Below are 240,099 nucleotides of genomic sequence, written 5' to 3'. Positions count from 1 at the left end.
GCCACACACACTTCCTATAGACACCTCCATCCTACTCCACACACCTCCCCACTCCGCCTAGAAGCTCCCCATCCTACATCTCCATCCTGCTCCCCCACATCTCCCCAGAGACACTTCCATCCTACTCCCCACTCTCCTCAGAAACCCGTCCGACATCCCCCACAGACACCTCCATCCTACACCTCTATCCATCCCTCAGTCCCACTCAGAAACACCACTAACTCCTCACCACACCGCCAGCACCTCACACACACCAGTCCCACCCAGCAGAGACATCCAGCATCCCCATATGCACCTCAGCTCTCCCTCCACTGAGACCTAGCAGGGAGCAGCTACCATACAGATAGTTCCTTTACAGACACCTATAACTAGTCACTTATAACTAGGCTTGGAAGGATTAGATTTTGTATTCGTAAGTGTCAGTATACACTGATTTCACCGCACACACACAAACCAATGAAACATATTTCCATCAATGATAATCAAAAGTTATGGATAGGCAAAGTAAGAACAATGCTGAATGAAAACTTAGTTTGATTTAAGGATATTTACTTTGTATATTTTGATGTGAAATTGACAATTTGTGTTTTAACAATTATAAAGCTTTAAATTTTTGAATCAACATCTATGGCAATTAAATAATTAATTGTGTGACACCCCCCATAATTTCCCACAACTGTGAAATTTTAAATATATAAAAATAGAAAAAATCTGAAATATACATTATCAATCAAAATTTTTAAAAATTGAATTCTGCCAAGCCTACTCATTTAGGGCCCTACCAAATTCACAGTCCATTTTGGTCAATTTCACTCTCATAGGATTTTAAAAATCATAACTTTCATGATTTCAGCTATTTAAATCTGAAATTTCATGGTGGTGTAATTGTAGGGGTCCTGACCCAAAAAGGAGTGGTGGTAGGGTCGCAAGGTTATTGTGGGGGAGGGGTTTGCAGTACTGCTACCCTTATTTCTGCACTGCTGCTGGTTGTGATGCTGCCTTCAGAGCTGGGAAGCTGGAGATCGGCGGCTGCTGGCCAGGAGCCCAGCTCTGAAGACAGAGCCACTGCCAGTAGCAGCACAGACATAAGGAAGGCCTGGTATAGTGTTGCCACCCTTCTGCGCTGCTGCCTGCAGAACTGGGCCCTCAGACAGCAGCTGCCACTGTCGAGCCACCCAGCTCTGCAATCAGCAGCGCAGCCAAAGTAAGGATGGCTTGGTATGGTATTGCCACCCTTACTTCTGTGCTGCTGCTGGCGGGGCGCTGCCTTCAGAGCTGGACGCCTGGCCAACAGCCACAGCTCTCCAGCCACCTAGCTCTGAAGACAGCGCAGAAGTAAGGGTGGCAATTCTACGACCCCCCTGAAATAACCTTTTGGCTCCCGCTGCAACTCCCTTTTGGGTCAGGACCCCAATTTGAGAAATGCTGGTCTCCCCTGTGAAATATGGTGTTTTATGTGTTTTTACCCTATACTATACAACTTTCACAGGAACACCAGATTTCACGGTCCATGACACATTTTTCGTAGCTATGAATTTGGTAGGGCCCTACTCATAATCCACCTAAGACATCAATCCCACCCACTCATCACACCACATCTCTCCCCATGCAACCCCTCTGATAGGCCCAACTCTCCAACATCTCCTGAAGACAGCACTCCTGCATACATAAACTTTCCTAGACATCCAGAACCTCACAAAGACACCAATCACACCCCAACAACTGGACCAAAGACACCCAGCATTCCATAGGATGGCCCTCACGCAGACCAAGCCCCCCCTTCCTCAGACAGACAGCAGCTATCACCCCCAAACAACTACTCCACAAACACCCAGCACTCCTACACAAAAATCCTCTGGATGCCCAGCACCTTTAGAAAGACCAGTCCCAACTGGAGACACTCAGCACCTAAACTGCCCCCCCACACACCCCTCTCTATATAAACTCGTTGCCGGTAGCACCCTTTCACTGATCCAACCAGACATACCAGCTTCTTACTAGAAAATACCCACCACCCCTCTACAGGACCAGATTATGTCAGTCTTTGGTGCTAGGCATGGGGCCCTCCAGGGCTCTGCCTCTGCTGCCCCGAATCATAGTTCTATCCCCTCTTGGTGTCGTGTTGGCAGGTGGGACCCCACTCCTCTTTACAAGGGGGTAAGGACAGCATCATGGGGCTGTCTTTCCCTCAGAATTGGCAGCAGGGACCTCACTCTAGTGCAGTACCCTACACTTGACCTATAAAATGGACTGTCTGATTGGATGAGTGGGCTTCTGCCATACATACAGTCTTCTCCTGGGGTGATTTAGGTAGGGTACCCCAGAGCAGGGAGCCTTGGAGATGAATGAGGAAACTCATCTTTGTCAGAGCTTTATTTTCAAGCTGTCTGCAACCTCAGGCAGATATCACTACATCGTTTGCCCTTCATTCATGTTTTCAAACTGTTCTTGGGAACAATGAGAGGTGGAAACATGCTTTAAAAAGAAAAAAGCTGAGAGTCTGACATAGTCACATGACTCCAGGAGTGAGGGCCCTAGACATGGACATATAGGATATGTTTCTATGCTTCAGCTGGGAGTGAGCCTCCCGGCCTGTGTAGACAGACTTGCACTAGCAGAGCTTAAGCTAGTCCACCTAACCTCTATGCTTCAGAGCCTAAGCCACAGCATCCATCACACTGCTATTTTTAGCATACTGCCTCAAGCCCCGCTAGCGTGAATCTGTCTACCCAAGCTGGGAGGCTTGCTCCCAGCTGCAATGCAGACATGGTCCTGGGCCTATGCTGTAATCTGACCCTGCGCCTCTACACACAAACACATCTCTGTCCCCCCTCCCCTTCCCCACACACATTCAATTCAATAAGCTATAAAAGTTTTGCCAAAGTGTCAAAAAAAAAAAAAAAAGAGAGAGAGAGAGAGAGAGAGAGACAGAGAGAGACACACACACACAGAGATCCCTTGGGTACATGTCAAAAGTAGGTACACTCCACCCAGGATAGGGCTACAAACTGTGGGCCTATTTCTCCTCTCTCACCAGTTTTACACTATTCTGATGCCACTGACTTCAGTAGAATTACTCATGATTTACAATGGTACACGTGAGAGGAGGGTCAGGCTCTGTATTAGAGTTTGGGTCTCTCTCATTCATGTGTCACTACTGTGCATTCCTAAATCCAGTGGCAGAGTGCTATAGTTATGATGCAGCTCTCCTTTTTTCTAGTATTAGACACAAGTTTTGTCTTCACATTTTGAAATGACTTTTACGACTCCTGATACTTTGAGCCACCCACATAGAGAACACTCTCACACATACACTTTCCCTGTACATATCCAACACATTCTATAGACACAGACAACACATCAACTCTCACATTGACACCCTGCACTATCACACACTATTTCTTCCCTTCATCTGTCTTGCATATTTAGACTGTAATCCGTTCAAAGCAGGGACTCTCTCTTACAATGCCCACAGGGCCACACCCTCAGCTGAGGTCTCTGTATACTATTATAATACAGGTGTCACACAGGCACACAACAAATACATGCACAGGCCTCAAGAGTAGATCCCATTTTGTTAAAACTTTAATTTTAATTGCATAATTGTTTCCAAAGTCTTTGAGGCTCAGGACATATCCACAATATATAAACAAACTCCATCCACAGCCAGAAAACCTTTGCATGGACTTTTTGCCCACCATTCCACTTCAGCAAATAAATTTCTGGGCTCCAAAACAGCTATTTTGTTGTTGTGATTAACTGGAAACGTTCATACACAGAGACATCAGAGGGATACATGGTATGTTGTCAATTTGAAAAAAAAATTAATTTGTTCACCTGTCTATATTAATTTTTAATATAAGATTTTAAAAAGTACACCCCTCTGAATATTTTATATATGCTTGCATTTCATTGTTTCCCCCTATAAATCTGAGAAGTGTTTCCCAGACCTTTCCCAGATTTCTCAGTTCTGCTGTGGGTTCTGTTTTGGATGGCTGTCACAAACAAGTTCCCCAGAGACAAAAGGCTAGCCAATGCCTCAGTCAGGTATCAATTCTGTTGTGGGTTCTGTTCTGGAGAGTAGTTGGATAGGCAAGGTATTCTTCATGGAGGGACTATGGCAATGGCATTCATTACCAGATTACGCTGAGTTTGAGACTTGCCATCTTCAAAATGGTGGTTGTGACATTACCCAGGGTACAGTCTGGGCCGATGGACAGCTATGCGTCCTCTCAATTCCCAACCTGGGATACCTTTTACACTGTTTTGCTGGGAAAGCAACCACTCCTGGTCTGCTCATACACAGCCTCTAGCATGTAAATCACTCCCAACTATACTGTATGAGTGCTCTAGCAGCCACTCGAATTACGCTACAGGGCAACACCATCAAACTTCCAGTCCCAGACTTTCCCCCAGTTCCTGGGTGGGTGCTCGACCCTGCTCTGCCCCAGGCCCCACCCCTTCCTCCAAGGCCCCTCCCCTGCCCCTTCTCATCCCCACCTCCCTCCTTCCTGCCCTGTTCCACCCTCTCCCCACCCAGTGCCTCCTGAACACCACTCAACAGCTGATCACGGCAGGCAGGAGGCACTGGGAGGGAGGGGGAAGCACTGATCAATGGGGCCTGCTAGCAGGTGGGAGGAGCTGTATGGAAGGGGGAGTAGCTGATCCGTGGGGCTGCCGGTGGGTGCTGAGTACCCACTATTTTTTTCCATGTGTTTTCCAGCTCCGGAGCACCCACTGAGTCAGTGCCTAGGCCCAGAAATGTGCATCTTTTACTGCTCAGCATCCTCCTGGACAATACAAACTCATATAAAGTCTGTCATTTATTAATAGAAAATGATATGCACAAATCTTGTTATCCAAAATGGAGTCTCCCAAACACTTCAGTCCAAACACACTGGTTTAGATAAAACAATAAAGCAAATGTATTAACTACAGAAAGATAGATTCAAAGTGACTATAAGTAATGAGGCATATAAATCAGAATTGGTTGCAAAGAAATAAAAGGTAAAATGCATCTAACGTCTAATTTAACAAGCTACATAAATACAAAGCAAAGGTCCTCTCGTCACATGTTCCAGCAGTCTTACTGGCAGAACCTCTTTCAGTCAGGATCTCCCTCACAGTCCAATGCTGCTTCCTTTGTTCTTCAGGTGTTGAGGATGCCATGGGAAGAGAGTAAGGGAGAGAAGATGATTTGGGGCATCTCCCCTCTCCTTTTATAGGCCTTCCCTTGCACAAGAATCACCTCCAGCTGATGTTCAGGAGACAGAAAGTCTGTGTGGCTGGGAACCATAAACTGGTTCTTTATCAAAATGTAGATTTTTTGCACACACCCTCTCTCCTGGGCACTTAATCAGGTGATAGTCCCTTTGATCCCACTGACACCTGACTGAGGCATTGGCTAACCTTTTGTCTCTGGGGAACTTGTTTGTGACTGCCCTCTAGAACATATCCCAGTAAATCACACAATGGAATCTTACATCTTTATACACATATTTTACCAGGACAATAATGATCAGCAAATCATGAGTTTCCAAATGATACCTTACACAGTATGCTTTGTACAACATTTAACATAGTCTTGTAAAAGGGGTGAACATAGGGGTACAGACTATCACAGTGGTTAAGATATAACTATATCTTCATGTCTCCACAAAAATGTGACCAGTCATTATGATAGTGCTACATTAACAGTCCAGCGTTTGGCTCACATTTGTGAAGCTCACAAATGCCACAAAAATAGGCTCACTAGAAAGACATATAAAAATAATGAAATCTTACATTTACATTGTGAGACGGTGACGGGGTTCCCGGGGTGCAGCCTGGACTGTGAGATTGCTAAACTGTCTGTCCCACCAACCTGGCGTGTATCCCTCTCACTCTGTGATGCTGTTGGTAAGGTTCTGCACTTACACAGACATCCACAGGCAGTGACACACCCAACTGAGTTACATGAATTCTTTCCCCAGCCACTCATGAACCAACAATAGAGAGGGTCCAGCCAATTCCCCCCAGCTTCCCAGTCTTGCACCCGAGAACTATACCATCTTGCACTGGTCAGAAGCCTGACTAGTGGAAATTCATTATCCAGTCCACCCCTCCTTTGATGTGGAGAGGACACACACTACCTTTTGTAAACTGAGCTGAGAAACAAAAGTAAATTTGCAGTCTGAGTTCTACAAACTAAACAAGATTTGAATCAAGCAGCGTCTCACTCTGACAGATGGCATAGTTCTGGGACTCTTTTCCAGCCTAGGACCATCCTCCCCAGTTCAAAGTCTTTGTCCACCAGACCTGTTTCCAGGATTGAGTTGTGAGGGGAGGGAGGTCATGACATCACTTCCCCTCTTTTATAGTTTCTTCCATCTTGCTGGAAAGATCTTTTCACATAGGGATCCGGCAGTCCCCACTAGTCAAGCAGTCTCCATTATAATGTCCATGTGTTCTCTCTGAGAAGTCTTCTGGGATGGCCACTAGGTGTGGATTCCCTTTAATGGGCCATCAGCAGGTCTGGCTACTCCACTCTTGTATCTGAAAGGCTGGTTGTGGGTGTTCCCAACCTCACCGCATATTTCAGTAACACACACATATTCCTCTATTTGCAACCCCTCTTGACCCAGATTCAGATCCAGGCACTAGTGAAGGTTCAGAAATAAGGTCATTAACTCTTGCAGAACTAGTTTGCACATTCCTGCTTATGGCTAACTGTCAAATTGTATTTTTCCTAATGTTTGTAATGAACAATCTGTTGTAACTGATCTCCTTATAATAGTTTGCAAGGCTGTTTCTTTGTTAGGGAAGGCAGAATGGGTGGGATTCCCCAGCTTTTAGCTACTGAAGGCTAAGAATTTAACAGCTGAGGTATAAAATTGGAACCATGCAATTAACAGTTTGTGGGTTTGGCTTATATGTGTCATTGCATGTACATTAGCTGGCCCTAACAAGCAGCCAGAACACTGAAGGAGGTAAATACTCACTTTAAAACTGCACAGAATATGGTCAGAGTCCTCTGTGTCCCTCCTTGTTGGATGTCTAGGAGATATCTGCTTTAAACAGTTCAAGTTTTCAGGGCCTCATTTTGAGATATTTTCTCAAGGAATCCACTGCAAGTTTTGTATGGAACTGCAATAGAGACTCCTGGGAAGACAGAGCTCAGGCAAGCAATTTCTCTGAAGTTGCTACCCAGTTTGCGGTTGAGCTCCTGGTTATCTAGGGCCCTGTGACAAAGTGGGAAGTTTCTTAATATTTTGTGTGAATATTTTGTGTGCCTCAGTAAACATGTGCTGTATGTTTAATTAGGTGGGGGGAAAGATTGTTTGATCTCTGCAGAGAATCAGAGGACCAGGTGTGATTGACGCCTGGCTATCTGGGCCCCATGCCCACAGAGAACCCAGAAGACAATGCCCAGATATCTGGTGACTAGCAACTAACAACAGAGGCCAGCCAATTCGGATCAGCTGGAGAGCAAAGAGCTAAAGTGGATGGCCAGGTGACCTTTGATTTGCTCAGAAAGAGGAACAAAGAACTGAGGAGGGGAAGATTGATTCAGTTGAGTGTGGACTGCTGGAAGCAGGGACACTTCTGGACTGGGGGCTGCAAGATAATTCTGAGCTCTATTCAGACCCAGTTGAACTTTTCAGCTTTCTATGCTGCCCCAAGGACTTCCAGACAGTTAACAAATCCTTCCATTTTACAACGCTGACCAAGAGTCACTCCAGACTAATTTGGGGGTGCATTGCTCCCTTTGGGTGAATAATTATCCACTCAGGGGTCCAAAGCAAGTGGACTCGCAGAGGGACGCTCACGGTGTGACGCAAGGGTGCTGAAGGCTCTGACATTTGGTCCCAGGTGAAGGGGCTTATCCCAAAGAGAGACTGCAACTCTCATAGAGGGTTGCCAAACTGAAGGGGGTCCTCCCGGGGCTATTCCAGAGCTGTTCAAGAGCACCGGGCCTGTGAATCCATGACAGGTCCCTTTAAGAGAAGCCAGAGAAAAAGCATAGACAGATACCATTTACAAGGCTAAGCTTATAGAAGTTGCCATAACATTTTTCTATAGCCAGTCAAGTTTGTGTTATACATCTTTTTTTCACTGTACCCTACATAGTGAAGGAGAAACCCCAATGATAAAGCTTTGAGGAGAAACTATAGGAAGGCAATCTTATAAAGCAAGACTGCAGATCTTCAGTTTTGATTCAGAGTCGTGGGTAGGTTGCCAGCATCCCTTGTCAAATTAACAGCTTGTTTAAAGAACTGTCAGACACAGTACTCTTTGCTCTTTTGTTCCCTGCTGCTTCCGGATAGAACTGCCTTCACAGAGAATACCAGAGGGATTTATACGTTCCCTGCTAAACTGCAACAGTTTTAAAGTAAAACAAGTTTTAAGCCTAAGCTACTGGATACTATTTTTGAATATTGTTAAAGAGATACACTTTGAATTGGCAAGATAGTATTTAAATATAGATAATGGACAAAGAGGGCTAAAACTGATAAAGACAACAAGAATGGAATGCATCCTTAAAAAATAAAAATAAATAAAAACTCAGTATCACTCCCCCCTCTCGTTTTTTCACACTAGAAGAACTGAAACAGCAGTATAAAGAATTACCTATAATTTACAATTAACCACTAAAACAAAGTGACACGAAGAATAAAGCAGGTAGAATTGGGCACTGCAGGAGACAGGATCAATTCAGAGGTAAAATCTGAATTAATAATTTTCTTTGTTTTAAAAGCTCCACAACTCACTCATCTTTAGACCAACTTTTGGGGACTCAGTGTTGGTAGTCCGACCTCAACCTGAATAAGGCAGTTCCTGATTTTTAAAATATCCAATTCAGCCTTACCCTGTCAAGATAATAGTACTGAGAATTGTAGGGCCTGTTTACATTATAACTTTTAACCAGTTGCTGACATGAATGTGTAAATGTGTGAATCCTGCCAATGGCATAGACGGGCACATAATTATCATCTTGAGACACTACCATTTTGCTGTATACAGGGGACCCCTTAACTGTGACTGTAATTGGTTTTGCAAGTCCACCTTTCTACCAGCTCTCTGTTTAGTATGACACCTGTGTGCTGCTTGTGCAACCCTGTGTGTGTTTCACCCTAGCACAATCTGGGATAGCTGCCAAGGTTTTCCCAGAATGCACCGATACAAACAAGCAGCATGGTATGTTTGGACATACCAACAACTGTTGATATATGGTACTATTTAGGGGTGGGAGGAAAAGACTGTGTGGACACAATACAATCATGTTTGTTACAATTTAGTCAGGCCACTACTCTCCAGCCACCAGCTCTGAAGGCAGCACAGAAGAAAGGGTGGCAATACTGTGACCCCCTAAAATAGCCTTGTGACCCCCTTTTGGGTTGAGTCCTGCAGTTTGAGAAATGCTGAGTCTTAAGGGCTTTACATGTTTATATTTTGCCATTTTTAAATACATATTCATGTTTTGTTACAACACGGTGAAATTTAAGATTTAAATATCTGAAACCGTGAAATTCAAGAGTTTTTGAATGCTACGACCATGAAATTTACGAAAATGGACCATGAATTTGGTAGGGCCATGGTCATGATATCCAGTCACTAGTTACTTCACAAAAAACAGAGCTAGCAGGAAGAATAAGGGCATTGAATGATGACAGGTATATGAAAGACTTATCTATGACTTCAATAAGCCTACTATTTGTTGTTTGTAAGTCTCCTCCTGGCCTAGGAGCTGGGACTGTCAAACTGTTGTGGGCCCTATTTTGGAGGACAAATAGATGTTTTTTTTCTGTTAGGTGAAGATTTTAAAAAGAGAAAAATGACATTTTCATGGGCTGAGGAGTAAATGTGGGGCCTGGCAGCCATCTGACTCCTTTTAAATACAGAATGTAGAACCATTATTGCGGAAGGAGCTACTCTGAAATGTACCATAACCTGCAGGGATAGTAGCAAGTATCTAATGCTTGAGAAAAAAGAAAAATAATCCCTAAATCAACCCTTTCACTGTTAGACGTGAGGACTTTAGCAGGCAGACATTCCCCTTACAGTGTATATCCTCACTATGCGGGAAAAAGCAGCATATATCCTGACCCCTTCCCCAACACATCCCCTATTGGTTGGGTGAAAGCCATTCTGCAAGGGTCCTAGGCCAGGACCTTAAAGGAATAGTAACGGTTTCTAGTCCCAAGTACTACTTACCCCCAAGACCATTTCCTCTCTACCCATATCTTCTACATCCCAAACCCTTTCCTATATCAAACTTCCCCAACTCTTAAAGGGATGCAACAACTGGATGGGATTGAGCTGACCTCTAGGCCTTATAACTTTTAAGGAGCAGCCTAACCCCATCACACATTCCTATAAAATATGCAGCTAAACATTATGTGGAAATCCCTGTGTGCTTAGTATCAAAATCCTCATAATGGAAAATCAGTGATCTTTTGACATTCCTGATGGCCTAGGGGACTGTAAAACTCAAGAAAAGACTAGGCAATGATCTTCTCTAAATAAATAATAGATTTTTGTTTTCAGCATCATTATTACTTGACAATAATTTTGTTTATACAGATCAGGGATCCTATTTTGGACAAAATACATGCAAGAGAGGAAATGATATTGAGTTTCTAACAGTTTCATCAATATAAAATTTTCAAATGATTGTTCATCACTATTTGCCCCAATATGGATATTACCAGCCTCCAGAGTATGTTTTCCATGTCTTCCATTTGGCTGCATGCTACTCTATGGTTATCTGGAAGGCTCTAGATATCTGAAGTTTAACAGAAATCTGAACTCATGGTATTCCATAGTAATAATTTCTATATAAAATAAACATCAAGCTTACAGTGGTCATATTATTCATTGCAAATAAACAATCCAATTAATTTAGCCTATTCTTCTGTCTGTGAATATTTTGTGAACTGATTCTAACTTCTCTGAATATATTTGTTATTTATAAGTATTGAACTGTTCATGCAAATTTTAACATGTGGGAGGTTCACAAACTATAACAACTACTGGTTGTATATTAGTTAAGTCATGTGGTATTGTTTCTGTTACCACTCTGAACTGCTGAAGCTTTTTAAACAGGAGAATAATGAACACCACATTTCTGATACAAATTTTTAGACAAATAGACATGCATGGTAAAATCTGTGAAACTTTCTGCATCAATAGTCATCCATATAGTTGCAAACAATGAATAATACAACCTGAATAACAACAGAAGGAACTTGTCATATTTATCTATGTAAAATACCACAAATCACTGTTATTCATCCCGCTCTAATCAGAATGCCATGCTCCATCCACTATACTTTCTCAAGACTGAGCTAGAATTTCCACAGATTATATTGCCATGAGAAAATTCAGCCAAGTTTCAGAAACTTTGAAAACTTTGGCTTCTCTCTAGTTGGAGTAGTGTCACAGACCCCAAAACAACACCATTCTTTTTACTCACTCATTCTGTTAGTTCAAAATGAAGAGCTCCTGCCAAATACTGCATAATTGGTAAATCAGTTTAAGAATGCAGTCATTGAGATCAGTGAACTCAATCATTGACATACATAGGACTATCTACTACTTGAACATATTTGGGCATCACAATCTCAGTGATTTCAAACACCTTCTGAAAGAATGGATCTGTATACAACCCAAATGAGGTATTTGCCTCACTTGAGCCATAAACACTAAAAGTACTCTATATTTAGGGGTTTTTTTTCAAAAATTTACACTGGTGCAAACATCAGTACAAATCTCTAATATGAATAGGTGTAATTGGCGTAAAGCAGAGCTTACAATGGTGCAATTTAAACCAGCAAATTACCAGAGCAAACCACACTGGCGTAAGCCCTTCTTTACTTTGGTGCAGCATAGCTACACAGAGTAGCTGGTGCAAATTTCACTAAGGTAGACAAGCCCTTAGAGACCCTATTTACTGCACAGTCAACAGTCTTGTTGATTTCTTGCTCCACTCTATGAACAATCTAACAACAAATCCATGAAACTAAGAACCCTCAATTTCTGGTCTCTTGGAGTGGGGATGGAAGCTTTAAAAAAAAAAAGAGAGAGACAAGCACCTAAAACTTTCTCGTTCCTGACCTGCCTTATGGAATTTACTCCTGGGGGAATTCTGCGCATCAACACAGCTGGCTGTTCTGGCGCCACAGCAGCCTCTGGTGGGCAAAGGGCAGAACTGCAGCACTTCTTGGGCAAAATGTTTTTTATGAGGGAAAATACAAAATTATGTGAGACTGATGAATGCGCAGAATTCCCCCAGGAGTAAAAATTCTATGCCCAGTGCTGCAGAATTCATCATAGCACGCTGCCCACAGAGCCAGGTGAGGATGGAGTGGGGGCACACAGGGCTGCTGGGGCAGTCACAGACTGAGGTTCAGAATGGCTAGTGGGGGAAACAGACTAGCGCACGGGCTCAGGAGCTAGTGGGGAGACAGCGCTGAGCCTGGGTATGGGGAAGGGAGACCCATAGGGATGGGGGGTGCGGGGACAGGGGCAGATGTGCCTGACTGAATGGAAGAGGCTTGGGGTCAGCTAGGGTTTGCATGGGGGAAGTTTCCCAACACCCTAACAATCCCACCCACCCCCAAACAAAAACCTCACACCCAACACCCTCCAGGTTCACTCCCAGGCTCCATCCCTCTCCCTCAGCTCTTCTGTTACCCCTGACTCCCCCAAACCTTTGCACTGCTTCTGACAGGTGCAGGAAATACCGTTCTGTATTGTAATTTAAATGAATTACACAAAGTTCTGTATTAATATGCCTAGTAAGGAATCTGTTTATAAAAAAATTACTAGAATTTTTTTTTTGGTTTGTGTTGTTACAGACATACTTGCTGACAGATGTTTTGAAATAAATGACCAAAAATAATTGAAACTGGTATGATTATATTGTGTTATTTTGACAAATAAAATATGCAGAATATTGCAGAATTTTCATATATTGTGTGCAGAATTTTTAATTTTTTGGTGCAGGAGTAGGAATAGTAGCAAAGATAAGAAAGGCCAATAGATTTGACTAGTAGGGCAGTGACCTTATGGTTTATATGGTGTTATGGTACTGCCTAATGTCCAAAAGAGCATATACATTTTTTTGTTTGCTATTGTGGTAGAGAGAGAAGCAATATAAGCTACCTCCTATTTTGGATTTTTAGTAAAATTATACAAGTGGCTCAGTAATAAAAATTCATACAAAATGTTGTGACTTGTTAAATTCCATAACAGAAAAAAATCCTTCTAAGATTGCATAGGGACATAAAACTACAGCCTTAGTTCTATATAAAATGAATACTCCCACTGTTTAGGAGAATCAAGGCAAAAAGATCTAGGCCAAAAGTGACTAGTTATTCTGGGTGCCTCAATTTTTGGGTGTCCAAATTGAGACACTAAGATGGACTGATTTTCAGAGGGTGAATGCTCAGCACATTCTGAATATGGAAAAAATCCCCTTATTTTATTTTATTTTTACCAGCATTTGGACACTGCAGTAGTCTTCATCAAAGTGTTTCTTAATTTTTCTGGATAAAACTGGTTTTGATTTGGCAGACTTTGGAAGCTGCACTTCATACTCACACCACTCTGGGTACTATGACTTTCAACACATTTTACCAGTGTTCAAAATACAGGTAGCCTTCACATTTCATGCACATCTTGTAAGTCACTTTGGGTCAAAAATACTTGTTTATTGATTTAAAGAAATATATAATAATCTCCAGCCCATGTTAAAAGTCCAGTGGGCATTCAATATATTCAGTAAACAAAGATTTTCTTCAAAAAATTTTAAACTTAACCAACACAATAAACTTTAGAGAATAATAATGAATCACACAAGTTCAATGGGAGGAGAGAGAAAAAGAGGCTTACCGGTTTCTTCAAACAGTATCATGAGCTGTGGGATTCTCTCTGCCTCCTCCTCACTCCTCCCAATGTTAAACATTGCAATTATAAGAGGGCCTGGAATAGACAGTATTCTAGGGAGTCCATATGGTCTAGTCGCTTGAGCACTAGCCGGAGACTAAGGAGGCCTGGTTTTTATTCCTGGCTCTGCTCCTAGCATAGTGTGTGACTTTGGGCAAGTTACTTTTAGCTCTCTGGGTATCACTTTATCCATCTTAAAATGATTTATTAATAAAAGTGGTGTTATTATTGTATATGAAAGAGTACATATCAATGGTTTCCCTTTGCCAGATTGGTTGCTGCAGATCAAGTGTTAAATGTCAAGTTCTCTTTTCCAAGCTGACATATAATTATTTTTTTGTTCCTCATCTGTTTTTTCATTTATCAGAAATTTGTATATTTAGAGAGAGAAACTATTTTAATTAATTTAAGTTAATAAATACAACAGGTCAAATTATTCATTGTGAATATTTATTGTAAATGTAGCCCTTTTTATTCTGCAAACAAATCCTGATTTATATAAATGTATTAATTATTTGAAGGTATTCACACATCATTTATGCAAACAAATTTCAGCCTGTGTTTTACTTGCAAACTTGATTGTTTGCTACTTGAAATTTGTAGTGTGTGACTGGTCAGCTAAATTACATTGTTTCTGTACCTTTATTGGATTATCAATTTTTTAAACAAGAGAAAAAATGGATTACTACTAACATATTGAGAATGACAAATAATAAAGTTCAAGTAGGAAATTTCAAATGGATTATCATTCATCAGGCTATAAATAAGGCTAAGATTTTGCCATGGTTATTTTTAGTAAAAGTCATGGACATGTCACCTGCAATAAAAAAAAATTCACAGAAGTCATAACCTGTCTGTGACTTTTGCTGCACAGCTCCATGGTTTCCCCCACCACCCTAGTGGCTGAGAGCTGTGGGGTTTCCCCTCTGCCTGCGGCAGCTGGAAGTTCCAGGGGGGCTCCCCCCCTACCCACGGTGGCTGGGAGCTGCAGAGTGAACATATTTCCTAAAGAGAAAACGGGACATCCACAGCCGCTTACCCAAGGTGTCCCCCTCTCAGGGGTGAAAGTAAGTTAGAGGACTTACCGGGATGCCGGAGTCCTGAGCAGGGGGCGTCCCACTTGTCACTGCTGTTGTCTGTTGCTGGAACCCTGCCAGTGCCCTGCTGGCTGCCAGCTCCAGAGTCCCACAGCTCAAGTGGCTGAAGCAGAAAACGCCTCGGGGGTCTCTGGAAGTCAGGGATTCCGTGACTTCCATGACCTCCATGACATAAACGTAGCCTTAGCTATAATTCATGAAACTGTTGGGATTCATGAACATTTCCATTAACACTGGACAGCTTATCACAGTTCAGGGTAACTGCACCTGTACTTCTGCTCAGTGGTCCAGTTAGGACACCAACTCCTAGGCTTCTAGTTCCCCAACCATTGCCTTTCTTGGGTGGAGACCTCATTCTCTCCTGACCCAGGTTTTTCCAGGCTGCACAGTTCCCTGTCTTCAGTGTAATTCTCCAGAGAGAGGCAGCCCAAGCATACCTGCTTGCTTTCTCTGCGGAGACAGTTAACAGTGTGACTACCCACAGATGTAAGTTACCACACAGTGCATTCTAAGTAAGCCTATTTTATTCTTAAAATAAAAAATCATTACACAGAGAACATATATAAAAACAATAAAAGAACCTACATGCACACTAATAAGCTTACCAGAGATCACCCCAGCCCTAGCATGGTCTCTGGGAGGAGCAGTCCTTCAGTACCCCACCCCAAGAATTTCCTTGTGGTTTCAATTCATCACAGCTTCAGCTCAGAAGAAGCATAGTCTTATGGGGCCTCAGAAGTCCAGTCCTTCCAAGCCTTTCATAAGGGTTGCAGCCCTCACTAGACCAGGGGTCTTGTCCATTTGTTGGATCAGCTAAAAGGCCCAGAGCCTGATTAAAACCAAGCTATTTATCCAAAAATCTTTTCTTTCTCTGTTGACCCCTGAAGAATCCAGTTTGAAATAGTATATGCACACCTCTCCAGGGGATGACTGATAACAGAGGAATTACATTAGCATCCTCCTCCTTCTAGCGGAGTTACATACAAGTTAGGGTTGCCAGCTTTCTAATTGCACAAAACTGAACACCCTTGCCCCCTGCCCTGCCCATTCTGCGAGGCCCCGCCTCTTCTGTGAGGTCCTGCCCCCACTCACTCCATCCCCCTCCCTCTGTCGCTCGCTCTCCCCCACCCTCACTCAGTCATTTTCACCAGGCTGGGGCAGGGGGGTGAGGGCTCTGGCTGGGGACTCTGGGCTGGGGCCGAGATTGAGGGGTTTGGGGTGCAGGAGGGGGCTCTGAGCTGGGGCGGTGTTGCTGAGGGGTTCAGAGTGTGTGAGGGGGGCAGGGACTCCAGGCTGAGGCCAGAGGTACAGGCTCTGGGCTGGGGGTACGGGCTCTGGGTTGGGAATGAGGGGTTTTGGGTGCAGGAAGGGACTCCAGGCTAGGGCCGAGAGTTTCAGAGTGTGGGTGGGGGCTGTGGTTTGGGGTGTGGGAGGGGGTGTGGTTTCCGTGAGGGAATTAGGATGAGGGAGGGAGCTCAGGGCTGGGGTGCAGGAGGGGGTGTGGGCTCTGGGCAGCGCTCACCTTGCGTGGCTCCCCGCAAGCGGCGACATATCGCTCGGCTCCTAGGTGGAGGTATGGACAGGCGGCTCTGCGCGCTGCCTCCGCCCGTAGGTGCCGCCCCCACAGCTCCCACTGCTTGCAGTTCCCAGCCAATGGGAGCTGCGGAGCTGGTGCTTGGGGCATGGTAGCGCATGGAGGCCTCGTGACCGCCCCTCCGTCTAGGAGCTAAGGAGCATATCACCGCTTCCGGGGAGCCATGCAGAGCCGGGTAGGGAGCCTGCCAGCCCCGCACCAACCGGACTTTTAATGTCCCAGTCAGTGGTGCTGACTGGAGCCACCAGGGTCCCTTTTTGATTGGGCGTTCGGGTCAAAAACCAGACACCTGGCAACCCTAATACAAATCCACAATAACACATACACATTTCTTAATACAATGGACCCCAAAGGTATTAAATCTAATTAATAATGGTTTAACTTAATTCAATAAAAATTTTCTTAATTCCATAAATTTTGTTCAGGATATTGCAGAATACTGTTAGTCTGTCACACAACTGTCTGAATGCTCCCAAACAATAAATAATAATTTAATGTTTTACTTGTGAAAATAGTCACAAATTCCTTTTTTTTAACCACATTTTAACAGATCAGTTGATACACTTAACTGAAAAATTACATTTCGGCCAACATATTTTTTCTTTATATTTTGCTTGTAAAAAGAATCTGTTGGTTATACTGTTAAAAGCAGGGTCAAAATGCTTGTTTCCTGCATAAATGACTGGAATTTAAGTTTTCTTACAAAATAAATGGTGCCAAGATATTATACTTGCCCTTTCACACTTTGTAAAATTGGTTCAGCAGGTTTTTTGTTGTTGTTGTTTGTTTTTAATCCAAAGTATGCTTAATAAACAATTCTGGAGACACCAAGATAATGCATATCATCCAGGTAAAATCATAAAGCAACATTCATATAGAGTCGTGGCCAATTTTGTTTTAAGGAATTAAAATTTAATCCCCAAAAGGGAAATGTGGAAAATACATATGTTCCATTTTAACCTATGTTTTATGGATGTATCATGTGTTGCTTAGTTGAATCTACTGTTGTTCTTAATTTTGCCACCTAATAGAACTGCAGACTAAGAATAATTAGTCCACCTTTGTCTCTAGATTTAAGGATATTTTTAACTCTGAGGTTTTCCATTCCACATAAGGCCCCAATCATCCATCAGGACAGGATAGTGCAGATGCTTGCACTATCCCATTGATTTCAGTGAGATGCAGAACAGCTACTGAGGTCCAGGTTGATGCAGGATCAGAATCATAATTTCAATCTTAGTTTGACAGGTGGTAAGGATTTTATCTAGAATTACTTGGGTAGTGTCTGGAAAAGATAAAGACAACTGCCCAAATCAGGAAATGTAGAACTTCTCCTTCTAACTTAATCATAGTTACTTTTGATAAAATATGATGGGAAATACTTTTTTCATTCAGATTTCCTAAATTGGAATTAGGCATAGGTGCACTTTTTATTTAGCCATCTTGAATTCATATTTTATTATCAGTTATCTCTGCCTTTCTTGTTACTAGATCTCTCAATGTCTGAAGTGCTTGATATTAATTATAAGGCCTAAGATTTATTGATCTAATTTGAGCATTATTTTAGGATGTATGTTTTGTGTCTCAGCAATGACAGCATTCTTTTTCCTCTTAAAACCAATATTTCTGAACTATTTGAGATTGAGTAAAATTTTCAAGAAAAATAGTTTAAATGAAAAGGTGTGGGAGGCACAGGGACAACTTTCTGGATCTGTCTTGTTAAACTGAAATTTGATAATACTTTCACTTTTTCAAGAGCAGCTGGAAAGTAGTTGGAATTAAAGAGGTGAGAATCAGGAACAGATGATCTCACCTTCCCTCTACTGCATAGCCCAGTTACTCTGCAACTCCTCTAGAACGGCAAACACACTAGCTCCTCCTCATATCCACCTCAGACAGACCTTCTTCTCTTGTGACTTGAGTTGTGGGGAGAGAAGAAAATCATGCCTCACTCACATTTCCGAGACAAAGTTCTTCCCCAACTTCTCTGGCACCAAAGCATCCTCTCCCTTGGGAGCAAACTGCTATGCCATCTCTACCAGCAATATCAACCCTCACACATGCTTCTATCTCAACCCTCACATACGCCCAATTTATTCCCACTGCCCCTTTTAATTGGGATGGAAATAACCTGACCCTATCCTTTGAGGAGAAAGACATAGTTGGGATTGCAGGAGGAGAAAATGGAAAATTAAAACAGTTACTTTGGGGATGGAAATCATGGTCCCCAAGTTCTTTCTTTGGGCAGAAACTGACAACATGAAAAAGAAAAACAAGGACCCAATACAGAAATAAATGTAGATGAGCAAGGACAGACAGAGAACAATTAACACTGCTGAGAATAATACTGACATAGGCAAACCATGCAGTATAAATCTGTCCTTAAAAGACAAAAGAAAGGATTCAGCAAAATACATCAGAAGACAAAGGAAAAATGACAAGCCAGGAGAAAAAGTAAAATGAGGAATTAAATCAGTAAGGCCCAGATCCCAAAGGTATTTAGGGTCCTAATGTCTTCATGATCAGAGCCTAAATCTTTAAATTGTTATTAATTTACAGCAAGCCTAATATCCAAATGGCTATAAATCATGTCTGGTCCTCATTCTATAAAGGGGCAGGGAGGAATCTGGCAAGCGGAGGGGAGTGGAGTTTGTGGGGGGTCTTAAAAGAGAATTCTTGGCCAGGCTACTTGTGCCTCCCACTGCGCCAGCCCATCTCCTGCGGTGTCTGCTCCCCGCCCGCGCCTCTCAAAGAGCTTGTCTAGGTGGCTAGTCTAGAATAGGAGCGTCCACACGGCAGTGGGAGTTCCGGACTGCTTACTCCGGAGTAGCCATCAGGAACAGCGACGAGGCCCGCCAAGCCCTAACTACCCAGTAGTCCTGGCTGCCAGTTTCACCCTCCTGAGACTTCCCCTTCCCGGCACAACCCTCCATGGCCACACGAGCACCAGTCACTAGCCCGCCCCGTCCGTTCGCCACCCGGCGCTAGTCCGGACAAAGCGTGTCCCGGGGGCCCGGCGCGGTGGGGGCAGGGACAGGGCGCCGAGCGAGAGCGGCAGGAGCGGGGGAGGCTGGGGGTTAGCTGGGGGCAGGGCGCGCGGGAGGGGGAGTGGTGCAGCAGACACAGGCCGAGCCGGACCCAGGGATGCAGCAGACGCGGTATCCTGAGCCCAGCTACGGGGGCCGCACTGGCGCCGGGAGCCTATAGCCAGGAGCGCCGTGAAGGGGGCATCCGAGGACACCCCCGCCCCTCACGCGCCGTATTACCAGCCTCCAGGCCCCGCCCCCTCCTGTCCAGCCGGCTTCCTCCCAGTCTGACAGCCGCCGCCGGCGCAGAATGCGCGGCGTCCCAGGTCGTCATGAGAACGAAACACGTCACTGCGTTCCTCCGCCCGCCATTGGTTAGCATTGTTCGAGAAAGCTGGAGAAAGCGGAAGCGGAAGCCGCACGTGGAGCCGGCAAGGCGCTGCCGCAGTTTCTGGAAATTTCTCCCGCTGTCATATTTAAAGCGGCGGCGCCAGCTTCCCCCCCTCCCCCCTCCCGCGGCCAGAGCCAGCAACGCAGCGCCGGAGCCAGCGCTCTGCGGCGGAGCCGTCCGGGGAGAGGCTCGCGCGGGCGGGACGGGGGCTGCCCCTGCCGGCGGGACCATGGCCGTGGTGGGGTTCGACCTGGGCTCGCAGAGCTGTTACATCGCGGTGGCCCGGGCCGGGGGCATCGAGACCGTCGCCAACGAGTTCAGCGACAGATGCACCCCGTGAGTGCGGGGGCTGCTCGGCCGAGCCCGGGGTGGGGGCCTGCCGGGGCCCCGAGGGGAGTCGGGCTGTCCCGCCCGGAGCGGGGGCTGCGGGCCCTTCCCGCGCCGCGTGCGGGGCTGCAGCGGGAGCCGGGCGGGGTGTCGCGGGGCCGGGGCAGCATCCCTGGCCCCGGCCCCAGTGTCCCCCGGGAGCGCGGGAGGGTGAACGCTGCGGCCGGGGCGGTGATGCTGAAGCGGCTCGTGCCGCTGGGGGGGAGGGGGGCGCGCTCGCTGCGCCGCGCCGCGCCGCGAGTCGGAACTTGCTGGAAGCTCCCAGAGCAGCCGCCTCCCGCGCTCCCTCCACCCCGCGCGCCCGCGTTACTCCCGCGCCTCCTCAGTCCCTGCCGGAGCCCCGCCGCCGCCGCCTGGCGTGAGGGGAGGGACGGAGCCCCGGCAGCGTGGTCCCGGCAGACGGGGCGCGGGTGGATCGTGACATGGACGCGTCGGGAGCGGGCTCTTGGAGCAGCAGGGGTCGGAAAGCGGCTGCTGGAGAAGCACCGGGGAATATGAACAGCTGCATGTAACCTGCACAGCTCTGTAATCTTCAGAGGCTTCCTATTTAAAATCTGAATAATAAGGCTGTATTGTGATCGGAAATGAAACCGACAACTTCGCGGGGGGAGAGTGTTCCCACAGCAAAGCAGATGCACTAACGTTTGACAGATTTGGACGTACGCACCGAGAATGTAATTTATAGCTAAATGAAAATACTTATCATGCAATGTTTGTATGTTTAACCACCCTGAAGGATTAGAAAAGATTCTCACTGAGCGTTAACTCTCTCACACTGCAAATATATTTATGCATATGCTTTGGTAGTAGCTTTTTTAACCAGGAAGGCTCTTAGGTGCATTTTGGGAGAAGTCATGTTTGAATCAGAATTATAAATTTCCTGATGCGTGGTTTAATTTGCAGCCTTGCTTTAATATAGTCTTTGGGCTTTATTTTTTTTGTTTATGCCCTTTTAAGAAACTTCAGCTATGGAACTGAAGATATGCAGCCTCTCTTGTTCAAGCTCTTAGTACAGCAGGCTGTTAAACAACTTAAAGGTTTATTGTACAGAAATTGATTTTGTAATTGCTCAGCTTTACACTGAAGAAAATTCTAACCCACATTGAAACAATTACTTAGTGCTCCATGTGAACTCAGAAGTTCAGCTATTCATAGGTTAGCCATACCAAAAAAAAAATACCATTTAAAAAAAAATGGTGACAGAAGCATCTGTTTCTTTTCATGCAGATAACTTGGTTGAAGTTTGTTCTTGAAATTGTACAGAACAATTTACACTTGGGCTGAGACTAAGTACAGAACGTTTCAACTCCAAAGCACGTGTTGTAATTTTACAAAACATGCTTTGGAGCTGAGACTTTCTGTGCATGTGCATGAAAATAAAAACATGCAATATATAATAGAGAAAAGTATGTGGCTCAGAGTGAGAGATTGCTGATCAGTTTTTTTTAAATGCCGTGTATTAGCATAAGCCACAAGAGTAGCAGTTTAACTTGCTCAAACTCTCAAATTCTGCTTGCAATAAAATAAAATACTTAGTTAACAAGCCTCTCTCTCTCTTTTCAGATCAGTTGTATCATTTGGATCCAAAAACAGAGCTATTGGTGTTTCAGCTAAAAACCAGGTAGGTTATCGCCTGTGAAAGAGAATCCAACTACTAGTAAAATTAATAACATAAATATGTTCCAAATAAAGGAACAAATTAAAAAGATAGCTGATTGCAGTTAGATAAAATTCTGTGATCTTAATTGTCAGGTAACATTTCAGAATCGGAGAACTGCATTATGCCGACAGTCTCCTCTCCAGGTTTGCTGCTGAGGATGCCATTGCTAGAACTCTACGTCTGTCTGCTGGGTTAATAATTTCTAGTTAGATGCCTGCCTTATTTGATAATTTTAAAAATAAAATCACCAGGACACACGCTTACTTTGGAAATTTCTTTGCATTAGAAATGCATCTTCACAAATTATGTAGAATGTGTCCTTAAACTGAAATATGAGCTAAGAGCTTTGGCCTTTGCTTGAATGAACTACTCTAAAAGGAGAAAGTGTTAAATATTTTCTCTTATTCACTGCAGTAATATATTTTTTTAAAGTGCTAAAACATTAATACATTTTTTAAAATAACCATGTACAATGTTTAAAACTTCAGATATAAACTTCTAAAAGCCATGTTTTGGGCTGATTATATCTAAATAAGATTAGTGTACTGTAGGTGCAGACCAAGCATGCTTCCTCTACTGGCCTATTCATATCTGTCAAGGGGAAAAGATGCTGTGGTAGGTTTCCATGGAGAGAGAGAGAGAGAGCATGAACTGTGAAAGTCTTCCATTTAGCTATGAACAAACAGGGAGATGTGATTGAAAATATAGGAGTGATCATAACCTCTTTCCTAAGCTACTCACACATACATCTGCAAGTACAGGATTCAAAGACAGAAGCTAACAAAGTGATTTGCATAGTGAGTTTTGCAGTTTTTCATTCATTCCTAGGAATGGTAATGTATTTAATTAAAACAAATAGCCACATAAAACATTGTGGAACAAATATTTCACTAGAGATTTAACTTTGATCTTTTTGATCAGGACTTTCATACCACTACTTTTATTTTTATTTCTTTAGACTATATTTCCATGTCACTGATTCAGATGTTAACATAATTCAATAAAGTAGTGAGAAAAAGTAAAAGTGTCTTCAGAGCATTTGTTGTCTTACATAAATGGCTTCTATCTGGATTCTCAAGAGACTAATGTGGGGAGTGTTACTAAGAGATCATTCAATTAAAAGCTGTCCAGCAGCTTTAGCTAAATTGAAAGCAAAGCAGTTTCTCGCTCAACTTACATCTGAGAACATGCATTCACAACAGACTTTTGTTCTTGGACAGTTTGTGGCTTCAGTTGCTTTTGGAATAGCTTCAGAAGCGTACTTATGTATTCAATTTTTCATGCTTTTTTGTTTTAACAGTTTGAAAACAAAATGAACCAATTTTTTCCATTTGACAAACACTTAAAAAATTTGGGGTGATTTGAGGATTTCAAAATACAAGTACATCTTAGTAGTGAACAGTCTCTTTTCCTGACAACAGTGGAATTTTAGGTCATTGTTGCCCATGCAAGCATGGGCACTTCTTGGCCCATAACAATCTGGGCATTGCATTTTCACTAACAAGGGAGTGTAACAGCCATTTGTTCAAGCAGAAGAACTACACACCTGAATTGTTTTGGGTTTTTAACAAGTAATCATCTTAATTTAACTTTGACATGGTCTTCTATTTAACAGCAACTTAAATTTCAATTTTTGTGCATCTTCAATGAAATGCTAGACAGATTTGGGAATAGTTAATTATTTCATTCTGGTCTTTCACTGTTACTTGCTGTATGTTCTACTGAGTTTTCAGAAGAATACCATGTTGTAATAGTGCTGTTTAAGTGTGGCATGCTAACTGGCTTGGCACTTTAATTGTGGCCAAGACAGCAGGAATATTCTAAAATATCCTACAGTATTAATGGCATGTGATTACTTTAAAAAAGTGTCTTCAGATTGTACATACAGTTAACCTGAAAATTAACTATTTTTTTTAAATGAAGATAGCTGTAAATCAGTTCATTAAAAGCCACTAAAGTTTTTTGCTTTGTTGCCTATTGCATACTAAGTTACTTTTGCTGTTTAAGTGCTTCAAACTTGAGTGACCATAGAGCTATGGGTTAAGTATCTAGAAGTAGATGTCAAGTACCCTTCCTCATGAGGTTTGTTATAATTTTACGCTACCAAGGCCCTTGTTTTCCTCTGTGCTGGGGTGACCAAACAAAACAAGTCTCCATCAATATGTTGATCCCTTGACTTACTACCTTTAGATTTGTTTCAGTGTAGCAGCTGTGTTAGTCTGTATCTGCAAAAAGAAGAGTACTTGTGGCACCTTAGAGACTAACAAATTTATTTGAGCATAAGCTTTTGTGAGCTACAGCTCATTTCATCAGATGCATGCAGTGGAAAATACAGTGGGGAGACTTTATATACACAGAGAACATGAAACAATGGGTGTTACTATACACACTGTAAGGAGAGTGATCAGGTAAGGTGAGCTATTACCAGCAAGAGAGGAAAAAAACCTTTTGTAGTGATAATCAAGGTGAGCCATTTCCAGCAGTTGACAAGAACGTGTGAGGAACAGTAGGGGGGGAAAATAAACATGGGAAAATAGTTTTACTTTGTGTAATGACACATCCACTCCCAGTCTTTATTCAAGCCTAAGTTAATGGTGTCCAGTTTGCAAATTAATTCCAGTTCTCCAGTCTCTCGTTGGAGTCTGTTTTTGAAGTTTTGTTGGTATTTGCTGGGTACTATAAGTTATCAGTAGATGGTAGAGAACAAAAGGCTTTTTTTATTGCTCTTGTTAAAATTAAACTGTTACATAGACTGAGTGTAGACTTTCTGTATTGTAACATCTTGAGACTTTAAACTGTAAACACTGTAATGCAATGCTCATTCACCTCTTATACCAGTATATTTCTGTATAAAACTAGAGTACTACATCATTTAATATTGGAGAAAAGAGGTCAGATGTCAAGTCTCTGGTTTAGGAACAGAGGCTAGCAATCTGACACTGCCATTCTTTTACTAATATGCAGGCTAAGTGTTGCATTCAAGATACCTTCTTTTTCTTTCTTGCAGCAAATTACTCATGCTAACAACACAGTATCTAACTTTAAGAGGTTCCATGGCCGTGCATTTAATGATCCTTTTATTCAGAAGGAGAAAGAAAGCTTGAGTTATGATTTGGTTCCAATGAAAAATGGCGGTGTTGGAATAAAGGTAAGGGTGTCATATTTTCAGTCTAGCTTTCTAGTTTCTATAGCTGTGTTGGAAAGGTTTTGTTTTCTAGCACTTAATTAAAATCCCTTATTTTCATGATTAATTCCCGTAAAAGCTGTTCTTTACTCTGTACCAGAAGGGCTTTTGAACTGAATAGCCTTTTTTACTCCAGGGTGGAGTCAAGTTTTCATTATAAATACTTTCTCAAACAAGAGCTTCCCTGGTGGCAATTGTGAGCACAGTCTACACATTCTGGCAGGAAAAACTATTAAGATAATTATAGGATTATATAATTTTTTACTGAAGTCAGGGAAATGGTGTTCTTAATTCCCCCTGTGCCTATGCACTGTGATAATCTGATTACATGGTGGCATACTGTTTCTCAATACAAGTTAATGCTATATACTTTGTTAGAACCTCTACTATTACTTGACAGAGACCCTAAGGACACTTGCAGTAAATGTACACAAACTGTTCCTGCAACATCTGTTGCAGACTAGAACCTTGTCTCCACTAGAAAGGATGCTATAGCTATGCCTCCCAGCCCTCCTTGTGGAGATGCAACACTGGCAAAAGATTTATTTTTCTTGTATAGCATACACCATGCCCCAAATAAAATAAGCTATTTTGGCAAAAGGACCATTTTATTGGTATGACTATCCTCATGTGGACTTTTGCCAGCAGAGCTATGTCAGCTAGGGGTGTTTGTTATATTTTATTCCCCACACTTCTAACTGACATAGGTGTGCCAGCAAAACTTTGAAGCGTGCACCAGGTCTAACTAACAAAGTAATAGTGAGACCTAGAGACGATAACTTAGCATAGAAGAAGCTTGTCAGGTAAATACAGTGGCCATTATGCCAATGAGAATGTTTCAATGTGTTATGTGTATCTAAGGCTATAAGAAAAAAGTGATATAGTTGATAGGGTATGTGATTAAACTACACGAAGCATGCATACATACAAGTGGTCCTTATCTACCTCTAGATTGGACTTTTTTGCTGGTACATGGGAGGATCGAAACAGTATCCCATGGTTTTAATCTGAATTTTGTCAGTTTTTAAAAGAACTAAAAATAGATTCACTTACTAAACCTGCCCCATAGATTCCACAACCAATTAGTGTGATTTTTTGTAGTCACAATTCCGTTTCTTTAATAACTCCCGCCCACCCCCCCAAAAAAAACCCTCTCCCTCAGTGCTCTGTGAAAGATCCGCACAAATGTGAGCAATGCACAAAATAGACTGCAAAGAGACTTTTTCTTCATCCATCCATAGTTATCTGAAGTGAGTTGTAACAATGGTAGATACTTTGTTTGGTGTCTCTTTAATCTTAAGTGAGTTTAAGTAGCTTTCTTTAACACATATACGAGTTAGATAAATTTGGTATTAAGAGAGACAGTACTGTGATGGTCACTGTCAATTTTTTCTCAATCTGTATGGAGCTTTTTCTTGTCCATGGAGAAAAATGTTTTGAGAACAAAGCAGTAGGGGATTGCCATGTCTGGAGTCCACAAGAGGATCTCTTGCAAAGCATTCTGCTTTACACCTTTTTTAAACTATAGAATAGATGACAAAAAGGCGAATACACAAAGGAAGGGATATACAGAGGTAATTTAAAACTGATTTTACAGTGGTACTTCTTTTCCCTTCCCAACCATTTTAGTTTGCAAAGATGCCTATAGGAAGGAAGCAATATGAGAGTAAAGGCTTGTTTAACTTTGTCTTTTAAGCTTGTTTATATTATTTGATTCCTGGATATAACTTGAACTATTGAAGTGCAGGCTGTTTTGGCTACCAAGACACACAACACAAATCTTAGGTTTTGAGCATAGTGATCTTTTGGGAAACTCTTTTATGAAATAGTTTAGAAGCTCTTCAGTAAATGTTTTTAATACTGCTGTGAAGAACTCTTCTTAACTGAATGTTTTGTGGTAGATAATTTCTTACCTCTTCTGCAATTTAAAAAGCAATTAAAAAGTTGCTGGCCACTTTTAACTTATTGGCATAGTGATTCATTACTGTGTGCTAGCCTTACTAATTGACACTTACAGCAATTCAGATAATGGTGTAAGTTGTAAGTCATCTGCCAGTGACTTTATCCAGGGGAATTCATTCATTTATCAATGACACTGAGGGTATGTCTACACTACGAAATTAGGTCGAATTTATAGAAGTCGGTTTTTATATAGTCGATTGTGTGTGTCCCCACACAAAATGCTCTAAGTGCATTAACTCAGGCGGAGTGCTTCCACAGTACCGAGGCTAGCGTCAACTTCCGGAGTGCTACACTGGGGGTAGCTATCCCACAGTTCCCGCAGTCTGTGCTACCCATTGGAATTCTGGGTTGAGATCCCAATGCCTAATGGGGCAAAAACGTGGTCGCAGGTGGTTCTGTGTACATGTCGTCAGGCCCTCCCTCCCTTTGTGAAAACAACGGCAGACAATCGTTTCGCGCCTTTTTTCCTGAGTTACCTGTCCAGACGCCATACCACGGCAAGCATGGAGGCCACTCAGCTCACTGTCACCGTACGTCTCCTGGGTGCTGGCAGACGCGATACTGCATTGCTACACAGCAGCAACCTATTGCCTTGTGGCAGCAGACGGTGCAATAGGCCTGATAGCCATCGTCGTCATGTCCGAGGTGCTCCTGGCCGCCTCGGTAAGGTGGGTCAGGAGCGCCTGGGCAGACATGGGCGCAGGGACTAAAATAGGGATGACTCGACCAGGTCATTCTCTTTAGTCCTGCCAGCAGTCCTATTGCACCATCTTCTGCCGAGCGGCCAGGAGATGAGGATGGCTAGCAGTCCTACTGCACAGTCTGCTGCCAGCCAAAGATGTAAACGATAGATGGAGTGGATCAAAACAAGAAATACACCGGATTTGTTTTGTATTCATTTGCTCCTCCCTCTTCTCATGCTGCCACCACCTTTCAGCTTCATCCCTCTCTTCAGCCCGCCACCTACTCTCCTCAGCCCGCCACCTCTCCTCCCAGTCATTTTGTGCTTTCCTGCACTCTGACGTCATTTGCCTCCACGCATTCGTCTGTGCTCTGTCAGTGTAGGAGGACAGCATGAGCTCTGAGAACATTTCATTGTGAGTGCTTTTTTTCGCCTTCTAATCTTCGCTAGCCTCTGGGAAGGAGAAGGTCCTGTGATTCTTGAAACACATGCAGCTGGTGGAGAGGAAAAAAAGGGACAGTGGTATTTAAGAAGACCCATTTTATAGAACAGTGGGTACACTCTTTCACGGTAAACCTTGCTGTTAACATTACATACATAGCACACATGCTTTCATTACAAGATCGCATTTTGCCTCCCCCCACCATGTGGCTAGCCCCACCTCCCTCCCTGTGGCTAACAGCGGGGAACATTTCTGTTCAGCCACAGGCAAACAGCCCAGCAGGAACGGGCACCTCTGAATGTCCCCTTAAGAAAAGCACCCTATTTCAACCAGGTGACCATGAATGATATCACTCTCCTGAGGATAACAGAGAGAGAAAGAACGGATGTTGTTTGAACGCCAGCAATGATTCCCGAGTATGTGCTACTGGCCTGGAGTGGTAAAGTGCTACTGACCATGGTGGACGGAATAAGGCTGCCCTCCCCAGAAACCTTTTGCAAAGGCTTTGGAATTACATCCAGGAGAGCTTTATGGAGATGTCCCTGGAGGATTTCCGCTCCATCCCCAGACACGTTAACAGACTTTTCCAGTAGCTGTACTGGCCGCGAATGCCAGGGCAAATTAATCATTAAACACACTTGCTTTTAAACCATGTATACTATTTAAAAAGGTACACTCACCAGAGCTTCCTTCTACGCCTGGTGGGCTCGGGGGGTACTGGCTCCAGGTCCCAGGTGAGAAACAGTTCCTGGCTGTCGGGAAAACCGGTTTCTCCGCTTGCTTGCTGTGAGCTATCTACAACCTCATCATCATCTTCCTTGTCCCCAAAACCTGCTTCTGTGTTGCCTCCATCTCCATTGAAGGAGTCAAACAACACAGCTGGGGTAGTGGTGGCTGAACCCCCTAAAATGGCATGCAGCTCATCATAGAAGTGGCATGTTTTGGGCTCTGACCCGGAGTGGCCGTTTGCCTCTCTGGTTTTCTGGTAGGCTTGCCTCAACTCCTTAAATTTCACGCAGCACTGCTTCGGGTCCCTGTTATGGCCCCTGTCCTTCATGCCCAGGGAGATTTTGACAAATGTTTTGGCATTTCAAAAACTAGAACAGAGTTCTGATAGCACGGATTCCTCTCCCCATACAGCGATCAGATCCTGTACCTCCCGTTCGGTCCATGCTGGAGCTCTCTTGTGATTCTGGGACTCCATCATGGTCACCTCTGCTGATGAGCTCTGCACTCACCTGCAGTTTGCCACGCTGGCCAAACAAGAAATGAAATTCAAAAGTTCGCGGGCCTTTTCCTGTCTACCTGGCCAGTGCATTTGAGTTGAGAGTGCTGTCCAGAGCAGTCAAATGCAGCACTCTGGGATAGCTCCAGGAGGCCAATACTGTCTAATTGCGTCTACAGTACCCCAAATTCGACCAGGCAAAGCCAATTTCAGTGCTAATCCCCTTGTCGGGGTGCAGTAAGGAAATTGATTTTAAGAGCCCTTTAAATCAGGGGGAAAAGGGCTTCGTCTTGTGGACGGGTGCAGGGTTAAATCGATTTAACGCTGCTAAATTTGAGCTCAACTCCTAGTGTAGACCAGGGCTGAGTGTGTAGAAACAGAATGACATTATCTGCAAACTCTGGGGGGGTTGAATTCTCAATTGTAACTGTATAATGAGTTGGGTGAGTGCATTAAGATTGGAGGGAAGGGTTGTTGGTCAGCAGAGCATTCAGAACTATTAAGTGGAACTCTGCGTTTCTGCAATTAAAATGAAATGTCCTCTTTTTTTTTTTTTTTTTTGCTGTACAGGTGATGTACATGGGTGAGGAACATTTCTTTAGTGTGGAACAGATAACAGCTATGCTGCTGACTAAGTTGAAGGAGACTGCTGAGACTAACCTAAAAAAGCCAGTAACAGACTGTGTTATTTCTGTAAGTAATTCTATTTACACTAGACCAATAGAAATATTAATCTCCCTAGTTGTAATCACTGAAGATTTCTAGTTTAAATAACTTTTTAAAAAGCTGTTCAGCTCAAGTACTTGTATGCTTAGGATAACGTTGTACATATCAGATTTAACATTAACCTTCTTCTAAAAAGGAATATGTGTATTCTATATATGAGCTTGTTATAAAGCAATGGAAGCTATAAACCGCCAATATTAAAAGTACAGATTTATTACTTCATATTAATATACTGCCTTTATGTTAAAGTAAAATAGCTTTGAAAAGCATTGTAATTAGGAAAAAGACGATAGGGGGTGTTACATTAAGTGCTGAACAGTTGCTCAGATACCACGGAGATGAACAAGCTAAAATACCTAGACAGAAATATTGTGAGTACTCTGTCAAGCTGCACAATATATCAAGCTATTAAATATTTATTTTAAGTGATCTGCGAGTGGGCAGCACCGTGTCACTGGGAAAATTTCCTTTGGTTTTCAAGTATTGCAAAGAATTTAAACTAAAAATTTTTGGCAGTACGCTGCATCTAATGTTAACATCAAAGTGACTACTTCTTGTCAAAAATTAATTTAGGCTTGATTCATCTACGTTATGCCTCTCCTCAAAATATTCTACTTTACTGTTTGGTGTTGCATGTGCTTTTAGGCCCAGTTCAGCACAGTATTTAATCATTGGCTTCAATGGGACTACTAAGTACCATCCTGAATCAGGGTCTTAAGTAACTAACTTTATTTTGGGCTAAAATCTTGCAGTGGCTAGATACAGTGGCAGATATCTCCTTTTGGGGATGATGAATGGGTAGGATTTCAAACAAATGTTTGTGTTGAAAGTCTGGCTTTCTAATGTTTATTCTGTTCCCACATGATTTCTTCAGGTTCCATCATTTTTCACTGATGCTGAAAGGAGGTCTGTCCTAGATGCTGCTCAGATTGTTGGCCTGAACTGTCTGAGACTGATGAATGACATGACAGCAGGTAAAGCAAAGGAAACCTGTTCCAGCAAGTGTATGTTTAATGGCGATCCATTTAGATACACCTCTACCCCGATATAACGCAGTCATCAGGAGACAAATAATCTCACTGCGTTATATCAAACTTGCTTTGGCCCCCCCGTTCCTTGTTCCCTGACTACTCCCTCCAGAGACCCCCCCATCCCCTGACTGCTCCACACCACCCCAACCCCTTACAGGCACTCACCCGCAGCAACAGGAAGCGGAGCAACACAGCCCCAGCCCGCTCCACTCCACCAGCTCCCAGCCGCGGTGCTCCGCTTCCCATCGCTGGTGAGTGTGGGGAGGTTGGGGAAAGGATGCCCCCTGTACTCACCCACGGCGGGAAGCAGAGTGACGTGGCCCGAGCCCACTCCGCTTTCCTTGCCCCAGCCATGTTGTGCTGGGGTCGGGGGGTTTGGGGAAATGTCCCGCACTCACCTGCAGCGGGAAGTGGAGCGCCGTGGCTGGAAGCTGGCAGAGTAGAGCGGGCTGGGACCGGGCTGCTCCGCTTCTGCTGCTGCCGGTGAGAGCGGGGGGATTGCTTCCCCCTAGCCCCCTCCCCTGAGCGACACAGCTGGGGCCGGGGCAAGGGAAGCAGAGCGGGCTGCTCCTGGGACTGCGGGGTGCCAAAAGTGCCCCCCCACAGCTCCTGCCTCACAGACTCTGGGGGGAGCTCCTGACCACAGCCAAGACCCTCTGCCCCTTATCCAACCCCTCGGCCCAGCACCCTTAACATGCTGCTCAGAGCAGCATGTTGGAGCTTTACCACATTGTATGCGAAGCCGCATTATATCGGGTCGCGTTATATCGGGGTAAAGTTGTACTGAAATAACTTCAAACTAAGAAACAAAGAATTGCTAAAAATAGACCAGTCACTAAAAGCAGAATTGGTTTACAACACTTGTGCCCTTTTTTTCTTGATCTATAAAACTTCTGTCATGAGGTGTTGTGAAGATGGTAAAAAGAGAGCTTTGCTTCCTAAGGTGACTTAATAGGAATACAGTAGAACCTCAGAGTTAGACACCTCCGGTGGGAAGGTTGTTCGTAACTTTGAAATGTTTGAAACGATGAACAAAACATTATGGTGGTTCTTTCAAAAGTTTACAACTGAACATTGACTTAATACAGCTTTGAAATTTTACTGTGCAAAAGAAAAATGCTGCTTTTAAGCATCTTAATTTAAATGGAAACAAGCACAGAAACAGTTTCCTTACCTTGTCACATTTTTTATACTTTCCCTTTATTTTTTTTTAGTAGTTTATATTTAACACAGTACTGTACTGTATTTGTTTTTTTTTTTTGTCTCTGCCACTGCCTGTTTGCATTCTTCTGGTTCCAAATGTGGTATGCGATTGACCAGTCAGTTTGTATCTCTGGTGTTCGTAACTCTGAGGTTCTACTCTACTGTAGTTAACTTCCCCCTCACTCACACATTTGAGGATAGGAGTTGCCCTAGCAGTATAGACAAATGGTCCATCTAGTCCAGCATCCTGTCTCTTCAGAGGAATGTGCAAGAAGCATCATAGTGATAAATTGTTCAGTAAGTTGCCTGTATGAGGAACTTTTTCATAATATTTGCGATCAGTTAGAATTTTTTGTTCAAGGATATAAAACCACTATCAGTGTAATTGGATGTCGACATCCATATACATATTTAATCAACTTTTGCTGATGTGCTCAGGGCTCAGAAAATTCATTGGTAGATGTAATATAAAGTATTAGTGCTAGGAAGTATGTATAGCAATGTATATATGTAAACATTTTAGTTGGAACCTGCCTTTTGTCTCTGTGTACCATTACAAAAATGATGAGCTGAATGATGCACTAAATGGAGATCCACTAGTGATTGTGCAGATAACATTTGATGCTTCTTGCTTTACAGTGGCTCTTAACTATGGAATTTATAAACAAGACCTTCCAGCTCCAGAAGAGAAGCCACGGATAGTGGTGTTTGTTGACATGGGACATTCTGCATTTCAAGTATCAGCCTGTGCTTTTAACAAGGGTAAACTAAAGGTAGTCAGCTGATAATCCATTTTTGTGTTACTCCGTGGGCCATGTAAAGTTTAGTCAAGAAAAAAGGGGGGAAAACTGTACCACTAAAATGTGCTTGAATTGAAATGATGACCGAACAGAACTTGGCTGTACAACACCTTACATCTCTTCATATTGATCAGCAGGTGTAGCTCTAGATTGTGAATTAATTTTTTTGCAGGGGAGATGGGACTCAAGTGACCTGAAAACTGTTCTAATATAAACATGTGAAATAGTTGTAACAGTACACTGAAACAACTAAAGCAATTACACCTCTTGAACTTGCTGACCACATTTAAAAAAGAAAAGCTCTTAGTGGCAGTATATGTAAAGACTACTAAAATATACAACTTGCAGCTTCATTTTTGGAAGTATTTATTTAATGTGTGGAAAGTGATAGGATGGACACAAACATTAAGGATTTTAGCACCATTAATATTGGCTCCTTACACTGAAGCTGTAAATTGATTGACTTCTTGTAATCAGAGTACAGTCATTTGAGATTGTAGTAAGCCATTTGAAGTGTGTGTGGACTAAGGCCCTGATGACACTGGACTGTCACCCAGTCTAGAAAGACTATGGGCTTTTTCTTTGTTTTTAAGGCAAGCTTCTAACTTACAGGTGTACAGACCAACTTATGCTAATACACCTTACTAAATCTTTAAACCTACACATTGGAAGAAATAAGCCTATGTGGTGGCATCTTTGTTTTTAAAAAAAGTCCTGCTGGTATAGGTGGAAGTCCAGTGTAATGTCTGATTGTCAAATGTAACACTAAACTATTTTCTCTGTCAAACTAGGTGCTTGGCACAGCCTTTGATCCCTTCCTAGGGGGGAGAAACTTTGATGAAAAGTTAGTGGATCACTTTTGTGTGGAAATAAAAGCAAAGTATAAACTGGATCCGAAATCAAAAATTCGAGCTCTTCTTCGTCTGTATCAGGAGTGTGAGAAACTAAAGAAGCTAATGAGCTCTAACAGCACGGACATCCCACTTAACATTGAGTGCTTTATGAATGATAGAGATGTGGCTGGAAAGATGAACAGGTGAATAAGAGCTAAAGGAAAATGAGGGAACACTGTTTAAAGCAAAACCTCAGGGGATGGGATTCTTCGTTTCCACAGTCTTAATAGAAAAGGGACCATCTATACTTAGAGTACATGTAGTACTGTTTATTAAACATGGAGTATCTTTGAAACAGTGGCCCATCCTGGCCACTTATAAATCTAATCTTTGTTGTGAATACTTCCAGCTTTTTTGTGATGCTGGAATAGTTCAGACTCAATTACATAATGTGTGTGATGTCCATATGCATGAAACAAATGTACAATGTTAAACACTGATGTTGCAGGGCTTGCCTATACGCCTAATCTGAAATGCCTTCATTTTTAGGTACAAGGCACTATCATGTTGGGTCTAGAAGTAAACCTGCTAGACTTAATACACAAAATACTTCGTAGTTTGAAGCAATTAATTTTGCAACATGCAACATACCTGATACAAATCCATGAAAGTAAGGAAATAAAAAGTTAACCCACCTAATGTGCATACCCTCTATTCCTCTACTTACAGTTGTTTGTTTGCACAGCACACAAACTGTCCATTATGATGTGAAAAATAGCTAAAAATTACCCTAAATCTAACCTTTTTTAAAAAAAAAAATAAATAACCTGCCTCGTACACCAGATCTACTCAGGATTCACTTTTGTGCCAAGTTTTTTGTGTTTGTTTGAGAGCCCAAATTCAAAAGATTTCTATTAAAAATGTATGGAGAGAAAGAAAACACTCAAACTACACAAAGAATCCAAAGGTGTAAAATCTCTCACTGACTGGCTGCCTCCTTTTAGAGAAAAATATGGGTTTAAAGTGGGGTATAAATTCATCTAAGTGTTCATGTGTAGAGATGTTGTACATGCAGTTAATTCTCATTGCTGGTTGAGAGACTGAAGCAAATAATTAAAGTAACACAGTTGCACTCTTCATCTGTAGAAACATAGAAACTCTCCACTTATACAGAAAGACATTAACTTACAAGCATGGGTGGACACTTTCAAAGCAGGGCAGGGAAGTTGGCTACACACCCTTAATTAAAACTAAATCCCCTATACCTCTTTGACGATCTCAACCTTGGTGATAAAAGGAGCTTTATTGCTTTATCTGCAAATACTGTAATGCACCCCATGATAGAACTGGAGGGCAGAATAATGCTATACAGGCGACTGGCTGACTGATTGTCATACAGACTGCTTTACTAATTTACATTCATTCTCAATCACTACTGACCAAAAGTAACTATCTCAGGTGGATATTTGGTGTTTAGCCCTAGAAACTAGAGGCACAAGTTGAGCTGTGTTGACAGAAATGTGGGGAAATTTGCATGGTATCTGTTTATAGTGTTGTTAGCCTGTGTGGACATCACTTGAGTTTGGCACATTTGCAAACACTAAATTCACTAACTTTAAAAATACTAAACAGCTTTAAGATCTGTTCATGGTGGCTTGTTTCAGCAAAAAAGCTTTATGAACTATGCAGTTTTAAACAGTTCCTAACAAAACCTGCTAAGGCAAAACTGTTTTTAACTGTGGCTTTTGTCTAATTTTCCTAGATCCCAGTTTGAAGAATTATGTGCTGAGCTCCTACAAAGGATAGAGGGGCCCCTCCATTCATTAATGGAACAAACTCAGTTTAAAGTGGAAGATGTGAATGCTGTTGAGATTGTTGGTGGAGCTACACGCATTCCAGCTGTTAAAGAGAAAATTGCAAAGTTCTTTGGCAAAGATGTCAGCACAACACTGAATGCAGATGAAGCTGTTGCAAGAGGCTGTGCTCTACAGGTACAGTATTCACAGTACCACTTAAGTCTTCTGAAAGTACTTCCTTTGGAGAATTGACCATGTAGTTATGGCAGATGGTAAAATTGGCACTCTTAAAGCGGGCAATGGAACATATACTTTGTGCTGAAACAGTGACATGCTTAAAAAGCTCTTTCACTTTAATTTTACATACTTACTGATTTGACTAAACTGTAACTAGTCACTGCACTTTACCTGGCTTGAGCCTGTGGAGCCATTGCCATTTTTTTCCCAGACTCCCAGTGCTCTTGTCATACACCTTATTCTCTCTCTCCACTTCACCTCTCTTCCAGTCAGTCCTGGGGGGGTGCTGCTGAGAGGGCTTAGGCTTCATTCAAAGCCTCCCTGCCAGGTGTAGACGGGGTAAGGCCATGGTCATTGACCAGTCTAGACAATACAAAGTAATCAGCAAAAAGACAGTAGGCCTTTGTAGGGGGTTCAGGATATTCTCTGCTATACTGGTTTAGAAAACATTTACAATTAGGTGCATTCCAGAAGCAAAACTCTTCAGAAATATAGGAGGATCACCTCTGGCACGAAGGATTTAGCATTATCCATCAAAGGCTGCAAAAGCCTCCTTTGTTTCCTAACTTATTCAGATGGCTTGTATGTACTACCATTGAACATACATATACATACATTTGTGTGTAACATTTTCTGGTATTGGACTTAATCACAAAATGTAACACTAACTTAGAACATCTCATTGCTGCTCTTCCCACAATCCATATTTACTTGACTTTGAAAGTAGATTGTTTATCTCTTACAGTATGTCTACACTGCAAGTGAAGGTATGAAGTAGCACAGGTAGGCATACCCATGCTACCCTTAATCTATTGTTAAGGACGCTAGCTAGTAGTGAAGATGTGGTGGCATGGGCTTGCAGCCCAAGTGTATGCTCGGGGTCCCTGATGGGTTTCTACTCAGGCAGCTGGCCCGAGTGGGATGTGACTACCCATGCTACAAACACACAGTCATGTGCAGTGTACACATACCCTGAAAGTAAATTGCTTTTGCTCTGAAACTTTTTTCCTTCTCTGCCTCCATCACCCTTGTTTCCTTTCATTCCTTGTTTTGTGTTCTGTTCCTGTCTTCCACCTCACTAACCACAGCCCTTGAACATCCATTGACTACTCCCATAAGCACAGAACAAGAAACAATGGTAGTGGGCTTAACCCCCTTTACTGCTGGACATGCACAGCTCGCTCACATGGCATTCTGTGCAATGCTGCTACTCCTTTGGAACATACTAAGTGCATCCCCTGAGAACTGTAACGTTAAGCAACAAGAAAAACTGTATGATCACTTTAGATAAGCTATTACCAACAGGAGAGTGGTTTTGGGGGGAGAGAAAATCTTTTGTAGTGATAAACACCCATTTTTTCATGGTCTGTGTGTATAAAAACATCTTCTGTATTTTCCACAGTATGCATCCGATGAAGTGAGCTGTAGCTCATGAAAGCTTATGCTCAAATAAATTGGTTAGTCTCTAAGGTGCCACAAGTACTCCTTTTCTTTTTGCGAATACAGACTAACGCGGCTGTTACTCTGAAAGAAAAACTTAGTTAATCTGTGTTAGAACTAAGGTGATAGGAGTAATTTTGGTTGGTTTAGGGATAACTAGCAGTTCTGCTACAGTGCAAGGGATTAAACTGAAGGTCCCTTGTACCTAAAGAACATGCACTCTTTGAACATAATTCCTTTTTCCTTCATATCAGGGTTTCACTTAAGCAGTTAATTTACCAAATTTTTTTTGGTACAATCAATAAAGTATAGGACTCTTTTTATAATATTTATTTTATTTTAAGGCATAACATTCAGGCACATAGCCAATCATAACAGCTGTTTGTTTGTCTTTTAGTGTGCAATTCTTTCTCCAGCATTTAAAGTGCGAGAATTCTCTGTCACAGATGCAGTTCCATTCCCAATATCTCTGATGTGGAACACTGAAGCAGATGACACTGAAGGGTAGGTAGCTTAAAGTATTCCCATTTGGACTTCGGTTTTACGCCATATAAGGATAAAGTTCATCTATGCATTTGTCTTGAAGGGTCAGTGCTAAATAATCTAACAACTCATAGGTCCATTGAGGTGTGCTGTTCACAGCTTTGGTAGTGATTCTGTGCTAACAATATGTACTTTTGTCGCACAAGTGAAACTGAATGAATGCTGTATTAATCCCCACCAAAAGTAAGAACAGTGGCTTGTAAATCAGACTCAGAATTAACCTCCTTAGTCAGTGAACTGTACCGATTATGAGATAAAGTGGCCACCTGTATACAGGGCCCAATTTGACTTGCATATTTGAGAAGAAAACTTATTGGATAACAAATACAGAAATGAGAGGTTAATCAAGAACTATGTAAATGTTAATACATACATTGAACACATTTTCTACCTTTCCAATTCCTTTCAAAGGTGGACTGGCTAGTGGGCAGTTTTCTAGATGAAAATATTCCTAATAGTTTGAAATCCTAATTGTTTGATAAAACAAACTTTTGTAGAGGATTTTTCTTTGATTAATCAAAGATACTGATATAAGAATACATTCAGTAACTGTTTTAAAAAAAAAATTGTGGCAAGATGTGCTACTAAGTCATATTTTAAAAAAAACGAAAATCCTTTAGTGTCTCCTCATAATAGTCTTTAAAGAATGTTGTTGTTGTTTTATAATTCTTGCAATTGAAATAGTCAACACTTCCGTATTTTCTGTTAAATCCACCACATGTGGCTTGCAGCAGTGCTGTATATACACCTCAGTCTCTACACCAGTTCTCCAAAATGATAAAGTCTATCCTTGCCCAAAGTTCCATTTAGTTCAGCCTTGAATCTCTTGTTGTCCATCTGTGTTATCTCATAGGATGCAGCTGTACAGATCTCAGTATTCGTTCTGTTGTAGACTGAATCTCTGAAGGCAAACTGTATTACCATTTTCAACTATCTTGTTTTCTGTGGCTCAGTTGTGAGGCAGTTAATTCTCTCCCCTCCCCCCCAATGTTTCCAAGACTGGAGTTCAACAAAAGATTTGTTAGATTAAACTTTCTGGAGACTGGAAGTAATCAGACTGACACAGAAAGCCCAGAGCACAGGAGAATCCTGGATGAATAATTGTCAGCCTTCCTGTCAGAGCAAGGGAGGAAAAATGATGGTGTCTCTCTTGACTGAGCCACAAAGCAGATTAGCTGGTAAGCAGGAACATAGCTTTTGAGATTCAGAAAGGCATTATAGAAGTGCAATTTTGAATTTAAATAGTTATGTCAAGATAATTGAGGGACACATCTGAAGAAAAGTCAAGTACTGTACATCTACTGGTAAACTGTTCCCAAATCCTATTAAAACATGATTAAACTGTCTTACTCACCAGGCCCTAAAATAGCTGGAATGTGTAATCGCTTCACATTTATCAACTTAGAATGTAGGTCTCTCTGTAATGTCTGATAGCAAAGATTCTTTCCCAGAAATAACTTTTTCTCAGGACTATTTATGTTAAAGGAGCCAACATTTCTCGAAGGGAAAATCCTAGCTGTTTCAGCACGTGTACTGTTCTAAAGTACTTTTTGCTTGATCCTAACTGTAGGGTTCATGAAGTGTTCAGCAGAAATCATGCAGCACCTTTCTCCAAAGTTCTCACCTTCTACAGGAAAGGTCCATTTGAGCTAGAAGCTTTCTATTCTGATCCTAATGGTGTCCCATATCCTGAAACAAAGATTGGTAAGTGATCGTCCTGGTGAATGTGGCACTTTGCCATCTATCTAATCTCTTGGTATACTATACCTTCATTACTTTCACTGGAATTGTGTAATGTTAACCCACCTCATTCTGTTTTGATAGAGCTGTAACGCATGGATTTATGTATATGTTTTTATGTTTCCAGTCCAATTTACATTTGAATTGAATTTGCATTTAGCCTAGCCCCTAGTAGGCACTTCCATGTCACAAGCTAAAGAGAGACTGCCAGTTATGTCAAGTTCCTTGACTAGAATGAAACCATTATAAGTGCAAGGGATTTCTTAATGCTTTTTTTAAAACTAGTTTTCCACTTTGCACCACTGCAGTCTCAGTTTTAAAGTATCCCTAAACCCATCCCCTATATACAAAAAAAATTAAGCTTTGAATTTTCCACTGAAAGTGAAACCGTAAACCACCTTTGGAAACATGTTCCATTGCTTTACTGTTATAGGGATTCCCTTAATATTTAATCAGAAAATTGTATTGCATTTTATTAACATGTACTTGTCTCCTTGATTAATGAGAATTGGGCTCATAATCTTTACATGCTTATACATAATAGTCTTCCCTTTGTCTTTTTTTTTCCTTAGATGGAACATTCACAGTTGTGACTGTTACAAAGGCATTGTAGGGTTCATGTTTGTCTACAGTAATTTATAACATCTGTACAGTTTTACAAGTCAAAAGATTTAACTTCAACCCTGAAAACTTTACCTGGAATTTGAAAGTCAGTTTGGTACTGGTTCACACAATCAATAGTTAGTTTCCTCATCAGAATTGAGTTAGTAGTTGTGTCGTGTGAGCCAGAAGAGGATGCAGGTCATGCTCCTTAGCTGTATTCGTTTTGCAAGACAAAATAGAATTTAGAACTGACTTCAGTCAGTAAAGTAAGCAGACATAACTCAGTACACAAAGGGACCAGACCTTCTGATTAAGAAGAGGACATTTGTATGTAGTCACCTCTCAGAGTAGAAACATGCATTAACCTTTTCTTATATCTTAATTTCCTAATACTTCTCAAAACACTATCTGAGCTTGCTCCAGTTTATCTGCTTAAAAAAAAAAAAAGTGCTAGCTAAATCTGAATTCAAGTCTCCAATTGCCAGCTTTAAGCAAAGTGAATGCAGGGAAATCACTTTTTCAGCTTCACATATTTGACAAATCTATAATCCAATATTTGCTGGTTACAATAGCATTTTATTGACTGGCAATTAATCATGCACCATAATTCCCTGTCATCTCTCTGCCACATCCGCAATCTACATATTAAGTAACAGAAAGCTAATTGGAGGACTCATAAATAGCATTATATAATAGAAGTCAATGACTGAGGAAAGTTAATAAACATTGAACTAAAAACCAGGAAACATCCATATTCAAAAATTCCAGGTTGCATGGTTTGAGTTGCGTGAACCAGAGCTGTAGGGGGAAGCTGGCACAGCAGCAGTTGGCTCTAGCTAATATTATATTTCTTAGTTTCACAACCCTTTGAAGTTCTTTGTGTGAGTAGCAAAAGACCAACACATTCTGACACCCGGAGCAAAGGATATTAATAGAATGCTGTTGCTGGTAAAGATTATAAAAGTGTGGGGGGAATCTGACCGTATTTTCAAAGTGCTGTTCTACACTGAACAGGAATTTATGTAAAAATGACATAATTTGAATACACAGAGGATCTGTTGACTCATTCATTATCTGTTTACTATAGTAACCTTTTAAATCTTGGCATTACTTTTGAGCCAACACAACCGTGGATGACCTTTCTTATTATTTTTATTTTATATTTCTATTACAGTTGTGACTGGAGACCACAGTCTGGATTCGGAAAGTTTTGTTTTATCCCCATCTTCCCCTCAATTACTGGCTGGATTCTAATTCATTTTGTGCATCATCAATCAAATTATTTAAGTTCGGTTGCAGGGCCACATGTATGATCCCATTGAAGCCGGTACAGCCTAATTTGGCTTTTAGAATCTCTCACTGGTGGTGGTGCAGATGAGAAAAAGTGCCCAATTCTGACTCAGATTTTGGACTGAGTTTGCAGGGCTGAAAGTTTGTGTAATTGGGGTGTGGGGGAGGGAGATATCTTGTCTGTAGATTAAGTGCATCTGGTATGGAAATTGGAGAGAAACTTAAACCCACCCTGGAATTTTTAGATTTCTACACTCACTCCCTGATCGTCAGTGTCTTCTTACCTCTCTTCACTGTTAGAATGACAGTTCTCTGCAACTTCCTCTGCCTGAGCCAGATCTCATGTCTTGCATTCTTTTCTCCATTAACTCCATAAAATATATGGAAATACAGTTTTTGTGAAAGATGCTATGCTGGAAAAATAGCTAAAATGACAACAGACAAATTTGTATCCCCTTTGTTTTTAGGCAGATACATTGTCCAAAATGTGGCAGCTCAGAAAGATGGAGAGAGGTCTAAAGTTAAAGTTAAAGTCCGTTTCAATACTCATGGCATTTTCAGTGTGTCTACTGCCTCGATGGTAGAACAAGTTAAAGCTGAAGAGAATGAAGATCTCAGTGTGGAGACTGAAGTGGTGATTGTGAACCAGAGGCCTCCGGAGAATTCAGATGATGTAAGTTGGTCTGTTCTTGCACACAGTGTTCTGAACAAAATGCATTCTTTTGTAATATTTGATGAATTATAAATACCTTCTCCTAGGGAGACCAAGTAATTAAGTTTGGGCCAGGCTTCAAGAGAAAGAAAACTTTCTTTTACAAGAAAGGGGGGCAGCTGAGTGCTGTCTCCCTGGAAAAATGTGTCCAGAAACAAGCTTATGTCCCATGATGGAAACAGTTAGACATTTTTAGTAGGAACTTAAGTATTCAATCTGTACATTTAGTTTAATACCTTTAAAGTTTTCCCTATTTGGGGATATACCAACAACCTGAATGTTAGTTACAAGCAAAAATTGCTACTGTTATTTGACTCTAATGTGTGACGATAATAACTGTAGCATAAAAAAGTTAGTTTTGATTATCTGCACATAATCGTGCATTATTAGTAAAGTACTGAATGGCTTACCCATGGGGAAAAACTATTGACTTTCTATAATGGGGGAAGGGAAAGAATCCTGCAACGTTAGGGTAGCCTAGATGTCTTGATTAGTCTCTCATCTTATACTTATGATTCCATGAATACATTGACTACAGAGTTATTGCTCAGTAAGAAAGCAAGCATTTGGGAAAGCAATTACACTATAACTTCTAATAAATACAAGTGCACATTCTTTCTACATCCTTTGTGCCTGGGCTTTCATTTCAGAAAAATATCCAGCAAGACAACAATGAAGCTGGAACACAGTCCCAGGTACAAACTGATGGTCAACCAACTCCACAGTCTCCCCCTTCACCAGAACCTTCCTCTGAAGAAAACAAAATACCAGATGCCAAGAAAGTGAGTGACCCTTTCAAATCATTGTATTGAAAAATGATATCTATTATGATGGCATTTTAAAACCGTAACCTACACACACACAAAAGTAGGCAGTTTGGTGCTCTTGCAGTGTATTATGTATATTACCTTTTGCATCTTTACTTTCATTTTTGTCTAACATAACCAATAATTGTCTAAGACAAGATAAAGCTGGCAAAATCTCGCTATTCCAGTCATAATCTTCCTGCAAGGAACAAGGCTTTCTCTTTACTGACTCAGTTTATGCAGCATTACATAATATGTGTATTTCCTTGAAGGTATTTCACTTTGTATAACAACTGCTAGAGGCTGAGCTTACTAAATTTACCACAACTAAACTGTAGGCAGAGAAACCAGACTGAGAAGGTGCCTATAACACAAGTTTATGCCTCTTAACAAACATGATGTAGTTGTTGCCACAAAGGGCTTGTACTCTTTTATTTCAAGCATTAGTACTGATGCTTAATAGTGAGAATTACTGTTTTAAAAACAAAAAATTGCCTTCAAGAATCTGCCTCAGGCTAACGAAGTTTGCACTTAATTTTCATCCAAGTGTTATGATAACATGTAACTGTAAGCATTAACTTTGAAGTGATAATCTGTAAAAGAACTTGCAAAGAATGGCGGTGTCCTTCTAATAGACAGTGTTTCTGGCAATTGCCCTTTCTATCTTCCAACATCATTCTCCTGAAATTTGAGTTATGTTTGACTAGGTGAAGTGGGAAGGTAAGATATACAGCAGCTGAAAAACAAAATCCTGTGTAAGGATATATTTGTGAGATTCCAAGGAACAGTGAGACAATACATACTGACCCATGTTCTGCTGAGGGATTTTAGCATAGCAGTGAAAAACCACTCCTACTAAGTCATGGATATGATTTATTTTTTTTCTCCTTTCCAATCTAGACAAATGAGAAGAAAAGTGATCAACCTCCAGAAGCTAAAAAACCCAAGATAAAGGTGAAGAACGTAGAGCTGCCTATTGAAGCTAATCTGGTCTGGCAGTTAGGGAAAGACCTTCTCAACATGTATATCAAAACAGAGGTGAGTTCAGTAATCTTGGTGAGGGAGACTGCTCAAAAATAGTCACTGAATAATAGTAAGCAAGAATCAATGTCAGACTTTACATTTAAAAAAACCTGAAAATGACTCCGGCCACTAATACATTCATAATGAGCTAATGCAATACCTCATTTAAGCTCTTGACTGCAAATGTTGGCAACATTGTAATGTCACTTTGAATTATAGCATTACAGCAGTAATCTATGTAATGAGATCACATATTGTTTCAAAACCATCTGAAACTTTTGGGAGAGTCTCCATTTTTTAGTTCACTCCACTGTTACTTGCACAGTTTCAGCAACAGTATGAATTAAGGCCTTTAAAGACTATTGTAGTCTTTTGTAAGACTGCTTTTAAGTTTAATTTTGTTTTAATAAAGTACTTGCTGTTTTCTATGATCAAACAGGGCAAGATGATCATGCAAGACAAGCTGGAGAAAGAAAGAAATGATGCAAAAAATGCTGTGGAAGAATATGTGTATGAGTTCAGGGATAAGTTATCAGGACCATACCAAAAGTTTGTTTGTGAAGAGGTATGCTATAAAGTCAGTAGTTTACCTGAAATATTAGCATCAAAAATCTGTCCTGCTTTTTTGTGGTGAAATTCTGCCCTCATACCTTTACTGTAGATATCTGAAAATCTTAGCTAAGCAGTTGAAAAATAGCTGCCTATCATCTGGAGTTGCATTAGTTTTACAAAATGTACATATTCTTTTCAGAATTAGCTTTGTCCAAAAACAATTGCAATTACAGTAGAACCTCAGAGTTAATGAACACTGTGGGAATGGGGGTTACTTGTAACTAAATGTTATGGTTGTTCTTTCAAAAGTTTACAACATAACATAGACTTAATAAAGTTTTGAAACTTTACTATGCAGAAGAAAAATGCTGCTTGTAACATCTTAATTTAAATGAAACAAGCACAGAAAGTTTCCTTGCCTTGTCAAATATATGTTTAAACTTTATTTTTCAGTAGTTTGTTTAACACAGTTCTGTACTGGATTTGCTTTTCTTTTTGTCTCTGCCGCTGCCTGATAGCATACTTCCGGTTCCAAATGAGGTGTGTGGTAGACTGGTCAGTTTGTAACTGTGAGGTTCTACTGTAGTAAGTGTTAAAAACAGAAGTAATAAAGTCTGAATTTGACTAGTCATAAACTAGTTAAATAACCATGGAAGACTGCAAGGAAGAATAGGGCTGAGACCTGGAATGGAAGGCACAGAGGACAAGTGGAAGGGATGAGACCAGAGAGTGAATAAGTGGAGGTATCTGGTGATGGGGAGGTGAAGCAGGAGAAAAGAAAGGAGAGGAGATGAAAGGGGAGGAAGCAAAGTGTGTTGGACTCTTCTTCAAAGAGAATCTCCAGCAGTTTCACCCCTAAAATATATCACTGGCCAATTGATCCTCCCACAAATAACTGATCAATTAAACCTTTTTAGAAGTAAACATTCCACTCAACAAAGCCATACTTGGATCTAGATCTGGATCTTAAATATTTGAAAGATATGAGATGCAAACACCTGCCACATTTTGATCCATTAAAATCAAAAGGCAGAGCGATGTACATCTACTAAAATTGCACTTGTATTTTCAAAAGGACATCATTTGGTCCAGCATATCTTGCTAACTATCAACAGAGTTGTCCAAACGCATAGATGTTATCAAAACAGACCTTTGACATCTTTAAAAAGGTATCCAAAAAAGACACAGTACCCATATTATTTTGTTCAGTGCAAGTTTTTTTTTTTCCTGCAGGCTATCAAGCTTTTATTTTAGTTGGTAAAACCGTATTAGGGAGCGAACAGATTTCTGTTGGCTTTGCCTTCATCTATGTTCACCCTTGCAGCTTAGCTTGACTTGCACAGACTTCTAGAAATTGCAATAGTAAATGCAGTTCCCAGCTAGGAGACTTGAAATGAGTGCCTTACGCGAAACATTGTGTCCCCTCAATATGAGGCAGACAAAAATGAATTTGGTAGCGCCTTTCTGTGGTGTCACAGAAAAGCATGCAGTGTCAAGACAGATTGCTGGGCTGGGTTCTTTGTTCAAACCAAGCTGTTCCCAGTGCAGAAACAAATGCTGGTGTACAAGTGTGGTTTTAAGTAATCTTTGTATTTCTTGTTTTCTGAGCCCCTGGCATGAAACAGCCTTAGGGCTTGACTATGAAAAATGCAAATAGCCTTTTTAGTAACAGACCATGTTGCAGTTGTACTCCTTTTTCCTTTACTTACTAAGTATTTTGGCCTGATTGGTATTCCAAACTGCATCCAAATTTTATTTTAGGATCTTCAAAAATTCTCTGCATTCCTAACAGAGATAGAAGATTGGTTGTATGAGGATGGAGAGGACCAAGCTAAACAGGTGTACATAGATAAATTGGATGATTTAAAGGTAGGTCCATTTGCACTTTCGTATAATGTAACTTTCAAAATACACTTCTACCCCGATATAACGAGGTCCTTGGAAGCCAAAAAATCTTACCGCATTATAGGTGGAACCGTGTTATATTGAATTTGCTATGCCTCCCCAAACAGCCTGGCCCTGCTCCCTGTCCCCTGACCACCCCCCGAAACCCTCTGCCCCTTAGCCAATGGTCCAGCCCCCTTAACATGCTGCTCAGAGCAGCAATGTGCTCTGGGGAGGAGGCAGAGTGGAGGTGACCTGGGGTGGGGAGAGTGGTTCCTCTGCACATGTCCTGTCTTCCCCCTCCCCCCAGCTCACCACCGCTCCACCTCCTCCCCTGAGCATGCCGCTGCTCCACTTCTCCCCCATCCCTCCCTCCCTCCCAGGCTTGCGCAAGCCAGGGAGCAGGGAGGAGGGGAAATGCTTTACCGAGTTGTATCCGAATTTGCATTATATCGGATCGCGTTATATTGGGGTAGAGGTGTATTGCAGGAATGATTTTTTTTTGTAAATATAGGTTTGAATTATGAAATGCATTGAAAATATTACTTTCTATAGAAACTAGGTACTCCAATTGAAATGCGATACCAAGAAGCTGAGGAGCGACCACGGGTGTTGGAAGAACTGGGACACAAGCTTCAACACTATGCCAAAATAGCAGGAGAATACAGGGACAAGGTAAGTAGCCTCACAGGGAATGGGTTGGGAGTAGGAGGGGACTGATTCATTCAGACTTGCACCAGATAGCAGTGGTGTCAAAATCCTTGTCAAGTGGGCTGTTCACTTATTGGTAGCCTGTATGCTAAGCCTATGCAACTAAGAACATAATCTGTAACAAATCTCCCACAGACAATGAATCTGAATCTGAGTTGCTCAATATATCTCTCTGGTCAAAAAGGGCATTTGCACAAAGAATGAGCTATGATTTTTTAACTGAACTTCTTGAGCCAAGTTTTGTGCTCTTCCAACTTTATTGGTGGTGAAGTGGCTCAGTGATGAGTGTCTGTACAACAGCCTAAGATAAGTTACTTACACATCCCTACTTTATGTATGTTATATTTGTGCCTGTTATTTGACCATTTGACATACTATTAGTCACAATAGCACACCTGCCCTTTGGAAATCTGGTTAGTCCTTGGTGTCATTAGGTTTTGGAGCCAATACGCTGTTTATGTGAATGGGGGTAATTCACAACATTCAAAGCTGGTTTAGCCAGTTTGTCAGGACTGCATCAGGGCCAAATTCAGAGTGTGTTTTTCATGTCCAAAAGGGCTAGAAAACTTTACTCTTTTTTTTTTTAAACTTGCATTAATATTAGGGCTGTCAATTAATCACAATTAACTTACATGATTAACTAAAAAATAATCCCAATTATTTGCACTCTTAAACAATAGAATACCAAATGAAATTTATTAAAGATTTTGGATGTTTTTCTACATTTTTATATATATTGTATTCTGTGTTGTAATTGAAATCAAAGGTTTTTTATTACAAATATTTGCACTGTAAAAATGATAAAAGAAATAGTATTTTTCAGTTCACCTCATTGTACTGTAGTACAATCTTTGTCATGAAAGGGTAACTTACAAATGTAGACTTTTTTGTTACATAACTGCACTCAAACAAAATACTGCAAAACTTCAGAGCCTACAAGTCCACTCAGTCCTACTTCTTGTTCAGCCAATCGCTAAGACAGACAGGTTTGTTTACATTTACAGGAGATAATGCTGCCCTCTTCTTATTTACCTGAAAGTGAGAACAAGCATTTGCATGGCACTCTTGTAGCTGGCGTTGCAAGGTATTTACATGCCAGATATGCTAAACATTTGTATGCCCCTTCATGCTTCAGCCACCATTCCAGAGGACATACTTCCATGCTGATGACACTTGTTTAAAAAAAAAAAAATGCGTTAATTAAATTTGTGACTGAATTCCTTAGGGGAGAATTGTATGTCCCCTGCTCTGTTTTATCTGCATTCTGCCATACATTCATATTACGGCAGTCTTGGATGATGACCAAGCATGTTCTTCATTTTAAGAACACTTTCATTGCAGATTTCACAAAACGCAAAGAAGGTACCAGTGTGAGATTTCTAAAGATAGTTACAGCACTCGACCCAAGGTTTAAGACTCTGAAGTGCTGTCCAAAATCTGAGATGGACAAAGTATGGAGCATGCTTTCAGAAGTCTTAAAAGAACAACACTCTGATGCGTCAACTATAGAACCTGAACCACCAAAAAAGAAAATGAACCTTCTGCTGGTGGCATCTGACTCAGATAATGAAAATGAACATACATCTGTCTGCTCTGCTTTGGCTTGTTATCCAGCAGAACCTGTCATCAACATGGACGTCCCATGGAATGGTGGTTGTAGCATGAAAGGACATATGAATCTTTAGCGCATCTGGCATGTAATATCTTACAACGCTGGCTACAACAGTGCCATGAGAACGCCTATTTTCACTTTCAGGTGACATTGTAAACAAGAAGTGGGCAAATTTCCTGCAAATGTAAACAAACTTGTCTGTCTGAGCGATTGGCTGAACAAGAAGTAGGACTGAGTGGACTTGCAGGCTCTAAAATTTTACATTGTTTTATTATTGAATGCAGGTTTTTTGTGCATAATTCTACATTTGAAGTTCAAATTTCATGATAGAGATTGCACTACAGTACTTGTAATGGGGGAGTTGAAAAATACTTTGTTTTACAGTGCAAATACTTGAAATCAAAAATAAAGTGAACACTGTACACTTTGTATTCTATGTTGCAATTGAAATAAATTATATTTGAAAATGTGGAAAACATCCAAAAAATTTAAATAGTATGCTGTTATTGTTTAACAATGATTAATCGTGATTAATTTTTTTTAATCGCTTGACAGCCCTAATTAATATCACATGGTCCAGAAATATCAAAGCAGCTGGGTGTCTGATTCCATTGACTCATCCAGCTATGAAAGGTAATTTCTGCTGGTTGACTCAAGCTTTCATTTTTATAAACCCAAATTCTCCAATCTAAGGCCAGCCAAAACACCAGACTGTGTAATTGGATACCTTTTCTCCCTCTTTTGCCCCCCACCTACAGCACTGACTGGAGCCCTAAAAAGGTTGGATTATATCCTACAGAACCTAATACATGGCTTCTGGAGGGTGCAGGATTTGCTCTATTAACATGAAAGTATGAACTTTCCCAATTCTAGGTATGTTATCCCCATTAAATTGTTGTGAAGCCCAGCTTCCTCTCTGTGAGCTTGTTTATCAAACTCAGAAATGGGTTTGATTCTGCCACTGTTTCATGGCCCTTCTTGCTGCAGTGAACTTGTTTTCTTTCCAAAGTAAGCAGTAATGTAACAAATATTTAAATAGTGAGAGAACACAACCAACTTGGATGGTCTGTCCGGATAATTTGATATCCTTGAACTGGTTCTTACTGACAAACCCAAAATATTCAACTCCATGCAGGATGAGAAATACGTTCACATTGATGAATCAGAAATGATAGAAGTGGAGAAATGTGTCAAGGAAATGATGGAATGGATGAGTAATGTTATGAATGCCCAGGCTAAAATGAGCCTTGATCAAGATCCAGTTGTACGTGCAAGTGAAATCAAAGCAAAGCTAAAGGTTAGTGCTGAAAGAAATTAATTCTAACTACTGACTAGTGATATAGCTAGGCCATTATTTAGAAATCACAGTATGTTCTAACTGGTTGGCAGCTCTAAAGGATAATTAATAATCTGAGTAGCAAGGGAGGGATGAAGCTACAATCTATTGTGTAAAAATTTCTGTGGAGAATGTTTTTACTATATATATGGGTTAGGCAGATAAACTTACACTACAAACATCTTTCAGTAGAGTTAAAAATTCAGTGTCTGCTTTTCCAATAGTATGTAAATACATATAACAGGGTGTGTAAGAAAATATTAAAGCAGTGCAACATTTCTGAGAGATTGGATTTTTTTTTTCCACTTAAAGTGCCAAAGTGTTGTATAAAGAACCTTACTATAACCTGTCTAAAAAGTAAACTAGATATGCTACCCCTAAAGTATCTCCAGCCTCTTTGTGCTCAGGAAGCAAAGGTACTGGGAATCAGTCTCTGACCAGCAGTGCTGGCTCGTCAGGTAGCTTGCTGATCACATGAATTGTATTCTGAGTGCCTCTCTTGATCTTAGGAATTACACAGTGTGTGTGAGCCTGTAGTGCTGCAACCAAAACCAAATGTTGACTCACCTAAAGAGGAAAATCCATTGAATGGACCCAGTCTTCATACAAATGAAGGTATGGAAGAAGATAAAAATAATGCTGAAATCCATCAACAAAATGGTGATTGTCATCCAAACGATAAAAACACGACGAGCATGGACTTGGACTAGACTACTGCATTGTATTGAGCAATTTGATCTCATGAAAGAAAATATTGTTGCTTTAGTATGTGATTTTGTGGGGGGGACATATAGTTCTGGGAACTATTTATATTTTTTTCATAAGGTTGTCTGGAATGTGTTGTATGATGGTGGGGCGGGGGAGTAGAAAGCTGATCATGACTACCATAAAAAGGAAAATTGCCTTCGTAACTTTCAGATTCCTGTGGAATTGTGATTTCATACTAAGCTTCTGTGCAGTATTTAACCGTTAGCTTCAGTAAGGATTAAATCAGTTTTTGCTATGATACTTACTGCTCCTTCACCAGGCTTGTAACTGAAATAGTCATAAGCACTTGTAGATGCCAAGGTAGTTTTCTTTCATTTGACCTCTGATTTGGCACATCTGTATAAAGCCAATTGCTGTTCAATTTACAATGAACAAAATAAACCTCCTGTCCTAAGCCTCTCTCTTTATCACTGTCCTGCACCCTAGCTGACTAGTAAGATGGTGAAAGGTGTTAAGTAGCATGTTAAGTAGTAGATTTCATCTTGTTAAACAGTACAGTTTCATGTGGAGAAAGCAAAATGAAGGAGATGCTGATCCTGTTCATCTTGTTGTGAAACCTTTTAATGAGCTTTAATAATAAAGTTCATCTAACTGGTATTTCCTAAAATGCTGCCTTGATTATGTTCAGTACTGTTTTCAGTGTGACTGCTGTCTTTTGTCACAAATGGTAAAGACAATAAAGCCAAATAGCTGTGTTGTGTGAACAGAAGCTTATAGAACTTCCCCCTGCCCTCCCCTTGAGTGTGGAAAAAATTGGAGTTGTGGATACTCAGCCTACCCAAGCAGAAACAGCTTGTTACTCTTAACTGCACAAACCAGCACGCATCTGGGAACAGCATGACTGCCTGGAAACTTAAAATATCAAAGGCTGGGCATAAAACTTTCAAAAGCTTTAAAAGTGGGTCTAAAGAGACACTAAAAATCAGTTTCAGAGTAGCAGCCGTGTTAGTCTGTATTCGCAAAAAGAAAAGGAGGACTTGTGGCACCTTAGAGACTAACCAATTTATTTGAGCATAAGCTTTCGTGAGCTACAGCTTATGTTGAAATAAATTGGTTAGTCTCTAAGGTGCCACTACTACTCCTTTTTTAAAAATCACTTGGAAGTCTTTCTTGGCCTTTATTAGAAAGGAGTTGATCTCAAACAAACACGGTAAATGAGATGTTCTCCCCTACTAAGCAAGCAGCTTTGGGGGAGGGCCAGCTTGAAAAGCCAGTTAAAGGTTAAGATTCTCCCCTCAGGAATTTCTGGTCAAGTTTCTTGCAAAGGAACAATTGATGTGGAGGACACAATGGTGGTGATGAAGCCTTCCTGTTAAATAGACAGCCCAATAAGATCTACAAGACAGTAGCATGCAGGTGGGGGGGGCTGGCTTGCTTACTGCTACAAGGAACAACTTACATACTACAAGCAAAAGGGTGAGCTTAGCACTACTCTGAACAGAGTTGATTTAATGGTGCAGACCATACCTGATTAGTCAGTACTAAGAAAGCCAATTACACCCTTTTGCTGGCCCTGTTTTGTGTTCCTCCTCCAACCCCATTCCTGCCTCCTCCACTAGCTCTGAGGGGGGCATATTCCTGCCTGCAACTTTTCACCAGCTCCCTCATGCTTTGGCCACTCTTGAGCTACCATAAGTAGCTGTAATATCAGAGCACTGTTTGACAGGGCAGGCTCTTCTGATCACTGCTCAGCTCCATGTCAGGTGCATATGCTACTCTTGGGGGAATTGTGCACTACTGTGTGTGTGCACATAATTAATGAGCCATGCATATTAATTTTTTGTGTGGGGAAAAAAGCTTCAGCCAAAATGTTGCTGCAGTTCTGCCTTTTGCCCACGTGAGGGTGCTGTGGCAACAGAACACAGCAGCAGCTGCTAGCCAGCCAGGGAAGAGAGAGACTCTGCCTTCTTCTCAGTGCCAGTCAGCAGATGGGGGCTCTGGGGAGGGAGACAGCATAGGGTGCTGTGGGGGGGAAGGGGGTCATAAGGGCAAGTTGAGAAGGACAGACCAGGGCAGGGGCTGAATGGGGGTGGTGGCACAGGGCCACATGGTGATGGGGAAGGGAGTGCAGAGGGACAGAAGGTGGCTGAGTGGGGGCACAGACATGGGGAGGGGGTATAGTGACAAGCATGGGGGATGGCTGAATGGGGGCATAGACATGGGGTTGGGGTACAGAGCCACATAAGGGGAAGGAGGTACAAGGCCACATGGGGGTGTCTGAGTGGGGGTGCAGGAACACATGGGGATGGGGCAGATGTGCCTGCCAATGGGAGAGGCTAGGCATCAGCCAGGGTCTGCATGGAAGAAGCTCCATAATAATCCCTTCCTACCCCACACAAAAACCTGGTCCATACTTTTCCCACCTATACCCAACAACCCTCCAAGTTCTCACCCAGGCTCCTTCCCAGCAACTTACTTCCCTCTCCCTCAGCTCCTCCATTACCCCTGACTCTAGTAGCCTTTGCACTGCTTCTGAGCAGTGTGGGAAATACGGTTCTGTAGTGTAGTTTAAATGAATTATTACCCAGAGTTCTGTATTAATATGACTAGGAAGGAATCTATTTGTCAAGAAATATTTCCTGAATCTTTTTTGTTGTCTGTACTGTTGCAGACATACTTGCTGACCGGTATTTTGAAATAAATGACCAAAAATAATTGAAATTGGTGTGGCTATATTGTGTTATTTTGACACACAAAATATGCAGAATTTTAAAATATTGTGCATGAAATTTTTAATTTTTGGTGCAGAATTCTCCCAGGAGCATATGCAATACACCAACCATAGCTTGGACCCCCAAAGCCAGAGCGTAGGTTGAATAAGTCTCACTAGACCTAAACCAAGGCTGCTAAGGCCTTAAGTGTGCAGATTTACTATGCTTCCACAGTGCTATTATATCACCAGGCTCTAGTTAATATGGAATTGTTTATTTAACAGTCATGTTCTGGTTTCACTTTTTGCTTATATAATTCTTGTTTAAATGCCACATAAGTCCAGCTCTATAGAATTAATTGATGAGCTACTATAGTAGGAAGCTTAGAAGGATAAACTGTCCAGAAGCGATTAAGAAACATGCATATTTTAAGTTAAAAACGAGGAGTCCTTGTGGCACCTTAGAACAGATGTGGGCAAACACATCCGGCCCACAGGACCCTCCTGCCTAGCCCCAGAGGTTCTCCCCTAGCCCCTCCTCTGCAGCCTCAGCTCACTGTGCTGCTGGCGCAATGCTCTGGGCCTGACCCGATGCTCTGTGCTGCACGGTGCATGGCTGGCTCCAGCCAGATGGCGCGCCTGCCTGTCCTGGTGCAGCCACGACGCCAGCCACTGGTGCTCCAAGCAGCGTGGTAAGGGGGCAGGGAGGGTTGGATAGAGGGCAGGGGGTGGTCAGGGGCCGGGGCGGTCAGAGGGCGGCGAACAGGGGGGTTGAATGGGGGAAGGGTCCCAGGGGGGCAGTCAGGGGCAGGGGTTCCAGGGTGGTCAGGGGTCCCAGGGGGACAGTTAGGAAGGAGAGAGGTTGGATGGGGCAGCAGGGGGCAGTTAGGGGTGGGGGGTCTAGGGGTGGTCAGGGAGAAGAGGTGGTTGTATGGGGTAGGAGTCCCAGGGGGGCAGTCAGGAATGAGAGGAGGGGTTGGATGGGGCAGTGTGGGGTCTGGGGGTGGTCAGGGAGAAGAGGATGGGGGTGTGTGGATGAGGCAGGGGTCCCAGGGGGCAGTCAGGGAACTGGGGGGGTTGGATGGGGCAGGGGTCCCAAGGGGGCTGGGGCACAGCCTCCCCTAACCAGCCCTCCATGTAATTTTGGAAACCCGATGCAGCCCTCAGATCAAAAAATTTGCCCACCCCGCCTTAGAGACTAACAAATTTATTTGGGCATTAGCTTTCATGGGCTAGAACCCACTTCACCATATTTAAGTGTATTTCTGTCAAAACAATAGAAGAAAAATTACACCAGAAACAAAAATAACTGCTTTTCTACCACTGAAGGGACAGATGGTCCTATGCTCAGTTTACCTCCAGAATTATTGCTCTACTCTTCCCCTAACAATTCTTCATAAAAGTAGTCTGTACCAAGAACAGACAAGTCAGGCTTTTTACATATTGGTGGAGCAATGACAACTTCGCAGCTGTTGATTAGGTGATATGTACTCTGTCCCCCAGACGCAAGTGGTCTATTTATCTTCTTGTAATGCTCCTGCTTCAATCTAGGGAAAGAAAATTGAAAGCATGAATTATTAATTTGTCTTGAAAGTGGGGAAATTAATTTACCTGGTGGCCTTGTTTTCTTTTTACCTTTTACTCAAAGCTTGTGCATAAGACCGCTGGTTGATTTCCTCTTTGATATCCAGGTCAGGAATGGTGACTTGAGGAAGTTTGGGATTATAGCTCACTTCATGCTAAAAACACACCAAGAGAACACTTAGCAACGCAGGAAGTATTTAGACTGCCACTACATTTCTTCATATTACTGCCATGATGGTCCCTCTACCTAATCCTGTCACTTTTGGGGCAGCTTTACGAGTTTGAGTAAACCATTTAAAAAATGTTTGGAAGAAATCAGTTGCTTTAAAACAGAGATGAGGGATGAATTAAATGTATTCGGTGTCATACATGTGTGTTAATTGTTAAATTTATTTGGAAGGTTCTCAGGTTACAATCTTACGTAAGGCCTCAATTTGCATGAACCTTATGTTGTGACAATTCTTCAAGTAGATTGTATTAATAAGAATATGCATTTAGCAGGCTGCATGCACTCTTCTTTGCTTACTATTTAGGATACAGCATGGGATACTATCAATTTTAGCTTCATGTATGTGGACTGAACTCTGGTAAACTACTTGTAACTGCTTATTTAAAAAAATTATTTTTGCTGATACAGCATTCTGGTTTGAGAAGGAAGATGGAGGCAAACCTTGATTGCTACACTTCCAGGAGGACTTCTTCCTCATAATGGATTTTATTTTAAAAGAAACAAATTCCTATAGCCCGCTATACCAGTCTGCCTGGTCTTTAGTCTTGTTGAGATTCAAATCTCAGCTTGTTCTTACATATCGAAAAAGACTAATCAGGAGCCAGACAGATAATTGGAATGGAAGATTTGTGGGAAGTCTTTTCAAAAGAACACTGACTTGAACCACTACACACTGATTGCTATTTAAAAAGAGAAAAGACAGTGAAACTAAAGTAATCCCTATATTGTGAAATGGATACTGAGAACTCAGAAGGAAGAAACCCATTGTGTTCCCACACCTTTTTCCTGGAAAGATGGCTACTTGCAAGTAAAGGGACAGGTATGCCAGGGGCCAGATACTTGCATATGTTCAATGCAGGGGCCTGTGCCTAGTCTAATCTTAACTGTGCTCACATGTAGTCTTCAGCTGCACTGCAACACAACTGTGTGCACCTGTGCTAGGATTTTCAGGAGCAAGGTCCTAGACACTATGGTTTAAAGGTAAAAAATGAAAACTGGGCTGTAAGTTGTCTATTCACAGATAGAAGGCCAAAAAGGACTATCATGGTCATTTAGTCTGACCTCCTGCATAACAAGGTCATAGGACTTCTCTGAATTAATTCTTGTTTGAATAAGAGCTATCTTCTTGGAAAACATCCAGTCTTGAGTTAAAAGATTCTAGTGCTGGAGAATGTACCACAACCTTTAAGCTGTTTCAGGGGTTGATTACCCTCATTATTAAACATTTATGCCTTATTTCTAGTCTGAATTTGGCTAGCTTTAGCTTCCAGCTGTTGGATCTTGTTATACCTGTCTCTGCTAGATGGAAGAGGCCATTATTAAATATCTGTTCCCCATGTAGATACTGAAACTATGGTCAAGTCACTCCTAACCTTTTCTTAACCTGAACGGATTGAGTTCCTTCAAGCTAGTGTAAGGCGCATTTTCCAAGCCTTTAATTATTCTCTTGGTTCTTCTCTGAACCCTCTATAATTTATCAACATCCTTCTTGATTGTGGACACAAGAACTGGACAAAGTAGTGGTTGCTCCAGTGCCAGATACAAAGGTAATATAATCTCTCTACTCCTACTCTATATTCTCTTTTGGCCATAGTGTTACATTGGGATTTCAAATTAAGCTGATTGTCCACCATGGCTCAAATCTTTTCAGAGTCACTATTTCCTAGGATAGAGTCCCCTATCCTGTGAGCATGGCACCTGCATTCTTCAGGCCTAGATGTATGACTTTGGCCCTACTGAAACACATCTGCTAGTACCCAGCTTACTAAACAATCCAGAAAACACTGCAACAGTGACTAGTTGTTTGTTATTTACAACTCCCCAAATCTTTGTCATATGCAAACTTCACCAGTAATGATTTTGCTTTCTTGCAGGACATGGATAAAAAATGTTTAACAGGGTAGGCCAGGAACTGATGCCTGTGGGCCCGCTCTTGAAATACATCTTCTTGACGATTCCCCACTTACATTTACATTTTGAGACCTATAGCTAGACAGTTTTAATCCATTTGCCTTACAAATGCCTTACATAAATCTAAAACATCATTTTCCTACAGGTGCACTTCACTAGATAACATGCAAAACAGCCACCCCACGTGAAATAGCCCCCACTTTGCTGCCTATACACAAACCTTAGATAAGGAGTTTTCCAGAGTTACATTACTTGGCTCTGTGTTTATGGGTTGTAAGACAGGTGATTCTCCTTCTAGCATGGGGTGAACTGGCATGCTTTGTGGGTTCATCAAGATTTCATAGGGAACCCTGGGATGTTTCCAGGAGGCAGATGTGAAAATTTCCCATGGTTCTGCCTGCCCAAAAGTCCCTAGAAAGAAAATACAAACAAGCAGGCATTGTAAAGTTTCAAAGGGTACACAGCCCCAACCCTTCTCCTAAAATCAAGGGAAGTCACAACTAAGACAGAGAGCGACTTTTTAAAAATTTTACTTTTTAAAGTATACAAACTTCTGCTGCTGGGAAGAACTTTGAAAAGAAATTGTGTCTCGGAAGAGCACTTGTGGTTTAAAAACTTTTGTGGATGAAATAAACTAACCAGAAAAGTCTTTAATTGCAAGGTAGTTTGTCAGATTTTATTTCATTAGGGTCTGATCCAATGCCTCTGAGGCCAATCAAAAGATATCTGTTTGCTTGAGTGGGAGTGTTGGATCAGGCACTTAGGGACAGATTTTTAAAGATATTTTAATTAGGTGTCTAAATATGCAGATAGCATGTAATGGAATTTTCAAAAGTGCCTATGCACCTAACTCCTATTAATTGCAAAATCCCCCACTAGGTGCCTATCTGCATCTTTAGGCATGTAAATACTTCAAAATCTAACCTTTAGTGCTTTGAACTGAAGGACAGCCATTTCTAAATATGATGTGGCCATACTCTACCACCTTAGAAAGCTCTGTATTGGAAAGCAGTTTTATCATACACTATTTTAATGCCACTGTTGGCTTTCACTGGGAATAAAAAATAGAGCATCTATTTCAGGGGTGGGCAAATCGTGCCTCGTGAGCCAAACGTAGCCCATGTAGAACTGAAACAGGGTCTGCTTATCCATGAAAACGTGTAAGTCCTAACATGAAATACTCCACTGTGAGCTGAGACTCCTCTGGCTAAGATAATTTATTAGCCTATGGTTACAGCAACATGGGAGTTTATGAATATCCACAGGGGCTACCTGAGTAGATATTTTTGTTGTATGTCACTCCTTTTTAAAGTTGACTATCCTAGCCATGCTGTTTTTGTAGATATAAGCCTTACCAATGTACTCTCCACCCAGACTCCACAGACGAACAGTACAATCAATAGAAGAGGAGAGCAGGACTTTTTCTTCATCAACCACCTCTACTCTATCAAAATGAAAGTGATAATCAGAACAAATCTACTTAAGAACCATATTAACTAAAGACTTATGACACCATGTCACTTAAATTTTGTCATTAGAAACTTCTTGTGTTGCAAATTGTCTACATGGGTCATTTCTGCCAATGCTAAAGTTTAATGGGAATGCTGCTACAGTATTCATTGTTTCAAGGGATTACAGCTCAAAGCAATATCTGATATTGTAGATTTCTGATAGTGCTGAATGACACTGAAGTGAACCATAAATGAGTTTGTCATTTGAAAAGTATGTACTGCACATGATCATCGTATAATAGTGGAAGATGGACCAGGGATCCTGACTCATGACTGAGCCTTTTAGATGTTATCACAGTAGACATAAAACCTAATTATATTTATATCAAGCAACACGTGTGCAGGTTTGTGTATTTATACATAAAAATATTCTGTTAAAAACACAAGACAGTACTTACGATACAACTATATTTACATGAGCTCTCCAATGATTCACATCTACAGCAATATAGAGAATAAATATGTATTATACATATAATTCAGATTAATACACAAATATGTTACTACACAAGAACACTGCACTGTGTCAGGTAAGATAGAAATGTTAGGTGTAAACCAACCACTACCTAAGAAGCAAGGACATTAAAGAGTACTCATGGTTTTAAAGCAATTTTTTTTTGTAAATGCAACGAAGTTGTTAAAACTTTACCCTGGATGTATTTTGAAACTGCTCCGTTTTCTGTTACTAGGTAGCTCCCACTAAGATACACAGTTATAAACGTCACCAGATAAGTGGTTCTCAGCCTGCAACCCGCACGCCGCTTGTGGCCCAATCAGTACACAGTTGCACGCCATGTGACATATATACTACCTGTACAGCCCTGAGGATATTGAGTGGATGTAGCCCACATAACACATACAGAGCTGCATATGTGGCCCGTAATGGTAAATAGGTTGAGAACCATTGCACCAGATGAAATCCTGAAGTCTCATCCAGGTTTCATTCAGTCCTTCCTTCCCACTGAATTCAATTGAGATTTGCCTGTATTTGGTCCACAGTGTATTAATTTTGTTAAGGAAATTATATGGGAACTATGGCCACCATACTCAGCTAAGAACAAGCTAAGGCATAAACATTTTGGAGCATACATGATTTGGAAAAGGGGGCTTAAAATACTACAATGAAATAGAAGTATAAGTAGACACAGATCATGAGAAGGACTTGGTTTTTAAACCCTTTTCCCCTAGATCACATATGTTCCAAAATATGTTTTATACTTATATATAAAAATACAAATACAAAAATATTTAATATATAAAAACCCAGTCCACAAGACACACATTTCGGTGGTTCTCTCTCCGGGTCCTGAAGGGCATAGTCCTTGATGCTGTAGACATACACGTATCCATCATCATCTGCTGCATAAATAAATGAATCGTCCGCAGTGACGGCAATACTGCTGATGTGGGATTTCACTCTAGACTGAGACAAACATTAATACAGGCTTTGTTGTTAGCCAATAATTCATGCAGCATGATAATACTATATTGATTATAATGGAAATAAAAGTGCAACATATGAATGCTCATAATAAATCTAAACAAGCAGATGTGTACTTACCATAATTTAGCAAAGCAAAGCAAAGCAAAGCAATGTTTCCCCTCCTCCCCCATACAGAGTATATCTTGAACTGTAAGAAGTATGCTGCACTCAGTCCTACACAGCTTAGCCCTCTGAAATTCATCGCTCAAACTTACAGGTATGAAGCTTGCTGTAAGTGGGATTCCACTGAACGGACTCCAGAAGTTGACAGAACCTGAAAAAAAGCAAACAGTGAAAATGTTTATTAATATCAATGAAACAAAAGTCTATTTTGACAGGAATACAAATATTTAGGAGTTTGACTTCTGGACGCAGAGGTTCACAAACTGGGGTCCATGAACCACTTTTGGTCCCCCGGACTGTGGAACTGCAAGGGTGTAACAGTCTGCTGGGGACACCGAGTCTCTGTTTACATCTTTCTGCCTCAGCAAGAATGAGCTTTGCTAGAAATTAGGCTGTCAGCTCCCTGCCACACCAGTCAATCTCCCTCACCAGCAAACTCCTCAAGAATCTCCCAGTCCAAATCTCACCTAGTAGGAAATAATCAGTACACTCCAACCTCTGAGCTCCTCAGAGGTGTTTCTCTGCAATGCACGACCCCTACTACTGTGCATTCATAGAAGATATTAAGTTCTGTCCAAAACTACAACATCCAACTGAAGAGGTGTGACATGCCTTAGATGTCAGAAAAGCACTGAAAATCTCTCTCAAGTGTACAGAATCCATGAAAAAATCAGGTTCCCTATTTGTGTCCTTCCACCAAAATGCCAGGGACTCAGAGCTTCCAAGTCTTCCATCACTAGGTGGATTAGACTATGTACTGTGGAAGCCTACAAATCATCAGAGGCTCCTGTCCCAGAAAGGATCGAGGCAGGGTGCTGGAACAATTTGTATAGTGGGGGTGCTGAGAGCCACTGAAGCAAACTGTAAACCTTGTATGTGATAGAAAGCACTTCAAGCCAGGGGGTGCAGCAGCACCCCCAGTTCCAGCACCTATAGATCAAGGCACACTCCACAAGATCCTTAGTAACTTCACAGGTGGAACGAGCAAGTGTGCCCACTTCAGAAATTTGCAAAGCAGCCACTTGGGCTACACCAGCAGTTCTCAACCAGGGGTCCCAGGCCCCCTGGGGGTCCATGAGCAGGTTTCAGGGTGTCCACCAAACAGGGCTGGCATTAGACTCATTGGGTCCCAGGGCAGAAAGTCCACGCTGCCCTGACCCCAGCACCCGGGGCTGAAGCCAAAGCCTGAGCAGCTTAGCTTTGTGGGGCCCCAGGCAACTGCCCTGCTTGCTTCCCCCACATGCCATCCTGGCAGAAAAAAAGTTGTAATGGCACAGGTGTGCCGTGGAGTTTTTACAGCCTACTGTGGGGGGGCCTCAGAAAGAAAAAAGTTGAGACCCCGCCCGGGTCTACACCGAACACCTTCGTTGGGCACTATAAGGTGGATCTTCTCTCTTCTGCAGCGGCACCCTTTGGCAGGTCAGTGCTGCAGGTGGTGGCCCAGAAATAATACAGATTTTTCAGCAAGCTCACAGAAAGAGGGTTACTTCTTTCCTGCTGAACTTCTGTTTCATAAACACTCCTTTTTCAACTGATCGCTACTTCACAGGCATCCAGAATTGTGGGTGAGCAGGGCTGGGACAGTGGCACTGCAGAGGGCTCCCTGTGCTGCTGCTCCTGCCGCCTTCTCAATTATCCCACCTCCCAGCTATCCGGATAAAATCCGTGTCGCCCATGCTATTCGGATAATCAGGAGTATACTGTATCGTTATATTTCCAAGCATCCTAGCTATAACATGCGCGTAGCTATATCTTAATGTTCAGAAAAGATGCAAACAAGTTTGTTATGACTTATGAAAAAAGGCATAATAATTTTATCATCAATATCGAGGTCTCTCCCCCACAGGGCACTTGATCTACAGTGAGCTAGCCATTCACGCAGTGCTGGTTCTGCCTCCTCATTTCTAGCTATAATATATTTTTAGCTTCTTTCAGTTCAGTGTAAGTACTTTCCTCGGTATTAGTCTTCCATGTAAGCAATTGCTGTAATTGCTATAGGGATGTAATGTGATTGCAAAAACAAGAGGAAGCATCAATCCAAGTGATACAAAAATGGTTAGAGAATCCTGCCATAGAGTAGTCCTAAATTCTATTCTGGGGCAGCTTACTGGCAGCATATGGGATCACTGCAAAGGTCCCAGAGGTTGTGCTGCATAACACAACAGTAATTAGTTATTAATTATTTGTATTATTGTAGCACCTCAGGAGCCCAAGTCAAGTACCAGGACTCCATTGTACTAAGCACAGTACAAACACAGAACAGTCCCTGCTCCAAAGAGCTTACAATCTAAGTATATAACAAAGGACAAGAGACAGAGACAGACAGAGGAGTACAAGGAAACAATGAGACAATACTGGTCAACATGACAGGCTGTGGTCTCAGCACATCAGTGGCCTAACCATGGTCAACATTTTTGTAGGCATCATGACAAAGGAGGATTTTGGAGGACGTAGCTTTGTAGATGTTTACAGGGAACTTCTCCTAAGTGTGAGGGGCACCATGAGGAAAGCATGAAGGTGATTATTTGAAAATTCAGCAAGTGGGCAATGGAGGTTCTCCCATGGGCCAATCAGAGGTGGGAGCTGATATCTCAACAGTAAATGAGAGGGGACAGGCAATGTGGGGACAGACTGTGAAGAGCCTTGAAAGTGAATGCAAGCAGATTATGTTTGATGCAACAGAGAAGCGGGGGCTAGTGGAGGAAAGCAAAGAGGAGTGACATGATCACAGCGATGTACTAGGAAATTACCTTTGAAGCAGTATTTTGAATGGATCTGAGCAGGGCAAGACTGCATTTGTCAAGGCCAGAGAGAAGGATGTTGCTTTAATTGAGAGAAGATGATGAGAACCGTGATGAGAGTTTCAGCTGTACGGATGGATAGGAAAGGCTGTATGCCTACAGTAGACGCTGGGAGTGTGATTCCCGTGCTTGCATACGCACACTCGCGCTAGCTGGATGAGGACTAGTGCAAGTGCAAACAGTAATGTAGCTGCAGTAGCGCGGGCAGCAGCAGTGGAAGCACCGTTTAGTCGTGCTGAATATAAGCCCTCCTGAACCCCCTGGGTACATACTTGGCATGGCTGAGCCATGCTGCTGCTGCCCATGCTCTGCGGCCACCCACACTACTATTTATGCTTGCACTACCTCTCATGAAGCTAATGTGAGTTATGTGCACACAAGGAGGGGAATCACACCTCTTGCTCATAGCGTAGATGTAGCCTTAGAACGATTATGCAGGTTTAAGGAATGAGCTGTTGACGGTCTCTGAAGGGAAAGCTGTTCAATTCTTCTTGGCTGGAAGTTGGTTTCCAGAGTGCAAGGTGTTGTGGGAACTGAGTTGGATTAAAGGCGGCAATTAGTTATGGTCCCAAAGAAGGTAAGGATTGTTTAATGCTCTTTTTCGGGAAAAACCATAATCGTCTGGATTTTTTAAAATCAATTTAGTAGCATGAATCATTTTTAAAAAATCCTATTTCTTAGAAATGCAACATATTGTAATAAACGCTAGAGTTATTAACTCCTACCTTGAGGCCCATTGGAAATAAGAGAGGCTGCTGCTGATTCAAATTTCACTGCGCGAGTCCTCAGAAATACGAGTTGAGTAATACTTGTGTCTACAGCTTGGGAAGGAAAAAGAAGAACAAGATTGATTTGTTCATTCTAAGCCTACTTAAATCTTGAACACAACTTAATTGCTCTCTAGTGAAGGATAAAACCAAAATGTTAAAATAGAATTATATTGTAACTGCAGGTTTTCCAGAGATCAGGGTATTATTTTCCACCATATTTAGATTATAACAATTAAATTCCTACTGCTCTCTCTCTAAGTAGGCATAATGCACAACTCCATGTATTGTCTATACTTGCTTGAGACATACTAAACCTCTCTGTGTGTTGATGACAAATATATCAGCACTGATGATTTTTACTAAAGCTGGTTGGGAAAACTTCAACAGAACAGTTTTCCTTGGGAAAAAACACAGTTCAGTTTAAATAAAAACGCTTTGCAAAATCATGTTATTTTTCATGAAATTACAGAGAAAAGGGGAAATTAGTTAAAAAAAACATTTCTACATTTTCTGAACAAAATATTTTGATTTTTCCTTTTAAAATGATTTTCCATTTTGAATTTTAAAATATTTTATTATATAATACAGAATTATAATATAATAAAGTCAAAAGTCAACTGAAATAAAATGTTTCGATTTCATTGAAACAAAATGTTTGGATAAATTTGAAGAGAATTTTTTTAATCAAAATTTTCTTTCCTGGAGGATTTAATTTTCAGGTTTTGTTCCAATTCAGAATGAACACAAAATGTAGAAATTTCAAAATCCTCCATGAAATGGAATTTCTGTTCTGTATCCAGCTCTAGATTTTACCATGTGTAGTGACAGCCACTGTCTGTTGTCAGAGAGTGTGGGTACTCTGAGTGAAATCTATATAGATTGGAAATGCTTTGGTTCAGGCAGGGAGCATCTTTTTGTTCTGTGTTTGTACAATGCGCTAGCACAGTGAAGTCCTGCTCCATGATGAGGGCGCATAGGTACTACCACAATACAAATAAATGAAATGATCATAAGTATTTTATTAATAAAATATGTTGTGCAATTTTTAATTATGATAAATTAAAGCAATTGTTACATAGATTTCTTTTAACACCTAAAAAGTTCCACCCCTCCTTATGTTAGTAGTTTTTCATTTAATGCAACCTTAGATAAAATATCTGGATGCTAGTGGTGAGATGGTGAAAGGAAGAAAGTACAAATTATGGTTTTGGCAAGAATGCCTTTTTTCTTCGACAGCAATTCCTTTATAATTACTATGGAAAATTTTTCAAAATATTTTCTACTTTCAGGAATGCTCAGAATTTTAGTACACAATAAGAAAACGTCGGTAGGTGTATAGCCGCCCATTTGCATTTCTTCAGAGTGAAGGCATTTGGAAATGTGCCTCATCACTGCTGTATTAATATATGTGTACCTTAGAAAGATAATGTATAGTATTGCAGAGCATGCAGCATGCTAAGGCAGGACACCAGTGATGTGTATGGTACAAGAACCTAGATAAAGAGCCATGACAGAAAATGGTTCTGTACCATTCTTATGTACACAGGATTGAACCGGATGGGGAAGTTGGGTCATTTCCACAGGCCAGGCCAAGCACTGGAATATCAATTTGGGGCCAAATTCTGACCCTGTTATCCATGGCATTAAAGGATACATATGCCCCAAACTCCAGCACAGGGGAGCTTGTTGCCAGCCTGACCGATCCCAAGGTCAGTCAAGTTGGGGCAGAAAGTGATGTGGAGCTGCTCCTAAGCACCAGTTCCATAGTCAGGTCCCATGGAACTGCTGAAAGGACAACTGATTCTGACCGGTAATAGCCTACTAGGGGCCAACAGGCCGTTGAGGACCATTGGAATGAAAGGCACTGTAACCATGCCCCACCATACCTCCCAATGCACCTCTTACACTGAGGAAGGCCAGATATGAGTTATACCAGTGGTTCTTAAACTGTGAGTCGGGACCCCAAAGTGGGTTGCGACCCTGTTTTAATGGTATCTCCAGGGCTGGCTTAGACTTGCTGGGGTCCGGAGCTAAAGTCAAAGCCCAAGCCCCATTGCTCGGGGTCCAAGCCAGAGCCCAAGGGGGCTTCAGCCCTGGGTGGTGAGGCTCAAGTTACAGGCCCCCTGCCTAGGGCTGAAACCCTTGGATTTTGGCTTGTCCCCCACACCTCGGGTGGTGGAGCTTGGGCGAGCTCAGGCTTCGGTCCACTCTCCTGACAACTTAATAACTTTTAACAAAAGTAATAACTTTTGTTGTCAGAAGGGGGTCACAGTGCAGTGAAGTTTGAGAACCATTGAGTTACACCAATCAGGAATTCCACCATGCCAAGGGAATCTCCAGATACCCTATTAGGGCAGCTTTCCATCCCCTTTGCTGCTCTGCAGAGTTAAGGAGACAGAGCATGGTCTGAGGACCTGGCCCAATATTTCCAGAAGAAGGAACTTGTAAATACTATTATACTTTTAAGCACGTAGCCAAAGGACAATTGTTCATTTAGTTGTAATGCTTAAAGAAAGAGATGGCCTTGCAGCTAAGGCAGTAGACGGTCTCTGAAGGTCTGGGTTCAATTCTCTGGTCTGCCACAGACTCCCTGCCTAACCTTGGGCAAGTCATTTAGTCGCTCTGTACCTCAGTTTCCCAGCTATAAAATGAGCATAATAAGCTTTCCTTTGGGTTGTTTATTTAGAATATAAGCTGTTCAAGGGAGGGTACTGTAATACACTACTGTAATACAAATAATTATTCATGTATATGTGTATATATACCCTCTCAAACATATCAAGAAAACATATATAACCAGCTTCATCCTTTGTCCTTGATATTTACTACAAACTATTTGATTTGCTCATTACGTTAGCGATAACAGCTTTAACTAAACCAATGGTATGGCAGTGCTCCTTTGCCCTACCTTCCAATAATTTTATCTGATGTACAGCTACCCTGCTGTCTCCCTGCTCTACTGAATTTATTAAGTGTACTTCTAATAGTAGTTTGCTGTAACATGCAAGGTCCACATCTCTCCAGAAAAGATTTCCAATGAAGGATTAAGCTGGAAAGTGTTTAGGAATTGTTTTCCCTATAGTTTCCCTAGTGAGTACTTACCTTCTATGCCAGCACAGTGAGTGGGAAAAGACGTGTGAAGTTTGCGGTATAGGTGTCCTGAGATCATATTCCAAACAATAATTTCACCATCATAACTGGAGGTGGCAAGAAGAGTAGGTGGACACTGAGAAATACACAGAATATCCTCCTTGTGGCCACAGCTCTAAATGAAAAAAGATGACATCAGAGAAACACAGGCTGCTCCTTTCCCTTTGTTCAGCAAGAGAAAGGGACCCAGGCACGGACTTCCCCTGGCTCTTGCAGCTCACACACAAGAACCTATGTCATCTCTCCAGCCCAATCTCCTACGTAGCATCAGGTGAGAAATTTAAAACAACTGAGATTAGTGTCTTTTGGACCATACATCTTATTTGCAGATGCTTTTCCTCCTCCCATCCCATCAGGGATTACAACTCACACAACTTTAATTATTACCACCTTCTCTCTCTCTCTTTCCAGTAGGGATAAGGAGGTTTAACCGTGCCTAATAGGGTACAGAATGTGAGTGAGGCCAAACAGCAAAAATTAAGATGTTTGTACACTAATGCAAGGAGCCTAGGTAACAAAATGGAGAAACTAGAGTTACTGGTGCAGGAAGTGAAACCAGATATTATAGGTATAACAGAGACCTGGTGGAATAGTAGTCATGACTAGGCTACAGGTATTGAAGGGTATGTGCTGTTTAGGAAAGACCGAAATAAAGGTAAAGGTGGTGGAGTAGCACTGTATATCAATGATGAGATAGAATGTAAAGAAATAAGAAGCGATGAAATGGATATGACTGAGTCTGTCTGGGCAACAATTAAATTGGGGAAGAAAACTATTAGAGCCTCCCCTGGGATAGTGCTTGGGGTGTGCTATAGACCTCCGGGATCTAATTTGGATATGGATAGAGCCCTTTTTAATGTTTTTAATAAAGTAAATACTAATGGAAACTGCGTGATCATGGGAGACTTTAACTTCCCAGATATAGACTGGAGGACGAGTGCTAGTAATAATAATAGGGCTCAGATTTTCCTAGATGCGATAGCTGATGGATTCCTTCAGCAAGTAGTTGCTGAACCGACTAGAGGGGATGCCATTTTAGATTTGGTCTTGGTGAGTAATGAGGACCTCATAGAGGAAATGGTTGTAGGGGATAATCTTGGCTCAAGTGATCATGAGCTAATTCAGTTCAAACTGAATGGAAGGATTAACAAAAATAAATCTGCAACTAGGGTTTTTGATTTCAAAAGGGCTGACTTTCAAAAATTAAGGAAATTAGTTAGGGAAGTGGATTGGACTGAAGAATTTATGGGTTTAAAGGTAGAGGAGGCCTGGGATTATTTTAAATTAAAGCTGCAGAAGCTATCGGAAGCCTGCATCCCAAGAAAGGGGAAAAAATTCATAGGCAGGAGTTGTAGACCAAGCTGGATGAGCAAGCATCTTAGAGAGGTAATTAAGAAAAAGCAGAAAGCATATAGGGAGTGGAAGAAGGGAGGGATCAGTAAGGAAAGCTACCTTATTGAGGTCAGAATATGTAGGGATAAAGTGAGACAGGCTAAAAGTCAAGTAGAGTTGGACCTTGCAAAGGGAATTAAAACCAATAGTAAAAGGTTCTATAGTCATATAAATAGGAAGAAAACAAAGAAAGAAGAAGTGGGACCACTAAAAACTGAGGATGGAGTGGAGGTCAAGGATAATCTAGGCATGGCCCAATATCTAAACAAATACTTTGCCTCAGTCTTTAATAAGACTAAAGAGGATCTTAGGGATAATGGTAGCATGATAAATGGGAATGAGGATATGGAGGTAGACATCACCATATCTGAGGTAGAAGCGAAACTCAAACAGCTTAATGGGACTAAATCGGGGGGCCCAGATAATCTTCATCCAAGAATATTAAAAGAATTGGCACAAGAAATTGCAAGCCCATTAGCAAGAATTTTTAATGAATCTGTAAACTCAGGGGTTGTACCGTATGATTGGAGAATTGCTAACATAGTTCCTATTTTTAAGAAAGGGAAAAAAAGTGATCCAAGTAATATAGGCCTGTTAGTTTGACATCTGTAGTATGCAAGGTCTTGGAAAAAATTTTGAAGGAGAAGGTAGTTAAGGACATTGAAGTCAATGGTAAATGGGACAAAATACAACATGGTTTTACAAAAGGTAGATCGTGCCAAACCAACCTGATCTCCTTCTTTGAGAGAGTAACAGATTTTTTAGATAAAGGAAACGCAGTGGATCTAATTTACTTAGATTTTAGTAAGGCGTTTGATACTGTGCCACATGGGGAATTATTAGTTAAATTGGATAAGATGGGCATCAATAGGAAAATTGAAAGGTGGATAGGGAATTGGTTAAAGGGGAGACTACAACGGGTCCTACTGAAAGGTGAACTGTCAAGTTGGAGGGAGGTTACCAGTGGAGTTCCTCAAGGATCAGTTTTGGGACCAATCTTATTTAATCTTTTTATTACTGACCTGGGCACAAAAAGTGGGAGTGTGCTAATAAAGTTTGCAGATGATACAAAGCTGGGAGGTATTGCTAATTTAGAGAAGGACAGGGATACCCTACAGGAGGATCTGGATGACCTTGTAAACTGGAGTAATAGGAATAGGATGAAATTTAATAGTGAGAAGTGTAAGGTCATGCATTTAGGGATTAATAACAAGAATTTTAGTTATAAGCTAGGGACGCATCAACTAGAAGTAACGGAGGAGGAAAAGGACCTTGGAGTATTGGTTGATCATAGGATGACTATGAGCTGCCAATGTGATATGGCTGTGAAAAAAGCTAATGTCGTCTTGGGATGCATCAGGAGAGGTATTTCCAGTAGGGATAAGGAGGTTTTAGTACCGTTATATAAGGCACTGGTGAGACCTCACCTGGAATACTGTGTGCAGTTCTGGTCTCCCATGTTTAAGAAGGATGAATTCAAACTGGAACAGGTACAGAGAAGGGCTACTAGGATGATCCGAGGAATGGAAAACTTGTCTTATGAAAGGAGACTCAGGGAGCTTGGCTTGTTTAGCCTAACTAAAAGAAGGTTGAGGGGAGATATGATTGCTCTCTATAAATATATCAGAGGGATAAATACCAGAGAGGGAGAGGAATTATTTAAACTCAGTACCAATGTGGACACAAGAACAAATGGATATAAACTGGCCACTAGGAAATTTAGATTAGAAATTAGACGAAGGTTTCTAACCATCAGAGGAGTGAAGTTTTGGAATAGCCTTCCGAGGGAAGTAGTGGGGGCAAAAGATCTATCTTGCTTTAAGATTAAACTCGATAAGTTTATGGAGAAGATGGTATGATGGGATAACATGGTTTTGGTAATTAAATATTCATGGTAAATAGGCCCAATGGCCTGTGATGGGTTTTTAGATGGGGTAAGATCCAAGTTACCCGGGAAAGAATTTTCTGTAGTATCTGGCTGATGAATCTTGCCCATATGCTCAGGGTTTAGCTGATCGCCATATTTGGGGTCAGGAAGGAATTTTCCTCCAGGGCAGATTGGAAGGCCCTGGAGGTTTTTCGCCTTCCTCTGTAGCATGGGGCACGGGTCACTTGCTGGAGGATTCTCTGCTCCTTGAGGTCTTCAAACTACAATTTGAGGACTTCAATAGCACAGATATAGGTGTGAGGTCTTTTTTAGGAGTGGTGGGTGAAATTCTGTGGCCTGCATTGTGCAGGAGGTCAGACTAGATGATCATAATGGTCCCTTCTGGCCTAAATATCTATGAATCTATGAATCTATGAATCTCTGCTGGTGACTCACAGATTTCCCCCCATCCTCAGTTCAGACTGTGTCTGTCTCTCTGACATCTCCTGCTGGATGTCTCACTGAAGCCTCAAGATACTAGACCAGTCAAAAAACGAACTCATCTTTCCTGCAGGATCATCATCTTCTCTCCCTCTCCATTACATCCACAGCCCCACCATCCTCCTAGCCTCACAACCGTGATGTCAGTTTTTTACTCCTCTTTCCTTTTCACACTGAAGTGGCCATCTAATTCTGCTGGTTTTCATTCCAAAACTTCTGCAAAATCAGCTATTCTTCTCCATTCCCAACATAAAAAGCTCCTGTTCAGACCTCGATCATTTCATGCCTCAACTACTACTCTCCTTTTCCTCCACCTTTCCAACCTGTATGACACTTACCTAGTTCCTCTCTAGTCTGCTCAAAACTCAGGTGTGAAAATAATCTATCTAGAATTATATGTTGGGAAGAATTCAAATAAACTGCTCTTTACTAAAGTCTAATTATCTGTGTTCAATCCTATGTTCAATTATTTATCCAGCTTTGTGTCAAATCACATCCGACTTTTTTTTTTTTTTTAAAAGAAATTTATTTGTAATACAGAATCAAGATGGATTCTTACTATGTCATCATGCCAATAGGGCTGAGGTTTCTGAAAGTGATGAAGGTCGTCTGCAGAGTCCTGTTCCAAACAACATAGATAAAAGAGAAGAAGTTGGTGTATTTTCAGCATTTTCTCAGCCAACAGGGATTTGTTCTCCTACTAGGTATGTATGTACAGCTCAAAAGAAGTTGAACTCACATGTGCAAAAGCCAAATGGCTTTAAAACGCAAGTAATTCCCACTGATACAAAAGGGAGCAGATGAGGCCCTTCATATTGCTAGAAACAATAGGTAACAAACCAAAAGGTTTGAGAACAGCATGTTTCCGATGTCTATTTAAGTTAATTTTTTAATTAAAATCTGGCTAACTATTATAATAAACATGCATTGCATATTAATAGCAGTATATGTAACAGCACTGCTTGCTAAAGGCTCTTTGATTTGGCCATGTGTTTGATGATGGGCAACTGGATGGCTCACTGATGACTGTCAAATGTAATTTTGCATTTACTTGCTCCTGCAGGTTGCCTAAGGTACTGAATTCAGAAAATAGACAAAATGTCCAGGCCATGATCCTGCAAAGATTTACATGTGTGCCCAACTTTATGTGCTGAGTGGCCATGTGGAATTAAATGGAACTAGTCTCAAGGTGAAATCCTGACCCCAGTGAAGTCAGCTGGTGTTTTGCCACTGAAGTCAATGGGACTAGGACTTCACCCTCAGTGGAATAAGTTACCCACATTATTGTGTCTCTGCAGGATCATATCCTTGAAATTTTGTTTGTTTACTGGGCATAGAACCTTAGGCAACCTACAGAGAGTGAGATCAAGTTTTACATCCCACCTTTAAACGGAGGAGGTTGAGTGTTGGACAACATTTTTAATCTTAGCCCAAAACAGAAATGGTTAATACATCAGTGACTGTAAACAGATTTTTTTCCCCTTTTTACTTTGAATGAGAAGCAATAAACACAAATTTTAAGTGTTTGTTTTAAAATAATAATAATTTTATATTTATACTAAGTCATTTTAGATATATATTTTTCACTTACAAAATACATGTTTATTCTTCTATCCCATCCAACAGCTATGATATACCTACGAGAAGATTTAATAAAGTGTTCAGTATTCTTCTGTTTGATTTTGTATACTAGTTATTTTTTTTAAAGAGAGATGTTTTTTAAATATTACTGTTTTAAACATCAAGGAAATGGGAAAGTTACAAACAACTTGCCAAAATTAATGAAATAATCCACTGAGAACTGCCTTCATGGAATGACAGCACCTATTAGGACAATATTGTGTTTTTCATTATGTTTCTACAGTGGCTAACACAACTGGGGTCCTGGCTTCCATATGCTACTGTAATACAAATGATAACATGGGAGCACTGTGTACTGAGTAGCGGAGCAACAGTATCTGTCTCAGAGAACTAGGGGTCTGTAAGCCAGTAAGCAGATACACTAGCCAGGGAAGGTAAAATAAAGCCAAAACTGCAGTTTGGGTCATACCCTTTTTTTCTGGGCTGGCTTTGTCATCACTAGAGGATTCAAAACAAGAGCAAAGTATCTCAAAACACTTGGTCCCAACCACCAGAGGCCTTTGAAGCTTTCAGCAAGCTGGGAAGAGACAGGACACAACCTTCGCCTTGAGCTGCCTTTCCTGGCTATCTTCGCTAGGCCTCCTGCCAGGTTCCCATGAAGGGACTTCTCTCAGGGTCTTAGGTCAACCCTTATCTTCTCCAGACTGAACCAGGGCATTCCATTATGTAGTCTCCAGCATACAGTAACATACTGCTTAGTCCGCTGACCCCTTTCCTCATGGGCTTTGTCTGGTGACTACAACTCTCAGCAACCCCTGTGCCATGCCCCATCAACAGATGGCCTGGCTGCCCCCATACTTACAGGCCAGTGCTCCATTAAAGGCCCTATAGGCATTCATCAAAGAATGTAACCTGCTTTGTATAGCTGTACAAGTCTGTTTATTTGCACTATGTTTATTTTTTCAGAGGTTGCAGTTCTTTTTGTGGCACAGGTGTGACCAATGCTCCAGTAATCACTTTTTACAGAAAAGAGCTAGCACTTGCCATATAAATTCCCACAATACATATCACTCCCTAGCCCTAGGACAAGCTTCACACCAAGCTGTGAAAGATCTGACCTGCTTCTGTTCACCTCCACGTAGGTGCAGTCACAGACTTCAGCACATTTGTCTTCTGTTGGGAAAAATAAACCAAACATTTATTCTTTTCAATAATTTAAATCACATTTTTCCAGTCTTTCAAATATTTTTAAACATGCTGTTTACCCCTTTTCAAAGTATTCAAACAATGTCCATTGTTGTAATTCCATATTTTCAAGCATCCATCTCTTCCTCCTGTAATTAACCTAAAATGGGATTAAAATTCAATATATTTCCCACATGTGCCAACAATTATATATATAGCTTTAAATAGACATAAAAAGAAACATACCTTCTTCCACTGACATCAAAGGTCAAACAGGTGATTGCAGCACCTCCATGAGCACCACTAAACTCAAATAAATGCTTTCCTGTTTCAAAATCCCACACTTTAACCACCTTTTAAAAGACAAGCAAACAAATAGTGATTGAAGGAGTCCGAAAAGTAGCAGGATTTTTCCATTTTACCCCCTTCAGTCCAGCCTTTCCCAACTGCTTTTTTTTTTTTTTTTTTTTTTTAGCTGAATGGTGTCGCTGCAGGCAGCAGGAGAGCCTATTATTTGATCTCCTTTACTGAGATCTTCAGTGTCTCAAAATGAGCCTTGTAAGGTGCCTAGATACCAATGTGATGTCTGCCAAGTATCTACCTATCCTGGATTGGCACGGATGCATGAAGAAATTTATATAGCACTACTCAACGTGACTGCCTGGATTACCATCTCTTTAATCAGTATCCAGATTTACTCAGGACAAAATTAAGACGACCTAAGTCACGTCAATGTACAGCAAAGGCAGTAATTAAATCTCCTTTGCATGTCCACGCTATGCTCCTTGTGTTGGCAGTGCATATCCTCACCAGGAGCACTTGCACTGATTAACTGTCCGTGTGGGGCAATGTAGAATGGCTTCTGGAAGGCAGCAACAGCCGATGTAAGCTACACTGATACTGTGTTGACCTAACTACATCGACCTAAGCACTTATGCCTCTCACGGGCTCAGTGTTTGAGAGAGAAAAAAGAAATACTGACTCTAGAAAGACGCATATTGGGGTGACCTAACTCCTAGTGTAGCTATTGCCTCTCAGTGAGGTGGATTAACTACTCTGATGGGAGAAGCTCTCCTGTTGGCATAGTAACATCTTCACTCAAGTGCTACAGTGGTGCAGCTGCAGCGCTGTACGTGAAGACAAGCCCTAAGTAACATATGCCTCTTCTCAAAAATATGTGAAGTTCTTCTGAAGATGTCACTGTAGCTTACATGACTTGATTTATTGCCTTTAAAATATTTTACAGATTGGCGATTAGCTACACTGGGTAGAGCTGCTTGAAACTTGGGCTTTCTGGTTCGTGAGAAATTGCAACATTTTCAAACTTGATTAAATTCCAAATTTCCAGAATCCAGAATTTTTGACGTTTCCTGTGTACCAGAAATCCTGGAGAAGAAAGAAACCTGATTCTGACATCCTGCATTTCCAAAACAAAATATGCTCTCTGGGATGGCAGTTGCTGACTGCAACTGACATTGTGGTCAGTGTCACTGCTGTGATGAGTTTCACTACTGCTAACAGCAACAGTGAGATTGACAAGAATGCCAACTGCAGGCAGCAGCTGCCCAGACTTTGAGGTCTGTGGCTCCAGGGTAGCCCTAGCATGTGTCCCAGGACCCGAGGTCAGCTGGCTCCCCCACTTCTGTCCCAGGGCCTCTCAGGTCCCAGCTTTGCCCAGTGAGCCTAGAAGCCCTGTGATTTCTAAGCTTCCTGTTGTGGAGCTCGGAACCTAGATTCTGAGTCCTGACTAGAGCGAGGTCTCCCAGGACTTCCAGATTCCTGGCTCTATGGCAGGGAGTCTGGAAGCCCTGGCATGACAGGGTGGCTCTGAAACTATGGATCCTGGAAGCCTGGAGTTTCTGGCCCCGGGCAGTCCACGTAGCATAGCCCTGCAGCAGCCCACAAGGCAAGCTGACAGGGAACCAGGCAGGTTGATTCACAGAAAGTTTGTCGAACCTGACTTGCTTTCATGAAACATTTGGGGTTTAAAGAACTAGCATTTTCTGACAGAGCTGTTTCACTGGAAAATCTCTGACCAGCTCTAGTGATGGGTGTGTTAAAAAGGCACAGATTACATACAATAGATTAGACAGGCACATGGAGTTGTGTCAGCAACTACATTGCCTTTATGTGGTATAGTTTTCACTTACAGATCCCTCTGAGCAGCTCACCACGTGCCTGAACTCTTTGTTGTATTTGCAGCACAGAACGGGCTCCTTATGAGACACGATCAAGTGGGGCTCTGGAGGAGGCCTGTCTCATGGAAAAACAAACCAAAGCAATGCACCATATATTAACCAGACTCTACAAGAGTTGGAGAAAGTACAACAGCATTAAGCATTTCTATGCTATTTCCTCAGTACATCTTCCAAAAGGGGAAAAGCGATGCTGTGAATTTAATTTAAAGATACTGATAGCGGTGGGAAGAAAGAGGGAGGCCTTTGGTCTCCACACCCATCCCATTATTAGTCTGCCTGCATCTATTAGACCAAACTCTAGGGAATCTTTGCAAATAATTCCCACTTGTGCTGCTACCAGTCCCACTGCACCAGCAGCTGTTATAGTGAAAGCCTGAGGGTAGATAAGAAAGGAGGGGACAGGGATCTACGCTACCCTGTTCCCACAGAGGGCAAACTTCTCCAATTATATTTCATATGCTCTAGGTTTCCCACACGCACAAACCTCCCACCTGTTGAACTTTTGAACAACAGCTGAAGAGGCTCAAAACCCCTCAAACTCAAATGAGCTTGCCATGTACCTTAATCTTAGATGAAGAAGAGCAAGTGTATCCGCAGCAACACAAAGCGATCTGATGCCTGGGATGTAGTGGCAAGCAGTGAGCTCTCCCTTAATTCCACTGGTTTTTGAACAGGCTGTAAATAAACAGGTCTGGTCTACAGTATCCCAGATCTGCAGGAAAAGATGTTACACAAACAGAACAAAAATTAGTAGGGTTGTACTCGATTGTCAGACACTCGTCCTCATGCAATTCTAAAATTACACTGCTATGCTTCCCTTCTCACCCAGGTCAAGTATTTATGCATGGCACATACACTGGAAGGTTAGACCCTGACCAACAGTACCCCCAACACAACGCTGCTAGACCAGGGTCTCTGGGTATTTTAGAATCAGAGAAGGGAAGTAAGCAACGAATTACTTACCCTAAAAATGCTGTGTTACTTTTCCACAGAAGGGAACAGCTACCACAAGATAGATTATCCTCTCCATCTCCATCTCTCCTGTTGGAGCCGTTCCTCTTTGTATAAATACATACATACATACTCACAGGGCCAGAGAGATTGACTCTATAGACCAGAGGCAAGGGCACTCACCTGAGATGTAGGAGACTCAGGTTCAAGTCTCTGCTCCAGTGAATAATTAATTAGCTATACAAAGTGGAGCTGCTTCAAGAGGGGCGATTGAGAGAGACCAATGCCAGGATACCCCATAGCCTGGTGGTTATGTTATTCCCTTGGAATACGTAAAACCCAGGTTCAAGTCTATAATGTGAATCAGGTAGAGCAGGGACATGAACTCAGGTCACCTACCTCCTAGGTGAGTGCCCAAACCACAAGACTATTGGGTATTATATACAACACGCACATGCTAGTCTAAGAATCCCACTGGGCTTAGGCACAAACAAGGGCTCTAAGCAGCTAGTTAGCTGTGGTGCAGCATCAGGACTCAGGCCCCTTTTTGTGCATACCCACTGGTCGAAACTTAGACAGCTAGTGGACTTTAGGCACCTGCAGGGTTAGGCAGCAGCTGAGTGGTGGTTTTGAAAACGTCAGTGGCACCTAAGTGTTGGATTTAGGCACCTAAGTAGCTTTATAGGTCTAATCCTGAGAGTCTTTCCACTGACTCTAGCCCATACTTGGTGAAAGTGCTCTGAGATGAAAGGTGCTATATAACTGTAGGCTACTGTTTGTGATTTTCCTTCATACCAAGTATGCGTAATTCATCCTTAGTATATACCCAGTGAAGTCAGTGGAAATATACCAGAGATTAATTTAGCCCTATATCTAAATTAATCTTCAGTGTATGTTTACTGACTTCAATGGATACACACTAAGGATGAATTTGGCACATATGGTATAATGGAAAATGATGAACAATAATTTACATTTATAAAACAAGTCAACCCCTGCATCGTGTTTTTACAAATTCTGAATAAAATTTTAAATTAGGGGCAATTAATAAGTTAATCAAACAGAAAAGGTGCTCACAATGGTTGTACACATACATGGTTCAAATGAGGTACAAACTTGGAGAAAAACAGTGGAATCCTCTGGAAACACAAAAGACCCACACAAACACCAGAAGATGTCTGTGATTATAAAGTGTGGAGTAGAGTTCTAAAGACATGCCACTGGAGATTAAATAGGTAATTAAAAATAATAATATAATAGTGCTTGCTAATATAGCAGTCAGAAACATAAACTTAATATTGAAGTCATACACTGGAAGAAGTGCAAAAGCTAATATTATTACTATAGACAGAGTTGGTAGAACTGCCTATTATTAAGGTTGCTCAACCCTTTCCATTATAAGACCCTGTTTTCAGTGACTTATTTTAGCAAATTTTAACCACTTGAGTTAAAGTTTTCCATGCTGAGTGTCTGCATTAAGCTAAATATTTTGGAAAATTTCAGCCAAAATGGTTCAGCAGTTTCTGAGAACAAGGGTAAAAAAAAATGTGCTTTACTCATGTTAAAAAAAATCTATCAAACTTGTCTTTGGAAAGCTCTAGCTCCTCCATACTTTGGAAAAGGTATTCTTTAGATTTAGCAAGGGGCTGGGCTTTTGTGTCAGGGATGTGCTTTTTGCCATCCCTGTGAAAGTCTGCCAAATTTGGCAAAGTTATAAGCCTTCTTTTTAAAAAAAAAAAAAAATCACAGTTCGCACATGCTAAACAGAGATTAATTTTAGCAGCTAATCTCCCTGAAGATTCCACCCACCCTGGGCATGCTCTAGCCCAGGGCTAAGTAAGACTTTCCCTGCAACTGCAGCTCTTGGCTGCTGTGGGCCCTGCTGGGTCTGAGCACCTAGACTTAGAGCAGGGAGACCGTGACACCCTGCTGGGCCCAGGCAGCATGGAAGAGGAAGCTGCCTGATTCAAATACAGAGGGGACAAAAGATTAACCTATTGGGGCTTGGGAGAAGTAGAATGTGACAAGGAGCTGGGACTTATAGAAACTGGAACTGGAGAGATCCAGGAGTAGGGGACTGGCTTGTCAAGGAGACTGGGGATGAAATGTTGCTGGGGCCACGGGGAAGATGGTGGCAGGCAGTGCAGAGGAGTGAGAGTAGGACTTGCTAGGCAAGAAGACTGGGGGTGGGATGAGAAATCTGAGGAGTGGAGACTGGGACTGGCTATGCTAGGAGAATGGGACTTGGAAAGGGATGAGAAGCCTGGGGTATGGAACAGACAGGACTGGGACAGGGATAAATTGAAGGGAATGGGGCAGACGGGGTCACACTTCAGGGGAATGCACAGAAGAGTCTGTATCACTAGAGCACACTCCCCGTCAAAGCTTGAATGGAGCCCAAGATCCCTGAGTCGGTCACACACTGGGAAAGTGTCCCATTCTCCTGTAGTGCTTGTCTACACAGATGATGACAACCTACTACTGCTACCAGTTGTCCTGTTAGCTCAAATGGTAGAGGTCTGTGCGGTGGATCAAGTTCCACCCCTGCTGATGACCCATGCAAATGTCAGTATGATTTCATGTGACAGAGTTTCAGGTTTTTTTCAGTTAGCTTTTTGAAAACCTAAGAAATTACACACAAAAATCCACATTACAAGGTTGCAAAGTCAAGCACTCAAAAGTTAGGAAAATGCCAGAATTAATGAGGCCCTGGGTTGAACAAGAAGAAAGCAGAATATTTGATAGCTTCTCATTAAGTGAGCACTATCCATTCTGTGCACTGAATGAGGCAAAAGAACTGTGGGAAAAATAGTATGTGTATTTAAACTAGTCTGCCTGTGCAGGAGAGCCCAAATTCAGGTTGCATGAGAAAACCTTAATTCCAGCATTTCCAACTTTCATCATATTATTTTAATGTATGGTGGTTGTTTTTTTGTGTAATACACACATGTAATATATGCCTGGTTCGGGAGATTTCAGCAAAGGAAGAAACAGAAATACCTATCCTAGAGACAGGTTTCAGAGTAACAGCCGTGTTAGTCTGTATTTGCAAAAAGAAAAGGAGTACTTGTGGCACCTTAGAGACTAACCAATTTATTGTTATTTCCCATCCGATGAAGTGAGCTGTAGCTCACGAAAGCTTATGCTCAAATAAATTGGTTAGTCTCTAAGGTGCCACAAGTACTCCTTTTCTATCCTAGAGAAAATACCATAGAAGCAAGATCCCTAAATTAAAAAACAAAACACAAAGTCACTTTCTAAAGTAGAACAACACTTTAAAAACTTCAGAGTACTAGATCCTTGTTAAAAGTTTTATCATAATTTGTGAAACATTTAGCAACAAATGCATTTAATACAACTGAACTGAAAACCTAAGAGACTGTTGACTCATAGGAGTACTTGCTGGAATTGCTCTGTACATTGATCTGTCTAAGGGCCAGATCCAACTTTAATTTCAGTTGGAGTCTTTTCTATTGACTTCAGTGAGAATTAGATCAGGCCCTACATTTCTATACTGTACTATTATGTATGTGTTCATGTTTATTAGATTGAACATTATTTATATTTATTTCCACGAAAACAAAAAAGAGAACTGGGGTAGGATATCAGACACTTGCTATACACAATGAGACCTTAATAGTGTTGTCTGTGGATATGGAAAATATTTTCGCATCTTCTGCAGCTATGGAGAGGTAACAGACTGGCGCTGTGTGGCTTCTGAGCATGCCTGTTGGTCGGCTGAAATTTAATAAGAACAGTTCAATATTAAGCGGTTTCAAATTGATCGCTTTTTATAAAACAAAGTAAAAATAAATGGGCTGGAATCTGCTACTAGTTGTATGTTTGGTGGGAATTGTATTTTGGGTTTTCTCACCAAAAAACAAAACAAACAAAAAAACCCCACACATAAACAGAGCAGTTTTCCAGTATCAGGCACTTGGAGTGATGTACATGAAACAATAGTATCTGCTTGCAGAGTTCAGCTTTTCATAAGATGTTAATGCGCCAAATGGATTCCTAGACCTCAATTATACAATGAGATCCATGTGGGCAGAGATATCGCAGGACTGGGGTCTTAGGCACAAGCAAAATCTCAAATCAATCTTAGATAAAAAACAGAGGATAATCCATGAATTTTTATATTTATAGAAAATAATTAAACTTATGGGAATGATTTTGCTGCATGCATGTGTGCGTGCTGATATTATCAACAGTGCAGCAGAGCCATTCTGTAAACTCACGCATATTTCCAGGACATTTGTGATTGTCTCCTCAATGCACTTAGCTGATGCCTATTAACAGGGCAATTCACTAGACAGTAAGAATTACTCATCAGTAATGTGTAGTTACAAAGCCCTTCATAACAGAGTCTTTCAGTGAGTATTGTAACCATCTCTTACCCAGACATGTAAGGGTTCCACATCCGAATGATTCGATCCATTCCGCCTGTCACTATGAGGTTGTTTTTTTTACAGAATGCAAATGTTTTTACTCCTTTGTAGACTTGAAACACAGTCTGATCTCCCTCAGCTCTCTTTGGAGGGATTCTAGGTATCACCTGCCCTTTTCTTGCTTTTGAATCTTTCCCACGGTCCTTTATTTTTTTCATCTGCTGCTCAACATTAGTAGCACCAACAGTACACCCTGAAAAAGAACATACTCACCGAAACAGCTGATAAATTTGAAAATATCCTAGACATCTTGGTTCCCACTACCTCCTGCAGATTAGGTACTAATAACTTTCATCCTCAGGAAATTTCTCCCAATAGTCATTTTATAAATTTTTATAATTTTCTTTCTTCATTACATGCCATTAGTCCTATTTATTATAACCTTTTTATTATGGTAAAAAAATCCCTCCTCCCAATCCCACTGGGGTTTACTATTTTCAGAACCCTTTAGTTGACCATGTTTCCCATTAGTCAGCACTTAGCTATTTTGATCTTTCCTGATAAGAAAATCCTTCCAGCTTCACTTTCTGGAACTTCTTACAGTTTGTTAACATTGTTCTGGCAAAGAGAGGTTCAAAACTGAACACCATGTTGAACATGCTGCTCATCATTTCATCAAGGCACAGAGTCTGCACCAATGTCTAATTTGCTGCTGCTGCTTCTAATTTCAGGCAAAATAAAACAAAGAAAAGTGCCAGGAAGGAGAGGCAGGAAACAAGATACAAAGAAGAAGCAAACAAGTCTCTGAAGCCTCATTTCTATATCACTATTGCTTTCCCAAGACTAATTCTGATGCTTAATCCCAGTATGAGGGGGAGTAAAAAAGCCCACATTAAGGGGCAAAGGATGCCACAAACAATGGCATTCAACTCCCCCCTCCACCTCCAAGATCTAAAACGAGGGGATCTGGAAAACGTACACACACAAAGCAAAAAGCTTTTAAATAAAAAGCTGGAAATTCAGAGTCCACCACAAAATGTTGCTGCTGAGAAGATTCTAACCTAGGGGGTTTCAGTGCTTCCAGAACAGATTAGTGATCTATTATTAATTCTCTCACACTAAACTAGGAACATTTTCCAGTTGTGAGCTACTCCTTAGAAAATAAGATCTTGATGGGATTTAAAAGAACTTTGTGTTTATGAATTATGGGAGCTGTTGTTGTCACTGTGTCAGTTTGACTTACTCCAGATTGTGTGTGTCCACCATCTGGTGAAGTCAGACTGCTGGGGTATTTTTTGTCTGAAATTAACATTCATGAATATTGTTCTGTAGATGGGCCATTAACCATTCTGTACTTCATTTACCTCTTTGCAAACTGTGGGTAAGAATACTTGTCTGACTCACAGCAGTGTTGTTCATTAATACTTTACTATGCACTGAGGTCACTGGATGGAAGTGTTATTACATTACTATAAATTAGGTGGTCAAAAAAAGTATAATTGCAACTGAAATAAAGCTTCACCAAAACCAGCAAGAAACTGCTCTGAAATAACATAAGAACAGCCATACTGGGTCAGACCAAATGTCCATCTAGCCCAGTATCCTGTCTTCCAATAGCGGCCAATGGCAGGTGCCCCAGAGGGAATGAACAGAACAGGTAATCATCAAGCGATCCATCTCTTGTCACCCATTCCCTGCTTTTGGCAAACAGAGGCTAGGAACACCATCCCTGCCCATCCTGGCTAATAGCCATTGATAGGCCTATCCTCCATGAATGTATCTAGTTCTTTTTTGAACTGTGTTATAGTCTTGGCCTTCATAACATCCTCTAGCAAAGAGTTCTACAGGTTGACTGTGCATTGAATCATAGAATACCAGGGTTGGAAGGGACCTCAGGAGGTCATCTAGTCTAACCCCCTGCTCAAAGCAGGACTAATCCCCAATTTTTGCCCCAGATCCCTAAATGGCCCCCTCAAGGATCGAGCTCACAACCCTGGGTTTAGCAGGCCAATGCTCCAACCCCTGAGCTATCCCTCCCCCAATGCACTAAACCAATTCTAAATATTTGTCAACCTGTCCTCCGAGTCTCTTAGGAGTAAGTGTGAAAGGGATCTCAACAAGCAAAGAATGGAATAATTGAAATCTACATGGGCTAGGTAGATTAGGTAGGGGTTTTATAAGCTTGCTTAAGGGAGTAGTTTTAGTATGTTTTACTCATTTGGCTAGAGCAAATGAGACGCTTAAGAAACTGAAATAGATGTAAGGACTTTCATTTGATTTCATCATATGTGGAGTTCCAGGTAACAGTACTGGATATTTTAAGATGAAAAATTAAGGGAAGTATGGACCATGAATTAATTTGGACTATTTTCAGCACTATTTTCAGCTTTCTGTGATGCTTAAATAAAGGAGAAACTTGCTGTATCACACTACTTTGTGGTATATGAATACTGCTTTGTATATTGAAGTCATTTCATTCAGTTATTTGCACTGAATAAAAGAGCCTGCTCCTATATCCCCTGAAGTCAATTGGAGTACTGCTATTGACTTTTCTAGGAGTAGGAACAGATTGGAGGAACCTAACTCTGGTCCTAATTCTGCATGTGCTTACCTGCTTTGCTGAATCAGGGCTCTTGAGAGGTGAACACTCACATCTCCCATTGCCTACCCAATGAGATTTGTGGGTGCTCAGAACTGCCTATGCCTATGGGCCCAATGTGAAGAAATTAGATTATCTGAATTTTTAAGTGAACCAGGTACAAATCTTTTTCACATGCATTGGTTATTTAAGGACTGACTGAGGCGAGGCAACATAAATGGGGGAGGGAAAAACCCCATAAGCCCCGAGACAAAGAAATATGACAATCATACTGTTGTCAGTTAGCACTTGGCTTGGACATCTTTTTATTAACTCATTCCATAACCATGAACATCTGTCGTTTGCTCTCAGGGTTCCCAGACATAGCTGAAAAATACAAAATGACTTCTGGGTCATCTATTTCTATGGCTATCATCCTGACTGATGGACAGTTTCCATCCTACACATTTGCAGTTCAGTGCCCTAAGAGGAACCACACACTCCCTCCCAAGACCAAGTCTATGATGTAAAGCATAACATGAACAAACAAGAACATAGTTCCAAGCTGGTTCCACTCCCCAAACCTGAAGAAACACCTCTCCAGCAGAGTTTGGAACTTCTTTGGTTGCCACAACTCAAATACCAAAACATCAAACAAAAGACACATTTTTATATTAATTGCTTTTACGTTGTGTAAAACAGCCTGCTTTTGTTTATTGGGCTAAATACATGAGTAATGGATATAATGGCCTGTGATATACAGCAGGTCAGACTAGATGATCTAATGGTCCCTTCTGGCTTCAAAAAAAAAAAATCAAACCTATGAATCTGCGGACTCTGCATCATAACAAGACTCTCCTGTATAACTTGTGTAAAATAAGATTGTTCTTCACAACCTGCATGATAATGGTAAACCAAGTGCCAGCTTTGGCCAAGGCCCTAAGAACTGACAAACTCATAGCTGAAAACCAAAACAGCTCAACAGTATATTAGTTTTGTTCAAAATAGGTATTAGTCTTATAAGAATGTATTTAGTGTTTAGACTCTATGAAATGCTTGTAAATTGCTGCACACATTAATCTCACCTGTAATGCCTGTATACCATACTATAAGGAATTGTATAAGTTTTGCTTTTTAACTTTAAAAATGTTTGCTCTGAACTTGTGAGCCCAGGCACAGGAATCAAGATTAAATGAGCCATTAAGAAACATGACAATACAAGGGATTGGTGAATGGCCCTATCAAACCTTGGAAATGCTATGTGCAAGGGAGCTTTTCACATGGACTGGAAAGCCAAATGTAAAAGATAAAACAGGGCATAAGAAAATTTGTCCTCTCTGCTATTTGAGCACTCACAGGGTCAGAGACTCTAAAGTGAGGCAGAGATCCCCAGGAGTTAGCAGGGGGTCTGCCCTGAAAGACACTTTTGTAGCTAATTAGTTCATTTTATCATCCATTTATCCTTATATTGTGTGATGTTATGGTCAATTTATATGCTATTTCATATAGAATTAATGTATGATAAACAGATTTAAATTGTAGGATTATAGAATTATAGGACTGATAAGTATGTAGGTGTGATAAGTGTGTAGTGGGTGTATAAGTAAAGCATGGCTGGAACACAAGGCCTACAGGCTGAGACCTGTAAGTCTTTAGCTTAGCCACACTAGGACATAGGTTTAAGAATGCTGGACATGAATGAGTGACCTAGGAATAACTCTGTGCCCATAAAGTCACAGGATTACTGCCAAAGATGTGCCAAATAGTGATGTCACAGAAAAATGGATTGCAATAGACTGAAATGCATTGTCCAAGGCAGTAGACACCTGATTGTAACATCTTTAAATGTCTGTCTGGACCACAGGATACATGTCATGCATAGATGCTAATGAGAATAAGAGGAACTACAAAAAACCTGCGAAAAATCAAACTCCCCAATATTCATGGGGTGTGGAAGTACAGATAAGGAAGAGGGTTGACACCTTCATGCATGTGCATAAAGTGTTAGGTGTGGTCAGAACTACAATATAAAAGAGAGTTCCCAGGGTTGGGTATGGGAAGATCTAAGGGATGAGCCCACGGGAAACCCCTACAGGAACTATTCCTCAATCATCTATTGAGAGGTCCTTCGGACCTTAGAATATCTCTGAGGATGTGAGTATGACCACAGCCATAATTATTGCATAGGTTTTTGTAGGATTTCTATATGCATGGCTAATTGTAACTTTATTTATTGCTTTAATAAAACTTGTAGCACAGATAAGACGTTGTACTTGTGACTGTGTCTGTGGTCATTATCCTTGGACTCCATGTGTTTCTAGAGCCTCCAAATTTGAGAAAAGCATCAGAGGCAATTTCACTCTGTTGAGTTTGAAACTGTAGCAACCTGTGCCGAATGCATGGTGGTATAATACAGCATCACTCAATTCACTTTAAATAAAATAAAAAGGTTACACTTTGAATTGACATATTACCACATCTCTGTCATGTTTCAGAATCATAGATGATAACTCATATGTTTGCTTGTTTTAACTTGTAAATAACTAATTTCTTTTTCCTGTTTAAACTTGTATATAGTTTATTACAGGATTGGCTACAGGCCTTGGTGTAAGATCTAGGGTACCAACTGATCTGGCATAAGTGACTGGTTTCTCAGGACAGGAAGCAATCAGAATATTGTGTGATTTTTGGAATCATTTATCACTAAGTCCAGCTTGTCTGGGTGACACGATAGACTGGAGAGTCTAAGGGGACTGTCTGTGACTCCATGGTAAGACAGTTACAGTGATCCAGGAGTTCATGTTTGTTACTGGGTTGGTGAAATCTAATTATAGAACATACCACCAGTTTGGGGTGTCTGCCCTGCTTTTGACAGTCTGCCCTGAGGTAGGTACTCATGGCCGTGAGCCACTCCAGACAGTGTGACAGCCTGCACACAGAGGGTACAAATTATCTGTTGAGCAATGTTCTTGAACGAGCAATGATAAAAATATCAGAAGGACTAGAAAATATTTCAGAGAAATAGGAGATGGGTAGTAAACCTGTCCCAAGCAACTGGCTTTTATACAGTAGATAAAAGGAGGTTTTTACTCACTACATTAGTGTGTGTAAAACACCATGCAAACACTAGTCTTATGGTATATCCACCTGGAACAGGAATGAAAGAGTTGGCAGTCTCAGGAGAAAGCCTGTTCTTGTAAGGTTTCCACTAATAGCCACATAATTGTGATGGAAACAAGAGAATAGATAGTTTGGACAAACATACTGGGCTTGATGCAGGCCCTTGTCAGAGGTACTGTAAATCCATGGGAGCAGGGATACAGCAGTGAAAGCGGCTTGTGACTTGCCTTCTGCCAGAAGGCCCATGGCCAGCTGGTTCATCTCCCAAACTGAGTGGGGCTGGTGAGGGAAAGGGATTGGGCCCAAGCCAGCTGGGACATGCACTGATTGGTGTGTCTCCTATGCAGCCCCAGATGGCATTTAAAAATTGCCCTTACTTCTGACTCAGCTGGCTCTGAGGACACAATATGCCCTTGTGGAAGGTCATTCTAGCCTCCTAATGATAGGATGTTTAGCTGAACTAAATCAGAAGACTGAAAAACCCTTTGAGATTCTCCCATTACCAATTACAATCTTACACACAGTGGCACTACTAGAAATAAAGCCAACTAGGTGACAGCAAAGTAAGATTGCAGACATGGAGATGGAACGGAGTGTAAATCAGAGAAACATTAAATTGAAAGAAATTCCTAGAGGCCTTAATAGGAGTAAAATGGTTACCTATTACTAAAGCTGTAGGTTCATGGTTGGAGGTAGAAATCACTGCTTTAATGGAATCATAGTAGTGCAGCTAAAAGGAACAGAACAAGAGATTACTGTTATATATGAATGATACACAATACAGATTAGAAGAGAATATAATCTGCTGGGATTATTTCATTTGTTTCTGTTCTTATAATGTTTTTCTTTCTGAAGGCAGGATGAATAATAAGAACATTTAAAGTTGTTTGCCTAAGGGTGGGTTGAGTGGGTGCATTACAGTGGCTCTTATTCCAGCACGTTCCTGCTGTTTTTCTCATGTAAAAAGGGCAAAATGCGTGTACCTCACTCCTTTGTGTATCCAAAAGCATGACATACAGATTCTAAGTTCCATTTCAGGACTCTCTGCGGAAGTCAGAGGCTTCCCTACTTCTTCCCTGATGGACCAGAACATGGAAAACAATCTGCTACTTCATCTGAGCTACAGTCGGCTTGGTGGGGCCCCCACTGCTTGCAGAAAGCAGCAACAGCAGCATTAGAAAAGTAAAAAAAATACTCAGCTCCCATCATGTACCACGGCATGTAACCCCCAGACTGGTTATCGGCCTTCAAGAACGCAAAACACGACCCATAAAGCTGATTTTAGAACAAGTCTTGACCCTTCCTCCAAGGTCAAGGAGGGTCCTCCAGGATCTAGCCCAATGTGGTGCTGCTGCACAAGGGTTCAGGATTTGGGAACCTGATGTCTGAGCCACACTTATCCAATGACAAGCACGCTGGGGGAAGAGGAAGCCATTACTCTAGATATGAAAGGGGTGTAAAGCTGTGCAGAGGTTACTCCAGTGCTAAGGCTGCAATAGTGACCCAGTTGCTTGGTCTGTGCAATGGGGCTAAAATTCTTTCTAGATATGAGGGCATAGCTTTAAAAAAAAATGTATGGTGCTATAATAAATACATTTTATCTCTAGTGCCCTGAGCAGATACAAAATTTGTATCCACATCCAGTTCACAATCTGCAAAGATGGTCCATGGATAAAAAGCGGATATCCACAGATTTGCAGGGCTCTATTTATCTCATCAGATCAGCTAGTGAGACAATGTATAAATATGCCACTAGGACTATCTTTAACATTCCAAAACTCAGAATAGCTTCAGAGAGCTATCAAATACTTCCTTTTTATCCCCCAAAATGACACTGTTGAAAGGTCAAGAATGGGCAACAGTCAGTCCAGGGGCAGTGACAACTTCAAAGTTTGTACACCTTGCAGTCAGGGCTAGAAGAGATAGAGAGCATTTCTTTAGTTCCATGCCCACTCTCCTTTAGCTTCTGACTTTGGATCCTGGGGGTGCAGTAATCCCAAACTCAGATCTCTCCTTATTCAGGCCCCAGCAAGGAGTTTATGCACTTGCCTAACTTTAAAAGCTAGCACTACTGAAGTCCAACTGAAAACTAAACAGGTGTTGAATTTGGGCTTCACAACTTTCAATCTGAATTTCATGCCTTATTCTCTATTGTCAAGCCCTCATTCTATCAAGTTTGACAGTTTGTGCCATTTTCCTGTTCTTCCTATCATACTGCTGACAGTGCTATTCTAATTGACAAATAAGAGTTTTTTTCTGTAGACTGACTAGATGCTGTGGCTGAAACCTTATTTACCTATTCCCATGACAATTTCATTTGTGGAAAACTTTCTATTTTATTTATTTTGGAGTGAGAAAGATTTTGGTTCTTTTACCTGTGTAACCCAGTCTCCATGCACTTTCCAACGAATGTAAGTCACATTTGGAGAAAGAACAGCATTCTCAATGCTAACACTAGGCAGGTTTTCAGCTTTTGGCAGTTTCTTCCACGTTCTGAAAAATCCAGGGACAAAGAAGAGAAGAGAAACAGCAGCCATCATCCTTAAGTGCTAGGAAGCAAATATTTCCTCACACTCCTAAAATCTGGACTATTTCTCTGGCATTAAACTCCCAACCCAAGGTTGTTATTTTAAAAGATTGTAGCTATTTATCTTGCCTTTTGGGATACTGAAAAGTTGCCCCAGCAATTTCTGATTGTAGGCTGCTCCAGCAGACACCCTGCTGAGGAAAGAAGAGTAGCTGCTGGAGAAGCCAGCAAGGGATCTGCCTGGGTCTATGTGACAGGGCGACAACTCACCGCTGTGGCGCCTCCTGCTGGTTGTCCAGGAAATTAGCTCTTTTCAGCCAGGAGTGCCCTCTGCCAGTCAGTGTCTTGCCTGCAACTGGCCCCATGCCCCTCCCAGACCTTGGTGCCTTTCTAGATAAGGGTTCTGCCCCCTGGCAATACCCCCTCAGTCTGGGTCTCCTCTCCCAGGGAACCCCCAATCCCTCCCTTGCCTCAGTGGCTACTCTCAGTCATCATCTAGCCCCCACTCCCTGGGGCAGACTGCAGTCTGTACCACTCATCATTGGCAAGGGGGGAATCAGACCAGCTGCTGCTGTTTAGGTCTGGGCTGCTCCTCTGCAGCTTTACTACTCTTTTGTGGGCCTTTACCTCGGCCTGCAGCTCCGCTAGGCTGGAGCTCCCCAGCTCCCTCTGCCCTTCCCCAGCACTGCTCTGCCTTAGGTACCCTCTTCAGCTTCCCAAGCAGCCAGGTCCCTCTCTCTCCATGTAGCTAGAGAAAGTGGCTGTCTCTGCTCCTGGCTAACAGCCCTCTTATAGGGCCAGCTGTGGCCTGACTGGGGCGTGGCCCCACCTGTGGCTACTTCTGCCAATCAGCGTAGCTTTCCTCCGGCTACAGCCCTCTCTTAGGCTGTTTTAAGCCCTTCGAGGCATGGCGGGGTGACCATCCCGCCACAGTCTATATTAGCAAGGATCCAGGGAGGCCTGGCGGATTGGGGAGGGCAGACCACTTGCTGGGAGTCACTAGTGGGCAGGGGTCTTACTGGGGGAGGGAAAAAGGCAGCCATACTCTTCCAAGCCCTGCCCATGTGAATTGCCAAAATGAAACACTGCTTGGAGTAGATCTTGTGGCTTTCTGAGCTCCTCCTTAGTATGGCTTGAATGTGCCCATGGGCTCTACTGGGCTCCTGGGTCCTGGCTCCCTTATGACTCTGGGCAAAAAATAATTAGTGCCATCTCCTAAATGCCACCCACTTATGGCAGCAAAATGAGAGGTCACTCACAGTAAATTGTGCAGTCTGTGACTCTTCCTCTCCTCCATGAGGAATTAAATAGTTCATCCTCATCACTGGGTATCTGAGTTAAATGTCAACAAAGTTAACACTGCATGATTTGGAAGAGTGGCTGGATGGCACTCAGAGTGCCCTGATCCTTGCCTGGGGCCAGAGTCAGGGAGAGGCACCCTGCCCTAGCACCGGGCAACTTACTCAACAGGGCGCGCAGAAACCTCTGACTGGGGGGGGAAGTTTTGTCAGTTTTTAAAATTACATCTACAATGTAAAGTCCTTACCGTAGGAGCTCCCCCACAGAAGACAAAAGCAAGATATTCACACACCCCTGAAAAGAGAAAAAAAAAGTTGTTATAAAAATCTAAACGGATAGGGCCAAATCCTGTAGTTCTTATTCAGCCCCTGAAGTAAGTGGGAGGAGATTTACCAGAATAAGAATTTCTGGACTATATTTAGCAGATGGATAATTAATGTTGTATAGACAAGGTGGGTGAGGTAATATCCTTTATTGGACCAACTTTTGTTTGAGAGACACAAGCTTCCAGGATCCCTGGGTCCTATCACAACATGTGGTATACCTCATCCCATGCACCAACAGCAACTATATGGACACAGGCGCCGACTTTCCAATGTGCCGGGGGGTGCTCGACCCCCAGCTCTGCCCGAGACTCCTCCCCCACTCCACCCCACCTGCCTCTTCCCATCCCGTTCCGCCCCCTCCCCCAAGCACGCCGCATCCTCGCTTCTTCCCCCTCCCGCCCAGAGCCTCCCGCATGCCGTGAAACAGCTGATTGCAGTGGGCGGGAGGCGCGGGGAAGGAGGGCGATGTGTTGATTGGTGGGGCCTTCCGGCAAGCAGGATGCACTAGGGAGAGGGGGAGGTTCTGATATGGGGGCTTCAGCCACAAGGGGGTGCCATACTTTATCTGAGCTGGTCACAGCTAGAGCCAGGAAGTGCTTTAAAGGATCTTACAGTGAACACCTCTGGTATATCTCTCTGGGAAGGAAGCTCTGTAGTCAGTCTGTATCTGGTACAGAAGCCTGACCTACAAGTAGCAGTCCTGCAACCTACTGTATAAAAGGTGTACCTTACACACCCCATCCATTGGATAATCAGGGAGACTGGCCAGGAGACACTTCTAGGACAGGTCCCTGATTACCCAAAGATCTAAGGGATGCCCCGTGAGTTCATGGCTTATATTTAAGCCCCTTTGTTTTCAGATTAAACCAATTTTTACCAAAAAAAATCCCAGGTTTTACAGAAAGTATTATTCGTTTTTTCTGATTTTCTCTACTTTTGTATCATTCAAATATATAAAAAATAACTTGTTTTATTAGGAAAATACAATACATTGCATGAGATATATGTATTACGATAATACCTTAGTCTGTTAATACATTAATACAAAAGCTGCCTGTTGAAGTAAGGCTACGTATTAGTGTAGAAGATAAAACAATAAAGAAAACAGGCACGCATGCAAGCTCTGAAGTGCATGCAAATTTGAACATACTGATGAATCTCACGCCCATCATGTACACATTTCAAACTATTCGCAGATAACGGTTTAAAGATCTGACACACTAAAATGGAAAGAAAACGAAAATCTGTATCAGAATATGTTTCAGAACACAGGTTTCAGAGTAACAGCCGTGTTAGTCTGTATTCGCAAAAAGAAAAGGAGTACTTGTGGCACCTTAGAGACTAACCAATTTATTTGAGCATAAGCTTTCGTGAGCTACAGCTCACTTCTTCGGATGCATACTGTGGAAAGTGTAGAAGATCTTTTTATACACACAAAGCATGAAAAAATACCTCCCTCCACCCCACTCTCCTGCTGGTGATAGCTTATCTAAAGTGATCACTCTCCTTACAATGTGTATGATAATCAAGGTGGGCCATTTCCAGCACAAATCCAGGGTTTAACAAGAACATCTGAGGAGGCGGCGGGGGGGTAGGAAAAAACAAGGGGAAATAGGTTACCTTGCATAATGACTTAGCCACTCCCAGTCTCTATTCAAGCCTAAGTTAATTGTATCCAATTTGCAAATGAATTCCAATTCAACAGTCTCTCGCTGGAGTCTGGTTTTGAAGTTTTTTTGTTGTAATATCGCAACTTTCATGTCTGTAATCGCGTGACCAGAGAGATTGAAGTGCTCTCCGACTGGTTTATGAATGTTATAATTCTTGACATCTGATTTGTGTCCATTTATTCTTTTACGTAGAGACTATCCAGTTTGACCAATGTACATGGCAGAGGGGCATTGCTGGCACATGATGGCATATATCACATTGGTGGATGTGCAGGTGAACGAGCCTCTGACAGTGTGGCTGATGTTATTAGGCCCTGTGATGGTGTCCCCTGAATAGATATGTGGGCACAGCTGGCAACGGGCTTTGTTGCAAGGATAGGTTCCTGGGTTAGTGGTTCTGTTGTGTGGTATGTGGTTGCTGGTGAGTATTTGCTTCAGGTTGGGGGGCTGTCTGTAGGCAAGGACTGGCCTGTCTCCCAAGATTTGTGAGAGTGTTGGGTCATCCTTCAGGATAGGTTGTAGATCCTTGATAATGCATTGAAGGGGTTTTAGTTGGGGGCTGAAGGTGACGGCTAGTGGCGTTCTGTTATTTTCTTTGTTAGGCCTGTCCTGTAGTAGGTGACTTCTGGGAACTCTTCTGGCTCTATCAATCTGTTTCTTCACTTCCGCAGGTGGGTATTGTAGTTGTAAGAATGCTTGATAGAGATCTTGTAGGTGTTTGTCTCTGTCTGAGGGGTTGGAGCAAATGAGGTTGTATCGCAGAGCTTGGCTGTAGACAATGGATCGTGTGGTGTAGTCAGGGTGAAAGCTGGAGGCATGTAGGTAGGAATAGCGGTCAGTAGGTTTCCGGTATAGGGTGGTGTTTATGTGACCATCGTTTATTAGCACTGTAGTGTCCAGGAAGTGGATCTCTTCTGTGGACTGGACCAGGCTGAGGTTGGTGGTGGGATGGAAATTGTTGAAATCATGGTAGAATTCCGCAAGGGCTTCTTTTCCATGGGTCCAGATGATGAAGATGTCAGCAATATAGCACAAGTAGAGTAGGGGCGTTAGGGGACGAGAGCTGAGGAAGCGTTGTTCTAAGTCAGCCATAAAAATGTTGGCATACTGTGGGGCCATGCGGGTACCCATAGCAGTGCCGCTGATCTGAAGGTATACATTGTCCCCAAATGTAAAATAGTTATGGGTAAGGACAAAGTCACAAAGTTCAGCCACCAGGTTAGCCGTGACATTATTGGGCATAGTGTTCTTGATGGCTTGTAGTCCATCTGTGTGTGGAATGTGGGTGTAGAGGTTTTCTACATCCATAGCCCCATCATCTCAGGCATTGGCACCCTGACAGCAGGACTGTCTGGCTATGTAGACTGCCTCCTCAGGCCCTACGCTACCAGCACTCCCAGCTACCTTTGAGACACCACTGACTTCCTGAGGAAACTACAATCCATCGGTGATCTTCCTGATAACACCATCCTAGCCACTATGGATGTAGAAGCCCTCTACACCAACATTCCACACAAAGACGGACTACAAGCCATCAAGAACACTATCCCCGATAATGTAACGGCTAACCTGGTGGCTGAACTTTGTGACTTTGTCCTTACCCATAACTATTTTACATTTGGGGACAATGTATACCTTCAAATCAGCGGCATTGCTATGGGTACCCGCATGGCCCCACAGTATGCCAACATTTTTATGGCTGACTTAGAACAACGCTTCCTCAGCTCTCGTCCCCTAACGCCCCTACTCTACTTGCGCTATATTGATGACATCTTCATCATCTGGACCCATGGAAAAGAAGCCCTTGAGGAATTCTACCATGATTTCAACAATTTCCATCCCACCATCAACCTCAGCCTGGTCCAGTCCACAGAAGAGATCCACTTCCTGGACACTACGGTGCTAATAAACAATGGTCACATAAACACCACCCTATACCGGAAACCTACTGACTGCTATTCCTACCTACATGCCTCCAGCTTTCATCCTGACCACACCACATGATCCATTGTCTACAGCCAAGCTCTGCGATACAATCGCATTTGCTCCAACCCCTCAGACAGAGACAAATACCTACAAGATCTCTATCAAGCATTCTTACAACTACAATACCCACCTGCGGAAGTGAAGAAACAGATTGATAGAGCCAGAAGAGTTCCCAGAAGTCACCTACTACAGGACAGGCCTAACAAAGAAAATAACAGAACACCACTAGCCGTCACCTTCAGCCCCCAACTAAAACCCTTCCAACGCATTATCAAGGATCTACAACCTATCCTGAAGGACGACCTATCACTCTCAAAGGTCTTGGGAGACAGGCCAATCCTTGCTTACAGACAGCCCCCAACCTGAAGCAAATACTCACCAGCAACCACACACCACACAACAAAAATACTAACCCAGGAACCTATCCTTGCAACAAAGCCCGTTGCCAGCTGTGCCCACATATCTATTCAGGGGACACCATCACAGGGCCTAATAACATCAGCCACACTATCAGAGGCTCGTTCACGGGCACATCTACCAGTGTGATATATGCCATCATGTGCCAGCAATGCCTCTCAGTACTGTGTCCAGTTTTGGGCCCCACACTACAAGAAGGATGTGGATAAATTGAAGAGAGTCCAGCGAAGGGCAACAAAAATGATTAGGGGTCTGGAACACATGACTTATGAGGAGAGGCTGAGGGAACTGGGATTGTTTAGTCTGCAGAAGAGAAGAATGAGGGGGGATTTGATAGCTGCTTTCAACTACCTGAGAGGTGGTTCCAGAGAGGATGGTTCTAGACTATTCTCAGTGGTAGAAGAGGACAGGACAAGGAGTAATGGTCTCAAGTTGCAGTGGGGAAGGTTTAGGTTGGATATTAGGAAAAACTTTTTCACTAGGAGGGTGGTGAAACACTGGAATGCGTTACCTAGGGAGGTGGTAGAATCTCCTTCCTTAGAAGTTTTTAAGGTCAGGCTTGACAAAGCCCTGGCTGGGATGATTTAATAGGGGATTGGTCCTGCTTTGAGCAGGGGGTTGGACTAGATGACCTCCTGAGGTCCCTTCCAACCCTGATATTCTATGATTCTATGTACATTGGTCAAACTGGACAGTCTCTACGTAAAAGAATAAATGGACACAAATCAGAAGTCAAGAATTATAACATTCATAAACCAGTCGGAGAACACTTCAATCTCTCTGGTCACGCGATTACAGACATGAAAGTTGCGATATTACAACAAAAAAACTTCAAAACCAGACTCCAGCGAGAGACTGTTGAATTGGAATTCATTTGCAAATTGGATACAATTAACTTAGGCTTGAATAGAGACTGGGAGTGGCTAAGTCATTATGCATGGTAACCTATTTCCCCTTGTTTTTTCCTACCCCCCCGCCCCTCCTCAGACGTTCTTGTTAAACCCTGGATTTGTGCTGGAAATGGCCCACCTTGATTATCATACACATTGTACGGAGAGTGATCACTTTAGATAAGCTATTACCAGCAGGAGAGTGTGGTGGGGGGAGGTATTTTTTCATGCTTTGTGTGTATAAAAAGATCTTCTACACTTTCCACAGTATGCATCCGATGAAGTGAGCTGTAGCTCACGAAAGCTTATGCTCAAATAAATTGGTTAGTCTCTAAGGTGCCACAAGTACTCCTTTTCTTTTTTCAGAACACAGGAAGTGTTTGAAAGTTTTAAAAAAACAAAAACAGGAGAAAAGGATGAAGTTGAGTGTATGCACTGCAAATGGTGTGGCCCAATTATTAAATTTAAATATTTATAGGCTAATGGGTCTAAGTCTACAACGTAAACTGTTTATTCAAATGAAAAGTTTTATTTGGGGATTAGAGATATATTGTTTTCTTAAAGTCAAAGGTGGCATTGTATTTAAGTTCTGTTTTAGTTCCGCAGCAAGCCACATTGAATTCCGTTCATCAAAGCGTTAATTTACTGAATACTTTTCCCCCCGTCCTTCCATCCACCAAAATAAACCCCAATATTTATCCAGAAAAATTATTAATAGTTTTTTCCACCAATTTTCACCTGTTTTTGTTGTAGTAATAAACACTGATAATTCCCTGGAAAAATTAAATAAATGACGGGCCCTACTTATATCAACCACTGTTTTGTTGTTGTTTTAAAAAAGACACCAAAAAAATCTACCTGGTCATCACCATATAGAATCATGCACTCATCAGGATCAGTGCAACTAAAAAAAGATGGAAAAAAGGATAAGTGCAATCTAGTCAAAACACTTCAGTTTAAAAGAAATAAAAGTCGGACTGAGTGAAACATACATTAGACAAAACAAATGCCATGTTCACAGCCAGTGGTGGATTAGCCACTGGACCAACGGGGCCCAGGTGCCCCAGCCAACTGGGGGGACCCCAGAAAAGTGGGCACCCCAACCTGCTCTGCCTGCCTAGCACTCCTCCCCACCTTGTTCTGGCCCAGGGCCCCACAAACCTCTAATCCGCCGCTGTTCACAGGTGTAGCATTCTGTGAAGACTAAATTCAGGCCTGGTATAAGGATAAATGTTCTCCTTAACTCAATGGGAGGTCTATCTACTTACACCAGGGACAAATTTGGTCCCCACCAGTGTTGTGGATGGTGCAAACTGCAAGTAAATGTTAATGGAGAGAGAGGGCTGCTTTATCTTACATATTGCTGATAACAGGTTGGAATATGACGACATTCACGCAGCCTATCCTGTTAAGTGTGAAACCACAACGAACATCATCAAACCAGCGAGCAATATGCATGCGACAGAGATTCCTGATAACCCAATGGCCTAGGATACCTAAAAATCACATAAAGCTCTGGGATGAAGACAATGATCAATAATTCTGCTCCTCAGGCATAATGGAATTTTCTGTCACAAAGGTGAAGCTCGTCTGTGCAGGAGACAAGAACTTATTAGAGGCTGATCCAACACTGCATAATGAATTCCCCTAGGAACTGAGGGCCACCACAAACCTCACTACCTTCTGCTCCAAGTGAAAGGTACACATCTTTGGCTTCTTTTCTCTGCCATGAACACACAGAGAGAGAACAAACCACACATGACAGATGTTAGTTGTGTTGTTTATGCACTACCAGAAGGCACTCTGATACTACAGTGATGAGAGAGATAGAGGTAGTGATGAAGGAGAACACAAATAGAATACTTCTCTATGTTACCCCTGTTTTTGCACATCCACAGAATGACAAATTGGTGAAAATTACTTCACTACTTTGACACAAAGTGTAAGCCACTCCCTCATTCATGTCCCTGCTCAATTTGGCCTTGACATGTTCAGGGACCCATTTACTCCATGTTGCATTTGGCACCAGGAATGTAATGCAGAATTTAATGTCATAAATGCAGAGTTTAATGCCATAAACTAGAACACAGACTGTGCACAGGGAGATTTTTTTTAAGTGAAGAAAAACAGTGGCTCAACATGTCCAGTTCTGTTCAATATCTTCATCAATGATTTAGAAAATCACACAGAGAGTACACTTACGAGGTCTGTGGTTGATATCAAGCTTGGAGGGGTTGCAAATACTTTGGGGGATAGGATTAAAATTCAAAATGATCTGGACAAACTAGAGAAATGGTCTGAAGTAAGTAGGATGAAATTCAATAAGGACAAATGCAAAGTATTCTACTTAGGAAGGAACAATCAGTTGCACATATACAAAATGGGAAATGACTGCCAAGGAAGGAACACTGCAGAAAGGGATCTGGGAGTCACAGTGGATCACAAGCTAAATGAGAGTCAAGAGTCAACACTACTGCAAAAAAAAAAAAAAAAAAAAAAAGCAAACATCATTCTGGGATGTATTAACAGGAGGATTGTATGCAAAACATGAGAAGTAATTCTTCCGTTCTACTCCATGCTGATTAGGCCTCAACTGGAGTACTGTGCCCAGTTCTGGGTGCCACATTTCAGGAAAGATGTGGACAAATTGGAGAAAGTCCAGAGGAGAGCAACATAAATGATTACAGGTCTAGAAAACATGACCTATGAGTTAGGCTGCGAGTCTGTCACGGAGGTCACAGAAGTCACGGATTCCGTGACTTTTTGTGACCTCAGTGACTTCTGCAGCTGCTGGTGCTGGCCCAAGGGCTGCCCGACTTGGGCAGCCCCTGGGCCAGCAGCAGCAGTTTGGGTGTGTGGGAGGGGGCTAGGGGCAGGGGGAGCTTACCTCAGAGTGGGGGGCTCCCCACCTTCCACAGCACTGCAGCTCCTAGGTGGCGAAGGGGTCGGGGGGAGAATGAGGGGGGCTCTGCACCGCACACTGCTCATGCCTGCAGGCCTTGCCCCCGCAGCTCCCATTGGCTGCAGTTCCTGGCCAGTGGGAGCTGTGGCAGCTGGCGCTTGTGGCAGGAGCAGTGTGCCGAGCCCCCTGACTCCTCCACCGCCTAGGAGCTGCAGAGACATGGAGCTGGGTAGGGAGCCCCTGATAGCCCTGACAACCTCCCGCCCCAGCAACAGCGGAGTCCCCTGGGCCACCTTCCCCAGCACCCGTGGCACCTCTGGACCGCCACCGCCCCGCGCCCCCCCCCATGGACTGACTCATAAATCACTACAGTACTTTTGAAATTCTACCTCAGGTAATTTGCCCAAGGTTGCATAGGAATTCTGTGTACATGAACATGAGACAGATGCGTGTTTTGGTAAGATTTTGAAACAAAGAGAAATAAACACGTTTTTATAGGAAATAAAATGAGGCTTTCCAGTTGCTTAATGATCTCCAATACGCGGTAACTACTATAGAACTTCACGAGGAAGCACTGAGGTCATTTCATCCACACTACTCAACTTCTACCACAATATCCAGTCAGAGTAATCTCCTACCTCCCACCCTCATTGCATATTTATCCGTGCACAATATTTTGGTGATAGCTTTTCAACATGCACATTACAAAGACTGATATTCACTTCCCGTTACAGCCCTGATGCACCACTGTACTTTAGCACTTGCCTAACTTTAAGCATATGAGTGTCCCACTATCTTGCTTAATAAGAGCCAAAATGTACAAATTGAAGTAGAAAAGTAAAACTCTGATCATCATCTATAGGGATAAAATGATGAACTGACAACAAAACACTGTATGTCTGACAGGATGTTGAAAAGAAATAGCACAAGATACCACACAAACAGAAAAACTGAACACTGAGATGATACCAAGACCAGACAGATATCACAAATAAATACCTTGTGTCTAAAAGTGTGCAATGAAATACTGTTGACCTGGGACTGACAACATGAACATAGAACATTGCTTACCAATAGTCAAGTTTTAAAGGGATTGCTTCCAAACCACTGATCTGGCAGTATGGTTCGAAGTTGGACATCTCATACAACTGGATTTCACGATCCCTGTCAGAAAACAAGACAGATTTTAAATGAGCAGCAGATTTCAGTCATCCCTTTGAGGCACTGTTAATCTTTTCTTTTAAACAGTTTGTCTTTTAAATTATATTTTTTAATGGGTGTGAAGTGTAGTTAATTTAAGGATGTTGTTTATCTAGCAGTCCTGGAGATTGAAATCTTCAGAGTCAGAGTGCTCTACCTACCTTGCCAGTGTGGACAGGGAGTGAGCTAGGGCACCAGGGGCTGCTTTAATGCGCTCTAACTCGCAAGTGTAGCCAAGCCCTAATCCCTGACCCTGAGAGACCTCCTCTAAGGGACCAATCTCCATGTTCACTCCATCCTTGGCCTCTTAGCAGAGGACTGTAACAAGCTTGAAATCTGTGGTGGTGATTTTTCAGGTAGGGGCATCCTTTCATAGGAATTTGGATTGAGATCACCAATCTCATTGCACATAGGCCACTGAGCAGCCATCAGATAGGAATAACTTTTTGTCATTTCATTACCAGTTTGGGCTGGATTAAATCCTGAACCTGGTATTTAAGGGTCTGGGGGTGTGGACTGGTACAATAACTTAGATTCAGGCACTTCAGGACAAGGAACAGGTTTTATGTCTTTAAAGGGGCATACACAGCTTTATGTTATGATTATTAATAACCTAATAAATGAATTAATTAATGACAATATGGTCAGCACACGCTTCCCTATTCTGCATTCCCAATCTCACTCTACACTGACCTGGAAAGACTCTCTGTGGGTGTGAGAGGGCAGTTCAGCCACCATGAGGCTGTCCACAAGAACACCAGCTGTGACAGCATTTTTGGAACTCACATCACCAACTGTTTCACTTACGTAGCGTTATTCTGCAAGTTCCCAGCCCCCAGAGATAATTAGTGCTGATAATACCACATTCAATTTTAGTTCTGATTCTGGTAAAGAACAGCACTTACCCAGTTCCCAGGATGAGTTTGTTGTAATGTGTCATAACAGTGAAATCTGTCGCCCACTTAGATTTTTTGTTGACAGATTTTTCCTAAAAAGTGAGAGAGCTAGTTGTCATCCCTACATCATATGAAAAGACAAGACACCACAGATGAGGGCTGAATCTGTTCTTGGTGACACTGTTGCAAACCCACTGAAAGGGGGTTGCATGGGTTAACTAGGAAGAGTATATGTCCTTTATAGCCAGATCCTGCAAAGCACAGGACACTTCCCACTGAATATAATGGGAATTAAGAGGCACTCAGCATCTCTTGGGATCAGCCCTTAGTTCGTTTCATTTCCCAAGTCCCTCTGAGTGGAACCATTTCTTACACACAAAGCTGCTGCCTACAGGATATAGCCCAGAAGCAAATCTCAAAACGTTATATGGTGTCAAATTATTATATACAGGTCCAACCCTGCAGGGTGCTGAGCACTCAAGTCCCACTGAACCCTGGTAGAGTTGATAGCCATTGTCACTGGATCAGGACCTACAGCACTCAAAAAAGGTTAATACCTCTGAGAAGTTACTCGTGAACAGCATCACACGCTCAGCAAATACAAGTTTGTTCTGGTGATGTTATTACCGTTTATTATCCTGTGGGCAGGGTTGTGGAGTATTCCAGAACCACCAGAAGAGGGATGGTCTAGGTATACTTGCTCCTGCCTCAGCTCAGGGAGCTTACTTGATGACTTCTTGAGGTCCCTTCCAGCCCCACATGTATGATCCTTCTCCACCTTGCTTGTGTAATTTCAGTTAAATTCAACTGCATTTAACATGTACTTTTCCCAGGTCACCTCAGGAAAAGCCAGGAGGGTGCTCAGGACCTCTGCAAATTCAGCCATTACAAACTTTTATTCCGAACAGCATGTAAAGAATCATTTCTGCTTTAAATCACCATAGAACAAGAGAGCATAATAAAAACTTATATTTTAAGAGCAGTTCCCTATCGTGCTGGTAATATAGCAGAATCAATCATGATTTACAATGTTGTACTTAAAATAAACAATTTAATTGTCAATGAAATCAAGCGTTCTAGCATTTCCATGAAACCTGAGCAGTTACTGAGAAAATAAAATGCACATACAAAAACCATCTTGCTTCGTTTCAGCTTTAGTTGTGGAGACCAGAAGGAAATAACTCCATCTTCTTGAGTCATTACTAAGGTGTTGTCAAACAGAGAACAAATGCGCAGGACAGGCTCTCCAGGAGAGCGTTCTACTATCACAGCAGGAAGCGAGAATGTCAGCTCCTTTAATCGGGCAGATGACACGTCTTGTTCTGCATATTCTAGCTGCATGTATGTGCAGAACTCATCCTAGTACAGAAAAGAGCTGGTGATTCATAGTTATAATAGAAAGACAGCGAATATGTTACTATGGTGGTGCCTAGAGGCACCAGTGAGAGTTGGGGGCCTTTTGTGCTAGGCATTTTACAAACATACAGAAAAACAAGGCACCTGCCACAATGAAATTGTAATCTAAGATGACCAAGATGGAACAAGTTGGTGCAATAAATAGAAGGAATGTGAGGGAGAGGACAAAGGCAAATGCAATAGGAATATGCTGCTACACAGACCAGCAAGGGCCCCTGTCCTTACATGCTTTGCTGAACCATGTCTTAAGTTCACAACTTGAGGGTTACAAGTTTTTTATTTATAATAATAATAATAATACGAATAATATATTTATTAATAATTATCAAGTATATTGTTATTATTATAAGATAAAAAATATATCAGCAATCCTCATTGGCCAGCTACCTAGTCATTATTTCTAGCTGGAAGAAACAATGTGACATTCTATATTAATATAATGAGATGCAGGTACTTTATTTTTTGGAGCAAAAGTTGCATGCTTAGTGCTGTACAGAACAAAGAGAGCATTGACAAGATGCTGGAGCTGTGAATTTATGTAAGTTTGATTGGAAAAGGATTCCAGGATAATATTCCTAACTTCTTGCTTACTTAAGTCAAAATTCAACCATGAGACTTGGACCCCTTCCTAGGTCATACTCTAAAGTAGGATAAAATGATGCATGCTGGGGAATATTTTCAATTTGAAACAATAAATCTCATTTTAATACTCTCTCTCTTTCCAAAATATTCTGTAAACTATAATTATACATTTTGCCCCTTCCCTTTGAATTAAATTTCCACCACTGATTTAAAAAGGTTGAATAAAATAAACATTTAGTCCCACTTGAGTTATGTCTCCAGAAGTTGTGGATCTGCAATTCTGACACACTTTCCTTACTGACAAAGTTTTGATCCACGAACTGCAAAAAGCCCCCGAAACAACCACCACCCACACATACACTCACTCACCCACTGAATTCTTCCCGTTGCAGCACAGTCTATTTTCATGAAAAGTTTTTCTATTTGTTCATCACTCTACGGGAAAAAGGCATATTAAAAGTATTGTTATATATTACAAGTACAGTATATGAAGAATAATCAAAAGATTTTAAGTTTTCATAGTGCATCTCTCCCCAGCTAGGGACAACGGGTTTTGCAAATGCTACATTATTTAAATTTTTAAAAAAATTCTATTTGATTTCCTAGCTTGTTTCCAAATGTGAATCACATTGGAATACTCCAAATTTGTTGTGTTTTATCTAAACTTTTCAAATCCTCAGATCCAAAGACTGAACACAGAAGAAAAAGTTCCAGATGTTGTTCAGATCTGTTAAGAGAGTTGTCCTAAAGGGTCCAATCCTGCAGTGTTTACTCGGAAGAACTCCCAGTTTCAAGTCCAGAATGGGAACTTTAACACTCATTTGCTCTGAACTTTTAGTACAGATGTATAACATTCTTGGGTTTGCAGGAAGAAGCCAGTCAATCCAACAACTCATGGATCAAATATATTCAAGATTTCAAGGTTATGCCCAGAGCTGAGCTAGGCTTTAACGTAAAAGGTTTTCTATTATACAACTTTTTTAAGAGAATTGCTCACTTACTGTTCTATGTGGTGCCATACAGTTCTTCACTACCTGCTTGAATTTCTCCATATCTAGTGATTTACATCCATTCTTTTCTAACTCCTGAAAGCAGAAGCAGCAACAGGCAAAGCACAGTTAGCTACTGAAAAGGACTACCTTTGATTTGCTTGTTGTAAAAGAGCATCGTTATGTGAGTACCTTAACATGAACCTAATCTTCAGGACCATTTCCTCTTTAAAACTTGGTCACAGTCTTATACTATATATTGTGGGATGCCACCTGAATTTTTACAGTACGCTAGCCTAGAAAACATGGTATCATAGCCTTAGCTTGCATTAACATAGATAGATGCTTAGATATGCATGTATCAGCCTATTGCTCTAAATTATAACATTTAGACTGAGATTTCTCATGCTTTCTTACTCCCGAATTTTTTTTAATAATATCAAGAAAATCTGTGTAGCTATTTTTTAGTTACCTGAATGTGATAATAATATTGTTTATCCTACTCATTAAAAATAAACTCCAAACCCTTGCCAAAAAAACATTCAGACTGGTTTTGCACTCGGATACATAAAAAATGATGGTAGTTTCAAACTTCTAATAAATGTAGCCTTTTTTGAGAAAGGCTTAGTTTGCTAAATTTGGGAAATGCTGGCAGAGAAAATTATAACTATTAGGGAAATAGTTTCAAGTGTATGAGCCATATTTTAATTTAACTTATTGATTTAATGTGTTAATCTATCTGGATATCCAGAAGATCCCTCTCTCCCCAGCACACAAAGGACCCAGATTCAGGATCTACCAGTTTCCTTATTTGGGAAGCAAAGGATTTACAGTGGGCACAATACCAGTGGATGCTAGTGGGTATCAATATTTTCACAGCTTGGTATATGTGCTAAGTACCCAAAAGCATCCATTAACACTTTTCAGTTCATACATGGGTACCAGCAACTCAAGGAAATGGGAACACTGAAGGCTTGGCTACACTTGCGAGTTACAGCGCAATAAAGGAGCCCTGGGCACACGAGCTCACTACCCGTCCACACTGGCAAGGCACGTAGAGCACTCTGACTCTGCAGGTACAGCGCTGCTGGTACTCCACCTTGGCAAGTGGAATAACGTTTGCTGTGCTCCCACTGGAGTGCCGTGGCACCAATGTGGACAAGGTGTTGCATTACTGCGCTCTGATCAGCCTCTGGAAACGTCCCATAATCCCCTTAAGTCAAGTGGCCACTCTTCTCATTGTTTTTGAATCACTGTAGGAATGCGGATATGCCCTTTGAAAGCTCCGTTTCTGACAGCGGGCATGGTTACCTGCTCCGAGACAAAGCAACCATTAGTGTGGAATGCTGTGTGTGAGAGAGAGAGGCGGAGGGGGAAGGGGGGGTCTGCTGCTGTCTGAACTTACAAGACAGCATGCTGACATGCTCTCAGTCCCCCAAAAACCCACTGTCTCTCCCCCCCACATACACACAACACACTCCCTGTCACACTCCACCCCCACCCCAATTTGAAAAGCACGTTGCAGTCACTTGCATGCTGGGATAGCTGCCCATAATGCACCGCGCTCAATGCCACTGCAAGTGCCGCAAATGTGGCCATGCCAGTGCGCTTGAAGCTGTCAGTGTGGACAGACTACAGCGCTTTCCCTTCTGTGCTCGCCGAAGGCTGGTTTAACTCAAAGCGCTCTACATCTGCAAGTGTAGCCGTGCCCTGAGACAATATTCAAAATATTTGGTATCCAAGAAGAGTATTACAGCAAGTCATGGAGCATATAATGGACAATAACGAGTGTACTTGTAAAGTAGTCTAACATCATCAATCATCAGCCTTTTACCGTGTTCCTTTATGACTAGTAGGAAGCCTAAGACAGACCACAAGGTTAGACAAACATAACAGGAACAGGAACGTTATATGAAAAGGAACAGCATGCTCCTCTAGTCTGACCCTTCTAACAGTCTGCTGTTAGCAAGGGTTGGCATGGCTATAAATGCTATATTACTGCTTGTCCAGTCCATCCTATCACAGGACACCTGGTGTCAAGGTAGACTTCTCGATAGGATATTGTGGGTTTGTAATATATATCAGGCCAGACTGTTATTCCATAGATCCAACACAGCCCACCTGTTCCATACAGAAGTGAGTGGCTTAACCGCCTTCCTCCAGACCTAGCAGGGACCTCTCTGGTCTGTACCGGGGAGGTAAAAAGGGAGAAAGAGGGTAGCTGGGAGGATCAGTGGGTGGGCTGAAGGGAGCATGTAAATCCTCCTCTATCTGGTCCCAGGGAAGGATCCTGGAAAAGTTAATACATCTTAGAGCTCTACCACCTTTGTGGTATAATCCCTGGGTCTCGGAGGCCGACATAGACAGAGGAGAGTCCAATGAAGTCATGCTGCCAGGGAGCTGGACGAAGCTACCAGGGCCAAGGAAGGGGCACAGGATGTCTGGCTGAGCAGCCCTGGCCTCCCCAGACCCACCAGGTTTGGGGGCAGTCTCTGGATCACGTTCCACAAGTGAGGAAAGGGAAGTTCAATCCTCCCCATGCCCAACGGGGCAGTTTGGGACAGTGGTCAGTGTCCCATCTACCCAGCCTGCAAGGATGTTCAGGTCCATGAACTGAGCAAATACATCTCTTTCCCCACCATCAATCTGAAAATATGCCCTTCAGGCCCAGGCTACAATTGGCCCCGATCTCACCACTCCCCACCAGGCTCTAAATTGTTGTGAAAAAAATGTATGAATAGAGTCTAACCTGAAAGTGGTGAATTGTTCCTCGCTTTTTATTTTTCCTTCTCTTATTCTTTCCTTCCATCTCTCCCTTCATCCTCCCTAGCACTAAACTCTTTTGTCTCTTTTTCTCCCTTTTATTGTTTTACTGTCTCTCTCCTATCACTGTTCCCCATTCTTTCCTTCCCTAGTCCCCCATCTCATCTCACTCCCCATCCTGTTTCCCTATTTCCTCTCTGCCTCTCCCTCCCTGCAGGGCACCAATCCACATAAAAGACCTCGGAACAGCTCCCATGGACTTCAGTTGGATTGGGCCCTCCCCCCCACCTTCTCATTTCTCTCTCACTGGCCCCTCTTCTCTCTTCTGGGTCACCCCTGTTTGTTTCTCCCTCCAGCCATGTAGCCCTGTTTCATTTTCCCCTCCCTCCCTTCCACTGACCCCCTGTGGGAGCACAGGCACTCTGAGTGAGTAGGACATGGTTGGCTAGAAGTGCAAGTAAGTGTCGGTTTGAGCCTGAGCATTGAGTTTGGCTCATTTCAGACCATATATTAATGCCTCTCAGTGCTATTTCTAGGGCTTGAATTCAACCAGATGGGAGGAGTCATTGTATTTCCAGAACTGATGACTGCACTGCTCAACTTATCAAACTTCCTCTAAAGCAGGGGTGGGCAAACTACAACCTGCGGGCTGGATCCAGCCCCTCAGAGCTTTGGATCCGGCCCGCAGGATTGCCCCCCATGGTGCCCCAGGCCCTGTGTCACCGTCAGAAGCAGCCGGCATGTCCCTGTGGCCCCGGGGGCGGGGGCAGAGGGCTCCATGCATTGCCCTTGCCTCCAGGCACCGCAGTTCCCATTGGCCGGGAATGGGGAACCGCGGCCAGTGGGAGCTAGAGGGGAGGTCCCTGGAGGCGTGGCACGGGCAGCATGTGGAGCCCAGGGACCACGCAGGGACACAGGGCCGGCCACAAGGGAGCCTGCCCCGGCCCCGGTGCGCGTCGCTGCCACCCCTGAGCCGCTTTAGGAACGGGGCGCCGGGACAGAGCCTGGAGCCCGAACCCCACCTTCACCCTGCCCCCCAACTCCCTGCCCTAACCTCATTGCCTGCACCTTGCACCCCAACTCCCTCCCCTGAACCCCCTGCCGCACCCAACCCCCTGCCCTGAGCCCCCTGCCGCACCTCACACCCCTCCTGTACCCCAACTCCCTGCCCTGAGCCCCCTGCCGCACCTCACACCCCTCCTGTACCCCAACTCCCTGCCCTGAACCCCCTGCCGCACCTCACACCCCTCCTGTACCCCAACTCCCTGCCCTGAACCCCCTGCCGCACCTCACACCCCTCCTGTACCCCAACCCCCTGCCCTGAGCCCCCTGCCGCACCTCACACCCCTCCTGTACCCCAACTCCCTGCCCTGAACCCCCTGCCACACCTCACACCCCTCCTGTACCCCAACCCCCTGCCCTGAGCCCCCTGCCGCACCTCACACCCCTCCTGTACCCCAACTCCCTGCCCTGAACCCCCTGCCGCACCTCACACCCCTCCTGCACCCCAACTCCCTGCCCTGAACCCCCTGCCGCACCTCACACCCCTCCTGCACCCCAGCTCCCTGCCCTGAACCCCCTGCCGCACCCCAACCCCCTGCCCTGAGCCCCCGCTGCACCCTGCACCTCCATGCACTCCAACCCCCTCCCCTGAGCCCCCTGCCGCACCTCACACCCCTCCTGTACCCCAACTCCCTGCCCTGAGCCCCCTGCCGCACCTCACACCCCTCCTGCACCCCAGCTCCCTGCCCTGAGCCCCCTGCCGCACCTCACACCCCTCCTGTACCCCAACTCCCTGCCCTGAACCCCCTGCCGCACCTCACACCCCTCCTGCACCCCAGCTCCCTGCCCTGAGCCCCCTGCCGCACCCCAACCCCCTGCCCTGAGCCCCCGCTGCACCTTGCACCTCCATGCACTCCAACCCCCTGCCCTGAGTCCCCTGCTGCACCCTAACTCCTTGCCCTGAGCCCCCTGTCACACCCCACACCCCTCCTGCACCCCAACCCCCTGCCCTGAGCTCCCTCCCAGACCGCACCCCTCCTGCACTCTGCACCTCTCCTGCACCCCAACCCCCTTCCCTGAACCCCCTCATACACCCCGCACTCCTTCTCTGCCCCAATCCCTTGCCCTGAGCCCATTCCTGCACACCGCACCCTCTCCCACACCCCGCACTCCCTCCCACACCCCAATCCCCTGCCCTGCACACAATTTCCCCACCCAGATGTGACCCTTGACCCAAAATGTTTGCCCACCCCTGCTCTCAAGGGTTGCAACATTTGCACAGATTTCAGGAAGCTGCTAGCAGGGGGCTTAGTCAGCACATCCATCTCATTTTGCAGTTGGCTCATTGACTCCTTCACAAGCAATCTGAGAACTTAAAAAACTGCTATTTTAGTTACTGCAGAGATTCTCAAGCTTTTTGATAATTTGGCTCATCTCATCTATGTAGTATCAGAACACTTGTAATGTATTTACCCTCACAACATCCCGGGGAAATAGGGGAAGTGCAATTACCCGCACTTTTGCAGATGGGGAACTGAGGCCCACAGAGGCTAAGCAACTTGCCCAAAATCACACCAGAAGTCTGGGATGGAGCAGCGAATTGAATTCAGATCTCCTACGTTCCAGGCTAGCTCCCTGATCATCCCTCTTCTGACAGAAACTTCCCCAGCCATTCACAGTCATGCAGACCACCACCTTGGGACTTCTAGAACAATAGCAGCATTAGGGAAGTATTTAGGTATTGGATTGCAACAAAACAAAGTACCATGCTACCTCTACTGCATGTTTCCTGCTCCTCCTCTCCCTTTGCACATGCTGCCTGGCCACCAGCTCCCTTCTCCTGCTACCTGGGTGTTAGGTTTCCTTCCCCCTCAAACATTCCTCTCCTTCCATTAGTTCCTGCCTTCTCTCCTTGCAACAGCTCCTGATTGTGGTTGGTGGCTCCAGTTCCTGAGCACAGCTCCCATTTCCCCTCTTCCTCCTACAAAACAGCAGCCCCTCACTAGGAAATTCACACTGGTGTAACTTCAGCATAAAGGAGATTGCAACAGTGCTGTTGTCTGCCATTAGGGTTTTGCACCGGTGTAACTACATTGATGTACAGGCTACTGGTAGATCTGCTCTCTCTGTATATTGTTCTTTGAGATCATTGGGAGTTCACTGTATCACTGTTATTTAATGTAATAACTTTACTGTAGAGCCCCTGATCACTTTTGCTGCTTGTCCTTTTGCAGATCAACCTGGATATAAAGGAATGATCCACACATTGGGGTTTTAGAGTCCAAAAAACCTGTTCTTTATTGATTTTAGAACGCTGATCCTAAAGTATTTGCATGAGACCAACTGTATTATTTTGTACAAAGACGTGTTCCACAAAGAATATTCAAATCTTCTGGGCATTCTGCTTGGCATATGCATTAAGAAAACCCCATATATAGTTCAGAGAAAAAAAAAAAGAGTTTGTCATGTTAACAATTAGATCCACAAGTTCAGCCTGAAATATTCTTTACCAAAAAGCAAACTAGGAAAGATCACAGTTCTGAGAAACAAACATGGGTGTGAGTGACAACTACATATGGAAACAAACCTCAATGCATAATGTACCTATTAACAACATTACATAAAAGCACAAGACACAACATTACCTGAAACATCTGAAGTACCAACCATGATTCTATAAATGATTCCTGTATTACAGTGGTACCCAAAACAGGCTCATCACTGTACAGAGAAAAACAGTTCCTGCCCCCCAAGTTTATTGCTAATCTACACATTGTTTTGCATAAATTGGGCATTTCCTTTTGTGATCAGGGCTATGTACTGATATGATTTCACTAATAAAGTCATACCTGAAAAGCTGTATTTAGTTTCTGAAGTTGTTCAAGGGTCACTTGTTGTTCAATCTTTCCAAAATAAAGAGAGAAAGCAAGAGTTAAAAATATATGTACTGTATTAGAGCCACACCTTTAGTGAAGACACAAAAGTGGAATACACAACTGATATGAAGCCTGAGTGTGTTCATGTTTAAAAGGGAGTCGAGAGGAAAGGAAAGAAGAGGATCTCTACTTACGTACAAGTTAAACCAACTTCTTTCCCCTCAGATTGTTTTCTTAAACATAATTGTTACATCAATGCTAAGAAAATCCCAATTGTACATTCTCTGAATTAAGATTCAATCCTACACCTACTGAAGACAAAGGGGTTTGTAATTGCCTGTAACTGGAAGAGGATCAGGCCCGTTCTTTGTTTTATCAAAATCATCTTTAAACTAAGCCTTATGACAGACTAAAGGCCTGATCCTGTAAAATATTGAGAACGCTCAACTTCACTTGACTGTTTTCAGTTTCTACTGAAGCCACACACATTGCTGGAGATGCTCAAACCACCACATAATCAGACCCTCAAATATGAAATGCATTTTTATATACCTCTATGAAGACAAAGTAAAAGAGCATCCATCTGTCCTTTTCCCTGAGTCCCTTTGAATCCAGGAGGCAATATTTACTGTAAGTGTTTTAGGTGTTGTTATTTATTCAGTAGATTGACAAGCAATTGTTTCAAATGTTCACTGAGCTGCATTCATCAATAATTTATTGAATAAACAATGTGTCTTTTGAAACTGTAATCTATGCAACACTACAATTGTTGGCTTCATTGAAATGATAAACAATGAATCAAGCTGCATTTCACTTTGGTTTTAATCATAATTATTAAGGCAGTGCCTAAGGACCAACCAAGGACAGGGCCCCATTGTGCTAGGCACTATACAAACAGAGCAGCAAACAGTCCCTGCCCAAGGAGTTAACAGTCTAAATAGACAAAACAGACACAGGGTAGGGGAAAGGTTATAAAAACACACAAACAGAGCGAACAATGTGATGGCAGCAAACCTGAGGTTAGTTCCACAATTTTTTGAGGGCAGGTGAGTTTAGTTTGGAAGAGATCAGCTACCTGGAAAGAAAACTGAAGGGAGATGGGACACTGAAGGGCAGGGGAGAAGGTGGTAAGAGGGGCAGGTGTGGAATGCAGCTGAGGTGAAGAGACTGTGAGGAAAGTGAGGGAGAGGGTTACAGCAAACCACCAATTAGCACAGGGCAGAGAAAGTCCTGTCAAAACTGTACACAGGTCTCTGAATTCTGCTTTGTCTGCTTCAGCTTCTACTGGACAGAGCATCTGGCTGGCTCCTCCCTGTAGTTCCGCCCCCCAAACAAGGCCACATACATAGTGGAGTGGGGGTGAAGTGTGAAGTAACCACCTGGATCCTAGTTTCCCCAGAGATGGGGTGGAGTGTCTTCCCTGCACTGTTCTGGGTGCAGGGATACTGGGGAAAGAGGTGGCCCTGGCTGGACCTTATTTTACCTCTTCCCACCCCCATCAATGCAGCATTCCCTGCTTTGGATCCTTTTGCCACGGCTCCTACTGGCTCGAGTCTCTAGCTCAGAGGGGGGCAAACTACGGCCTGCGGGCCACATCTGGCCCGCAAGACCCTTCCCTCTGGCCCCCAAGCTCCTGCCAGGGAGTGGGGTCAGGACAGGCTTGCAGAGGAGCCAGCCCAACTCCCCGGCAGCGGTGTGGTGAGCGGGGCAGAGGCTAGCCCCTGGTCCTCCCCTTCTTTTCCCCTGCCTCCCTCGCAGTCACAGTTCCCCCAGCACCTGGGCAGCGTGGCTACAGCTCCGGCCAGGTGGCATGGCTATAGCACGGCCCAACCTGGTGCCCCAGGGCAGGGCGGTCAGGGAGAGTTTCGGGGGGGGGAGGTGAGGAACAGAGGGAGTTGCATGGGGGTGGTCAAGGGGCCTGGGCCCTGCTGCCGAGGACAGGGACAGAGCAAACCAGGGCCCCCCTCCACCTCCAGCATACTTGGCCCCTGTCCCCAGTAGCCAAGCCCAGACAGGGAGTGAGCCCTGCCCGACTGCCAGGGAGAACAGCCGAACGAGCAGGGAAAACGCACAGGGAAATGACTGAGCCCCCCTTTCCCCCACCCCACAGGTAACATGGGGCGGGGAGAGCAGGGAGGGTTGGATGGGGGTAGGGGGGGGCACTACGGGGGGCAGTCAGGGGGCTGGTCAGGGGGCAGAGAGCAAGGGTGTTTGGATAGGATGCAGGAGTCCCAGGGGGTAGTCAGGGGTGGGGAGCAGGGGAGGTTTGATGGGGGTGGGAGTTCTGGAGGGCTGGAATGGGGGCAGGGGCCAGGCCACGCCTCGCTGTTTGGGGAGGCATCGCCTCCCCCAGCCTTCCCTATCTGGCCCTCCATACAATTTCTGTACCCGATGTGGCCCTAGGGCCAAAAAGTTTGCCCACCCCTGCTCTAGCTGATTCACTTAAAGTTCCTTCTTATCCACAGTATCTGTGGCAAAGTGAGAGTGCATCATGACTGATCTAACATAGACACAACAACAATTTACCACAGACATGATACTTTTACCACTGTATAAACATGCAAGAGTAATAATACTTATAATTTATATTGAGCTTGACACCTTCCAAGCACCACACAAATATTAAGGGGAAAATTCTGCTCTTGAATACAAATACACACACACACACACACACACACAGAGTTTCAGTGGATGTAATATTTAATAATAACTCCAGAGGCCAGTTGGTTTGAGAAGAGGTACTTTTGACTGAGTCTACTCAGGCTTCTGGAAATATCTTGGTAACGCTGGCCATGCTCAGAACCCTAACACACTGATAATTCCCCATATATGTAATGGTACGTATCATTGCACAGACACTCCCATAAGTCGCCACTCATGTTAAGGCTATCAGCTTTTCATACTTGGATACAAGTGCAGAATTTGTCTGACTAATCCACCCTTGTAATTACCCTTCTCGCTGCATAATATGTTTATAACCAGGAATATTTTAATATTTCTTACTGTGACATTAAGAACAGCCCAGGGGGCAAGGGGCACTCTGATATCTGCTATTGAATTTCCAGCTGGCCTACCAGTTCTAATGTAATGAAATGTATCTGATAAGTGCCATGCAAGGTATCAACAGAAAGCTCATAACCCACTGGTTACTAATATAATTGCATGTTGGTAGTCCATTGCAGCCAACGATAACGATATTGTTGCAGTTCTCATCTATGGCTACACATTTGACTCTGAAGTCCAAACCCTGGTGCACTGAGTTGGCCGCACTGAGGGCATGGGAAGTCTGTATCTTTGATGTTTGATGATGCAACTCTGTGGCGCCTTTCACATGCAGCCTGGAGATGATTTTGTCGATCCCTCTCAAACCTGTTACATGCTGTTCTTAACAGAGACTGCCAGTGAGCCCTGTTCTGAGCCAAGTTGCTCAAGTTCTCTGGGAATGATGCCAGCCCACTGGAGACTGCTCTTCAGATTATCTCTGAAGTGCTTATATGGACGATCCTTCTTTCTTTTGCCCTGACTCAGCTACAAGATCTGTTTTGGGAGATGGTGTTCTTCCATTCTGATGACATGTCTGGTGCACCTAAATTGTGCTCTCAGTAACATTTCCTCACTGTTGGTTGTGTTTTCTTTCTCAAGGACACAGGCCCTAGCTAACTCTGGGCCCTGGGGGTGCTCAACCCCCCGCTCCACCCTAGACCCCGCCCCCACCCACCCTCTTCCTCCAAGCCTCCATCCCACCCCACCTCTTCCTGCCCAGTTCTGCCCCAGGCACCACCCCCACCCAACCCCTTCCCCCACACCCCCACTCCTGCCCTGCCTCTTCCCGCCCCTTCCTGCCCAGTTCCGCCCCTCCCCTGAGTGTGCCCCGTCCCCGCTCCTCCCCCACCCCTCCAGCACCTCCTGCACACCACAGAACAGCTGATCTGCAGCAGGCGGGGGGTGCTGGGAGGGAGGGGAAGGAGTTGATCGACAGGGCTGCTGGTGGACAGAAAGTGCTGGGGGAGAAAGGGGGAAGCTGACTGCCAGTGGGTGTTAAGCACCCACTAATTTTTTTCCATGGGTGCTCACTGACCCATGGAGTCAGCACCTATGCTCAATTACCTTAATATTGGTCACTCTGTCCTGCCAGTGAATGCTCATTATTGAGTGGAGGTAGCACATGTGAAATTGCTAGAGCAATAAAGAGTCCATGTCTCAGATCCATACAGGAGAGATGTTAGAACCACTGAACTGTAGATCTTCAATTTGGTGGAGAGACGAATGTTGTGTTGGTTAAGGACTTTTGTTTGGAGTCAGCCTGGGTGGCTTTACTGATTCTGGAGGCAATTACCTTATCAAGGGAACTGCCACTTGAGATGGTGCTGCCCAAATACTTGAACTGATCCACATTTTTCAGCTGTATGCCTTAGATGAAGATGGCTGGCACTGGGGCATTGGAACAAGACCTCTATCTTACCAAGATTGAGCGTAAATCCAAAGAGCTGGGATGCTTCAAAAAACCTATCAACAATGGCCTGAAGGTCATCATATCTATGGACCATTAAGGTGCAGTCATCTGCAAAAAGTGCCTAGATGAGAAGTCTCTCCAGCATCTTGGTCTTCGCATTTAGTCTTTAAGATCAAAGAGGGAGCCATTGAGTCAGTAGCGGATGTATGTCCCTTGTGGCATGGCTGAGGACACAGCCAAAAAACAAATTGAACAGCACTGGAGCAAGTACGCAGCCTTGCTTCACTCCATTCGAAATTTCAGATGCATCAGAAAAGTCACTGCTGGTGAGCACTTGCATTGTCATGTGGTCTTGGAACAGATGGATGATTTATATGAACCTTCTTGGGCAGCCCAGTTTATGTAGAATAGCCTGTAGTACTCCTTTTCTTTAGACCCTCTCTGTTGACCGTATCAAAAGCTTTGGTTAAATCAATGAAAACTGCGTAAGGGTCTATGTTCTGCTCTAAACATTTTTCCTGGACCTGCTTTCCAACAACGATCATGTCCATAATACTACGAACAGGTCTGAAACCACACTGCGCTTCTGGAAGATTCTCCTCATATATGTTTGCAATGAGTCTGCTCAGTAGAAGGCAAGCTAGTATTTTCCCTGCTGTACAGAGGAGAGCAATGGCTCTGTAGTTTCCGCAGTCAGCTTTGCTACCTTTGTTTTTGAACAGTAATACAATAATAGCATCTTTGAAGTCTTGTGGCATTTCTTCTTCCTCCCAAATGCTCCTCAAGATGTCATGGAACACCTTGATAAACTTTGGGCCTGCTACTTTATACAATTCTGCTGGAATACTATCTTTTCTGGATGCTTTGCCAGAGTTCTGTTGTTTAATGGCTTTCATAACTTCCGCAACTGATGGAGGGAAGTCGAGATCCTCTTTGATAGGTTTCTTGGGTAAATGATCAAGGACACGCCGATCAGTTGTGGATGGTCTATTGAGTAGACTATTGAAGTGTTCAGCCCATCTCTATTGCATTATATAGGTGCAAAGAACTGAACTATGGACATAAACTGAAATTATAATTCTTGAAATGTGTTTGCCAGCCAAAGAAGAGTTATCCCACACTAGACAAAGGAATGTGGTTTTCCCACCAGGAAGTTACTTCCAAAATACTTTGACAGACCATAAGAATGTATTTATATATTACATAAACAGACCCATCAAGCTAACAACTTGTGGAGGCAAACCTCACACTATTACAGCAGGGAAAAGATCGACTATCGTGTGTTTAATGGTCATTCTGCCGCACTGGAGGGGTAGAAACTAAATAATCTGCATTTTAGCAACCAACCCCAGTGGGAGAAGAAGCAGCAGATCACTTCCTTCAAGACAAACTCCATGTTGCCTGCCCCAGAGGTAGAAATAGACTTATCTGGAGGTATCCTTCAGAAGAATCCATTTCAAAGATTCATTGGACTATAAAAGAGAGGGGTAACAGAATCCTAAATTAGCCATCTTTCACCTAAGCAGACAAAGGTACCAGCCCTTTGACTTCTGGGGATCCTGACTCAGGAGTTTGATCAGCCATCTTGGTGAAAACATGGTGAGGATTTTATCTTGAACCAACTCTAGAGTGTTAAGTTTTAGTTATTAGAAAGGGTTTGAGCTTTATTTCTCTTGTAACCATTTCTGACTTTAATCCTTATACACGTACTCACTTAAAACCTCTCTCTTTGGAATTAAATAAACTTGGTTTATCTTTAATCTAAACCAATCCAGCGCTAGTTTGAACCAAACTGTTTGGTAACTCCAGTTAAAATAACAAACTGTTGGATATTGACTCTTTAAAGGAGCAATAAAACCTTAACATTCCTCTGATTGTGCCAGGACAGAGCTGGACATTTCAGAACACGTTTCAGGAAAATTTTGGGGCTGGGGAGAGCATGGAGTCACCTTACCAGTTGTTAACCAAGGCTGGTGGAGACCAGTAGAAGTCTGTGGTATTGCAGGCAGGCTCCTGGATCCAAAACATTGGACCAGAGCTGCCCAATACATAGACATAGAGTGCATGCTTGCTGCTGACTGTGGGTGTCCAAGGCAAAGAGCTACAATAGCGAAGCTTTAAGGCACTTAAGGGTTACAGGATGAGAGGTGACAACTCATCACCAGTTTGGATTGCATCCCAGAATGTGACACTTACCCTACTTTTCCTTTTCTTGAGCTAAATCCTGCAGTCCTTAGCCCTGGTCTGTACTAGAAAGTTATACCCACATAACTGCATCACTCAGGAGTGTGAAAAAACCAAACCCCTGAGTGGCATAATTAAGCCAATGTAAGTCCCTGTGTAGACAGCGCTAGGTCGATGAAAGAATTCTCCCCTCAGCCTAATTACCACCTCTCAGGGAGGTGGGTTATTTATGTTGATAGGAGAACTTTTCCCATCGGCATAGGCAGCGTCCACACTGAAGTGCCGCAGTTGCTCTGCTCTAGCATTTCAAGTGTAGACAAGTCCTTACTCAGCCCAACTTCCAGCAACTGATATTCCACCCCAACTCGCCACATTCCTTTTTAGACTAGCTAAGTGGAGGCTTGGTGCAGCTGAGTGTTAGAGGTATCATCCTCCCAAACCCACACTCAGTCACTCTTTTGAGACTTGTAGGCTGATGGTCTTGATTATAGGAGTGCATGCAGGTAATTCAGGTACCTGAGCAGCGATCCCTACATTGGGCAACTCGCACCATAAAACTGGAGGGTTGCTTTTTGTATGCAGATTTTTTTTTTTAATTGGTTTCTGCCTCAGATCAGCCTACTGCAGAGCCAGCATCCAGGGCTTTTTGATGCTCTGCTTTCTTAGATGGCCAGATAAATTTTCAGGTGGGTTGCATCTGAGTATACATCCCCGTCACCATGCAGGGATTTAGCCATATAACTCGGTGCATCAAAAGGCAAGCATATGCCTAAACAGGCTTTTTGGGGGGGTTTTAAAACACACATTACATTGTAAAGTTCTTAAGATCATTACACTCACACTGAAAACCAGAGTTCTGGCTTTCTGGCTCCTCTCCTGTGGCAAATGCTATTCACAAAGGGAGCATACCACAGGAGACACAAACTGGAGAGCACTGAAAATACCTTTCCTTTCCTCAGACTCTTGGCAGAGTCAATGTGATGCCGAAAACTTTCACGCTCCAATATATTCTCCAGGAGTTCTATTGAGTGACTCCTCTGCTGCCCTTTCAGTAACTCTTTCACCAGCCATTCTGGAAGCCAAGAGCTTTCTTCTCGTGCTTCTTCTGAAAAGCTCCTGAGGGAAACTGGAGAGGCAGCTTGCAATCTGGGGCCTCCTAGCGAAGTCCGGGCATGTCGAAATGAAGCCTCGGTTTCGGCCATTGACTCCCGTAGCTCATTCAGAATGCTGTCAGAACAAACACCAGAAGAGAGTCATGTACAGGGCAACGTCAGAGTACTGAAACCAATGATACTTGGCTCTTGTGTAGTGTTTTTCATCTGTACATCTCGAGTCACTTTACAGAGGGGGATAAGTTTTACTGTCCCTCTTAAAGATGGGGAAATGGTGATACTGAAAGGTGAAATGGCTTGCTCACTTCCACACATGACACTGGTGGCAGAGCCAGGAACAGAAAGCAGGTTGCTTAACTCCTAGGCTGTGTTCCTACCTACTAGAGAAGACTGCCTCTCTGAACTAAGTTAGGGAGATTTTACTAGCTATTCCATACTTCTACTTCTCATTGTTGACAAATGGGAAAAGGCAATGAATGATGGTAGGGGGAAGCTAGAGCACACCATCAGTTTGGGGAGAGGGTGGTAAGGCACGCTACCAATCTCCCCCCGCCTAGTTTAGGCATTAGGCACTAGTGAGATTGTTGATCTTCCTTAGAATTTTCTGAAATTATTTTACAGCACTATATGATCTGGATACGGACCTGATCCTACAGCTCTTACTTCTATCAGTAGCCCCATTAACGAGAGTAAGGGCAGAAGAACTGGGTCCTTTGCGCACTTGCCTCATCTTGCCTCATCTGCAGGTCTGAAAAGCACAAACAATTTTTCTAGATGAAAGCAAATGAATTTCCCTAGTGGAACATGGAAGCCAAGAATAGTTATTTTCACATGATGATGATGTTCATGCTGCTAGGGTACACAAGACAATCTGTCATGCTAGCCTAGGAGAGTAAGAGCCCTTGATACAGGCTCTCCAACATATTTCCATAATGTATTTTCAATCAAATATAATTGAAAATAATTCCTATGTGGCTCAGGCCCCTATAAGCAGGAACCATCTTATGTTTCCCCAAGATGTAGCACATAACAAAATAATCACCGATGCACACTCGAGTACAGCTTACATTTGCCCAAACACTAACGATTCTTGTCTACTGTGACTCATGTCTGTGAATGTACTTGCAAAGATATGTGATGGAGCAGCAATCCATATGGCAAGCTGCTTTTCTCCATCATGCAGGAGATCACGCTACATTGAAATGTCATGGTTTGTAATCACATGTGGGTTTGAAGTTGTGAGAGGATGATCTCATTTGTGCATTACTGAGATTTCTTGTTATCATTTACTGCCACAGTGAGAGTCATTCCTCCTAACACAAGAGAGCACATCAGCAGCAGCTGTGAAGTTTGCTCATGACAACAACATTGCCAGGAGTAAGGAGAAGTTAGCACCAAAATAATTTGACTGAGAACATAGACATGAAGCTAATGAACAATTAATCACCCATCTACCCCTGGCCAAAAAGATGCTCAAATTCAGTGCCCAATTCTTTTAAAGATGAAACCTAGGTTGTATTCACATATACACATGGGTTAACACAGGTTGTTGGAACTGAAATTAAATTAACAGAATCATAGAATCGTAGAACTGGAAGGGACCTCAAGAGGTCATCTAGTCCAGTCCCCTGCACTCATAGCAGGATTAAGTATCATCTAGACCAGTGCTACTCAAAGTGGTGGGTCCGCGGACAGGTGCCAGTCTACGAGCCATCAGCTGCCGGTCTGCGCGCATATTGGGAAAAAAAAACACCGGTCCCACACATCAGATAGCTTGAGAAGCACTGATCTAGACTATCCCTGACAGATGTTTCTCTAATCTGCTCTTAAAAATCTCCAATGACGGAGATTCCACAATCTCCCTGGGCAATTTATTCCAAGGCTTACCCACCCTGAAAGGAAGTTTTTCCTAATGTCCACCTAAACCACTCTTGCTGCAATTTAAGCCCATTGCTTCTTGTCTTAGCCTCAGAGGTTAATAAGAATAATTTTTCTCCCCCCTCCTTGTAACAACCTTTTATGTCCTTGAAAACTATTATCATGTCCCCCCCTCAGTCTTCACTTCTCCAGACTAAACAAACCCAATTTTTTTCAATCTTCCCTCATCAGTCATGTTTTCTAGACTTTTAATAATTTTTGTTGCTCTCCTCTGGACTTTCTCCAATTTGTCCACATCTTTCCTGAAATGTGGTGCCCAGAACTGGACACAATATTCTAGTTGAGGCCTAATCAGCGTGGACTAGAGCAGAAGAATTACTTCTCGTGTCTTCCTTACAACACTCCTGCTAATACATTCTAGAATTATACTTGGGTTTTTTTGTTTTTTTTTTTGCAACAGTGTTACACTGTTGACTCACATTTAGCTTGTGATCCACTCTGACTCTCAGATCCCTTTCCACGGTACTCCTCGCTAGGCAGTCATTTCCCATTTTGTATGTGTGCAACTGATTTTTCCTTCCTAAGTGGAGTACTTTGTATTTGCCCTTATTGAATTCTATCCTATTTACTTCAGACCATTTCTCCAGTTTGTCCAGATCATTTTGAATGTTAATCCCATCCTCCAAAGTACTTGCAACCCCTCTCATCCTGGTATCATCCACAGATTTTATAAGTGTACTCTCTATGCGATTATCTAAATCATTGATGAAGATATTGAACAGAATCAGACCCAGAATTGACTGTTTTGACAAAATTGACAGTCTTGCTTGGGGCCAGTGTCATTCTGAGCTCTTGGTAGTGTGCTAGCTTCCTGATATGGATGGGAAGCATGACTAGTGCCAGCTGTGATGTTGCACTTCATATGCTTTATAAAAATATGTTTATAAGTGTGAATATGATGTAACTGGAATATGCTTGATGCAAAAGGTCTCTTGTAAGGTATCATTACAAAGCTCATAATCTACTGAGTGTGTTCATCCTATTTGTATGAATGTATCATTCTTGTATCTGAAACTAGGAATATGAAGTATAACTCTGAGGTACTACTGTAATTATGCAAAGTGTGGGCCATTAATGGTGGTTTAGAATCTTGATGGCTCCCATTGACTAGGACAATTAGTTTTAAATGGTTTATTTACCTGCAAGCCTTCCTATTTTCCTGGGGGTCAGCCCTGGAAGAATGGAGGCTGAGGTCTCACAGGACATGTGAACATGTCACCTGATACTGGAATCCATCTTAAACCTGGTGCTTTTCCATATAGAAGGCGGGGTGGGAACCCAGAGAGACAAAAGATTCCCGCCTTGTGCAAAGATATAAAAGGGGGTAGAACAGAACAAAAGGGGTCCAGTCATGAGAAAACCCCTAGTTTCCACCTAAGATGTCTGCTGGAACTGACAAGGACTGTACCAGGGGAAAGGACTGGGCCCAGACTAGGAAGAAGTCTAGTCTGTGAAAGAAGCTTATTGGAACATCTCTGAGGGTGAGATTTACCTGTAATCAGTTTCTTAATGTATTAGGCTTAGACTTGAGAGTTTTGTTTTATTTTGCTTGGTAACTTACTTTGTTCTGTCTGTTAGTACTTGAAACCACTTAAATCCTACTTTTTATACTTAATAAAATCATTTTTGTTTATTAATAAACCCAGAGTAAGTGATTAATACCTGGGGGAGCAAACAGCTGTGCATATCTCTCCATCAGTGTTTTAGAGGACAGACAGTTTATGAGTTTACCCTGTATAAGCTTTATAAAGAGTAAAACAGATTTGGGGTTTGGATCCCATTGGGAACTGGGTGTCTGGGTGCTGGAGATAAGTGACCTGGTGAGCAGTTTTTGGTTAAAGTCTGCGGCTTTGGGGGCGTGGACCAGATCTGAGTCTGTGTTGCAGCAGGCTAGCGTGTCTGGCTCAACAAGACAGGGTTCTGGAGTCCCAAGATGGCAGAGAAAATGGGCTCAGAGGTAAATTCAGCACGTCAGGTGACAGTCCCAAGGGGATCTCTGTGATCAAACCTTTCACACTAGTTTAGTCAGTTTAGAACATTCTCTTAACTTTCATTTTTCTTTGTGGTAGGCAATCCCACAGTGCAGTCCACCAATCCCATAATCCAGTGCACCAAATGTAACAAGGAGCATTCTGTGCCTGCATGCTATGCTCCCCACACCACATTATGTATCACTACGGTAATGTTACGTCACCAGGATGTTCTGGGGCAGTATAAATAGCCTGGAAGGTGTAGGCAACACGTCCCTTATTGACCACAACCATTTATTTTCTGGCAGATTGTGAAGTTCTTGTGCCAGCCATATCTGTGATGGATTGACCAACAACTTGGGCCAAGGATGAAGTGAGGACTATGATCATGACCCAGGATGATGTATGGATTCAGTCCAAACTCTATTACCCAACATCAGTAAGTCTTTTGATTTTGGTCAAACTGACAGAAAGGGAAACCCAAGAGGTGTCAGTCTCTGAAGGCTGGGTACGAAGGCTGGACAGAATGCCAGTACTTAGTGATTAATTAACACAACTCAATCCTAATGCCCCCTTCTGATACTACGTCCCAGTCTGACACCAGTCTTGCCCATCTGCCAAGCGGTAGCAGATGTCAGGACCTTGCAGGTCAGCTTTTCCAGCAGAGCAGAAATCAGTGATACAGATTCTGGGTACATTCTAAGGCCAGGTCTACACTAAAAAGTTAGGTCAACCCAGCTACGATGCTCAGAGGTGTGAAAAACACAGCTCTGACGGACATAGTTAAACCGACCTAATCCCTGGTGTAGATAGCGGTAAATTGATAGAAGAATTCTGTCGACCTACTTACCGCATCTCGTGGAAGTGGATTAACTACAGCAATGGGAGAACCCCTCTGTGACACTCTATACCTTGGGGGAGCACCCTGTAACCTACCTCTTCATCATTTTTATATCATTGTAATATTTCATATAAAGCATGCCATGTAAGGTATCACGGGAAAAGTTATGATCTGCTGAAAGCCATTGTTCTATCTAAATATGTATATCAGTGCATATGAAATTATGAGATTGTGCTGTATGGTTGTCACTAAAATATACTGTGAATTGGGGAATCACCCAGATATTAGCTCCCCAGAAACCACAAGGGAGCTAACCAATGCCCAGATGGATGTTGAACAATCATCAGCAGCCATTGTCCAGCAAGGGAGTTACAGTTCAATGACAGGTTTCAGAGTAGCAGCCGTGTTAGTCTGTATTCGCAAAAAGAAAAGGAGGACGTGTGGCACCTTAGAGACTTACCTCATGAAAGCTTATGCTCAAATAAATTTGTTAGTCTCTAAGGTGCCACACGTACTCCTTTTCTTTTTACAGGTTTCAGAGTAACAGCCGTGTTAGTCTGTATTCGCAAAAAGAAAAGGAGTACTTGTGGCATCTTAGAGACTAACCAATTTATTTGAGCATGAGCTTTCGTGAGCTACAGCTCACTTCATCGGATGCTTACCGTGGAATCCAATGAAGTGAGCTGTAGCTCACGAAAGCTCATGCTCAAATAAATTGGTTAGTCTCTAAGGTGCCACAAGTACTCCTTTTCTTTTTTCTTTTTACAGTTCAATGACTCTCTTGCACAAGGCCACACTAGGGGAACTGCTCAGCCTTGCCTGGTGACTCAGCAATGCCCACCTGACATGCCTGGACTTGTGTTCTCCAAGCACTTGAAATGAGGATATAAAATAGAGAGCAGAGGCCGCATGCTTTGTCCTGTCTCTTCCCCCACCTACGCTGAAGGGAATGAGAACTCTGGAGCTGAGGAGATCGGTCCCCAGGCTAACAGACAGAGCTTGCATACAGGGCAGTCCTTAGGCATATGCAACATACACAGCTGCCTAGGGCACCTGAAAATTTGGGGCACCACCAGGTCTTAGTGTCCACCATTCTGGCTTTCCTATCTCTGTTCTGACCCTTCCTGCAGGCTCCCACAGCTGGCTGCTGCAGCCTGGTGAGTCTTCCTCGGGAGGGGATCTAGTAGTTAAAAGTGAAAAAGCATTCCAGCCAGCCAGACCTATTAGCACAACATTGAAACTGTTAAAGAGCCATTCAAGGGGTAATGAAGCCATTTAACAGGCATTTGCCAAACCCCAGGTATATACTGTCAGTTTCTGAATTTACTGACAAAAACAGTGGTGCATTACTGTAATATTTACTCAGAACATGTCAGTCTACAGGCCTTTAGTTTAAAATGTGCTTTAAAAATATTTCATTAGTGAGTTGGTGAAGATTATAAAATCGTATCTCCAAAAAATCCTTGCATAGATTTTTAGATGCACAATCATCTTTAGCCTTAAATGCTGGGATCTTCAGACACATAGTTTTTTAAATAAATCCTTCAAAAAGACCACCCTTATCTAAAATACACATTTTAATTACTATAGTAAAAAGAACTTGCTTCCAAAGACTTCCTGTCCTTCCCTGTCTCCCTTCACCCCCTCTCCCCCTACCCCCCATTGAAGAGAGCCCTTAAAGAGACAACACTCCTTTCTTTCCAGATAGCTGGACAAAGTTTCCCTTTCTTTACTTCTGACTATCTGATGAACTACTTTTAAGAGAACCCTCCAGCAAAATCAGTACCTTAATAAGATATAAAATCCTTTGTTATGCCTAAAATCTTTGGAAACATATTTTTTAAAGTTGGTGAAATTTCATAAGCATGTCTATTGTTATGGAGATTACACAAAGTAAATTAATGTTCCCTTTTTCTAAAAGCAATGAACATTGTTATGAACACACTTAACCTCTGTGACTGATTAACTTAAAATAATGTCTTTGTTTCAGTGAGTTAAATATGTAGTAATCTGGAATGATTATTTTATGAAGGCTTAAGAGTACATTTAAAATATAAAATCAGCTTAGAAATACTGATTAAGAAAATGTAAAACAGAGAAGAGCTCCATCATGTATTCCATAATATTTAATGTTGTATTCAGCAAGACAGCTGACTCACCCTTACTACAAAGTTTTTGAAAATAAATGTCTGACAAACTTCAGAGCATATCAAAAAACCTGTGACTGACATTTTTTATTCCCAAGTTTAGTGCTTTTAAATAGGTAACTTCTGCATGTCCATTCTGCATGAGGGAGAGAGTACAGGGGTCTCTGCGGGGAACTGTGACTCTCCGCCACCTTGAAGCAGGCCGGACATCTCGTTATCCTTTGCTGTCTCATCCCTCCCTCCCCTCCGCCCCACACTGGGCTACAAGCTTGGGCTGCCGTGGGGCACCAGTTTAATAATACTGTGTAGGGCCCCATAAATCCTAAGGATGGCTCTGCCTGCATATGAAGGCTGTAACTAATATGCAGTATCCAGTGGGATGAGAAAAACTGCTTAGTCCGGATACTGCCTAGTTTATTAAGGTTGAGAATTTAGACTGGGTGCTTATCTTTTATTTTCATTTGGTAACTACTCTGAATTTTGCCTATCACTTATAATCACTTAAAATCCATCTTTTGTAATCAATAAACTTATTCTAATGTTTATCCTTATCAGTGAGTTTGACTGAAGTGCTTGATAAATCTGCTCAGGTTACAAAGGCTGGTGTTATGTCCATTTTCCACTGATGAAGTGATGAACAAATTAATAAACCTGCATTGCTCAAGAAAGGGTCTTGAGCAGTGCAAGATGGTATATTCCGGTGGTACAAGGCTGGGAGCAGGGATGATTTGGCTGGTGCCTTTTTCTGTGTGATTCATGAATGTCTCCAGGAGCATTCAGGCAATCTGGTTGGGTGTGGGGCTCCACGTGTGGGTCTACTGGAGGGGTTTGCTACTTGTCACCAGTAAGGCATTGAGACAACCAAGATTACTGAGTTAAGGGGGCACAGCAGACCCACAGTCCCCGGTTGCACCTCAGGGATACCGTCACATCCTCCACAGGCATCGACTTCCCCTCCGGCTAGTGGGTGCTTGACCCCCCACCCCACCCTGGCCCCACCTCTTCCCTGCCCTCACCCCACCTCATTCCACTCCTCCCCCAAAGTCCCTGCCCCCATTCCACCCCCTTCCCCCAAGTCCCCACCCCTTCCCCACCTCCTCCCCTGAGCATGCTACATCCCCACTCCTCCCCCTCCCTCCCGGAAAGTCCTAAGTGCTGCCAAACAGCTGTTAGGCAGCAAGGGGTGGGGTGGGAAGCGCTGGGAGGGAGGGGCAGGAGCGGGGATGCGGCACGCTCGGAGGGTGGGAGAAGGAGGTGACAAGTGGGAAGCTTGGCTGCCGGTGGGTGCAGAGCACCCGCTTATTTTTCCCTATAGGTGCTCCAGCCCCAGAGCACCCATGGAGTCGGCACCTATGACACCCTCCCACCACTGTAGTGAGTGTCTACACTGAAGCGCTACAACAGCGCAGCTGGGCCACTGCGGTGGTTTAAGTGTAGACATAGCTGTAACGTAACTTGCTCTAGTTACAAATATACTAGTCCTGGAACAGAGATGCAGGCAATCACTTCATTCAGAAATCTCAGTCCACCACCAAAGGTCAGTTTCCAGCATACAACTCTGCCTCAGTCTAATCAGAGCGAGCAGAGCGCAGACTCTCCTGCTACTCGCACAGTTCCCTCTACCCCAAACTTGTATAACAAAAAATATACCACCACAAGCATTTCTTCCAAGACTAAAAACATTGCTCACGTGCTAAGAAATTCAATACAGGTTGCGAAGTCAAGATTGTCATGTCAAGAGATACCTTTATTAGTAGGTTTCAGAGTAGCAGCCATGTTAGTCTGTTTGCTCAAAAAGAAAGGAGTACTTGTGGCACCTTAGAGACTAACAAATTTATTAGAGTATAAGCTTTTGTGGGCTACAGCCCACTTCATCGCAGCCCACGAAAGCTTATGCTCTAATAAATTTGCTAGTCTCTAAGGTGCCACAAGTATTCCTGTTCTTTATAAGTAGGGATCTCACCAGGACTGTTTTAGAAGCACCTGGAAGCCTCCTCTTACAAAAGCAGATGTTGTCAAATGTCTAAGTTATGGGATGAGCTGCAGTTTAAGTCCCTTTTAGTCCCTCTTGAGTGGACCTCTCTGCAGACAGGTTTTGCTATCTTCACCCCTTCTGGAAAGGGCCACATAGTCCTACCATGCTTAGATGATGCTGCAGCCCTCCTGTTTACCAATTCGGATAACATGACAGCCCCAACTTTGGCACATTAGCCCTTTTCCTCCAAAAGCCTGTGACCAGTGGCTGATTAATGTAACTTCAAGACTTCTTCAAAAGAAACTATTACGTATTCAACCAAAGATACACAGCATGCAAAGCAAAAAGCCTGCATGCCTGGGTCTCACCTAAACTTTGTTCTTTCCTTCCAAGTTTTGGGTAAGTTCCACTCAGCCCAGTCCTCCTACACTTGGCCTGGGAAAGACAGACAGTCCCTACAATGTTCTCCTAGTGCAGGGGTGGGCAAACTACGGCCCGCAGGCCGCATCCAGCCAACCGACCTTTTAATCCGGCCCTGGAGCTCCCACCGGGGAGCTGGGTCGGGGGCTTGCCCCGCTCCATGGGTGACATGGCTCTGTGGAGCTCCCGGAAGCAGCGGCTTGTCCCCCCTCCACAATACACTACAGCAGTGGTGAGCCGGAACCAGGACAGACATGGGACCAGGACACAACCTTGTGCCCTGTGCATCAGGCTGGGTTCTGGGACAAATACAATGGCAGCAGCAGAAGAGGAAGAAGAAGAAGAAGAAAGGAAGGGGAATAACTACTGGCAATAACCAAGGGCATTAACAGGAAAGGGTTTAAAAAAAAGACCCTCAGGCTTCCCCCCAATGTCTATTGCAATGCTCCTTCCTTCCATCTCCTCCCTCGCGCTGTCCCGAGCAGCGCGGGACTTGGCACCGCTTTCTCTAAGCGCCCACAACAAAACCTTCCCCATGGCAGCAGCAAGCGCTCCGGGGCGGGAGCAGGCTAGCGACTCCCCAGGCTGCGCACAGCAGAGCGGGACCCAGCGGGGAGCGACGCCCCGAGCCCGCGCACAGCCCGGAGGGGAAGGCGCGCGGCGACGCCCCTCAGACATCTGGCTCCGCGGCTAGAGGAGGCGGGGCGGGGCGCAGCTGCGGCTCCTGGCCGGCGCAAGCCGCAGCCCTGGTTGCTTGACAACAGCGAGCCCACCACGCTGCTGCCGCCGGGGCTCGGCCCGGGCCCGCAGGCTGGAGGGGGAAAGGGGGCTCACCTGCCGCGGGGGAATGTTTCCAGCTTTCCGGATGCAGAGCGCGGTCGCGCTGCCTTCCTCAGAGCCATGGTCTCCGGGCACCCCCAGCCAAGCCCGCTCAGCGGCAGCAGCCCGTGCCCCGCCGCACTGCAGGGCGCTGCAGACCTGGCACGTGGGGTTGCTCCCCGCCCTGCTCCGCGGGCCTGGCACGTGAGGCCAAGGATTGCACTGGGCTGGCGGGAACAGCGCTGCAAAGTGCGATCACCCTTCTCCTCAGCTTAATGGTGCTCCTGCAGCGTGGTCTGCTGCCCGGGGCTGCGGCGCAGCCTCTGCAGAACGCATCTCTCCGGGGGCTGGCCCTCGGCCCCCTGGCTAAAAGGGAGAGGGGGTGCCGCAATAGTGAGCAAAAGAAGTAAAATTTCAGCGCTAGCCCTGATCTGAAGAGTTTATTAAAAATGCCCACAGAAGAGCAGCCCCTGCTTGGCAAAATTTAGTCACTTCATGTAATAAACAGAACTTTCCCCCAATCTATGGAGCTGTCAGTTATAGGCAGGAAAATGCCACCCTTGATTGACACTATGGGTAAATCATTTTTCCTCTCCCGCCCAGTCAGGGCAAGAGAAGATCAGAAAAGAATACGTGCAGCTATTGTCACTTGCTTTTAATTTCATTTTGCCAGGTTTCAAAAGAACAGCAAGGAGCAGGGTTGTTAAAGCTAGTGTGTTTTGCAAAAAAAGGCCGATTCCAGCACGGAATATACCCTGTCAAGGTTCCTCCCCCACTCTGAACTCTAGGGTACAGATGTGGGGACCTGCATGAAAAACCTCCTAAGCTTATCTTTACCAGATTAGGTCAAAACTTCCCCAAGGTACAAAATATTCCACCCGTTGTCCTTGGACTGGCCGCTACCACCACCAAACTAATACTGCTTACTGGGGAAGAGCTGTTTGGACGCGTCCTTCCCCCCAAAATACTTCCCAAAACCTTGCACCCCACTTCCTGGACAAGGTTTGGTAAAAAGCCTCACCAATTTGCCTAGTGACAGGTTTCAGAGTAACAGCCGTGTTAGTCTGTATTCGCAAAAAGAAAAGGAGTACTTGTGACACCTTAGAGACTAACCAATTTATTTGAGCATGAGCTTTCGTGAGCTACAGCTCACTTCATCAGATGCAAGTGATGAAGTGAGCTGTAGCTCACGAAAGCTTATGCTCTAATAAATTGGTTAGTCTCTAAGGTGCCACAAGTACTCCTTTTCAATTTGCCTAGGTGACTACAGACCCAGACCCTTGGATCTTAAGAACAATGAACAATCCTCCCAACACTTGCACCCCCCCTTTCCTGGGAAATGTTGGATAAAAAGCCTCACCAATTTGCATAGGTGACCACAGACCCAAACCCTTGGATCTGAGAACAATGAAAAAGCATTCAGTTTTTTACAAGAAGACTTTTAATAAAAAATAGAAGTAAATAGAAATAAAGAAATCCCCCCTGTAAAATCAGGATGGTAGATATCTTACAGGGTAATTAGATTCAAAAACATAGAGAACCCCTCTAGGCAAAACCTTAAGTTACAAAAAAGATACACAGACAGAAATAGTTATTCTATTCAGCACAATTCTTTTCTCAGCCATTTAAAGAAATCATAATCTAACACATACCTAGCTAGATTACTTACTAAAAGTTCTAAGACTCCATTCCTGGTCTATCCCCGGTAAAGACCAGCATATAGACAGACACAGACCCTTTGTTTCTCTCCCTCCTCCCAGCTTTTGAAAGTATCTTGTCTCCTCATTGGTCATTTTGGTCAGGTGCCAGCGAGGTTACCTTTAGCTTCTTAACCCTTTACAGGTGAGAGGAGCTTTCCCCTGGCCAGGAGGGATTTCAAAGGGGTTTACCCTTCCCTTTATATTTATGACATACCCAAGTTGAGATTAGCAAGGACGTTAGATATAGAAACATTTTGCTGATAAAAGAATCCCACCTCAGGGTGTCAGAGAGACAGTGTGAAAAGTAATACAATTTAAAACCCTGTAAAACAATCAGCCAGGTGGGTGAATCTACAAAGGTAGTTAGGTTTCAGAGTAACAGCCGTGTTAGTCTGTATTCGCAAAAAGAAAAGGAGTACTTGTGACACCTTAGAGACTAACCAATTTATTTGAGCATGAGCTTTCGTGAGCTACAGCTCATTTCATCGGATGCATACCGTGGAAACTGCAGCAGACTTTATATATACACAGAGAATATGAAACAATACCTCCTCCCACCCCACTGTCCTGCTGGTAATAGCTTATCTAAAGTGATCATCAGGTGGGCCATTTCCAGCACAAATCCAGGTTTTCTCACCCTCCACCCCCCCACACAAATTCACTCTCCTGCTGGTGATAGCCCATCCAAAGTGACAACTCTTTACACAATGTGCATGATAATCAAGTCGGGCTATTTCCTGCACAAATCCAGGTTTTCTCACATCCCCTCCCACCCCCATACACACACAAACTCACTCTCCTGCTGGTAATAGCTCATCCAAACTGACCACTCTCCAAGTTTAAATCCAAAAGTGGGATGGAAATTGTTGAAATCATGGTGGAATTCCTCAAGGGCTTCTTTTCCATGGGTCCAGATGATGAAGATGTCATCAATATAGCGCAAGTAGAGTAGGAGCTTTAGGGGACGAGAGCTGAGGAAGCGTTGTTCTAAATCAGCCATAAAAATGTTGGCATACTGTGGGGCCATGCGGGTACCCATAGCAGTGCCGCTGATCTGAAGGTATACATTGTCCCCAAATGTGAAATAGTTATGGGTAAGGACAAAGTCACAAAGTTCAGCCACCAGGTTAGCCGTGACATTATCGGGGATAGTGTTCTTGACGGCTTGTAGTCCATCTTTGTGTGGAATGTTGGTGTAGAGGGCTTCTACATCCATAGTGGCCAGGATGGTGTTATCAGGAAGATCACCGATGGATTGAAGTTTCCTCAGGAACCAGCAGGAGAGTGAATTTGTGTGTGGGGGTCGAGGGTGAGAAAACCTGGATTTGTGCTGGAAATGGCCCACCTGATGATCACTTTAGATAAGCTATTACCAGCAGGACAGTGGGGTGGGAGGAGGTATTGTTTCATATTCTCTGTGTATATATAAAGTCTGCTGCAGTTTCCACGGTATGCATCCGATGTGAGCTGTAGCTCACGAAAGCTCATGCTCAAATAAATTGGTTAGTCTCTAAGGTGCCACAAGTACTCCTTTTCTTTTTACAAAGGTAGTTAGGCACCTAATGGAATCAATAGAAACTACTCAGTGAATAGAACAGGAGTACTTGTGGCACCTTAGAGACTAACAAATTTATTAGAGCATAAGCTTTCGTGGGCTACAGCTCACTTCATCGGATGCATAGAATGGAACATATGGTAAGAAGATATATATATACATACAGAGAAGGTGGAAGTTGCCATACAAACTGTAGGAAGCTAATTAATTAAGATGAGCTATTATCAGCAGGAGAAAAAAACTTTTGTAGTGATAATCAAGATGGCCCATTTAGAATGTAACAGTGGCAGAATCAGGACCCATATGGGCAGAATATTTTAAAAAACTGAATGATGTGGAGTGGCCCAACAACTGCCCATCAAAACCCATGGAGAGAGGGAGTATCAGCATTGTTCCCTTTGTTCTTTTATTAATATGGTAGAACACATACCTCTGTGATTCAAAGCTACTGCATCTCCCTCCAGAGAACATCCTTTAAAGTTATGGGTAACACTATGTGTTTGTCTGTGTCATGTTTTTCATGAGAGAGACAAGATATGTGACATGATGGGGGGGGTTTTGGTGGTGGAAGGTACAAGCTTTCAAGCTTTACAGAGCTCTTCTTTTGGTCTGAGAAAGAGTGTCTAAACTAAATGCAGATTAGGACAGATTGGCGGAGACCACTTGAGATGTAATCCATAACTGAGGGTTAGGTTGTTAAGCATAACCATAATAATAACTTTCATGACATTAACCATACAGAAGCCACCCGACTTACCCAATCGTTCTGTTCTGGAAAGCCTTGCGTAACTTGAATTTTGTGTAAGTCAGAAACGTATAGCTGTACATTACGCAAAAATTTCCACAACTCGAAAATCCTATTTCTGGCTTATGGAACTTTTTCCGTAAGTGCGAGTTTGTGTAAGTCGGGTCTTGCATAACCCAGGGAGTGTCTGTATAACTTGTCTTTCCCTTCCACACCCCACACTATAGAAGTCTTGGAGTGAAATCCTGGCCCCACTGAAATCAATGGAAATTCTGCCATTGACTCCAGTGGGGCCAGGATTTCACCCATTATCTTTAAACTCATTAATAAGGAAGGTTTTGCCATGAATTAAAAAAGAATCCAAGAATGCCTGTATGTATGTCCAGTACAGTGCAATATGGGACAGTGACCTGGATATTTTGCTCTAAATAAGTTTACCCATGACTTTTGCATTTTTTCTATAAATTCGTGACTCTTACTTCTTTATTTTATTTCCCATGACAGCCTGAGTTACTAAGGTTCCAAATTATTTACCATTAAGTTATTTTCTATGTTAAAAATTTCTATTTAAAACTAATATTTGGAATACGTTCATTTTACATTACTTTATTTGCATACCTATTCTAAAATTTGCTTTTAATCAATCAGTTGCTAATGGTTAGCAAACATTTCCTCCTTTTTATATATCAACTTAAATCTTGATAAGTGTTTCTTTAGCCTTTGTTAATGTGTTAATTGTTTATTTTTATGTTGTTAATTGGCCATTGCTCTTTGTTTGCTAAATGCTTCATGAACTTTTTTCATCCTACAGGAGGGAGCATAACTTGTCTCTAGCCTCTTTTGAATCTGGCCATTGTTGGTGCAAGAGACATCTCCTCTGGAGCTTATACCCCCTAAAATAGAATTCCTAATCACTTCATTGCCATTCTGTCTCATAACAATCTCAGCTAGAATACAAGATCTCTTATCTGTAAATTCCTCACACCCTAACTTCTGTAACAGGGATATATTTAAGGACCTAAAGTCAGTGGGAGTTTTGCCCAAGTTAGAATTGCAAGATCAGGCCCTAAGACTGTAAAGCATTTTGAAATTTGAGCACTTATCCTACAAACACTTACACTAGACAATATGGTAGCATAACTTCATTGTGTAGTATGTATATTTATTGTCTTGCCAACAAACTAAGGCACTAGTCCTGCAGACTCTTAAGCACAATTTTAAGTTTCAATGGGAATACTCCTGTGCTTAAAGTTAAGCATGTGTATAAACAGGAGTATTCCCATTGAAACAGGATCCGGGCTACAGTTTGTAGGTAAGACACTATACATAAAGTCTTCTGTCATATGGCTTCTGATGGTGCAAACAAATATTGGGTAAGCAATGTCGCCACTTTAACACGGTAGCATCATCTGGAGACATCAAGCACATCCATCCACCATCAAGATGATAAAGAGGAGGAGGGCAGTCCATAACCAGATGACACACTGTTTGTTCCTGAGCTCCACTGGGTCAAGGCAGGGAGCTCAAGAAGCCCTAGGGGTAAAGACGTAAATTAAGATATTCGTGACCACAACCTATCCTGTTGTAACAAAGAAGCATCTTTTGGTTCAGATGGTTGTTCTGAGGGAAACAGAAACAAACAGGGTTGTTCTGAGGCGGCAGGTTTGTATAATTTTTGGTGGTGCCCAGAACAGGTCCAAGTCTCCGCCCCCCCACCCCAACACACACACATCTGCCTTGTAAGCCAAAATATATATTTTAAAATAATGTAAAAATGTGAGGGCTCTGGGGTGGGGCTGGTGATGAGGGGTTGAGGGTGTAGGAGGGGCTCAGGCAGAGGGTTGGGGGGTGGGGTGAGGGCTGTGGTGTGGGGCCAGGGATGAGGGGTTCACGATGCAGGAGCGGGCTCAGGGTTGGAGCAGAGGGTTAGGGGATGAGGGCTCTGGCTGGGGCTGGGGATGAGGGGTTTGGAGTGTGGGAGTGGCTCAGGGCTAGGACAGAGGGTTGGGGTGAGAGGGGTGAGGGCTCTGGCTGTGGGTGTAGGCTCTGGGGTGGGGCTGGGCTGGGGATGAGGAGTTTGGAGTGCAGGCAGGCCAGAGAAGGACAAGCACTAGTAGTTGGGGGGTGTTAGGAGCCTGCACCCTGCGGTGGCAGTTGATGCTGGGAGCCAGCAGAGGGGAGGCAGCATATGGAGCTGCAGGGGAGTGGTAGAGATGCTCTGGGGCCCCAGGAGAAGTGTGCAGGGGCAGCAAGCAGAGGCCGGGGGACACTTGGGGGAGGTGTGTGGGGGCAGCAGGGGGGCCAGGGGAGAGACCCGGCCCCAAACATTGGTGGAGCTGGGCCCTCAGGCCCTGAACATTGCTGGAGCCCAGGCACTACAGGCTCATATAACTCGTGTGCCCTGCTGAGGGGCATGCGACAGCTGATCCGGATAGACTAGAGAGTGCAGATCTGAATTGTATATCTGCCAAAAAATGCACCATCGATCCAAAATATAGTTGTCAAGGTTCCTTCCCCACTCTGAACTCTAGGGTACAGATGTGGGGACCTGCATGAAAGACCGCCTAAGCTTATTCTTACCAGCTTAGGTTAAAAACTTCCTCAAGGTACAAACTTTGCCTTGTCCTTGAACCCTATGCTGCCACCACCAAGCGTGTTAAACAAACAGGGAAAGAGCCCACTTGGAGATGTCTTCCCCCCAAAACATCCCCCCAAGCCCTACACCCCCTTTAATGGGGAAGGCTTGATAAAAATCCTCACCAATGTGCATAGGTGAACACAGACCCAAACCCTTGGATCTTAAGAACAATGAAAAAGTGATCAGGATCTTAAAAGAAGAATTTTAATTAAAGTAAAAGAATCACCTCTGTAAAATCAGGATGGTAACTATCTTACAGGGTAATCAGAGTCAAAACATAGAAAATCCCTCTAGGCAAAACCTTAAGTTACAAAAAGACACAAAAACAGGAATATACATTCCATTCAGCACAGCTATTTTACCAGCCATTAAACAAAAGAAAATCTAACGCATTTCTAGCTAGATTGCTTACTAACTTTTTACAGGAGTTCTGAAGAGCATTCCTGATCTGTTCCCGGCAAAAGCATCACACAGACAGACAGACCTTTTGTTCCCACCCTCCAGCTTTGAAAGTAACTTGTCTCCTCATTGGTCATTTTGGTCAGGTGCCAGCGAGGTTATCCTAGCTTCTTAACCCTTTACAGGTGAAAGGGTTTTGCCTCTGGCCAGGAGGGATTTTATAGTTCTGTATACAGAAAGGTGGTTACCCTTCCCTTTATATGTATGACAATAGTCCTGTGCAACCTGTGGTGCTTTTTTTTAAAAAGGTCATGTCTGATTTACTAAGAGGCATGGCTATTTTAGAAAAGAAAACTTTAACAGGCTTTTTTTGATGTGGCTCTGAGATGAAATTGTGAAGTAGGCAGTCTTGATAGTTGGCTGCACACAGTAAGGTGGCCAGGGCCCTCCCTTCATACCTAATTATCGGGAGAACAGTGCCAGCCATGACCTGAAGGTTGGAAACTGAAGTTGCCCTGGTCACCTCGGTCATGATATGAAGGGCTCAGTTGATCACTGAATCCAGCTTGCCACAATGATTATTAGAGTCCCAAGCTGCTGCACAGTATTCAGTAGGTGCAATAATTAGGGCGTTGGTACATGTCCACAAGGTTGCTGTGCTAGCTCCCCATGAGTTGTTGACAAACTTGCAGAGGAGTATGACTCTTGACTGGATTTAGCCTGTCTTCTTGACCTGTTGTTGAAAGCACAGAGCGCATTCAAGCTTTATCCCCAAATAAGTAGGGTACAGTTGGTTGACGGTGCAGAAGGACCTGGAGCTGGCAATGAGCTCAACTCGATGATGAGTTGAAACAAGATGACGCTGTCTTCAGTGTGTTTTTTGAGTCTTCACTTCAAAAAATACTTGGCTGAAGTCTCGAGGTCAGATAACAGGCAGGACTCCAGCTCCTCAAAGCTCCTTCTGCCTATTGACAGGCAGATGTCATCAGTGTACATAAACTTTGTTGTTGAGGAGGGTGGCAGGTCAGCTGTGTCTATCTATCTATCTATAAAAGAGGTACTCCTGAGGGAATTCTGCACCAAAAAATTAAAAATTCTGAAAAATTCTGCATATTTTATTTGTCAAAGTAACACAAGATAATCACTCCAGTTCAATTATTTTGATAATTTATTTCAAAATACTTGTCAGCAAGTATGTCTGTAACAATACAGACAAAAAAAAAGATTTTTTTTAACAAATAGATTCCTTACTAGACATATTAATACTGAACTTTGAGTAATTCATTTAAACTACAACACAGAAACGTATTTCCTGCACCTGTCAGAAGCAGTGCAAAGGTGTGATGTTCCCCTCTGGTGTTGTCTAGACCAGTGGTCTGCTAGGCCACTCCAATCCTTGACTCTGGGAGCTCTGCTGTGAGAACCCCCACTCCTGGGCTGTTCACGCACAGCCTCTGGATGTAAGCTGCTCCCAGCTACTTGCAAGCGAATGACACTACCCAATATCTCCAGTTCCAGACACAACCGTAGGAACCTCTGTCTTGCCGTGTCCAGTTATGCCCGCTGGACACTGCAAGCTTATATAAGTTTGTCAATTTAACAAAGAAATTGATATGTACCAGGCTTGTTATCCCAAGGGGAGCCTCTGTCACACTGCAAACCAAACGCACTGCTTCAGGTAGAATAAACAAACAAATGTATTAACTATAAAGATAGATTTTCAGTGATAATAAGTCAAAGCACAACAAGTCAGATTTGGTCTAATGAAATAAAAGCAAAATGCATTCTAAGCTGATCTTAACACTTTCAGTGTCCTTACAAACTTAGATGCTTCTCACCACAGGCTGGCTGGTTACTTTTCAGTCAGGCTCTCCCCTTTGATCAGCGCTTCAGTCGCTTGGTGTGGTGTCTGTAGATGTAGGTGGAAGAGAGAGAGCCAGCATGGCAACTGTCTCTCCCTTTTATCATGTCCTTTCTTCCCTCCTGGCTTTGCCCCCCACCTTCAGAGTCAGGGGAGCATTACTGAATCTCTCTAAGCAAGGTTGAGCAAATTCCCTGGTGTGGCCTCATACAGGTGAGTCATCGCATTGTAGCTCTCTTGCTGGACAATGGCTGTTGATGAGTTGATTGACACCCCACCTGGGTGTTGCATACTTTCCTTGCTGTTGCCTCTGCGGAGCTAATATCTGGCTGATTCCCCCAACTTACAGCCTGTTTTAGTGACAACCATACCACACAACTTATAACTTCATATGCATTAATGATACACATATATGGATAGAGAAATGACTTTCAGCAGATCATAACCTTTCCCCGATACCTTACAAGGCATGCTTTATATGTAAGATCACAATTATATGAAAATGAGGAATATGCGGGTTACATTATGGTCCCCCAAGGTATACAATGTCACAAAAGGCTTGGGGGAATCAGGGGCAATGGAGCAGTTGAGGGAGAGGAAAGGAGCCTGGAATGAACCTGGTGGGTTGTTGGGTGTGGGTGGGAAAGGTATGGAACAGGAGTTTTTTGGGGGGGACAGAGAGGGGGGAGAAGGGAGGCATTGTTAGGGAATTGGGGAGCCTCCCCATGCAGACCCTGGCTGACCCCAAACCTCTCCTTTGCAGTCAGGCACATCTGACCCTGTCCCCACACACACACCCCATCCCCATGTGGCCCTGCAGCCTTCTTCCCCCATCTCCACGTGGCCCTGCACCCCCACTCCTATTTGGCCCCTGGCTCAATGCTGTCACCCCACTAGCTCCTGAGCCCGTGCTCCAGGGTATCACACTCACTAGCCATTTTGAACCCTGGTTTGTGACCCTCCCTGCCCCCTCCCTCCAGCAGCCCTGTGTGCCCCACTCTGCCTGTGCTAACTTGGCTCCACAGGCAGAGTGCTGTGATGAACTTCTACTTCTGGGGGAATTCTGCGCCACTGCACACAATTTTTTTTCCCTGCAGAAAACACATTCTGCCTGAGAAGTGCCGCAGTTCCGCCTTTTGCCCACGACAGGCCGCTGTGGTGCCAGAACAGCCAGCAGCTGGCTGCATTCTTGCTGCTGGCTGTTCTGGCGCCACAGCCGCCTCCGGCAGGCGAAAAACAGAACTGCAGCACTTCTCAGGCAGAATGTGTTTTCTGCAGGGAAAAAAAATCTGTGGCAGGACATGAATTATGGGCGTGTGCAGTATTCCCCCAGGAGTAAAGAGTATTGGAGGGAGTACAGATCCTTACAGAAATCCATTGTTCATATGACACTGGGGACTTGAACCATCTCCACACTTGACAATCACTGTTCTGTTAGAAATCAATGTGATGCTGTATGATTGAATATGACCATTTATATTATTGTTGCTAGCACTGTTATACAATTGCAACAAATCTTATGCAAAGTATGGCATGTAAGGTATCAATGAAAAGTTGTAATCTGCTAAGTATGATAGTTCTGTTTATATCTTTATATCTGAAGTTATGAATATTGGCTATGTATCTGTATCTCAGAAATGTGTTGTATGCCTGGCTCACACCTTCTCTCCCCCTCCCCCCCCATAGATTTACATCAGGGCTAGACAGCTATGTTTTGATGGCCCATTAAGGACACTCAGCTCACAATGGGCCTGTGACTTTCCTCTCCAGCCTCTGATCACTCAATCACCAACATACAAAGTCACTCCCAGCTGAGTACATGAATGCTATGCCCAGCCAGCCATGAATATATACAGGGTGACACCAGCATATCTCTCAGTCCCAGTCTTGCCCCCCAAAAATGTGCATCTTGTACCATTCAGTAGCCCACTGGAGCGTACAAGCTCATATATTACTCCATCATTCCAACAAAGGGTAATAAATATGCACCAGCTTTGTTGTCTCAAGTGGAGCCTTCCCAAACCCTTCAATCCAAATTCACTGTTTTAGATAAAACAGTAAAACAAGTTTATTAACTTGAAAAAGATATATATTTAAGTGATTTACAAGTGAAAAGGCATAAAAGTCAGAGTTGGTTACAAAAGAAATAAAAAGATAAATTTGCAAGCTAATTCCTAAACTTTACAAAGGCTAATAAATGTAAAAGCAAAAAGATTTCTCTCACCCAAAAGCTTTCAACAGTCTGTACTGGCTGGAAAAACCTCCAGAGGACCACTCCCTCTAGTTCAATGATGTCTTTCAAGGGATCTTACTGCCATCAGTAGGGATGGGGGAGGAGAGGTATCTAGAGCAGGGGTGGCCAACCTCAGAAGGAGCCAGAATTTACCAATGTACATTGCCAAAGAGTCACAGTAATACGTCAGCAGCCCCGCATCAGCTTCCCTCCCCATTCCCAGCGCCTCCCACCCACTGGCAGCCCCGCCAATCAGCACCTCCCCCTCCCTCCCCGCACCTCCCGATCAGCTGTTTCATGGTGTGCAGGGGGGGGGCGGGAAGGGGTGGAGTGGGGGCAAAGCATGTGGCAGAGCCAGGGGTTGAGCAGTGAGCACCCCCTGGCACATTGCAAGGTTGGCACCTGTAGCTCCAGCCCTGGAGTCGGTGTCTATACAAGGAGCCGCATATTAACTTCTGAAGAGCCCCATGTGGCTCCAGAGCCACAGGTTGGCCACCCCTGGTCTAGACGCACCTTTGCTGGATCATGGGGTCAGGCAATTCCATGGCGTACATGAGCTGCCAACTGTCCTTCCGGTGTGAATTGTAAATTTCTTCTTTACAACTCCCCTGCTGGCAAATCCCCAGTTAAGCATGTAATGGCTATTTAGCACTTTGCTGGCATGCCAGTGTGGCTTTGTCTCCGAGGAAATGGCTTAGGAGCGTTATCCAGAATTACAACATATTTCCGTAGCAATCTTACAGCAAAATCTCATAATTTCACATGCAGTGTTGTTACACACATTTCAACAAGATAATAATATTCATCAGATTATGAGTTTATAAATGAGTTTTTAAAGGTACACTTTGTACAAAATATATCATAACCATATAGAAGTGATGAACACGAAGTACAGTGTGTCACATGAATGCGTCAAATAAAAGCTGTCAGTCTAATCAGCTGATCCTCAGCATTATGGCCTGGTTGGAACCCTGCCTGATACTGAGGTAACTGTGGGGCAATTAAAGGCAATAGTCATTTAAGTACTAGTCTCTCAAACAGCTTAAAAGTTATGCTGATCATAGTGATTGGATGATAGTCCTTTGAGTCATCTGCCTTCCTTCTAGGCTTGAGAAGTGCCAGTACATGTTACCTTTGGAACTGTACTGCATTCCAAACAAGTATTATAGAGTCTTACCAGAAAGTCACAACAAGATGAACTCCTCTGATGCAGGAATTCCCCAAAAAGTTATGCTGCAGTGTATAGTCCATCTGATCAAGTGTAATAAGTACCACATAATTTGTTCATATGAATTCTTGTAATAACAGTCATTTTCCCAACAAAATACTCAATCAAAATACTTTATTTAGAAAGGCAAAACATTTAGAGAGGCAAAAGGTACAGTTCTTTACTAAAAGACGATCAAATGCATGGAAGATAAAACAGTGACTTTTAAGAACTAGTTAAGGGAACTCAAAATTCCCTATTCTGTTGTGTTATCCAGCATACAAAGAACAAACCAGGTATTTTCAGTCCAGATTACTTATTTCAGATTAAGGAAATACAGAGTGAGAAAACATATAAAGTCTTCATGAGAGCACAAAAAATGACTTTCTCAGAAACATTTTGCATCAAAAATAAAACACACAATAGTAAGTCCCTCATAACCACAACTGCAGCAAGCAGAGACCTTTTATACATTTCAAGGTTCAGTATACAGCAAACAGAATGACAGCCTCTTTTTTGAGTTACATGACCATCCATACATAACTTTATATTGGATATAAATTCACTATCTCTGCTGCTAGTACATATCTACCAACCATAGAAATAAGGGCCTTGTTTTTCTTTGTGTTTGCTCTGAGTGTTGCTTTTAATGCTCTCACTGATGCATTTTCCTTCCTTCAGCATATGAGATGTTGCCTTGAGTCTAGTGTTACATGATGACCTCAGTGTCAATTATATTAAATTTCGGAATGAGACATTCTTCTGTGACCCTTAGCCATATTACTGTGATCTTCCACGTCTTGCAGCCCATTCACAAGCAGTGACTACAAGCCTTATAAGACTTTCTGAAGTATCTGATAATACTGCTGATTTGCTGTTTGCCTCAAAAGCTCATTTCAGTGTTTTAGCAGCTACCACTATTTAACTATTAATAGGTGAGATGTCTTCATTTTCTTTTCTTAATCTTTCAGTAATTATTGGGTCCCTGCCTACAACCATCTGGACTTTGTGCACGACAATTGCACAGTGGTTGCGCAGACTGACATCCTCCTTCCAAACACAAGGGCATGGGATGGAGCACTAGTATCCATTTCAAGCAATACTACCTCTATGTATCAGGTTAGGCCAGAAGAGTCACATAGTCATTGGGTCTCCTTGCAAAAGCTGTGTGAATAACTGATTGTTTTGGTTCACTGGCAATTCCAAACAGTTATCTGGGCTGAAGGCCTTTCTCGTGGGTGGCAGAATTGGGTGTGGGTGGGCTGGCAAGACCCCACTCACCCAAGGGGAGCAGGTCCCTAAGTGGCAGGTTAATGAGGCCCATCTTCCAAACAAACCCACTTGTTTAATGTCTCCTGGTCCTGTACATAGTAGGGTTTCTTCCTACAGACTAGTCTGGAGCATGGTTTAAGTAGTCACACACTACTCACACGTATAATTACGTGCACATACTAACTTGTCCTTAGAGGATTGGTACTTTAAATGGTAGATAGACAAAGTATAGTGAAGTCAGTGGCTGTTCCAAGTCCCCCATCTCAAGACACATTCCTCATCAGAAGAGGAGTGACTATTGATCTAAGATCCTTTAATTAGAAAAATGGAAACACATGAACTCCAAGAGTGATCAGGTTTTGAGTAGCACTTGTAAAGAGGCCAGCTTCACAAAATCTGGGATTTGTCTGCAGATAAACCATCTGATGTTTAATTTTTGATAAATTCAAGGTATAAGAAATAATATAATTTTTTAGGAGAAGGATTTTCAGTATAAAATCTTGTCTTTAGAATTAAAATGTGTGTGGGAGGGTTAGGTTTAGGGTAAAAGTAGATTGGAGAAATTAACAGCTGCTGAATCAATGAGCTAAAATAATTAAAATTGACTTCTTAATCCAATTCTTAATGGAGTTAACATGCATCAAGAGCTGTAGGTTCAGTGAACATACAGGATGTTGCTTCTTATAGGGCTGACACTAATTTTTAAACAATATTTCCAGTCTGAGGAGAGCCTCTAGCAGCTGTAGGCACTTACGCAGCTACTCTGTTGTGTGTGTGTGTGCTGGGGGTGTGGATGTTCATTCACCACTTGGGCTATGTCTACACTGCAGTTAGACACCTGCAGTTGGCCTCTTCCAGTTGACTTGGGGCTTGGGCTAAGGCGTTGTTTAATTGCAGTGTGGACATTCAGGCTTGGGCTGACGCCTGGGTTCTAGGACCCTACAAGAGCCAAACATCTACACCGCAATTAAACAGCCTCTTAGCCTGAGCCCCGTAAACCTGAGCCAGCTGGCAGACGTGAGAGATGGTAGACTTGGGATTTAGGGATCTGCTGCCCTTAGGTGGGGGTACACATAACCCTCAAAGGCTGGGTTACTTGAAGGATGGCTCACAAGCTGGCTGACTACATAAAAACTGCAGTATTGGCCTTCCGGTCTGTCAGTGGTGGGATGTCATTCAGGTAAGACTGACGTTGGCCATGGGGAAAATATTTAAAAATCAGAAGTTTAGCCCTAATGCTGAATCTTGGGTTTGCGGACTGAATTTGAGGGTGGGAGATATTATTTCATTTACCCCTACAAAACAACAATCATAATTAGAGTATATGATATCTTTGACTGACAATATACTTATAGGATCTTCTGAGCCAGGAATAAATGTTTTGCTGGAATTTACAGTACAGAAATGACAAAACATAAATCCCTTTTAACATTCTATCGCTCTCAAAGGCAGCACCCTATTTGATGAGGTAGCAGCACAACAGCCTTTATTACTTTAAAACAGGGTTTTGCAAATTATTCATCCCACACACAGAGAACACACAGACATTATGGGTTACAATTATGCCACTCGTTCAGCCCCAGCTGGATTTTGGAGGCCCTTCTTCTTTTGGATTGTTGGGTATCATTTGCATTCAGACGGTCTGTCAGATAGTTTGTCTTCTGGTTTCTTTGAGGGTGAAGTCCTTCTGAACTTCTCACTCTGGCTCCCACAAACTGTGTTAAGAAAGTGCTGAAGAATTGCTCTCTCTGTCAATACAATTAAAAAACAAAAGAGTTAATTTGAATCTCAAGCTGTCAACTGCAATAAATTCCAGGAAAGATGAACATTGGGATAGTCTATTTTATCTAAAGATTTCATTTACAAATTCTGAGTGAGGATACAACAACCACTGCACTTTTAATATACTGTTTTTATAGGAGCACAGACAATTCTCTCCTACATATTCGTGTGTAGGGGAGGAAAAATTCTCTGTTTCCTAGTAATTCCTCCAGTAGGGGCAAGGGGCTCAGGGTTCACCCCCCCTGCAGGACAGAGAAAGATGATTTTTTTTACCTTTCCAATAAGTGTGAATAGTGCAGTGCTCAGAAAGTTTTGCAACTTGTGTTTCATCAGTGACTGCGTGCATGATAATTTACACAGGATGGATTAAATTGTTTCTTAGTATGGTACCCTACCTTGCTTTGGAGCTCTTTCAATGTACTTATTAACTTGTTCTGGATCCAGAGAATTTAAAATTGATAAGATATTGAAATATTCTTTCCCAAAATCTCTTTGGTATGTGGTCATCTGTTTAATGTTTTCTTGGTTCTGGATGTGAGAAAATGTCACGGTAGGAACTGTAAAGGTAAACCAGGTAGGAACATTTGAGTGAAACCAAGCATAACCCTATAATCCTCCCCTTCATCTTTCCCCTCTCCTTCCTTGTATTGTAGTCTCCTTTGTTCTTCTCATTTTAATTGAGGCCCTTTTCCTTCAATAGAATCAGTCCCTTCATATCTTAGTGCAGAATTAGCACCTTAAGAGTACATCTAAGTGCCTTAAGGAAAGGGAAGCCTTACCTGTATTGTAAAGCACCATTAATATCTATGATACTATATAAATAATAAATAATAATAATGCTCTGTGTAGTTAGCTTTGGATAGTGTTTGTTTGGAATCCAGTCTATACCCAGTTTTAGCTACCAGGTGTTAGGCCTGAGACCTGATCAACTCCCCTCCCCTTCCCCATATTGAACCAGCCTTGGGTGAAAGTCAGGGAGTTCACCACTAACATTGAAAAAAGGAATGTTCTGCGGCTGATAAAGCACCCCCACCTCAGGAATGTCCCTAACTAGAGCTAGAACCAAGGTTGTAAAGATGCTGGGAAGTTAGGGAGGATCCAGAAAGAGACTCAACAAATGGTAAAATAAGCTCTGACCAGCGTTTTATGCTGACCATCTGGACAACCAGAGAAGGTCACAACTAAGTTACAATTTGGGCATGAAAGATAAAATGTAAAAAATTTGGGCAGGAAGGAGGACACATAGGTGCTAGTGTGTAATTGGTTAAAAATTTTGTTATTTAGGAATGTGGGATAATGTGATAGGTGTAGTAAATTTGAAGGAGGTAGCTAGTTTTACCTATATAATGTAAATGAAAAACAATGCTCTTTGGGAAGCATTTCCGGATTGCAGTGCAACATCACGCTGCTAGAACTCTGACCCCTCTGCATGACCATGACGTGCAGAGGCATCACTGGGAACCCCCAGATGAATGAATCCTGACTGGCCATCAGGTGAAATTTGTCTGTATATTGGGAGTGATGAGCATAAAAGATTTGCTTGGTATTCTCTGTGTGTTGCTAATAAATAGTTGTTTAGAGCACAACTGTGTAAAGGCTCTTTCACTGGGAAAAGGTTCCGCAGAACCGTAGAGCCCTGAGGGAAAGGGCAGGTACTTAAATTGACCAGATTTCTTCCTGAGCCCTGTGGGTAAGGATAGGTGCCTTACACCCTGAGCCCTCGGAAGGGAAAGGGTGGGGGTGCCTAAATGGATTGGGTCATGCCTTGAGCCCTCGGAAGGGTATAGGCGGAGTGCCTTAAATTGAGCGGGTAACACAGTATTTTGAATTTTCTCTCAGTCAGGCTTCAGCTTGGCTATGGTACTGAGACATACACATCCTTCTGGACTTCTCTGCAGTATTTCATACCTCTGATTAACAAATATTCCTGTGCCACCTCCAGGAAGCTCCAAGAGGGATCTGAAATGCCTTAAACTGCCTCAGGTGCATATCTTTAGACCAACCCAACAGAGTCATTATGGGTAAGTATACCTCCCGCTCTAAATCCCTCAATCTGTGGGGTTCCCTTAGGATCAGTCTCTCCTCATATTATTTCAGCACCAATAGGAAGCCAATGAGAGAGATGGTGAGACAACACAGGCTGAAATGCCAGCAGTACACAGATGGCACCTGTAGTAGGAAGGAGGACTAAGGCATGAACTGGTACTCAAGAGACCGAAGGTCAGTTCCTGGCTCAGTTACAGACTTCTTGTGTAACTTTGTTCAAATCACTTAATCTACCCTGTGCCTCCATTTCCCATCTGTAAAATGGGGGAAAATGCTTCCCTATTTAACAGGAGTGTTGTGAGGATAAAACCCATTAATGAGTGAAAGGTGATTAGATACAATGATTAAGGTCATATAAGAACCTAGATAGACACCTAGCTCTATATCTTCTTTAAACAGCACCATCTTCCAGCTTTCTCAACGGCTTGTTGAAAAATCAGCACTTAGCTGAACAGCAGCTCCACAGGGTGGCAAAGGCTGCTTGGAAGATGCACGAAATCAAGTGTATTTCCCAATGGGCTGGCCCTGACCATTCCTGGGTTGGCTTTGACCGATTTGTATGTGGCACTGGCAAGCTCTGAACCTCTCCCCCAGTGGATGAGGAATTGCATCACTGTGCCCTCACTCCCAGCAGACTTTCCAATGCTAGGGGTCATTTTCCCAACCTGACATGTCTGTGCATGTCAAATATTGGTGAACAAGAGTTCTTGTGGTGGGATTTACAAGAGCACTCAGCTCCCTTTGACTTCAATAGGAGCAGAGATAAGCAAATGAAAAGCACATTTGCACCTCTATGTGTAAAATTACTCCATGGTGCAAAGCCATGCTGGACTTTCATAAAGAAACAGGCTCATTTTCTCCTGTCACAGGAAAACTTCGGACATCACTAATCAGTTACGTAAGTAGAAGTGACCAGAGACTACCGAAGAACTAATTTAATAGTTGACATGATTTCAAAAGAATCTGATTCCTCAGAGGAATACCATGTGAAGAGCTGAAGCCATGGTTTTCATCAGTTCACAATATTTTACTTATTTAAGGTTTTAAAAACAAATATATTCTTACCAACTCCTTTTGCTGGAATATGCCGGTTTGCATTACATCCATATTTCCAGGAAAAGTCCATGAAGTCATGGATGTGGGCTGGGGCCTGGTAATGATGCCTAAACTCAGTTGCTGGAGGATGTGGGATTCTTTTTTTCCAGTCAGGAGGCACAGGAATAGTATCTTTAATTTGTAAACCTGGAGAAGTTTAAAAATAGTGTCAGTTTTATGGTCCAATAAAATATCTTCTTCTCAATGAAACAGGAGATGTGTGTGTGTGCGTCTCAGAAGTAAACAACAGGAAGCTAACCAGTAGGGCCAGTCAAAATTTTTCTGTCAAATCTTTTTCTTTTTTTTTTTAAATAGAAAATTGGGCTTTCAACTAAATGAAAAGGATCTGCTTCCATGGAAAATTACAAGTTATTATTGACAAACTGAATGCTCAAGAACTTAAAAAAAATTTGGTTCCCGATCAAAAACCTGCGTGTTTTGAGTCTAAAATGCCACCATAGTACCTCATGGGGTTGTGGTTTGCGTGCCACGTGCTCCCATTCTCTTCTTGGACCAGGCTACCCAGCAGGACCACATCTCCCATGATGCATGCCCTACCCTCAGCAAAAGGGGAGACCACGCTGCGCTATGAGAGTTGTAGTTCAATCAGGGAGCCTGGCCTATAGAGGAGAACAGGAGCATGAAGCACCAAAACTACAACTCCCAAGAGGCACCAAGGCAGCATTTCTTTTTGGTTGAAATTTTCTATATGAAAAAAACCCCTCATCTTCTGACCTGCTCTACTAATCAGTCATATTGGCACCTCACTACAGATGGAAAGAGTTGAAAGGCTGGATGTGTGGTGAGGGAGATAAGATTACAATAGACCGGCACTAAATTTCTGAGTCAACAGGTGCTTTACTTCCAAGATGTGTTAGGACCTTGCCCAAAGTCCATTCAGGTGAATGGAAGCCTTTCCATTTATTTCAGTGGGCACCACAGAAAGAGAGATTGTTAAGGGGACAATGAGGAAGCACTGAACAATGGAACCAGGGATGAAGCTTCAGTTAGTTGTCTTCGATAAAGTAGTAACAGCCTTGTACTTTTGGCCATAACCTACTGGGATACTGGGAGGCTTATAGGGACCCTTATCTACAAGGATAAATGCCAGAATCATAGAATCATAGAATATCAGGGTTGGAAGGGACCCCAGAAGGTCATCTAGTCCAACCCCCTGCTCGAAGCAGGACCAATTCCCAGTTAAATCATCCCAGCCAGGACTTTGTCAAGCCTGACCTTAAAAACCTCTAAGGAAGGAGATTCTACCACCTCCCTAGGTAACGCATTCCAGTGTTTCACCACCCTCTTAGTGAAAAAGTTTTTCCTAATATCCAATCTAAACCTCCCCCACTGCAACTTAAGACCATTGTCATCTGCTACCATTGAGAACAGTCTAGAGCCATCCTCTTTGGAACCCCCTTTCAGGTAGTTGAAAGCAGCTATCAAATCCCCCCTCATTCTTCTCTTCTGCAGGCTAAACAATCCCAGCTCCCTCAGCCTCTCCTCATAACTCATGTGTTCCAGTCCCCTAATCATTTTTGTTGCCCTTCGCTGGACTCTCTCCAATTTATCCACATCCTTCTTGAAGTGTGGGGCCCAAAACTGGACACAGTACTCCAGATGAGGCCTCACCAATGTCAAATAGAGGGGAACGATCACGTCCCTCGATCTGCTCGCTATGCCCCTACTTATACATCCCAAAATGCCATTGGCCTTCTTGGCAACAAGGGCACACTGCTGACACATATCCAGCTTCTCGTCCACTGTCACCCCAGGTCCTTTTCCGCAGAACTGCTGCCTAGCCATTCGGTCCCTAGTCTGTAGCTGTGCATTGGGTTCTTCCGTCCTAAGTGCAGGACCCTGCACTTATCCTTATTGAACCTCATCAGATTTCTTTTGGCCCAATCCTCCAATTTGTCTAGGTCCTTCTGTATCCTATCCCTCCCCTCCAGCGTATCTACCACTCCTCCCAGTTTAGTATCATCCGCAAAGCATGTGACTAGGTGAGGGAAAAGGGAGGAGATGGAAAGAAAGGGGTTAGTTGGGTTCCTGGTGGGGCCCTGACCCTACCATCCGTCTGCCCCAGCTGCAATGGGGAGAACATACATGTTGCATGCACCCTGTGGCCCACACTTCCTTTATGCTCCCAGAGAAACAGAGTCTGCCTGAGACACAGTGCCTCCAAGACCCCTGCTGGGGCAATGTGCCTCTGCTCTGTCCTCGACATTACCACAGCACTGTGCCTCAGAGTGTCTTAATGGACCCTTAATGGACCATTTTAAAAGAAGAGAGAGAAATCATTGACCTTACCCTGTGGTAATCCTAAATAATCTCCATTATAGGTAGAGTTGAACTGTGCTCTGATTGCTTCCCTGATCTCTTGTTTAGAAATAGGCTGTGTCCAGCGTGAAAGGCTGTTGGAGGGCTGCGGTTTTTCTTCTCGAGGCATCTTCCAAATCATGAAACTCTAATAACACAAAGAGTGGGATTTTGTAGATCTGCAGGTCTACAATCAGAGCATCACATGTACAGTAAATTAGATTGTATTCAGCCAGCTCCCAGAGAGTAAGATATAATCTGAAGTTCAGTAATAATAATGCCTGTTTCTTATATAGCACTTTTCATCAGTAGATCTTGAAATGATTCATAATCTTTAATCTATTTCTCCTCCTTCAAACACCCCTATTAGGGGTTATTCCCATTCTACAGATGGGAAACTGAGGAACAGAAAGGCTAAGTGATTTGCCCAAGGTTACACAGGAAGTCCATGGCAGAGCAGGAAATTGAACCACATCCTAGGCCAATGCCATAGTCACTGGACCAGCCTTTCTCTTTTGTTGTATATTAACCACAATAATTCTACTATATGAGGAGTTTCAAGTAGTATTCATAGTAAGCACCAGTTATATGCTGCCAGTTTTGAAAAGGGACGTATCAACTTGAAAACTAGTCAGCCAATTACAAAATAAAAATGAATTTACAATCGTTCCAGGTACTTCTTCTTCTCCCAAAACCCCTAACCAATTTTTGTGGGCTTATAATCATATTTTCCTATTTTTAGAATGCTTCTCTCTCCCTAGTTGCTGTGTAAGAGAGACACACAAACAGCAGAGGAAACTAACAAAAAAGAGGAAACAGTGAAATTGACTATAAGCTAAGAGCCTGATCCAAAATGCTGTCAAATGCCCAATGTAAACAAGCTGAAAATGGAGAAAAAGAGCCCCTGGCTCTTAACACAAAAGCAGGGATGTTAACCTCAGGCCAAATTCCAGTCTGGCTAATAATTACATTCTGCTCCTCAAATACTCAGCAGCTGAATACTTTGCCCCTTCCTGTCATAAACATTGGGTAATAGCACTGTGCACTGCTGTATATCACAGGTGGATGAAGTGATTAGTGTGGGTATGTGCTTATGGTCTGTAAAATGCTTTGGGATCCTTTGAGATGGGCAGTATTTAAATATGAGTCTTTATTTTTCTTTTCAGACCATTGTGGAAATGGTCTGAAAAAAAGGATGGAAATGATGAAAAGATGTAAATGCTAAGGGCTGAATATTCTGGACATACATGAGGAAATGGAGACCACCTACAGAAGATGGTGATACACAGAAGAGTTTACTGAATGGAAGGAATACTATGGTTAGTCTGCTATGGAGTGGCTGCAGCCCAAAACGGAGCAGAGACTGCACATTTCAGAATGGGAATATTCGTGCATCACCATAGAAGAGCCACCAAACCTCCCAAATAATATCTGCCCAAGATAGTACTTAAAGAAGAGACCTGACACTGTTCTTTTACACTGTAAACATATTAGTGAATGATGTTGTTTTCTTCAACTACCAGATCCCAGAGTCAGAATAATACCCACCTCTTCAAAGTTTCTTGTTGCTAAGTGCTTCTACTGGCACCCCATACAGTGGTGTGCTCCAAAACTACAGCGCCATAAACTTTGTATCGGAAACAAAATATTAAGCCCTACCACAGTACCTTTCCAGCAACCATAAATGAGGGAGAATGCTATAGCATTCCTTACTTGACTGGGATGAGGATTGTTTCTCCTTGTTCCTGATGACGAGCCAGTCATTATAGGTTCTGCCTTGGAATATGGTTTCCAACAGAACTCTTCTCTGTAAGTATTAAAGCCAATAGGATCACTAAGTTGGTGTGGATTCACATGTCCTTTTGCTGTTCTGGGACTATAAGAAATAAATTAGAAATTGCAGTTAGAAATAGGGACACAAAGTTTAAAAGCACATCTATCATTTACCACCTGTAATACTGCAAACATTGTGGTAAATGTCAGGTTTCAGAGTAGCAGCCGTGTTAGTCTGTATCCACAAAAAGAAAACAAGTACTTGTGGCACCTTAGAGACTAACCAATTTATTTGAGCATAAGCTTTCGTGAGCTACAGCTCACTTCATTGGATGCATGCAGTGGAAAATACAGTCGGGGGATTTTATATACACAGAGAACATGAAACAATGGGTGTTACCATACACACTGTAACGAGAGTGATCAGGTAAGGTGAGCTATTACCAGCAGGAGAGGAAAAAAAATCTTTTGTAATGATAATCAAGGTGGGCCATTTCCAGCAGTTGACAAGACCATGTGAGGAACAGTTGGTGGAATAAACATGGGGAAATAGTTTTACTTTGTGTAATGACACATCCACTCCCAGTCTTTATTCAAGCCTAAGTTAATGGTGTCCAGTTTGCAAATTAATTCCAATTCAGCAGTCTTTCATTGGAGTCTGTTTTTGAAGTTTTTTTGTTGTAATATTGTCACTTTTAGGTCTGTAGTCGAGTGACCAGAGAGATTAAAGTGTTCTCCAACTGGTTTTTGAATGTTATAATTCTTGACATCTGATTTGTTTCCATTTATTCTTTTACATAGAGACTGTCTGATTTGGCCAATGTACGTGGCAGAGGGGCATTGCTGGCACATGATGGCATATATCACATTGGTAGATGTGCAGGTGAACGAGCCTCTGATAGTGTGGCTGATGTGACTAGGCCCTGTGATGATGTCCCCGAATAGATATGTGGGCACAGTTGGCAATGGGCTTTGTTGCAAGGATAGGTTCCTGGGTTAGTATTTTTGTTGTGTGGTGTGTGGTTGCTGGTGAGTATTTGCTTCAGGTTGGGGGCTGTCTGTAAGCAAGGATTGGCCTGTCTCCCAAGACCTTTGAGAGTGATAGGTCGTCCTTCAGGATAGGTTGTAGATCCTTGATGATGATGCACTGGAGAAGTTTTAGTTGGGGGCTGAAGGTGATGGCTAGTGGCGTTCTGTTATTTTCTTTGTTGGGCCTGTCCTGTAGTAAGTAACTTCTGGGTACTCTTCTGGCTCTGTCAATCTGTTTCTTCATTTCAGCAGGTGGGTATTGTAGTTGTCAGAACGCTTGATAGAGATCTTGTAGGTGTTTGTCTCTGTCTGAGGGGTTGGAGCAAATGCGGTTGTATCATAGAGCTTGGCTGTAGACAATGGATTGTGTGGTGTGGTCTGGATGAAAGTTGGAGGCACGTAGGTAAGTATAGCAGTCAGCAGGTTTCTGGTATAGGGTAGTGTTTATGTGACCATCGCTTATTAGCACTGTTGTGTCCAGGAAGTGGATATCTTGTGTGGACTGGTCCAGGCTGAGGTTGATGGTGGGATGGAAATTGTTGAAATCATGGTGGAATTCCTCAAGAGCTTCTTTTCCATGGGTGCGGATGATGAAGATGTCATCAATGTAGTGCAAGTAGAGTAGGAACATTAGGGGACGAGAGCTAGCTAGTAAAAAAACTTCAAAAACAGACTCCAGCGAGAGACTGATGAATTGGAATTAATTTGCAAACTGGACACCATTAACTTAGGTTTGAATAAAGACTGGGAATTGATGTGTCATTACACAAAGTAAAACTATTTCCCCACGTTTATTTTTCCCAGCTACTGTTCCTCACACGTTCTTGTCAACTGCTGGAAGTGGCCCAGCTTGATTATCGCTACAAAAGTTTTTTTCTTTTTCCTCTCCTGCTGGTAATAGCTCACCTTACCTGATCACTCTCGTTACAGTGTGTTTGGTAACAAGCACTGTTTCATGTTCTCTGTGTATATAAAATCCCCCTACTGTATTTTCCACTGCATGCATCCGATGAAGTGAGCTGTAGCTCATGAAAGCTTATGCTCAAATAAATTTGTTCGTCTCTAAGGCGCCACAAGTACTCCTTTTCTTTTTGTGGTAAATGTATTTCCTATTATAAGTATTGCAAACACTGGGGTAAAGTCACATACTATCATGCATTAAATCTGTTGTTTTGTTTTTTTTGCCAAGTGCTACTGTAACTCAACAGTTACTCATCTTGAAATGAACACAGGTTTTCAATACATCACAAAAACGAAACTAACAGAAGTGTTAGCATTAATCTAACCAATATTGTCTTACCGTACTGCTTCCGTCTCTACTGGTGCTCTATATGGGTATTCATGTTTCATTGTAGTTTCATACGGATCCCACATTATTTTGTCTCCTAAAAACATATTGTACCAGTTATAAATCTGATAAATACACAATGCTGTCTATCTTATCTTTGTGACTATTCAAATAAATCATTCAGATGTAAGAAACTATGGATAAGCAATTTCATAAAGCTATACACACAAAATAACTCAGGACCATTTGTGGCCACAAAGAATTCCCTCTCAATTGAATCAGCTGGAGTCAACCGCAGCAACTGATGTGCTGTCCTTGCCTTGCCTTTGTATCTGTATGCTATTTCATCTGCCTTTCTAAGCATCATGTTAGTTGGGAATAGTTAATCCAAACAGGGCTGAGTATATGTTGGCAGAAATAGGTAAATTCTTTACTTAGATTGATATTCTTTAGAGCAGGAACCATCTTTTTACACATTTGTAAAATTTGTATTTGCACATCATCTAGCACAGGGGTCGGCAACCTTTCAGAAGTGGTGTGCCGAGTCTTCATTTATTCACTCTAATGTAAGGTTTTGCGTGCCAGTAATACATTTTAACATTTTTAGAAGGTCTCTTTCTATAAGTCCATAATATATAACTAAACTATTGTTGTATGTAAAGTAAATAAGGTTTTTAAAATGTTTAAGAAACTTCATTTAAAATTCAATTAAAATGCAGAGCCCCCCGGACCGGTGAGCAGGACCCGGGCAGCGAGAGTGCCACTGAAAATCAGCTCACGTGCCGCCTTCGGCACCCGTGCCATAGGTTGTCTCCCCCTGCTCTAGTATAATGGTGTTAGGGCCTCTAGCTGCTACCATAAGAAAACAGCATGCTTAAAGTAGGGTCTGGTGACACTGATGGTAAAAAAACCTGAGCCCTAGCTACAGTACTGCTTCCACTGTTGCTACCATTGGACTGCGCCGGGGAGAATTACAGGCCCCATTTCTGGCATAGTATACATGGCCATGGGAAACAATCAGGAGAAAAGCAGAGGGGTTTGGAGAGAGAAGGCATAAAAATTGAGAACAGTATTAGGAAGAGGGGAGAGCAGAGATTTGAACTAGAGTGTGAATATACAGTGCTATGAGGGTAGTGATATTGACAACATTTTCAAAGAAGAGGGAGACAGATGAGAATGAGGGAAACCAAAAAAGGAGAAGTTGAATAGTTTTGGAAATAATAAAATGTGAATGGATTAGAACTTTCAAGCAATGGTTCTCAAACTGGGGTTGGGACCCCAAAGTGGGTTGTAACCCCATTTTAATGTTGTTAGGGCTGGCATTAGACTTGCTGGGGCCTGGGGCCAAAGCCGGAGCCCTATCCCCCAGGGCCGAAGCTGAAGCCCAAGTCCCACTGCCTGGGGCCAAAGCTAAAGCCTGAGCCCCTCCACCCAGGGCCAAAGCCCAAGGGCTTCAGCCCCTGGGTGGCAGGGCTCTGGCTTTGGCTCCCCTGCCTGGAGTAGTGGGGCTTAGGTTTTGGTCCCCAACCTGGGGTGGCAGGGCTCAGGCAGGCTCAGGCTTTGGTCCCCCGTCCAGAAGTTTTGTGGATCACAGTGGAACCTACAACTGGGGTTTAGGTGCCTATGTACTATAGGCACCGAATTCCCCTCTTTCCCATGGGCACTCGACCCCCCCTCTGCCCCTGGCCCCACCCCCACTCTTCCATGAACACTGACCCCGCCCCGCCTCTTTCCACCCCTTCTCCAAAGTCCCCGCCCCAACTCCGTCCCCTCCCTGCCAATATTCCAACTCCTTTCCCAAATCCCTGCCCTGGCCCCGCCTCTTCCCCGCCTCCTCCCCTAAGTGTAGGTTCCTGCTCTTCCTCCTCTTGGAGCGTGCTAACACTGCCAAACAGCTGTTTGGCGGCAGCCGGGCGGGAAACGCTGGGAGGTAGGAGGAGGAGCGGGGACGCAGCGTGCTTGGGGGGAGGTGGGGCGAGGGGGAGGGGGAGCTTGGGTGCCGGTGGGTGCAGAGCACCCACTAATTTTTCCCCATGGGTGCTTCAGCCCCGGAGCACCCACAAAGTCAGCGCCTATGCTAAGTACCATTGTGGATCTGGGGCTTAGATTACTCATATACATAAAGTTAAGCATGTGTAAAGGTGTAAAGGTTTTTGTGGGATTTGGGGTAATAGTCACTTGCTATTTCTGTGCAGAAACCCTAACCAAACTCAGCACTCCATACCTCAAAGGAGTTAATTAAGACCACAGCACTGACAAAAAATCATTTAAACAAGTGAATATGTGGAAGTTCACTTCTATGGAAAGTAAATTGTAAACACTAAACAAAACTAGTTCTAAAGTGACAGGGCCTTGCAGTGTTCGGTTTGTGTTACAAGATCACCCTATTTTGTATCTGCTCCTTTGATGACACTTGTAGAACTTGATGTGACAATAGAGAATTCTGAATTTGTGGTTAGGGACTGAATTTGTGGTTAGAGACTAAAAGGGGCAGGGCTATTCCTTTTGTAAATGCCAGACATTACAATACATTACATTTCCAAAGCCAGACATTACATTATAGATAATTTAACACTCCCCCTACAAAAAATGCAGCCCGATGAAACTATTCTGTATAAGGGCTTATACCATGCTCATCATCATAGTATCTGAGCACTTTCCAGTAGTGCATTAAGTGATGTGACTAACATTTGCCATGGTTAGTGTAGTGTCTTTGTTTTGGTAGAGTTTTCTTTGTTATGGGAGGATCTATGAATGTGTTGCTATGTGCTTATATTTGAGAAGACAGATAGAAGGCATGTGCTTGGAAGGGAAGGTGATGAGATGCATGATGGACTTTGGTTCCTGGGGGACTTTGAGCTCTTCCAATTGAGGCAGCAGAAAAGTGCTAATCTGCCCTGTGCAGTGTTACTGTAACTATCTTGGTCCAAATATATGAGAAAGATAAGATGGGGGAGGTAACAGCTTTTATTGAACCAGCTTCTGGTGGCACCAGGTTCAAGCTTTTGAGCCACACAGAACTCTTCCTTAGGTCAGCACAGGGAGGAATTGCGTGGAGGGGCCAGCTGCACCAGCACAGATTGCTACCCACAGCCCAGCCCAACTAACCAGGGTGTATTTGCTGATGGCAGCATTTCCATGGGGCTGCCTCACATTCCTTCTGCCTGGCCCTCAGTTCCCCCACCCCACCACCCTGCAACCTACGCTCCTCTGGTTGCCCCACTGCTAAGGTTGCCAACTTTCTATTTGCAGAAAACCAAACACCCTTGCCCTGCCCCCTGCCCTGCCCACACCATCCCCGCTCCCTCTGTCGCTCACTCTTCTCCACCCTTGCTCACTCACTCGTTTTCACTGTGCTGGGTCCAAGGAATTTGGAGTGTGGAAGGGGGCTCAGGGCAGGGGGTTGGGATGCAGGAGGGGGTGTGGGATGCAGGCTCCAGAGGGAGTTTGGATGTGGGAGAGGGCTCAGGGCTGGGGCAGGATGTTGGGGTCCAGAGGGGGTTTGGGCTCCGGGATGGAGTTTGGGTGTGGGAGGGGGCTCAGGGCTGGGGCACGGGAAGGAGTTTGGGATGTGGGCTCCATCCGGGTACCGCGTACCTCAGGCGGCTCCCGGAAGCAGCCAGCATATCTGGCTCCTAGGCAGCGGAGGTGCGGCCAGGCGGCTCTGCGTGCTCCCCCGGGCCACGGGCGCCTCCCCCACAGCTTCCATTGGCCACGCTCGCAGCCAATGGGTGCTGTGGAGGAGGCGCTCGGGGCAGAGGCAGCACGTGGAGCCCCCTGGCCGGCCCTGTGCCTAGGGGCTGCAGGAACATGCCAGCCGCTTCAGGGCACCTGCCTGTGCCACAACCAAACTTTTAACGGCCCGGTCAGCAGTACTGATCAGAGCTGCCAAGGTCCCTTTTTGCCCGGGGCCTTCTGGCAACCGTACCCAGGGCTCCCACCATAGGACCTTCGGCCCTCTCTGGCCGGCCACGCCCCCTGGCCTGGCCTGGCCACGCCCCTTCCCCGTCTCCCTGCTCCCAGCCCCTGCCGGGGACTCTGGCAACCGCCGAGGACCTGGAACAGACGCGTCTTTATAGCTAAGGCGCATGCGCTCCTCACTCGCGCCTGGGCTCCGCTCCCAGCGCCCGCGGGGCGGGTCTCACCTGGCGGAGCGGGGGCCGGCGAGCCGGGGCGGGGTCTCCCGCGGGGGTCCTGGGCGGCCGTGGCCCCGTTGATGGGGGGAAGGGCGGGTCTCCGCCGCCCGCCCCGCGGCGCCGTGTGGGGTCGGCAAGAGGCGCTTCCCCCCGGCGGCTCCAGCCCGTTCGGCGGCGGGGGCCGAGGCCCAGAGTCAGCGGGGGCCAGGGGGCGCCGCTCCGTGCCGCGGGCAAGGGCTGGGCCTGCAGGCGGCCGGGCCGCGGGGAGCCGTTGGCGCGGGACGCCGCCCGGTTGCCCCTGGCGCCCGTCTGGTGATTGTGACCGGGGGCGGGGCGGGGCGGGGCGTCGTGTCCCCCTTGGCGGGCCCGGGTCTAGCCCACAGAGCCCGGCCTGGGGTAGCTACGGCGCGAGCCCCTCGGGCGTTTTCCGCTGGCGGGGCAGCCTGGCTTTCGCGGGGGGCGGGGAGCCGCGGCCCCTGAGCGGGCTGCTGGGGTGGGAAGGGGCGAGCGGTACCGGGGGAAATGTTCCCACCCACCCGACTCCGCCCCGCCCCGCCCTTGCCTCGCGCCGCTCGGGTGCCTGGGCTTCCCTGGCGTGAGCCAAAGCTGGTAGCGCAGCTGTAGCAGCCTTTCTGCCGTTCCCATTTTCACCCTGGCTTGGCAGTAACGCCCCCATAGGTGCCGGCTCTGTGGGTGCTCCAGCAGTCGTGGTAAAAAATTAGGGGGTGCTTAGCACCCACCGGCAGCCAGCTCCCCCCTGTCTCCAGTCTGCCAAAATCAGCTGTTCCACTGCCTGCAGGAGGCGCTGGGAGCCAGGACGGGGCTGAACCCTGCAGGAAGAGGCAGGGCTGGGGGCGGGGCAGGGGTGTGAAGAGGGTTTTTGCAGGGGGGGGGGTTTGAGCACCCCCCGGGGAAGAGGGCACCTGTTAGGTCTACACTTAAGAGCTATAGCAACACTGCTGAAGTGTTTTAAGTGAAGACAGGCCTATGCCAATGGGAGGGTGTCTTCCAGCCGCATAGATAATCCAGCTCCCCAGAGCAATGCGGAAGCTCTCCCACTGACATAGCACTGTCTCTACCAAGGCTTAGGTCGGTATAACTACATTGCTCAAGGGTGTGGATTTTTTGCACCCCTCAGCGCTGTAGTTTTACTGATATAAATCTAGTGTAGCCCTGGCCTGAATCCCTTACTTCACAGTGTTTCCTTATTGGTTCTGCTTTGTTAATATGTCTGATTAAAGTGGCCTTTTCTGTAAATTCTGTAGGAGATGGGTGCCCTGAACTGTTAAGTTTTTTTTGTAGGATAGTTGTGGAAGAAACATAGGAGAAATTACAACAACATCTGCACTGAATGTGTATTACAGCCAAATCTCTTTCAGTAGCTTGAACTTTAAAAGGTCAGCTTATGTGAAGCTATTAACTGATATAGTCTAATGGACTCCATTGTGGAGCAGACTTCAGTTGTTTTACTGCCCCATAAGCTTTACTTGTTACTGCCTGCAGTTGTATTACACAGCAAGTAGTTAAGGAAAATGAAATGGAAATAAAATTGTTATATTTAAAAGGAAATGTGGAAAATGAATTGCTGAATAGCATGCTTATCTACTTGTTCTGATATTGTTCATTGCAGATTTGTTTCTCATTTGTTTAGGTTGACTTGACATATTTAAAAACAAATCAGCAAGATTTGGGGCTGGGGACTTGGGATATTTGCTGGTGTTTCGCTGTGTATAGTTCATAAATGGCTTGCAAAGTATTCATGCAACTTAGCTGGATGTGCCTCTGCATGCTGGTGGCTGAGTGACCATAGCACTGAGACAGGTTTGCTGCTTGTCACTGGCAATATATTGAGATAGTGCAGGCTGGAGATTTAAGGAGATACAGTGTTCTCACAGTTCCAGGTTATACCCCAGGAACCCATCACAGAGTGATAATTTGGAATTGTTTAAGAACACTTTACTAGATGTCCAAAAAATTGCAATCCTACAATCAAGGAAGGTCAGAGCTGATTTTAAAAGAAACTGTTTTAGAGAGGAAGGGAACGCAGTTATTATATATAATAAAAATAAACAAATGGAAGAAGGGGGAAGTTGATAGTAAATAATATAAATCAGAAGCTAGGAATTATAGAAAATTGATAAGGGAAGCAAGGAGATACCTATAACCAGCAGAGTTAAGGACAATAAGGAGTTCGTTCCTAATATATTTTTTAAAAAGAACAACAACAATAGTATTGGTCCATTACTAGATGGAAATGGTAGAATTATCAATAATCAGAGTTTAAATTCAACCAGTGCTGTCCAGAGCAGAGCTCTGGTAAATATTTTCAACCCCCCTAAAGATTTTATAACATGTTGAAGGATGGTGGGGGGGCCCCCCATCTGAGAAATAAAAATTTAAGACTCGTCAATGAATGCATAAAAGATGTATTCAGTAAATATTTCTGTTCTGTATTTGGGGGAAAACAAATGTCATATCACGTGATTAAGCTATTGGACACCAGAGGTTGTACCAAGTAAACTCCTCAAAAGTGGGTGTGCTTGTCCTTGCCTGTTGCTCCAGAACTCTGTAGTAAAAACATTTCACTAGGATAGTGTATGTTGGATGAATTGAATAATAAGACCAAAGTACTGTATAATGGGCTATGTGTTAATTCTTGGAAAGAAGTGTTTTGGGAGGATGAAAGTGTTAGCAACCCACCAGTAAACAAATGTAAATATAATGTAAGCACTGATTTAGCTGAGTTCTCTATCAATCTTGGCATTGAATGGCAGAAAGGTACCAATCATCTGTTAAAAGGTAAAGTAGTAACACAGTTCCTAAAACAAACAAAAGGCAATGTGGGAAACTGAACCATTCATATTATACATGCAAATGGGGACATGTTAAGAATTGCCAGTGCAGAAGGACAAATAACAGCTTACCATTGGAATGACATGTTTTCTGGATGGTCTCCCACAACTACTGACATACTATCTAATGTTACACCCCCTAATTGTTTTGGTTTTAAATTATATTTGTTTAATTGGGATGTTTGGAGTGTGCTGTAACAAATGTATGCAAAGCTAGAGCCACAGGCCTAAATCACCTCCCAGTATTTTCTATTACGTGGACTAAATAAGAAGTGACATGGGAGATTAATCTTAGTGTCAAAAAGGGGGATATGTAGGAGCAGGATTTTATATTTGTACTATAAGCATTAATGTATGTCTTGATTTCATCCTGCTAGCCCTCCCCATTTGAATAGCAGAAGGGAATGACCCTCTAAGACTATGAGATTCTATTTTTCCACATGCATTACAATTAGGACCTGTAATAAAGTTTAGTTAATAGACAGGATCTTGTATTGTGTCTATGTTAATTAGATTAAAGGAATGTTGAAGGCCTGAGCACAATGTAAACTGTTTTCGACCACAAGATTTAGTGTAGTTTAATTTCTGTCTTCTCTGTGAGAGACTGTGTGAATGAGGAATGCATGCATCAGGAAAAGATAAGGTGTGAAGGCCATTGTTATAGCCAGATGGTTAAGGAAGGAGGAGTGAAAAGACTTAACGACACCAGAAAATCATCAATGCGCATCCATAATGAAGGAAGGGCAGATTGACGACCCTGAGGGGAAGGCCAGCACCCCTAAAGACAATTGATTAAGTCGAAACCAGGACAGGATGACCCTCTCAAAGGTGTTTTGAAATGTTAAGGCCAATCAAGGAATAACAAGTCAAAAACTGATACAGCAAAATCCATAGACTTCAACAGAGGGAAAAAAAAGACCATAAGAACAGGGTGCTTGGCCATGAGACTTTGGGTTTGTCTTGCCACACTCGGATCATGACCAACAGAGCCCTGTTCCCATCTGCAACCAATCTGGCTGGCCACTAGATTGATCCGGACTCTGGACTGGTAACTATAAACATCAACTGGCAGGACTGTGTGCATGGTCTGTGTGTGTGAGATTGAAAAGCATATGCTAACTTTTGTATTTACAATAAACGTGGCATTTTGCCTTATCCCTCTTATAAGATCCTATTGGTATTATTTCATTAGTGTAACAATATCATGTGATAACACTCTTGGATAACTTGCATCCAAGAGTTTTAAAAGAGTGGATTGAAGAACTGACTGGACTATTAATGTTGATTTTCAATAAATCAACGGCAAATTTCTAGGTGACTGGCAGAAAACTAATATACCAATTTTTTAAAAAGGGTAAATGGGATTACCTGGGTAATTATAAATCAGTTAGTCTGACTTTGATTTTGGGAAAGGTAATGGAGTGGCTAATTTGGGACTTGATTAATAAAGAATTCAAGGAGGGTTACATAATTAATGCCAATTAACATGAGTTTATGGAAAATAGATCCTGTCAAACTAATTGGATTTTTTTTGTATTACATGCTTGGTTTATAAAGGCAATAATGATGTAATAAACATTTGACTTGTTACTGCACAACATTTTGATTAAAACAATGTTATAAAATCAGTATGGCACAAATTAAATAGATTAAAAGATGGCTAACTGATAGGTCTCAAGGTATTTGTAAACAGGTAATCATCACTGAGTGTGTGTTTCTAGTGGGGTCCCACAGGGATCAGTTCTTGGCCCTATCCTATTTCATTATTTTATCAATGGACTGGAAGAAAATAGAAAATAATCACTGATATAATTTGCAGATGAGATAAAAATGGGGGTGGGTATATAATGAAGAGGACAGGTCATTGATGCAGCGTGGTCTGGATTGCTTGGTAAGGTGGTCTTAAGTAAACAATATGAATTTTAGTATGGCTGAAACATCCAGGAACAGAGAAAATACGCAAAACCTAGAGGATGGGGAACTCTATCCTGGGAAGCAATGACTGAGAAAGATTTTGGGGATCATAGTGGATAATCAGCTGAACATAAGCTCCCAGCGCAGCTCAGTGGACAAACAGGCTGATGTGATTCTTGGATGTGTTAACATAGGAAACTCAAGTAGGAGCAGAGAGGTTATTTCACCTCTGTATTTGGCCCTTGTGTAGCGATTGCTATAAAACAGTGACCAGCTCTGGTGCCCACATTTCAAGAAGGATGCTGATAAATTGGAGAGGGTTTAGAGAAGAGCTGTATGAATGACTAAAGGATTAGAAAACCTACCTTAAAGTGATAAACAGACTCAAGGAGCTCAATCTTAGGGGTGAGTTGATTACAGTCTACAAGTACCTACATGGGGAAAAACTATGGGGCTCTTTGGTCTAGCAGAGCCGGGTGTAACACGATCCAATGGCTAGAAGTTGAAGCTAGACAAATTCAGATTGGAAATAGGGTTTACATATGGGTAAATAACCACTGGAACAATTGACCAAATGTGTTGGTGGATTGTCTGTCACAAGCAATTTTTAAAGCAAGACTGGGTGTTTTTCTAAAAGAATGCGGTGGGAATTATTTTGGGAAAGTTGTGTGTGTTATACAGGTCAGACTAGAAGATAACACAGCTCTTCTGGCCTTGGAATCTATTAAAAGATCCTTTGCTCTTATTTTCTAGGCATTAGCATTCTCATGCCTATCATCCTGGCAATCTTTACTACTCACATTCCTGCAGCTCAGTATGTGGGAACTAATGGTATTCTGTTCAGGTTCTTATACTATATATAAGTTTCTATATATACTATATAGTTCTTATACTATATATAAGTCTTATATAGTTTCATCACCACAGTGTATGAAGGAGATACTATACAAGAAAAAAAAAAGGCAGCTTTTGTTTAGTGTGTCTCTACCAGTTACGGTTTCATAACCCACTACTCTATGCAGTGCAATTAAAAATAATATTCTTGCTAATCAGCCTCTCTTGAATAGAAAACACTTTTACACTGTCTACTTTTATGAAAGTGTATGAAAAAATTGACATGAAAATAAAGTTTAAGCAAAAATGGCATTCACGGGGCTGCTGTTGGCAGCAACTTTTCTGATGTATAGTTAAATCTGTGATAAAAGTGGTATGGGAATCTGTCAGATTACAATAATTTCAATTCGGTAGCCGTGTTAGTCTGTATCAGCAAAAAGAATGAGGAGGACTTGTGGCACCTTAGAGATTAACAAATTTATTTGAGCATAAGGTTTCGTGGCTAAAACTACAAAAAAGTTTTTTTTTTTCCTCCTGCTGATTTTAGCTCACCTTAACTGATTACTCTCGTTATCGTTGGTATGGCAACACCTATTTTTTTTATGTTCTGTGTGTGTATATATAACTTCCTACTGTATTTTCCACTGCATGCATCTGATAAAGTGGGTTTTAGCCCACGAAAGCTTATGCTCAAATAAATGTTAGTCTCTAAGGTGCCACAAGTACTCTTTTTTTTTTAATAATTTCAATATTTAAGTAGCATATTTTTATAAACATTTTAATTATCTTTTAAGGTAAAGAGTAATACAGAACCAAGGAACCTACCTTATGATCTCTTACATTGGGCTCCAACAATGCCAATGTCACCAATATTACATGACCAAGGCAGTGGGATCAGAAATGCCATTTTTCAGAAAACTGCCCAGAGCAATACAAGTGCAATTTAACACTTAATAATGTGGCTCTGTGAATATGAAGCAGAGGGCTTGTCTTTGGTTGTGTGTATTTTTTCTTAAGTACAGCTCCAGTAAACAACATAACATTTAATTTAGATCTGTTTTAGTGACAGACTAATTACATGTGACATCATTCCATCACAGGTTTCAGAGTAGCAGCCATGTTAGTCTGTATTCGCAAAAAGAAAAGGAGTACTTGTGGCACCTTAGAGACTAACCAATTTATTTGAGCATGAGCTTTCGTGAGCTACAGCTCACTTCACTGAATGCATGCAGTGGAAAATACAGGAGGGAGATTTTATATACACAGAGAACATGAAACAATGGGTGTTACCATACACACTGTAATGAGAGTGATCAGGTAAGGTGAGCTATTACCAGCAGGAGAGGAAAAAAAAAACCACACCTTTTGTAGCGATAATCAAGCTGGGCCACTTCCAGCAGTTGACAAGAACGTGTGAGGAACAGTAGCTGGGAAAAATAAACGTGGGGAAATAGTTTTACTTTGTGTAATGACACATCCACTCCCAGTCTTTATTCAAACCTAAGTTAATGGTGTCCAGTTTGCAAATTAATTCCAATTCATCAGTCTCTTGCTGGAGTCTGTTTTTGAAGTTTTTTTGTTGTAATATTGAGACTTTTAGGTCTGAAATCGAGTGACCAGAGATTGAAACGTTCTCTGACTGGTTTTTGAATGTTATAATTCTTGACGTCTAATTTGTGTCCATTTATTCTTTTACGTAGAGACTGTCCGGTTTGGCCAATGTACATGGCAGAGGGGCATTGCTGGCACAAGATGGCATATATCACATTGGTAGATGTGCAGGTGAACGAGCCTCTGATAGTGTGGCTGATGTGATTAGGCCCTATGATGGTGTCCCCTGAATAGATATGTGGACACAGTTGGCAATAGGCTTTGTTGCAAGGATAGGTTCCTGGATTAGTGTTTTTGTTGTGTGGTGTGTGGCTGTTGGTGAGTATTTGCTTCAGGTTGGGGGCTGTCTGTAAGCAAGGACCGGCCTGTCTCCCAAGATCTGTGAGAGTGATGGATCATCCTTCAGGATATGTTGTAGATCCTTATGATGCGCTGGAGAGGTTTTAGTTGGGGGCTGAAGGTGATGGCTAGTGGAGTTCTGTTATTTTCTTTGTTGGGCCTGCCCTGTACTAAGTAACTTCTGGGTACTCTTCTGGCTCTGTCAATCTGTTTCTTCACTTCAGCAGGTGGGTACTGTAGTTGTAAGAACACTTAATAAAGATCTTGTAGGTGGTTGTCTCTGTCTGAGGGGTTGGAGCAAATGTGGTTGTATCGTAGAGCTTGGCTGTAGACAATGGATTGTGTGGTGTGGTCTGGATGAAAGCTGGAGCCATGTAGGTAGGAATAGCCGTCAGTAGGTTTCCAGTATAGGGTGGTGTTTATGTGACCATTGCTTATTAGCACCGTAGTGTCCAGGAAGTGGATCTCTTGTGTGGACTGGTCCAGGCTGAGGTTGATAGTGGGATGGAAATCGTTGAAATCATGGTGGAATTCTTCAAGGGCTTCTTTTCCAAGGGTGCGGATGATGAAGATGTCATCAATGTAGCGCAAGTAGAGTAGGGGCGTTAGGGGACGAGAGCCGAGGAAGCGCTGTTCTAAGTCAGCCATAAAAATGTTGGCATACTGTGGGGCCATGCAGGTACCCATAGCAGTGCCGCTGATTTAAAGGTATATATTATCCCCAAATGTGAAATAGTTATGGGTGAGGACACAGTCACAAAGTTCAGCCACCAGGTTTGCCATGACATTATCGGGGATACTGTTCCTGACGGCTTGTAGTCCATCTTTGTGTGGAATGTTGATGTAGAGGGCTTCTACATCCATAGTGGCTAGGATGGTGTTTTCAGGAAGATCACCAATGGATTGTAGTTTCCTCAAGAAGTCAGTGGTGTCTCAAAGATATCTGGGAGTGCTGGTAGCATAGGGCCTGAGGAGAGAGTCTACATAGCCAGACAATCCTGCTGTCTGGGTGCCAATGCCTGAGATGATGGGGCGTCCAGGATTTCCAGGTTTATGGATCTTGGGTAGCAGATAGAATACCCCTGGTTGGGGTTCTAGGGGTGTGTCTGTATGGATTTGCTCTTGTGCTTTTTCAGGGAATTTCTTGAGCAGATGGTGTAGTTTCTTTTGGTAACCCTCAGTAGGATCACAGTGTCTTGCACTCTGGTTCTGGCTCTCTGATTTGCATATTCCCAGAATTGTTTTTCAATAGCCATACAGTATCCAAATCTCAGTGCTCTGGCTAATGATGATTGTTATTCAGTGTGTGTAGTTTACATAATCACTGAGGGTTTGATCGTGATATTCTTACTCTTGAATACTTTATGCCACTAGTGACCCAGTGCAATTATTGGAACTAGCCAAGCAGTAAGGTACTAAGCATTTTTATCTCCTGTAAATGTAAACAAGCTTGTTTGTCTTAGCGATTGGATGAACAAGTAGGACTGAGTGGACTTGCAGGCTCTAAAAAACTTTAGTTTTATTTTTGAATGCAGTTTTATTTGTCCATAATTCTACATTTGTAAGTTCAACTTTCAGGATAAAGAGATTGCACTGCAGTGCTTGTGTTAGGGGGCAAAGGCCTATACTTTAAGAATGTAGGTGTATTCTTACCACTTAGCTAGTTATAGAGGTATAAAAGAAAGAATTAGAATCACAGTCTGCCTGTTTATAGGGCCTTTTCTTACTGTGGTAGTCTGAGGCCCTGTTCTTAAGCTAAGGCCTTTGGCTAAGCAGTGAGAGCAGCCATAAGCTGAGAAGCGTACGGTCACATTCTCACATTCCAAACTAGTCATAATAATTTTACACAAGGTGTAGCTGCCTCCCCCATGCACCCCCACCAAAGCAACAGTCCGATCCCCCAAAGGCACCCCAAGGCTCAGTGTTCCCCTCATTGCTCCCCTTTTCTTTTTCCCATGCGCGCGCACACAATTTTCTTTTGCCTAACATCCCTTGCACTTCGCTTACTTTTACACACCTGTACCCCTATTACACTCCCATCTCATACAACCAGAGAGAGGCAGGGGCAGCCAAGTTAAGTTCCAACAGAAACCCCTTACATTCCTTTAGTGATTTTGATTACATTACCCAACAGTTAAATAATTTTGATCCGATTATTTCTCCGCCTGCTGCCAGCAGCAGTCCCTTATAGACCATTTCTGTGGGAAAAGGGCCCATTTTCCCTCAGAATAGCTGTAAAGGCTTCTGGGGACAAAAACATAGTGGTGGTAGTAGCCACTCTATCTGACCCCCTTGCATAATTTAATTATCAAGCTTCCATCCAATGTGACTGCACAGAGTTGCACATACAGTTACATTTATATAACTGGGTTTTATTATTAAACCAAAAGCTTCCTTTTTGTAACACCACAACTGTTACCTTTTACCATTTCCATAACTTCCAAATGTTTACTTTCCTCCAAACTCTGTATTATTAATTTCTGCAAAAGCTATTTGTAACTTTTCACTTACTTCTTTAAATCACTTACTCCTACATTTAGTTCTTTAAGGTAGTGCAGTTTGTCTGTAACAACTTAGCCACCAAGTACAATTATTGCCACACAGCTGTCTTAACCTGTGCTGTCTTTACCTTGAGACTCTTCAAAAAGGCAGTAAAACATTTGTCTTCATGGTTGCCCATGGATCTTTTACTCCAAAAACTTCCAGTGGAATACGGAAGATCTCCATCATACTCTGTCCAAAATAACCATAACATTTCACATAAGTATCCAAAGTACCCTCCATTAAAACTTCAGAAAAACAAAAGTGTGGAAAGGCAGGGGGAGAGGAGGGGGAAGAGGTAGAAAGAAACCAATTAAGCCTGTTAGGTCAGTTTAACATACAGGCTACCTGCAGCAAATTAAGTAAACTGAGAAAAAGAAAAGAAGAAAAGGATATAGTTAGCTCTGAACCAAGAGTAGGCTCTCTGGGTTGAAACAGTTGGGAACCCTGACCCCCAGGCCCCAGATTTTCATCCTGGCACTGAGAGAAGAGTGCGGGTTGTTACTGGCTCCTGCAAACCCTGCCATTTTCACTTTGAAACCTTCCTCCCTGCCTCCCCTAGGACCAAGTCCCAGCTCCGATCTCTAAAGGTAGTCTGTTAACTCTGCTTTTGACTCTAAATTCTGTTGTGCCAAATCACCCCTAACTAATTTACACCCCTTCAGCAGCCCTTGCTGAAGCAGCACCAAACTTGAAAGATTACTGGCAGTTTCCCCATAATACTGCCCATACTTCAAACCTCTCACAAATGGACTGAAGTGCCTCCTTTCCCTGGAAGGCATTCAGTCCCAATGGGCAGGGACCTTCTTCCACTACCCATATACCAAAGGAGGGTGGGCTCCTCAGCCACCCCCCATCCCTCTGGGTCCCCTAACACTGCCTCCATTTCCTTTTTAATCTCATCCCAGGTTGACCCCTGCACCTGGTATGGGCCCTGGTTCTTCCTTATCCATTTATCCAAAAAATCCTTTACCCTGGCTTGCCAGAACCCACAACTACCACCACGAGAGTTTGCTATACACCCTCCAAGCAGCTGTGCGGACTGTTGGGGAGGGGGACTTAGAGGCTGCCACTCACCTATCTGATGGGATGCAGCCGAGTCATGGCACCACGATGTTAGGGGGCTTATTTCTTCACCTGCTTACTTCCCTGGTCCTTCTCGCATGAACAGAAAGCAACAATACCCAAAGTCCAAAGGTACAAACAATTCAATTTTTAAGGGGGGGGTGAACTTCCAGCAAGCAATAATTTCAATTTTCTTTCTTAAAGTCCCTCTTCCCAGCTGACAACACAGAGCCTTGTCTGTGTCCCTGTCCCCGTTCCCGTTCCCCTCCCCTTAGCAAAACATGATTCCAATTTCCCCACCCCCATTACTTCCTGATTGACTGAAGACTATATAGTAAAACTTGAGTTCTGCTTAGCTATACATTAACCAATTATTTTACTGAAATTTAACTAACCAATCCGCACATATTGTAACATGATTATCTAACCAATTATATCCCACCACCTTAATTAGTTTGCACCCAGCAAAATTAATTATACAGCAAACAAAAACAATCACAAAACCAGACAGAAATTATGCAAATAAACAATAACAAAGTGGGAACTATAATGACAAAATACAGAAGTGAAAATTTTACAACTATAAAGACATAAGGGTTTCCCAGCTGTGAATTAATTAACTATTAATAAGTGAGTTCTTACCAAACAGAAAACTATCAAACTAAATTTCCTTTTACATCTTTTAGGCCAGAGGTGGGCAAACTACAGCCCGCGGGCCACATCTGGCCTGTGGGACTGTCCTGCCCGGCCCCTGAGCTCCTGGTCCGGGGGGCTGTCTGTCCCCGCTCCCCTGCAGCCATGCCACTGCATGATGCAATGCTCTGCGTGGTGGGGCTGCACAGCCCGGCCTGACCCGGTGCTCCGTGGTGCGCAGTATGGCTGCCTGTCCTGGTGCAGCTGCGCTGCCCACCACTGGTGCTCCAGGCAGCGTGGTAAGGGGGCAGGGAGCAGGGTTGGATAGAGGGCAGGGGAGTTTGGGGAGTGGTCAGTGGCATGGATAGGGGTCGGGGCGGTCAGAGGGCGGGGGTTGAATGGGGGCAGGGAGCCTGGGAGGCAGTCAGGAAGGAGAGAAGGGGTTGAATGGGGTGGTGGGGGGCAGCTGGGGGCGAGGGGTCCAGGGTTGGTCAGGGAGAAGGGGTGGTTGGATGGGGCAGGGGTCCCAGGGGGCAGTCAGGGGCAGGGGGTCCGGGCATGGTCAGGAGACTGAGAGTGAGGGGGGGGTGCATGAGTCCCCAGGGGACCATCAGGGAACAGCGGGGATTGGATGGGGCAGGAGTCGATAAGTTTATGGAGGAGATGGTATGATGAGATAACATCGTTTTGGTAATTAAATATTCATAGTTAATAGGTCCAATGGCCTGTGATGGGATATTAGATGGGGTGGGATCTGAGTTACCCAGGAAAGAATTTTCTGTAGTATCTGGCTGATGAATCTTGCCCATATGCGCAGGGTTTAGCTGATCGCCATATTTGGGGTCAGGAAGGAATTTTCCTCCAGGGCAGATTGGAAGAGGCCCTGGAGGTTTTTCGCCTTCCTCTGTAGCATGGGGCACGGGTCACTTTCTGGAGGATTCTCTGCTCCTTGAAATCTTTAAACCACGATTTGAGGACTTCAGTAGCACAGATATAGGTGTGAGGTTTTTTGCAGGAGTGGTGGGTGAAATTCTGTGGCCTGCGTTGTGCAAGTCAGACTAGATGATCATAATGGTCCCTTCTGACCTAAATATCTATGAGTCCCTGGGGGGCCACCAGGGGGTGAGAAGTGGGGGGTAGGATAAGGGGTAGGGGTAGGGGCAAGGGCAGGGGCCGGGGCAAGGGCAGGGGCCGGGCCATGCCTGGCTGTTTGGAGAGACACAGCCTCCCCTAACCGACCCTCCATACAATTCAGAAACCGGATGCGGCCCTCAGGCCAAAAGGTTTGCCCGCCCCTGTTCTAGGCTCTTCCCTTTTTCTGGAGGTGATAGATCGGATCACCTTCCTAACAGCCCCAGATTGCCTTATTTCAATATGACTAGTTTGGAATGTAAAGATGTGACCGTTCACTTCCCAGCTTATGGCTGCTCCCACTGCTTAGCCAAAGGCCTTAGCTTAAGAACAGGGCCTCAGATGGTCACAGTGAGAAAAGGCCCTACAAACAGGCAAACTGTGATTCTTTCTTTCTTTCATAACTAGTTAAGTGGTAAAAATACACCTAAATTCTTAAAGTATAGGCCTTTGCAAACAGACCTGAATATCTATATCCTAACAGCTTGTATTGGGTGAATTGAAAAATATTTTGTTTTTTTACAGTGCAAGTTATTGTAATAAAAAATATAGAGTGAGCACTGTATGCGTGTTGTAATTCAAAATCTTTGAAAATGTAGAAAACGTCAAAAATATTGAACAATAGAATACCATTTATTTAAACTGCGATTAATTTTTTTTAATCACTTGAAAGCCCTAATTTTGGCACATGCCTACAAAGGTAGAATCATACATTAAAAACAAATCTTTAGAACTGGAAATAACATTTTAAACAGAAGTACAAAAAATGTACAAAATATTTGTGTCATATACAATAGTAGAAAATGTCTAAAATTAGTTTAAAAGATATTTAAAATTTGTTGACTAGTCCCTTTATATGAGAAGTCCAGCAACATTTAATGCTGTATTCTAACAATGTGAGTATTATTCCACTCCACATAGAATATTTTTCTGAACAAGCAAGATGAAGGTATTTGAGCAAGTATATACAGTAATAGACAGCTTCAAACAGAATAAAAAGACTACTGTACAGTATGCATGAGCTTAATAAAATTACACGAAGGCCAGCAGTAAAATACAGAACTTCATGACAATGTTGATTATAAAGGATATGGTATATTAGGTTTATTACTAAAGTCAGTTTTATTCAGACACCATACATATAGAAAAAAATTAGTCACCAGGGCCAGCTGTCACCATGTCAAATTGCATAATTGAAAACACTTATTAAAATTCAGAATCCCATTTTTCATATTGTTATTCAGTCTAAACTTTGCAAGATGTAAGATTGCTATTAATACAGTTTCCAAGGCCTGCTTTACAGGTATCCTGGAAAGAAAGAATTTTGTGGCAGAGAGACAAGTTCTCAGCTATCATAAGTCTTTCTTTGATTCATAACGTAATTACCAGGGTGCTCCCAGTGTCTATGGCAATGTGGATTCTCACCAATATCTGGAAGTGTCTACAAAATACTCTGAAATTTAGTCTTCCACCAAGTCATCAAGAATGTCAGTCATTTTAATCTCAGGAGCCATGTGTACTGTATGCAGCTGTTTCTTAAGAAGTTCTTCCATGATCAATCATTCAACGGGGGAGATGATGTATGGCTCAACCACTGTTAACAGTGGCTGATTTTAAAAAGCTTTTAAAGTCATGACCCATCTGACACTTTAAATATTACCAGTAAAACGCACAAGATAAATGAAGACATCAAACTAACAAATTACAGATAATAAAAAAAATAAATCTCAAACTATGAGAGCTAAAGTGAATGTACAGCCTTGTTTTGTCTTAAAGCCTCCTTTGGAAAGAGATTTATTACTACTGATGGGTTTTATACTGAAATTTTTTTACCTGTAAAAGAACAGCAATAAGTGGAAAACATTTTAAGTAACAAAACACACTGTGATTTAAGTAACAATATTCAAGTTTAGGATTTTTACTAACTGGTTTACTGTACCAGAAGATAGTGTACTTGCTTCAAGGCATAACTTGTAGTGTCAGATTTCAGTCATCTCCAAGTGAGATAGCAGCATACCCAGACCACTTTAAAAAAAAGTACAAGTATAGCAACATTGGACTCATTTAGCACTTCCCACGGGAGGCTCTGAAAGGGTTTTACAAACATCAGTGAAGCTTCAACACTCCTGAGAGAGAGATTAAATGTTATTCCCATTTTACATATTTTTGGAAATAGAAGCACAGAGAGCTTAAGCAGCATGTGGCTGAGGTGGGAACAGAATTTTGATCTTCTGATTCCCTGTCCTCTGCCTTAACCACAAGATTCTATTCCCCCACCCTCAAATTTCTAGATCAACAGTTGGACCTCAGGTTCCCAGGACTGGGAAAACAATCTTTGATACTATACCCAGCTTCTAGATTCACAACAGCCTGGTCAGTCCTCAAGTCTTGACCAGCCTCAGAAACATGTTTAAAAATACACTTAAACATAGATCAAAACAGATTGCAGTAAAACTAGTTTGTAACCCTGCTAGGCTTACTTGTGTGGACAGGGATCAAAGAACAGTTTTAAACATTTTTTAATGAAGATTGTTTGGCTTAACATAGTTTGGCCAGCATTGTAAGAAAGTTCAGAAATTGCAGCAAAAAGGTGTTTAAATATGATTCCACAGCCAGCGATGACAGGGCCGAACTTGGATCTTTATTGGAACACTGTGATAAGTTTCCTAACCAACAATTTGAGACCTATTCTCACATTGCCAAGTCTTCAGGAGAACCATGCTAATCACCTCGTCATCCGGGTTTAGGCAAAGCAAGCGAAGTAGCAATCACAGAAGAGTTCAGTGTGTGTTGCAGTAGTAAGCAAACAGACTTGGTGTTATGGAAAGAGGAAAGGAGGAGCCACACAATACCCACTGACAACTCTGCTTCCCAGGGAGATGCCCTTTTCAAAAGAAAGAGGATCATGCTGGGGGATGGAAGAGTAAAGAATAGAGCAGAATCCCCTCCTGGTATCCTAGAAGACACAAACAACGAAGAGTTCCCTCACTCCTCCCTTCTCAAACTTCTCGCTCCTGCAATGCGTTGATATGCATTTGCATTCTCAGTTGAAAGTCTTATGATTTGTATACCAATTTCATGAATAGTTTTGGTCTTCCTTCTGATTCTTGAACTCGTGGAGTTCAACATATTCTCACAGGAGGATTTGTTAAAGATGGTTGTGGTGTCAGACTGCAGTTAAAAGCATCTACCGAATCTGAAAAATAGTAAGAAGAGCATGGTTTACAACAAGCCTACTAAGAAATAAACAAACCAGTAAGGCTCACCACCAAAGCATGAGCAAGAAGTGATTTAGTTACAAGTTTGAAGAGTAAAGAAGCTGAGTGCTCTAGAGCACCAAAAAGGAGATTAAGGGAGATTTTCAGAAGCACACAGGGCAGCTAGACACCCAACTCCCACTGAAAGTTAAGAGGAGGGGAAAACATTTTCCCTTCTTGGGATAAAAAGCCTTTGCTGGACAATTAGTAGTATTTCACATATTTAAAGCCTCATCTCCTCTATAAAGAAAGGTTGCTTACCAGTAATTGTTCTTCAAGAGTAGCCTCTGGTATTCACAGCTTGTGGGATTTGACACCACTGAATTGCTGAGCTGCAGAACTGCCTTGAAAAGCCATGTCTGTTGGGGATTCCACAAGTGTTCCTGTGTGATGGTGACGCAGTCACCCTACTCTATATACAAGAGCATGCAGCTTTTCAAGGTAGTTCAGTGCCAGAGGTGCCAGATCCCACAAGTGGGAATATCCAGAGGTCCTCAAAAAAAACCCAAAAACCACACAAGTTTGACAAAGTTTGTTAAGCTCTGTTGAATCTCAGCCCACATTCTAATAGATCAGGCTGAACTGCATGGCTATATCTGGGCCATGTTCTAGCCAGATTCAAAAACTGTGGAGGGAATTAGGCTAAATTCTCTAGATAGAATAATTTTAGCCTGATTAGAACATAGTTCAGCACAATATTCACAGACCAAGCTCCAAAATATATTCGAAAAGACAAGTCAATAGGCTAAAGAATTTAATTATAACTGTCAAAACTGTTTCTCTGTCATAGATGGGGCCTTTGACTTAACCATACCCCTAAACTGTACTAAGTTCCCATGTATGCCACAAAATGGAATATGTTTTAACTGTGCTGTGGGGATAGTGCAGAGGAGACTTTAGGCCCTGTTCACTTTTCAGCTGTAACCAAGCTCAGGACACATTTACAACAAGGTTAGAAGGTTTAGCATAGTTGGGATGTAGCCAAGGCTAAAGCACTGGACAATCCAGAAAGATGGGGGCTTAGTTTTATTTGTGCATTATGAGCAGGAGCATTAGTTTGTCACTGTGTTAGTTACAAATTGGCAAAAAAGTGGAGCTGTTTCTTGCTTCTCTCCCATCTCCTTTTCCTTATCCTCCTGTTGGTTTTTGATACAGTGGTTATAGTTCTAATGTGTCAAGAGTTAAAGAGCTTCTTTTTAAAGAAAAGTGGGGGAGGCTGAGAAGAGTATAAAGAAAGGGAAGAGAAGAGGAGGGAAAGATGAAATTGGGAAAAGTAGTATGGAACAGATGAGAGGAAAAGGAGGTACAAGACAAAAAAGAAAAAAGGTGGAGGAGATAAAGGAAGCAAGAGGAGAGAGATGGGGACAGCCAGTCCCTCAAAATAACCTAAAGCAGAAACTCCCATCCATTTCTATTTTTCTTTTAAAAAACCACAAAGTATTCTTAAATATCATGTTTTAAAAATCTTAATCATAATAAACCTACAAAAAACACAGGAAAGCACTATTAAAGCTCATAGACAGCTCCAGTTTCTGTAATTAACCAAAACAAAGTTTTATTTCAGCTGTCTACAGCTGACATTGTGGGTTGCAGGTATGTGTGCACAAGTCATGCCATCCTGTAAAAAAGCAGGACATTTTGAAAAGATTGCAGAGGAGACACAAAGAACCTGCCAATAGCATGGACAATTACCTACTGTATGCACTCAACTTGGGTGAACATTTTTACAAATTTAGTCTTATAACAATGAAATATTTTTTTACAAACTAGTTGACAATTGGTTATGGGGCATTTGATTATTGGATTTAGAGAATTATTTATGCAACACCAAAAAATGTGCAAATTCCTTTGCAGCCCAAATAAATCATGCCATGATTTCCCTCCTCTCTGCCAAAGAACTTGCACTCTAATTATGGCTGTGATACAAGTGATTTTAATGATACGTGCATGGGTTAGAGCAGGAAAAGTGTTAAGAGTAAATATTACCTGAGCTTGGTTTTTCAAAGCCCTGTGTTGTATATAACAAAATCATTCTCTATGTCACAAAGATATGCTAAATGATGTTGGTTTTACATTGCTCACTGCACAGCTTCACCTTTAACTGAAGGTACACACTAATTATTGAAATGATGTAGGAGACATTTGAAATTGCTGGTTTAAAAAATGGAATTGCAGACATCCAGAATTTGTTTCAGGGGACATTTCTGAATTTTGTATAATCCTGATTTTAGATAATCAGAGTTCAAATAATTGGGGTTGAGTTACAGTATATTAAAAAGCAGTAACAGTAGGATTTTGTCTTGTATGATATCAACCTACCTCGAGGGAACACTGAATTTTCTGTCTGAAAAACTGTTCAAACGGACATAAGGTTCACTCATTTTTTCTAGAAACATAGTGATTATTTCCTTCTTTTCCGGACTGGTATTGGACAAATTCAAAACTTTCCCAGTCACTGCAACTGTGTTTTTGCTGATCCCAAACCAATAGAAGAAATCAAACAGGGCATCAGATTTGAACTCATAGGAAAAGCTCAAGTCTTCTCCGGTAACTAAATGGCTTCCTGGAGGGAAAAAACTCTTGACAACTTCTTGGAAATCAAACTGGAGGGAAAAAAAAAAAAATTAAATGTTTAAAACCACGTAAGGCATGATCTCTGCCGCAAAGAGCTTACAACTTATACTTTAGATGTGACATCCTATTTAAAAAACCCAAAACTTACCCATAGAATTTGAATCTGCAGTTGCAGATATGGAGACCCTGCAGCATTCTAATCCCCTATACCACACAGCTGTCTATCACTAGCATCACTGCTTTGACATTTGACTCACTTTCCCCTTGCTTTCCTTGTGATTGGGGCGAGAGGGGGACACAGCAACGGTGCAGAAAGAGTGTTAAAGCAGTGACCCTAGCGATACTAGCAGGTGCAGTGATGCTTTCAAATAAACTTAATATAATGGGCAAGGGAGTTGCACGAAGAGATATTTGAATACTGAACTCCTATGATTATAGTTCCTTTTTGCCCCTAGAGATGGCCTATATCTGTATTGTCAGAATTTCCTCATCCTTAAAACGTTAACCTGACAAACTTCACTTGTCCTAGATTTTTTGCGCCACGAAGACAAGAGTGAAGGGTGAAAACTACATTAGTCTGACAAGCGTCTAATCTTACAGCAGCAAAAAAATTCAAGTTAAAGCTCAAATTCCATGCTCATGACTATACCATGGTCTTCTCAGTAAAAAATGTGCTGAAACCACACATTTTAGCAGACTTCTGTAGAACATGAAGACTGCCTACTACCAACCAGATCTTACCCGTTTATAAATATGTACTTCATGGTGCAGATGGCCATGGGAGAGATTTTCAGATCTGCACTTCAGAAACACAGGATCAACTAGCTAATTGCTAATAAAATAGCTAATCCTATTTTGGGGGATAGACTATATCCTAGTGCCTCATTCTGGCTTCACAGCACAAAATATACTTCTTAGAAGTTCTCTTGCCTGAAAGGATATTAATTGTCTTCCTACCAAGGGACAGCATTATCAAAAGTATATTTGAGTGCAAACCTAATTATCAGAGCCTACATTTTCTGAATTGCATATACAGATGTGTGCATGAAAAACTTGCACATGCAATTACAGTGATTGTACAGGCAACTGCAAAAATGACATGCACAAATGGCTATTAGACATCTAAATAGTCATTTGTACACATAATTTATTCATGCACGCAGAGCACATATTTCTGCAATTCTAGGAATAATGTCTAAGGCCAGGTCTACATTAGAAACTTTTACCAGTACAGCAACGCTGGTTGGGTATGGGATTTTTTTGTGACATTTCTATACTGGCAAAAGCCCTAGTGTAGATACAGTTATACCAGCACAAAAGTGTTTTGCCAGTATAGGTTATTTAGTTTGCCAAGCCAGTCTAAGTTGCACTGGCAAAAGCATTTTTTTGCCAGTATAAACTGCATCTTTCATAGAGGAGTTTGCCGTTGTAACTATAGCAACAAATCTTTTTTTAATGTAAACCTAGCCTAAGTATCAGATATGCATGACCTAGCATCACACATTTTACATACACAATTTGCTTTGTGAAGTGCTGCTCACACATGATGGTATAAAACACTTAGTTGAACACGATGCCAATGTTTTCATCCCAGAGGAAGTTTTAAAAAGATATATACTTTTCAGTTCATTCATCATTAGATATGCTTTTTTCCTTTTGAAAATTCAGAATGTTGGTCTGAACAAAATGAATACTGATTTCCTTTACAGAACGTTAAGCAATACTGGAGTAACATTCAACAAGTCTCAGATGAAAATGCTACAGTCAGGTTTCAATGTAATTCATTTATTGCTTTATGACCTCTAAGTCCTCTTGAGACTGTTGCAATCCACATAACACCCCCTATAATAATTTTGCATCTCTGATTTTTCTTACAGATATGAAGAAACATGTAACCTGATATATAGTTAGCTAGGCCCAGATCCTCAAAAGAATTTAGGCACTTAACTCCCTTTATTAGCAATTAGCTAATTGATCATGTGTTTCTGAAGTGCAGATCTGAAAATCTCTCCCAGGGCCATCTGCAAAGTGAAGTACATTTAAATAAAATCCATTAGGCATGTACATACCTTAGGATCTGGGCTTTAGTGACTACACATCTGGAGGTGAAAGACATAAATAATTCCAACTAAGTTGAATTCCAAAGTTGACATTTAATTTACACAAATTGTATTCCTTTGAGTCATCTTTTTCTGTTACACTGTAATGGACTAGTGCTACTTTATGTTTCCACCCACTTTTAGTCAGACCGTATTCCTTTTTTGGGATGGAGGGGGCCTGGTGGGGATGGAAATGCCTAACACAACCAGCTTCATCTGCAGATCTGGTAATCCACGCTTTGCAAAAGATCATGATGTAGCTGAAATATAGTACTAAATGGAGTAGGCTACCTATGATTCTAAATGCTCACATATTGTTTGCAGTGTTGTTGTAGCCATGTTGGTCCCAGGATATCAGAGAGGCAAGATGGGTGAGGTAATATCTTTTATTGGACCACCTTCTGTTGATGAAAGAGGCAAGCTTCTGAGCTACACAGAGCTGTTCCTCTGTGTTTGGAAAAGGTACTCAAGAGAGTCACCGCTAAATACAAGGTGGAACAGATTGTTTAGCATAATTCGTTAACACAAGTTATAAGAGCCCATTCAAGGTAAAATGGCCCGTTAGTCTGTAATCCACTAACCTCCCCTTTTTTGTGCTATGACTGCAGAGATGCTATCACAATCAGTGGTAATAAGATACTGGATTTGTGGTTTATTACAACAAGCTGTAACCCACTAACCACCCCTTTCTTGTCCTATGACTGCGGAGGTGATAACTGGCCACATCATCTTGAATGGTCTCTTACAATGCACATTATGTACAACATTAAAATAGACTGGTATAATGTTGTTATGGTTCACAGTATTTTATAGATTAGTTTCATTTGCAGGAATGAATTTGGTTACCCTTTTGGGTACTCTCACAACAACAACAACATTTTATGTCCTCTGCTCAATAGGATCCATTGAATGCTTTTAACTTCATCAGATTAAAAATAAATGAGGGCAAAATTTGACACTTACTTGCTAGGAATGTAAAACAAAACAAAAAAACCACTCTAAAACACAGAACTTTGAGTTTGGCAACTAAAGAACATCTGTTTATTTGCAAGTTTCCTCCAGAAACCATTTTGGTTTGTGCCTCACACAAGCCAAAAGGAAAGTTAATGTTAAGCACAAACAGCTTTGAGTATCTTATTAACAGCACATATCCAGGACTCACCCGCAGTTTGTAACTTTCTCCGAACACTGAGGATATTATTGTGTTCATTCCATGCTCTATCTGTCTTCTTATCTTAGGATGTCGTGTGTTCACGATAAATGCGTACGTTTTTTCTGAAACTGATACAGTTAAAATGTCACTAATTCCTACATCTGACATCAGCAATATTCATTAACATGCACTGAAGTCTTTAGACCAGTGGCTCTCAACCTTTCCAGACTATTGTACCCCTTTCAAGGGTCCGACTTGTCTGCATACCTCACGTTTCACCTCACTTAAAAGCTACTGGCTTACAAAAATCAGACCTAAAATAGTGAAGTGTCACAGCCACGCTATTACTGAAAAATTGCTGACTTTCTAATCTTTACCATATAATTATAAATTAGAATATGAATATTGTACTTACCTTTCAGCATATAGTATATAGAGCAGTATAAACAAGTCATTGTATGAAATTTTAGTTTGTACTGACTTCGCTAGTACTTTTTATGTAGCCTGTTGTAAAACTATGTAGCCTGTTGTAAAACTAGGCAAATATTTAAATGAGTTGATGTAGCCCCTGGAAGACCTCTACATACCCCCAGGAGTATCCCTGGTTGAGAACCACTGATTTAGACCATTCTCTACCCATATCCCAAATATTACTGGCTGAATTTTCTTCTAATACAGTTCAGGCAGGCCTTGTGCAAGAATCCCCACATAGGTCTGTTAATGCACATAAAACAACTGGATAAATGGTGTGATCACATCTCCCTGTAGTAGCAAGCCCCAGCAACTGGTAAAGCCTGAACAGCTATTTGGAGCAGATACTGGAGAACTCCTTTAGCTCCATGTTAGAAGCCTGTGGTTTTGGTGTCAAAGGTAACAGATTTGATCCTCTCCGATGACCCTGATATATGTACGTCTGCACCGCTCTTTAGGGAGCCATGCTGCCATTGGATCCACACCTATATAATAACTACTCCTGAGGGAATTACATGCCAAAATATTAAAAATTCTGAAAATTTTATTGGTCAGTAAATAAAAGTGAAGGCTCCAACATGGCAGTGGGGAGCACAGGTCACTGGCTGCACAGAGGTGGGAAATCACCCTGCCTCCACCCCACACACATACTAGGAAGTGAGGTTGTACCCAACCCTGCCCCAGAAGCACCCCAGGGCCCTGCCCCTCTATGCCAAGTGCACCAGGTGTGGGCAGGCAAGGTCAGCCCAGCAGGGTCCAAGTGTGCTGGGGATCCAGGTGTGGTGTGAGAGGCAATCTGGGTGTGGGCAGCTCAGTGGGGGAGTCCAGCTTCGGCGGGGTGGTGGGGGGCAGATCTGAGGGGCTCATGGGGAGCTTCTGGGTGCAGGAGGTGAGGCTTCTTGGGGCGGGCGGGGTGGGGGGATGTCTGGATGCATGGGGGAGCAGCTCCCCATACAGTGACCCCTATCCCTACAGCTGAAGATTGAAGGTGCAGGAAAACGGTGGGGAGAGGGATGAGGAGCTTCCTGCAGATGGGGGGAGATTTCTGGGGGTGGGTCTGACCCAGCCCCAACTGCTCTGTGCAGAGAAAGAGGAAGACCCCCTTCCGCCGCCTCCAACCCAGCCAGGACTAGCAGTTGAGCCCAGCGCTGATAGGAGCCACCAGCTGGGGCATCCCCATAGGCATAGTTTGATGGCTATCTTGGGGTATGGGGGTGACGCAAGATCCTTTGACTCACTGGCTCCCTTCCCCCTACCTCGAGTGGTACCTAGGCTGCCAGTGCAGGGGATGGACCTGCTTAACAGGGGAGCCCCAGCGGCTGCCACCGAGGGGATGCCACATGCCAGGCTCCGGCTTCCCCTGCGCCCCCCCTCCATTCCTCTATCCACTTCTCTTCCCCATCCCATACCCCTTCCTCCCCCACTTCCCTCTATGCGTATGCACAACGTGCCCCACTGTCGAAGTCAGTCAGTGGGCACCCATCAAGGATATGTGACAGTCTGAAGTTGACCGCAGCTGCATTGTAGATCATTAGAAAAATCTCATTTAAAGAGATTGGCCACACAGTTGCCCTGTCCTGTTCGAAACCGGTTCAGAGATGACCACAGGTGCCTTGGCCAGTCAAAACCTGGTGGACAAGTGGTTGGGTCAGTGACGAGAGAGTGATTAATGACTGCTGTCACCGACCACACGTTGTGCCAAGCAGATTCCACAGTCTTGTCCTGCAGTGGCATAAATCACCATAAAGGACATCTAGAAGACAGGCCAGGAGGCAGGTGGTTGAAGAAGTCAGATTACAAAGGCAGGTTGCTATTCTCACAGATCTTGGCCAGCAGCATGACAGAGACCTTCTCGCAGTGAATACGGGGCGGTGCTAAATTACCAAGTATTGGTAGCTGTGGCAACGGATTAGCCCATAAAGTCCTGGCAACAATATGCTTTGTTAAGCCTCATGTGAGACGAGTGATAACAGACAGGAGCACAGTACTCTGCTGTTGAATAGCAGAGGGCAAGGGCTGATGTTTTAAGCATCCAGGTGCTCACACCCCAGGTTGAGCTAGCCAATTTTCAGAACAACCTGCTCAGAGCACAGACTTTGGCTGCCATCTTCCTCAAATGGTTGCGGTATGTTAGTGACCTATCCAATGTCACACAAAGGTAAACCGGGTTTGGCTCATGCTGAAGGTGTTGGCCACTGAGGAACACATTTAACTCGTGGCTTGTGCTTGAATTGTGCAGATGAAATACACTAGAAATGGCCTTGGAAAAGCTCGGCTGCAGGCACTGTCGACTACAATAGTCTGCCATGAGCTTCATATCATCATTCAAAGCCGTGTCAATTCCTGAGCTTGGGAGCGGCCGCAGATGTCATTGGCAGAGCTAAACCTGCACGAGAGTGTAGCTGGCAGGTTGTTGATGTACACGTTGAACAGCATCGGTGAAAGAACTGAGCCTTGAGGAAGGCTGTTGATCTGACACTTCCAAGAAGTACAGCAGCTGCCCTCTACCTCATCCCCTCCCCCTTCCTCTCCCCATTGTCCCCTGCCCCATCCCTTCTCTTCACCTGGCCCTCTCCCACCCCCTTACCCCATTTCCCCCACCAGAGGCACTCACCCTTGTACCTAAAACAGGACAATGGTCACACAGGGCACATACGTAGGAGGGGAAGATGACTGGCACTAGGACCCAGGGGGTTGTATCCAGCTGCAATCAGCGAGCCAGAGTGCCCACCCTCCCTCACCAGGGAGGAGAGAAACTGCCCTGTCCCATGTCCTCCGCTTCCTGCCCGGGCCCAGATTGTGGGGAGAAGCGCTGAACGAGCCGGAAGTGTGCCAGGGGATATGGAGGATGGGGGTGGGGGGGAAAAGAGGCGCAGCATGGGAATTATGGAGCCCCCGACACCCGCTCCTGGCAGGCTGAGCAGAGCAAGCCCTGGGCAGTTCGGCACTTTCAGAATTTGGGTGGGGGACAGAGGCATGTGACCCCCCCCCCCCATGTCCTGCCTCTGTCTGGGGGGCAATGCCCCCTCTGCCTTCCAAACTACGCCCATGGATGTCCCCAAATCCTCCCCCAACACGGTGATTTACCTCTCCACTAGCTACCGTGGGAGCCTAAAACAATGCACACAGGGGCTTCTGGGAAAGGGGCATGTGACCACTCTTGCAGCTTCCCTTTACTTCCCTGTTGGAAAGTAATTTTTGTTGTGGGGAAGCAAAGAAATCTGTGGGGTGGCATGAATTCTGTGCACGCATAGTGGCGCACAATTCTAACCCACTACCATAGGGGGTAAAAGTATTAAAACCCAAACTGTCAAAATTAAATACTGCTGCATATTTTGTGGATTTTCTGGGAAACAATGCCTTGTAAAAAGGGTGTAAAACATTTTAGCCCAACTGAAAATTATAAGCAATTGAAAATGGTATTAGAATGGAAGCTGTCACTGTATCCCAAAAGAACAACACAATGGGCCAGATCTTATGCCAATCTACACCAACTGGAGGATCTGTCTCACCCTTTATTTTTAATCAAGCGAGTCTAAACACGAATAATGAAAAGGAACTATATAACATACATACCTTTTGAGGAATAATAATAGTTTGTTCTGACATTTGTGAAGAATACTAGTGGTCTGCTTAGTATAGTTTCTCGGAAGTCTTTATAATCCTGATGGCTGGTGAGTTCTACATCCCTGTTAAAAATCAATTACAACATTAGCAGCTACTCTCTTTGTAGAGTACATTCTTATTAAGCATAATTTTATTTTTAAAAAATCTAATTTGATTTCTACTATTCAAGTTTCCTTTCACATAAAACCATGGAGAAATGCAGGGCTTGAACAAGATTCAGTTAGTTCATTGAGGATGTAGACCAACATTTTCAAACTCTAGTGGCTAAAGCTAGGCATCTAAGGGTATGTCTACACTACAAAATTAGGTCAAATTTATAGAAGTCAATTTTTTAGAAAGCAATTTTATACAGCCGATTGTGTGTCCCCCCACACTAATGCACTAAGCGCATTAAGTCGGCGGAATGCGTCCACAGTACCAAGGCTAGCATCGACTTTTGGAGCGTTGCACTGTAGGTAGCTATCCCAGAGTTCCCACAGTCTCCACCGCCCATTGGAATTCTGGGTTAAGCTCCCAATGCCTGATGGGGCAAAAACATTGTCACGGGTGGTTTTGGGTACATGTTGTCAGTCGCCCCTCCCTCTGTGAAAGCAATGGCAGACAATTGTTTCACGCCTTTTTTCCGTGTGAGCGCCATACTGCTTTCAGCAGACGGTACAGTGGGACTGCTAACCATCATCGTCATCCACTGCCACTCGGCTCTCCTGATGCTATGAATCCACCTCGCAGGTCCTCTATATGACCGTCATCATCCACCACTTCTGTTGGCACTCTGCTCTCCTAGTGGTCTTGCAGGGCCGCTTCTACTGCAACTCTGCTTGGCTGCTCTTGTCTCGCCATCCCACAGCAAGTGTGCAGCCCGCTCAGCTGTTGTGTCCTGGCAGCAGACAGTGCAGTAGGACTGCAAAACTGGTCATCCAACCACTGCTTTCCCTGCAACTCTGCTCTCCTGCAGACGCCATACCATGGCAAGCATGGAGCCCGCTCAGATCACCGCGGAAGTTATGAGCATTGTAAACCCCTTGCGCATTATCATGCAGTATATGCAGAACCAGAACCTGCAAAAGCAGGCAAGAAGGCAACGGCAGCATGGTGACGAGAGCGATGAAGACATAGACACAGACTTCTCTCAAAGCACAGGCCCCGGCAATTTGGCCATCCTGGAACCCAGGAAACAAGCACAGACTGGTGGAAGCGCACAGTGCTGCGGGTCTGGGATGATTCCCAATGGCTGTGAAACTTTAGCATGCGTAAGGGCACTTTCATGGAACTTTGTGACTTGCTTTCCCCTGTCCTGAAGCGCAAGAATACCAAGATGAGAGCAGCCCTCACAGTTCACAAGTGAGTGGCAATAGCCCTCTGGAAGCTTGCAACGCCAGACAGCTACCGGGTCAGTCAGGAATCAATCTGGAGTGGGCAAATCTACTGTGGGGGCTGCTCTGATGCAAGTAGCCAACGCAATCAAAGATCTGCTGATATCAAGGGTAGTGACCCTAGGAAATGTGCAGGTCATAGTGGATGGCTTTGCTGCAATGGGATTCCCTAACTGTGGTGGGGCCATAGATGGAACCCATATCCCTATCTTAGGACCGGTTCACCAAGGCAGTCAGTACATAAACCGAAAGGGGTAGTTTGCAATGGTGTTGAAAGCACTGGTGGATCACAAGGGACGTTTCACCAACATCAATGTGGGATGGCCAGGAAAGGTACATGACACTCACATCTTCAGAAACTCTGGTCTGTACAAACAGCTGCAGCAAGGGACTTACTTTCCAGACCAGAAAATAACTGTTGGGGATGTTGAAATGCCTATAGTTATCCTTGGGGACCCAGCCTACCCCTTAATGCCATGGCTCATGAAGCCATACACAGGCACCCTGGACAGTCATCAGGAGCTGTTCAACTATAGGCTGAGCAAGTGCAGAATGGTGGCAGAATGTGCATTTAGAGTTTAAAAGCGCGCTGGCGCAGTTTACTGACTTGGTTAGACCTCAGTGAAACCAATATTCCCATTTTTATTACTGCTTGCTGTGTGCCTCTGTCATAAATATAAAGGGAAGGGTAAACCCCTTTGAAATCCCTCCTGGCCAGGGGAAAGCTCCTCTCACCTGTAAAGGGTTAAAAAGCTAAAGGTAACCTCGCTGGCACCTGACCAAAATGACCAATGAGGAGACAAGATACTTTCAAAAGCTGGGAGGAGGGAGAGAAACAAAGGGTCTGTGTCTGTCTGTATGCTGGGTCTTTGCTGGGGATAGACCAGGAATGGAGTCTTAGAACTTTTAGTAAGTAATCTAGCTAGGTATGTGTTAGATTATGATTTCTTTAAATGGCTGAGAAAAGAATTGTGCTGAATAGAATAACTATTTCTGTCTGGGTATCTTTTTTGTAACTTAAGGTTTTGCCTAGAGGGGTTCTCTATGTTTTTGAATCTAATTACCCTGTAAGATATCTACCATCCTGATTTTACAGGGGCGGATTTCTTTATTTCTATTTACTTCTATTTTTTATTAAAAGTCTTCTTGTAAAAAACTGAATGCTTTTTCATTGTTCTCAGATCCAAGGGTTTGGGTCTGTGGTCACCTATGCAAATTGGTGAGGCTTTTTATCCAACATTTCCCAGGAAAGGGGGGGTGCAAGTGTTGGGAGGATTGTTCATTGTTCTTAAGATCCAAGGGTCTGGGTCTGTAGTCACCTAGGCAAATTGGTGAGGCTTTTTACCAAACCTTGTCCAGGAAGTGGGGTGCAGGGTTTTGGGAAGTATTTTGGGGGGAAAGACGCGTCCAAACAGCTCTTCCCCAGTAACCAGTATTAGTTTGGTGGTGGTAGCGGCCAGTCCAAGGACAACGGGGGGAATATTTTGTACCTTGGGGAAGTTTTGACCTAAGCTGGTAAAGATAAGCTTAGGAGGTTTTTTCATGCAGGTCCCCACATCTGTACCCTAGAGTTCAGAGTGGGGGAGGAACCTTGACATGGTGGCACAGTGGTGGGATTAACCTGAAATCATTTTGAGATCCAGTTGAGATTTTTTGAACTAGAAATACAGATTTTAAAAAGGAAATTTTTTTTTTCCTTTGGAAAGGAAGTCCAGAAAGCAGCTGAAACTGAAAGCTGAAACTGTGGCCAAGCAGAGACAAAAGGGGATTATCTTTGTGAATTGCAGGTTTTCTTTGCCTGGAGGCAGGGTACTTAACTCCTGCAGGGAAATTCACAGTCTTCCAACCCAGAGGTTTTTTTTCTTTTCTTCCTAAAAGTAAATAGGGGGTGTGTGTTCTACCCATTTGCTTTTTCTTTGGGCTGGGTAAGCAGGTTTCCAAGTAGTTGGAGGTTTTTTGCTTTAATTTGGGCCCAGAGCAGAGACAAGGGAATTGTCTTTTTCTGTAGGCTGACAATCACTATCAGAGAATAGGTATTCTATTCCAGCACAGCAAAATTTTACAGCCAAGTTTTGTTTGTTTTTAACTAACTTTACACCCGAGGTTTAGAAATAAACAGAGAGGTTAGAATGGCAAAATCCGCGGCTCGACTACAGCTCGAATTAGCCAAATTTCAGGCTGAGGAAAGACAAAGGGAACATGAAAGACAGATAGAACTCATGCGGCTGAAGAAGGAACAAGAAAGGGAGGCAGCGAGAGAAGCAGAACAACACCAAGCGGCTGCTCACAGGAGAGCTATGGAAGCAAGGGACAAAGAATTGGAGGAGAAAGAAAAAGAGAGGAAGTACATGGAGGAGATGGAGAAGATAAAGGCTCAGCAGAATATCCCAACAAACCCTAGTAATCCTTCTCCAAGTACCACTTCCCATCCCAGAAAGTTCCCCACCTACAAGGCAGGCGATGATACTGAGGCCTTCCTAGAAAACTTCGAAAGGGCCTGCCTTGGGTACAACATCTCTACTGACCAATACATGGTAGAGCTGAGGCCGCAGCTCAGTGGACCCTTGGCTGAGGTGGCAGCTGAAATGCCTAAAGAACACATGAACAAGTATGAACTGTTTAAATCCAAGGCGAGAGTCAGAATGGGGATAACACCCGAGCAGTCTCATTGGAGGTTCAGAGCCCTAAGGTGGAAACCAGACATGTCATTTACCCGACATGCCTACCACATTGTGAAACATTGGGATGCCTGGATATCAGGAGCAAGTGTTGAATCTCCAGAAAATTTGCCCTTCCTAATGCAAATGGAACAATTCTTAGAGGGTGTTCCTGAGGAAATAGAAAGATACATCCTAGATGGGAAACCGAAAACTGTAATTGAGGCAGGAGAGATTGGAGCCAGATGGGTGGAGGTGGCAGAGAAGAAGAAAACTGGTCGCAGTTGGAGCGGAGACCAGAAGGGACCACCCCAGACCACACCCTATTACCGGGGGCCGCCCAAAGCCCCACCTACCTCCCAAAGAACCCTCCAGACCCCTTATCGTCCCACCACCCCGTTCTCCAGCAACCCACCTCGCCCCAGTGACCCGTCAGCTGGACGATGTTTTAAATGTAACGAGCTGGGGCATGTAAAGGCCAACTGCCCCAAGAACCCCAACAGATTACAGTTCATTGCACCGGAATCACACCAGAGGTCCACAGGCCCAGATACCTCCCAGATACCCTTGGAGCGGAGGGAAACTGTGAGTGTGGGCGGGAAGAAGGTCACCGCGTGGAGGGACACCGGAGCACAAGTGTCAGCTATCCATGCTTCCTTAGTGGACCCCAATTTAATCAACCCAGAGATCCAAGTGACGATTCAACCCTTCAAGTCCAACTCTTTCGATTTGCCTACAGCCAAGTTGCCTGTCCAGTACAAGGGCTGGTCAGGAATGTGGACTTTTGCAGTCTATGATGATTATCCCATCCCCATGCTGTTGGGGGAAGACTTGGCCAATCATGTGAAGCAGGCCAAGAGGGTGGGAACGGTCACCCGCAGCCAGGCTAAACAAGCCGTGAGGCCTAGCTCTGTTCCGGAAACTTCTATCAGGACCCAGTCAGAGGTGATGGACCCGGACCCCAGGCCAATGTCTGCAACAGCAGTAGTGGATCCAGTCCCAGAGACCCAGACGGAACCAGTCCCAGAACCGGAACCAGCCAAACAACCAACACCAGACCCCGTGCCAGCACTGAATCCAGTACTTGCAACCTCAACACCAGAGGGCCCCACCGAACCTGAACTGGCAACAGCCGATAACTCTACACAAGAGGCTCAGCCGGAGCCTGAATCCCAACATAGTGCACCAGCGGAGAGCGGTTCACAGTCAACAGAAACAGCTCCATCCCTTATATCGCTTCCAGAGGGACCAAGCCTATGTCCCCAATCCAATGAGGGACTGATGTCTCCAGCATCAAGGGAACAGTTCCAGACCGAACAGGAAGCAGATGAAAGCCTCCAGAGAGCTTGGACGGCGGCACGGAGCAACCCACCGCCTCTCAGCTCTTCTAATCGATCCAGGTTTGTTATAGAAAGAGGACTTTTATACAAGGAAACTCTTTCTGGTGGACACCAGGAAGACTGGCATCCTCAGAGACAGTTGGTAGTTCCAACTAAATACCGGGCCAAGCTCTTGAGCTTAGCCCACGATCACCCTAGTGGCTATGCTGGGGTGAACAGGACCAAAGACCGTTTGGGGGGGTCATTCCACTGGGAGGGAATGGGCAAGGATGTTTCTACCTATGTCCGGTCTTGTGAGGTGTGCCAAAGAGTGGGAAAACCCCAAGACCAGGTCAAAGCCCCTCTCCAGCCACTCCCCATCATTGAAGTTCCATTTCAGCGAGTAGCTGTGGATATTCTGGGTCCTTTTCCGAAAAAGACTCCCAGAGGAAAGCAGTACATACTGACTTTCATGGATTTTGCCACCCGATGGCCGGAAGCAGTAGCTCTAAGCAACACCAGGGCTAAAAGTGTGTGCCAGGCACTAGCAGACATTTTTGCCAGGGTAGGTTGGCTCTCCGACATCCTCACAGATGCAGGGACTAATTTCCTGGCAGGAACTATGAAAAACCTTTGGGAAGCTCATGGGGTAAATCACTTGGTTGCCACTCCTTACCACCATCAAACAAATGGCATGGTGGAGAAGTTTAATGGAACTTTGGGGGCCATGATACGTAAATTCGTAAATGAGCACTCCAATGATTGGGACCTAGTATTGCAGCAGTTGCTCTTTGCCTACAGAGCTGTACCACATCCCAGTTTAGGGTTTTCCCCATTTGAACTTGTATATGGCCGTGAGGTTAAGGGTCCATTGCAGTTGGTGAAGCAGCAATGGGAGGGATTTACACCTTCTCCAGGAACTAACATTCTGGACTTTGTAACCAACCTACAAAACACCCTCCGAACCTCTTTAGCCCTTGCTAGAGAAAACTTACAGGATGCTCAAAAAGAGCAAAAAGCCTGGTATGATAAACATGCCAGAGAGCGTTCCTTCAAAGTAGGAGACCAGGTCATGGTCTTAAAGGCGCTCCAGGCCCATAAAATGGAAGCATCGTGGGAAGGGCCATTCATGGTCCAGGAGCGCCTGGGAGCTGTTAATTATCTCATAGCATTCCCCACCTCCAACCGAAAGCCTAAGGTGTACCATATTAATTCTCTAAAGCCCTTTTATTCCAGAGAATTAAAGGTTTGTCAGTTTACAGCCCAGGGAGGAGACGACGCTGAGTGGCCTGAAGGTGTCTACTACGAAGGGAAATGTGCTGGTGGTGTGGAAGAGGTGAACCTCTCCATGACCCTTGGGCGTATGCAGCGACAGCAGATCCAGGAGCTGTGCACTAGCTACGCGCCAACGTTCTCAGCCACCCCAGGACTGACTGAACGGTCATACCACTCCATTGACACAGGTAATGCTCACCCAATTAGGGTCCAACCTTACCGGGTGTCTCCTCAAGCTAAAACTGCTATAGAACGGGAGATCCAGGATATGTTACAGATGGGTGTAATCCGCCCCTCTGAAAGTGCATGGGCATCTCCAGTGGTTCTAGTTCCCAAACCAGATGGGGAAATACGTTTTTGCGTGGACTACCGTAAGCTAAATGCTGTAACTCGCCCAGACAACTATCCAATGCCATGCACAGATGAACTATTAGAGAAACTGGGACGGGCCCAGTTCATCTCTACCTTGGACTTAACCAAGGGGTACTGGCAGGTACTGCTAGATAAATCTGCCAAGGAAAGGTCAGCCTTCATCACACATCTCGGGCTGTATGAATTTAATGTACTCCCTTTCGGGCTGCGAAATGCACCCGCCACTTTCCAAAGACTTGTAGATGGTCTCCTAGCGGGATTAGGAGAATATGCAGTCGCCTAGCTTGACGACGTGGCCATATTTTCGGATTCCTGGGCAGACCACCTGGAACATCTACAAAAAGTCCTTGAGTGCATAAGGGAGGCAGGACTAACTGTTAAGGCTAAGAAGTGTCAAATAGGCCTAAACAGAGTGACTTACCTTGGACACCAGGTGGGTCAAGGAACTATCAGCCCCCTACAGGCCAAAGTGGATGCTATCCAAAAGTGGCCTGTCCCAAAGTCAAAGAAACAGGTTCAATCCTTCTTAGGCTTGGCCGGTTATTACAGACTATTTGTACCGCACTACAGCCAAATCGCTGCCCCACTGACAGACCTAACCAAAAAGAAACAGCCAAATGCTGTTCAGTGGACCGGAAAGTGTCAGAAGGCCTTTAACAAGCTTAAAGCGACACTCATGTCTGACCCTGTACTAAGGGCCCCAGACTTTGACAAACCGTTCCTAGTAACCACAGATGCGTCCGAGCGTGGTGTGGGAGCAGTTTTAATGCAGAAAGGACCTGATCAAGAATTCCACCCTGTAGTGTTTCTCAGCAAAAAACTGTCTGAGAGGGAAAGCAACTGGTCAGTCACTGAAAAAGAATGTTATGCCATTGTCTATGCTCTGGAAAAGCTACGCCCATATGTTTGGGGACGGCGTTTCCACCTGCAAACCGACCATGCTGCACTGAAGTGGCTTCACACCGTCAAGGAAACTAACAAAAAACTTCTTCGGTGGAGTTTAGCTCTCCAAGATTTTGATTTCGACATCCAACACATCTCAGGAGCTTCTAACAAAGTGGCTGATGCACTCTCCCGTGAAAGTTTCCCAGAATCAACTGGTTAAAATCGTCCTTGAGATGTGGAAAATATTGTTAGTCTTTATGTACTTGGTAGTATATTTAGAGATGCATGTGTCTTATTAACTGTTTTTCCTAGAGCTCCAGGAAGAAATCCCAGCCAGTGTTTCACCCTAGCTGAGATTTGGGGGGCGTGTCATAAATATAAAGGGAAGGGTAAACCCCTTTGAAATCCCTCCTGGCCAGGGGAAAGCTCCTCTCACCTGTAAAGGGTTAAGAAGCTAAAGGTAACCTCGCTGGCACCTGACCAAAATGACCAATGAGGAGACAAGATACTTTCAAAAGCTGGGAGGAGGGAGAGAAACAAAGGGTCTGTGTCTGTCTGTATGCTGGGTCTTTGCTGGGGATAGACCAGGAATGGAGTCTTAGAACTTTTAGTAAGTAATCTAGCTAGGTATGTGTTAGATTATGATTTCTTTAAATGGCTGAGAAAAGAATTGTGCTGAATAGAATAACTATTTCTGTCTGGGTATCTTTTTTGTAACTTAAGGTTTTGCCTAGAGGGGTTCTCTATGTTTTTGAATCTAATTACCCTGTAAGATATCTACCATCCTGATTTTACAGGGGGGATTTCTTTATTTCTATTTACTTCTATTTTTTATTAAAAGTCTTCTTGTAAAACACTGAATGCTTTTTCATTGTTCTCAGATCCAAGGGTTTGGGTCTGTGGTCACCTATGCAAATTGGTGAGGCTTTTTATCCAACATTTCCCAGGAAAGGGGGGTGCAAGTGTTGGGAGGATTGTTCATTGTTCTTAAGATCCAAGGGTCTGGGTCTGTAGTCACCTAGGCAAATTGGTGAGGCTTTTTACCAAACCTTGTCCAGGAAGTGGGGTGCAAGGTTTTGGGAAGTATTTTGGGGGGAAGGACGCGTCCAAACAGCTCTTCCCCAGTAACCAGTATTAGTTTGGTGGTGGTAGCGGCCAGTCCAAGGACAACGGGGGGAATATTTTGTACCTTGGGGAAGTTTTGACCTAAGCTGGTAAAGATAAGCTTAGGAGGTTTTTCATGCAGGTCCCCACATCTGTACCCTATCTGCTGATATCAAGGGTAGTGACCCTAGGAAATGTGCAGGTCATAGTGGATGGCTTTGCTGCAATGGGATTCCCTAACTGTGGTGGGGCCATAGATGGAACCCATATCCCTATCTTAGGACCGGTTCACCAAGGCAGTCAGTACATAAACCGAAAGGGGTAGTTTGCAATGGTGTTGAAAGCACTGGTGGATCACAAGGGACGTTTCACCAACATCAATGTGGGATGGCCAGGAAAGGTACATGACACTCACATCTTCAGAAACTCTGGTCTGTACAAACAGCTGCAGCAAGGGACTTACTTTCCAGACCAGAAAATAACTGTTGGGGATGTTGAAATGCCTATAGTTATCCTTGGGGACCCAGCCTACCCCTTAATGCCATGGCTCATGAAGCCATACACAGGCACCCTGGACAGTCATCAGGAGCTGTTCAACTATAGGCTGAGCAAGTGCAGAATGGTGGCAGAATGTGCATTTAGAGTTTAAAAGCGCACTGGCGCAGTTTACTGACTTGGTTAGACCTCAGAGAAACCAATATTCCCATTTTTATTACTGCTTGCTGTGTGCCTCAATATCTGAGAGAGTAAGGGGGAGACGTTTATGGCGGGGTGGGAAGTTGAGGCAAATCTCCTGGCCGCTGATTACGCGCAGCCAGACACCAGGGTTGTTTGAAGAGCACAGCAGGGCACGCTGCGCATCAGAGAAGCTTTAAAAACCAGTTTCATGGCTGACCAGCCTACAGTGTGAAAGTTCTGTTTGTTTCTCCTCGATGAAAACCCGCCCCCTTGGTTCACTCTACTTCCCTGTAAGCCAACCGTCCTCCTCTCCCCCCTTCGATCATCGCTTGCAGAGGCAATAAAGTCATTGTTGTTTCAAATTCATGCATTCTTTATTAATTCATCACACAAATAGGGGGATAACTGCCAAGGTAGCCCGGGAGGGGTGGGGGAAGAGGGAAGCACGGGGTAGGGTGGGGTGGTGGATGAGGGGAGGAGGGAAGGACAAGGCCACACTGCACTTCAAAACTTATTGAATGCCAACCTTCTGTTGCTTGGGCAGTCCTCTGGGGTGGAGTGGTTGGGTGCCTGGAGGGCCCCCCCCCCCGCGTTCTTGGGCATCTAGGTGAGGATGCTATGGAACTTGGGGAGGAGGGTGGTTGGTTACACAGGGGCTGCAGTGGTGGTCTGTGCCTTTCCTGCACTTCAACCATACACTGGAGCATATCAGTTTGATCCTCCAGTAGCCTCAGCATTGCATCCTGCCTCCTTTCATCATGCTGCCGCCACCTTTCCTCTTGATCCCGCCACCTCTCCTGTTGCTCCAGCCATCTATCCTCTTGCGCGTCCCTCCTGTCCTCGCATTCATTTTGTGCTTTCCTGGACTCTGCCATTGTCTGCCTCCACGCATTCTGCTGGGCTCTTTCAGTTTGGGTGGACTGCATGAGCTCAGAGAACATTTCATCGCTAGTGTGTTTTTTTCACCTTCTTATCTCGCTAGCCTCTGGGACGGAGATGCTAGTCACTGCACTGAAACATTTGCAGATGCAGGAGGAAAAAAGGGAGATTAAAATTGAAAAAAGACACATTGGCCATTTAAAAGGAGGGGCTGATGTTTTTGAGTTAACGTGCAGCACAAACCCAACTAAACCCCTCCTACACCCAATTCTTTGGGATGATTGCTTCACTCCTCCCCCCACCACGTGGCTAACAGCGGGGATTATTTCTTTTCAGCCACAGGCAAACAGCCCAGCAGGAATGGCCAACTCTGATGTCCCCTTAATAAAATTCCCCTAGTTCAACCAGGTAACCATGAATGATATCACTCTCCTGAGGATAACACAGAGAGATAAAGAATGGATGTTGCTTGAATGCCAGCAAACACCGGGACTACGCACTGCCATGCTTTCTTATGCAATGATTCCCAACTACGTGCAACTGGCCTACCGTGGTAAAGTGTCCTACCATGGAGGATGCAATAAGGCTGCCCTCCCCAGAATCCTTTTGCAAAGGCTTTGGGAGTACCTCCAGGACAGCTTCATTGAGATGTCCCTGGAGGATTTCCGCCCCATCCCCAGACACGTTAACAGACTTTTCCAGTAGCTGTACTGGCCATGAATGCATCCAAAGTCTTCAGGGCAAATCAATCATTAAACATGCTTGCTTTTAAACTATGTATTATATTTACAAAGGTGCACTCACCAGAGGTGCCTTCTCTGCCTTCAAGATCCAGGAGCCTGGGTTGGAGGGTTGGGAGGGTATTGGCTCCGGGGTGATAAACAGTTCCTGGCTGTTGGAGAGAATGGTTTCTCCGCTTGCCTGGTGTGTGCTATCTTCCTCGTTCCCAAAATCCTCATCCCTGTTGCATGAGACTCCCTTGCAGGAGTCTACATACAGGTGTGGGGTAGTTGTAGGGGCACCCCCTGGAATCGCATGCAGCTCATCATAGAAGCGACATATCTGGGGCTCTGACTCCAAGTGAGCGTTTGCCTCTTGGATTTTTTGGTAGGCTTGCCTGAGCTCCTTAAGTTCCACGCGGCACTGCTGCGGGTCCCTGTGATAGCCTTTGTCCTTCATGCCCTTGGAGATTTTTTCAAATATTTTGGCGTTTCGTCTTTTGCAATGGAGTTTTCTGATAGCACGGATTCGTCTCCCCATACAGCGATCAGATCCAGTACTTCCCGTTTGGTCCCTCATGGAGCTCTTTTGCGATTCTGGGACTCCATGGTCATCTCTGCTGATGAACTCTGCGTGGTCATGCCACGGTGGCCAAACAGGAAATGAAACTCAAAAGTTTGCGGGGCTTTTCCTGTGTACCTGGCCAGTGCATCCGAGTTGAGTGTGCTGTCCAGAGCGGTCAGAATGGAGCACTGTGGGATTGCTCCCGGAGGCTAATACCGTTGAATTGCGTCCACACTAACCCAAATTCGACCCGGCAATGTCGATTTCAGCGCTAATCCCCTAGTCAGGGAGGAGTACAGAAATCGATTTTAAGAGCCCATTAAGTCGACAAAAATGGCTTTGTTGTGTGGACGGGTGCAGGGTTAAACCAATCTAAAGCTGCTAAATTTGACCTAAACTTGTAGTGTAGACCAGGGCTAAGTAAAACATCTGTTGAGAACTGCTGCAATTTTAATTTAGATGCACATCTATAGGCATCACCGTTTGAAAATGTTGCCAATACTGTAGATTTGCTTGAAAAACTCATGGTATTAGCTGTTTTCCTTAATGTCTCTGCTTCTGGAATTATGAGATTATGAATGATTCTCAACTTTCATTAAAATAAGTAAGTTTCTAGCCTTCATAGTTAGAGAAAGATTGGAAAACAACCCCCAAGACTCAATAACCAGAGGGTAAATAATAAAACCCCTCACATTTGGCTTTAAAATCATGTGATTAAAAAAAAAACAAACCCAAACAACTAATCTCATGCTTTTGGGGAGATTGACTCATTGGTTGTCTTTTTTGTTTTTCAAATAATTAAGTTGGGCCTTATCAAAGGCGCTGGAACTAAGGGCGCTGCTGCATCCCCTGGCTTGAAGTGGTTTCCATCATATACAGGGCTCACAGTTTGGTTCAATGGGTCTCAGTACCCCCACTAGACAAACTGTTCCAGCATCTATGGGTCTTATCTATACTTAACAGCCACACTGGGACAGCAAAAGCACCTTTTTTATAGGTGGTATAAGATTATTCCTGTTCAGTGAACAAAAAGCTGTAACAGCAAAAGTACTCTTTGACCAGTGTAACTGCATCTACACTAGGATTTTTGCCAGCATAGCTATGTCATACAATAAGTTACCTCTCCCAACCAAAATAATTATGCCAGCAAAACTTTGAAGTGTAAACCTGGTCTTGCTAGTTTTAGGAGATTGTAGTTTTCTTCCCCCGCCCTTTCTTTTTCCTACCAGAACTAAATAAGTCACTTTTTGGAACATGCAGGGATACACTGCAGGATGCGGGACAGATACAGGAAAGCTGGGCTGGGAGGCAACAGAACAGGCTGCACACTCACATGAGTCACAGTTCTGGCTTAGATCCCTCTTGTGGAGAGTTGGGTATTACAGTGGAGTTGGGATAGTTATTTTTCTCTTATGAGTTTGTAATCTATTACCAGTTACTTGCTAGCATGCTCAGCACCATACAAGATACAAATAAAGAGCCTCTACTAGACATTTATACCATTGTGAGTACACACAAAACCATCAACTCCAAATCAAAACTACAAACAGTTCAAGTAACTCACAACACATTAAGGTAAGAAATTTGGGTGCCAAAATTTGGGATCCTAAGTCCAAGTTTAGACAGTGGCCTGATTTTCCACGGGTACTGAGCACTGACAAATCCCACTGAAGTTAGAACACAAGGTGCTCAACACCTTTGAAAATTAAGTCACTAGTACTTAAGCGCCTGAATATGGATTTGAGACTAACTTTAGGCACTCAGCTTTCCCAATTTTGGCCCCAGTTAATTTCCAAAGGCAAGTGCAACCTAAATTTTGAGAAGAGACAAACCAATTTAACAAATCACTGAGCAGGTGCTTCTCCCTCTGTACTTGAATCATCTAATTTTTGCACTAATTATTTTTAACTAATTTTGGGTTAGTTTCCTCCCCCAGAAAAAGGATCATAGAGGCACCTACATGCAGGGTGCAGAAAATTTGGGAGCAGATTCAAATTGGGAGGCCACCAGGACATAGGAAGGGAGAGAGAAGTGTTAGACTCTAGGAATGAGGAACTCAAAGTACCATTCAAAGTCCGCTGCAATCCATAACTGCCCTGCTTATCTTTGTATGCAGTGTTAGACACTAACATTCATGGACTGCACAGAGACACTGGATTTATTATTTATTACAACAATCTGTAACCCACTAATCCCTTATTCTTTGTTCTATGACTGCAGAGATGTTAACGGACCCCTCCACCTTGAATGGCCCTTTTAGAATATGAGCTAACTACCTATGCTAAACAATTTGTTCCACCTTGTATTTAGCTGTCACCCTCAGAGTACCTTTCCCAGACCCAAAGAGCTGTGTGTGGCTCAAAAGCCTCTCTCTCTAACCAACAGAAGTTGGTCCAATAAGAGATATTAGCTCCCCCACCTTGTCCCTCTGTATCTTTGAACACTCAAGAACAGGGGTTCTGTTTGTTTTGGTTTCTACTTTGTAGACCTTTAATTATTTTTTTTTACCTTTATGCTAAGAATTTGCTTTGGACTTGACACACCTAACTGCAATTTTTCTGTTTCCAAACTTTCCAAGTCCTGCTCATTTAGAGGTCCCTCATTTCAGCCTCATTGTAAAGGCAGTTTTGTTTTGTTTAAGTATCGTGTTCTTTTGGTGAAAAAAGTTTGTTTTGTTTCAATGGGCCTGTAGTGAGGCAGTGTGGCTCCCCTCCGTCCCAGAGAGGGACGAGCCCTTCCGGGTATCAGAGTGGGCGGAGCTAGGGAGCTCCGAGCCCGCCCCTCAGAGGGTCAGGCGGCGCCCCGGAAGTATAAAGGCTCGACCTCCGAACTCACTGGGAAGACAGCTGCCGGGGAGGCTAGATGCCTCCAACCTGCCCCACACCCGCTACCCGGAGGACACCACCGTGACCCAGGTAACACCCGAGCGGGAGTTTGGAAGTAGCCCGGGGGCAGATGACCCTGGTCTGGCTGCAGCACTGCCAGAGTCTATATCAGTGTGTTGCAGCCAGGATCCCCACTGATATAGCAGCAGGTCTTCTGCCACTGCTAGGGTCCCAGGCTGGGACGCAGTGGAGTGGGAGGGCCTGTGTCCCCCTGCCACACAACTCGTGGGTGGCAGTCTCCCCCTCTCTCAGGTTCATTGGGGGCCTGGGCTTATTGCTACTCGTGCACTGCTACTGCCCAGCCCCTGCTTGAGGGCCTGATCACTTGACTCACTGTTGCCCCGCCCTGACCTAGGGCCCGGGTTTACGGTGCTTATTTCCCTTGGTGGCCCTTGTGGCAACTGAGATGCCCGTGGCCGGATTAAGTCCCCCTAGACATCACCAGTGTGTAGTGAGGTGTTGTGGCTCCCTGCTGCCCTGGAGAGGGACAAGCCCCGGCTAACCTCTTTACAGGGCCATTTGACAGATCTGCTGGCCCCATCCAAAACCACTGCTCTTATTTGTACACTCAAACCCCAATAACTTTCTATTACCATTTTACAGAGATTTCCATAGAACTACATGGCTACCTTCTTCCACTCCTCCCAGTGCCAGAGATCATGGTGCTCTCATTTGGTTTCAATGTGCCCTTTACCCAGGGTTTAGAGGTAGGACCACCTTTCCCCCCTGGGCTGCAGCTCTTTGAATTTTACTCCAGAGGGAATTCTGCATCAAAATATTAAAAATTCTGTGCCAAAAATAATAAAAATTCTGCACCTAGTATTTTAAAATTCTGCAAAATGCTGCATATTTTATTCATCAATAAATAAATGTGAAGGTTCCAGCCAGGGCTGGATTATGACATTTTGAGGCCTTAAGATAGGTAAAGTGTAAAGAGGCCCCATACCGTAAAAAAAAAAAAATCATTATAGAAAGGACATCGAATATATAAAGATGAAAGCTTTATATCTGCATACATACAAAGGTAAAGTTGTAAAAATAGAATAATCTATCTAAAACAAATGTCTTGCAATATGCCTGTTTGCATTATAAAATAGTTTCAAATTAACATTTTCATCTGATTTCTTAATGAATAGATATGAAAACTTTATACCTATAGCAACACAAAAGCAGTTAAAGTTACACAGACCAGCTTACTTAATGGAAGCCATACAACCTGCAGTATGTCTGTTTGCACATCATAAAAGAATGTTTTAAATTTCAGTGTTAAAATGAATGTGATTTTTGGAGAGCAAAGTCATTGATTATGTCCTCAAATGATAAGCTACCGAGTTTGTCACTTTCAATTGCCTAGAAAATGCTACAAGAAAAGCGGACCTCTCTTCCCGTTTGCTTCTCTTATCCTCAGTCTCCCTCACGATGACTAATCTCAAGTAAACACCTTGGGCACACAGAGTGACAACAAGCTACATGTACAAGAGAGATGGAAAAAATTAACCAGGAAAAAAAAAAAAGACTGGTAATCTCTAGACAGGCAGTGAGAAAACCTAGCTTATATTTAAGCAAATATAATATTATAGGCTTTAATAGCCTAAAATCAGGGGTTCTCAAACTGGGGGGGGGGTCAGAACCCCTCAGGGGGTCACAAGGTTCTTACATGGGGAGTTGCGAGCTGTCAGCCTCTGCCCCAAACCCGCTTTGCTTCCAGCATTTATAATGGTGTTAAACATACTAAAAAGTGTTTTTAATTTATGGGGGGGGGAGGAGTCGCACTCAGGCTTGCTATGTGAAAGGGGTCACCAGTCAAAAAGTTTGAGAACCACCGCTATAAATCATACAGTAACGCCTCACTTAACATCCTCCCGGTTAATGTTGTTTCACTATTAGGTGGTGGACCTATTAGAGAACATACTCCTTTAAAGTTCTGCAATGTTCCCTTATAACATTGTTTGGCTCTGCCCATCCAGTGCTCCTGTCGGGGACTGGGTTGGGGCACACCGCCACACCCCTACCCCAATCCCCAGCAGGAGCCCTGGGCAGGCAGAATGGGGCAAGCCCCCGTGCCCCAACACGATCCCTGGCTGGAATGCTCAGCAGGCAGAGCAGGGCAAGCCCCCACATCCTGACCCCGCTACACGCCTGCTTCAACCAAGCTTCACAATCATCATTGGTGAGTACAGTATTAAATTGTTTGTTTGCTGTATATGTATAGAATGTCTTTTGTCTGGCAAAAATTTTTTTCCCTGGAACCTAACCCCCATTTACATTCATTCTTATGGGGAAATTGGATTTGCTTCACATTGTTTCGCTTAAAGTTGCATTTTTTCAACATAAGTAGGATGTTAAGTGAGGAGTTACTGTATATGTACATAGTTTGAAATAACTTGCTCACCAAGTACACATATATATCAAAATATTCTGAGTATCTTCCTTCACTTCACTTCTCTCAAAACCCTCTCTATCTATCTTTTCATCAGCACTCTCTGTATTTATTGTGAAGGTTCTGAGAAGGGAAGCCAACACAAATGTATCCTCCTCAAGATCCACTTGACCCAAGTCCATAAAACGATCACCTGCAGACTCAATCACGTGAAGCATGGGTAGCGCATGAAGCAGAAAATGGCACGCGCACTAAAATACACAATTGTACATATGTACAGATCGAAAGAAGAAAACACATTAACACCTAAGAAAACGAAGGAAAACAGGAGCGAAGGCACTATATGGCTGTGCATGCTGGACTGTAAACAAAAGATGGGGGGCCTTCCGGCTATTACTAGCCAAGGGGGACGCTAAACAGGACATCACTCCTAGGACAAATCCAATACGAGTATGAGCTTGGCAGGACTGCTTCATGACACTGCCATCTGTGGCCTCACATTTTCCCCAATTTTATCAGCAGTGAGATTATTTATCTAAATAAGTTATGAAGGCACAGTCAGAATTTTACCTGCAGCACCTGGCCAACAAAACGCTGCCCTAGAAGGCTGATAGCAGACTTACACCTAGAAATACTAATTTTACAAGTGCAATTAGCAGGGGGGTTTTTCAGCCCTGGCTGCCCGTCTATCAATAATGAACAACTAGTGAAGGGTAAGGGTATGTGTGTAGCCAGATGTGTATATTTTTGTCATATTTGAACAAATGTGTTTATATTTAAAGAGAATCTTTTCCCCATATCGCCTTTATTTAGCCTTTATTTTTGATAAAATTTGAAATGGAGTAAGTTTTTTTTTCTTTTTTTGGAGCCCCCTCATGTTGTGAGGCCCTGAGCTGTAACTTAGTTTATGCCTTAAACCGGCCCTGGCTCCAGCATGGCAGCAGGGAGCAAAAGCCACTGGCTGTACAGAGGTGGGAGATCACCCTGCAGCACCCTGGGACACAGACTCGGAGATGAGGCTACACCTGACCCTGACACAGCGCAAGGGTTGGGACTGCCCCAGAAACACCCTGGGGCCCTACCTCTCTATGCCAGGCGCACCAAAATAGTGAGCGAGAGGGACAGAGTCTCGCACGTCCAGCCCTGATCCATGTGCGGAACAAGCAGGCTCAGTCTGGCAGGATCAGAGTGTGGAGGGGCTTAATGTGGGGGGATGCAGGTGTGGGGTGAGAGGGTTCTGTGAGGGAAGATCTGGATGTAGACAGCTTGGTGAGGGGCCCAGGTGTATGAGAGATCGGGATGCAGATGGGCTCATTGAGGGGTTCCATATGCAGGGGAATGGGATTCTGCAGGGGGGTCCAGGTGAAGTTGGTTGGGGCTCAGTGCAGGAGGGGGGGTCTGGATGTGGGGGATGAGGCTTGGTGGGGAGTTTGAGTTCTGGCGGAGTGGGACTTGGTGGGGTGGGGGTCTGCATGCAGCTGGTTGGGGCTCCGTGGGGTGGGGGTCAGGGTGTTCCAGCACTTGTGCCCCAACGAGCCCTTCACCTGGAACTAGGGATGCTGCCGCAGCCCCTGGCTTGAAGGGGTTTCCATTATATACAGGGTTTACAGTTTGGTTCAATGGCTCTCAGCACCCCCACTATATAAACTATTCCAGCACCCCTGCATTTGAGGGGGGGGTTGAGTGTGGGGGAGCTCAGTTGGGGATGGTCTGGGTGCAGGGGGCTCTGGATGCAGGGGGGGGGGCTCTGCAGGATGGGGGCTTGGGTGCAGTGGCAGGGTTCAGCATGCATAGGGGTTGGGCAGATGGATGAGCAACTCCCCATACAGTGATCACTTCTCCATGGGGGCAGGAGGAGATGCAGAGCTTCCTGTAGCTGGGTGAGGTTTCGGGGGGGGGGGTCTAACCCAGCTACTCCTTGCAAGAGAAGAGGAAGTCCTGTTCTTCCCCCACTTCTCCAGGACTAGCAGCTGAGCCCAGCAGATGGTAGGTGCTAGTGGCTGGGACGTTCCTAGCCCCATGCTCATTTACCTCTCCGCCGGCCAGGCCCCGAAGCTATGCACCTGTGCTGCTGGGGAGAGGCATGACTGCTCTTGTAGCTTCCCTTTGCTTCCCCGTCATTTGTCTGCAAGGGACATGAATTCTGCATGTATGCAGTGGGGCAGAATTCCCACAAGAGCATAACTTACACTCGCCTTAGGCCCTTTGTCCCCTGTCCTCCCTGCACCGTGAAGCTGCAGTGCTGGACATGCGCTACATGCCCAGACAGTATGAAGAGAGATTAAAAAGGCTGTGACTGTTTAACTTGGAACAGAGACAACATGATAGAGGTCTATAAAATCTACACTGGTGTGACCAAGGTAAATAAGGAAATGCTATTTATTCCCTCACATACACAAGAACCAGAGGTCACCTGATGAAATTAATAGGCATCAGCTTTAAAAACAAACAAAGGAAAGGCAGTATTTCTGCACACACCACAGTCAACCTGTGGAACTCATTCCCGGGGGATGTTGTGAAGGTCAAAATTATAACTGGATTCACAAAAGAACTAGATAAGTTCAGGAGAGTAGATCCATCAATGGCTATTAGCCAAGATAGTCAGGCACGCAACCCCATGCTCGGGATAGCCCCTAGCCTCTGCCTGCCAGAGCCTGGGACTAGAGACAGGGGAGGGATCACTGGCTGGTGTCCTGCTCGGTTCATTCCCTTTGAAGCACCTGACACTGGCCGCTGTCAGAAGACAGGATACCGGGCTACATGGACCATTGGTTTGCCCCGGTGTGGCCGTTCTTGGAGTCCAGACAGCACCCACATCGGTCCCCTAACGTCCCACCATTGCACAGGGCTGGGGAAGGGCCCCTGGGAGGTGAAGTCTGGGGCAGGGAGCCTCCCTGCTAGCGTCCCCAGCCCGGCGAGGGAAGGTGGGCGGGACCCCAGCAGGCGATGTCGGGGCGCTGCAGAGGGAGGATCCGGGACGGGGCTCCCAGGGGAGAGGCTCCCGGAGCGGGCGGGGCTCGGTACCTCTGGAAGTGGCCGGTGAGGCGGCAGCGGCGCTGCCCGTCGTGGTGCAGGGCGCCGTCGCTGAGCACGGTGAAGCCGCCGGCGGGCCCGTGGCGCGGCGGGCGGAGCACGGCCAGCTGGTCCCCGCGCAGCTGGAAGCAGTCGGGCTGCAGCAGCAGCAGCTGGCGCAGCGGCAGCAGGGCCAGCTCGCAGTCGCAGGTCCGCGGGCCGCGCAGCTCCCCCGCGGAGATGGGGCTCGGGCTGGGCTTGGCCATGGAGAGGCCGCGGCAGCAGCCGGGGCTCGATGCGGACGGCGGGGCTGGGGGGCCGGGCTCAGGCTGCGGCTCGCACGGGCGAACCTAGGGCCCAGGGTGCTGCCGCCCCGCGCTGCTCCCGTTGTATATATCCCCCACCAGGCTCCGCCTCTGGCCGGAAAAACAGCCAGCAACCTGGCGCAAGCCGCCGCCGGCGAGTGCCGCTCTCCCCTGCAGCGCCCCGCCTGGCTCCACAGTCTGGCCTGGCTGCGCCAGCGTGGCCGACAGCCCCGCGGGCTGCCTCGGCCCGGCTCGCCCCAGGCACGTCCCCATCGCCCCCAACACTCTCCATTGCCCTCTGCTGTGCCCTGCTCCCCACACGCTCCTCAGCAGCTGGGCTCGTCCCCTCACAGGCTCGCCAGCGGGGCATAGCCAGGCCCAGAGGGCCCTGGTGCAGGAATAGGTTCCCCTCTCGCCCAGGAGTCTGAAATCTAGCATTTTGCTTCCCTTTCCCATCGTGGAAAATCAGAACATATACCCCTGTTATCTGAACAAGACGTAGCTCATCTACACACACACACGTTCTGTTTACACATTTATACAGAATGCTCACTGGCAGTGATGTAGTGCTAAATTTTACAGTGCAGGAGCCTTGCAGAAATTACCTCAAATTGGTAATTCTGTCCCAAGTGAGATAATCTTCAAAATTTTGTCCGTGATATCATAAGGTAAAGCTCCCGTATTGAAAACCTAACAGTTTTCCAGCTAAATTGTATCTGATTGAAAGTGTGCACAAGAGGAATTATGAGACTTCAAACATTAGTAATAAATACATATATTGTATCAACATAAAACATCTGTAAATCAGCTTTTGGATGCCAAACTTTAAGTAGCAGGGCACATCAAAAGGTTTTCAGTCACCAGTGTATGGTTCTAGTTTCAAGTTGGTACAACACTACTGGAACTAAATTAATGCGATGAAGTGAGCTGTAGCTCACGAAAGCTTATGCTCAAATAAATTGGTTAGTCTCTAAGGTGCCACAAGTACTCCTTTTCTTTTTACAAAAGGGGAGTGATTCAATGGGGTTCAAGAACCCACAGTTTTGCCCATGAAAAAACTTGCAATCTGAGCACAAAGAGCATTTGCTTTGCATTCACCAATCATGTGGCCGGGCACCAAATGCAAACAAGTGTCACAAACATTCAGACCACTTTTGAAAATGTGGTCTCTGTGTCACAGAAACCAAACAAAAGATCCATACCGCCATGCAATTAAAACCAAAGTACATCCTCAGTGCTTTTTGGAGATCTTGATAACTAGTCCATTTTGCATTACTAAGACAGGACCTTATGATATGTCTGCTTCCATAGCATAGAAATGTTACTTGATCTAGATAAAAAGCCAACCCTGGGGATTGTGGGGGACCAGACAGGAGTGCAGCTGGGGGTGTGGAGTGTGGGAAGGTTTCACAGAGGGTGCACAGGTCCCATTATGGTTCAGCTAAGCCATTCCAGAGGAAGGGTTGTAGGAGGCAGGGGTGCCCAGCCCCAAGGCGGGAGGGAGAGTTGCCAGAAGCGGATGGGAAGCAGCCCCTGATGAGGTGCTGGGCCCAGGGTACTATTTTTGTTGTTAGCGACAAAGGGAAAATCGATTGTTTGAAGTAAAATGTTTCAGGTATTCCATACGTGGATTAACTTTTCACTAACCTCCTAGAATGTTCTGGACCTTTGTAAAATCTTGTGGAACCTTCCAGATTTTCTGAGAACTATATTTTCCTCAAACCTCGTATAATAAAGGAGCACTCAAGGATGATAAGGCTATCTCAGAGAAACTTAATGAATTCTTTGCATCAGTTTTCACGGCTGAGGATGTGAGGGAGATTCCCAAACCTGAGCCATTCTTTTTAGGTGACAAATCTGAGGAACTGTCCCAGATTGAGGTGTCAGTAGAGGAGGTTTGGGAACAAATTGATAAACTAAACAATAATTAGTCACCAGGACCAGATGGTATTCACCCAAGATGCATAGTCATTTGTTTGAACATACAGTGTACAGTAATATTTAAAACAAATGTGTTGTGAACCCTGCTCACATCTTCCTTGTTTTTCCATATTCACACATCTACTCAATCGCTTTTGTTTGGCTCTAGGCCAGTCTTCTTTCATATAGTCACCCTGTTGTAATGCTATTGATTTAGAGAAATTACATCAAGAGTATTTTGGATTATTAAAATAAATGTTTTGGTCAGTTGTGTGTTCCTAAAGAAGCTTTACTTGTAACTTCTCCTCATGAAAGCAATGCTACATCATTTCTAGGTAGTCTAATTCCTTTTTAAGGCCTTGCTGGTTTTGTTCAGTTCAGGAACCAACAAAGGCTTTCTCTTGGGGAGGCGAGAGAAGAAGCTTTTATGTAGTAGTAACCTATTGTAATTGTTTACATTGTAACTAAGGGCTTGTCTACACTACCCCGCGGGGTCGATCTAAGATACCCAACTTCAGCTACGTGAAAAGCGTTGCTGAAATCAACGTACTTAGATCTACTTACTGCGGTGTCTTCACTGTGGTAAGTCAACAGCTGACACTCTCCTGTCGACTCCTCTTGCGCTTCTTGTTCTGGTGGAGTACCGGAGTCGACGGAAGAGCGCTCAGTGGTCGATTTATCGCATCTTAAATTGGCCCCTACTGGTTCGATAGCTGCCCACCGATCTGGTGGGTAGTGTAGACAAACCCGAAGTGTATAATCTCATGTATAGTAGAACCTCAGAATTACGAACACTAGAGTTACAAAATGACCAGTCAACCACACACCTCGTTTGGAACCAGAAGTACACAATCAGGCAGCAGCAGAAACAAACAAACAAACAAAAGTAAATACAGTACAGTGCTGTGTGAAACATAATCTTTTAAAAAAATAAAGGGAAAGCAGGATTTTTCTTCTGCATAGTAAAGTTTCAAAGCTGTATTAAGTCAAAGTTCAGTTGTCAACTTTTGAAAGAACCACCATAACATTTTGTTCAGAGATACGGATATTTCTGAGTTATGAGCAACCTCCATTCCCAAGGTGTTTGTAACTCTGAGGTTTTACTGTAGGTTGACCATATTTCCCTATGCTGAATACAGGTAAAATTACTCGTATTCAGGAGAGTTCAAATGTAATCAATCAGAACTATGCAGTACAAATGTTCAAATTAACATCAAGTTGACTGAGCCCCTGTTAAAAAGAAATACTGTCTAGTTGGATTCTTTTTATTTACCTTCTTATCTTTAAGCCTTTAGGGTTCACACGGGGAGAGGTGATACACACACACTCCCATACATCTCTCTCACACACTGGGGGTGACTGATCAACCTGACCCTTCCTGCCTGGCGCTCTCTGTCCTCCATGCCTGGCTGGGCCCCCAGGACGGACCTGCCTCTTCTGGTACCTGGTGCCGCATCTTCTTGAGGCAACACGTGGGGGAACATGACGTGTCACATCCCCTACCCCCAGATTTCTACCAGGGTTCACACCAGAACATGACCAGCAGCAGCCTTTCCACACTGTGTGGGAAGGAAGGGACAGGAGCTGCTTCCTGCCCCAGGGGAGAGGTGGGGAAGGGATGACCTGGCCCCTGTCTTTGCAGAGCTCATCTCTTACCCCCCGCCCCACTGCCCTGGTGGCTGGAAGCAGCTTGTCCCTTCCTGCCCATACAGTGTCAAAGGCAGCTAACACTTCCGGGCTGCTGCTGGACACCAACATAACCCAGCCACCTCCTGTCCCCGCTGGCTACAGCGTGGGCAGGAAGAGGTTAACTAAAGATGCATTGTGCACGAGGGCCCAGGGAGAACCTGCCTCCAGGGGCTTCAGTGAACCCGCCAGAGAGGTGGCTCAGCAGTGGAGGGTGTTTAGGGGACAGAGCAGCCTTGCATGCCCTGGGGGCAAGACCCAGGTTGGAGGGTGGGTAAGTGAAGAGGATGCTAAGCCCCTGCCCATGGGGCTGCTGTGGAGCCTGCAGGGTTGGGATGTGAACAGACTGGAAATCGATTTCCCCCTTCCAGAGCTTAGCTGAGGGGCGGAGAGGGTTCCCCATACCAGTGCTGTGTGGGGCTTTGGCACATGCAGGGCTTGGCTTCTCCTGTCCAGCACCCCGAGCTGGAGGGTCTTGGGCTTTCCCAGGATGCCGGCCCAGCCAGAAGTAGTAGGGAAAGGAAGGAGCCTGCTGGCCAGACTGTTGGTGAGCTGAGCACTCTGACCAGGGGCTGGTTCTCTGCACAGCAGTGGGAATGGGATGCGGCCTGCCGGGATGGATATGGAGGAGCAGTGGGGTGTGAAGGGGCAAAGCAGGGAGAGGACAGGAAGAGGGGGAACACGTAAAGGGCCAATGGGTGGGCAGCAGAGGCGACACATAACCAGCCACTGCCTGGCCCTGCCCGCACTCACTGGCCACCACAGCTTGCAGTGCGCAGCCAGTGCTGGCCGGAAACAGGACAGGGGGTGAGACCCTGCTGACTGAGAGCTGGCATGCAGCGGGGGCTACGCTGAAGGACCAGCAGGGGAGCGCTGCAGCTTTCCCCCTCACTAGCCTTGCACATCCACCCCCATCTTTGGCCACTGGACCCTCCCACTCACCGCTGGTGGGCAGGCGGCTGGTGAGCAGGGATCTGGCCAGCAGTAGGACCTGGCGGCACCTGCAAGAGGGCTTAAATATGGGACTGTCCCTTAAAAATGGGACATCTGGTACCCCTATTCTATTGTATTTTCTAATCTGAGTTAGATTACATGGGACACAGACTGCCCTAATAACACTAATGATGATCTCCTCCATTCATGCTCATATCTCTCTGTGGCATTTGACGCTATGCAAAGTTGAATCAGGAGAGGTTCTCTGGCTCCCATGAAGAAGAGGAGCATGCTACAGAGCCACTGTTTTCACAACATCCATACTTCTGCTTTTTGGACATTTCCTTTATTCCTGGTTTGCTCCCTTCCGTGCCATATTGTACATAGGAACTCTTGTGCTTACCTTGACAATCTGAATGAGACGCTTGTCTGCTAGCCTGAGATTTGTTTTTAATCTTAGAAAGTTTCTCTGTGTTTTCATATGTAATAAAAACAACTGGAGATTTTTAGCTCCAAGAAAATTAAGCTGTGATTACATTTATTCAGGTATGGTGGCTCCAGTTGTTATTGGAATTACAAATTAATCATGCTCAGCCACTTCAACTTTTACAGACTGATAAACTAATTGAGCTATTAGACATGGCTGGGCGTGAAGTATGGTGTAACCAACTTCAAAACAGCCTTTGGGAAAATGACAGCTGTATGAGTGTAACCAGAGAGAAAAATGAAATCTCCTGCAGCAGAGACTCTGCAGGGTCATAGAGCAAGTATGCCTTCAAATTAATTTAAGATAAAAGAAAATTGCAAGGGGGGAGGAATCAGTTCTTTTGTTCCAAATTCTCTCCTCAGATACATGCACATTCAACTCCAACTGACTTTAATGGGATTTGAGCACGTGTTTTACAGCAGAATTCAACTTTGTTCCTGCTCCTTTTGTAATGTTCATGGGTATATAGAAATGACAAAAAGTGGCCATGACCTATGGTTCTCTATCAATCAGGTCCCTTTAGTTTTCAGATCAGTTTGTAACTACTTTTGTTTTCCCTTTTAATTGTAAAGTACGCTCTTGAAATAAAGTTCATAAGCTTGGCTGAGAAGCCACTCAAGAAAAGGGGAAAACTGAGTGAAGATCAGTGTATTCTCCCTTTCCCATTGAGTGCAGTTTGCTAAAAAAAAGATAAAAGTATGGCTGACAGAGAAGATTCTCAAAATCATTCATTGTAGTTTTTCTACTGTTTTAAAAGCCAAGATAGATTGTTTATATAAAGGAGAATGGAAATTGTGAAGAATTCGCACCAGAAGGCCATAATAAAATGAAAAGGAGTAATGCTCAATTCAATGCACTTGCCCCAGAAAAACAGGAGTTTGCAAAAAGGAAAAAGTAGGAAATGTTACTAAAAGAAGAAAATGAAGGGCCACATCATCCCCACCACTGCATGGCATGAATGAGATGAAAGGAGTGGAAAATACACCAATATGGCATAATAATGTCAAAGGGAGGAGAGACAACATGTGTTGTGCTCTCCTCCTTCTGAGACTGGACAGTTCTATCCACTTTAACAGCCATGTGGTCAGGGCTCTGTGGTTTTGGAATGGAGTGTTTCAAGGCACAGGGGATGGACCCAAGGAACTATGCTCTTCCATTGCATGCTCCCCTGGCATCTGATGGATATCTTTGCCCCTATTCAGCCATCTTACTCTTTATTCACAATAGGTATTTTTTTAAAATAATCTTTGGATCACACCTTCAATTAAAATTTCCTGGGATGTCTGCTTTGCATTCCAGAATGCACTGAAGCTTCCAATGACCATGAAATAGATACATGATCAGAAAGTTGCTCCCCAAACTATTCCCTGCCCGAGAAGCGGCTCACCAAGCATCCCTTAAGGTACCACTGCATCTGGGTCTTTACTAAGTGTACACTCCTTGTGTGACGGGTGCCTGGATGGGCCACACTGAGAATGCTATACTCAGGGCAAACTGCAAGGAAGAGGGCAGACAATCCCCAAACTGGTGGTTTATTCTAAATTTAGATTCACTAAGCCAGTAACAAAACAGCTTCTGTAATACCACAGTGGTTACCAAGAAGCCGAATACAGTCCCCAGAGAGCCAAGACTAATATAGTGAGAGGTTATTGAATACCTGATTCACTATATGTGGGGTTGACCAGTCCCAAAGGGCCTGATACAATATGAGTCTCAGATCTTACCCGATACTTAGGTGCCAATCCTTTAGTAAATAAAAGAGTAAAGGTTTAATAAGAAAAAGAAAAAGAAAGAAGAGAGTTGCTGTGGTTAAAAGATCAATATACATACAGATATATGAAAAGTCTTTAGGTCAGTTTCATAGCAGAGACGATGAGGCTGCTGATTTGTAAAACTCTTTCTGGAATCAATTTAAAAGGCAGCCCAGGTGTAGAGTTTGTTCAAGTTCTTCCATGAGAATTCCAGGGTAATCCATAGAAAATCTGGAGATCTCAGTCTTCTGTCTTAGACCTTCCCTGTTAAAGTTTAAGCAGACCTGGGGAAAAAAGGATCAGGCCTGAAGCTTTCTTTATAGTTTTCTAGCCAGCTGATAAGCCTCTCGACAGCAGTTGTCACATCAGGACCTTCCCCTGACAAAGAATAGGCAGTGCAGATTTTTGCCTTGAAGCTAAACTTCTATTTCCTATGCATACACAGGTAAACTAGTTGCATTCATTTACATAAGGCAATTAGCCATTCAAACTATCACGACAGTTCACAAGTGATTTACTATGTGGAATTACAAGTTTTGAGGAGCTAACAGGACAATAATATTATTACACCTGTAATAAATATAAAGGGAAGGGTAACCACCTTTCTGTATACAGTGCTATAAAATCCCTCCTGGCCAGAGGCAACATCCTGTTACCCGTAAAGGGTTAAGAAGCTCAGCTAACCTGGCTGGCACCTGACCCAAAGGACCAATAAGGGAACAAGATACTTTCAAATCTTGGGGGGAGGAGGGGAAGACTTTTGTTTGTGCTCTTTGTTTACGTGTTTGTTCTCTCTTGGGACTGAGAGAGGCCAGACAGAAATCCATCTTCTCCAACCCATCCTAATCCAAGTCTCCAATATTGCAACCAGTATAGGTAAGCCAGGCAAGGCAGATTAGTTTATCTTTTGTTTTATGTGAATTTTCCCTGTGTTAAGAAGGAGGTTTATTTCTGTTTTCTGTAACTTTAAGGTTTTGCCCAGAGGGGGATCCTCTGTGTTTTGAATCTGAATACCCTGTAAAGTATTTTCCATCCTGATTTTACAGAGGTGATTCTTTTACCTTTTCTTTAATTAAAATTCTTCTTTTAAGAACCTGATTGATTTTTCATTGTTCTTAAGATCCAAGGGTTTGGGTCTGTGCTCACGTGTACAAATTGGTGAGGATTATTATCAAGCCTTCCCCAGGAAAGGGAGTATAGGGCTTGGGGGGATGTTTTGGGGGAAGACGTCTCCAAGTGGGCTCTTTCCCTGTTCTTTGTTTAAAACGCTTGGTGGTGGCAGCATACTGTTCAAGGCCAAGGCAAAGTTTGTACCTTGGGGAAGTTTTTAACCTAAGATGGTAAGAATAAGCTTAGGGGGTCTTTCATGCGGGTCCCCACATCTGTACCCTAGAGTTCAGAGTGGGGAAGGAACTCTGACAACACCACAAGTCCCATCTAAATGATAATGTCCCCTTTTGATCTCTGAATCAATAGAATACATTAATGAAGCATTATGAGACAGAAACAGGATTAGCATTGACAAGCTTATTAGATAATTTTGTTAAACTTCTAACAAGATACAAGTAAACACAGACAAATTCACTGAGCATCTACCCTTGATTTCTATTCCTACAAATAAATGAGTTAGGTTTGCTGGTCTAGAACCTCTCTCTGAAATTCACATACAAGTAGATTGTATGATTACATTTCAGTGCCTCTTGTTAGGTTGTTAGGGGTCATGCCCAAGTTGACCAGTCTGTCAGTATCACACTTTGTAACTTATATCTTGAGTATTCATGGTATAGATAAAAAAGTGTGTACTTCACAGAGGCACCACAGGCAAGCAGGCAATGTTTATTCATCCATCTCTATCTTTCCATTAAAAAAACCATGGGCAATTAAATGAATAAAACACTGAGCCAAATCCTCAACTAATGTAATTTGTTATAATTCCATTGTTTTTAGCGGAGCTATACAGTGGAGATACAATGCTTTACACTAGGTGAGGACCTGACTATGTTCATGTAATGTTAAGGATGCAAACAATTAAAAATAAAAAAGTCAACAACTTCAAAAGTTTAGGATTGCACAACAACATTAACTCTGTCAAATGGCATAAGTGGAGTGTTCTCTATTTTCTGTTCATCTTATTAATTATAGAAATCAAAGAAACATAGGGTGGGAAGGGACCTCAAGAGGTCATCCAGTCCGTGCCCATGTGCAGATACAGGAATACCTAGACCTAGACCTAGATACCTGGAATACCTAGATACCTAGACCATCCCTGACAGATTGGTCTAACCTTCTCTTAAAGACCACCAGTGATGGGGAGTCCGCAATCTTTCAAGGTAATATGTTCCAGTTCCTAGTTAGAAAGTTTTTCCTAATATTTAAATTAAATCTTCCTTGTTGCAAACTATACAAATTATTTCTTGTCCTACTTTCAGTGGATATGAAGAACAATTGATCATTATCTTCTTTATAACAACCTTTTACATACTTGAAGACTTATGTCCTGCCTCAGTCTTCTCTTTGCTATACTAAAAATGTACAGTTCTTTCAACCTTTCCTCACAGATCATGTTTAATGGCTAAAACCTTTTCCCACTGGACAGCCCAAGTAACTAGGAATAGGCTTGAGTCAGGTATGTCTACACTATGAAATTAGGTCAAATTTATAGAAGTCCGGTTTTTTAGAAATTATTTTTATATAGTCGATTGTGTGTGTCCCCACACAAAATGCTCTAAGTGCATTAAATGCATTAACTTGGCGGAGTGCTTCCACAGTACCGAGGCTAGCGTCAACTTCCGGAGTGCTACACTGTGGGTAGCTATCCCACAGTTCCCGCAGACTCTGCTGCCCATTGGAATTCTGGGTTGAGATCCGAATGCCTGATGGGGCAAAAAATATTGTCGCGGGTGGTTCTGGGTACATGTCATCAGGCCCTCCTTCCCTCCCTCCCTCTGTGAAAGCAAGGGCAGACAATCGTTTCATGCCTTTTTTCCTGAGCTACCTGTGCAGACGCCATACCACAGCAAGCCTGGAGCCCGCTCAGCTCACTGTCACCGTATGTCTCCTGGTGTTGGCAGACGAGGTACTGCATTGCTACACAGCAGTAGCAACCCATTGCCTTGTGGAAGGAGACGGTGCAATAGGGCTGAAAACCATCCTCATCGTGTCCGAGGTGCTCCTGGCCACCGCGGTAAGGTCGATCAGGAGCACGTAGGCAGATATGGGTGTAGGGACTAAATTAGAAGTGACTCGACCAGGTCATTCTCTTCAGTCCTGCAGGCAGTCCTATTGTACCATCTTATGGTGAGCAAGCAGGAGATGAGGGTGGCTAGCAGTCCTATTGCACCATCTGCTGCCAGCCAAAGATGTAAAAGATAGATGGAGTGGATCAAAACAAGAAATAGACCAGATTTGTTTTGTATTCATTTGCTTTCCCCTCCTTCCCTCCCTGAAATCAACGGCCGACAATCGTTTTGGTGAGGTCTGTCAGGGGCACCTTGAAAACTTTAATGGAGATTCAGTCCTGTCTGAAATAGCAGAAGGAGGGATAGCTTAGTGGGTTGAGCATTGGCCTGCTAAACCTAGGGTTTTGAGTACAATCCTTGAGGGGGCCATTCTGTGTGGCAGTTGTTTTTGTTTCTCCTTGATGTAAAGCCACCCCCTTTGTTGATTTTAATTCCCTGTAAGCCAAACTTGTAAGCTATGTCATCAGTCACCTCTCCCTCCATCAGAGCAATGGCAGACAATCGTTCTGCACTTTTTTTCTGTGCAGATGCCATACCATGGCAAGCATGGAGCCTGCTCAGATCACTTTGGCAATTAGGAGAACATTAAACACCATGCGCATTATCCAGCAGTATATGCAGCACCAGAACCTGACAAAGCGAAACCGGGCGAGTAGGCGACGTCAGCACGGTGACGAGAGTGATGACAACATGGACACAGACTTCTCTCAAAGCACGGGCCCTGGCAATGCGGGCATCATGGTGCTAATGGGGCAGGTTCATGTGGTAGAACGCCGATTCTGGGCCAGGGAAACAAGCACAGACTGGTGGGACTGCATAGCGTTGCAGGTCTGGGACGATTCCCAGTGGCTGCAAAACTTTCGCATGCGTAAGGGCACTTTCATGGAACTTTGTGACTTGCTTTCCCTTGCCCTAAGGCACATGAATACCAAGATGAGAGCAGCCCTCACAGTTCACAAGTGAGTGGCAATAGCCCTGTGGAAGCTTGCAACGCCAGACAGCTACCGGTCAGTCGGGAATCAATTTGGAGTGGGCAAATCTACTGTGGGGGCTGCTCTGATGCAAGTAGCCAACGCAATCAAAGATCTGCTGATATTAAGGGTAGTGACCCTAGGAAATGTGCAGGTTATAGTGGATGGCTTTGCTGCAATGGGATTCCCTAACTGTGGTGGGGCCATAGACGGAACCCCTATCCCTATCTTGGCACCGGAGCACCAAGCCGGCGAGTACACAAACCGCAAGGGGTACTTTTCAATAGTGCTGCAAGCTCTGGTGGATCACAAGGGATGTTTCACCAACATCAATGTGGGATGGCCAAGAAAGGTACATGACGCTCACAGCTTCAGGAACTCTGGTCTGTTTCAAAAGCTGCAGGAAGGGACTTTATTCCCAGACCAGAAAATAACCATTGGGGATGTTGAAATGCCTATATGTATCCTTGGGGACCCAGCCTACCCCTTAATGCCATGGCTCATGAAGCCGTACACAGGCAGCCTGGACAGTAGTCAGGAGCTGTTCAACCAAAGGCTGAGCAAGTGCAGAATGGTGGTAGAATGTGCATATGGATGTTTAAAAGCGCACTGGTGCAGTTTACTGACTCGGTTATTCCCACTGTTATTACTGCTTGCTGTGCGTTCCATAATATCTGTGAGAGTAAGGGGGAGATGTTTATGGCGGGGTGGGAGGTTGAGGTAAATCGCCTGGCCACTGGTTACGTGCAGCCAGACACCAGGGCGGTTAGAAGAGCACAGGAGGGCACGGTGCACATCAGAGAAGCTTTGAAAACCAGTTTCATGACTGGCCAAGCTACGGTGTGAACGTTCTGTTTGTTTCTCCTTGATGAAACTCCCCGCCCCTTGGTTCACTCTACTTCCCTGTAAGCTAACCACCCTCCCCTCCTCCCTTCGATTACCACTTGCAGGGGCAATAAAGTCATTGTTGCTTCACATTCATGCATTCTTTATTAATTCATCACACAAATAGGGGGATAACTGCCAAGGTAGTCTGGGAGGGGTGGTGGAGGAGAGAAGCACCAGGAGGGGTGGTGGAGGAGGGAAGGACAAGGCCACACAGCACTTTAAAAGTTTAAAACTTTAAAACTTATTGAATGCCAGCCTTCTGTTGCTTGGGCAATCCTCTGGGGTGGAGTGGCTGGGTGGCTGGAGGCCCCCCCACCACGTTCTTGGGCGTCTGGGTGAGAAGGCTATGGAACTTGGGGAGGAGGGCGGTTGGTTACACAGAGGCTGTAGCAGCGGTCTGTGCTCCAGCTGCCTTTCCTGCAGCTCAGCCATATGCTGGAGGATATTAGTTTGATCCTCCAGCAGTCTCAGCACTGAATCCTGCCTCCTCTCATCACGCTGCTGCCACCTTTCAGCTTCAGCCCTCTCTTCAGCCCGCCACTTACTCTCTTCAGCCCGCCACCTCTCCTCCCAGTCATTTTGTGCTTTCCTGCACTCTAACATTGTCTGCCTCCATGCATTCGTTTGTGCTCTGTCAGTGTGGGAGGACAGCATGAGCCCAGAGAACATTTAATCGTGAGTGCGTTTTTTTCACCTTCCAAACGTCACGAGCCTCTGGGAAGGAGAAGATCCTGTGATCCTTGAAACACATGCAGCTGGTGGAGGGGAAAAAAGGGACAGTGGTATTTAAAAAGACACATTGTATAGAACAATGGGTACACTCATTTTGCCTCCCCCCTCCCCATGGCTAACAGTGGGGAACATTTCTGTTTAGCCACAGGCAAACAGCTCAGCAGGAATGGGCACCTCTGAATGTCCCCTTAAGAAAAGCACCCTATTTCAACTAGATGACCATGAATGATATCACTCTCCTGAGGATAACACAGAGAGATAAAGAACGGATGTTGTTTGAATGACAGCAAACATACACTGCAATGCTTTATTCTACAATGATTCCCGAGTATGTGCTACTGGCCTGGAGTGGTAAAGTGTCCTACCATGGCGGATGGAATAAGGCTGCCCTCCCCAGAAACCTTTTGCAAAGGCTTTGGGAGTACATCCAGGAGAGCCGCAAATGCCAGGGCTATTTAATCATTAAACATGTTTGCTTTTAAACTATGTATAGTATTAAAAGGTACACATACCAGAGGTCCCTTCTCCACCTGGCGGGTCCGGGAGGCAACCTTGGGTGGGTTTGGGGGGTACTGGCTCCAGGGCCAGGGTGAGAAACAGTTCCTGGCTGTCGGGAAAGCTGGTTTCTCCGCTTGCTTGCTGTGAGCTATCTACAACCTCAACATCATCATTTTCCTCGTCCCCAAAACCTGCTTCCGTGTTGCCTCCATCTCCATTGAAGGAGTCAAAGAACACGGCTGGGGTAGTGGTGGCTGAACCCCCTAAAATGGCATGCAGCTCATCATAGAAGCGGCATGTTTTGGGCTCTGACCCGGAGCGGCCGTTTGCCTCTCTGGTTTTCTGGTAGGCTTGCCTCAGCTCCTTAAGTTTCATGCGGCACTGCTTTGGGTCTCTGTTATGGCCTCTGTCCTTCATGCCCTTGGAGATTTTGACAAATGTTTTGGCATTTCGAAAACTGGAACGGAGTTCTGATAGCACGGATTCCTCTCCCCACACAGCGATCAGATCCTGTACCTCCCATTCGGTCCATGCTGGAGCTCTTTTGCGATTCTGGGACTCCATCATGGTCACCTCTGCCGAGGAGCTCTGCACTCACCTGCAGCTTGCCACACTGGCCAAACAGGAAATTGAAATTCAAAAGTTCGCTGGCCTTTTCCTGTCTACCTGGCCAGTGCATCTGAGTTGAGAGTGCTGTCCAGAGCGGTCACAATGGAGCACTCTGGGATAGCTCCCAGAGGCCAATATCGTCTAATTGCGTCCACAGTACCCTAAATTGGACCCGGCAAGGCCGATATCAGTGCTAATCCCTTTGTTGGGGGTGGAGTAAGGAAATCGATTTTAAGAGCCATTTAAGACGAAAAAAAAAGGCTTTGTCATGTGGACGGGTGCAGGGTTAAATAAATCTAAAGCTGCTAAATTTGACCTAAACTCGTAGTGTAGACCAGGGCTCAGTCAGCGAGTAATAATCCTGTACTATAGTGGCATGATTATGAAACAAAACTAAATTATTTTACATTTATAGGGAAATGCACTGTAGTGGAATGCTAAACAGATGTCACTCAGTTAGAGAACTGCTGGGTGTAGACTGGTGACTGTTCATGTCAAACTGGATGGAGAAAAAGGATGGAAAACTCCAGCTGTTGTAAAGAAAAAGAATTCAGTGCCCAGGTCATATATGATCGAAACCACCAGTGGAGAGATCAGCAGAAACTGTCGACATCTGTAGTTTGTTCCTCAGTAAGAGCAATCAACATGGCAAATGCTACGGATGGTAGGTGCAGATCAAGAAGAAGGGAACTCTGAGATTCAGAAATGACCACAGCCAGTCATTGTAACTAATGGACAGCCAGATGACCAAGTTGTTATGTGTCTGGGTCATGTAATTAGTAAAACAGTTCAATTCAGAGACATTTAATAGACTGATATGTACCGAACGTCAAAGATAGCACAATAGCTTATATTTTGTAAATGGTAGAAATGTAAAACTTAAAGGGGGAGATATAATGGAAAACTAAACTGTATTATAGTGTTCAGCCACTAGGTGGAGCTCTTTAAGATAATTTATTTAAGCTGCTAACCTTAGCCATACCTGGCAGAGCATTAATGTAGGCTGCCCAGACGTCCCGGTTTTAAAGGGACAGTCCCGTATTTAAGCCCTCCTGCAGGTATCCCGACTTTTTCTTAAAAATTGGCAAATTGTCCCATATTTTTTGTCTCCCCCCATCAGTACTGACAGGTCCTGCTGCTGGCCAGATCCCTGCTTGCCAGGGAGGGTCCAGTTGCTGATGATGGGGGTGAGTGTGCAAGGCTGGTGGCGGGTCAAAGCTGTAGAGTGCAGGGCCGGTCACTCCCCCTGCTGGTCTGTCAGTGCAGCAGCAGGGCCAGCAGGGCCTCGCCCCCAACCCGTTTCCAGCCAGCACTGGCTGTGTGCTGCGTGCTGCAGCGGCCAGTGAGTGTGGGCAGGTGCCAGGCAGTGGCCGATTCCGTGTTGCCTCTGCTGCCCACCCACCGGCCCTTTACGTGCTCCCCCTCTTGCTGTCCTCTCCCTGCTTTGCCCCTTCACTCCCCCAGCCCCACTGCTCCCCCATATTCTGCCCTCCCACCCCCCAGCAGGCTGCATCCCATTCCCAGCACTGTGCGGAGAACCAGCCCCTGGTCGGAGCGCTCAGCTCACCAAGAGTCTGGCCAGCCCGCTCCTTCCTTCCCCCCACTGCCTCTGGCTGGGCTGGCACCCTGGGAAAGCCCAAGACCCTCCAGCCCAGGGCGCTGGCCAGGAGAATCAAAGCCCTGCGTATGCCAACGCCCATGCAGCGCTGGCATGGGGAAGCTCTTCGCCCCCCAGCTAAGCTCTGGAGTGGTGGGCGGGGGGAGTGATTTACAGCTTCTTCATGTCCTGACCCTGCAGGTGCCATAGCAGCCCCCCGGACAGGGTCTTAGCACCCTCTTCACCTGCCTCCCCCCGCCCTGGGTCCTGTCCCCAGGGAACACGGGGCTGCTCCGTCCCCTAGGCACCCTCTGCTGCTGAGTCACCTGTCTGGCTGCGTTCACTGAAGCCCCTGCAGTCTGCTTCCCTGAGCCCTGGTGCACAATGCATCCTTAGGGCTTAACCCCTTCCTGCCCGCGCTGTAGCCAGAGGCAGCTGGGTTATGTCAGTGGCCAGCAGCAGCCTGGAGGTGTTAGCTGCCTTTCAACACTGTGCGGTCAGGAAGGGACAAGCTGCTTCCAGCCATGGGGCGGGGTTGCGGGGAAAAGATGAGCTCTGCAAAGACACTGGCCAGGTCATCCCTCCCGCCCCCTCCCTCCCCGCCCGCTGCATCTGGAATCAGCTCCCATCTCTTCCCTCCCACACTGTGTGGAAAGGTTTCTGCTGGCAACATTCTGGTGTGAACCCTGCCAGAAATCTGGGGAGGGGGGCATGTGACCCTGCATGCCCCCCCACGTGTTGCCTTGGGAAGACATGGCGCCAGGTACCAGGAGAGGTGGGTTTGTCTTGGGGGCCCAGCCACGCATGGAGGGTGGAAAGCACTGGGCAGGGAGGGTTGGGTTGGTCGGTCATCCCCCCGCCCCCGCCACGTAAGAGAGGTGTACAGGAGTGTGCGTGTATCACCTCTCCCCGTATGAACCCTAAAGCCTTAAAGATAAGAAGGTAAATAAAAAGAATCCAACTACACAGTATTTCTTTTTAACAGGGGCTCAATCAACTTGATGTTAATTTGAATGTTTGTATTGCATAGGGTTGTGTTGCTTTTTAATTGCAATTAGTTCTGCAGAACCAATACATAAGAAAGAGAGGAAGTTGGTTCTGCATCATCATCATCAGAATTATTTATGAAGTTCCAGTCAGCTTCACTTATGGAACTGTACTGAAGATCATGAGTCTGCACAGATGTTGCTATGACCATAATTGGAAGACAGTGGGGTTGCTCAGGTGTAACTGGATGTACTTTGGTTTGCAGAACTTTTTGTTCTGAACAGTTTGTTCAGAACTGGTGATGATATGGGAGAAGGACAGAACCCGACTGGTCTCTCAGATCTCAGGTTTAATTTGCAGGGCCAGCAGTTAGAAAAAACAATCATTTTACTCGTACACTGAGCACAACTGATATCGAAGTCATTGGGAAACAATAAACATGAAACTCCCAATGCTATTTTTGCAGAGTCACTTTTCAGATTAGAACAGCACTATAAGTAAACAACACAATTTAGAAATTCTCTGTGGGGTACAGTGTAGGAGAGAGGGCTCTTTTATTTTAGCGAGGTCTCAGTAAGTTGTGTAAAGATGGGAAATTTTCAGATGGGAATGAGGTGGCTTGATTGTACAGCTTCATATATTCTGTGATTTATAATGTAATGCCCCACTTTGAACTTCTCAGTATTCTCCATTATATTTTGATTGGCTGGCAGCCTACATTTGTGCACTCTTCTCCTGCCATTCTCTTTAATGAGCATGAATGCTTTAAGGATGACAGCAGTACTGGCCTCTTCTTGTCTGACTCTGTTCCATTTGTGGATCAAACATTTACAAAATATTATCTAATTGCATGCAAAGAACGGGGGAAGGGCTGTTCAAGGAAGTACTATAAAATTTTCCACTTAAGATAACGCGATCCAAACGTTTTTAGAGTAAAATATCTGACTATGAGAAGACCTAAAAAGTAGGGCAGGTTTGTAACAGTATTTTTAATCAGTAAGCAGTAGGTTAATAATTCTGTTCTTTCTGCAACGTATCACTAAATTTCCCTTGATTTGTAGCACATAGAATTTTAGTGCAAATGCTGTAGAATTTAAAGTCAGAGCAAGAACATTTAACTTGCAATTTTAAAAAGCCCACAAGTCTGTATGGGCAGTAACATGATTTACTGGATAGGGCACTGCACAGAGAGTCAGATGACCAGATTTTTCTTTCCAGTTCTGCACTGGCTTGCAGTGTGACCTTGGGCAAGTCACTTCACCTCTCTGTGCCTCAATTTCTGCATCTGGAAAACGGAAATGACACTCATCCTCCTTTTTAAAGTGCTTGGAAATCTAGGATGAAAAGCACTATAAGAAGAGGTAATTATAATCTATAAATCACAGTGGGACCCCAAAACTAACATAATGTAAATAATTCTCACTGTCAGTGATACTCGTACATACTGCTGGTAACCAAAGTATGCATGTATCGCTGGTGCCCTCCCATGCTGCCTCACAAACTTATCTGCCATCAACCATAGCTGTTCCTGGGATGGGGGAAGACATCATCTGCCTCACCCCACTCAAACATCTGGTTCCCCAGAACTGGTTATGTGCATGATGGGCAAGCAAATTAACCCAGATCAAACCAAAGGCAGTTCTGACTGAAGTGAGAACTAATTTTATTTTAACATTCTTTTTTTTTTAATTACTGATGTAAAATATGTGTAGATCAAACGATATGATCTTGCTCTCTTTTTGATTTCAGTAGGACTGCTTACGGAGTAAGGAGTCACTGAATATGAGAATTGAACCCCAGGGATCTGATCCCATTGGAGTCAAAGACAAAGCTACTGGCTTCAATGGCTGGAGAGTGGACCTGTAGGGCTGTGTAGTGCCTTAACCAGCTCTCACTGAAGTCAATGGGAGTCCCAAAACCTGAAAGGAGCTGAGCACCATAACTCCCATGAAAGTCAATGACAGTTGCAGTGCTCAGCACCTCCAGATTTGACCCTAGTTCCCTGTGCCATTGCTTAGGGACAGAGAGGAATTAGTGTAACCAGCCCTCGCCGCTGACAATAGCAGCACATAGGATAGGATCCTCTCATAACCAGTAAGAATCAGGAGTAACTCCAATGAATCAGTGGAATTACTCTAGCATGACACTGGAGCAAGGGAGTGAAGATTCAGTCCCACTATCTCTGAGAACTAGTTTCACGGGCATGTTATAATTATAGCTACTTAAAAAAATCCAGATCAGAAACAGTTTAATCATTAAAACATTATCCGGAATGGGTGACAAGCTGTATTATAAACGGTTAGCTGGTTAAATGATCAAGTTGAATTAGAAAAAATAATAATGTTCACTTGACTTCCTTCCTAGTGATCAAATCAAACATAAGGGTTTTAAAAGTTCAAAAAGTGTTTGACTTGTTTACACCAAGGTCAATGTGAGGGCAAAATGCAAAGCTAATCAGAGCTACTTGACTGTGTCTGTGTGTTTTGCTTCTTTTCCCTCACCCTCATCCTCCCCCAAGTAAGGCAGAATAATTTCCACATTTTTATTCTAAATTTCTCCAACCGCGCACCTATTTAAAATTATCTCGTTCATAGGACGTTAGAGCAACTAGGTCTGTGCAAAATAATACAGTTTCAGTTACAGGTGCATAGTATTTTCAGTGCAACATCCATTTCCGTCCTGCATACAGTAACGGTAATGCTCTTTTTCTAACTTGTTTTGAGTTATTACTCCCATTCAAAATGGTACTGAAATGGCTCGCTTTGTACTCCTGAGAATATAAACTCGTCTGGGGAAAGGCCTCTTTCTGTGTATTTGTACAGAACTTAGCACAACAGGACTCCCATCTTGACTGAGGCCTCTGGGTGCTATGGTAAAATAAATAAGTAATAAAGCACTAGGGGCTAGAGCATTGGGACCTCTGAAGCAGCTTTGTTCTACAGTGTCCGTGCTAAGCAGCCTTAAAGGCAGTGTGACAGGTGTACCCTGGCTTGGAGGCAAGTGCTGATGGCTTTTGTAGGTGCTAGCCCTGGTGGGTCCCACCCAGTAACACTCAGACACATGAAAGGATATTTGACTAGGGCTGGCAAGAGAGGGAAGGTTGCAGATATCCTAGGTATAAAGGCTTAAACAGATACAGTTCTTGCTTTGGCCTTTGGGAGCAGTCCAACTGAGGGTTAGGATTCTTCAGGCCTAGTGCCTGGGGTGCCCTATCCAACCCAGTCTCTATTCCCAGCAAATAGGAGTTTGTAGGTTTCAAGGACAGGGTCAGTTAGTGGTGTCTCTCTCCCTGGGCCCCCTCTGCATCAGCTCCCTGCCCAGCCTCTGCTCTTCCCCGTAAGTCAGTCCCAGCTGCATGTCCAACAATCACACCCTGCTCCACAGTGGTTCCCTGGTTTCTGCTGCATACGACTCCTTTCATTGGTTTCTCTCCGCATCTATCTTCCCTGCAGCTCCTGCCTAGCCATGCTGCTGCTGCTGCTTCCCAAATGTGCCCGGTCACTTCCAATTGCAAGTTCATTGAGTTTCTGTCCCCTCCTCCTACCTGGCTAGGAGGAAGGGGATGTGTGTGGCGGGGTGGGTGGGGGTGATTGGGAATCATAGTCTCCTGGTTAGCAGATCCATTACAGTAGGTCCATCCTATTGGCTCCAAAGCCACCTTCCCTCCTGATCCTTTACATAGGGTACGTGCCTGGGGAAAGGTGCCTTGGCTTTGGTGATTTACACCTACCAGAATGGCCCTTTGGGGCCATGAGCAGCTGAACATGAAGTAGAGTAGCCCTGAGTCTGTGTTTCTGTGCTCTGGGGACCAGACCAACAGTCAGGCTGCCCCAGGATCAGGGGTCACAAAGGTGACAACTTTGCACCTGTACCTCTCCTGAGTTACATTGAACTTGGATGCAGCCCAGGCCCTTACTGCAGATTTGCAGAGAAAATAAGATTATGTAAACATATGCAACACTGTCAAATTGAATTTGGCAGGATATAAGAAAGTTGATTCTGTGCAGATTCTTCATGAAGGAACTCTAAGCTGAGATTCATGTTTAGAAATTCTTGTAAGGGTGTGTCTGCTTCAGATTATGTCAATTTATCCTTCTTGGAGAGTTTTCATTAAATGAGAACATGCTGAGCAGCTTATTGCAGATGTACCGTGGAGCAGAAAGTCTCTTTCCACAGTCAGGAGGATTCTGTTTACACTGAAGAGTAAAAAAAAGAGTGGGGCATTGTGGGGACATTCCCATATGTTTACTATCATCCTAAACTCAACTCTGCCAGAAATCACAGAAGAAAAATGTTTGGAAGTGGAGAAAATGTTGGCATTACTCATTTATTTTCATCCCACAGGAATTAGTCACCATGGAGACTCCTGTTTTCAAGGATGACTCACAAGCTTCACTGGTGGGAAATATGCAATGGAAGCAAAACAACATCATGAGGAATTCACAGAAAAACATTTTAAAAATAAGTGTTTGAGCACTGACCAACACACAGAGAAAGGAAATTTTACACGAGTCTTGCAACAAGGATCCTTTCTTCTCTGAAGAGCTTTTATTTTCTGATGTAAGGCCAATGACATTTTCATTTCTATGTTAGACTGTACTGTAAAGTGGATTTTAAGAAACACAGATACAGCACTGTAGCTAAAGTTTTTGTGCCTTCAGTTGACTGGATCTATATACACTGAAGTATAGCTTCGAAGTCTTTTATGAAGCTGGAGCTGCATGTCTCTGACTTTCAGGAAGTCATACAGCTGAAACCCTCTGAAACTTAAGAGTCTAATAAAATTGTGCAGATAACACAAATTACATGTGTTAGTTTCAATCTGGAGAAAACCAAAGTGAGTGTGGGACTGAGCCAACAGCAAAGAAACAGAAAACTATATGTGCTCCGTGCATATAAGAATGAGCTTAAGTGTGAAAATTGCTCCACCGACTTCACAGGAGACTGAAGTCCTCTCTCCAGACTGACAAAGCATGGGCAATTGCTATCAGTGATCGGGACATGGACCGTCACACCCTGTGGTTAGAACAGGAATCAGGAATCAGAGACAGAGGCCAGATACCAGAGACAAGAATCAGAGCCAAAGGTCAGGACCAGGTTATCTGGAGTGAGGCTAGACAGAGGCCAAACTGGGTACAAGCAAGCAGAGTCAAGAACGAATGCTTCAAGTAGCCACTGAAAGGCTGCTGCTGCTAGGCTTAAAAGCCACTCTGCTGACTTTGGCAACCAGTCAGGCAGGGAGGCAATTAGGCAGCTTTCTATAGGCCAGCTGCACTCGTTAGGTTGCTTGGAGACTCTTTCTGCTGCGGGCCCTGATTCCTGACACCTATTGAATCGCCAGGGATGGGCAGGTGCAAGCCAGCCCACATCTAAACCTCCCCCGCCAAGCCTAAGGGGAGAAGCCACTGGAATGAGGCGTCAAAAGAATTTGGGGGGCAACAAATGAGAAAATGGTTAGGAGTGAGGTCATAGGGTTAAAATCAGGGAACCAGAGAGTATGTTACCTGTACAATTTAAGGATCCCCCCCACTCTTTCTCATTGGCACTCAGAGAGTAAGGGACCCAACTCTACTCCCTCCGTGGGCTCAGGCTAACACCCATTCCCGGTGGACTCAGGGCTCTATGGGTCTGTGGGACCATTTCCCAGAGAAAGAGCCTTACACAGTAATATCCTGTGACATTCTATACCTTGGGGGAGCGTACTGTAACACCCATATTTCTTATTTTCATATAATCATGATCTTACATATAAAGCATGCCTTGTAAGGTATCAGGGGAAAGGTTATGATCTGCTGAAAGTCATTTCTCTATCCATACATGTGTATCATTAATGCATATGAAGTTATGAGAATTGTGTTGTATGGTGGTCACTAAAGCATGCTGTAAATGGGGAATCAGCCAGATATAGCTCCCCAAAGGCAACAGCAAGGAAAGTAATCAACGTCTGGGTGGGGTGTCAAACAACCCATCAACAGCCATTGTCCAGCAAGGGAGCTACATTGCAATGACTCACCTGCATGAGACCACACCAGGGGAATTGCTCAACCTTGCTTGGAGAGACTCAGCAATGCCCCACAAACATGTCTGGACTTGTGTTTTACAAGCACATGGACTGAGGGTATGAAACAGACAGTGTGAACACATACTGGGCCCTTCTCCTGACCCCACCTATGCTGCAAGCAACCAAGACACTGAGAAGAAGACAAGACTCCAACACAGGAGATTGGCCCAGGTTTAAAGGACAAACCTGTATATTAAGGACTGCAATATCTAGTGGGGTGAGAAAAACTGCTTAATCTAGTTGCTGCCCAATCTAATAGGGTTGAGAGTTTAGACTGCGTGCTTATATTTTATTTTATTTTGGTAACCCCTCTGACTTGTTATGCTTTGACTTATAATCACTGAAAATCTACCTTTATAGTTAATAAATTTGTTTGTTGAATCTACCTGAAGCAGTGCGTTTGGTTTGAAGTGTGTCAGAGGCTCGCCTTGGAATAACAAGCCTGGTACATATCAATTTATTTGTTAAATTGATGAACTCATATAAGCTTGCAGTGTCCAGTGGGCATAACTGAACACTGCAAGACGGAGGTTCCTAGGGTTGTGTCTGGGACTGGAAATATTGGCTAGTGTCATTCGCTTGCAAGTAGCTGGGAGCAGTTTACATGCCAGAGGCTGTGCGTGATCAGCCCAGGAGTGGGGGTTCTCACAGCAGAGCAGGGTAAGGCTGGCTCCCAAAGTCAAGGATTGGAGTGGCCTACCAGACCACCGATGTCCAGATAACACCAGAGGGGACCGTCACATATCCTTAACCTCTATTTATTAACAATTGATCAACAGAATACACATGCTAAGCATACAATGCTCACCATTCCCAATAATGCAGATGAACTTTTCATGATGGCCAGTCAAGATTAGATCATCTGGGGACTCTGGCTTCTGTACAGTATGGTTGGCAGCTTGTTGAGGTCTGGCAGCTTTGATCTTGGGCTGTCCTGGAGTTAGGTTCCAAAGAACTTCCTTTTGGAGCGCAGTTTATATAGTTAAAACTTGGGTCCTACTTAGCTATACCTTAACCAATAATTTTAAACTAAAGTATTATGAAACAATATTTTAACCAATCCTAGCACATTATGAAACAATTCTTTAACCAATCATACCCCATTACCTTAGTTGATTCAAATCGTGCAAAATTAGTTATGCAACAGACAGAAACAATTAAAGAATCAAACAGAGACCATACAGATAAACAACAGAGACATAGGACCATAAAGGCAAAACAATTGAAAAGTATAGATTTCACAATCACAACTGTTGATAAGTGGTTTCTTGCCACACAGAATGTTATCAACATTTTCTTTAAAACATCTTAAGATCTGTTTCTTTATCTGGGGATGGTGGGTGCTATTAGGACAGGAGTGCCTTCTTGACAGACCGATATTACATTGTTTTGGTGCAATTTAGATGGAACGTGAAGATGTGACTCTGCAACTTAGCTCATGGCTGCTGTTTTTACTGCAGAAAAAAGGCCCCAGACCTTACAGGGATACTGAGCAGAGAACCCTGGACAGCGCCCACTGCTCCTCAAAGGCATCCAGAGGGAGCCAGTGGACATGGCCCACAGGAACTCTGCCCAGAGACGTAACCTAAGGGAGGAGCAGAAATAGGCCCCAGAGTTGTAGAGCACCTCGCCTTCCAGCTTCTTCCTCCTGGTATGGTGGATGGCCACCTTGGTCAGTGCCAGGAGGAGGCTAATGAGGAGGTCTTGTGACTTCGTGGGGCCATGGATGGGGTGTGCGTAGATCAGGAGGCACGGGGAGAAGTGCAGCCAGAACCTGAGGAGAAGGTTCTGGAGGAGCTGAAAAACGGGCTGCAACCTGGCGCAGTTGAGGTAGATGTGTGCCACGGTCTCCCTCACCACGCAGAAGGGGCAAGTGTCGGGGAGGGGGATGAACTGTGCCAGGTACACATCTGTGCTCACGGCTCTGCCCTGATTCCTGACAGCTGCTGCGCATGCTTCCCCACACTGCTTTTCTACTGTGCCTCACTTTCTGACTCCCTCTACAGAGCAGAGTGTAATTCAGCCGCCAAACTCGCCAACTCTCTTGCTGAGACTACCACTATGGGGTTCAATTCATGCTAATTTCAGTGGGACTGCTCACGGAGTAAGGGACTTCTCATGGTGTGTCAGGGCAGCAGAGTCAGGTCCTTCATGCTAGATTCTGGTTGGCTCTTGTGTGGGAGCACAGCTGAGAGGGAAGGAAGGAGTGTTTCGTCCCCTGCAAAGCTAGAATGCACAAGTGGGAACCCAGGGCTGCTAATGGGATACTTTCCAAGGGGTAAAAAGAAAAGGAGTACTGGTGGCACCTTAGAGACTAACAAATTTATTTGAGCATAAGCTTTCGTGAGCTACAGCTCACTTCAGCTCACGAAAGCTTATGCTCAAATAAATTGGTTAGTCTCTAAGGTGCCACAAGTACTCCTTTTCTTTTTTCGAATACAGACTAACACGGCTACTACTCTGAAACCTTTCCAAGGGGTGTGTGTTGCCCCCAGTGAAGTGGAAAAGGGCAAGGATCAGGCTCTGATCCCAATATTCCTTAGTCATTGGAGCTGGTCTAGCCACCTTTGGAGGGGTAGGAGAGCCTGTGCACCCTTCAAAATGTTGTAGCAGTTTGTGCATTTCACCCACACACCAGCAATGTCCAGGAGGCAGCCTAGCCTCTCTGGGTATGTCTACGCTGCAGCTAGATACCTCTGACAGGCCTATGCCAGCTACCTGGGGTAAGGGGCTGTTTAATTGTGGTGTAGAAGGGCTAGGACTGCAGCCTGAGCTCTGGGACCTTCCCACCTCTCAGGGTCCTAGAGCCCTGGCTTCAGTCTGAGCCCAAACTTCTGCACTGCAATTAAATAGCCCCCTAGCCCAAGCCCCATGAGCCCAAGTCAGCTGGCACTGGCCAACTGCGGGTGTCTAATTGCAGTGTAGACATACCCTCTGAGACAGAATGTCTCTGGTGTTCCCCTGGGGCAATGCGACTCTGGCCAGTCCCAGCTGTTCCTAATTGGGACCATCAATCTGGTAGCTAGTGGTGGAGGGAAGTAAAGATAATTTGTGAAATGAATAAACCAAAAAGAGGCAGTAGTTTCTACCTGAAGATTAAAAAAATCATAATTAATGTGATTACCAGCCACTAACTGGAGGCTGAAGCCTGGTCTCTCAGCTGGCTGGTGTGAGGAACTAGTAACCTGTGTGACTATGGAGAAGGGCAGCCATTTTAGCACTCTCGTGGCTCAGAGCAGTGTGACTCCTCTCCCTGGCTAGACTGGGCAGATCTGTCTGGTGGAGAAGGCAGAGAAACACCAAAGTTCTTCTGCTTTTCCCTTCTTCTGCTGCATTCACTTTCACCCCCAACATGTTTCAGAGTAGCAGCCGTGTTAGTCTGTATTCGCAAAAAGAAAAGGAGGACTTGTGGCACCTTAGAGACTAACCAATTTATTTGAGCATAAGCTTTCGTGAGCTATCCCCAACATGGCCACTCACCTCCCTATCCTCCAGCATCTCTACCCCCCACCAGCCCCGCATGCCCTCAGGCACATCCTCCTGTTCCCCACATCACCATTTTCCCTCCCATGCTCCTTCCATATCTCTGCTCCCTCACATTCCTGTTCAGTGCACACACACCCCACAATGCTCAGGGTGGTTGCTCAGATATTGTGACATCAAAGAATCAACAGCCTTCCTGTAGAATGCTTGTATGTCTGCATGCCTGAGTGGTCATAAACCCTCATATTCACAGGAAGATTAAAAACCGCAAGAAGTCCCGTGTCCCGTCCTGCAAGGCACCGTGTTGGGATGGCTCAGCATCTTACAGAAGGCAAAGGTGCTCAGATTCTTGAAGAACATAATCTTTCATGTGTACGACATGACCTTATTTCCGCCGACAGATGCTCTTTCAGTTCAGTTTATGGTGGGCAACAGTGACATCTAGTGGTCTGTTTGTACGCACACCTGCTAGAGCGGGGCAGAAAATACAAATCATTTCAAAATTTCAACAAAGAATGGGAACAAAATTAGATGAAAATGGGTGTGCAAAATGTTTTACTCTGTTCTTTTATTATCTCCATTCTCCGTTTAAGCATATCTCTGCTACCCCCCTCTCCTGTTTAAAAGTGGCTGCCAGTGGTGAAAGTGTGTGTCTACTAGGGCTCGTTTCTATTTTTCTCTGGCATGTGTGTTCAAAACCACATGTAAAACATTACGATTATTACTAATAAATAGCAATAACATTGTTGACCACCAGCAATATGCACAGCCCTGTACAAGCCACAAAATATCAGTAGTCCTTGTCCCAAAAAGCTTTACAATCTAGAGAACAGACATAGGAAAATAATAGAGATGAGGATAATCCAACAGCATACTCATAGGAGTTTTCAAAGACTAACTAAGATATGAAGCATCATTAAACAGAAAATAATGAAATAGCCCACCTATGTAAAAAAAAGTCATTTAGCTCTTTGTTTTCATACTATGCACACTCGTTTTTAAAATGCAGATGTGTCAAACCAGCTGTTTTTGAAGACGCCCTGATGACATTTAATTACTTGCATATCTAAAATGCCCATATTGTAAATATAATCTGCAGAGATTTAAAATATGTCTTGATAGATGTTAGGATATAGATATTCAGGCCTGACTGTAAAGGCCTATACTCTAAGAATTTAGGTGTATTCTTATCACTTGGCTAGTTATAGAGGTATAAAAGAAAGAATCAAAATCACTGTCTGCTGGTGTAAGGGCCTTCTCTTACTGTGACAGTCTGAGGCACTGTGCTTAGGCTAAGATCTTTGGCTAAGCAGCAGAGGCAGCCATAAGCCTGGAAGCGAACAGTCACGTCCTCACATTCCAACCTAGTCACATTGAAAGAAGGTGCTATTGGGCTGTTAGGAATACAATCCTGTCCTGATAATGCCTATCGCCTCCAGAGAAAGGGAAGTGCCTAGAAGATGTAAAAGGAAACTTAGTTTGATAGCATCCTGTCTGGCAAGCACTCACTTATCAATAGCTGGGATGTGAAATCCTCATTTCTGTGTTTGTTCTACAACTGTAGTCCCCATTTCCCCATTGTTTGTCTGTATAATCTCTGTCTGGCTCTGTGATTGTTTTTGTCGGCTGTATAATTCATTTTGCTGGGTGTAAACTAATTAAGATGGTGGGATATAATTGGTTAAATAATCATGTTACAATATGTTAGGATTGGTTAGTTAAATTTCAGGAAAATGATTGGTTAAGGTATAGCTAAGCAGAACTCAAGTTTTACTATATAGTCTGCAGTCAATCAGGAAGTGGGTGGGTGGGGGAAATGGGAACGGGGAATGGGGGTGGGAAAATTGGAATCATGTTTGGCTAAGGGCAGGAATGGGAACAGGGACACAGCTGTAAGGCTCTGTGGTGTCAGAGCTGGGAAGGGGGACACTAAGGAAGGAAACTGGAATCATGCTTGCTGGAAGTTCACCCCAATAAACTATGAATTGTTTGCACCTTTGGACTTCGGGTATTGTTGCTCTCTGTTCATGCGAGAAGGACCAGGAAAGTAAGTGGGGGAAGGAATAAGCCCCCTAACATCAGAAATCTGACCTGAAATGATCAGTCTGCTTTATAAAAAGCAGGAAGAATCCAGAGTTGGCAACAAATACCTGGAGGGCTGCAAGCTAGTTGCTCACCATGTATTCACAAAATGACAAGTGACTGATTTTGAAACCAACTCTCACCATGCCCAAGTGCTCCAAACCAATGGCAAGAAACAGAGGAGGAATTTTCTTGCATCCGTGGTTGCTGTGCCCTCATCTGGTTAGTGTACAAAAGGTTAAAATGAAGTGTATGGTAGTTACCAGATTCTCCGATCCTCTGTAATGCTCATTATTATTCATGATATTTTGTTGTCTTCATTTTTTAAAAAAAGAACCTGCAAGATGCCTGTAGAAATGGCAATATTTATTGTAAATGATCGTTTGCTCTGTTTGCTCAGCAGAGGAAGCACAGATGATGTGATTGTGCTGTGTGCTTCCTTTTCTGCACAGGGACCAGGGCCATGACCCTGCCTCTTCCCTGCCCTTTTTGAAGTGGTTTGAACCTGAGGCACTAGGAGGAAGCAGTCGCTTGCCCTCCCCTGAACATAGGAATGGTGGCTGTTCTTGGTCCTTGTGTAGGGAGTTGAGGGAGTAAGTTTCCTTGCACGCTGCCCCCTAAAGCACCCATTCAAGAGGCAAGAACAGTCTAGCCCAGTCACTTTAAAATAGTCCCCGTGGTATCATGTCAGCCAGATGGAGACTGCAATTGGTCTGCTATTTATATTGTGTGAACATCCAGAGGCCCCTGTGGGGGATCAGGGACTCATTATGCTAGGTGCTATACAAACAAGTAAAACAACGACAGTCCATGACCCAGACCACCCACAATCTAGGACAGTGGTTCTCAAACTGTGGGTTAGGACCCCAAAGTGGGTCGCGACCCTGTTTTAATGGGGTTTCCAGGGCTGGTTTAGACTTGCTGGGGCCGACAAAGTACTGACAAAGAGCATTTACACACGCTGACTTTTAGCGACAAGGTGTGTCGACACGGTATAGACAAGCCCTCCTGGAAAGAAGCAGTAGTTTACATTTGCCAGTGAGTCTGGTGAGGCCATGAGAGAAGCAGAGGAAAAAAAGACAGGACAGCTGCTTTTTGGGACAGGGCTGGGGTGCCTGACCAGGGATTTTTACAGCATGCAGTGTGTTCTTACTGCTGTTCAGGGAAACAACATTTATGTATATTTTGTAAATAAACAAATTATGCAAAGAAACTACCCCTGAGTCTATGTCACTGTGTTTTCATGCAAATGGTAGCCATCCTGCAAGGCCCTGAATTTCAGTAACCACTCAGCCCAAGGGCAACAGTATTTTCTTCTTGTGATGAAAGATCTGCAGTATGTTTCAATGAGACATTTACAACCTCGCTTACCTAAACTGTCACATCTTGACAATGAATAAAAGGAACTCCTAAAATATTATGTTCAAATGGAGACATTTTACAGTTGTCTAGTCTTTGTTATTGGGAGGTTTCTGACATAACAATCTCCAGCCTTTTTGACTATTGACTCACTAGTGAGTTCTGAATCATTCAAACAAAAACCATATGCTTTGAATGGGGGAGGGAGGGATGTCGTGGTTATAGTGCTATTAGCAGAAGGATTGCTGCCATCTGTTGGTTAAAATCACATGGGGAACAGGAAATTACATTAAAAAGAAGGTTTAAAGGAACACTGCCAACTAGTTGAGGCCTAAAATGTAGGTTTAGTTAAAGGGGGGAGTTTTTAAAAACAAAATCTGATACGATGATAAATGTTTTCAAATGCGTTATTTTAAAATATTTTTTTAATTTAAATATTCCTCTCCAGTTGTTATTAGTTATTTGCATTACAGTAGTACTAGTGCATGGAGATCGAAGCAAGAAATAGGGCTTCGTTGGGCTAGGTGCTGTACAAACATGTAGCAAAAAGACGGTTCCTGCCCTCAAAAGCTTACCGTCTTGGTTGATGACAACATGCAACAGGTGTGGGAAACAAAAGAGTCAGGATGGGAGGGAGGGAGGGAAAATGAGGTAATGTTGGTATGAGCACTTTTTTGTATGGATTATACAATATATGTCATCCATTCTAAACACGGCCTTGTGGTTTCTCCAGATTTTCATTCTACTGACCACTTCTTAAAAGACAGTTTCACCCCTCCCAAAGCTCCAATCACCCTCTTCCCCCACTGCTTGAGTCTCAAAATACGTTTTACTGCATGTAAGGACTCTGTAGGCCACACTGGACCACAGTTTGAGGACCCCTGTAAGTGTAGGAGAACCAGGAAGTGAACCTGACTGAACATAGGTTAAACTGACCAGTCTAGTTCCATTATCCAGACTGAGTGAAATGAGATTTTAAAAAGGTATTAAATTTTAATCATCTGAAATTTCGCTAGTAGCACAAAGAATTTTTTGTATTTTTTTTTTATCATGACATTATCCCTTTAAGAAGGATGAATAGGTCGGAATATGAACAAGAGGCTGCTCGGCAGCTCTCCAACACCACTTTCTACAAGCCATTACCCTATGATCCCACTGAGAGTTACCAAAAGCAGCTACAGCATTTGCTCAAGAAACTTCCTGAAAAAGCACAAGATCAAATCCGCACAGACACACCCCTGGAACCCCGACCTGGGATATTCTATCTATCCATAAACCTGGAAATCCTGGGCGCCCCATCATCTCAGGCATTGGCACCCTGACAGCAGGATTGTCTGGCTATGTAGCTTCCCTCCTCAGGCCCTACGCTACCAGCACTCCCAGCTACCTTCGAGACACCACTGACTTCCTGAGGAAACTTCAATCCATCGGTGATCTTCCTGATAACACCATCCTGGCCACTATGGATGTAGAAGCCCTCTACACCAACATTCCACACAAAGATGGACTACAAGCCGTCAAGAACACTATCCCCGATAATGTCACGGCTAACCTGGTGGCTGAACTTTGTGACTTTGTCCTTACCCATAACTATTTCACATTTGGGGACAATGTATACCTTCAGATCAGCGGCACTGCTGTGGGCACCCGCATGGCCCCACAGTATGCCAATATTTTTATGGCTGATTTAGAACAACGCTTCCTCAGCTCTCGTCCCCTAAAGCCCCTACTCTACTTGTGCTATATTGATGACATCTTCATCATCTGGACCCATGGAAAAGAAGCCCTTGAGGAATTCTACCATGATTTCAACAATTTCCATCCCACCATCAACCTCAGCCTGGTCCAGTCCACAGAAGAGATCCACTTCCTGGACACTACAGTGCTAATAAACAATGGTCACATAAACACCACCCTATACCGGAAACCTACTGACCGCTATTCCTACCTACATGCCTCCAGCTTTCACCCTGACCACACCACACGATCCATCGTCTACAGCCAAGCTCTGCGATACAACCTCATTTGCTCCAACCCCTCAGACAGAGACAAACACCTACAAGATCTCTGTCAAGCTTTCTTACAACTACAATACCCACCTGCGGAAGTGAAGAAACAGATTGATAGAGCCAAAAGAGTTCCCAGAAGTCACCTACTACTGGACAGGCCTAACAAAGAAAATAACAGAACGCCACTAGCCGTCACCTTCAGCCCCCAACTAAAACCCCTCCAACGCATTATTAAGGATCTACAACCTATCCTGAAGGATGACCCAACACTCTCACAAATCTTGGGAGACAGGCCAGTCCTTGCCTACAGACAGCCCCCCAACCTGAAGCAAATACTCACCAACAACCACATACCACACAACAGAATCATTAACCCAGGAACCTAACCTTGCAGCAAAGCCCGTTGCCAACTGTGCCCACATATCTATTCAGGGGACACCATCACAGGGCCTAATAACATCAGTCACACTATCAGAGGCTCGTTCACCTGCACATCCACCAATGTGATATATGCCATCATGTGTCAGCAATGCCCCTCTGCCATTTACATTGGTCAAACTGGACAGTCTCTACGTAAAAGAATAAATGGACACAAATCAGATGTCATGAATTATAACATTCATAAACCAGTCGGAGAACACTTCAATCTCTCTGGTCACGCAATCACAGACATGAAGGTCGCTATCTTACAACAAAAAAACTTCAAATCCAGACTCCAGCGAGAAACTGCTGAATTGGAATTCATTTGCAAATTGGATACTATTAATTTAGGCTTAAATAGAGACTGGGAGTGGCTAAGTCATTATGCAAGGTAGCCTATTTCCCCTTGTTTTTTCCTACCCCCCCCCCCCAGACGTTCTGGTTAAACTTGGAGAGTGGTCAGTTTGGATGAGCTATTGCCAGCAGGAGAGTGAGTTTGTGTGTGTGTGTGTTCCCCGGTGGGGGGGGGGGGTGAGAAAGCCTGGATTTGTGCTGGAAATGGCCCACCTTGATTATCATGCACATTGTAGGGAGAGTGGTCACTTTGGATAAGCTATTACCAGCAGGAGAGTGAGTTTGTGTGTGTGGTTTTTGGAGGGGGGTGAGGGAGTGAGAGAACCTGGATTTGTGCAGGAAATGGCCCACCTTGATTATCATACACATTGTGAAGAGAGTGGTCATTTTGGGCTATTACCAGCAGGAGAGTGAGTTTGTGTGTGTGGGGGGGGGGGGCGGAGGGTGAGAAAACCTGGATTTGTGCTGGAAATGGCCCAACTTGATGATCACTTTAGATAAGCTATTACCAGCAGGACAGTGGGGCGGGAGAAGGTATTGTTTCATGGTCTCTGTGTGTATATGATGTCTTCTGCAGTTTCCACGGTATGCATCCGATGAAGTGAGCTGTAGCTCATGAAAGCTCATGCTCAAATAAATTGGTTAGTCTCTAAGGTGCCACAAGTACTCCTTTTCTTTTAACAGGAGAATCTATATCTTTGTTGATGGATGAACAGAGACCTTGGGACCCAGCTCTGTGAACATTTTTTTTAGAGCTAAATGTCTTGCACATTTGTTGAGCATGTATCTGTGAAGCAAAGGACAGGTTCAGTTACTAAAAGCTGATGTTCCCCTGAGAATAAATAATGGTTAAAGTCAAAAACAACATGCAGAGGAAATGAAAAAAAAAACACCCTCTCAAATGCTTGGTGGTTACTGAAGGCATTTCTGGTAAAAAGCATGACTAATGTTCTTACTGAAACTGGACTGGACTCATGCCAGCAACTATCACCATCTAGTGTATTCAGTTCCACAGTGCTTTCTTTGACTGGTCTTCAGGCAACGGATTATTCAGTAATGCAGTCAGGTGAGTGCCAAAGCCAAACAAACCTTCTGCGAGCCAGCAAAAACAAAAAGATAAACCAATATTGTGCAAGTACTTAAGGGGTCTGTTTAAGCTGTTCATTTACGAAGGATAAACACGGCAGGGAGTACAAAACATTGTCAAGCAGTACAGGCAAAGCCTAGCCCAGCTCGCAGAAGACATGAACCTATTTCTAAGAAGCTCCTTACACATCAAAAGACACATCATACTATCACAGTAACATTTCTAAGGAGAATGGGAAGGGCATGGAGGCCAAATTCTACACCTTGGGGGGTGGGGACATGGGCTGGGGGCTGCTCTTGGGCACCCGACACTCCACCACCCCCCGCTTCCCAGGGCAGGTGGCGCATCCGGAGCTCCCCGCAGCGGCCTGGGCTCCCTGGGCGGCTCTTACCACTGCTCAGCTCTGGCTTCCGGCCTGGCTGGGGCTGGGGCCTCAGGGGGAAGAGGAGGAGCAGGGGTGTGCCCCTTGTGCCCCCCCCTTCTACTCAGGTTCCAGTGCTCCTGATTTAGGCTCTGTATTGTAGACAAAGGGCTGGTCTGCATAAGGGACTTCCATCAGTATACCTACCGCTGAGAGATGTAGCAATACCAACTTGACCCCCAGGGTAAACAACACTAGGTCAATGGAAGAATTCTTCAGTCGACTTAGCTACCGCCTCTCAGGGAGGTGGATTACCTGTGCTGACGAGAAAACCCCTCCCATCCTTCTCTTCTTTACTCTCCCTTTCCTTCTAGCTCTCCCTTCTGCACAGCCTCCTCAACCCTCTCTTTTCTGCTCCTCTCACTCTCCCTTCCTTCTGCTCTTTGTGAAGAAGCTGAGAAGAAGCCTGGTGTCATGGACCAGGATAAAGGCAGTCAGACCTGGTCAGAGCAGTGGGGATTAGGCCTACTAGTCAGAGCAGGAGTTGGGAGCAATGATCCAGAGCTGGGACTCAGAACCGGAGAAAGAGTCAGGAGACAAGCCAATGGATCTGGAACAAGGCAGGAAGGCAGGGCTCAGGAGTTGGGCAAAAAGGCAGTGTCCATTGCAGCAATCATACAGAAATTCACCTAGTTGCTCAGACAATGTTTGTGCCTACTTTGGCTTAAATAGCAAGCCTGAGCAAATTGTAGAGGCCGGACATATCTTCCAATCAAAAACTTTGTGGATGGTGCCTTTGGTGAGCTAGAGGTCACCAGTCCACACTCTCTTCTGGTACCAGTGAGCTGCCGGGTGGGGCTGCAGTCTGAGGACTGCTTGGGGACCCACAGTCCCATAATCCCTCACACCTGGCTCTGCAGACCTTTGTTGCCATGAGTAGCCCCATTTCCATGTAGATTTGCATGCACTGATACAACACTGTAACATTTGCAAACACCGCAGGGGAATATTTTGTAAATTGTTTTTAACGATTTTTTAAAAAATATTTAAGTGGTTCCATTGGTCTAAAGTTTTATAAATACATACATATATATATATATATATATATATATATATATACCTAAATTTATAAATACCTTTGTTTTACAATACCTAAATTCTGGGCCAAATTTGACTTCAGTGTCCCTTTCATATCTTGATAACTAACCACAGTTGAATAGGAGCAAGCTTTCAGGAACCATGCTCTTCATCAGGCCTTCGCAGAAGAATTGTGTAGGGTGACATTATGTATAATGCAGGGATTTAATTCATAATTAAATTCAAAGATCAAAGGAAAGGATGGGAGGGGAGAAAGGTACAAGGCATGGATTGGAATTCCTCTTCTCAAATGCTCTGTCTGGATTACAAATGACCAGAGGCTCTGTCAATCAAAAATATTATAAAAAACCAAAGGCTCTACAGAGCTCTTTGTCACTGTAATCCAGAGGGAGCTATGAAGGAGAGGAACTCTAACTCCATTTTGATTTGGTTAGCTGTCCACTTTGATTTATACTATCTCTGAATTTAATTATAGGATTTCATTAATTACCGTTCTATCTGTTGCTCTACCTTCCACCATTGCCACCTCAAAAGCATACACATTTTTAAGCTTGATTAGACCTGATGAAAAGGAGTTTTAAAAACTTATTTTTAATTTTTTTTCTTTATTTACAGGACTACTCATTAGTATAAAGCAAATATTGATCCCAACGATGTTAATAGCAACCCCCCCCCCATTTTGACTTAGTTGCAAGAAGGAATGCACCTTACACCTCTATTTTGCAATAGTTTTTACAAGAAATGTCCAAGCAAATTTGCATTTTCCCCTTCCTTGGCAGGATCACTCAGCAGAGAAAAGAAAGATTTCTCCATATCTGATGAGCGCAGGCATCTCCTACATAGGAATGGGGATGACAGGATATAAGATCTGGAGGCTATTTCAAATGAAGCACCAGACCCTGCCACTCTTATACTCTTATATTTCAGTTGGGGTGTGTGTATGTGTGATTTTTGTACCTAAATAGTTACACTGGTAAGAGCCCTACTGTGGTATTCTATAGTGTTCTAATGTAAAGATGACTTTTGCTGGTATACTCCCTTTCCCATATGGGAATATGTTATCTTGGTATAAAAGACCTTTATACCAAAATAATTGTGT

General features: G+C 43.9%; 4 protein-coding genes and 1 long non-coding RNA gene across 10 annotated transcripts; 2 read left to right on the top strand and 3 right to left on the bottom strand.

Annotated features, from left to right (window-relative positions):
* The first annotated feature begins 20,063 nt into the window (after positions 1–20,063).
* Positions 20,064–52,221, top strand: HSPH1 (heat shock protein family H (Hsp110) member 1). Its single transcript, XM_073341235.1, has 18 exons — positions 20,064–20,373; positions 21,988–22,045; positions 25,092–25,232; positions 30,150–30,272; positions 31,180–31,279; positions 33,179–33,312; positions 34,131–34,375; positions 35,935–36,163; positions 38,043–38,149; positions 39,759–39,892; positions 42,289–42,494; positions 43,184–43,315; positions 44,240–44,377; positions 44,802–44,927; positions 46,676–46,783; positions 47,354–47,473; positions 50,257–50,418; positions 50,967–52,221. Exons 1-18 carry the CDS (start codon positions 20,267–20,269, stop codon positions 51,165–51,167), a joined length of 2,571 nt encoding a protein of 856 aa, XP_073197336.1. The 5' UTR covers positions 20,064–20,266; the 3' UTR covers positions 51,168–52,221.
* A 1,730-nt stretch (positions 52,222–53,951) lies between these two features.
* Positions 53,952–129,030, bottom strand: LOC140910415 (cilia- and flagella-associated protein 337-like). Of its 3 annotated transcripts, XM_073341210.1 has the most exons (30): positions 128,817–129,024; positions 118,524–118,806; positions 110,916–110,969; positions 104,314–104,397; positions 103,682–103,747; positions 102,443–102,673; positions 101,324–101,406; positions 100,290–100,382; positions 97,175–97,220; positions 91,275–91,321; positions 89,577–89,694; positions 87,862–87,931; positions 81,513–81,756; positions 80,745–80,850; positions 76,722–76,873; positions 76,114–76,216; positions 74,210–74,316; positions 74,044–74,123; positions 73,897–73,951; positions 72,789–72,834; positions 71,757–71,816; positions 67,390–67,552; positions 64,243–64,338; positions 60,809–60,867; positions 60,392–60,533; positions 59,509–59,548; positions 58,955–59,043; positions 57,820–58,010; positions 55,511–55,614; positions 53,952–55,422 (listed from the first exon to the last, which is right to left on the bottom strand). In XM_073341210.1, exons 1-30 carry the CDS (start codon positions 128,882–128,884, stop codon positions 55,248–55,250), a joined length of 3,255 nt encoding a protein of 1,084 aa, XP_073197311.1. In that variant the 5' UTR covers positions 128,885–129,024; the 3' UTR covers positions 53,952–55,247. The 3 variants fall into 3 exon arrangements, 2 of the variants coding, with proteins under 2 accessions (XP_073197311.1, XP_073197320.1); XM_073341219.1 differs by lacking the exon at positions 104,314–104,397; XR_012158578.1 differs by lacking the exons at positions 53,952–55,422; positions 55,511–55,614 and having other exon boundaries at positions 57,996–58,010; positions 58,955–59,038; positions 128,817–129,030.
* Positions 129,031–143,834: 14,804 nt separating this feature from the next.
* On the bottom strand, positions 143,835–169,276 carry TEX26 (testis expressed 26). Of its 3 annotated transcripts, XM_073341179.1 has the most exons (8): positions 169,048–169,272; positions 168,059–168,162; positions 153,756–153,840; positions 151,367–151,529; positions 149,645–149,801; positions 147,305–147,481; positions 144,589–144,750; positions 143,835–144,159 (listed from the first exon to the last, which is right to left on the bottom strand). In XM_073341179.1, the coding sequence occupies exons 2-8, from the start codon at positions 168,087–168,089 to the stop codon at positions 144,035–144,037; spliced, it is 900 nt and encodes a 299-aa protein (XP_073197280.1). In that variant the 5' UTR covers positions 168,090–168,162; positions 169,048–169,272; the 3' UTR covers positions 143,835–144,034. The 3 variants fall into 3 exon arrangements, with proteins under 3 accessions (XP_073197280.1, XP_073197299.1, XP_073197290.1); XM_073341198.1 differs by lacking the exon at positions 144,589–144,750 and having other exon boundaries at positions 169,048–169,276; XM_073341189.1 differs by lacking the exons at positions 168,059–168,162; positions 169,048–169,272 and adding an exon at positions 157,889–158,360.
* A 2,191-nt stretch (positions 169,277–171,467) lies between these two features.
* On the bottom strand, positions 171,468–204,617 carry MEDAG (mesenteric estrogen dependent adipogenesis). Of its 2 annotated transcripts, none has more exons than XM_073341165.1 (5): positions 204,096–204,617; positions 183,930–184,042; positions 179,892–180,004; positions 176,376–176,659; positions 171,468–173,995 (listed from the first exon to the last, which is right to left on the bottom strand). In XM_073341165.1, the coding sequence occupies exons 1-5, from the start codon at positions 204,347–204,349 to the stop codon at positions 173,977–173,979; spliced, it is 783 nt and encodes a 260-aa protein (XP_073197266.1). In that variant the 5' UTR covers positions 204,350–204,617; the 3' UTR covers positions 171,468–173,976. The 2 variants fall into 2 exon arrangements, with proteins under 2 accessions (XP_073197266.1, XP_073197262.1); XM_073341161.1 differs by having other exon boundaries at positions 179,892–180,010; positions 204,096–204,605.
* A 15,740-nt stretch (positions 204,618–220,357) lies between these two features.
* Positions 220,358–227,132, top strand: LOC140902159 (uncharacterized). Its single transcript, XR_012156020.1, has 2 exons — positions 220,358–220,474; positions 225,031–227,132. It is a non-coding gene; the product is annotated as an uncharacterized lncRNA (long non-coding RNA).
* The last annotated feature ends 12,967 nt before the right edge of the window (positions 227,133–240,099 follow it).

This window comes from Lepidochelys kempii, chromosome 1 (genome assembly GCF_965140265.1).
Source record: "Lepidochelys kempii isolate rLepKem1 chromosome 1, rLepKem1.hap2, whole genome shotgun sequence".
In the NCBI taxonomy this organism is placed as follows: Eukaryota; Metazoa; Chordata; order Testudines; family Cheloniidae; genus Lepidochelys; species Lepidochelys kempii.
The sequence above is the reverse complement of the archived record's forward strand: the minus strand, read 5'-3'. Positions and strand labels throughout refer to the sequence as shown.

What these genes read in the sequence shown, in the direction of transcription:
- HSPH1 (XM_073341235.1), top strand. Translation starts at nt 20,267, where the DNA reads ATGGCCGTGGTGGGGTTCGACCTGGGCTCGCAGAGCTGTTACATCGCG. An exon ending in TTAACAAGGGTAAACTAAAG is followed by an intron (nt 33,313 to 34,130) that starts GTAGTCAGCTGA and finishes CTGTCAAACTAG; the next exon opens with GTGCTTGGCACAGCCTTTGA. An exon ending in CAAGAGGCTGTGCTCTACAG is followed by an intron (nt 36,164 to 38,042) that starts GTACAGTATTCA and finishes TTTGTCTTTTAG; the next exon opens with TGTGCAATTCTTTCTCCAGC.
- TEX26 (XM_073341179.1), bottom strand. Translation starts at nt 168,089, where the DNA reads ATGTTTTACTGCCTTTTTGAAGAGTCTCAAG. An exon ending in ACAATCCTCATCCCAGTCAA is followed by an intron (nt 149,802 to 151,366) that starts GTAAGGAATGCT and finishes TTGTGTTATTAG; the next exon opens with AGTTTCATGATTTGGAAGAT. An exon ending in TTATTTAGGATTACCACAGG is followed by an intron (nt 147,482 to 149,644) that starts GTAAGGTCAATG and finishes AAACTTCTCCAG; the next exon opens with GTTTACAAATTAAAGATACT.
- LOC140910415 (XM_073341210.1), bottom strand. Translation starts at nt 128,884, where the DNA reads ATGGCTCTGAGGAAGGCAGCGCGACCGCGCTCTGCATCCGGAAAGCTG. An exon ending in GTATGGCACCACATAGAACA is followed by an intron (nt 103,748 to 104,313) that starts GTAAGTGAGCAA and finishes TTTTTCCCGTAG; the next exon opens with AGTGATGAACAAATAGAAAA. An exon ending in TTACAGCAAGCTTCATACCT is followed by an intron (nt 60,534 to 60,808) that starts GTAAGTTTGAGC and finishes TGTTTGTCTCAG; the next exon opens with TCTAGAGTGAAATCCCACAT.
- MEDAG (XM_073341161.1), bottom strand. Translation starts at nt 204,349, where the DNA reads ATGGCCAAGCCCAGCCCGAGCCCCATCTCCGCGGGGGAGCTGCGCGGC. An exon ending in CTATTATTATTCCTCAAAAG is followed by an intron (nt 180,011 to 183,929) that starts GTATGTATGTTA and finishes TAACTGTATCAG; the next exon opens with TTTCAGAAAAAACGTACGCA. An exon ending in GAGAAAGTTACAAACTGCGG is followed by an intron (nt 176,660 to 179,891) that starts GTGAGTCCTGGA and finishes TTTTCCCTCCAG; the next exon opens with TTTGATTTCCAAGAAGTTGT.